This window comes from Gambusia affinis, linkage group LG11 (assembly GCF_019740435.1).
Source record: "Gambusia affinis linkage group LG11, SWU_Gaff_1.0, whole genome shotgun sequence".
NCBI lineage: Eukaryota > Metazoa > Chordata > Actinopteri > Cyprinodontiformes > Poeciliidae > Gambusia > Gambusia affinis.
The window spans coordinates 22,997,014-23,285,371 of record NC_057878.1 but is presented as its reverse complement, the minus strand read 5'-3'; the positions used below and the strand labels follow the sequence as shown (position 1 = coordinate 23,285,371).

Sequence of the window (288,358 nt, the reverse complement as noted above, 5' to 3'; positions counted from 1 at the left end):
TAGATTAATTAATCTAAAATAGGGCTTCAGGACAACTCTGTTTTTATATTTACATAGTAATGAAGAGTGAAAGTAGGAAGGACAGTACATTGACAAGCTTAACTGATTTCACTTTCTTTCTTTAGGATTTAGTTTGGGGGAACAGAAAGGCGTAGTCATTTTGTATTTGATGAAACATTCTTGTGTTGATTTGACCATAAGATTTGAATGATGAAACTGATAATCATCCATCCATCCATCCATCCATTTTCTATTCACCCTTTGTCCCTAATGGGGTCAGGAGTGTTGCTGGTGTCTATCCCCAGCTAACGTTCCGGGCGAGAGGTGGGGTTCACCCTGGACAGGTCGCCAGTCTGTTGCAGGGCAACACAGAGACATACAGGACACACAACCATTCACACACACACTCACACCTAGGGAGAATTTAGAGAGACCAATTAACCTGACAGTCATGTTGTTGGACTGTGGGAGGAAGCCGGAGAACCCGGAGAGAACCCACGCATGCACAGGGAGAACATGCAAACTCCATGCAGAAAGACCCCGGGCTGGGAATCGAACCCAGGACCTTCTCGCTGCAAGGCAACAGCTCTACCAACTGCACCACTGTGCAGCCCAACTGATAATCAATGAACAGAAATTTATTTCAAAATTCACTTTAAAAGGCATTTTGAGGAGAAACAGGTCACTGGCATCCCAGATCCTCTGTTTTACTTATCAGCAGTCGAGAAGTGTTTTTCTTATCCATTATTTGTTTTGTGTTGAATGTTTGCAGCAGAACAGCTCAATCTTCACTTCATCTCACCAATGGTGATTTTATTTTAAAACATACTGTAAAAAAATATACTTAAACTTTTTTGTGAGAGCTGCCAGTAAGTACATATTTTTGCTTTAACCTTCACAAAATCTGTACATCAATGACAAAATATTCAATCAATAACAAATATTGTTGGGGCTGCACACAAGTATCTTCAATCTGAAAAAGTGCATTATTTAGTGGGGTTATAGTTGACAATCATTGGAGGTAAATGTAAGTCAGCAGAGAAACTGCAGAGAGGCTTGATATGGACGAGTTAGGGACATACCTGCAGTGACAGAGTGTGGATATACAATATTGACCACAGCAGTGTTTGCGTGTGTGTGTGTGCGTGTGTCTGTGTGTGTTTCAGCAGTGCAGAGGTTCAGCCCACGCTTGGCCATGCACAGCTCATTTTGCCCAGATCTTGTTCACTTACCTTACCCGTTACTATAGAGACTCGGTGGACAAAAATGCAGAGAGCAGGTTGGCAGACAGATATGCGGCAGACCTGGGCTGAATCCTAATAGCAAAGGGAAGATTCACAACTCAACTCTGCTTTTCAACTCCCTATGTCGGTTACATAATGCTGATGCATGAAGTCATCCCATTTCCCTGAACTTTGGATCCCAATAGATCTAAGACCTCTGCATCTTCAATATAATCTGTGTTTTTCACACAACTTTAGTTTTTAAACATGTTACTGACATTGAATGTTATCTTAAGAGACAAGGTCTGGATATGTTAAGCTCTCTGTTGCATATAAATAACTTCACCTACAACATTCATTAAATGCTGCTTTCTTATATGCTAATCTTCTTGTCTTATTTTACCTCTTTTGGATGTTTATTACCACTCTACCTCTAACTACTCTTCTTCACTTGCTCATTCTGGGTCACACTGTCTTTCTCCCCCACTTTCTGTCTGCATTTCCCAGTTTTTGGTCTGTAAATAGACACTGTGTGTCCCTGCAAGACGAGCGAGAGAGAGAGATAGAGGGGGAGAGAGAAATATGGACAGTTCTGAGACTGCAGCAGAATCTGACCAATCACAGGAAGGGAACCCTCCAGCACACGTGGCTTATTCATAAAAAAAAGAAAAACAAGAAGAAAATCTTATCAATGCAGCTCTACTCTGTTGACTTGCAAATGTATACCTGATTTGAACTAAAGAAGGTTGCTGGTTGTTAATTATACCAAGTTTTAGGGAAAATAAAGGTTATTGGATCTTTTTTTCTCTATTGATGCAGCATGTAGATCAAAACAGGTAAAATTTGAGGCCAGATAAGGTCAAGGCATAAAGACTCTTTTTCAAGGGTTCATAATTCACCTACTTGCTGCTGCGTTCTCTCTGTCCCCATTTCATTATGGAACAGTGAGGACAAAGACAGGACACCAAAAATAACTTGTATATGTGTCAGAATACTAAGATGTCCTCAATATAAAAAAAAGTATTCAAACTGCAGCATATTTAAGGATGTGAACCTCCATTTTGCCTAGATTTGTGATGCTATCTGTTTGGATGCTCAATCTTGTCTGTGCCTAATAATTAAGCAAAACTTTCCATGCAATAATAATTCTGCTTTATAAGTTTTAGTTTCATGGCAACCTTGAAGTCTCATGAGTTTCAGTCTCATAGCAACCTATGCCAACACATACGTAGCACATCCTGGGAAGCATATTCGTCATGGACTTATTTCTATTGCATAACTGTGTCTCCTGGGTTCATTGTGAATGAAGGATTAGTGAGTGTGGGGAGTAGATAAGAAGGTGTTCGTGTTAATTACTGCTGACGAATGGCAGTGCACTGTTCCGGTAAGATGTTTGCGCACTCATTTATGGATATGAATGACGTATTAATTTTGGAGCTTTTAAGTACATGTTTGAACTACTAATTTCCCAAAGTGGATTCATCACATTTTCACTTCACATGTAAAAGAAGCATAAAGTGTGCAAGCTTGAATTTACGAACACTGTACTAAATGTTGTCTAAAGGTGTAGCAACATCATCCTATGGGACTGTTTTGCTGCCAAAGCACCTGTTCAATGTACAAAGTGGATCAAGGTTCTTCAATTTCACCTCAAAACTAGGCATCGCAAAATGACTTCAGACACATTAAAGCTAGCATTTCTAATGGAAAGACTGTCCAAATATTCAGCCAGAATTATGACAGAAGTTTATTGACGGCTTAAAAAAATCTGACTGGTCAAGCTACAGTTTGCTCAAGAAAATTCAACCAAATATTAGAAGGGAACTGTGCATATATTTGACTTGATATTTGCTGCATACTTTTCACCCTATCCACAATAAATAAAATTTGAACTACCAATTCTAATTTAAAAAAAAAGCATTCTCAGTTTTGCAGTATATCAAGAACACAGCTAAATTAAAACCTAAAAATAATATAACTTTTATTTGTATTATAAGTGCATGCAAACTACTTTCCAGAAGTGCTAGCGTAGGCAGACTAAAAGTATTCACAAATCAGGATTAGATACCGTTTAATTAATTCAAAAGAATAAAATAACTCAAGAGAGAAAGGAGATCCTACATAAATTTGGATTTATTTCTCTACGGTCACCTCAAACAAGTACTGTCATGACCTTTTATCAACACACACAAAGAGTGAATGCGTACATGAAGTAACACCATAGACAACACACACCTAAATATCAATTTCCACATGACATTTAGGGAAAAAGATGAACCGTACAAAAGATTTATTTCACAGCAGATCATTCTAAAAGCGAGAGCTGGTGCCACTGAATGCAAACTTAATGGCAAAGCATTCCAGTGCCTTGGAGGAAACACCGGTACATCGCTGTGCAAAGACATGATATTTGTCCACAGCTGTGCAAAATAGCAGCATTGTTATTTACTCTTCAAGCAAGTGATTCACAAAGTAGGACAATAGTCTTTCAGATTAACCGTAGATAGGTTTATGTTTGGTTTCGGACTCCAAGTTGGATTATGTTAGCTTATAAATACTGCAATAACACATGTGCAAATGAGAGTTATTCTTATATTTACTACATTTCTCTCACATTAAAGAATTGTACTTTAAGGAATCCTGAATAAACTAATCTTAAGCCAGCAAACTGAGGCTCAGAGCATATTTTCAGAACAGATTATAACTAACATTTGTCTATAAGCCAGTGTTTGTTTCTGTGATGCTCAAACTACCCTCAACCAAAACTAGCAACAAAAAACATGTTGGAAAGATGGGATATTTACATGTAAACCAGAAAGATTCAGGCCATTTTCCACTTGGCACAAAGAGGATAAAAAAAAAAAAAGAATTTTTAGAAAAACTACATTCCATTCAGTCTTCAGTTAAAACAATAGCAGTACGTCTGCTATTCAGCTTAAGTCAACACCTTTTTTGTAGTCCAGTTACAATATAAGAGAGTGCAGTTGGAAATGCAAAATGACATCTTGTTGCAACATATCTGGCAATTTCTCTTTCACAACAGAATCTGAGAACCTTATACCAACAGATATTAAAATAGTATACAAAAAACATATTTTTCCAGCAGATTAGGTTTTTAACATTAGGACAAAATTTCTACATGAAAAGCATTTGATAACATCAGGCATGGGCTGGTTAGTGGTACATATTGGCTTGAAAAGTTGCAGTTTCAAAACCATACTTTTAATGAGATATCAAAAAAAGCGACAATGTGACCAGTTTCCTCCAGTTGTGTTGAGGACAACACAGTGCAGTACCTCCTGCCTCCTGTTGATGCTCAGTGCTGGTTTTAAATGCAGAAACATTCTTATTAAATTAACTGCAATTTAAAAATACAGTTGTGAAGCCACAGCAGCATGTCTATTAAACAAATAATTCTGTCTCAGCAGATAGTTATACTCAGTTCCTCTCTAAAGAGAACAGCAAATTGATATATTATTTTGTGCGCTTCAAGACATTAACCCTGCTCTCTTTGTCAAAATCAACATAACAGAAATCAGTTACTATAAAAATCTTATAACTCTTATAACTATTTGTAAACTACACTTAATTTACAAGTAGTAAGCTGTGAGTAGTAATCTCACAGATTAGCAGTAGTGAGAAAAACTGCTGTTTTTTCTGTTTTAATTAAAAATAAAAAAAAACCCTGATTATTATATAGAATTTGTTTGAATTGTCTGTGTAAACGACATTTGCCAGTGGTCATTTTTCTTAGGGTTATCATAACATACAAACCACACACCAGCCCATGCCTAGTTGGAACTGCCAATGCTTAAAGAGTAATATTTACAATCACTGTTCAATGTGATTTGCCCTTTCAGATACATCTTGTATCTGTTCCATGTTCAACAGCTTATCTATCAGCTGACTGAGATGCTAAAAAAGCACAATAGTCTACCTGTACTTACTTACTTGCAAGGCTTAGGCTTATGTGCCGAATGTGTACTGGGCTGATTGTGGCACTCATAAGCCATGCTTGGCTCAGTTGGGAAAAAAAAGGAAACAAACAGAAATGGCTGAACAGGTCAGCACCTTGGACAGCTCAGCGCCCTGACTTGACTCAGATCTATTCTGGCTCAGGTTTGGACACAGACTGCACGACATCCATTCACTTCCTAGGCTAATCTTGTACAAAATGGGGATGTTAGAGTCTTTTAGAATGGAAGGTGTTGTACAACAAAGTCAATTTCTAGGGCAAGACAAAATAAGAGGACAACATACAATCAGCATGCATGTTTAAAACTTCTTACAGTAGAACCTAAAGACCATATTGATGTTGTGTAATATCATGAGCCCAGACATGAGGAGCCTTCAGCAATGCACCTAAAATTTTGCAGTTTTTTTTTTTTTTACATTCATCTTTAAAGATAAGCCGGTGTGCTGCTCATTCCCCTTTCAAGAGTCAAAAGTACCAAAATCAGACAAATAAATATTCAGACATGCGATTGGTTAAATAAAACTTCGAAAATACATCAAATGAGCAAAATATTAGAATTTGTTTTAAAAATGCACCAATAATTAAATATGTAAGTCATTACATGTGTTAACCATTAATGAAGACTTGAATTTGTATTTCCTCTACCACAGTTCATTGTAAAATAATTTAAACAGGATGTGCTGCAACACACAAATTAAATGAATAAATAAATACCTAAATAGTCATATGAATTTTTTATTTAATCTTATAAAATTTGGAAATATTTTTTCTGGATTTAGTAATTTGATTATACCCTGACTTGAAAAATTATTTGAATATTTAAGTCAATATTAATATACTTATTTAATGTCTGTTTTCCCAATCTTATTTAAGAAATCGTATATTTGCAGAAGCACAGAGCTGGCAAAAGGAACAAAGCAGGAAAAGTTTATTTTTCTAACAATATTTCTTTGCATTCTTGAAGAGAGTTAAATAATATTATTTCTTTTTAGAATTTCATTCATATTTGTAAAATATAAAACCATGATAACTGGAATCACTGTGATAATTTGTAAAAACGTGATATATTGTAAGAGTTTGGAAAGACCAATAAATTGGACTAAGGAAAGAGCTTACTTAATCCTGATGTTGGGTAGGTTAAGGATTAGTTAACCTTTGGGTTAGTTTGTTTTATAAATGTGTATTTATAAAACAACAATAATAACACATTTATAACCCATATGACAGTGAGTTTTCAATTTTTTCAAGATTTGTGTTGATAACAAAGACATAACTTTAAAAAGAAGTTCAGCGCATGCTCCACTCTCCTCTTTTTGTGTGTGAGTGTATTTTTGTTACTAAGTTACACACAGTCCTTCCATAGTTACTCCAAAATTTTGGTCAATTTTCTGTATGGGTGAAAACAATTGTAGAATTTATCTCTGAGAAAGGTTTCTGAAAATACAAATACAAAACATTTTTTGAGAAGTCTTTAAACCCTTGAAATCTGGCTTAAACAAACTTTGTGCAGTTAGGGGACCAAAATGGCTTCTAGCCCAATGGCCCAAAATTTCTTAAATCCGGCCCTAGTCAGAAATATAAACTTTTCATCTAATGGCTCTATTTTGCTTTTGCAGAAGTTGCAGCTTTGTGCTTCATTATATCTATGTATTAAATTCTGACACTTTCAGCCTTCCGTTATAACCCAGGTCAGCGATCCAAGCTGGACTCGCTGGAATCGCGCTGGTTTTTCAGGTCCTGGAAAACCTCGGTGAAAAAGTGCGGGTCCGCGTTCAGCTGGAGCATCTTGCTGCTCAGCCGGTCGATGATCCGGAGAGACGTCTCCCAGAAAACGTCCTTGTTTGACTCTATGATGAATGGCTTGAGCGGGTAGGAGATCTCGTTGCCCATGTAGGAGTATGCCAGGTATAGGCACGTCTGGAAGGTGCCCTGCAGATCGGCCGCGCTGCTTACGCTCTCCGTGATCGCCTCCTGGCACAGCAGGTACACAAACACCACGTTGGCCGGCGTGATGAAGCCAATGTCCTGCCAGCCCTGGATCAAAAGAGTCCGATCAATGTTTCGAAACCAGAGGACAATATCCCCGCCGTTTAACTCTTTCAGTTTGTAACACCGGCGGCACAAGAAGTCCCCCAAACAGCGAAGCAGCTCCCCGGTTGACGCCTGGATAACAATCCGCCGGGGTGACAGCAGAGAGAAGTTGCTGGGTTGCTTCTGAACCGTGGACAGCCTCCCATTTTGGACCACGCTGTCGCTGTTCTGCGTGGGTACCGTGGGTACCGGGACTGGGATGGGCGCTTTTGGCTTCCTTTCCTCGGTTTGGTGCGTCTTCCTGACGTTCTCGCTGTTGAGGTGAGCCACTTGGCTGGATGGCAGCGGGTTCGGGGTCACTTTCTTCGCGCTCTTCTTGGCCGAATTGGCCACCAGCTTCTTCCACGAGAGGGACACGAACATTGAGTGGCGTTTGAGGCTCTTGTCATTTTTTAATCCGTCTCCTGTAGCCTCTGTGTCTATTATAGACGCCTTCTTTGATGAAGGAGATATAGAGAGGACGGTGCCCATGTTTGCGCAGGAGAGAGCTGCCGTGTTTTGGATGCTGCGGCAGAATCTTCCGCAGAGTGAGAGGCGGCGAACAACAGTCACGACAGCGACAAAAACTCCATCTATAGGCGCTTATTTACCTGATGCTGTTGGCAGAGATGAGAGCAAATTTCCCCTGATAAGTGAAATAATAGTCTAACTGGTACTTTCTCTGCGTCTGCGTCTGGGCTGCAGCACAAATCCGGTGAGACTGTAAGCATGAACCAAGATTAGTCACTAAGCGTAAATCCTTCACTTGAACGAACCAGCCGAGCGGGCGTTGATTGACAGCCCAGCTGGCCAATAGGAAGGCTAACCAGGAGCTCGCTGATTAGGATTGTTGTTTTTAGGTCTCAACCGCCATTGATAGATTTAACAAACCAAAGCGGGTCAAAGTGCTATTGTCCTCACTTAGTCGGGTTTCTTTGGATCAGAAGTTCTGTTTATATTATGGGCTATTTTCCTCTTAGTCTGCATACTGACTACCACTGGCAAATGAAAAAATGAGTAAATATGCACTGTTAGACTTTTTATTGTAATTTTACAGTAACTTACTGGCAACACTGTTGCCAGTAAGTTACTGTAATTGCCATTCTACAATACCTTGCTGGCAACAGTGTTGCCAGTAAGTTACTGTAATTGCCATTCTACAGTACCTTACTGGCAACTTACTGGCAACAGTGTTGCCAGTAAGTTACTGTAATTGCCATTCTACAGTACCTTACTGGCAACAGTGTTGCCAGTAAGTTACTGTAATTGCCATTCTACAGTACCTTACTGGCAACAGTGTTGCCAGTAAGTTACTGTAATTGCCATTCTACAGTACCTTACTGGCAACAGTGTTGCCAGTAAGTTACTGTAATTGCCATTCTACAGTACCTTACTGGCAACAGTGTTGCCAGTAAGTTACTGTAATCACCATTCTACGGTAACTTACTGGCAACTTACTGGCAACAGTGTTGCCAGTAGGTTACTGTAATTACCATTCTACAGTACCTTTACCGTCATGATATTTCACAGTTAATTTTTACTGTGAGTGTGCTTTGCAGTTATAACTGCTTTACTGTAAATGTAGTTTATAGCATAAAACTGTAAATGTATTTTATAGTAAAGCTGGTCTACTGTAAACTTGTTTCACAACATAATGTCAGTTTTACTGTAAATTAAAGTTTACATTTTTTAATACAAGAATATTTTACCATAAACCGAAAAATTTCCTAAAAGAAATTTTAGTCCAAGTACTGTGAATAAAAACAGGTATTTATTTTCAGCAGACTTGTTGACATAAAATCCATTTATATATTCACAATGTCATAAAGAACAATGTCACAATATAATATAATGTGCTATAAAACAACAAAACCATAGAACACACTACAGGTCATATCAATATTTTTATGGCACATGTATGTAGCAACATGAACATGTGTGCATCAAGTACCAGCCGTAAACTATTAAAAGACTGACTTTTAAAAAATATATAGAATATACATAACTTCATTTAAAAAACCAGCAGAGGCTGCATTATCAGAAAACAGTTAACAGAAGCTTAAATGTGCACTGTTACACAATACATCACAATAACAGTGCAAGTGTGATAATGTACTGTATGATAGACATTCATATCAATAAATATTGTTATATCAGATGCATTTCCTACATCAGAAGAACTTTTATTCCATTGGTCAAACAAAATCAGTGAGATCCATCTTGTGGAAGCTGAACTGTAAAGAATAAGACGATGTGGGAGGTCATGAGATGTTCAGGAAGTTATCAACATTTTCAAATCGACAGGAAGGGTGACAAATTAAGCTGAAGTGACAATGTCCGAATGCATAAAATCATTGGCATAAAGCAGCATTAAGTTGATAATTTCTTTAAAAAAAATCAATTACACTGAAGTGATAATAGAAGCTGCATAAAGAATGAGCAGGACTGGCTTCACTTCAGGTTTTTGGAATGTTTATGGCAAAAGCAGTCAGTCAGTCTTCACTAATTCAAACGATTGCGTACTGTATTGAGACCCTGCAAATGTCCCCAAGGAGACGATGAAATACAACATGTCATAACAATCTTTTTAGTCATTTTGTTGGTGCGATGGATTACTGCAAAGGTGTGCTTAATAAACTGAAAACTGCAAAGTATAAAAAAACACCTCACTTAAACGACTACACACTTATACATTTCTGTGATTTAGTAAGAGATGCAGCGACATCCACTTTTTACCACGGACACAGAAAAGATGCAGGCTACTCTAAAGGGCTATTGTGTAGGAATCACATGCCATTTATAAATAATCATTAAAATCATATTAAAAAGGCTAAAGTAAAGTCAGAACATGCAAGATAGGAGGAAAAGACAATAAAATAATAAACATTTGGTAAAATGCTTACCTAGTTGGAAGTCCTCTATTCAAATTCAGCGAGTCGTTTGAGGAAGGTGTTGATCCGGGAGTTGACACTGACTACTTTCCTCTTGACTTCCCGTCTTGCAGCTTGTACTGACTTTGGCTGTGCATTTGGTACCAACATCTGGATTGATCCTCACAAAGAATCTTTTAACAGAAATAAAATATATTAATTGTATTTTTTAAAATGAAGACATACAATACAGCAATCAGCTATGGTTCTTCATCATCAGTCAAACTGTCATTAAATTTAATTCATAAATGGTTTGGTGTAGAGTACTTACCGTTGTATCATCTCCAGCGTGGTGGATGCTGACTCCTGATACTCCAGATTGAAGTCATAATATGACCCAAAAAGACAGCAAGGACACTGGCAAAGTCATGTAGTTGCTCAGGCTCGAAAAATACCTTCTCCTCCATACTGACCATCCACCAGGTTGCAGACATCAAGCTATTTCCTAAAATAGACAAACCCTTGTCAGGCTAACGCTAGTGAGTAAAAGTACAGACTACCATAACTATTACATACATTGCTACAAAAAATTATAGTGATAGAAAATATTCCTCTTACCAAGCATGATTACCCTTGGTGTAGTAGGTAAGGTCATTTCCATCTCAACAGACATCTTGGTGGAAGATACCTTTGAAACATAAAAGGAAAACTCTTAAATATGAATTACTGGTAGTAATTTATATTTAAAGGGCCAGTTCACCCAGATTACAACAGGTTTTTGAGAACCTCACCCCGGAGACTAGACTAGACTTTACCCCTACATCCTGCTACCACTCTGAAACAGCGGATGTGAATGACAGTTTGTGAGGCTAAATGAATTTTTTTAAAGCATTACATTCCACAAATACAGTATCTGAATGGCTAAGTACAATATGGGTTAACAAAATGTTTGTAATTTGGGTGAATTGATACCTTTAACAAATTAATTGAACAATTCTGATTTAAGATGTGTGTTTTAAGTTAAGAGTCGATATAAAATTACATCAACCAAGATGAAGATTGAGTCTTTTTCTTTGAAATGTTTTCTTTTTCTCTGACGGAAGTAGGACATTGCTCTATTCCACAACGAAACCGATAATTAGCTGTGTGTTGATGTTTCTTCACATGACTACAAAATTCTCTAAATTATGAAGTACAAATGCTGCAGAATTTACACCTGTACATAGTTGCACCTGTTAGTACTGACTTAACTTTAAATTTGCAAGAGCATGGTTTAAACAGGTGAACAGTCCTTATATGGAACCAGGCTTGAAATTAACTTTTGTCCACCTGCCACTGTGGCTGAACCAACTCAAAAAATAACAGAAACCACTTGAATGTTTTCCACCTTTGTCCTCATTTACAGACTCTTATACACTATGTTGGAGATGTAATGGTACTTTAGCAGGCTAACTAGCTGTAGCAAGCTCAAAGTTATAGATTAGGTTAGCTGCTCCTCTACATTTCCAGACTATTTTGTGGCTTCAAATATGTTTGAAGAGCTGTCTTTTTACCTGTTGTCTTGTCTTTTCAAGAGTTGAAACTATGTTAGCACTCAGCAGGACAGAACTGCACAGCCACTTGGAGGGAAAAAGCTTGGGAGTTAAAAAAAAAAAAGTCATCTGACAAAAAGAAAAAAAAGAACAACGTTAGAATTCATCCTTGTTGACCTAGCTAATCTGCACTCTTAACATTTGCAAGGTCATGGTTTAAACAAATGAACAGTTATTAGATGTATTTAAAAAAAAAGGGGGGGATCAATTATCAGTTAACGTTATATTGTTCGACAAAGGATGTAACAACAATGCTAACAGACACTCAGCACTGAGCTTATCTCAACCCAAAGCTAGTCGCTCGAGGAAGATTTAGCGGCAAAAGTCAAGCTAAAACCTTCGGTAAAATTAGCACCTTAGCTAACGTTAATTCCGAACCAGCTCAAAAAATAACACCATCATATTTTTCTATCTTTCACCTCATGCTAAGTTATAGCATTATAGCATGATGCTATAAGTTACGTTAGCTCCATCTAAAATATACATTTCCAGATTAGGTTTTGTCTTCAAACAGATTTCTAAGAAGTGTTGTTTTACCTGTATTGCGAAGAGCTGAAGCAGTGTGAGCCCACAGCGACAGAGCTGCACTTGCACTTGGACGGAAAAAGCTTCGAGTTTAAAACAAATGTCATCAGAAAAACGTTGGAAGCGAAGCCACCCTTGATGACGTAGCTAGATAAACTGCATATTAATGTTAGCTAGGATGTGAAAAAAGCAAAAGTACATGCTCTCTTTCTGCCTTAAAATATGTTAACCACTAAAGGAGTAAAAATACAGAAACAGGGAACCACGATGAAACATCTATGATGACCGTTGGAAATCAAATAGAATTCTTACATGGCCAGCGCAAAGACATTATAAGTGCAGTACCACTACTGCAATGTGTAAACAGTAAATTACGGCAACTTCAAAACATACAGTAAGTTACTGTAATGCTATGTACTATACCCATAATGCAATGCAAATTACAGTAACTAATTGTAAAGATGTTTTATGTTAGTTTTACTGGGCATTTTGTGGTATTTAGCTGTAAAAAATACAGCAAAGGCTAACAGTGCAAGACATTATAAATACAGTACCACTACTGCAATGTGTAAACAGTAAATTACTGCAACTTCAAAACATACAGTAAGTTACTGTAATACTATGTCCTTTACCCATAATGCAATGCAAATTACAGTAACTAATTGTAAAGATGTTTTATGTTAGTTTTACTGGGCATTTTGCGGTATTTAGCTGTAGAAAATACAGCAAAGGCTAACAGTGTGTCCACCACAATAAATAAAATGATGATATAATTATTTATTTACTTATTCTGAATTCATTTACCAGAAATAAGACATTGAGGTGACACATGCTGTGTTTCAATTATTTAGAAAGAGAAAACGTACGATGTTGTAGGATGAAACCTACAGCAATGTATTTCTACACATTTTGTACTTTTAAGCGTTATATCAGCTTGCCCACTAACATACTGTAAGCTGTAGTGCTGTTTGTATGAACTATTTAATAATAAAGGCATATCAGACTTTTAGAAAAGGATTGATGATAAACATTCGACTTTTTCATTTGGGTCGGTCTTTCCTTATACTAACTTTTTCTTTTCAGTTAAAATAGTGCCTTAAATCAATAAACTTTCTTGAAGTAATCAAACAGTAGTCATTTGAAAGATTGAATAAGTGATATGCTAATGGAGAATTGATGGGATTAATAAAGTGTGGACTTGTTCCCAGTCCTTTTTCAATGCACAAACTAAATGCAATTTGGGGCCACAGGGGGAGTGGTGGTGATGATGGTAGTATTTTTCTCCATTGCTTCTCACCATCATCCTCCAACAAAGTATTGCTTGAGGATGATGTGTGAAAAGACACAGACATGACCTTTTCATCTAATCAACATGCAAATGTGTCTGAAAAGTAGAAAGTAAAACATCAAACCTAGGGTGATCCCTATTGACGTCGTTAGGGTTGATCTGATTAGCTGGCCAAGACAGAATTTCAATTTCAGTTCAGCTAAATTTCAACAATGATTATTGGCTAAAAGAGTCACATTTCCAATGTACTTCTTAAAGCTTAGTAAGGAAAATGACTAGCTAAAACAGACAGAACATTTAAACAGGACTTTTCTTTAATTGCATCTTTTATATATTAATGTAATTCAGACCATACTTTGCAAAGATGAATCTCTGATAATACATGAAGACAAAACTGTCCCCAATCTGTGAACTGCTTCCTGTTTCAGGCACATTTGATCAGCATGCAGGTGTTTGATCAGGGATCCCATGGTGATCAAAAGCAACTCTTTGATCACAACTCAAATAGACAGCAACAGGATGCTGCAGGAAAATAAATCTCTGAATTAAAAATGATGCGCCAAGCTTTTGTGACTCCAATAAACATCTTTGTAAAGGTAGGGATGAACAGGGAGGAAAACCTGTGATTTAGAGGCTATAGACTCAGATTAATTTGAACAGAATCCAAATGACAATGTAAGAAATCTGATGGTATATTTTCCCACAAATGACACAAAATCATGTATGACTGACATTATGAACCACAACACTGTATGACTGACAACACTGGAAACTAACCAACCAACCAACAAACATCAAACTCTTGTAAATCAAAAAATATTCTTAGATATTATTTTCGTCATATGAAGAGGCAACTATGGATGTTGCTTGTAGCTTCCTTGCTTTTAAACCTTTGGTAAGTTTGCCTCTTGGTGGTGATCTTGAGCAACTACATCGACAGCATGAGAAATATTCTGTTCTACATTTTGTTTTACAAAGTGTAGCATTTATTTATTAATTTAGTCCAATAAGCTGACTAATCAAGAAGATTATTTTAAAATCGGCTTTGATAACTTTTCAAGAGTCAATCAAATACTTAAAACAAATTAAAATATAAACCCAACAAATTAAGGTATCAAGAATCATGCTTCTGTTTTATCTTACCTCATTAGTAATAAAAGTGTAAACGTTTTGCATTTAGTCAAAAATAAACGCTCATGTAAATTTGGGGAGAACAGATTAACCCTGACCACTAGAGGGCAGTCACATCTAGTTGTCCATAAATTAACCCCGTGCCTTGAAATGCTCGTGAAAAGCTATTGCGTGATTCCTTACAGCAGGGATCTTCAGCAGTTACCCACTCAATTTATTGAATTCACTGTGTAACAACACAGCTGGCAGAATGACTGAAGGTTTCTTATTATTATTCTGACTGACACTGTGCTTACTTCATGATAGAATTTTCCTCAGTAAACCAGCAGATGATCTGACTGGGGGTTGAGGACTCAGCAAGTAATGCAAGAGTACTCATAGATTTAGTTGTATTATAAAAGATTTACCCTAACAATTCAAAGATGTTTGAAGAACAAACCATGTAGAGAAATGTAAAATAAAGAACTGTGAGCATTGTCCACTAAAACAAAGCCACAGAAGCAAAATGGACATTGACATATTATGACGCTTCAGGGGTTTTCTTGTGTCAAAGCAACTCACTGTCCTCTTTAACCTCAGCTAAAATTTTAAATGCTTCTCACAATGTCCTGATTTAAATTTCACAGAATTTCTCTTAAAGCTGCTCATAAATATAATACAGAAACTGAAGCATGCATTAAATTTGAGAGAAAGAAGGAATGACGTATCTTCCCATAGCATTCTGCACCTGACAACGTTTTACAGTGTATAACGAGGAATTTCCCCTCAGTGCATGGGTCTGGTTGTATGTGTTGGGATCAGGTTTCGTTTCTTATTGAAGACATGTCTGTCAGACCTGGTGGGAGGGATTAGAGGCACTGACACGGCAGGTGGAGACGAAACACAATCTGGAGATAGCATACAGGTGGGAACTTACAAACAAGAGTCAGACAGACACATGTGAAGGCTCACACAGGCGAACAGGTGGGTCACTGTGAATGTTCCAGACTTGTAAAAAGGGTTTCATCTCCTCCTCCTACAGGAGGAGGAGATGAAGCACTATTATCAGCAACTCTGCAGCTGCAAGGCTGCAGAGTTGCTGATAATAGTGCACACACACTCATACATTTTCACACACTCCTGATATTCACATATTTTACCATCCATAACAAGGCAGAATTGTTTATATCATGTGAATGGGCAAGTTCATATGGCTGACATTGAGAAATATGGAGTAATCTGCACTTCTTTTTATAAATTCAGCAGTATCTGCATTAAAACACATTTCATGTCATCCAGGAAGGTTTATGTTCTTTCAGGTATATTTAAACAAGCAGTAACTGTAGTTGTTAGATATAACAACAAGTCAGCTAGAACATTCTATGAAGCTTTTTTTCTTTTGTAAGAATGTTTCCTTTTGAAACATTACTAGTTTGTGTCTATGCCAAAGCTGGGATGCTTGGATAAATTATTGAATATTTCATTACCCATGTTAAAGCAGTGACAAGTAGACAAAGCAACTCAGAGAAAGAGAATGTGGTTCCTGCTTCTTCCTTCTCTTATCTACCAATCTTTCTTCATGTGTTAGCATATTACTGGGAAACATTTATTGGACTGGATGTTCTGTTTGCATGTTGTCAACTGTTAAGAGGTTTTCCACATGCATTTTCTGTCATTCGTAAAACAGAATAATAAGGGAAACAGAGTTCAAAGAGAAGAACTAGTAACGACAAGGAATCTTGATTAATCCACAAGAGTTGAATCAAAATGAGGATTTAAATTTAATTGTTTTTTTAATAAACAAAATGCCTTTTAGATTGGGGCTTAGACTTTTACTGGGTCATTGCAATGCTGTGACTTTGTTTTCTTTTTCAGCAGAGCTGTTGTAAATTCTTCTGTTTTGGATTCATTGTCTATTTTTATGACTCAACAGTGGCCTAGTTTTAGCTCTCAGACAGATGGCCCCACATTCGGTTCAGGAGACGTTTGGCACAAAAAGTTCATGGTTGATACACTGAAACATAAATCTCAAGGTCCTGTGGTTGCAAACCAGACTCAATCATCACATTTTCATCACCATTCTGGACAGCCGGTATCAGTTTATGGAGATATGCAGGAGTTGAATCAAGCATGTTGCTATACTATATGGACAAACAGCTTCACTTTGGACTGGAGTCCTGTAGCTCATTAAGATGCAACTTTGTCTACCTTTTATTTATTTATTTATTGTCAAACAATTTTGGGGAGAAACATGCATTCTCTTTGTTTTTGTTTTTCTAAATTTGCTGTCATTTACTTTAACATTAAAAATGTGAGCTGAAGCTAATAGAGTCCCAGAAGAAGTTCTTGAATTCATTCAGACGAGGGATAGATCTAATACTTGGGATACTTATAATATTTGAATGATTGCTAATGTGAGTCCCAGACAAAAATTTGTTTAGGCTTGTAATCTAGATCTTCATTTATATTTAATTATCTGATGCACACTCCAATGAGGGACTCAACAGTTTTAAACTCAATCACAGCCTTTTGTCTTATGTACATCTTGGAAATCTGTATTAGACAGATTATACAATATCATTACATGGATTTATCACTAAACATTTCAGTGAGCTATAGATATTTTAAAATATAATTAAATGTCAGCTGCCTGAGATGAACTTTCTTAGTGAAATTAATCAGATTTTGATTGTAGATGTTTGCATCATTTAAGCCAATAAGCTTCAGCTGTACTAGTAAAGTATAATAATAAAAATATTTGAGGTTTTTTATTAGTTGACAACTGCAACTATTTTTGTGTCTCAAAAACAGTCAAAACACTTGCAGTCGCCTGACTGTCTTGTTTCAAAGCTACTTAAAGGATGTCAATCTGTCCAAGTTCTATTTAATAGAATCTGTTTTAATTCAGGATCCCAAGTTGGAAATATTTGATGTTAAACATTAATGTCAGTTTTTAAAATCGTATTATATTGTTTGTAATTATTTTTTTATTTCTATTTTAATATTCAAGTAAATGAGACTTCAGTTCTTGTGTTCCATCCTAACAAAAATTGCTCACGTTTTCACTAGATTTATTTTATTATTTGGGTCTAAATGTAATCCGCCAAATATAAATAATTTAGGTTGTTCATAGGTTATATTATCTATGCAGCAAACAAGTAATCTAGTAGCAATACCGTATATTTCCACTAGGCTGTACCCTTGTCCGTCTGTTGATAAAAAGTGTCATTTTTATCAGAATTTGAAACTGTGCGTAAATGTGACCTGGTGTGTGTTTGAGTGTGTGTCCTTGCAATTAGGTGTTCCTGTAAAGACACACTAACAGTAAATCCACAACGTCCCATCCTCACCCGACAAAAACCTCAATTCATAAAAGTCCCTATTTAGATAAAACCACAACAGGCAACAACCCCACCCCCTGACAGCACACACACAAACACACACTCTCTGTACTTGTCATCAACTCCAGCCTTTGATGACATACCGTCTAGTCCTACCAACCCCTCTTTGTTCTTTTGCAATGAGCCCCTTCTTTTCTCCTGCTCTTTGTTGTTTCATGCAAGAATTTTCTTGTAGCACTTCCCTCCTTCCTGTAGGAGCAGACTGAACACCCAGAAAGTGTAGTTTAAAATTGAAATCATTAACAGATGGAAGTACATTTGTTCTAATGTGATCCAGGCAAATATTCACTGCAACAACCTGAAATTCCAAAGTAATTTTATCTTTCAAAACTTTGGGCTTGTCTCCTTTTCACCCATTAAGGAAAACACTAAACAAGATACATTTTTTTCCCACGCAGGCATCTGGGCCAAATGATACACTATGAAAGTAAAGTTCACACGCAGGTTCAAATTCAATCAGGTTCTCAGCTGGAAGGGACTCAAGCAATGTTTACACAGTAGGGAGATTCCTGCTCCATAGGAGCATTGTGTCGAGGCTTTGATGCTCAATGGGAGCTACTGAAGGAGATCAAGAGAAGAACAAAAAGACACAACACTTGGACAGAGACTGAGAGGGAAATGATGATGGCGCTCTTGGAGAAAGCTTGGATTGTGCCTCTTGGAGAATCATAAAATATGGGTAACAGATGTTTTATGTTTTTGTCTGTGGGCTTTTCATGCCCAAAGGGAAGAGGCCTGACAGTTTGTAAAGGTTTTCGGTAAATGTGTGTGTAGAGTTAAGGCAAATCACAGAGTATATAAATGCAGCAGTAATAACCGTGTAATTGTATGCTTTTTAAATTGAAGAGATTTTGATGAAGCGGAATATAAGATAATATCTACTTCACTTAAAGTTTATCAGCTCCATATAGCAAGAAAATGCAAAATACAGTCAAAATCTGTTTGGACTGCAACATGCAAATCATGACAATGTCCCCTAAAGTTCAATCATACTCTTTTTTTTATTCCCTCTCTGGTTGCCTCTGGCTGTTGTACTTTCACTGAGCCAGAGATCAGGACGAGCTCCGCAGTGCTGAGGTTCCTGGCCAGCTGGCTGAAACTTCTAAATAGTGGCTATCTGACTTCCCATCCCTCCCACCTCCTTTTTCTCATTCCCACTGACACATTAGCACAAAAATCATAAATGCATATGGTAGACAGGCCGTAAACACGTGTGCTTATGAATGTGGGAGAAATCCTTTAACTCAGAAAATAAAACAAGAATATTTTTACTTAATTATACTTCTCTGGGGTCGATATTTATAAAGTAGGAAATTATAGTAGCTGTTTTGCTGATAGACATGGGTAATTACATGTCTTCTTTTAATTTTCTTTTGATTTGTAAATAAGCTTCTTCAAAATCAAAAAGTAAAATGCAGTATAACTCACAAAATAATACATCCCAAGGCAAAAAAGACTGTTTGAGTAAACAACTGAACTGGATTCAAATGTATCATAGTTAAGCAGTTTATGATGATCAATTCAATTCTGGTTATCAAACATTCAGTCATGGAGGTCATAGTTGCAGTGGAGCTCCACTTTTCTGGATGATATAATCCTTCAGCCTATATCAAAGTTGGACTCCAGATGTTCTTTGTAGTAAGTTTATTTTAGGAACTTGAATCAAATATCTAATTCTATTTTTTAATCTCATGATTAAAAGTTAGCATCAGAACACAACCTGACCAGAAAACAAAGACACCTAAATACATTAACTCATGTATTGCATAAAGGACAGTAAGAGGTCTATTTTTTTCCATATGAACAAGGAAATACAATAGGACAGCAAGAAATCAACTGCCAATGGAAATTAGTGAAACAGATTAGAGGCAGCAGGACAACAGCAGTCCCTATTTTCCACAAAATGCCAGGTTAATTGATCTTGGTTCAAACTCTTGAGTATCTTCTATTCTTTCCTAACAAGTCTGATTACTTAACAGAGAGTATCAGGTTTCTAATTTTTTTATTTCTCTGTGTCTCCACATTTTTCCCCTTTTGCTCATGAAACTCAAAAATGTGATATTAACTCTTGCATTCTCCCATGTGAATTAACGGTCTTTAGCCAGGGGTAAGGAGTCCTCCAAGGGAAACTTAACCAGAGCAACCAAATGTGTCCATTGCTGGAATGTTGGTTTGTTACACCCACAATGGTCGGCCATCTTCTCAACAGGTGCTGGAAATATGTGGAGAAAAGATTTTGGTAGTTTGATTTAGACTGAAGTTTTAAATCAAGAACTGTGGTCAAGCTTAGTTTTAGATGTACAGCTCAATGCAAAAGTATTCATTTAGTCTGAAACTACACTATATTTTTGTCACATTAAAACCACAAACTTAAATGTATCTTGTTGAAATAGAGGATAGCATAACACAAAGTAACGTATGATTTCGAAGTGGAATGAAATAAATTAGTTATTTTCAGAAATTTGTAAGACAAATATGAATATTGTTGCAGGCATTTTATCTTCAGCCCCCCAGAGACAATACTTTGTAAAGCTACTTTTCACTTCAGTTACAGTGACAAGCATTTTATTGTATGTCCCTACTATCTTTCTACATCTAGCCAGAGATCAAGTTCATCTTGATCTATGTTGTGCAGTGGTTTCTGGCCAGCTGGCAAAACCTTCAGACCAGTGGCTATCTGACTTCCCATCCCTCCCAACTCATTTTTTTATTCCCACTGTCACATTAGCACATAAATCATACATGCACACTGTAGACTAGCTGTAAGCATATGAATGTGGAAAAAAAAACCAAAAAAAAAAAACATTTAAGTCAGGGAACAACATACTTGTGCCCTCTGAAACCCATATTAATGATATGTTTACACAACTTATTAATATTCCATTCTGGCTGCATCTTTCTGTAATTACTGTAATTTCCTGGTGTCCTCTGTTTGCATTTTTTGTTGTTGTCAATACATGTCAGTTACTACTAAAAGTTACTACTATGCATATGTTTGAGCTACTTCACAGTGTTGTTAAATTTTCCCACAAGGACAAGTTATGAAGGTCACAGGTCCAAGTTATAAACCAAGACATCTTTCTCCCCAGAATCTCTCATCAGCTCACTCTGTAGAAACCCAAGCTGTTCCCTGACCAGAAGGAATATATAATCCCTCCAGTGAGTTCAGCTTCTGTCCCAGGAAGTTCTCTCAGAAAGGCTTTAAAAGGAGATACTGAGAGGATATTCCAGTGTCTCCATATCCATCTTAAGTCACTTCTTCTGGTACAGAGAAACAGCATCTATACTTCCCAAGTTGACATAGTTCCTAAACATTTCTCTAAGGTCATCTTTAACCATTTATTTTTGCAACATAGCCCAGGCTCAGTCATTTTGGATGAAGGACATCTATAATGATCCATTTTTAAGTATGTTTTGGGTATTTGTTGATTTTGGATTTTCTAGCACATCATGATCTAAGCCATTCTTGAAGTTCTGACTGTATGTTTAAGAATTATTTCTTGCTGGAAGTCATTTGCATCCACTAAAAAATATTCTCCCACAATTTCCCTTTATTCAGATTTTTTCTGCACCAGGTTTTACTGTGGGGAATGGTGTTTGAGGGACCGTAACAGTCAGCAACCAAACATAAAATTGACCACATGGACATGTATAAATAAAGTTTGATTTGAATCTTATGTGACCAGATCACCTCCTTCCACATGTTTGCAGTGTAGACTGCTTGAGTGTGACTGACTGCAAACATCACTTCTGATGGGATTTTTTTAAGCAGTGACTAAAATCTTGTACCTCTTCTGTAAAGAGAAGCTTTTGTAAAGTGCACAACTACTAGGTATCCTTACCCAACCCTGACCTCTCCACACTGATCTGTTTTTTCCCCCTGTTCTCCATGATGCTGTTTATGCCATAAAATTCAATAATAACCCTATGAGACCTTCACAGAACAATCAGGTGTAGATTAGATTAAACAGATGTAGCCCACATAAACATTTAGCAACTTTTGGGGGCAATTTATTGCTTGATTTTTTAAAAGGTATTCGAGTAAAACAGGGTGTATACAAATGCATGGTATGCTTTTCAGATTTGTATTTATTAAATGTTTTAAAATCAATTTCTGCTTTTCTTTGCACTGCAAGAGGTGCTACTTTGCATTAGTTTGAAACCTCATATCCTAATTAAAAAACAACGAGGTGTATGATCATGACACACAATAATTACAAAAAGGTTTAACGAAAAGAATCAGAAATTCATACCTGTGACAAAAGATACATAAAAGCCCCTCCTATTAAGCTTTATATTACCAAGATCAAAATATATAGAGAGGAACACTCACTGAATATTTTCCACTCCAGTTGTGTTTATCCCATGCTCTGGTGCGGCACCATCACATTTCTCACTGTGGGCAAAAACACATCCTAACATGGACACATCACACGGCTGCTGCTAATGTGGATTTTGTTTTTGCAAGGGCACCCAGAGGAGCATTTTTTAAGCCCCAAAATGGGCCTTCCTCACTGGTCTGCTATCATCCCACATCGGCCCCGCTCTTCCTTGATGTGGTTTGGGAGGACATGACCGGGCAGAGCGGTACCCAAAGTGATTAGACATGCAGTAACATCTGAAACCCATTTCCCCACAATTAAAGAGGGAGACTAACTATCAGGACCAAACTTCGCCCGGTTTCCATGGCACCAAGTCAAACATTTGTGCATGCGTGTATGTGAGCTGTTCCTCCTCGCCACAATCGCTCCCAGACACATACATGCACTCTAAACAGTCACAGAGCACTCCCAAATGTGTTTATTTGCAAAGATAACCACTTGCCACCAAAAGTGAGATGAATCTCACTTTTCTGTCAGACAGATGCATAAAGTCAAACAACTGACATTTAAACCAATAAAAACAATTATATATGAATGAATCAAGGAAATGGATACCAGCATGCTAATTCTCAAATAAAGGATGCTTTGTAGATACTTGGTCTTATCTTTTGACTGGCGACCTGTTTAAAACTTTGTTGATAAATCAGTGAGAATCTGTGCCAGAGTGTCTCCATCTGGATGCTCACTGAATGTCAAACACAATAAAACAATAAGTGGAATGGAGCTGATTGCTATCTCCCACTATAATCAAACCAATTCAACCCACTAAAAGGCAAGCATGTACTCTGTAGCTGAATCCCTTCCATCCATTTTTCCCCCTTTTTGTCAAATACACACAAACACACCCATCTGCACAGCATGTCTGAGTCCAAAACCAGAGCATTTCTCACTCTCATTTCTCACTCTTTCGTTTGGATCTTTGGTCACGATGTGCTCACCATGTCCTTGGCTTGTAATGTACATTACAGTCACATCTTTACTGTGGTGTTGGTGGTCAGCCTTTTTTTTTTTTAACAAACAACCTCCAAGAGAACCTGAGAGTGGAGTTCCTTTCCAGGCAAGCCATGAGCTACAGCTTCCCATGACCCCCTCTGGTTAAATGATCTTCAGTGAATGCAAAGGTCACCCAATTGAGTCGTGTAAGTGTTTGACTGGTTTGTCGTGTAAGATTAAGAATGTCAGGTCAACCTATGGTAAAACTGTCAAAAAAGTTAAATAATTAATCTTTAATGTAGTCTCAAAAAGAATGTTTCTGAAACATAAACCCAGTAATAGAAACAAATAATTACATTGGAAAAGATATGATAGCTGAATTAATTTCAGTTATCTTATCCCTAAAACTATTTGTTTTTAAATAAATGTAAGTGATGCCTTTTCTTGATGTAATTTTTCAAGTTTATTATGATTTCTAGGAATGTTTAATGAAAAAATAATTGATTCTCCATTTCCCTGGTATAGAAATATGATATGACATAGAAGCTCATTCTGTTTACCCACTGGCCATTCGGGAGAGGCAATCTGACTAACAACGTTTGTCACAATATTTTGTGGTATTTATTTCAATGATAATAAAAGTGACAATAAAAATGGTTCAAAATGTCCTTGTAGTATTCTTTTGGCAAGAGGTTTTTATGGCTATTACTGTATTTTACTGCAGGCACAAAAAAAAAAAAAATTGCACCCATTGTGAAATAGGTTACTTCAGGACATCAGTTACATAAAAAAAAGTGATCTCATCATCACCAAATAGTTCACGGTAACTGCATTTAATCATAACTTCAAAGAAAGCAATAATTATTGATGTTCAAATTGGAGTCAGTGGTGTGAAAAAAATCTGAAAACTGAATAAACAACCCCAACAATGCTGCCGGTTGTTTTTGAATAACAAACATCATCTATTGCAATTTAGAGTTCTCACAGTAAATCATAATTTTTATTACAATAAGTTTTAAATAAAAATAACAATGACAATATAACAATAAAAAACAATATTTGCCCACCCCTAATGCCCACTATGTTTTTTTTCAGAAGACATGTCAAAAGGAATAGTCAAAGATCCCTCTTTTTGTGATCCAAGTCTATGAAATATCATAGAAGACAAACTGTTATCCTGATGGAAGATTGTATAAATAATCAACAGCTGGGATACCATTAAACTTACCACTGTTATATTTGTAAAAGCAACTATTTGCCAACACGGAAAATAAATTTTTAAATGTAATTTTAAAAAATAATTTAAACTTCTTTCTGTTGAATAAAATTTTTCAAACTAAAGCTTAGATATTTGTTTTTTCTAATAAAGCAATAAAATATGAAGAATGTCTGACAAGAGATGAGATAAAGATATTAGGGTCCAAGAAACTAATGAGCCATTCTTGCTCAGGCAAGCATGTTGGAGTGAACAGTACTTTCACAGGCCCTTTAAGAAAACACAGTCAGAGGGAGAGGCCTTCCTTAACCTCTAACCTTTTATAACTTAGCAACAGCAAACTCTCACCTCCTGCTGTCTTCCAGAAAAGACAGGAGGGGAGCATGACATCAGATGGAGGCTGGAGAAAAATTAACCATCTAAAAACAGGAAACCAAGCTTAATGTACTGGGTTCAGACAAATGTCTGCTTGAAATGATCTCAGTATAGAACATGTAGAACTGTTATTTTACAATGTAGTGTATACAGGGCTTTTCAAAAAAAAAAAAAAAACAAGAAACAAAGGTTAATTGTCCTTTCCCATAGTTTCAGATGATACAACTATAAAATATATTCAATACTGTTGTAATTTTAAGATTACAATAAATAAATAAATAAATAAATAAAAATACCCATCAAAACAAACATAACTGGACATAAAATGACTGAAAAAGTCCACGTTTAACCTTTAATACTTTTAATGGAGATTCAAAGATTCAAAGTGTTTTGTAAGAGTCAGCTCTTGCAAACTGCTGATAGATTTTCTCTTCAAATTTAGTTCCTGTCTTCTGAACATGTAGGTCCCCATTTACAAAGTCATGTGAAGCAGATTGACCTGAGTATGCCAGCCAAAAACGATCTGAAGAGGAAAAAAATAAATGGTGTAAGACAGAGCCTTAAAAAAGCTAGAGGAAGAGTGAAAAAGAAACAGGGGGAGAGAAGATCCTCTGAGGGCAGCAGCTCTGGTTACAGTGAGCTGCTGATGCTGACTGGCAGCTATGTCAAAAGACAAGAAGTTAAATAACGCTGATTCTTAAGTTCATCTTTAGGGCATGGCAAAGTGAAGCTTATTATTCAGGGTTTTGGAGGCCCGGAATGTGAAACGAGCTTTTCATTGAACACAAACTCAAGCACAAACCTACAGGCAATGGAAAAATATGCAGGAATTCTTTCTGATTTTAGCAAATGCTTGTGATAGACAATGCACAAACAATTGTTTCTTTAGTCAAAATTTTAAAATAGGAAGACACAAAACCTTTGGAATTATTATACCCGCTTGCTATTTAAACACCATGCATTTTTATATTTGAAGACCTGTTTGTAAAGATTATCGCTGTGAGAAAAAGTGGAACCGTTCAAGCTTGTAACCTATGATAGCATGAGATCTTTTTTTATTCAGAAACTTACTATTCTATTGATGCTTAATCAGAATGCTTTGTATTGTGAGCTATTTGAACAGGTAATATGACTACAAATGAGTCTTCCAAATTTGTTAGCTGTTTTGATATTTGAAATACCTCAGAATTATTTAAGGTAAACAGGCCAAGATGACTCCTGAAAACGCCCCAAGAGGACACTCATAAAAAAGAAAATGCCAAAGATCTTTAACAAAACTGAAGAATTTTGTCAAGACTTAACTTACTGCAAATCGTTGTACTAGAATAAATCATTTAATCCAATGTTTAGTCTACTGTTGCCTGATGCCGTCTCAACAGAAAGTATTGCTGCAAAGTCAGCAACATGATGCAAACAGCTGGGGCTCTTTAAACAGATAATTTTTATAATTTGAAATGTGATAAACTAATTTTGAGTGCATCATATCATAATTACAATCCTACTGACACATTGGACTGTATGTCACTGGAGGCAAAACTAATATGAAGTTAAATAAATGATATGGATATTAACTGAATTGGTAATGAAATGGAAACATTTGTGCCATTTGTTAACATGTGTTAAAATGTAATTTTGTTGCACAATAAACTGAACTTAACTGAATTATAATAGAATAAAGTGTGATGCATTTTATTCAGCAATACTTTTGTCTGTAAGAGGTCTTGAAGCTTTCCAAAATTGCTTTCTGTCTGATGAACATCAAATGAAAACGTCATTGTTTAAAATTCAATTAACTTTCTATTTAAAGATTAACTGTTCTTGGGAGAAAGAATTTTAGGAAAAAATTTGTCTTCAAGATGTACAAAAGAGTTGCCAATAATTTATTTTAGAATCAAATAAATACCATTTGATTAAAATAGGGTGAAGCCGACGTGTGATAAGTCAGTAGTACGCAAGATATACGCAGGAGACATGTTTATATTTCATGAACAACTTACATTTCTCCAGTGACACTTTTCTCCAAAGGTTCTGGGCTGAGTGAGAACTGAAAGCACAAGTTTGAAAATCTTTTTCCTTTTCTCCAAAGGAAACAAACCACATTAAATAACACCGCTGTAATTTATTGCAAAAGGTAAATTTATTCAATTAAAGCAGATTAGTCATCTTTGATTAGTGTCTGTCCTTGTCTGAACAGGTTCTCTCTTGTCCCTTTGTATAAAAGTGTAGTTTGTCTTCATGGTCTGTAGAGGGAGTAAATCCACATGAAGCAGAAGGATCCACCGCAGCTGGCCTTAACACCTGTTTTCCAGATGTTCCCTCTGCCCAATAAGGAGAAATGAGCTTGACTTTCAGGCTCTATGATGCTTTCCTTCCACCAGCTCCAAACTCAGGCTAAAAAATGTTCTCACACAAAAGCAACCTTCTGCTGAACTCTCCTCACCTTCTGTTCTCACCTCTTGCTTTCTGTTTCTCTGTCCTTTTTCAAACTGAGCTTGTTTAAACGAGTTGTTATTATAACCAGGAGGCTGTTAGGAAAGTGAAGAAACTGAAAGTGACAGAGTGAGACCCTCTTGACACCCATTTCTTTATGTTTCCATCACCCTGAAAATTTTACAATTATTTATTCACTTTGGCACCTCTGTGCACTTTGACCTAGTTGTATATTTAATATGCTTTTATAAGGAAAAAAAAGAAATGGAGGACTGTTACACATAAATGCCTCAAATCCATATCTGTTCATTCAGGAAAATAGTTTAAATTTTTCAGTTCTGAATGCTGATTTCTGACAAGCTGGCAAAAGGTAGCAAAAAATCTTGACAGCAGTTGGTAGGATGTTATGGGATGCTCAGCTAAATTTGAGCTATTACTGTCAGTGAAAAAAGTCAGTCCTGTAAGACAGACCTAGGTGTACAGTAAATTTGATTTTGCAAGAAGCAGAGGGATGAAACACAAAAGAACCCACTTTTTAAAAAAAAAGTACTGTCAAGGCATTTATTAACACTAGGGGTGCATTCACTCCAGCACCTTTAAGCCCACTTTAGTCAAAGTTAATTTAATCTGCCTAGAAAGTCCGATTTGTTTGGGGAGGTGTGAATTCTGTCAAACGCTGATGTGAACCAAAAAGCTCAAATGACCCACCTAAAAACTTAGGTCTCGGTTCAGGATCATTTTTATACTTTGAGAATAATCCTACAATTGCTAAAATTTGATGCTACTTCATTTTTGTTTACTTTTTGTGAAGGAATAATTTTATGTTATTTCCCTCAGTATCTGTTGGTACAGCACCACCACTGGCAAGGGGGTAGAGGGATAGGTTTATTAAATGCTTTTTATTGTTTGACACATTGCAATGTGAAAGCAAACCGCACCAGCTGAAAATGTAACAGAAGTTGCAATTTTAGACCACAATATAACAGAGTTTACCAGGCTATCAGGTGCAAAAACATCCTAAGACATAAAAAGTAAAGCCAGAAGTAGAGATAAAAGACATGCAGCAAAGGTTTCAAGAACAGAATTTGAAACCTGGATGGTTGACTGACAGCATCTATATGTTAGGCTCTACTACTTAGACTAAAACTCCCTACATGAAGCACGTATGGAACCAGATTTTAACAGTACATATACTATTTAAAAAAATATATATAGCCTTCTTTATCTCTCTGTCTGGCTTTAAATTTGTCTTTCTGTCTGTCTCTGTAATTTGGCCATTGGGGCAGCTTCTCTTCTGTCAGTCTACAGTGCAGCAGTGGCTACTATATAGCTTACCACCATTAACGTGTAAATGTGTGAATGCATGGAAAAATGAAAGATTGTTATGTAAAGCGCTATGAAATTCTTGAACCTGATAAAGCGCAATACAAATGTATGATGTATCAAAAAAGGACATTTCAAAATTACTTATCTGCTTTGAAGAACAATGGAAAGTCTGATTTATGATTTATTGATCTTTGGAGTTCAAAATGTTTGGTCAGTGAAAAACAAAATAAGTTTAAATAAATCATTAATATTTTGTATTCCTTTTTATGTATTTACAGCACAGAATGGCATGCAAATAAAGGGAAGCAGAGGCTGCCAAAATGTAAGGCCAGGTCTTTAATATTTGTCATAAGAGGGAAACCACAGAGAGGGTGTTCCCCTCTCCAGCTGGGGTGACCACTGCCTGCCTGCTGGGGCCGCCTGTTAGCAGTGATGTTTTATCCCCATGAGTCCGAGATCTCTGGAAAAGCTGAACTCCATTTGCCTGGGCTGGTTGTTGACTTCTGGAAGCAGAACAGTCAAAGCCAGCGTTGGGCCAGCCATGACTGTGTGCAGCTGCTCCAGGAGCGAACACCACAGAACCGCTCAATGAACCACTCGGGGAACCACTCGGGGAACCGCCAGAGGACAGTGTGGAGAACCTCAACATGTGTCATAGCCACAATTTACAGAGCTATGTGTTGTGAATCAGATATGTGATGCTATGGCTCTTAGCAAAGTTATTTTTGTGATGGTAAATGAGTTCTACCAAGTAAGAGCTCGGTTGCAAAAATATGAAGTTGTTGTTAAAGCCCCCTTTTAGCATTCCCATGTAAATCTGATACTTTTAAACATTTTCTGAAGTGAACATGAACTGAAGACATACCCTATCTTATCAAACTGTTCATTGCAAGTCTGTTGTACAGTATTGTTATAGAATTGCATGCACAACAAATTGTAACTGACTAAGAAAAAAGACAGAAGAGAGAAGCATGTGCAAAAATTATATTGTTTAGTTTACTTTTTTAGTGGATGAATAATGCTGCTCTGTGTAAATCAACTCATCACTATAAGTTTATATTATTCCATTTTCTTTCAGACTAAATGTCGCTATTGGATTTTATGAATTTTATTACAGAAATCTGCCATTTAAGTATTCTCTGAAAAACTTTCACCCAATCATTGTAGATGAAATTAGGATGTTGCACCCAAGGAAGGATGTGGAAGCAAATTTTGGTGAGCAATTGATTTAGAAAAAAAAATATTTACATAAATTTCAAAAACAGTTCTGTTCTGTTTACAACTGCTACTGTTTTTTCTACTATTTAACAAATGATGTATCCAGAGCTCCAGTAATACTAGATGATGGTTGTTTATCTAAGCACAATTGGCAAAAGTCATTTGTAGCTGTACAAATCTGATTGAAATTTCTGATTGAAATTGCAGATAGTCACATTGATTAGCCAAGCGCCTTCTGAGAGAGTTAAGTTTATTTTTTGGTTATTTTAAAATTATTTTTTCATACAGTAAGTATTACATAAGTAATATTTGAAATTAAAATTCTCCAGGAAAGGTGTATGGTCATACAAAACAAATATTAGGCTATTTGAGAACAATGAAAAAGTGTTTTTGTAGCAATCAAGATGAGACTTCTGTATTGAATAGCACTAATTTAGCAGACCAGTGTGGAGGGCTGAGAACAAGCTGCTATAAGTAATGAAAACACTAAGTATAAAAATAGGCTTCCCAACATGATTGTTAGGTTTTGATTCTTAATTTGTCGTTGTAATAAGTTCTCTAGTGTTATTTCAGTTATTCAGTGCGATTCCACATACAACACCTGTTGCATTGGTGGCACAGAGAAGGTTGGGCACACAAAAGAAGAATAAACCTTCCTGTTAGATGATAAAGGAAGCTCGACGCGTGTGTCTCATCTTTTCTGTATCACAGGTCAGTAAAAATGCATTTTGATGCATATATACTGGTGACCTTTAACAGTTGAAGAAGTTAGTATATCAAGAGTCACCTAGTGAGTCACGTTATGCAGTTTGTGATTAGTGTTGTGTAGAAAACGGGACATATTCTGGAGACTACTTAATGCTAATGCTAGCAGACATTGTGTGTGTTGAGCTAGCTGAGAAATAGCTGAAGAACTACTGAATTCACTTCACAGTAGTCACACAGAAGAAATTATTTTGGCCTCTTTATTTTTAAAATTGAGATTTATTGTGGGTTATTGCAAAAACCAGATATACAATATTGTTATGGCATTCAGTGGCTGCTTATGTGAAGCTTAGTAGAGACAGAATTAAACCACAATTGTACCTTTTTCATTTCTGCAGTTTTTTATGTAAGAGATAAAATGCTTATTCTGTTGAAACAATGGATACAGTTGAAAGCTAAAATGCTTAAATATTAAAGTATATTTTATTTGTGCAGAATAAAGGTTGTAAATACTATTAAAATAATTACAAGCAGATTTATACGTTTTATTTTGATTGTTAGAAATATAAAAGGTCTGAGAAAAGGGACAAGGTATTTGAGTTAAAGCATTACCTAATACAATTTATATTGTTTAGATAATTGAAAGCCATCTTTGAATAGATTATGTCATTTGATAAAATTAATAATGTTAAATAGAGCATGTTACCAGAATTATTGTTCAGTCTAAAGGGATATTATAGCCATTAGTATTATACTCAATCTAAGGGCTAGCTATTACAGTTACAGTTACTTAGCTAGTGGCGTGTGGTTGTAGTCCCTAACCCCTACAAATACCAGAGTTTCACAGAACAAACTTTGTTAAAATCAGAGCATGATAATATGACTTTGTATAAGTCTTACCATCCTGCCAAAGTAAACAAAACCATTACTTGACAGAACTAGCTTGCCTTCTGGTGTAGTTCCCCTTGAAATAATTCTCACTTCCAGCACAGTCTGTATTTTCTTCTCTTGACTTGGATTTTGTTGATTGACCCAGTCAAAAGTTGACTGGGTCAATCAACGAACAGAACGGAAAGTTATGAATGATGACATCAACTTTCTGCACTGTTTTAGAATTGTAGTATGTCTGTAGTTTTGGCAACGGTAGCGGAGGAAGTGAATAAAGCCAGTAAGTGCATGTTGGCTACACTTCCAAATACTGAATTAACATTAACAACTGCCTCGTTTGGGTCTGCACTTCTCTCTTCGCAAGAGAGGATGGTTATTTACAGCGCAGGCAATTTCTGATAAGCATCGAACTTACACACGTCATGGGCAAATGTTAACAACTGGGCAAAATTTAGAACCTCAACAGAGTCCATGCGTCCAGGAAACAATCATTTTTCAATAGCCGAGAGCCCAGACCTTCTGTCCAAAATAAATAACGTAGTGTTTTTACCAAGCCATGACATAACTATTCTAAAAGTAAAATAACAGTTTGAATCAATATGCATATATTGAAAGAAAAACATTCTTATTTCCAGTAAGACTGATAGTGACTGTGGTGTACCATTGGACGTTACCAGGGCAGCTGTTCTGTCTATCTGGAACAAATATTCCCAGGGTATCGCAATGACACAGAGACACATAATGATCAGTTTGGCCACGTCAGTCCATTAAAAGTCACACTGTACTCTCACACAGACACAAGGTTCCCAGACATTTTTGGTGATGTAGCCTCATGCCCTCACTGCCATGTGTTGGAGTATTGCAGAGGCAACCACATCAGGGTCTTCTGCCCCTCCCTGCTCACCCACAGCATCAACAGAGTCAGAAAAACATGAGCAGCCCTACACCACTCTTACTCACCTTGGTGAGTCTTTCTTATAAAATGTAATTGAAACAACACAGCAGGTACAACACACACAGACATTACTTTCATGAGTGTTTCCTGTGGGTATACATATGCAAACTCCATGACCACAAAAACATACACACACTCATAGAGCACATGCCGACTCAACCTGACCATACACATATGGAACCATGCAAGGGTTTACACAAATTATGTTTCTTTAAGCTGAAAAATGTCACTGGTTGAGTTTGGTTGATGTGAAAGTGGTTTGAGTTGGTTACAAAATATTTGGGAAATCTAAAAAAAACATTCCATGGGAAAATAATTTAGAAAGAAAATAACATTCTATTGCTGAACTGTAAATTAGTATTTTTTTACTTTTAGATATATTCCTCGGTCAATTTTAGTTCTGTTTTTTGGGATGAATTAATCAAGTTATATGACTAATCTGACTTTGGTGCTGGTCACTTTTTGTGCTCACCATGTTTTACTTTGGAGCTTTGGTTGTGAGCCTTAATATTTTTGGGACAAAATTAAGTCATGGATCATTTCACACATTTAAAAATCTATACAATATAAACTTCCATTATTGTGAGATGAGTATTTTTTATTCATAGATTTGCATTTCTGTTCTAATAGTATTCTTTTTAATCTAAAACCTCTTAAAATCAATGTGTTTATTTATTTTTTTACATATGGCATTATTAATTCGTAATTCAGTTACTTATCAAGATAAATGCTCACAAAAATCTCACACTCTGAGCCTCCAAATGTTTTCTTTGGACTTATGGTGAACCTTTTTAACGCAGGGTTCTCCAGTAATTTACCCTTAAATTACTGGAGAGGTTATGCCCATTACAGGGGTCATACACTCTTTTTGTTATTCTTTCTGCCTCCAATTAAAGTAGTAAATTAGACCATTCGATGGCAGTCTACAACAATCAAGTACTCTCTTTAGAGGGACGTTGGTCTCTCAAAGAACACTAACATTTTCACTTTTTAAAACACCCCGTATGGGTAATTACACATGATATTAACTTCTTATGACTAAATAATTATAGAAACACGGCATTGAACCTGCTGTATTAAGGGTGAGTGGGTGAAGATTAGCTCTTAAATATGACTTTAATAAAATATTAAGCTGACAGATCTTGACAATGTTTTAAATATCAAGGTTTAAATGCAAAAAAGCAGTAAATATTTTTCTTTTTCAAGAGAGGTGAAATGACATTTATCAAAAAATGAAGAATTTTTCATTTGTTGTACCCTAACAAACCTGACTAATTTATACCAGTTCTTTCAGGACAAATGGGCCAGACCTTTTATTAGCCACTGTGAGAAGCTTGTGGAGGGAAACCCAAACCATTTGACACAAGTCACCCAGTTCAAAAGGCAAAAAGGTTCAAAATTCTAACTGACCTAAAACAAGAAAATTTTGGTTTGATTTAACTAAGTGAAAAATAAAGTTTATGGGTCTTTTTATTTGTTTTAAGTAAACTTCTGGGTTCAACAGGAGCTGGTAGGTCTCTGGGAATAAACCCAGGCAATGGGAGTAAAATATCAGGTTTGTAAAGTGTGGACTAACTGCTCATTCAATGGAAATATTGAGCATGTTTTCCACGCCTAGTCCTGGAGATTCGACTTATAATTTCCTCAATAAATCTTTCGGCATAAAAAAGTATGCCCACATCATATCCATCTTGCTATGTTGCCTGGGATAATATTATATTTATACTGTAATGAAATCTAACTGACATCCTTGACTCTTCTTCCTGAAACCAGTGTATATAAAAGATTGTCAGTTCTACACTTAAGTGATATGTAATATACATTTAATGCAAAATAAATATATGAGAAAAATACTTAGTCATTATTTGAGTCTGAACATGTGATTTTATTTGTGCTAAATTTAAATTGGGGTGATTTTGTTTAACCCAAACAAAATCACCCCAATGAGGTCAATCTATACAACTGGATATGAATTGTGTACTTGTTTTGGAAAACTGAAAATCAAAATATCATTCTTGTTTAATAGATTAGTGTATATTTTTTTTTTTAACAAAACAAACATTTTCATTTTTCAAATGATGCCTAATTCTGTTAATCTTGGGTAACAGTGTTTTATATTGCCAAGAATAAAAACATTTAACAAACTATATTTAACAATATTCTCGTATCAATAAAAACATATTATAACACTATAAATACTTCTCACTTCTAAGACAAATGTTTAGTCTTAGAACATTTGCGTGACACAGGTAGCAAGTAAGTAAGATTATGTGGGAAAAGACTTTAAAATGATTCCCTTCCACATGTTAATCATCTGGATACAATTGAGCTAATACAGCTGACTCCTGTCTTAGATTAATGGTATGCTAAATACTCCAATGATAAGCCTACATTTTGAAGCTTTTACTCCTCGGTCAATTCCCCTCTGGTTTCTTTGTATCAAGTCCTTAAAACCTCACAAGAAGGTTGTGATTGCAGAAATATGGTTGTTTCCGTTGCAAATGACAGGAACTGATTTAACCTCTGACCTCACTTTGTGTCTGGCTAAAGAATATTGACTCAGTACAGACAGGCAAAATGACTTCCCATAACTTGGATCTCACATTCATGTCACCAAGTTAAAACAAAAAACTTTGACAGGTGATTTACAAATTTACTGTGATGAAACACTTTGTATTGGATTTAGTTTTACGATGAGTCACACCCAGGCCTCTTTACTTTCAGACTTGTGGAATTAAGAAACCTCTCAAAAAGAACTGAAGATATCCTGAAATGCAATATCTTATGTCCCAAAATAAATTTTAGACCAGCAGAGGAGCAAAGTAATGAACATCATGAAAGTATTGATGCCATTTTTAAGGGTTTGGTACTCCAGTGATCTACAGTTAGAGAGCTATTCTCCACAAAAGAAAACAATGGTAATGGTAAACCTTTCTTAGCAAAATTGTCCAAAGAGTGCTTCTATGACTCATCCAGGAGTCTACAAAGAAACGTAGAACATATAGGACAGTATTTCTTAAACCTTTTCAGGCCGAGGACCACTTAATCCATTTAACAAACACTCATGGACCACCTACTTTGGCATTGCCCCACAATAACAGAATATGTCAATATATATTAATAATATTAGTCTCTTAACAAGCTCGTTGGTGTTTCTTTTCTTCATTCATGCTGTTTTGGAAATGTGACTGGCCACGGCAAAACTCTACATCTATCTACATATTCTGAAAGTGTGGATTCCTGAGGTCAAACAAATGGAAATTAAAAAAATAAGTGTTTCTTTACTACCAAGTGATGTGTGCATTAATGACATTTAGGGCTATTTGTAATTTTGAAGCACAATAAAAGAAAAATAGACTTCAGTTTCTTTCCAGAAACAAAAATCCTCTTATGCAACATTAAATAAAATTATCCATCAATTCCTATCAAATACAGTACTTATCAACTGAATTTGATTAATTGAATTGAATCTAATCATTTTAAATTAAATAAAACAATAACTGTTGATGTGTGAGAAGAAAGCAAAGTTGTACAAAAACAAAGAACAGCTCTCATCAACTGAGACCCGTGTGCTACAGTCAGGACATAAAACTATTCAAAAGAACTGAATCATTCGTGAAAGACAGACTCATCAGTACTCTCAGCAAGTATGACTTGGCTTCCTCTGTTATAAGTAATCCTGGCATTATTTTCATTTCATTGGTATAGTGAGTCTTTCTTTAGAGTGACTCGGTTTTAATCCATTTATCCATTATTATTTTTAAGCAGAATTATTTCAAATGCTCGGAAACGAAGCCGGTGAGGCAGCAATAAGCTGAGCCTTACTTGGGATTGCGCAACCTCTCGTTAACTGCGTAGGCTGCCATTCTATGGGAGCATGCTCCTCCTGACTGTATGTCACCAAAATAATGGCTAAAAAACATTTAATGTATGAATTGATTTTCCATAATTCAGCTTATGTATATAATGCACAGTGGGGTTTTTTGTTACCAACTGTGTGTGTAACGTGTTTCGTGTGCTGATAAGCAATCATAAACAGCAAAGAACAGATTTGTTGCCCCCAAGAGTTGCTCAACAAATCATTAGGTTGAGGGGGAAATAATTTTATTTCAATTATTGTTATGGGTAGCTTTTATCTTGTAATAAAGTAAGTCATTATTTGAAAAAGGCACAATAATCCTTTGCAGGGTTCAGAATGATTTATGAATTTGTTCAACTACTTATTTGAATTGTTTTTCAAATAATTCAAAACTGATATCTACTTATTGTTTTGAACTGAGAATCAGTTGATGTTTATAGACGGCACATGCCAAGAAAAAACAAACAATCAATTAAAAGGATTAAAACAGAAGCGTGCCTGCTACTCAGTAGCACTGGACAGCACTAAGAAATCAAATGCTGCTGATTCCTTCTGAACTCTTGGCAGCTCAGGCTGGTGCTGATTAACAGTATCCTGAATGGTATGTAGGAGTGTGGTTGAGTGTTTTATGGGTTTAGTGTAGGAAGGATGATAAGATGACTGCTTTGATCTCACCATCACTTCCCATGAGCAGATGCAGCTGGACACAGTGTGTATGTGTATTTGTTGTATGGTATGAATGAACTTATTATTAAGTACCGCTCTAGTAATAAGAGGAATAAATTCCGTCAAGCCTACTGTCATTCAACACTAAAACACGCAAAGGAAACATTCTTTGCGGAAATCATTAACAAAAACGTAAACAATACTCGGGCTCCGTTTGCCACAGTTGACAGATTAATAAACCCTTCTGTGACTGTAGCATCTCAACTCCACCCTAGCATGGCCTGCAATGAATTTGCCAACTTCTTTACAGAAAAAAAAAGAAAAACAAAAAAAACATTGTAAATCTCCACATCATTATCATACCCAGTGTCGGTGCTATGTCCAAACATAACAAATATCGATAAAATTACTGAATTTTATTAACTCGGCCATGAATTTTAAATCAAATAACCTTCTTCTCTTGATAGCCTACCCACAACTTTCCTTAAGAAAATTCTGTGCGTCATCGTATCTGATCTGATTCAAATAGTAAACACTTCCTTTCTATCAGTATTCTATTATCCCTTCTGCAATGGAGCACAGTGCTATTGCTTGCATTCTCACCAAAACTAAGGATATGCAGTACATCATCCCTGTTTAAAGGTCCTTATGCTGGCACCCTGTAGCTCTGAGAAAAGACATTAAAATAGTTTTGCTAGCTTATAAATTTTTGAATGGAAAAGCACCAAAATACATAAAGACCTGGTATAAGGCAAATAACTTGTAACGTATCAGAAGACTTAAAAAAGTGAAGAAATTAGACAATTCCAAGATTGAGAACGGCTATAGTGATTAGGCAAGCAACTGATTAATCAAAGAGGAACGAAGCGATAGGAAGACCAGGACTGGGGCTAAGCTAGAGAAAAAACCACAGCGAAACCCTCTGTAGCCAGCACATCCATCATCGTCATTTTTCTGCAATGGGAAAAAAACTGTTGACCTCACCAACAGATGTGCAGTCTGCAAGATTGGATGGGAATGCAAAGAAGAGTGGGAGCATTAAAACTGCATGGATATTTTTGTCAGTGTGTTGATCAATTTGGTGGCATAATTCTACATGTTTATCCCTAAGCAGTTTGCAATCTTGTTGACTTTCTTGGTTAAGATACAGAGAAAAGCCAGAATCACATGTGGAGTAAATGGAGTCTCTTTCAAACATATTAATTGCCTCTTTACATTAGATTTTATTTTGGTGTTTCAGGATGAAGTTGGTTGAAATTTTATTTGTAGATTGCATAAAAGCCCCAAACAGAACATAAAAGTCACAGCATGCTAGTATTTGTAACTGGGTAGACAATGATTAAATATTACTATACCTCCATTTTTTAGGTTATTTTCTTCATTTTTGTCTCAAAACGTTTTTCTCACGTTCAACCACTGTGTTTCAGCTCTGAGCTGGAAATTCCCCCACAGTGCATCAGTAGCACCAGAAGCTGCAGCCGCACTGCTTGGGTCACACTGGTGAAGGGAAGGCACGCCACTGGCAGCTGGCCTACCACATTAGAGAGTTATGCTGTGTGTATGTGTGTATTTGCATGTGTGAGTATTCCCATATGTGTGTGTTAGCCCATGTATAATAATAAGAGCCCTGCTGTCTGTCGACCACAAGGCAGCAGCTGCTCGGGCCGGCAGATTAGAGGCTTGCTCTGCACTGGATGCCCTTACTGAGCGGTTAGCAGGATGGATGGGATGAATGAAGGAGTAAATGGATGGATGAATAGTAGTAGGAGTCTTGACCTGGGCCTCTTAAATAAAATTGTTACACCTGCCAATGCTGGAAGGAAATACTATAAAAATGCTCTTATTTTATTATTTGTTTTACTTTTAACTATGTCAGTCCATGTATTGTATTTTTTTAACAGTATGTACAATTAAAAACACCCGGGGGGGCATTTTAAATGTACATGTTATTGTAGAAAGAATTTTCTTCCTTAATTGGTTTTGGAGGCTTTGAAATACAAAACTTACAATTTATACATGGTAATACTCCTCGGAACTATTCACAAATGTTCCTTTAGAATCAAAAACTTTTAAATAATGTCTTGGGAATTTTAAAATAATCAGGAAACATGCAAAGAAAGAAGGGGGAAGACATAAGAGCCTTTGCTGCCCTCGAAACCAAGAAAAGTGTGGTTAGGATGGGGCATCTTCGCTGCAGCTGCACAAAACACTGCCCGTTAATGGTTGTTTTTGTTGTAGTTAGTGAAAGTCTGTCTGACCTTAAGTTAACCCAGAACATGCAGCACTCACCCATGATTATGAAATTTCTCATGCTCATGAAGCCACCAAAAGCCTGCATCTAATGTCACCAGTGCCATGCAGACAGGAACTCGCAAAATGGTGGAACGTCAACCCAGAGCTGCTGTTGTGAAGTCCAGTGCCAAAAACTGGATGTGTCCATTTTGATTAAGGCCCAGAAACCAGTCAGCATCAAAACTGTCATGTTGATTTCCTTGTAATAGACATAGCAAGGAAGGCTTGAGGCATTCCTTTGTCACATAAGACAGGCATGTTGTCTTCCTGTATCTCCCTAGCTTTAGACCAGCTGTCCTTCTTCTGCTACTACTATGGGGGGGCTGTGTGTTCCAGATGCTCCAGAGCTTAAGAGGGCTTTTTGCGTGTTTCTCTGATTAATCTCCCTTCCAGAGAGACATGTTTGGTACATACTCTTTTTATTTCAAGAGAATAACTGAACAGTTCTCTGTGACGTGTTTCACTTTTTCAGGTGCATTAGTGTAAAAGGAAGCTAAATACACTTGCGTATCACACATTTCATACTTTTATTTATGAAAAAAGCAGTGATAGTTATATAGTATTTTTATTACCTGTCTTAATTGTACACTAGGTTTTCTTGATCTGTTACATAAAATCACATAAAAATACACTTAAATTTCTGTTTGGAATGTGACAAAATGTAGAAAATTTCAAGGGGAGTGCACAGTTTTGTAAGGACCTGTGTGTCATTTGCTAACTTTAATATAGGTGTAAAGCAGAAAATAGACTAAATGTTATCGCAGTGGGTTATTTATTTCACCTGAGCATGACATTGGTCTTAGTATGGAATTCCCCTTTGGGCGGGAGCCATCAGTCATGTTCCAGAGAGGCATCCCACTTCTCCTCTGTTGTGGTTTCTGTAGGTAAGATGAAGGCTATTGCTGTGACACTGGGAGGTAGGTGCACTCTTAAACACTCCTGCCCAGCGTCTGATCTGTGTGAGCTCTTTGTTCTCTACTCTGGAGCGCACGTCATTGAATGGAAATACATTAACACGTGTAAGTGAATGCAAGACTCTGCAAGTACACACACTTGTGCACGCCTGCACACACTCTTGTTGTTTGTTGATCCTTGTAAATGTATACTCCTAATGTCACAACCCCAATAAAAGCATAGATGTTTGGAGTGTGTGTCATGCATTTGAATGAATGAATGTTCAATTACAACAAGGATGATTCTCAGTTACATCACACAACTGAGAGTCACATACCCACAAGGGGAGATCATATCTGATGCAGAGAGGTGGTGACACATAAGCTGCATCATACAAAGAAGAATGTTATTCAGAAGACATTTTTCACAGGTCAGGATGAAGCCTACTCAGATATGTTGTGTTCTGGGCCTGCCAGTTACAGAGAAGATTGTAAAAAAATATAATATGTTGCACTTTGCATAATATGCTTGTGTAGATTATCACAATGGCAACACTGTTTAACTAGTATCTGTACTGTTTTTATGATATAAATCACTGTGAATTGACTTGTTGTTGAAATGTGATATACAAATAAACTTAATTTATTAATTAATTGAATATTATCAAAAAAGAAAACTGCACAAATGATCACTGTAGCTTTATTTACTATTATGCAGTGCATTTTACACCCTTAATCCCGATTCACTCACACTATGCAAAACACTAGCACTGCTTTGGTGACACTTGTGGTTCTCAAACAAGCAGAACTTTGTTTTGCGAAAGTTATTTATTCCTTCATGTTTAGATTTACATTAAATGAAATTATATGTATGCCTTAATTTGGAGATTAAGAAGAAAGCTGGCTAAATATGTTTAATGAAGAACTAGCCCCACATCCCCGACATAATAATCCCTCTTGCAGTAGTAAGACTGCCCTCTTGTGGCACAGGCGTCTTTAACTTGGTTACTTCTGTGAAAATTTTGCACATACCTAAAATATGTGTCAATGCATGCACATATACATCTTCCCACTCACACTCCTGCCTTCAGCATGGGGCAGGTTAGAACACTGTAGCATTAGCGACCTGGCACTCCTCTCTTTGCATGTCCAAATCTGTCCACATCACTAATTCTAAGTCTTATCTGAACTTGATCACCTCTGTCTGTCACATTAAAATTGGTACAATGCATGGGGGAAGGCAAATTGTTGCATTCTTAGCTTTTTTGTGAAAATGTGTCAATTAATTTTAAAGAACTGGGCCTGTAAATCAGTTCTGAGTTATGGTAAGTGCAGAAAACAGCACCTGAGGGTTCAAGTGATGGGGGTGTGTGAGCTTTGAGACAAAATAGGAGTTGTGGCCCCAGTCACACCTGCACAGAACAGAAGGTGAAAGTTTTAGTTAGCATATCTTACATTCTTCACTAAGTTGAACACATGGAATAAAGACACATTTATGTTTTCATTAGGTAACAATTTTATCCTTTAACATGAAAATGTAATGGTGTTTTATGTGTTTTTAAGCAAAATATACCTGGAATTCTATTTTCCATTAAAAGACTGCAGAAGGGCATGACAGAAAGTCAGTTTCTATTAATAATTAGGTCATCTACAAGTAGCATGGATATGTAAACATGCATGCATTAGCTCAGTACACAGGCCAGGAGATGAAAATTTTCTTTGCGTAGCTGCCCATGTTGTGTCACAGTCTACGGCATTGCCCTCTGGGACCATTGGGGAAAAGAAAGGAGCACTGGACAGGAGAGAACAGAGGGAGGAAAAATGTGAGGAATGAGGGGTGAGATCAACCTGGCAGGTCTGTACAAAGACAGCATATGCAGTGAACTCAAGGTAATTTAGCAGAGATGGCCCAGGGATATGTTTTTTTTCTCTTCTTTTGCACAAATAACTTGCTTCTGATTAACCTTAATCTCATCATCATCTCTCACACCCATTCTTTGACACTGTCCCAACTCTCTCTCACTTAACCTCCCACAAATAAGACATATATTACCTCCAGCACAAAGGAAAGACTTTTAAATGTTGGCATCTGAAAAAGGTAAGCTTTGAAAAGAAGAATATTTAAATGTATTATTTTTTTGTCTCATAATTTCTAACAAGTTCTGTGAAAAAGCTAATAACATACATACAGTACAGACCAAAAGTTTGGACACACTTTCTAATTGAATTCAATGAGAAGGTGTGTCCAAACTTTTGGTCTGTACTATATGGTAAATATTTTTCATAGCAACCCATGTTGTGATAATGATTTAAGAGTAATTTCCCTTAAACAACACAGGGTATTATCTCTCATCTCCATTGTTGTGTCTTCAATCAAACACTGGTGTGCATATAACTGGCAATGTGAGGGCTCCTTGTCTTACCCAAGGACACTTTCACTCAAGATCACATAAAAACACTGATTCATAGCTGTCAGGGCAACTTGCGAAAAAATGTGGCCTTTGTAGAGCTACTGTAATTTTACCAGTAAAAATCTTGCCAACAGGCATTTTTTCATTTTGTATTTTTAGGCCCTTTGCCAGTTGAACTGTTCCACCTGAATTCAGTGGTGTTGTTTTTATCCTTTCATTTTTTGAACTGTTTATAACTGATCTCATGAGTTTATTTGAGCTTAGATTCCTTTTGGCGATGATTTTATGTTTTTCTTTTAATTTTCTTCCTGATAAGTTCTTAAAAATAATGTAAGAGTGAAAACATTTCAGTCATAAACTCAAGTGATTGATAGCTAATTTCAGACATATGGTAGGCACCAATTGACCATAATTTGTAGAAGAAATAAATCAATTCAGTCAATTTGCCATATTAATTTATCCTGTCCTGATCATCTCAATGTCATTTGTCATCTCCAGTCAACTGATTTTGATTGAGTTCCATGGAGGCTTGGCAAGTTTATTTGTATAACACACACACACATGCACACGCACACATATATATATATATATATATATATATATATATATATATATATATATATATATATATATATATATATATATCTCTATATACTGTATATAGAGATATATATATATCGTATATATAAGTTACATTAATCAAAGAAAGTAGTCTTTTGGCTTTTTGGGAACGATGCAACACACATTAATGTTTTGAGCTCTGATTTAACTAAGCCGAAAGTGTATGCACGTCTAATGTTTTTGAAAAGTTTGTTCTATATAGACCATAAAACATAAATGTACTCCTTCCTCTTGTTCAGTTCTGGTCTTACATATGCAAGTTTCAGTTAATCTAGTCAAATGTTGAGCTCAAAGTACACATTAGGACAAAAAAAGAAAATGTTCCAGTATTTCATAATCTAAATTTGAGATTGCATAAGTTTTGACTCCATATTCATAAATTCCAAATGACACTAAGCAGTCCTGGTCTGCCAGAAAACATCCAAACCTTTCTGGGTTTTTTTTGTTTTGTTTTGTTTTTGTTGAATTAGGATGTTGAACCACCATCTCTCCAGTAACAAAATCATAATTTTGTGTGCTCAATCTGTCATCATATAATTACAGAAACATAAACAAAAATGTACAAAAATATTTGGGTCATCACTGGTTTTCAGATCTCTCAGACCCATACACACCCCTTGATGATTAAAGCCTGGTCTGGTTGAAGAAGACTGTGGGTTGCAGTCTGTCATGGGTCACTTAGATAAAAAAAGAAGGTAGGAAGTGGAGAGGACATAAATCAGCCCACTGAACAGTTTTAAGATTAAAGGGTAATGTTACTTGTCCCACAATATGTTATTAATGTTGGAATTACTAATTTCACTGTCTTAGAAGTTTGACAGTTTGGTGGACGAGGCAGCAGTTTTTACTTGTTTGAGGCAGATAATTGATTAAAACCCAAAAGCCAGCAAGCTTATAAAGGAGAGGGCTGATACAACATACTGGGAGTAAAGAGTTAAGATATATTTAAGATGGGAGAGATTTTAGTTGAGCTCGTAGAAGACCTGCTCATACATTTGTGAAATGTGGACAATATATTCTACCTGCTCCGCAATTATATGTAAAGTATATTATATATATTTTCTCCGAGATTACAAAAGATAAATGACTATAGTGAAGTTTTAAACGAGATAAGTAAAATGTTGCTTTCTCAAATATTAGGTGTTATTGGACTATGTCCTGACAGCGGTTTACTTCCTCCCTTGTTTCATAATGGAAGTACTGACATGCATAAAATCAACACCAACATAGAAGTTGACTGTGCAAGTTAAGCTGATTAGAATATTAATTTTTATTTAAGCGTTTTTGTACGGTAGAATAGGCTCAACATACCCTAAAACAGAGCCAAACCATTTAATTCAAAATTACTTCACATTTCATCTTGAATATGTTTTGTGTTTGTTTTATTTTTTGCTTTCTGCAGGTATTCTTTAGCCCAAAGTAATGCTTTGACTTATTCTTGAAGTTATTTCTGCAAAAAATACATAAATAGTGGAGAACCCTTCAAAAGTGTGGAACTCTGTTGTCTGAATATAGGAATTTTAATGCATATTTCTTCAAAAACAAAAAAAAAGATCTTTTTTTAATGTTCTTCAGAAAGGGTGAACTCTTTGTGTTGAGGTCAAAATAGTAGGTTTAAAAGGAGTTTTAGGAAAATTGGAGAATCTATGAGATTAGGAAAGAATGTAGAGATAAAAGATTAACCAATCGCACATTAAGTTGAGTCCTTTGTCAGAGGGCAGCAATCAAGATATCAAACATTCTTAGATGTTTTTTGACTTCGGTGCTCAATCACTCAAGTTATTGGAATAGTTTTAGAAATTGAGGTATTTGTTTGAATGAAAAGAGGCTGTCATCAATTAACTGTTTCTGCAGTGGACAGACTGACACCATTTTATGAACTACAGAATGTATCTTAGTTTCTCTATTTTATTTACTATAGTCAGCTATACTTAAACTGAATGCAGTTATTCTCCTTACGAATAAACTCAGTGATTAATATTAGTTGATATTACCAGGGTAGTTAACTCAGGTAACATGCCTGCACTTCACTGCTCAATATTTTGATGTTTTTTTAGGCCAAGAGAAAAGAATTGGGCAAATAAAAATCAGAAAGTTCATAAGTTTTTAGATGACAAATATAAAAAAAACCACAAAAAAAAAAAAAACCTTTGTTTTTGACTGTGTAGAAGATTACTTTAAAGTGAATTTTTGGAAAGTCACTTCTCAAAGTTGTCTTAATGTCACCTCGTTTGTTTATTGAAATGTCTACAACATCGTCAGTTTGTATCTAGTTTCTGATTTGGAATCAACCAAGCAAAGTGATATCTTCAAATTTTCCCAATCGAAAAGTGTTACATTTCAGCTGGTTTTAGAGCATCTCGAGGTTCTTTCTAGGGAAAACCATTGGACCAAAGAGGTTTGTCTTTTTTCCTCAAATAGCACCTCTTGTGAGGAAATGGTTGACCCCTGCTGATCAATATTTTACAATAATTCCTCCTCGTGTCACTCCCTATCTTCCAAGCTGACAATGACAAGCATGTAGAGTGTGTATGTGTGCGAGGCTTGAGTTAAAGTGAATTCGTCAGCGGGACCATAACGTTTCTCAACACCATCTCACTCCCTGTCAGGCTTCGAGAAAGTGGAACTCAAATCCAGCGGAGCAAGAGTCAGTTTAGGTCGAGCGGAATATGTTGCAAATGGTGTTAAAAGCATGTACTCCATGGCTACCCTCGTCAAAAATTGATGGAGAAAAAAGCTCACTAAAAATGATCCATGTTTCCTCTTCGATCCCTCCCTGGTGGAAAAGGTCATGAATAAATAACACAGATCAAACTGCAGTGTTAGCGCAGATCAAGTATTTGTAAAGAACCTGAAAGGACTGTATACAAGAGGGGCCCTATGAGATCATGTAGATGTACCTTGCATGTTCTCTGTTCCTGTCACATCACATTGAGATCACAACAAAATCCCACAAGGTAAAAAAAATCCAGATGAATTAGTTATTTTAAACCAAGCCCATCTTGAGACCTAATTTTTAAAACAATATAGAAAAAACTATTGGAGACAGAGTTTGCCTTTTACTTTTCAGAAAATAAAGCAGCATAGTAAAGAGATCAATCATCCAGAAAACATACTTAGCCGTCATTAGTCAACTGAGCTCACTTAATAGTTGATAACTTTGAAGATTTAACTTTAAAAGGTTGGTACTGAAGTTGTGTTTGTTCTTCTCTGATCCGACCATAGCGTGGTCAGCCATGATCCAACAAGGCCTAATTGACGTTCAGGGACTGGCATGCGGTAAACTTTACCATAAGACGCATTTTAAGCAGCAAGTAGGTGATTGACCGAGACCTAAATTCAGATGTATACCAAGAAATTCTCCAGCTGCTGTTCGAAACCCCTTTGATCGCACCCTGAAAGTTTTGTGCATGCTTAACATTTCATGATTGCTCTCAGATAATGTATAAGACAATTAGATGTAGTTGCACCCCATATGAATGCACCAAGGCAATGGCAAAATTATTCACACTTTGTGGTAGATTGTTATTGTTCACACCCAGTTTATTAGTGTAATTCTGGTTTTGTTGGTCTAAATATGGTTGAAACCAGATATTTATATACACCAAAAAAAAAAAAAAGACTAACTTTTTTTTCTCACTGACTAAAGTTAAATCAGACCAAACTTTTTTTTTGTTTTAAGTTAGTCATAGTTATCAAAATTAAACCTCTTTGCTGAAAGCCGGAAAACTTAGTGAGAAAATTTTTTTTAGAGAGTTGTTTGTAACTATTAAAATTCAGAAGTTTACATACATTTGGCCCGTAACAGGGATAATCATCTTTTAAACTGTATGACTTGGGGCAAACCTTTTTGGGTTTTCATTTGAGTTCTGGCCCATTCCTCTTGACAGAACTACCATAAGTCAGTCAGGTTTAGGCTGCCACACCTAAAAAAGCAGGCTAACAAATAAGTGCAGTTGGTTTCTCTGTCATACTTCAACAGTAAGCAAGAATGAGGTGGAAGACACCTTTTCAGATCTAACCACAACTTCTCCTTTGGATTGAGATCAGGGCTTACGATGGCAATGCCAACTTTCTTGTCTTTAAAGCCACTTTGTAGCAGCTCTGGCTGAATTCTTAGAGTCATTGTCCATTTGGAAGACCAATATGTACCCAAGCTTTAATTTCCTGCCTGATGTCTTTAAATGTTGTTTTAATATTTCTTCATGGCATTCTTACCTGGTGATGCCTTGTATTGAAGTATATCAGTCCTCCTGCAGAATTTGCTCTCACTGGGCATGTCCACTTATGAATGAAAATGAAAGCCCAAGTTTCAATAAAAAAAATAATTGAAATATTGTAGAAGAGATTAACTAGCACTTAAACATTTTTTCTTTTATCTAACAAAGTTGCAAAATTAAGAGCCCATTGGGCTCCTGCTAATGGTGTTACAAATATGATGATGTCATCACGAACATCCAATTATCATTGACTACATAATAAATGTACAGGGGAAAATATGAATGCTGATTAGTTTGATAAACAAATAGTAATTGATGTTCTGAACTCTGAAGTGAGCTTGGATTTTTGTGAAGCACATTGATGATATGTGACAAACCTTAAACTTGGATAGCTTTAGCTTGGAAATTGCTTTCAATAACCATGCATCTTTACATCTCTCATTTGTCACTATTTTCTTCTTATTTTTAACACGTAAAAACAATAATAATGCTTTAAAAGGGACTGTGACCAAAATGTTGCACATTTTAGAACATTTTGATAATGTGGGTTTCTGGGAATGGCCCAGTATCCTTCTGCACACCCGTTTACATCTGTAACAGACTGTTTACACCCAGAATTATGACTTTGTTGTCTTAATTTTGTATGGATTTCCAGCAAATTTCATATTCCCATACAGTTTTCTGCTCAGAGTATTTTGGCAACTTTATTTAGAAATATTTTTTTATTTGTATCAACTACATTTATAGTCATTCATAGTGCAAAACAGCTGACAACCTAGGCCAGACAAACAACTAGTTTTCAGTTTGAACTGATAGACAGGCATCACAGATCAGTGATCCCTGTGATCACAAAAGATTTTTAGAACAAAAATATTTTGTTCTAAGATTTTCTTTGTCAGCAAAACTGGAAGGTGGATATGGGAATCCCAGTTCTAATTCAATGAAAGGTGATCCAGATCACAGTAATGCATTCTGCTAAGGTAGTGTCTTGGTCAGCTTACATGACCTGTTTGTTAAATTATAGAAATAGGGTGCACATCTTTGTTTTACCTTCCTTCCATCTTTGCTTCCTTCTTTTCTTTCTCTCTTTTAAATCACTGAAACAGTGTGATTTACAATAAGTATTGTCTGTGATTACATGTAAGTCCACTTCGGTATCATTGAGCCACGTTCTGACCTTTACATTGAAAACATTATAGCATATTTACCAAGTGATTCAGACGTGCTTGTTCAAGTCACAACAAAATAAACGAAACTTACCAGCATGATGTTGTTACAGCCCAAATCTTCTGTCACTCGTGACTTGTTTTCTATCAAAATAGCAGTCACTGTTCAAATAAACTTAGCGCACAAGTTCAGACCTGGTGTTGCTCACATTCACAGGCAAGAACCATTCTCATGAAGATTAATGTTTCTTTTTTTTTTCTTTTAAGTAATTTAATATGTGATAATTATTTTTAGGGATTAGAAATTTAGCAAGTCTTTAAGACATATGAGGATTTTCTCTTAGTTTTTTTTTAATTTAAAATCAAAACATCAGGGTAGAAAGCATGAGGTCAGGATTTAGGTTTAGTCCAGTACCATTTGAACTTGAAGTTGGCAGCCAGTAAAGCCTACTGGTTAAATAACACATACAGCCATCTCAGCAGGTTGCTCAACCTTGGTGTCAGGCCATTGTGAAAACATAATACTACTGAGCACACGCCCACTCTGTCACTTAAACGCATGTGTCCGCCAAAAGAAACAGACATGGCTGCATAAACAAACACACGTGCAATTCACACACACAGCATAACTCCAACCACACATTCACACATAAACTATTTATGCGCAAAGAGAAGGCTGTTAAGAGCATTTTCACTTGGATCAGCGCACTTAAGGATGAAGTGTGCATGTTGAATCCAGCGTCCATATGGTGCATCAGAGAGCAGCTGGATATTTGGATAAGAATAGATTCGCATGAGTCCAGAATAGCACATTTTTACTTCACATCTGTTTACTTTAAAAGTGTATCTCTTGCATTTTTACACATCACTTGGTGACTTCATCACATCCCTTGAGGCACAGAATACACAAGTAAGTCAGAACACTCAACAGGATTTCTCTCTGCACGCAAGCAGCAACTGGTAAGGGAGGGTCTGCAGTTGACCACAAACGTGTGGTCTTATCTGGTCTGGGTATATCTGAGGACTCTTAACAAAACATTCAGGTCAAGCAAAGTCAGGAGTAATTTCTGTAATAACTATAATTATAACAGAAAGGCAAACAGAATGAAATATTGTCTTTTTTGTTGTCATTTTGGTCTCTCAGTGAGAGTAACATAACTTGGCAGAGCTTACCCATAGCCACAATGCACTGTGGAATATTCCCAGTAAAATCTGCATTCATCCAGGGAAGGTTAGAGTACTTTGTCAATAACTCTAGCAGCAGTAGTAAGAAAAACATGAATGAAGTCTTGCATTTAGAGCTCTGTACGTGTTAGAGCTTAGTATGTTGCCACTGAATGATAAACAAAATGCAAAAGTTACAACACAACAACAAAACGTTATGCTAAAATGGAAACTTATCATTACAAGTTTATTATTAGTTTTAAATATACTTTGTGACATTTGCATTTGGTTGACTCTTCTGGGCCACCGTAAAGTTAAAAATTAAATATGTGAACCTTGTAAATAAAGACCCATATTTTGAAGTTAAAGCTTAGCCTTTCTCTGCCAAATTTATAGTGTCAATCAGGAGCAGAAATAACACTTGATGGATTTTCTAGGTTTTTTACTGAGCAGAAGAAAAACATTGATGATTAATAAGAAATGCCAAGATGAGCCATGTGACACCTAGAAATATCCAAAACTCACAGCTAAATGCATGAATCATTTGTGACAAGGATTTGTAATAGTGGTTATAAATTATATAAAGTGGGAACATTTTTCAGCATTTTTATGTCTGTAATGTTCAGACTCAAGAGATTCAAGGTTGGGGTGCCTTGACCTTTAATACCTGTGTTATCTTTACGTTTTTGCAACCCAATTATACTGGTGTTTCTTCAAGAGTGATCTTAATTCAGTGAGATGCAGTACCTATAAAAAGTATTGACCTCCTCTGATGTTTTACTCTTTCATAGCCTTTATAAAATTTAATTCAAAATAAAAACTGTTTTCTTCAAAATAATGACAAATAAATAAATATATATACATTTTAAAAGATGGTATGTATTTCCAAACAATCAGTCATCTTAAATCCCAACTAAGTTACTATGTTAGGGTGAGTTTTTAATTGAAATGCTGCATATATCAATCATATCTTAAACCTGAATAAGAAAATAAAAAAATGCTTGTGTGGTCTGGAGAAACTGAAAATATTAGTAAAAAAAATAAATCCAAAATAGCTGCACCTTTTGTAATATAGTATGACAAATTCATGTCATCACTGATCACAATGAAGCCTTTTTCATGAACAATCTGTTTTTATTGTCTTACAAATATTAAGTTATCCACAAAAATAAAATAACTTAGATAATAACCATATTAAAACAGAAAAATACAAACATACATTACATTTAACACTTAGAATACATAATGCTGACATCTTTCAAAGTTCTGCTGGACACCACTTAGTATGTGCAAACTACTTATCAGTTATACTGGTTACACAATCCCAGATTTCCGTTTTTCTGTTTTAAACACAGAAAATAAATTGCTTTAAATAAATTACACCATCTGATAAGTAGCTTACTTAAACTCTTCCTTATATATACTTTGCAGCTGACATCAGAATATCCTTATAGTACACACGGATAATTTGTGAAGCAAGTGGATGTACATACAACAAGAAGCTTACAGTGTTGCACACAAGACACTGCGTCACAAGACAGGAAAGACTTTGCCTGATCTCACTTAAGGATGTTCATAGTGTGTGTGCAACTGGAGCTTGTTCATGTGCACTCAATTTCTTGACACATTTGAACATTATTGATGGCATTTGTGCAGCATTACTCATTTTTTATTTACAGTGCTGTTTAGATCATGTCAAAGTTAAAATGTGGACTTGTTGGGTTTAATGTGCATTCTGAGCATCTTCATACATCACGTATCAAATCACACAGACCATACATGACACACTGGAAACAGAGAATTTCATATCTGTGCTGTGTTATTTGGTGGTCCGAAAACAGTGGCACAAACTTGTATCTGTGGTTATCGTTAAGTGGGTCCACACACTTAGTGTTTAGAAGTGGTTCTTGGAAGTTGATTTTATTTCTTCCCTTTGAAGAAGGTGAATGAGTGCCATGAGGAATCCCATAAAGCAACAGCACCAACATGCAGCTTCAGATCTGTCTTTTGGTTGACTTTACCTTCAACCTGTCAGTTGTCACGACTGTAGACATGTAAAAATCTCTGTCCATTCTGGAAGTTAATTTTAGACCAAGATCTTCTCTTCCTTACTATAACTAGAACATGTATTCTTTGAGGGATGTCATAGTTGTTTTCAGGGTTATACTTTATTACACACAACATAACAACATGGATGGGAGGATTTACAAAGTATCAGTTAAACCTGCTCTGTCTTATGTGCAACATGACAGCTGCTATAAATAAATATTGAAACTCCTTAAATGCCCATCAAGAAGGCACAGAATCTGTAAGTGCTGAAATATTATTTGTTGTTTTGAAATAAATCTGTTAAATTTCTACACTTGTGTGTATAAATAGTGGTCAAGCAACATGAAAATGGTTGGATTCAAGCAATGTCATCAGTTGCTGATTGTACTGTTTAGTGTATGAATTGTTTAAAATATACAAAGCAAATCAGAATTTCAAATAGATCTTATACCAATAAAGTTAAGAAGAAATTTTACTTTCTTTCTGAAGCAATCCTCTTTGCTTAGTCAGGTTGAGACTATGACTATGTTCCATAGTCTCCAAAGAAGGGTGGTGTGTGGCAGCTTCAGGCAACCTCCTGCATGTGCACGCTCTACACCGACCAACACGGGTTTCTGTTTGCCACATCAAATGCGTCACACTGTCCTTCCATGACTTCTCTGCAACATAAAAACTGCAGTCCATGACAAAAAACATTGGGGCATTTGTCTGTCTTTTAATTCTTATGTCTGGTGACTTTTAGTGTGTTTTTCTTCATTTGCAAACGCTGACCCACTCTGTTATCCTGCACTCTTCACAGACCACGTAGCAGCACCAGTGAAACTTGCAGTTGCAGCGTTCGCTACGCGTTTGCTGCAGAATGTTGTGCCCCCTCCCGCAGCACAGGCTCTCACAATTGTCCATTCCTGGGCTGGTCTTGTTGCAGATCCGGCCCTGTGTGCCCGCCGAGTCTGAGCTAAGGTCCCGGTCACAAAAATCAGGTGACTTCTCAAAATACACTAGCTCCTTGATGTTAAGCCGCCGGCGATGTGACTGGTGGTTCTCTCGATGACTGTGATGGTGGTTGTGGTTGTTGTGGTTGTTATGGTTCGAATGGTCCAGCTGGCCGTTATTCCTGTTTTGAGCCTTGATAAGGGTGGCAATGTGGAAACGCTCTTTTAGGATTGAACCCACCAGCCGAAACTCTGGAGTGACCTGCCAGCAAGTCTTGAGCTGGCAGCTCCCTGACGTCCCGTGGCACTTGCATTTCCTTCTCATGTTTTCGAGCACCACCTGGAAGACAACAGAGCATGACGAGAAGAGGAAATGGGGAGGAGAGAGAAAGAGAGGAAATGGTGTTGGGGGAGGGATAGAAAGAACAAGAATAAGGTTGATTAATGATTTTCTTCAATGCTTTTGGCTTTTAAAGTTTTAGAAACTAGGAAATAAAGGCAAATGCTTTTTATTGGAGGTTTATGTGACAGAGCAACGCAAAGCTGCACATGATTATGAGGTGATATAACAATTATACAGAAAGTTCATTTTACAAATACAAATTTGAGATGTGTAGCGATTATTTTCATTATATTACTTCTAAATAAAATTAATATTGATCAAATTGTCACCTACTTAGTAAACAAGTCCAACTGTGTGTAACTTATTTTTTGTATAAATAGGCTGCACGTGATATTTGAATACCTCACACATAGCAAATAATATAGCTAGGGATGAAGTTTAGGAGAATATTAAAGCTGAGTTAGGGCAGAAACCAATACGTCCAGGCTTGACCATTTCACAGAGCCCTTTTTAATCCAAAAATGCAAAGAGCATGGCACAACTATAAATCTATTTATAGGTCAAGTGGAAGAATCTGTTGACCATTACTCATGCACTTCACAAATCTGGTTTTATGAAACACTGGCAAGAAGATGACTGTTGATAAATATAAACCACAAGACATTTAGATTGCCACAAGCCATGTACGTCACAAAGCAGAAATGTGGAAGCAGGTGTTCTGGTCAGATATGACCAATATTTAACTTTCTGGAGAACATACAAACCACTTTGCATGGAAGGAAACTAAGTATATAACTTATATATACTTGTCTTTGTATTTATAAGTAGAGAGTATATTGTCCTGGAAGTAGGGATGCTGGATTGATGAATGGAGATAAACAAATTGAAATCCTGAAAAAAAATATTGTTTTCCACAACCCATGTAAGGGACAAGATGCAGTAAAGAATGTGCTATTGGCAGATGAATCATAGCTGAACATCATCATTATCATACTGTGAATATCTTCATGAATGGACATCCTCATAGGAAAATGCTTACGCTTAATTGTTTCTAATTTTAATTCAAAGCGTGAAAAAAACGAAAAAAGACATTTATACTTTTTTCACTTTTCTACCTTATAGTTATCTAGCACATAAAATGTAACAATAAATAAATATAAATAAATAAATTGAAGGTTATAATAGTAAAATCAGAAAATGTGAAGAAGTTCATCAGATATACATACTTTTGGAAGGCAGCACATGCACTATATGAGTTGTGTGTTGTTTTTCTCCAAAGTCCTATTATATGCTTAATGCTTTAGAAACCATTGCAGACACAGATAGCTCCCCAGTAGGAAATCCAGGTGGTCTGACTCTGAGTATGTGGTTAACCCTACTGATATCAAATAACACAGTAGATGCAGGTATTACCCAAACAGACAGCACTGTCATTATTCATCGTTTGGCATGAAGTAATGACTCCAGGGATGACCCTCATGTAACAGCATTGCACACATAAGGGCTTTGTGGTATTTACATATTTTCACTTTAATGGTTTAAGAGGATGGCAGATGCAGTCACTGTTCATCATAAATGTTCAAAAGGTTCTGATAATGCTGGTTAAACTACACTTTGACACACAAACAAACTATCACAATGCTTGAAAATAATTTAATGTGACTCAACTCAGGATCTTGATGCAAAAATATAACCTCATTCATTTCATTTGGTGCACAGACATAAACAAATCCCACATGAGCCATGTCCATTTTTGTAATGTGTGCACATATGTGTGTTGGTGGGTGTTTATCAGTCAGCACCAGTCCAAAACTTTAAGATCCAATTACCAACAGGAACACCAGGCCACCCAGAGTACTGACAGATGCTACTGCTGCCGCCCCTATCAACAGACACATACACACACACACACGTCGGGCACTAAAGATATTGTAAGCAACAAAGCTCAGAGGCTTGTAGAGACGTACTGCCCCTGCCTGTCTATGAACTACTGATGCATTTTCATTTTCCTTCTCATTGTGCCAAAAACAAAATTTTGCAAAGTTCTGCATGTTCCCAACAAATGTGCTAGATGTTCTTCTTGATAAAAAATGGCTTGCAGCAGTATCACAAGCAATCAAAGCCATGAAGTACAAAAGACACCCTTTCACAATAATGATAATTTATTAATAAGCATGCAGTTCCTTATGAAGTGACTTCAGAGAAAGTGGGAAAAAGTCACATGTTTAACACCTGACCTACTTAAAATAAATAAATCACTGGTTAGTGCATCACTTGCACTAGCAACCAAAAACCACTGATTTACGCTCATGAGGAGTGATTTTCTTTTGCAGAAGATTTTGTCTAAGCAGGCAAATAATCCTAAAATTTGCACCCGGTTTAACATAATAAACTGATATGTTTAATTTGATTGTACAGAATACATATTTCATTAAAGATAGAAAAAATTTTTAATTATGTTGTATTTTTAAGTCCTAATAATCTGACATGTTAAGATTTTTTGTACACTTTCAAGATCCAGTTGATCAATTCAGTTTAAGTCAAAAATACTTCATCGTTCGTATTGAAAATTAAATATTGTCATATCACTCGAGTACAAGTTATGTAAATGAATATATTTTAAAAGTACTGACATTATCTTGAAGAGTGAATGCTGTAATGATCATTTAAGATTGCAAAATATTTTTGTACCATTGCTTGATTTGGTTACAGTTTGTTGAGATAAAAAAATAACACACTATTGCACTTTTTGTGTAAACAATGTTGTACCAATTTAGAGGTTTGAAAGGAAAGTTTAAAGGAGTTGTGATCAGTAGAGAGTGGATAATAAAGGCTGTGCGATTTTAGGGTAAACAGCAGTAAAACAGTTCAAACAGCACTTGCACTGAGTTCAGAGAGCAGCTTTGCAAGTTTTTAGAAAGAGTCAGAGGCAACCCCAGAATCACAAACGTCCGGGCCTTAAACACACAGCAAAGTCTGTAATCATGAAACGCTCCAGCCCACTTAAACCTTAGAGAGACAAACTGACCTAGGAGTCATAATTGCATCCACATTGCTACTGTTTGATGACGGGTCATTCACAGCGGGAGACGGGGTTCAAAGAAGAGTAGAACTGGAAAAAAAGAGCTTCTGTACAGTGTTATTTTAATGGTATTTAGATCTTTCATATATAAGACAAAAAAATATATTTCTTGTTTTTTAAAACAAGGTTGAGGAAGTTTTTTTTGTCATATATTTTGACTGATCAATAGATTTAAAGCTTTATTGATCTCCAAGTCATATTTTCAGAAAGATATGGTCAGAGAAAGGATGGGAAATTGCTTTATGATGGACAATTCAAATAAAAAGTGAGACACTCCCTGGACTGCGGCAACTTTACCCATACACAATCATTTTTGGTAGCACATTTCTGGCTGGAATAACTTGGCGCAAAGCTGCTTCAAATGCTTTTGACAAGTATTTGCAAAGCAGCCAGTCGAAGAGCTGCATTTATTTTTCTTGATGCTGATTGGTGGTAGTCCCCAACAAAGAAAATAAAGAAGACTGTAGATAATAACCTCTGCAGAGATGGTATCCACTGTGTGTATTAATGCATGTTGGTCTATTTTTGGTGTTTGAACTACAAAGATAGATATGTATAAGCATTTTCAGAGGAGGTCTCAAACATCTCATACTTCACTTCACATATACTGGTCTCCAGGCTGCCACAGACTTTTTGGACCTGGCAAAAACTGTGAGACATTATATATTAGACAGAGGTACCACAGCAACAAATTTCACAATGAATAGTAAAGCAATGACTTGATAATAATGTTATCCAATCTGAAACCATGTAATACAAACTCTCTGTCTGCATTGATGAAGATGCCCTAATCTCAGTATGCCAAATATTTTGTCTTGTTGACAATGCAAAAAAGTTTAGAATTTTTTCTTGTTGGGGTAAATAAAAATATGTTTGATTTGTGCATTTTAATTAATTAAAATGCACAAATAAAGTACATTGTTTGATTAGTCAACATGTGTGGCACAATAAGAAATAGTGTGGCTGCAGCCAATGCCAAAGATAAACTGAATCAGTACAATTCTTTAAGCAGTAAAAAATACTTCTGTTAGAAAATAGTTCACAGGTTAGATGTGTTATTATACAGTAGGAAGTAATTTGTTGACCCTTCAATCAACTGTCTAAGCCCATTACCAACAGTTTCACAAGTTTTTCATAACAACGCAAAGAAGAAAAAACACACTTTTAATCAAAATGGACAAGTGGCAGAATCAGACTCGGATATTATTTCTGCCAAACAGCTAAGCAGAACAGATTACTTCCAGTGGAACATGTACCACAGGCAGAGGGAATGTTGCATTTTATATCTTCGAACTCTGCACGTCATAGCCAATTAAGTTTATAGTCTCTTCCTTCACAGCTGAGGTTTGAACTTGAATGGAAATACAAAAAAGATCTTTCAAAATAACAGAAATTACATCTGATTTCAATTTTTACACTTCTGCCAATGTGTCATCAAAGGAATACCATCTGTTAGATCTTTTGTGGGATATATTTGTTCATTAAACCCATTGTTAACATATGCACACCCTACGCCCTCAGTGGGCAAAGTTTAAAACAGAGTCTGAAAACCCCATAAACCTCAACAAAAGAAAAGAACTGTGAGTGAAATGTGCTCTAGGTGTTTAGGAAACACTCTTTTGGCATGTAGATGAAAGACAAAAAGGGTAAAATTTGGGCCATTAACAGGTGACAGGAAATAAGGAAGCTGTCTACTCTCGCTCTAATTGAAGTGGTCTGCCTGTAAAACATGTGATTTGATCCATCAAACAAAGAGCATTAGCTATGAGTATCTCGTACAAGAGGAAATAAAGACATGGGCTAAAATTGGATGACTGATCAAACACTTCCTGTCTGAGCTAAAAACTTTGTGGCTTTATATTTCCCAACAGAGAGCATTCAAAGACTCGAGGAGGTTGATTGAAGATCACAGGAAGGATTGTGATTTTTAGAAACAACAGAAAAAGTCCTGTTTCACATTATCTTTACCAATGAGTATGTTACACAACTTTGGAGCAAAACCAGAAAATCAGTTGCAGAGTCCAAAAATGAACCCTAAAAAGATTGACGTTAATTTTAGGACAAATGGAGAATGAGATACAGGCCAGGTTGATTTGTGTGTGTTGGTATTATCGGCAGTTACTTCTACATCTACCTGACACCCTGTCAGCTCTCAGATATTGCTGTCTACTGTTACTTGCAGTTAATATTTAATCTAAAACAACCTGTAACATAAACAGATCCCAAGTTTCTCATTTTTTAGTTATGTGTTTTCTGCTGCAGCCTTTGGTGTCAAAGATGTTTTGAGGTACTGACTATTCTTTTGGCTAATGAATTAAGCAGTTGATTCTATCACTATAACAGAAACAGTAACTTGATATATTTTGTTAGAATTATGTTTCTCCCTTTCAATAGATTTCCAATCAATTTGTAGGATAATTTAAAGCTTTTCTGCTTGCTCTTTACTAACAGTGTTTTCACACCTGATGGTCCGGGTCACTCTGTGCGATTGGGGACCAAAATTGCAGCATTTGTACATTTTCAACTGGTCTGATTTGCTTTCACACCGAACTGTGTCAAACAGTCCAAACAACCTTTTTACTCCCTTAATCTCTCCCTTGCCTCCTGAACCACTGAAGGAAATGACACGAAAACCTCTGGACAAGACATTGAGTCCAAATTCCTTTTCACGAAATAAAAACAAAAAATTGAGTGGCGTCAAATTTTGGCGGTTGTAGGATTTCTCTAGAATGAGGACCTTTGCTTCCTCTTCACTACACATCACACAACGAGCCATTTCTCCAGCTAGCGTCAGACAAACATTTTTGTATTGTTTGTATTTCCCCATTTACCCTGCTGCTAATATAGTGGACCTGTGTTTGGGAGCTCTGTGGACTGGAGTTCAGCTGAAGACTGAAGATCCAAGTCTGAGCTTTGGGGAAAAGAAGCCTCGCATCACAGATGCAGGCATTAATTCACCAAATGGCTGCAATGGGAGATCCAAAGATTCACCAGGGGAGCCATTAAGTCCGTAAGGCACTTTAATTTATTACAAATTACCTCTCATGTGATCTGGCCTCTCAATATCAGGGGTTCAAATATCTGTACAAAATATGATCCATGAAAAACATAAGCAGATATAGGCAAAGTAAAAACACCTTTTACTCTGCCTATACACTACAAAGAAAGTCAATTGTGTACCATATTTAGAACAGACATCTGGCAACTTTTAATGGGCTTAAGAGAGTTGACAGAGGCATCTATAAAACAACCCCAGACAGAGATCAAATACAACATATTGGTGGCAGACTAGGACTGGAGGCGACATAACAGTAAACCAAAAGAAACTCCATACAGGCTACAGAGTAAAATGAAGGAATAACTGAAGAAAGAATTGCATTTCAGAGCCCTACAGTTATGTGCCTATGAAAAAGTTTGGATGCCTCTTGACAATAGTCAATAATTACAGTGATGATTTTTCAGAACATACAAACGTAATGAGGCAGTTCGGTTCCTGCATGCACTTGCCTGCTGCAGCTATTTCGTAACATATTAAGACTCAGGACTGCAGTATGCCAAAGGAAAAGTGTTGGTACGCTCTATTAGTTTTGTCACTTCAATTAAGATTTGAATGAGTCATTGGGCAACTCCACAGTTATGAATCAGGAGGTGATGACCAGCAGTGAGAAAATGAGGAAAACTCTTAAAGCATGACAAAGGCCTCAAAAAAAACATTGAATGTGGTTATAATTAGTCTTTCATGACAGCTCATTTCTTTAAGCGGTAAATGACTGTGCTTCCCACCTTAGACTAATCTGAAAACCCAACAAGGTAATGCGGTTGGTTTTCTAACTGATGTTTCAAATTGACAATTAGGACACATTTTATAAGTTGCAACATGGACTGGATGCAGTAAATGATGTATTCTGCATATGGAATCACAAACATTGAGCAATGTCTTTGCCAATAACAACCAGCTCTACTGTGCCAGTAAAGATTAACCTCTTATTCTTAGTTTAGCTTTCTGCTTTAAGTTTGATCATTGCACTAGACCCTGAGTCATTATCATGAACCTCTTTTGGGAAAATCCTAATCTAATGTCTGCGTGTCCTGTGGTCGACCCCTCTTCACAGATAAACTGCTCAGACTCCATTCGCAGCCTTGTGTTTGCCAGTTCAAAGGAGATCTGCTAAAGAACCCTAAAGCCCAACAGAAAGCCCAGGCAAAATCAAAGCACACAAACAAATCCCACAGCAACACATTAAACCCAGACATCACTTTAAACAAATCAAACGCCTTGCTTCAAAAGAGCAGCTAAGCACGCGCATATGAATACACATGCTGACACAATGACATGCAGTTACAGGGCAAACGTATACAGCTATGCAATCTTAGACTGTGTGTGCAGTTGAGTCTCTGTCTGCAGCATTTACTCACTGTTAATTACACACAGTATCCCCAGCTCTCATTTAAAGACTCTAATAAAATGTTATTACAGACATAAGCACTTCCACCTGTTGAACTTTTACTGTGCATCATTTGCCTCTGCACATACTTGTGTGTGTGTGCATGAGTAAAGCAGACACATACTCTACTAGTATATGCACAGTGTGTGTGAGTACAGATTTCCTTGTTCTGTATCTTCAGAAAGGGCCTGCACGCCACAGAGGATATAAAATGTCCTCTGAGAGCTGCAGGAAAAATACAGCACTACAGTTTCTTGATCAAACAGTCGATTCCTTTTGTGTGGTTTCTGAGTAAGTGAATTAACCTGAATTGCCTCTTATGAGCAGTTCATCATTGGTCATGGGTTAAATTAGCCATTAAACGATCTAGGAGTCCCTGTTTTGCTGGTTTGGGCAGATCTCAAAGGGGTGCCGTTCAAATTCATTATGACTTGCTAATAAATCTTACAGAGCCCCAGTTAAAGCTGTGTTAAGCCCTCACATACACAAAGTTAGTCCTTGATTGCTTTAAAACATCTGCTTTACAAAAACAAGTTTTTCTATTAAAACTCCTCTAAAGTGGCTGATTAACTTTAATCACCAGCTCTTTCCGTTGTTGAGGAGTTTGGCATTTTGGTACAAAGCAATGCTCTCATTCACAATATGATTTGTCCTGCAAAAGTGTTCACATCCCCTGGGTATTTTTATTTTTTTATTTTTCTCATATCAGAACCACAGACTTCAATCTAAATCAATCTAATGCTAAGCAAAAATACTAACTAAATACTTTATGAAGGTGTAATAGATGGATTTTTATTGTTTTATTCCCCCCCAAAACATGAAAGAGAGCGTGCATTACTATTACTATTGTTTTCAAACTTTACTCCTGACCTGTCATGATGCGCTGTATTTTATTTTGGTATATCAGAGTAAAGAGGCTGACTACAACTGCACACCACAATTTGTGTAAACATTTATTACAAGCATTAATCATTTTTCTTTCACCTCATAATTAGGTTTTGGCCATGTTCATCTGTCACTAAATTACAATGGAGTTAGTGATGTAAGATAGCAGAAGCATGAGTGCTTCTCCAAGGCACTGTTTATTTATATAGATGATTGTTTTCACTGTAAGTAGTTTGCTTAGATTGTAATCACACTTGACATTTGTTCAACCACCTTCAGTGTAGTAAAAATGAAAAGGATGAATATTCTCACTTCAACTTTAAAGGCAAATCAAATTTGACTTGAAAACATAGACGAACAAAAACCCGGGATATAAGCTATCACTCAGATGTCGAGCTACAAGCTACAGATATTTATGCAACAGTGGTAAAAAGGAGTTGAGACCGGTAGCTGACTTCCTGCAAAGCTGCAGCCTTTCTTTCTCTTTGCTCCCCTGCAGTCTGGGCCTGATGGTAAATCGTAATTACCAAGACGCTTGCCAGTAACACAGCAGACTGTTGTGTAGCCAGCACTGTCACCACCTGCCTACCTAATGAAAAGACAGGATTCAACAGAACCTTGACATGGCTCTTAAATCTGCAACATGAACACACAGAAGAGTGCCAAACATTTATTTTTGAAGTGTGCTCTTTAAATGATAAGGGTACGCTGAGGAGAAAAAAACCTATTTAGCCAAGACATTTATTGCCTGCTTATGTTTTATTGACTTCAAACTGTGAACTACTGAACATGTGTGCAGCCTACAGCTGCTTAACAATAGAGGAAGGCTGGCCTGTATGTGTTTGCAGCAAAATGGATGTGTAATGGATTTTTTTCAGCACTGAAAAGCAAAGAATATTGTTTTAAAACCTGTTCAAAACTTGTAGTTTACGTAATAGAGTTATTTATATGATGCCAAAAATTGTCTTTGTCATTTTTAGTTTCAGTCAGAGAGAGGTTGGAGGAGGTAGAGTAGGGGAGAAAGAAATGAGGGAAGGAAGGGCGAATCTCTTTCTACTTTCCGCCCCGCTGTTTGAAGTCTAAAATCTTTTGCAGGGTTTTAAACATCTGTTTCCAAACTGCCAGCAGTCACTAATTAGGGATAAAAACAAGACGGGACGTCGTGAGAACCCTCGGGTGGGCATGAGGCAACATGCACACCCCGTGAAAGGAGAAAAAAAAGAGAAGAAAAAAAACCCCACGACATTCCTCTGCTTAAAGACTACTCCTCTGTAGGGGGGAGTGGGACAAGGGAAAGACTGGGCTGGAGGGAGGTGAGGTGGTGATAGCAGTAGGTTGCTGGAAGGAAAAGACACAAGAGATGGGTAGGCGTTATTTTACAGCCCCACCTGTCAGTGTTTTCTGTTTTATACAAGGGACTTTGTGTATGCATGTACATGTTTGTGGCTTGATTTTAATAGGGCTTTATTGTACTTTATTTACAACTGAAGTCACAGATGTGAGCTGTTGCAGATCTTCACTGACTCATTTGCTTCTCTGTCTTCACCCACTGCGTTTTTCTCTTTTCCTGCTTTATTCCGCCCCTAAGTTATTTACCTTCACCTATAGTTAGCTCTGTCTACTGTTAGTGCTCACTGAATCAGTGCTCTCCTGTCTGTGGCCACCTGTAACCTGTTGGAGATCAGACTCAATAAAGCTGGTGTGGTACTTAATAATTAACTTTCTTCATTAGACAAAGAAAAGAGTCCATAAAGTGCTTTTTAAAAGATAATTAAGATTCTGTGCGCTGCATTCTAGCTAATGTTTTGGAGATCAAGGCATCAGATGTCTAACAAGAGTGACATTTGAAGAACACTTTATCTCTACAAAGGTCATCACAGGCCATCAGTTCTGTCAGTAAGCAGGGGTCTGGAGTCTAAAACCATCACAAGGACTGAGACGGACAGAGGAGGGTTTTCAACTGTCAACCTACTGGTTACAGAACAACTCTTACCTGCTGAGCCAGCGTTGCAGCCTATTTTGTTTTATAATTTATATAGCAAAACTACAAATATCCCGACTGCTGCAAAGTTAATCTTGTCTACTGACTTTTATTATAATGAGGTATTCTTTGACACAAGGGCATCACAGTAGTTATGTCTGAAGGGAACGTGTCTCCCTCACATTTGAAAAATATTTGCTTTGGAACCCTAAACCTTTAAAATAGAATATTACTTCCCCCAGTGCTCCCATAAAAGTTGCAGCATGTAAATGTCTTTAACATATTTGTTAAAATAATCTTTTGTGGTATGGCATAAGACAGAAAATCTATGAAAAAAATAGCTCCTCTGCCTTCTCCCAGTCCTCCCAGTACAGAAATACGCCACACAGTGAGAAATAACCAGAGCCAGGAGGAGGGCCTTAGCGCTGTCAGCCACTCATGTTCTAAAGCCCTCCGCCTTGCTTTCTGATATGCTACAGTTGGTTCACCACAAGATTTCTGCCACAAATGCTAGTTAACATGGACACTGATGACACTGGATAATTGGTTTTCCTATATGTTGTTTATCTGTCAATAGTACATTTAGCACCATGTATATGAGGTTGATTGACAGCACTAAGATGCTCCTCCTGTCTCTGATTATTTTGTTTTTGGCCGGGCAATTTTGCAGACCGCTAATGACATTGGGAGAAGGTGGAGGAGCTTGATCTTTTCACAGATTATCAGTCTCATCTTATCCTGTCACAACATGGTCACAGTTTTAATAAATATGGGGAAAATATATTTTTTAAAAAGTTACTTAAATGATAGCTTTCACAGAGAGAACTTGCAAAATCCATGCAGAATGATTTGAACAAAGGCTCTTCTAGTTGCAAGGCTACACTGCTACCAACTATGACACTGTCCAGCACAAGTTAAATATGTAAAAAATGTTGACCAAAATTATATTTTGAATCAGTGGGCAAGAAAACCTCGAAAATAACATGCCAAAACACTACACGCTTATTAGCTATCATCTCGCAATACAAGGGGATCACATAATAATCAAAATTAATTTGTCAAATTATATCTTTATCACTGTAACTTGAATTGTAAAGCTGCAACACAGAGCATATTGAATTCTGCAGATATGTTGTTTCACATTGTACTCCAGTGAATGGTAATGGAATATTTTAACAATATAACATCTCAGATTTACAAAATGTGTCTTGTTAATGAGCATTTCATCTGGATGTGTAGTTTTATGAAGATAAGCAAAGAAAACAAAACAAAGTTGCATGTTGTGCCGTGAGACAGCCTGAGTCAGTTTCCCTCCTTTAAAACCTGAATTATGATGAAGCACACATTCAAAATAACAATTGTGTAACCGAAACCGAGTCAGTCTGTTTAAACAAAATAAGAGGCCTCACAAAGTAAAATATAGGCTTTGTTTAGCTTAGCAATTCATTATTACCCCTTTTGTCATCTATCTGACAACCTGCCAGTCTTGGCCAGGATTGTCTTTCATAAGACATTTTTAATCTCAATGGGATTTTCTTTGTGAAATATGTGTATATGACTAACTCTAACATCCAGCTACAGCAGGGAGGCCAGCTGTTGTTTCATTCAGCTGACGAACGCATTTGTGTTTTGTCTGCAAAATCAAGGGAACCAGAAGTAAACTGATGAAAAGATACGATCCCAAATTACTCTGGAGGAAACGGGGGAACAATGAGCAATTTATGGTTGCTACTTGTCTCTCTGCCACAACAGAGCTGGTTGCTGCCCTGCTTATCAATGCCATTTACATTTTTTTATCCATTCCCCCAAGGGCAAATCCTTTGGAACTAGTCATCAAAACAATGCTTGAGTGTCTTTTCAAACGGTGGCGGTTGTAATCGTTGCCTTTGAAGGAAAAATTAAACCGGCAAAATTCTCAACTAATTACAACCTCTTGCATCTCCATTAATCTTGTCATAAAGACATTAATCAAGAGAAGAGTAAAAAATGCGTTGACAAAAGACAGCCAGTGTGACAACCTTATATCATTATCATTTCTGTTAGAAAGAAAATAATAATAATTCTTAGCTTATATGAAAACAAGGTCAGGGGAAGCAGTCTTAGAAGAAACAGAAAATGGGATGCATCTCAAGATATTCTTAAAAAATGCACTACATATTTTGACTCGACTATTGTCTTATCCACAAACACATACCAAAGTTTTTGGTAGCATGTGAAAGAAAAGGTTTGAAAAAAAAAATTGCAATAAATTTAGACAGAAAAGACACTTTAATTGTTGGACAAAAACTGAGGAATTATGAGTTTAGAAGAAGTAGGAAACCTTAAAGGTGGCAGAAACTATTACTGAGGGATGGATATTAATGTGTGTCTATTACTTCTAATAATTAAGTCTCAAATTTCAACTTCCTCAACAGAGAAGCAGTGTTCATTGCATTTTTGTTCAGACTTACTGTTTTATGAAGAAAAGCACTAGTTCTATTATATTAACTATTTAGCATCATGAATAAATATTTTTGCCACTTTCTCTCTATCCTTCTGGAAACATTATGGCCAAATTATTAGTGTCACAGAATTGACGTGGCAGATGTAGCAAATCTGAGAGGCTCATGCAAAGCTTAATTATAAATACTTGGCATCAGACCTGAAATGTATTGTTATCTAGATGTCATTGTTTTTATTTTGTTTGTTTTAATATGTTGGACAGTCACAGAATTGAGCATCAATGTAATGTAGTAAAAGAACCAATTAGATGAACAAATGAAAAGAAGGTGTGCTTTGATGTATAATGATGTGATGCAATTATGACAAAAAGTCCATCTGGCTGTACGGTTTTAAAGTGTATATTTAATTGAATATTTTAAAGAGAAGAAGAATATTATGCAAGATAGCAAACAGAAGGATCACTACACATTTTTGTGTTGAACTGCTGAAAACCTCATTTGTATGGTAAATCATTTTATTAAAACTTAAAGGAATGATGCTCTGTAAAGAATAAAATAAGAAAATTAAAAAGCCATCTCACCAATTGAGAATGAAAAGAAAACTTATTAATCAGCAGTCGGTTATGTTTGTATGTATTGTTTGAAACTAAATGTGCAGGTCTATGTATTAAATTTCAAAAAAGAATAAAGAAATGTAAATGTTAACATTATAACTATAATAGTGAAAATATTATTGCAACAGCAGTAAGAATTGTTGATTTTCTGTTTTTCAAACTATTTTCAATATAAAATGTCCAATTTTACAGTGAAATACCTGGAATATGAAGTGATGAAAACTTTTCATTACAAAGATATCGCAAAAAAGATATCACCACATCCAAAAGGACCGGGTTAGAGGGTTAAAATCTTGTCGTTTATAGTATTTTATGATTTGTGTCAAATCTTTCGGGCTTCCACAAACTTCTAACAGGGTAACTGACACATTAATTTAATTGGAGTCACACCTGTGGACATATTTTAAGGCCACGCCTGAAACACATGGCTTCCTTGTTTGACACAAATTCAAAAGAAATGAGCCAAGATATCTGGTAGAGAAATTATGCAACTGCACAAGTCTGGCTCATCGTTTGAAACAATTTAACAACACTTGAAGGTGCCGCGTTCATCTGTTCAAACAATTTTATACAAGTATTGACATGATCGGCATGTCCAACTATCAAAATGCTTATGAAGAGGATGGTTTCTGTGTCCCAGAGGTGAACGTCTTTGGTTTCGAAAAGTGCAGAAATTGTATGTAAACTTTTCAAATTAAAAAAAGTTAGAAAACAATTCTAAAAAAATATTTTTGCCAAGTCTTCTGGTATTTGGCAAATAGAAATAATTTGGGGAATTCTAACTAAGCTAAAACAAGAAAAGTTTCAAGATTCAACTTCAGACAGGGAGAAAAAATTAAATTGTCTTTTTTCCAGTGTATGTAAATATCTGGCTTCAACTGTATTTGCACAGTATTTGCACAGTATTGGGGTATGAATAGCTCTGGCCAAGAAATAAAGCTCCTTACACTAGTGTGGAAACATCAAAAGTCACATTTTATCAAATCTAATCACCCACATCCATTACCATGTTAGAAGAACCTACTAGTGAAGAAAAGGTTAGTTGTTTAGAAACAAGGCACCACAACATGCTATTTTTTGGGAGGGTACTGTATTATTTGTTGATAGACTCCTTAAAAGCCTTGTTTATATGCAATTTAAACAAAATTGTTTAAATTTATATGCAATTTATATGCATAATGTGTTATAAATTATTTTTATAACACATTATAAATCTCAGTGTGCTAGTAGATCACATTAAACGTTTTGACACAGTTTTGTTGGACATGCCTTGCGTTTTGTGCCCCTAGTCAGACATTCTTTTACATTTCTCTTTTGGCTTGTAAAACTCAAGATGGATGCAACAAAGAGCCAAACTGCAAGCCTCAATGCAGCAATCCATAAATCAATGGCTGAAATTATTTCTGATTTATGCAGTAGTTAATCTTTAAATGCTATATAAGCAGTTTTAAGAGCCCTTTGTTTTATTTTTTACTCCCCTCCAGGGGGTCCTTTGTGGGCTCTAGTGTCCCTTATATGAAAGTAGGCTGACAGGAAAGGGGGACGAGGAGGGGGGGAGACATGCGGCAAATGTCACCGGGTCCGGGAATCTAACCCGCGACAGCCGTGTCGAGAACTCAAGGCCTCCAAATGTGGGTCGCGCTATCCCCTACACCACCACAACGCTCCAAGAGCCCTTTGTATTATGTTGTGCAGACACTCACCTGCCTCCCAACTTTATTATTATGCAACCTCATTCTTGCATGGATGTCTCTATAGGTTTCGCGGGCATCCAGGAAGTCCCTTGAGAACTTTTCCCCGAATTCCACATCAGGGCTGCAGCCACCCCACTCCCAGGAATCTGTCTGCAGTCCGGAGAGCTCGGCGGGGTAGTGCTCCATCACACCATGAACCATCCCTTTCCCTCTCTGGATGGCCTCCAGCTGTAAGCGGCTGAGCTTGAGTCGAAATGCCTCCTCGTCCCCGCGACGCTTCTCGTCACAGCCGCATGCTTTCAGTTTTCCCATGGAGCAGGCGTTGGCCACCGCGTGCACCACCCCAGCAGCTGCGATCGCATATGCAAAGGCGCTTTCTCGAAAACCTGTGGGTACAGTCAGTTTATAAGTAAAAAGCTCAAGCTAAAGGACACAATAAGCTTTTAACAGGAAAGAAGGCTATGATTAGAAAAAAAGATAATTTCATTGCAAATGACTAATGCTTGGGAAAAAATAGCATCAGATCAACATAAAGTAAAGCATAGGGAACAATTAAAAAAACACAGCAAAACATATACTTTTTTAATAAGGATTTTATGTGTCAGACCAGCTAAAAGTAATGCATTATTGTGAAGGATAAGACAAAAAATACGTTGTTTTTTATTGTTTTTTTCCCGATAAAAGTCTGAAAACAGAGGTATACATTGTATTCAGCAATGTACTAAATGACTTCATATTATCTCAATCAAACCAGCTTCCTTGTCCTTGCAAAGAAAAGTATTCCCACTTAATGACTGTACCACCACTATGCTATACTGTGCATGTATATTTAGGCTTATCTGCAGTTTTAGGATGTTTTCACAATAGGGCAATATTTTGGTCCACTTTATTTTCTGGACTGAAGCAGACTTTTTTGTTTGTTTGTTTAATGGGGTTTGCTTTCACATTGTGCTTTTCTGAAACGGGACTTCAATTTTTAAACAAAGCCATGCGGGTGACAATCACTGCTCCCATTGGACAGAAATGACAGGGGACAGAGCACAGAAAAAACAAACTTTGTAAGTTCTTGCTGCATTTCAGTTGTTGACATTTGTGCTGTCATTGCAACTACAACGCCATTCTAAAAGTCAAGACCAGCTCATACAACGCATGTTCTGCAATGGGATAGTTTTAATTCCTAAACAACAACGGCAAGTGCGAGCTGCAAGCTGAATGAGACAGGATGTTGACTCACAACATTCTGCCAGCAGGTTGGCTGAGAAGAAAATGGTATGATTTCAGAACAATCAGTACATGCAGTAGTAGTAGTACCATTAGCAACCTTAAAGGCCTCATTTTTACCACAATGCCCAGCAGCAGTGAGCCATTAAGCCCAAAAAGATGTTTATATCTTGTTGTTGGTTTGGACTGAACTAGAGTCCATTTGGAAGCAGGCTGAGACCAACTCAAAAAGTGGATTTTGGTCTGGTCAGTTGGCCTGCACCTGGGTTTGCTTGAGTATAGTCACACTTGCAAAATAGGTAAGGATCAACGGGGGAAAACAAACTCTGGCCTGTTAAAAGCAGACCGAATATGTCTGGTGTAAATACACACTTAGTTTTCCTTAATGTTTCCTCAAATTCAATTAAAATGCAAACAAAACTATTTTGGTCTTTTTAATTAAAAGGTCAAACATTCAAAGAAGCAACATTTCCTTTACACTAAATGAAACAGGAAAGCATGCGTGACGCTCAATGACTGCGCAAATCACCACTTAACTGCTTTGCATACCTTATGACAGATATTATAGATATTGTTTCCTTGTATCATCTCACTAAGCAAGCAAACACTCACAATGCATCAGTTAAGTAGTTTCTCCTGGTAGACCAGAAGAACATGAACAAACTGCTACCACTCCCATTCAACAACACAAAAGGCAATCAGCGACCGTGACAAATGTGGCTTGTGTCTTTTTGTGTTTGTCCTGCTGCTATAGATATACAGTACTTTACAAAGGTAGTCAAACAAACTGACATTTATCACAATGTCAAGTTACAACCACACCAAGGGAGATCATATGTGATAGACCAACACAAAATAAAGCATAACTCCAAAGAAAAATTTAAATCTAGTTGGTTTACAGAAATTGCTAACTGAACACAAAATATCTGAAAACAGCATTGACTTTATGTCAATGCTTTCGTAGCCGATTTTCATAATATTTGCAACTGAAAGACTTTTTGGTTAGTAGCTAACCATCTGTGTAATCAGGTGGAATTACATCTAGATAAGTAAGCTTTCTATCTAGATGGCCTTAGATAGGAAGCTAAACTATTGCAATAGGTTTTATCGTAATTAGAGGGATCATCATAAAGAGGACAAATTACAAGTCAAAAAAAAACACACAAATCAACACACAATTTTTATCTTTTATTTCTTTCTCCTCCAGCTGCCAAAACTGTGGTATAATTGTGTTGGTCTATCATACAAAAACCAAATAAACTACATTGAATTTGTGGTTGTAGCATGACAAAATGTGGAAAACATCACAAGGCACATTACAGTTCCTTGTGATGTTTTTGCAAGAAACTGTACAAGGTCTGCTTGGAGATTAAATTAACCAGCACTAATAAGAAGTCAGGGATAAAAATATTTCTGACTTTGACCTAACCTACTCCTTATGTTATTTTGATCTTTTATACAGATCATAGTCATCAGTCAGCTTGATTACTCACTTGTGCTTCTGGATGATCTAGTTTGATTCTTCCTCTGACTTTCATCTTTTTAAAATGTGGTGTTGAAAACTTAATGAAAAATGTACTTGTTTATTCTAGAGAAGCTGCCTGTGCCATATTGTGGCTTTTGCCTTGTAATCGAGCAAAACTGGCTCAAAGGATCACTGCAAGAACAGGAGGTGATTCAATACCTGTGTGTGGATTCTCTTGACTGTGTAATTGATTTAACCTCATTAACCACACACACATTTTCTCCTTGATAGCAAATGCAAAATATTGTGTCATTTTTAGGTGCAGTCTTACTTTGCCCAAATATCTGTTTGGGCAAAGTAAGACAAGCATTTGCACTGTGAGAAAGAAATCAATTTTTATTTATGGAACTCTTGAATAATACAAGTTGAAGAGAGACATATTAACCTGTCCGATCTGGGGTTTCTGCTGTTAGATCTGAGCTTTCTGTCTATGAAGGTGCCATCCGTTTCTTTAAAAGCAGCCCCACTGGGATCCACTTACTGGTTTAGAAAACAGTGAGGATTAGAATGGAAACTTGTAAAGCAAACATGAAAAGAAACCACTCAGGGGTTTACAGTGCAACAGTTTGAAAGGGGGAAATGATCTAAGCAGCTTGTTGGAGTCATATAAAACTATTAACTTCCCTTTTTAGCACAGTTTGAGGTTACTTCCTTCTTTCTACACATGTCAGAAAACGTAAAACTGCTTTGTTTTTGCAAGAATATGGTGTAACGTTTGACGCAGTTGCTGTCGTACTAAAATTCTTTGCACAGCATATATTGCCTAATGATGAACACATAAAACGTCAAAGGCAGTCGTATAAGGACTAAACAAGAGAGTCTTGTGCAAAATAAGAGCAACGGTCATTTGCGATGGCACAATAACAAAAAATTTAAACTTTGTGTTCTCAGAGTATCTAAACCAAATCTAAAGCATTTTGCTCATGCGGATGGATTGGAAACAAATTTCACATGTTGCAGGGACACCCTTTATGTCAAGTGCAAGTCACCCTTTATTACAACTGCAAAATGCAAAAGGCTGAAACAGGAAAAAAATGTTTAAGAAAAAATAGGCTGTGGCGTTTTTCTGAACATAACTCCACATTTTATCATTTGAATTTCAACCAGAAATGTAATAAAATCAGAAGCCAGGTATGCCTTTCTGGAATTTACATAAAACTTCCACCCAAAGAGTTTTTTTAAACACATAAATTTTTTTTATGTTTAAATGGAATTGTCATCACAAAAATGTCATTATTAGCATGTGTTGATTTATTACTTGGAAGATCAAATTTATTTGTTTATTTCAAGCACACACCTTCAAGCTGGGTTGTGATGACTCACTGCGGATTCATCTCAAAGACTTTTTATGAAGACAATTCTCCAATTTTGGCTGCTCTTTAAGCAACTCAGCTGTCTCGTAGAGATACGAAAACTCTCAGGATTTTACACAAATTATGTATAGAGTGGTGTGTGTAGTGTGTGATGCTTTAGCACTTGCATAAATTTAGTTAGTTGTTGGAACTGTAGGTTTTGCTGTCAAATTGAATTGGAGGACAGTAATTCAAAGCACACCAGCACATTGACTTGCAGAAGGCACAGACCACATAAACAAAACAAAAGTTTTGAAATGGCCTAGTGAAAGTCTGGTCTTTCGATCAAATTCAGATTATGTTGCATAACCTTAACTGTGAAGTCTTTTAATGGAAATATTTACTTTTTCAAAGTGACGGGTATGTTGAATGAAATCATTATTTGAAAACAACTTCTTGGAACTAGTCATTTGTCAATATTAAGACATTATTGACTTAAAACGAGCTCCTATATATTTCTAAAAAGGTTCTTTTAAATTAGTTTTTTCTTATTTCAAGTCCATTAAGATGTTTACAGAGACTAGATAAAAATTTTTTATAAGATTTTCTGAGATTCGTGCAGATTTCTGCAGTAAAACATTTAAGAGTGACTAAAAATACAAAAAACAAAAACATGAAAGTAAGGAATTCTGTAAAATCCTTTTTTACAGGACTGACAATGGGAAACTAAAGACACACAAACTGAATGCCTTCTGAAGACACTGCAATTATTTCTCAAAGGTTCTAAATAAATGTCTCACTTTCTAAATTTAAAATTTTAATTTAGAATTTTTATTGCATTTTTATTTCTTCATGATGCATTACTTTATTTTGGCTTATAAAGAAACAAAACAAAAGGAAAAAAAAAAAAACATTTTCAGAGGTTTGTGGTTTCATGAAGCCAAAATTTGAAAAGGTTTGAGGGGTATGAATACTTTCATTAAGGACAGCACATATAGTTTCATAACACCATGGGAAGAAATGTGGCTGATTGTATCGGAATGATGTGCGGCTCACCCACTCTTAACATCTAATCAGCTACTCTATGTGCTCTGTGACTTGCTTAATTGGCAGCTGAGGGCAATGGGTTCACTGTAACCCCCCTACCATACTGGTTGTTACATAAAACAGAGAGAAAAAGAGAGGTTTTTTAGGCCTGGCTTGAAAGCAATCTTTTTAAGATGGCCTTCTTTAATGGCTCAGAGCCAGGAAGTTAGGAAGCCAAAGAGCCAAGTTGACGAGTAGGTATGAAGTCAGAGGCGGTGACCACATTCCTTCAATCAAATCAATAGCACTGCTATTACTCCACTGCCAATTTTATGAAGGTACAAGCACATCGTGCTGAGGCATGACCCGTTTAATTAGTTTATGTGGGATGGATCAAAGGTGGTTTAAACGGGGGCCATATCCCAGAACCTTAAGTACCTCTCACAAAACACTTGCAAGCCAGGCCTGAGACAACCTTTTCCTGTGTTGGTGTGAATTAGGTAAGGAGCAAGGTGGCATGAGGGTTTGAAGTCAACCTGCTGCTTTTAAGCCTCAGAATTGCCAAGGGAGGCACTTACAAAGACAAGCTGGTGGGTAGGTGTGAAACTGAGAGTGGTAAGAGTACTACCCCAGCAATGAATATGCTGGCAATTCCTGCTTTCAGATGTTTACTTCATGGAGGTAAGCAAGCTTTGTCCAAGGTCAGACGTTTCATAAAAAGTCAATAACTGAACATTTTAGTGTAACATTCCTCTTATATATTATGAACTAAATTAATACTTAAAGTATTTCTGCATTAGACATTTTTATGTTAATGGAGGCCAAGAAGGCTGGTCGTCATTTTCACTAAAGACAATGTAAAGCATGGCATAGATCACATTTTAATTATTGCATTTTGTCATGTTGGAAGCAAAATAAAAGGTTGATTTTCTATAACCAATATCTAAAATTAGCTATTTGGCTTATAAATTATGAACTGTCATCCTGTTTTCTGAAAGTTGCAGGTGAATTCTTATAATTAAAAAGCTATCTATTGTTATAGTTTTTTATTATGAGAAATTATACTCTAACTTAAACTCTCATGTACATAACTCGAAGGAATTCCCCATCTGCCACCTCTACCCTAACAATTTGACCTGCATAAGGTGGGAGAGGAGAGATGGCACTTAGGCACACCCCCATACATAGAAAGCTTGTTTTAGCTCCTGTCCAGCTCTGCTCTGGGCCCCTCCACGCGGGTCCCCGGAAGACTTGGGAACAAATCAATCTAACAAATAATTCACCGGCTGCGGCACGCCCGGCTGAACTGATGGCAGAGGAAGTGGCAAAATGAATTAAAGTTTCAAAGGAAACTGTCACTTTGTGTTACAGAAACCGACTAAACAGGTTTATGCTTTTGCCTCCGAGAGTTGGGAAAGTGCTGAGAGCAAATTCACAAGTACTCGCTCTGGCAAGGGAAGTAAAAGCATTAGGAGCAGGCACAGTGACAGATAAGGAGAGGCAAAATGAAAGAAAGAATGACAGAGTGAGATGGTCCGATTCTCCTGCTTCTGTTGATCCACGTCTTGCTTGGGTACCTCCTTAGCCTAGTTTTTAATGCAAGCTGAGTAAGAATGAACACGAGCCCAGAAAATTCACAAGAGACCATCAGCAGAGATCTGCCTGAGGATCCAACAGTTTCTGATGCAGCAAAATTAGACTTCAAAATTGTTTATATTGTTCTATCCAATGACATGTCTTGCTTTTTAAAACTACTAATAAAGTTAGTTAAACAATTCTGGTTTGGAATACTCAGTCTTTGCATGTAAGACAGTCGTGTCTATTTCTACAGGCAGTTGCTGAAAAGCATGCCAGATTTCATCTAATTCGGATCTGTAAACATGTCTCACTGAAAGCACTGCCACTCTGCAGTAGCTGCACGTAATAATGGCTGCAACATGTTAACTTGTATCCATTTTTCAGCTTCTGTGGAGGGGATCGTATCAACATGCAACAGATGAATCATCTGATTTAAAGAGGTTGTTTATGTCAGTGGTTTGGAGTTTCTGCACCCGAGGCAAACCAGGGATGCCAGACAACTACTGTAGCAACTGCCTGCACTAATAATGACAAACAGCCTTTGAATGAGGCAGTTCTGAGGGAAAGTAAGGCCAGAGGTGCACAAGCATACAGTACAATGAAATAAAGTTTCTTTTCATTAATAGCACAAACTTACTTAAGCCTGAAACTCTAAAGATCTGCATGAATGTTAGAGATGAAACACACACAATGTCTTGCTAAAGTATTTACAGCTCTTTGACTTTTTTGCATTTTTTTTTCAGTTTACAGACTGAATATACAGTGCTTTTCATTAACTTTTTATGTAATACTTCAACACAACACATACAATTACGAAGTGAAAGGAAAGTGATTTATGACTTTAATATAAGAAACTTAGATGAGTGATATAATTTCGGTTTTGTTTCTGGGTACAACTGTTTTTGTTTTTTTCTTGCATTTAGAAACAAGTTTTTTTTCACCTTCTTTTATTGTTGCAAAGTAGCACATTTTAGGTAGGATTGGGACATTCAAGAGTCACTACAGCATCTCACCTGTACTTCAAACAAGACTTTAACTGAGTCATTTTAAAAAATGAACATGCTTTGATTTGAGTCATTCCATTGTAGCCCGGACTGTCTATTTAAAGTGATTGAATTGCTGGAAGGGAATCCTTTGCCCCAATTGCTAGTCTGCTTCAAACTTTAATGGGTTTTTCTTCCATGACTAACTTCTATTTAGTGTCATTCATAATCCAGTCAACCATGACCAGCTTCCCTGCACACACTTAAGAAAAACATGAGGAAAACATGGTAGTGGCAGCGTAATACTGCCATTACCATGTTCCGTTGTGGGAAAGGGTGTGCTACGGTAAAATGCTGTTTTAGTTTTCCTTCACACAGGCGATTTTTGGATATGGGCCATAATGTTAAAGTTTGATCTCATTTTACCAGAGATTTACAGTCACAAACCTTAAATGAGATTTTCTTTGATGCCACATAAAAAATGGCATGATAATGTTAAGCCAACACATTAAAATCTAAATGAAATGTCTTTTCAAAATGAAGTGTGGTTTTCAAAATATGTTTTGAAAACCACTAATGAGTTTTCCACTAATGTTGTATCAATATTTGTGGGAAAATATGGCAAAATGATATGGCATGCAAAGTAAATTAACAGAAAATGTTCTTTTTGCTAAACTAAAAGGAATCTTACTTCCTTTAAGTTTTCTACCAAAACTAAGTGCTGTTTAGTAATAGAATAAATGATAACATATACATTTCTCCAAATATATAGTTGTCAAGTATATTTTCTTTTTAATTTAGTTTTACACTTTTTATATGCTGAAAATAATATTTTTGGGGATAAATTAACCAAAAGCCAACCTAACACAAAACTGAAACTATCATCCACATGTTCCAACTATCCAGGTGCTCTGGCTACTAAGAAATTGATGCCTTTTCCAGTCAATGACCTGGGATGAGACCATCTGAAGGCTTCTCCGCTCAAAATATCCCCTTTCATCCTTTGTGGCTAACTCGCAAAGCTCGGAGCACACAACAAAGCATCGGAGAAAACCGATCTGCAGCAGGTCTGGTAATCTGAAGTTGACTAGTTTCTTTTGAAGTTATCTGCTCCTTTGTGTGGGTTTTTGAGGAGCAACAGTAATGTGGTTGGGAAGGTCTGCTGGTGCTTGGAGATAACCCGACCACTGGACGGCATCTTGCAAGGCAGCATTGATGAAAATGCAAGATGATCTCTTTGTGCAGTTTTTTTTTTTTTGAAGCTTTGAAGAACAATATTATATTAACCGTTGTTTGGGATCTTTTGTATCGCTGTACTGGCTAATCTCTCTATAAGCCTGTGCTTTAAAGGGACTTCATTGAAGTGTGTTTGAGGAGAAAACCACAAGCCATTTGAAATCTAAAATTTTGCTACTCTGTGTTGACTGCTGAACTTCATCTTTTATGAATTTGAACAGTACATTACATTAATTGCTTTGCCTTTCATAATTCTAAGGGTTTTTTAATTGGGATGCAATCAGCCACATGACAGAAAAAGCAAAAGACTCAGAAGGGTGCAGTAAAACTGACCTCTTTTAAAGACTATGCTGTCGTAGGGGATTTTGTTCCTTGTCTCCAGGCTGGAGCAGTTCCAGCGGTGCCCTCTGAACTGGTGCTGGCACTCGTGGATGGCGATCTGGATCCCCTGGATTGCCGAAGCCGTCACATCCGGATTGCGCATGCACACCTCCAGCTGGCGTCTCGTCAAACCGGGTAGTGTCATACAAACTGTGTTGGCATTCAGGATGGGTTCGATGTTGTGAAGCTTCAGACCTAAGATCTCATTGGAATCCACCCTGTGAGAAGCACAAAGTTAGGGGTTATTGTTCAGGATGGCTCTTTGGTCCAGACCTTCTTGCCTCCGCTCAGCCAGGTTTTGTTAGACACTAAAGCCTAGTTAAGACCACCAAGTCTCCTTGAATGTGACCCCAATATTCAGTTCCCACAGTAACACAAAGATGGTTTAAGCTTACAGTCTCCATGTGGCTGGGTTGTGTAAAATGTAAAAAAAAAAAAATATATATATATATATATATATATATATGGTTAACTGTCACAAAACCAGCTCCAGCTGTGTCCACTTTTTGAGCACTTTCTTGCTTTGTTTGTTTTATTTGTGACTCAGATGACTGCGTTTTAGCAGTGTTGCAGTTTGCAAGTGAAATAATACATAATGAAGATTATTTTACATTAATGTATATAGTCTGAAATTAAATAAAACAAGACGGTGGTTATACAATAAGCTGGTGATTCTTAAGTGCCATTTTTCGTATCGCAGTGGAAAGTCCCTGCAATGTTTCCTCATAAATCATGTCTGGAGATATAACTTAACAAACATTTTCTAATTAACTGTAAAGTTATCTTCAGCCGAGAGAAGTTCGTGTTGCAGATCAATCATGTGAAACAGCATTCAGCCGACGGCACTTTCAGAGTTCTTTCCAACTCAACAAAGAAGCAGTAACAGCAGCGAGAATGAAAAATTTGAGAGCTGAAAGATCTGAACGGTGTCCAGCTTTTCCTTTCATCACCATTAAGTGTAAATCACAGGCTGTGTGTGCTTCTGTGTGCCTCACTCTGACATACATAAAGTCACCCGCATGTGTACCTCTTGGCAAACACACATCAGCAACTGCTCTAGCACACCTTAACATGCAAATACTTTGGAGTAAGGCAGAGTGCACAGTTGCTTTTACAACTGAGCCACTTTGCACGCCACTTCTGAGTAGTTTCTACAACTTATAACCGCTACAGTACTTCACTGGCTACATGTTATCTGAAGAAGACATACATGATTCAAAAGTTTTGACATTTGATCAAGCAGTGTGCTTTCAGATACAGATGCTACCTGTTGGGATTTCTGCAAAAGTCTAATTTCGTAAAGATTAAAATCATATTAACATTTTTTGCTTATGCTTTGAACACAAGCAGGTTTGTGCATCATTTACTTGCAAGAATAAATGATAACTTTTATGGTAAGTTGCAAACTGTTTATTGAACATGTTAAATCTATCTCTGCAGAAAGGTGTTTTTATCTTATTATTTTTAAAATTAAAATAAATGAATAAATAAGGTAATAAAAATAAAATAAAGTAAGTTAAAATCTATGTTAAAAAAAAACAACAAAACAACAAAAAGCAACTTTATAGCAACCCACCTTTTATTCAGCAGACAGATAACCACCAAAACGCATGTGAGTCTGAGGACTGAGTGTTCCATGTTTGCGCTCAATAATAACAATAAAAAGTAAATAAAAGTTGCAAAACTTATAGGAGGAGCTTTCAATTCAGACTGGTTCCAGTATAACTCTTCTAAGTTTGGGAATAAATAAACCAAAGTCACGTCCGTCTAAAAGTTTGCGCTGGACTTGACAGCTCCTACAGTCCTGCGTCCAGATGTGCCAGCCTCATTCAAACAAAAAAAAAAAAAAAAAAAAAAAGTTTTATCAAGCTCTAAAGTCACTGACAGGCAGGGAACGCTGGTTGTTACAAGTTTGAAGGAAAGTCCGTTCTTTCGCTCTCGAATACATCCGCGTTCATGCCGGTGTCTCCGCGAACGAGGAGTTTCATTGAGAGAACATCCGTGATAAGACAGACGGCTTCTTACCTATAGGCTTCCCTAAATGAAGTCTGCTTGAGTAGTGATGTTTAGTCCTCTAAACTCCTGCTCTTAGCGCTCTGCCAGCCCACTTTTTTTGCGTCACTCGGGGAGTAGAGGAGCGTCGAGGGAGGTCAAGTGCCTCGTTAAGGCAGGATAGAGATCCTGCGAGATAAGGACACCAAAAACACTTAGCCTGCGCCCTCTGTGAAGCAGAGCAGTTCTATATTCTCTGGAGGGGCGATGATGCTCAGAATGGTGAAGCAAACAGGCGCAGCGCAGATTTGAACTTAGTTTAGGTATTTAGAAATTTTTATTTTGGGCGCCAATTATAAAGTTAATTATAAATTCGCGAAAATTGGTTCTTTGCCCTTTTGAGCATTTTAAGGTATGTTTATAATAACTGATCAATTTGCAAGCTATTTAGTGGCTATTGTGGCACATGGATGTAAAAACTGGAAAAACACATCTACTCTGAGCTTGTAAGTTTATTGATTGAATTTAATAATCACATTGTTTAATTTTGTGCAATTTTGTATGCAATTTACCAAAGAGTAAGGAGAGATTAAAAGCAGCTGCGCTTCTAGCATTTATGGGGGCCGGGTGAGCTCATTATTCCTGCTTCGAGAGGGGTCCCACTTTCATGTACCATCATGTTTCGGGGAGACCTTGATATGGTTTGGACAGGAACGTGTAGACATGCACATAAGGAAGGAATGATGACATGTATCCATCCATATCTTAGCTGTTTCTTCAGTAAGCAGTTTTATAATTGTTAATAAGTTGTTTTAGTTGTTGATTTTGTCCTTCAGGCTGTGATCAGTTCCACACAGATGTGGACTGAAATGTCTGGGTTTTCAACTTGGAGGGTGCTTGCGTTTGTCAGATTTATCATTCAGACTTAATTTAGATACACATGACTTCATATCAGAAAAATTATGAGCCATAAAGTAAAATTCAATTTTTTTATGGTGGACTATTACTTTTAAGTTCAGTCCATTTACTTTTACAAGTTCAGCTTTAGTTACTGTTTGGTGTTAATGTTGCCTATGGTAACATGACTATTTGCTGAAGGCTTAAAAAGCTTTGATGTTTGGTAGAAAAAGAGTTCTTCTGACAATTTAAAACAGATGTAGACATGTCCATTTTGTCCTTTGACACCAACATGTCTCCAGCATTTTGCAGAAGTGATAATTTCCATCTTTTCGTTAAGTAGCACATTTATCATTTAAACATGACATAAAGCAGCCTGTTCAAGCATCTGCCAATCGGTTGGTACACATCAAGTTTTAGGATAGAGAAATTTTGATGCCACTATCTAAAATTGTTTCTGTGTGACAGCCCTAGAATATGTGTGAGGAAAAAAAAGCCATAAAAAAGAACATAAGCAAGAAAAGGATAAACTATAATAAGACTATATGAACATTGAAACATACTTGAATAAAACACAAGTAAATTAAACTTTAGTATTAGCAACAAGAAGAGCAATTTTAAAAATAAAACACACAGTGTGACAAATATTCTGAGCATAAATGTTATTTTGCATGCCTAAAAAAACACAATATTTCACATTTTGCAAACTAAATAGGAAGGAAACGTCTGGTAGTCGAGGAAAATACTTTTTTAAATGTCTGTGCAAAACTCCATGGGTCTGTAGCATCACTCTGACTAAATTAGGAGTTTACTTTAAAATGTAATTTTGTTCTTGAAATTTTTCTGGACCGTCAACTAAAACTTTATTTATTTAGCCAGTGTTGTTTAGGGGGGACTCCTATTTTATACAGACTTTTCAAGTTTATGCTCTGACCATCAAATTGTATGGCCTACACAATAATGCGGTTGGAAAAGTTGTCCAGCACACAGTTACAACATTAAGTTGCAAATTCAGTTATCAGGTTTTATAATTTTCTCATATTGTAAAAAAAAAAAAAAAAAAAAAAAAAATGTTTGCTGATCAAAACCCTTACCTCTGACAAATAAAGTAAAACTGGCTGAATTTGTTTCCTCACATTTACGCTAATTAGACTCTCTTAAATTCAGGAGAATATTTTTGATTTTCTGCATCCAGTCATGCCTAAAAATGATTTCACTCAGATTACTTTCTATGTTCACTTACTTTCAATTTAAATAATAATAATAATTAAAGTTCTAAGTCTGCCAATGTGAGAATCTTTCTGTTCTGTGAGTAAAAACAATCAAGAAGAGGACTCATTAAATTGTTGGTTCCATTTGCTGCTTAACCTCCTTTGTGTGTCATTGTCTTTAATCTCTCTGTTTTTAATATAAAGTACAACACAAAAGCTACCATGTTGATGAATACCACATGATATCACTCATCCTGGTGCTTTATGAGTAGCTTAGAATAAAGATTTAGAAACCACAAATAAAAAGGCTTTCCCCACCAGTGCAGGGAAGTGAGCATTCTGCCAGTGTGGAGTCACCAGAGTGGTAAAACACAACATGAGTTTAGCATTCAGACGTAATTAAGTCGCCATACACAAATTTAGAAGATCAAGAAAAACAAACCCCATGAAAAAAGAAAATCTCATACAGGAATTTATTTATGCGCCCTGACCTGAAAGATTTAGAGAGAGTTGCCAAATTTGTGCCTAATTATTTCAAGATGTTTGAGAAAAGCTGGATATTGTGTAGACTCTGTGGTTTTACTCTGGCTTCAGCTCCACAGCACAATATGTTATATGCTTACATCCACACTTCTTTGTCACAGATGATAATGGAAAATAACATCCCTTTATGAGTGACAGATGTTTGTAAACAAGGCAGACACTTTGGACCATGCTTTCAACTGTGGTAATGAAAAACAGAATAAACATTTACTACAATGAAGTCAGGCATGGTCAGAGTTGTCCAAAATGTGAAGATGTCAGAGTTTAGTGGGGTTTTTCATAGAACAGCCCAACTGCCAGGATAAGATTTTTAAAAAGTTTTCTAAAAGAAATATCACATCAAGAAGATAAGATTAAGAAACAAAAAGCATCAAGATTTGACTTTTGGAATAGAAAAATAAGAATCACAGGACAAAACTGACATCAGCCAGAAGACTTATGGAGTAAAAAGTCCACATCTTCAAAAAATATGAATGTGAGAAGGGAAAAGTATGAGTCAAGTGTTTAAAAATTTATGAATATGTGAGCTGGTTTGTTTAGCCAATAATTTATGAATAGCACTTAAAACAAGTAATGCACAGCAAAAGTGAGCTTATTACCGAGTTCTGTTTTATACTCTTTACGTGAGTTAGGTCTGGGTCAAATATGAATCTATAAAAAGTAGATTATTGATAAGAAATCAGAAAGAAACTTATTAGATAATTAGAAATCTGCTTGGATATTGTTTAGCAGACCTTGCTGAAACACCAAGCTAAATGGCAATTTAGCTAAAGATGATCTTTTCACAGAGCAAAACAAAACTTCAGTTGTTAGTGCTATTTATTGCAGACTATATATTGAACTGCATTTTTAAAACTCATCATAATAAATGCTGTTAGTACAGCTTTAAAAACAGAAGATCTTCACAGTAATGTATCTATCTATCTATTTATTTATTTATTTATTATTTACAATTTAATTACTTATCTTATTAAAACCCTGTAGAACTGACTGTGCACCATGCACTCATTTGCACTTATCATTTGGTGCAAGGGATGCATCTAAAGATAAAAAAACAAAACAAACAAAAAAAATGTCTTGATTCAACACAAAGATAAGAATGGTCCAAGGTAAAGCACAGTTGAGGTTTAATTACTGTTCCGAGGGTGTTCTTTCAGCAAATAGTATGTTTTTAGAGTATGTATACTCTACATTTTAAATTAGTTGACAATTGTTACAATCATCAAATATATAATAATTATATTTGACTCGTAGGTACATCATTAATTCCCTGGGGGAAATTGTTCTGTTACAACTTCTGTCCAGCACCTTAGAAGGACCAGCTCATGGTTGAATGTGCTTCTTTGTAAAACGTCTAAAGCTTAAAGCAGGTGGAAGCCATAATTGATGATTGAGTTAATTGTAAGGAGAATTCTCAACGCTGCCACCTGCTGAACTTTCTCTAGTGGTGCCCTGCATTTGGAGCTTGCTTTCCAGCTCTATTTATGTATCCTGTTGTAAGATGTTTGGGCTGCCTATCCCCAGAAAACCTCAACAAAAACATAGTCACCACGATTTAGTAGAAGGAGCACAGTATTGTTCCACAGATGTTTAAAGATCTAAGTCATCTTAAACAGCCTTTTACAGCCTTTCCATGAGAAAGGTCCGGTCCAGCTTACCATCCAGCTATATTCCTAGGTACCGATGACTAGAGACGATATGCATATCAGTATTTCCCCAAGGGATTTGGTCTGGGGGCAAGGGGTGTTGTGCAAAGACAAGCACTTCAGAAAGACATTTTTCATTGTTTTCTTTTGATGACAGAAATCACTCTGTAGCACAATTAATTGCCACATATTTGATAGAAAATTCCTAATGGAAACAAAAATCTTTCTTTTTCTTTTGTTTCTCTCTCCCAATCTTTCAATCTTTATCTACAGTATTGTTCTCTGTTGCTCTCGCTCTCTCTTTCTCTCTCTCTAAAGGCAGGAGTAGTTCTTATCTCCAACAGCTAAACCTGATCAAAACCATTGATTCAGTAATGACTGGAGTTTTTCTGTGTGTCAACGACAAGGCATGAAGCAGTTGGGTTATTTTGTATACTTGGATATGTGTACCGTATTTTCACGACTATAAGGCGCACATAAAAGTCTTAGATTTTCTTCAAAATGTGCTGCGCACCCTATAGTGCAGTGCGCCCTGTATGTGTTGTTGTTGTAAGGTGGACGTAGTAGAGAACACTATGAGAATGTTAAAGGGGGAAGTGTGGGCGTAGACTGTAAATAAAAGAACGGGTATGTGCCTTATGCAGAACATCGTTGTTTTAACAACCCTGAAAATGGCAAAGAAACACGCTTAATTGATGGTTCGCAAGTGGAGGAAGCTGAAAAACGCGCTCCGACAGGTCGAGAAGACGCAGCTGAGCTTCCGTGGAAAAAAGGCCCGAGTTGGTCATCTTCCGCTCCTACTGCAGCAAACACATTGCCGAGAAATACATCCAGCCCAGCCACATCACTAACATGGACGAGGTGCTGCTCACTTTCGACATACTGGTGAGTAACACTGTGGAGAAGAAGTGGACCAACATGGTAATGATACGCACAACGGGGTACAAAAGGTCTTATTTTACTGTTGTGCTTGGCTGCCATGCTAATGGACAGAAACTGCTGCCTATGGTGATATAAAACCTGCACCCTATAGTCAGGTGTGCCTTATGTGTGTGTTAAATACAGTAATGGCACACCAAAACTGAGACTGCGCCTTTTAGTACGGTGCGCCTTATGGTCATGAAAATACGGTATCAGAAGTAGGAGAGTTACTCCTCCTGTGACACACATTAGACTAAGTAGTTACTGTTTTAAATGTTTGCAAGATCGCACGCAAACTGAGCAGCGTTCTGGATATTGTCAGGCTGTCATGGTTGACTTGCCTCTGCAGTATCACAAGGAGAACCATTGTAACACAACTGGCATGGTAAACTGGCGTGGTTGAGAAAGTTAAGAAAGGTGAACAAAGAGTGCGTTTCAATTATTGAGGGATTACACAAGAGACTTGTGTAATCTCCATGGGGAGAAATGTGGCTGTTGTCCTTGCCGTGGAAGGCTGGACCAGATCTTTATCCTCTTAGACTTACTGAGGTTCCATGGGAGCACATTTCTCTTGTCTGCATGTCCTTTGTGGATCTGCTGCAGACCTACAGCCTTGTCTACTGAGATGTTTTGCAGGAGTTGCTGTGAGAGTATGTGGTATTTGGGTTGCTTTTAAGCGTTACTTAATCGTTGTATGCCCAAACCAAGAGTTGGGCATACAACACTGTGTACGCTTTCTCGTCACAGTGCATGTGCATTGAAAGGGCTGGCCCTTTTCAATGAGTTGGGGGTCAGTCTTTGCCTCAAGCATTAGAGCATAAGGCTAAGTTTACATGAGACTGCTGGTTAGAAATTGTGGGTATTTTCAGAAGTTAGTTGGGAAAATGTTTAATGTTTGAGTCAAGTGTGTATTGTCAAGCCAGGCCATTATATGGCTCTGTGAGTTTAGCATATCATGGAATGCAAAGGCACTTTGTTTTTAATGTTTACATCATTGTAAACATTAACCCATTTCTGTCTCCCATGAATATTGTGCTAATGTAACAAATATATTACTTGTAAGAAAATGAGTTGAATTCAACAAGTTAAGTAGCACAATAGAGCACAATGCAACCAGCCATTGTTTTTGTTGTTATCTGCTTGTGCATGCGTAGAATAAACTTTTGTTTTCACACCTGCAGTGAACTGCACAGCAATGTGGGGGTTAAAGAAAAGTTTCACTATGAGACCTAGTTTCAAAAAATGCTGGTGTGAGACATTCCGGTTGCTCATGACGTGTAAACGAGTGGTTGGATTGCAACAATAATGTTATGGTTCAGCTGAGGAGCATCTTTGTGTAAATGGGACGTAAGTATCTACGTGTCTTGTTCACAAGCAATGACAATAAAGCAAAGCTTTCAAAGAACTAGTCCAGCTACATTGCCAATCCTCACCTATGGTCATGAGATACAAATCATGACTGAAAGAATGAGATCCCGGATGTGTACGCTACTTTATGTATTCTAAGACAAATATGTGAAAACATTTGCCCAGCTGAAATATAATAAAAAATGAACTAATGAAATGGTGAATAGTAAATGGAGTCATGAAGTCCATTGGACCCCCAAAGCATTCAGCCATTCACAGACACATTCAAAAAATAACATAAAAAATGTTCCTTTTTATTAGTGCAATGAAGACAATGAAATACAAGCTCAGATTAAAATCTGTAGCTTCCACTACAAGCAGTAGTCTGACATGGATGTTGATAATACCTAGCTTATTTTAAAACACAGGCTTGATGACACATGATGACTTTTCAGTCTGCGCATCGCAGCAGCTGACATCAACTCTGACACACAATCTTTACTGTTTAAAAATGACTGGGAAATTGTATGCCAAAGAACTATTCTGAAACATATGATCTTCTACATTTGGACTGATGTCCATTTTATGTCTTTTAGATTTCCCATCTAACTTTTTATTTAGCTTGTTTAAGATGTTTGTCCAATTTTTCACTTTAAAACTTGCACAATGTTCCTCTGTTCAACAGACAATATGCTCAGTTCTATTTATTAAGCAAAAGTTGGGAAATACTTCAGTTCATCTTTACTTCTCTCTCAAGACATTTTTTGAGAAAATAGCTCATTTCACAGTTCTTAGTTATATTCATGAGAGCTTTGGTTTTAACATGGTTTTTCTGGGAAATAAATTATATTTGACTTCCCTGCTGCTGTCTATCTCCATTGCTCTGTTAGCTGCAATATGAAACTGAAGAGCATTTAATTTAATAATAAAACCAAAACACTGACTTTTTTCATAAGAAATAGTTTTTCAAACAGCTGGGGGGTTTACTTTATTTGAATCTTCACTGTAGTCTGTTGTAAGCGACAAAGTAAAACACTTGTGGGTTGAAATTAAATATATTGTGAATACCTTTCTTTTATTATTAATAATATGGTATAAAGATTGGGAACTCCATGTACATACAGCTAATTTGTAGCAGCCTTCTAAGTTTTTTTTTCCTTCATTCAGTTTTAAAGTGTAAAAACAAATCACATCATGTTTTGCAAGAAGTTAAGAAGTGGGATGCGTTATACTATCTTGTTGTTCTGACATAAAATAGAATAAAATAATCTCTGTCAAAGTGCTTCTGTGCAACGTACTTAACCCCAACCTCCTCTGTGAACCACTGGTTGAGGGTTGTTCAAATGCATAGTACTTTGATCAGTCAATATGGTGAGAAAACTAGAGTATACTAAAGCAAAGCTTATTGATGTTTTGATGGGCTGAGACTGTGGTATGGATAAGTTTAACCTCGATTGTAGGACTGCGAGGGAAAAAACATTGATATTCAAAAATATGAAGGCCTTATTGAAATTTTACAGAAAAAACATAGACAGCAACCAGAACCTCTGGGATATTATTTCTTCTCATCATTTGAATACCAGAACAGCTGAGGAGTTTGGCATAAACTAAGCACATTGTTCAAGGGAAGGGCTCTCTTACCAGCATAAAGCTGGAAGTGTCATGGTTTGGACATGCTGTGCTTTTGCATCAACCACCAAGCTCTCTTTTGTAGAATTTACCATAAATTATAATAATGTATCAGTGAGTGTTTCATAAAATTACTGGAATATCTGATATAATTAAAGCAAAAACAGGGGTGAATATTGCAACATTACAAAATTTCCCCTCTAAAGTTTAGCAGCAGCTGGTTCTACACTTGGCTAAAACCCATGGAAACTTGACTGATTGTGCCTTTCCCTAGTAAATCTACAGGTAATGTTTGAATACAGAAGCAATGTATTACCCCTTTTTAAAGAGTAGAAAAATCCGATTGGATTGTGATTTTGCATTTTAAACAGTACTTTCATTGTTTCTGAAATATCAGTGAACTCCTGGTTACTGTCTCCACTTATTACAGCACAGGACCATCCCAAACCCAAACCCTCCCACAAATTAGGCAGAAGGTGGTTTACTGTGATTGAATTTATGATAAAGTCAGAAATAATTACAACATACTGGCATTCAAAAATAGCTTGTGGGATTTTTGCAAGATCCCTAATCTTCTCTCTGCATGTCCTAGCCTCCAGTAACCTCAGCAAATGGACCAGTAACACTAAGCAGCAAACTTCACATACAGTGTGAGCAGAAAGGAGTTTTTATTGGTCAAGATGGCAATGCTATGAAAATGAAGGCATTTTTATTGTTCTAAAAGTGAGCGCCTTGGATGTTTTTGACATTCATAACATACGTTATGTTTGTCCCACCCTTGGTCTCGTTTTTCTGAGAAGAAGGTTCAAGCTCAGGTCATGTTTCTTGGAGAGTTTTGGACCAAGCCGAAGAAAACAAGCTAAGCAGAGGAGTGTGCCAGGGCAGAGGTTTGTCAATTACAAGCCTGCACTCTGGTAACAAACTTCTAACACACACATTTTCTGTACTAAACATTGCAAGACCATAAACAATATGAAAGGTGCATAAATAGTGTAGGAGGATGGGCCTTTCATTGCTAAAGTTTGTATGTTTTTGACACATGATTTGTGAGTAACGTTAGGGTGTGGAAGTCAGACGGAAGAACGTAAACAATGCAAACGGCTTAGAAGGTACTAAACTGAGAAAAAATATTTGCCCCCAAACAAACTTTTTTTTTCATGTACTCATATGTTTCACATATTTTTCAAATCATCAAATAAATGTTAGCATCAGACAAAGATCACTTGAGTAAATGTAAAATTTCAAATGATGATTTCAACTATGAAGGGAAACAACTATCCAAATCAACTTGGCCCAATATTGAAAAGTAAATGCTGCCTACTACTGTAAGTGCTTGTCACCCCTCATGGCACCAACTGTATCCGGTGACTGCAACAAGTAATCAGTTTTTACACTATAGAAATTCTGGTCCCAACTTCACAAAACTGTTTAGCCATCCACACTAAATTGTTTTATAGCATGAATGGCCTGCTTAAGTTCATGCCTATGGCTAAGCTCAGACTTTGGACAAAATGAGGATGTTTTTTAGCAAATGTAAGATGAGTCTTTCTTTTCTTTTTTTGTTTTAGTCGGCAGAGGCTGGATAGTAGTTTTGTTGTTTCTTTCTTATTAGTGCATCATGAGCTCTGACTTTAAATGAGATACGTTATGCCTGCAGTGCATTAGATGTTGCTCTGGCTTCTGGACAATATTGTCATTTAAGAACACTTTTTTGTATTTACTCAGGTTATTGATTATATAGTTTATACAGCAGATTTACCTATTTGCCAACTATAGACATTTTCAAAGAATATATCTGAAAAAATCTAAAGAAAATGCAGCTCGGGAAGCTGAAATACCCAGGTACAATGCTACTTGACACATTTTTGTCTGTTGTTTGCAAACAGCCAATCAAGGAGTGTCATTTAATTTTATTGACACTTACTGGCTGTACCCCCAAAGAATCTGTATAAATACAGAGGTCTAAAATATTTGTGTATTTGAGCTATTCTTGGGCAGCTGCAGATTCTAAGCTGCACAAATACTTGGGGATCAACAGTGTTAAAATTTTTCTGATTATCTGAAACATTTTAAAGTGACAAATCTTTAACTTTTTCATAGCACCTTGTGTCATGAAAAAAGAATGAAGAAAATATAATTTTACTAAAACGATGGTTTAACATTTAAAAAAAGACAGACGTAAAACTTCAACTTATCTTTTCCAACACTCTTCCCCTCATTTTATTTTTTTTATTTTTTCCTGTGAGTCAAGTTTTCCTCCCCCGTTTTTTCTCCCTAGACAACTGAACTAAAGCAACAAGTAACACTGTATGACTTTGTTTTTCCTGAGAACAGGGATAGATCAGCAGGTAAATCAGCAGGGATCTAAATTTCTTCACTGTATCTGATATTTAATATTATCTTCTGCATCCTGTGTTTCTCTCCATTTCAATTTATTATTAACAAACTCTTGAGTAAACACGAATGCATGCTTTGTTGTAGATGTAACACACCGTACTTCTTCAGCACCAGTAACACATGCATGTTATTAGAAGTAGGGACAAACATTGTTTCTCACTGTTATGTCTTGTATCTGTGTTGCAATCCCATTCGGGGGCCTCAGTGTGGCTCCAACCAATTAGCTAGTCTTTGCAGGGAATGAAAATATCCTCGGGTAGTGTGAACTGGCTTTATTTTAGACAATCCCAACGATGGACACAATGTACAGAGAAACACAAATCCAAAGGGAGACGAAAGTTTGCAGAGGTTCTCCTTAACAAAATAGGCATCAAAGTATTCTGAACTTCCGTGACTGTTCCTTTCCCCTAGTGAATGAAAATATTTTTGGGTCATATTCTTTGTGAAAAAAATACAAAAATAACTTCCCATTCAGTTTTGTTTTTGCTTTGGTTATTTAATGTGGCTTTTGGACCTCAGTTTTTATCTTTTTTTAAAGCAAGTAGCACAAATAACGTTTATTTAGATGTGTTGTTTTATGCACACACATTCTTCCATAGCATTGCACAGTTTTCCAAGTTTTGGTTATATTAGACCAACATTCTGGAGAATGATCGAGTGACACTAATTTTTAAATCTCATTTTTACTCTCTTAAAAATAATTTTCACCAGATTTTCATTTAAAATTTTGGGGTCCTTCCAACAGCAAATGAGAATACTTGTTTTAGGGCCTTTGGAAAAGAAACAGGTCCACAACAACTCATCATCCTCCAACATACCAACATGAGCATGAATTTGGGCTTCTTCATATATTCATCTTTTGCTTCACACCAGAACCAACTGGTGTCTCTGTACCTGAAAAGCCAAATCTAGTGGCAAGATGTCTTGTCTTTTCCATCTTGGGAAGTGGTGAAAGGAAATGGTCATTCTTGTGACATTACATTTATATTTCAAGGAAACCATGAGTTAAAAATAACTGATTAAATGTTCATTTGAATGGTAAATCACACACTGGAAAATTCTACAGTGATGTCTAATTTATAGGAACTATTCAAATTCTCCACCAGTATAGTACTAGTGGTTTGATGAATAATTTTTTCCCTACTAAATTGTTTAATTAAAACGTGGTTATTCTCATAATTTCAGTGTGAAAACACTGAAAAGATAAATAAAACACACAATAAATTTAAGGGTTTTATTTACACATCTTCAAAAGGATTGTTCATAATCATGAAGTGCATTGTATGGCCTGGCCTGTAGCTTAGTATGTGACCTCTGAGGATCAGCGCTCCTTATCGTCTCCTTTTCACCACTAACAACATATAATGACTTAGAAACTTTTACAGAGTTAAAAACAACCGTTTTGTGTGCTGAACACGATTATCAACAGGCGTCTGGAAACACTCTGGTAAAAGAAGAATGTGGTGCAGAAACATGCTTTCTTTAAAATTGCATTGGTAGATTTAAACATAAAGCTGTCTTGTAGTTGTTTGGAGACCAGAATCCTAAATTAAATACGTTAATTGAGTTATTCTGCAAGTAAATTGTAAAAAACCTGTACATATGGATGAATTTATGCACACACATGCAAGCCCACACGTTCTCACTCACCAAAATGAGATGTGCTTGTTTTTCGTGCTGCCTCACTTACCTTAGGGCATCCCTAATTGGGGATGATTGCAGCATGTTTGCGTGCTTTTGTTATCTGAAAATGTTTGTTACTTAGAATCTCTGTGTGTGTTTGTGTGTGTGTGTGTGTGTGTGTGTACACTCGGGTGCTTTTGCGTGTGTGCCTGTTCTCCTCTAAAGGTATGCAAGGTAACAGTTACAGCAGATTCAAGAATGTGTAGGAGTTTTATTATAATTACAGAAAACATTTACATGAGTTGCAGAAGTTGCTAAGATCAGAAAATATCAATCAATTATTTTTCCTGGAGCACACAATGTTGAACTTTAGTACGTCCAATCACGCTTGTGAAGTTTTTATAAATCAATGTATCAGATATATTTGCATTTGGGATGTGTTTTTTTATAATTTTTAAATTTGACTTCTATTTAAGTTAGCCAAGATGATATTCAACATAATTTATTTATTTATTTTGGCCATCATTATAATCTGGTCAGTACATTTTGGTTGTTCAGCTTTCTGCTCCTTGGCTGCCATCTTGTGTTCAAACACCAAAATTGTCTCCACATAATTAGTCTATTAAAGGCGTGTGATAGAAAGTGCTGAAGATTTTTTCTCCCCTGAGTTGTATTAGTTTTATAACAAACCTTAATATTAACAAGAAGATTTGTGTCTGAATGTTTGAATTTATTGTGAACTTTTTCTTAATTAATTGGGGACAAACTAGTACATACAGACTCAAAAAATATACATATTTCACTGCTATTCTGATGATCAATATGAATATGGGATCATTCTGGCTGGATGCTTGACTTCTCATTTTACAAGAAAATCCAGAGTTCAGTTAAAAATGGTTTCCTGACACAGGCACATCTAAACATGATTCCTTTTAAATTTGACTGAGGTCAAAACCATTCCAGAAGGATTGTTTTAGGCATATTCTAAAGCAAAATTATTTATGTGATTATTATTCTACTGGAATGAGCAGTGGTACCCGAGCTTCTGACATAGACTGCAGTTGTCTATTATAACTGGAGAGTGATTCTGAAGTGGTTTTGAAATAAAAGAAGTCTAACATTAGAGGTTTGAAGAGCTCTGACCACAACTAGACTGAAAATGTGTGAACTAAGATTAAAACAGGGGGTAGTAGTGCCAACAAACAAATTAATCTAAATAAATGTTCCAGATTCTACCAAAAAGAGCCAGGAAATATCCAGCCTTCATCAGTTGAAACAATTGTATGCAACTACAAGCTCTTAGAAGACATACTCATTTGGTATAGTTTGGAAGAATACCAAAACAGATTGGGACAGTTAGGTGTAATTTTAAGGACAAACACACATCAGTGCAGTAAAACAACTCGCATGGTGGTGGTAATATCATTCTGTTGTTGTACTATTTCACAAAGTTGATTGAAAAATGAAAACGGAGAACTGCCCTTCAAAATGATAGATTTTGCTTCAAATCACCAGCAGAATAGTTCAAATTTGGATACAAATGAGGATCCTAAACACTCATCAATACAGGTTCTGGACTGGATATCATTAAGCTGACTGTAAACTTCTCTAATCCCTACATAACTGGTCACAAGTCAGGACGCCAATCAATTTTTAAAGAACTCTACCAATTCTGACAAAACAAGCAGTCAAATACTCAACCACAATTATGCTGGAAGCTTAATGATGGCTTGAACAAGTTTGTGGCCCATGTGCAATTTGCTTTCTTATCTGTGGGGATTAGAAAAAAATCCACAATTTTTCAAACATGTGCACCTGATTCTTATTTTAAAAATGTATTTAATCATCGCAATAGCTCAGTTCAAATGCGTCGATAGAAGACCCACACTGTTGTGCAATTAATGCTGATGATGAGTGCATGTAAATGTCTGGATGTAATTGGTTGCAATTTCTAAATTTGATTTAGCCCTGCTAAGCTTGTGCCTTGCCATACTGGACATAAACTGTGCAGTTCAGACAGTATGGAAAGTAGCAGGGTCTGTTACAGATTCTTAGTGAATACAGAGGGAATTTTGTTCTTTGTTCTTGGAGATTGTTGCTCATTTCTCTTCAACCCTGTTGGGAAAAATAGGGAAAAGATGCTTCTTGTGCTCATCACAGTTTGCCCCAACACATGTGCGAGCGCTTTGGTGAGCTTTTTTCTGTTCACTTCATTTCAAGGCTTTTCAAGTGTGTTTTTGCACAAACAGCGATGTTTATTATCTCTGTCCAGGAGTGAAAGAAGCCTGCCCCGTCTTCACACAGGAATGGACCCAGAGCCAAACCAGCCACAGCTGACAACAGCTGCCCTCGGTCTCCCACCAACTTCTGGCAGCAGCGGACTCACATCCCTAGATAACACAGAAAGAGCAGAAAAGTTGGAGTGGAAGATAGAGTTTGATAAATGGCACAATTCAAAGGAAGGCTTTCAAAGAAATGTTAGAAAAATGGGAGAGGATGAGTAAAAAATTGCGAGGTCATCTCTTTGTTTGTCCACCCACCACAATGATGTGGGTCAGCGAGTCTTTCTCAGAGCAGCGAGTGTTGTTTCAGGATGTTGCAACAATGACAGGTTCCTTGAGGAAACTGCTCACATTTTCCCATATAGGATATTTCTAAAATGATTGCAGTTATTTGCCAAAGTACATTTTAAAGTGAAACTACTTTAGCTGGGTTTTATCTGAGAAGCAATTTATCCAGCTTAGCACGCCACTCATGTTCAGGAACAGCCCTGTGCAAGATAAGTCAAGTCCAATCCCCAAGACGTGTTTGCGTGTACAGTAAATGACATTTCAGGATCCCGAGGCAAGCACTGCTTAAAAGTTAAAGACGTACCGTAGTGCAGAAAATGGACTATTATGTCTCTAAGCACTGGAAACCTATTTGGGTGGGCTCTGGAACTTAGGCAGCAGCTGAGCCATCACCTCCAGGGCCTGCATTAACTCATAAAGATCACTGTCTCTTCCAAGTACGCAAGCCAATGTGGAGGTTTTGTGCGCACATTAGTTTGATCGTGTGTGACTCTGAGGAGGTGCACGTCTGTATTTTTTTGTGATTTAAATAACTTTTAGTGCACGTTTTATGTGCAAAATATGCAAGATTGCTTCATTTCACCGCTCGTGTTAAACATGTTTCACACTGTGTCGGTCTCTCCCACTCCTGTAATTACAGTCATTGGTATCAGATTAAGCCCCACACAGAGCTGATCTCTAGATGTGCCCTTTGGGTAAGCAGCATCTCTCTTCTAGATTGATAAGGCATTGGGGGAGAGTTCACACAAACAGAGGAGCATTACAGTGTTAAGTTACCTCAGCTCTCTCTGTCAACTTTCTCTGTTTTACTTTATTTCTGTGTATTAAGCTCATTTTCCCTTTTTGGTTAGTTTATTTCAGTGCCTTGCAAAAGCCCTCTTACACCTTGATCATTCAAACAATTTGTCTTATTAGAAAATCACTGATTTCAATGTACTGTATTGAACAGTGGGATTATATCTGAGAGATCAACAAAAAGGAACAGATAATTGTGATTGTGGAAAGAAAACAATACTGGCATGGCTTAGTATGCAGGACCTTTTACTCAGATACCTCTAAATAAAACAAGTGATTTTGTTGTGGAGAACTTAGTAGTAGAGTTAAGTATATTAAACAAGATCCTAAGCTTTCATGTCACTTGGGATTTTGCTTTGTCCTCTAGACATGTATATCATCCAATAGGTCAATGGTAACTCGGGAGGAGCTACAAACAGCCACACTTCAGATGGAGGATTCTGCTAATAGGATAACATTCTATCCTTTGTGTATCACAACTAAGACGAAAGTCATTGTTGATAGTCTCTTACAGTATCACCCAGCAAGAAAAAACCTGGAAGAAAACATATGAGAGGTTCACCTTTCAGCATCCCCATAACCCTAAACACAAACCAACAGTTAGTGAAACAGTCTTGAGCACAGTGTACTATCCAGGCAAAGTTCAGATATAAATCCAATTGAGAATTTTTTGGAAATTTATGTTCCCATATGTTCTCTATCCAATCTGACTGACTTTGACTTCTTTTTTTAGAGAAGTAATTGGAAAAATTGTCACTAAACGTTGGTAGACACATACTCTAAAATATGTTTCATGTTGGTTTGTAAGCATGAAGCATTCCAATTAAACGTTTTTGAGGAAATTTAGGTTTATTGATACTAATCTTGTCACTCATTTCACAATAAAGACAAATATTTGTTTTTTATTGTTTTGTAAAAATCTCTATGCAAACCCTTTTATAACCATCCCATTGTTTTTGGCAAGTAAATGCACATTTTATGGTGTAAGTGCATGGAAAACAAAAGCAGACCACCAAGGCTTCACTATGGCTGATAAGCAATGACAAGCCACTATTTGTTTGACAGATTTACTGTCTCCACATAATACTGTACACCCATTTACAGTGGCAACCCTTCATTAATGCTTTGTGTGAGCCAGTGTTTTTATGCAAGCACTTAACAGTCAACATAGGTGGAGACAAAAACTCATCTCTCTTAGGGATGATCGCGCATTCCTCAAAGGGCCACATGGAAAAATACTCCCAGCATGGCCTGGCCACACTCTCCGACAGACTTAAACTCACACACACACGCACATATGCACACAGATGCCGGCAGGCGACTATATTTATACCAACGTTTCAATAAATCTATCCACACGCTTGTCTATTTCCTTTGGCTTTGACTACGCAACACTCAAAGTTCGTGCAGGTTGAAGCCTGGAGGAGAGGAGTTTGAGAGGCCAGACGAAGCTAAGTACCCCTTGGCATTTTGCTCTTCTTTTGGCCTTCACTGCCATGACTTAAGCACAACCCCTGGCCAAAGTGTGATACACCATTGAGCAGAAAATTCCTTGAAAAATATGAACTTGTGTCAACTTGTACAGCTCAAACAGAGGCAGGCCTGCTGCCCTCCACCTCACCCATCCTCCATGACCTTGTATTTTTCTTAATTCTGCAGCATAAACATTTAAAAACATCTCATCTTGTTGGGTGGCCTATGAATGTGAAGATCTAGTTTTTAAAATCATAAAATTGACATTGAGTAACTGGAGAAATACATTTTTATACACAGAAGAGCTTTAGCTATGCAACATGTCTTGCTTATTTCACATCTTCTCATGCTGTTAAACTGGACTTATTATTCCAAAAAGACAGGATGTATACAGGATGTATACCCAACCTTACTGTCTGTTGTTTAGCATAGCATATAAATGTTTATCCTTGTTGCCTTGTGTCATCAACTCAATGTACACACTATATGAAAGTAGCAGGGTTTATTTTAAAGCTACTATCATAGTCAACGGTTAGTCTTGTAAATAAACATTACTGGTAATCTTGAATTAAAGTGACATTAACAGTTAATTGACAAAATAGACTTTAATAGCAGGATAATCAATCGTTTGTAACAAAGCTAATCACTTTTGGCCCTCCAAAATGGTTTTGTGTGATTCTAACAATATAGCTTCAAACCATCATTCAAATATGAGTCATAATGCACAACCAATGAGAAGAAAACACAGAGGTCACTGACTAATTAATGGCAAAATAATATGAAATATTCACACCAACTTTAAAAACCCTTTATAAAACAAGCTGAAACAATGGGTTCATTATACATTACATTGTGTACGTAATAGACCATGAAAGTCTAAATAACATGACATAATAGGTTTATGAGAATCACTCTTCTAATGAAACAATCAGAGATTAAAAGTGTCCTGTTCTGTATGGGAGGTGTGTTTTTAGTGACTATCACATTCTTTATCTACACAGAAGGTTATGCTCATAACTGGCCAACTTTTATAATCGTGGGTAGGTTTTTCAGTACAAATTCTCACACATAAGCATATAGACACACATACATTAGGCAAAGTCTCACAAAACAGCTAACAACCAAAGTGCATTATTTTAATAGCTCTGTATAAGAATCAAATGAAAAATAACCAACGGAAATGATTTCTTGATGCCACAAGATAATGAAAATAAGGGCTCTGCTTTTACTACTGAGGAAACCACCAATTTTACATGTTTTTGTAAATGTAATGAGTGAGTTGTAGGTGACAGTTTTTTCATTTGATTTCCAGCCAAAATATGCAGGAGAATTATACAAATTTCTGTTGTGATCCTGAATCATGCACTTGTTTGGTCTACTTAAGGTTGATCAGTCCTTGCAGGAGAAATGTGTCAAAAACTTTACTTTTCTAGTCCATAAAGCCTTAAAAACAAACAATGTTGAAAATCAGACTTGGTTAGCCCATTCGATTAACCCCAACCACTTTCCTGCCATATGTACATATCTGTAGATGTTTTTAAGAATGTTTTAACATGTTTAGATAGGATTCGATTGGTCTTTCCTTTGTCTTTTGAAGAAACTCTTGCTGTAGGTAAAAGAAAATTGTTCTTGTCTTATGTTTCTTGAATTTCTCCACATTTTGTTGTGTTATAGCCACAGAGTCCAAAATGCGTTTTGGGGGATTTTATGCAACAGACCAACACAAAGACACTTCAAGTTGAAGAGTTGAAAAAGGATGGAAAGCAAAACATATTGAAATCTGAAAAAATGTCATGCATTTAAGAACCCTTTATCATTATATTTACAGCTTAAATCATCTTGGTTTTGAGGTATATCTAATAGTTGTGCACATCTGGATCTGAGTTTTTTGCTTACTTTTTGTAATAGCTCAATCTCAGTCAGATTGGAAACTGTTAACAGCAAAATATTGCCAGAGATTCTGAATTGAACTTTATTTAGAGGTATCAGAGTAAAGGAGGGTAAATAGAAATGCACTTCACACAAATAGCGCTTGTATTTGTGAAAAAATAAAAAAAAAAAATGAAAATGCATAATTTTCATACCTTTTATCCAAATATGCGCTAATATGTGTTGGTCTAGCACATAAAATCTCTATCATAATACATGAAGTCAGAGTTTTTAAAATTATCAAAAGTGTAAAAGTTCAAGGGCTGTGAATACCTTTGCACTGCAAATATTTAAAGATAAAAAACATAATCCAAACATTAAAAAAATCAGATAAATGTAGTTTTCAACTGTCAAGTGTGAGTTTTTCTTGTTACTTGTGATTTATAGAAGACAAAAAAAATTACTACAATGGTAATACCAGTAATTCCATCAACACATATATTAAAATGAAACAAAGTACTTGAATGTTGACATTAATATCCATAATGCTTTATGTTTTGATTATCCTACAGCATATTGAAAATAGACCACAATGTCTTTGAAGAAATTTAAATAACAAACAGTACAAAACATACTCTCTACAACCTTGCAGGTTTATAGCATAACTGGTGTGGTTCGTTGCCATTTTGTATTGAATACATCAGAGAAATACTTTTACTGATCCGGACACCTCTTTGGTTTGACAGCTACACTGAGCTCTGTTATAAATGTTGTGGAGGGAGGAGACTTGAGCCTGGTTCACACAGGAAGATATGAATGCAAATTTTTTGCCCTGATCTTTCACCTTTTGACAATCTTAAAGACTCTGGATATTGTGGTGACTCTGGAGATAATATTATGAGATATTTCTGCAATGTGTGGTGTGTTAAGAGTGATCTAGACTGCTTGGAAGGACATCAGGACTGCATTGACCTCAAATCTGGGATATTCAACATGTTGGATTGTCTTGGCCCAATGTTCTAACTTGTGATGTAGGGTGTTCCCCGTGGATAAGCAGCCTGTTGAATGTGACATGTAACTAATCAGAAAGCAAGTTGACAGAAACATGGAGGAGGAGTCAGAATACAGAAGACAAAGCTGCCACAGTACACCAGAAAGACAGGCAGAAGTTGGAGATACTACTGTTTTTTGTTTTTTTTGCTAAACGTAATCCTTAAACTACTGCCATTGGTTCTTCCCAGTCAGCAATGTTTCATGTTTTGCGGAATTTTCCATCTGACATCTGAATGTTTGTGAGTGAAGTCTGTGTGTTGTAGTATGCCACACAATGTAGGTCCAAACCTGTTATTACCTAAGAGGAGTCTCTGAGATTTGAAAATCTCACCATGTGAACCAGTCATTAAACTTGCCTAGCTAGTCAATAATAGACCCTCCATGTATTCTACCCTTTATTTAATGGAAGAAAACATTCTTTGGTCCGTGGACAAAAAATAACTGAAAAAACAAAACAAAACAGATAGTAGGTAGTTTAGAAGGTTTTCAATTTGTTCAGAACTCATAAAACTCCAACAACAATGTTTTAAATGTCAAATGAAAGGTGTCACATATGTTATTTGGCTGTAAAAAAATATAAAATGGATAACCATGGAAGTCTACATCCTTTCCTTCTTTCACATCAACAATACAAAAGCAAAAACCTAAAAAGTAACAGAAGTGGTTATAATTAACATATATGAATACTTTTTACCTCAGTTCATCAGTGACACAGACTAAGCTCTTTTCGCACCATGCACTTTTTACACTGGACAACGCAACACCAATGGAAGCGGCACAGGCAGTTCTCCTCAAACACCACCGTCTCCTCCCTGTAGCCTCGCTCGCAGCACAGCAAGTCACAGCCGCTGATGTCCATGGCCGTGCTGTTGCACATGCGCCCCCTTGTTCCCAGCGAGCCCGTTTTCCGATTCGCAAGGCAAAAGTCTGGAGACTCATCAGAGTATATCAAATCCTGCTTGTCTGGAGGCTTTATGTTCTGGCCGACGGGTATCAGGGTCTTCCCATCGTTGCCACCCATCACCTTGGAAGCACCGTTGAAGCGATCCAGCAGGCGGTCGCCCACTTCACGGAAATGAGGCATCTTTTTCCAGCACGTGCGCAAGGTGCATGAGCCTGACAGTCCGTGGCACTTGCATTCAGTCCGCATGTGGAGTTTCACGGCCTAGTGGGAAAAGGTGTGAAAAGAGAAGTGAGGGACGGCAGCCAGGTGAAAAAAAAAAAGAAAAAAAAAACCCTCAGGAGAGAAAAACTTCATAAAAAATAGATAACTTGCACCTCAAATGGAGGTACGCTTGCTTCAGACAAATGACAAATCCACTAAGGAATTTAAAATTTATTATTGTGCTGACATAATTTATCACACACAAAGCCATCAGATCACACAAACACACACACGCAAGCACACGCAAACACTAACTGATAGATAGGTAAGATAAAAGCAGACGCTATTCCAAAGGAATTTTTCCCCACCCCCCTTCCCATCCATGTTGCCTCTGGCCTTCCTACATCTAACAAGCCTTGACAACAGATCATTCACTTATACTGCACATAATTAACCCATCACACACACGCCCCCACAAGCGCACATGCACACATGCAGACATGGAGCCACACACACACACACACACACACACACACGCTTGTCCATTTAGGCATATACTCACACACTAACTAAAGGGGTAAAGGTGTATGCTTGCATGCACACAAACAGAAATGTGAACACATTGCAGCACGCTTGTTTCTCAGCCTCTGGGAATTAGCGTGCCTTTTTTTAATGCTCAAAATGGTTTGTCACTAATGCTTTAATTGGACCACATCCCAAAAACCTTTGTCTCCTCCGTTCCTCTGTACTTTCCTTTTAAATTAACTTAATAGCTGAATGTGGCTCTTGTGCAACATTTTTTCACAAGAAGACAGAACTGCATAAAAAAAAACTACCATAGCGATAGTTAATTACTTGTGAAATGAAGTTAAATCTCCTTCAGTGACTGTGAAAATGGTAAAAGCTGTTTGCCTCGAAGGCTTAAATGCAAAATATGTGGCACACTCTTCTTTTTCTGTTTCAGAAATCTGATTCTTGTAAAAATATCAGCTTACAGTACTCCACAAATACAGCTAAAGGCTGTCTTTCTCTTTTGCATGTTTGAGGAATGAAGGATGAATTCCAAAGAATAGACAACATCTTTGAAACATGTGATCAGCGTTAAACACAGTAGCAGTTACAAAGCACGCCACACTCATAATAAAGCGAAAAAAAGAAAAACTTATCAGCGTGTTTCTTACCAGCCTCCCAGCCTCATTGTTGTGAAGGTTAATGAGAGTCCTGATATCACTTTTCCCTCTCCTCCTCTTGGCATCCATAAACTTTTTGGACATTTCATAACCAAACTCGACATCATCGCCACAACCGCCCCACTCCCATTTAACCCCGTCCCCAGATGAGGAAGATGAAGGCGGCCTTGGAGGAGCTTTGTTTCTGGTCGCTTCACATCCACATTGAAGGAGTTCTCCCATGCTGCAGGCTTGGGTCACGGCGTGTGTCACCCCTGCTGCTGTGATGGCATAGACAAATGCTGTCTCCCGGATATCTGCAGAACAAACCATGAGAGAGCAGGTTAGCTGTTTCTGGTTTATGTACTAAAAGCCAGCTTATCTGGCAATACTACACAACATTAAGAAAATGAGGAATATCCAATGACATTGGTGTCTGTCTAAAAGGTAGGTGAGAATTAAATAAGACAAAACCATTGTTTTGGAAGAATGTTCAAAAAACTCAGAAATAGAGTCAGTTTTTCTTGTATTTACACTTAAATCATCAAGACACTCAAAGTCATTTTTACAAATGACTCTTATTTCAGTTTCAGGCTGCACAGTGGCACTGTTGGTAGCACTGTTGCTTTGCAGTAAGACAGTCTGGGTCTGTCTTACTGCCTGGGGTTTTTCTGCAAGTTTGTTGGTTTCTCCAAATTCCTCTGCATGGTTGTTTGTCCTGTGTGTCGCTGCGTAGTCCTGTGATGGACTGGTGACCTCTCCAAGGTGTTCTAGATAAATGGATCTTAATCATTTAGAATCCAATTAATTTTTTTTATTTCAGTATTTCCATTCTATGTGCATATATTCATTACACCTAAAGCCATATATTAAATTTTTTTATTCTGCACATTCGCAAATGCAAAATTTATCAGGAATCAGAATATTATATAAGACCAATAAAAGCATTTTTATCACAAAATTGTTCTTTCTGGCAATGTTGTGACCAATAAATCAGAGTCAGATTTATTTGCCAGGTTTATGCACATAGAAAAGGAATTTGACTGTGGTTTCACTTTGCTCTGGCTGACAACAACTGAACAGTTTTTCATTAAACAGTCCTTTACACTTCCCACAAGAAGAAGATCAGCGCCAAAGTGTATTTAAGCACACTAGGGGAAAGTACACTGCAGGGAATAAAGTGACATAGGAAAAGCTGTAAGCAACAGGGATAACCACAGCCTAGAGAGGACTGTGAACCAAAACCTATCCAAGAGTCTAGTAGAGGTTAACAAGGCGTGGGCTGCAGCTGGAGTCAGTACTTCAACACCTGCAACACAAAGATGTATCCAAGATATGGGCAACAACTGTTGCATTCATTGATTTGCACAGTTTTTTTTTTTATAATAAAAGTACAGCTTGGACATCAAGGTCTCGTGATGGAAATTTTAACGCACTTCCTTCTGCTGGCAAGCTTGATTGAAATCACCTTCCAGCACTGCTAATGTACCAAGACTTGCTTTATTATCTGTGATAAGCCACCTCACGTTTCCCCATAAAGAAGCTAACACCTAAGCATATCCACAGGCTGATCCATGCCATGCTGCATTTATGCAGTATTTGACGCAAATGGAGACCCAACCAATTTTAAGTAAATACCTCTCTAATTTGTCTAAATTTAAGTCAGTTTTTATATACTAAACCTATCCATTATTTCTCTTTCTGTTAAAATAAACTAAGTTTCAATGGCAGTCTAATTTATTTGACTTGATTTTTTTTCTGGGGTTAAGGGGGGGTTTAACAAAAATAAAGACTTAAATGGTTTTTACAACATTTATTAATTCATTATACATTATAAGAAAAAATTATATAATTTTATTAACTTTTAATCTAACAAATCAAGAGCATTCCTTCTAATACAGTCATACATGGAACATGATAAAAGTACTTTCCCTTATATCCTTGTTCATAGCCACAGTCTCTAGCATCAATGGACTTGTGGCACTATGAGGACAGTTGTTTCCTTCTAATACACATATATTCACACACTAGTACTTTTAGGAACACCACAACTGGTGGTTTATTTTGAGTGCAGAGCTTAACACTCCCTGCTGAAAGAATGTTCAACTACAACTGCAAATTGATTGTGTGTCTGCCTCAGTGGCTTTAGCATCATCTCCCTACCTCAGCTCAACACGTCATTAGCCAGGGTTATTGAAGCTATTCTTATTCTCTTGACAACAAAATACCAGCCATATTTATCTTGCTATACAGGAAGGTTCCACAGTCTCTCTGCAGTTCATTTACAGACAGTTTTACTCATGATGGTAGGATTTTTCATGACCTGTTTCACAGTACAGTTTCACATAAAAATAGAATGCTATTAAAATTATGACAATAATAACAATAACAGCCAATCCAAATAAAGCAAGCAAGTGTTTCCCAATAATACTAAATGAAGTCCATCTGAGATGTTTGAATAATATGTTGTGAGCTGATTGTATTTTGTTATCATCATAAATATACAGGGTTTTTTCCAGAAAATTTGCTAAGCACGGTGGAGGAGGCAATATAGTCCACCAGTCACCAACTTTGCGGAAATTTGAAAAAAAAAAAAAAAAAGAAAGAAATGATTGGGTAATTATGTGCTTTGGAAGACATAAGGAGACAGTGTCTTGAGGAAGGCAAGCACAGAATAAATACAAGTAAAATAAGAAATATTAATAATTTCCACTCTGGTTAAATACTAATTCACTAATCAACGAATACTTAAACGAGCTATATAATGCTGGTCTCACTGAAAAGTAAAATAAACAATCTGAAATGTTACCTAAAATGGACAATATTTGTCGGCTTAACTAGGTATTCTAATTCCAAGTAGTTATTGTGTTGTGCCTTTTTTATGTTTTACTTAATCCTACTGTTTTGTAATAATGTCTGCTGCTTGGTGAAGTATTTTGATTTGCTCATTGTGATTGGTTGTTATGTATCTAAGCAAATGCAGTAATTGGAAGGAAAACCATGATACGTGGCTATGATTCTCAGCTTGAACACAGGAAATTAATAACGAGGTCATTTGCATAACCGTAGAACTTGACAACACGATGGGAAGGCCAATCAGTCACTTAATTCAAGATTTCAGAAACAAGGCAAAGAACCAGAAGAAGATCCAGGAATAACATTTTCAAGGCACCTTCGAGTCCTGGAGTTTGACAACCCTGGTTTAGAATAAATATTAGCTGAAAAAGAATTTCAGCTAATTAACATAAATATTGCCAAGAGACTCCACCATATAACAATAACTGCCTAGTGTGGAGACAAGTGAATGCCTTTTATGTGTTGGCGATGGAACAGACTAATCGAGCAGTCATCGCCGTCAACAATGCCAGCTTCATATGACACGATTCTGTGAATGGGATTCATTATGAATCACACACAGACACACACACAGAAAGAATTGGCGGCGAGCTATGAAACGTGCACACCCCCTGCATGGCTTGATATCAATAACAGCTGCAGACCATGATACCCTGAGATGTTTCCAGTGACGACAAATTTGTGTTTGTGAGCGCACGCATGTCATTTTGAAAATAGCTATTCTAAGTAAGGCATTTAACCTTTCCAACAGGTCAGCTGCTCCTCTGTTTATCTGGAATTTTTATCTTGCCTTTTATTCTTGTTTGGAGCTGGTTGCAAATTGTAAATCAATGTTTTGTTCCAGCGTAAATAGATAACATATGGCAGGTATATGACAAAATGTATAGGATTTTGTGTGAGTATTGTGTTTATCCCTTTGTTGCCATCAAACTAAACCCCACCTTGCTGCTGTACAGCAAAACAGGGCTGAGACTTTCAGGAGCTGCAAGATACTGAAATCAAGATATGTCATCTCACAAACATCCCAGTGGGTTTACCATCAGAACACAGCTCATTATTAGAACAATATGTTGATAGCAACCCAAGGAGTGTCCACACAGGAAAAAAGTCAGTCCAGATGTCCTTGAGGCACACTTTGGAAACATTTTAAATAGAAAACCGTCAATTGAATGTATGTTTTATTTAACACATGCAAATTGTCAGTCATTTTCACTAATAATTACTCAGGTTTCTTGTGGTTTGTTTTTATCACCTCACTAAAACAGAAAGGAGGGACAATACAAAGAACACACAGTAAGTAGACATAAAAACAAGCAATGAGTGGAAGGAGTGAAGAAATAAAGAAGCAAGTGGAAAATAGGCTATCAAAAATCTGATGATTTTAGGCACCCTGTTCCACGTTTTCCTTGCAGACATGAATTCCAAACAAATTCTCTGCCATGGTGGGTGTCTGGGCCTGTCTATGTCTGCTTCTAATTCCATGCAGTCCTTCTGCAGCATTTAGCACATATTCATCAAATCATGTTTCAACTTTTTAGGCAACAACTTTAGGATCATTAGGAGTGAAATAATGATCACTGAGAAGAAAAAAAGTGTATAAACAGCAGCAAGAATTATGATCAGCACTGACAAAGAAAGATATTCAAGATATGGAATTGACTAAAAACCTAAAGACTGCAAGATCTGGAGTTTTGTTCAAAGTCATTTCTGCTTTGCAATCTTTGCTACGTTTCTGTTTCTGAATTTCATTTTGGAATGTTTAGTGTCAGACATGGTGGTCAGTAGTAGAAGCAAACCCCCAGGGGCCTGTATTCTCACTGTTTCTCTTCACTCAATACACCCAAGACTCTCAGCACAAGGCAGAGTCTTGAATTCTGCAGAAGTGAGGAAGAACAGAGCTGTATTGTCCAACTTAACAAATTACTTTGTAGCATGGTTTGTGAACAATGATCTCAACATAAATATGAGCTGGATAAAAGAAAATAATGATCAGAATATTATCTAAGGAGAAGTGGAGCAGCTGGATAACAGATATGTAGCGATCCACATGGCCTGGAAATACAATCCTTATGTTGTCGACCAGTAAAGAAAGAGGAGATTCTAGTTGTTAAGAAGGTTTAGGTCATTGCACATTTTCAGTAAGTCCCATTTGAGAGAGAGCAGATTTCTTTGATACCTTTTTGGTGCAACAATATCAAAGCCACATTTAAAAAAAAAGTTCTGTAAAATAATGGGAATGATACACACAGAGAGAAATGGGATGAAAGAATAACCTTCTTCTATGTCCTATAATGATCACATGGTCACTGTACAAAAAACTGAGTGATGGATGGAGTTTCTTCAACAGTGGATTCTTCAGCTCCACTGCAATAGTAACAAACAAGGGTCCTTCTACACATAATACATTTTGATGAAGGAGAGTTAAAAAAAAAAGTGCTAGCCTAACAGAGCAACATGTAAGAATATCTCACATGTTGTACATTAATAGATTATATAGGAATATCAAAATAAAAAAGGCTGTGCAGTCATGTTTAGATTCAGATTTTTATTGGTTGAAGGAATGGATAAACAAACAAGGCAGCTCATTATTCCACTGCCTTAGTTTAGTTCACAGTAGTTTGAAATTTGTGGCTGTAATGTGACAAAATGGAGAAATACTTTTGGATGGCAGAGTATTTTTACTTTATGAAATAAAATTGTCATCACACTATATTGTACAAAAATTGTAAAAAATAATTCCACAGTTTACATTTACATCCTCTCTCTATGACTGGCCTAGAGCTCCAAATATATTCTTATCTTTGCCTTTTTCAGTAGAACAAACAAATGCAAATCATTATTTCCATTTTACGTGTGCAAATTCTGTATTCACTCAAAGAAAGATGTTTTTAAATGAGGACGAGGTCTTATGTTCTAGAAATCATATTTTCTAGCTTTAGATCCGCTTGCAAGTTCAATGCATCTTGTGTGCTGAACTTCCTCTCTGTTTGACTTTGTCCTTCTCAGACTATAATCAGTGCTCTATATGAGAGCTGATATCTGATTTTGCTCAGGATATCACCTCTGACACATTATGGCAATGGTTAAAACTTAAATCCTAGTGGTCACAGTTTGCATCACTGGTTATTTTTCCAGACTGCAAAACAACCAAGCACAGCAGAATTAACTCTCAAAAGTCAAGTGGTGTATACTTCTTTGATAATTATCTTAACATCTACTGATTATAGATGTGAACTCCTTGACATGATTATATCTGTGCAACCACTGTACAGTCCCGGGAAAGTTTTTTATTTATTTTGCAACAGACACTCACACAGTCTATCGTGATGTTCAAAGAAGAACCACAGCATCCCTTATGTGATTACCAGCATCATTTTATGCTGGCTCATTCACGCCACAAGTCAAGTCTACTTCAGGGTGTTTATCTTATCAGCCGAGATCAAAGAAAAGACAAAAAAAGGATTTTTTTTCTGAAAGGGTCATGTCCAGAAAAAATAAATTCTTGATTCAGATACAAAATGAGGTCTTGTGTCTACCTGTTCACTCATTCCTCTACACATTTTCTGCAATACAGGTGGGAAACTGTTGTAAGCAATGTTGTGAAATCACCTAAAACCCTTATTATGTACGCATACACAACTCCAGACCTCACACGTTTCAACCCTGTACACTTAACTCCTCCCTGCCAACTTTTACGCAAGTTAAAAAGTAAACATTTGCATCTTGGCACATGAATGTGGAATGGCTCGTCTTAATTCCACTGCAGTTGGTAATGTGATCCATCCATTATCAGCGTGATGATCACAAACATCACAAGGAATGAAATGTACACAGATAGTCATGCTGGTTGCACAATTATCACTTCATTATCACTCCGATCTCATCACTCCATGAGCAATATATGGTTGTTTCAGTCTTATAAATATGCTGTAACATAAAAGTCACATTACTTGATAACGGGTAATAAAAAAACATGTTTCTGGAGATGGTTACCTAATAAACACTCAGACACAACAACTAATGCAGTTTATGTTTATGCGAAGTTTGGTTTCCAATTGAATAGAGTTACATTTTTATCACACCATCACACAAAAAGGTTTTGTTTTCCCAAACATCTTTTGCAAGGCAGAGCAAAAATACAAACTTTAGCTTTTATAGGCAATTTTTATATGCAAGTCCATAAAGCAACAAAACACAATTCTTTTTAAAATTTAGAATATTTTAACATAGAAGTCCATTTTGGTCTTGGCCCCTCTTGGACCAGCCATTCAACTTCCAGAATCAACAAATTTGGATTTATACTAAATAAAAACACCAAAATTATTAACTTTTTCTATAAAGCTACTGATTTTCCAGGCATTTACACAAAACTGGCTTTAAAGAAGTATCGGACCGGGACTAGGTGTTAGCAAATACTGACACAGACTGATTTAAAAAAAAAAACAACAACTCCTAATCAGGACATTGTTAACCGCACCCATATGTGAAAACAACATAATGACTTCAGCTTTCTCTGTCTAAAGCTAAACTACAGGATTTCCTAATCTTTCTTAGGAGATGCATTATATAGAAGCTACACAATAAAACAGCTATTTAAAATGGAAAAGCATTTAGGGTGCAAAACTCCCGAAATTAAATTTTGACGAATTATGGATCTATCTTAGGACAAAACAACTCAGAGTGTGGTATTTTTGTCAAAAAGAATCAAGTGGTTGACATATTTCAACACCTCATGGATACAAAAAATACACAAAAATCTAAAACATGTGATGGATTCAGTCACAACATAGCCAGCAGAAGTGTCATACCAGCATATTGGAACAAAATCTCTAAAAAGATGTCAATGAGGTTAAGTAAACCACTTAGAAAGAATAAATACAGAGGCGTTTTTATTTTGACATTTATTGGTCCCAGCTTATGACAAACAGCCATCAATGGCAAATCCAGGTAATTGATGACATAAACTTCAAAACAGAAGAGTACTTTGGCTTCCTTTATAGACAGGCAGGAATTTATGATTAATTGTCTTCAACTGGTAGATTCTTGCCCTCTTTCCCTTTCTTGTCTTCATTCTCTTTCTCAGTGTATCTTTGAATCTATCACTCCTCCAGTCTTTCTTTTTCAGAAATACTAACAATAATGTTGCTGCAGTAGACATAGTAGACGGAGAAACAATAATTTAAACCAGATAAATTAACTTTATTTTTTATATTTAGTTTTTTTGTTTGTTTTTTACCAGAAAGGTACTGAACATGTTTACTTTCTATTCAGAAAAAAAGCATTTATTTTCTTGTTAAGTAACAACTTAAAGGTTTCCAAAAGAACAGATTATAAGATTTTGACAGCTGACAGTTATGGTTTTGACTGGTTTAATATAGCATGTGAAATTAATTAGAAAAAAGCCACCTTTGTAACATCAATGAAAGATAAGAACAAAATGGGTTTTGTGACATGTTTGGCACATTTTTGGCAGTCTAAATTAATATTAAATGTCATGTTTGCTAACTCAACACAACGATCACAAGGTCGTCTGTAATCTCAGTTAAACATGAGACAAGGAGCTCTCGAAGAATCCAATCACACAACAGAAAAACCAACGCAGTAATTGCAAAGGACCCAGGGGTGACCCAGCGTCAGTTATATTAGAGACTTCAAAGAGCTGGAGGACGATGTTAAGAGATCCTAAAGGAGATGATAGGAAAAAGCAATCTTAGGTAATCTTTTCAAGCGTGCCCAATCTGATGAAGAGGAGATTCAGTCAAGTGTGAATATGTCTGGTCAGAAATACAACAGCTGCCCTTGTCTGTTGGAGTACTGTCAGAAAAGGACCTGACCTCAAGTGGATGGAAACTGAAATCTCAGGGTACTGGTGAATAAAAGCCAAAGGAAAAAATAACTAAAATTGTGTTGACGTTATGCATTTTCACTGTCTGGTAGATTTCTGGCCTAAATTAAACTGCTTAATGCAATATATTTAAAGTTGTATTGGTCAAACAGGGATCTCCTGTTTGACATCACTCTCTCTTCTCATTACAGCTTATGCTCATATCAGACTGGCTTAGAACGTTACTACATTGTAAAAAAAACCCGAAACCTCCCAGAATTTTCAGGTTCTCTGCAGTGTCACTGTGGTACAAGTGCTTTTATCTTTTATAGACTAGGAGGAGGCCTTGAAGACTCTGACAACAAATATCAACTCCATGGAGGTAATCATAGATTGTTTAGGAATTGGTATTGTGATTCATATGCCCTTACAGAGAGATTGTTAGTCGTGTATTGAATTATTTTTATTGCTAGGTTTCTGTTGTAGATTGAGAATGCGGTCAGGGATGGAAAGACTGGGATGTCTTGCACAAGTAAATGATTACCAATCATTAAAAGGCCATAACTACGCTAATCAGTTTTACTTAAACCTACAATTATACTTGATTTATTCTCAGCAGACTGATAATTATTTTCAGAAGCCGGCATTTCTTCTGTGGTGGGCTGTCATAGCTAAAGCACAAGTGGAGTAAGGATTTTCTTCCTGCATGGCGCTAACTTACAGGTGAAAAAGACACACTTGCAGGCCAGTGATCCCTTGAAAATTTCATTCTTCAGTCCCGATTGTTTCGATTCCAAATATGTTGCTTGATGGGAAATAATCCACTTATCGGAGGAATAATTCAGTTTCCCTTTGGGTGCAGAAAAGCAATCTTAAGCCAAATATTAAACTTTGTCTGATTAAAAGTGCAATCCCAAATAGTTCAACAATTAGTCATGTCTGGAAATGCCTGAAAATTGAAATCACATGTGCGATTGTTGTAACAGGCACAAAAGGAGGAATGTATCAAAACTGATAACCAGTTCCTTTAGGAAAGTATATAGCTCACTAAACTTCAACAAACCACTTTACTGCAGCTGCTGCAATATAATCAATCATACAGCAAAACTGTCCAGAATAAGGTGGACTCAGAAACCTCCCATGTATACATAGGAAAATTCTGCACATTGTGACAACCTCAAGGATTCCTTCAAATGGGAACATACTACTTGTGATAGCAGCTTTATGTAAGAATTGGAAAGTGACATACTGCTGCATCATAATTGCCATCACTCTGAAATTAGGTTTCCTGCAACATACAAACTGTCACTGAGGCTGTAAAGACCGCAGGACTGTCTTCATCTGGTGTGAACGGGAGCTTTGCCAAAAGCAAATGACAAGAAATTAAGTCCTCTAGTTCAAAGCAGTTTGTAACCTGGTCACCAGTCCAAAATTTTTTAGAAACATGTTTTCCTGATTTTCTTTGTACTTCCCACCTTCTTACCCAGTTACATTTTTCAGAAGTGCGATACGTAACGTTCAACAATTTTTATCTTCCTGGGACGAAGACAAAAGATTTGCAAGGGACATCTAAATACATATTCCATATTTTGTTTACCATAAGATCAATAGAAATGTAGTGGAAGGTGCCCAAAATGTTTTCAAACAGCAGTGGTTTTGCCTCAAGTGTAAAATAAAATCACTTCTTTATAAAAATGCAAGCAAAATCAATGGACTGCTAATTGGTGTAAACATTTCACAGATACTGTTGAACACATCTAACAAAACGAAACCCAAAACTGTCTTCATCATGTAATCAAATGAGACACTCCCTTTTCACTCACCTTGCTGTAGTACTTTGCCAAAGTATTTGTTGTGGCTTGTGCAATTCCACCTGCGGTACCTGAACTGGTACTGGCATTCTCTGACACCCAGCCTCGCTCCTTTGGCCACCTCGCTGACGATTTCTGGTTGAGTCTGGCACAACTCAGCCTGCTTCCCTGCCAGGCGCTTCGCTTTCCTGCATATGCTGTTGGGGTCCATGACCAAAGGGCTTCCCACTGCCCTGCAAAAGTTGAAACCATGTTAGAAAAAAACGTGGATCTCTGAGCAAGATATACAACAACATTCTCATAGTTCTTTTAAATAGGAATCAATCAGTAGCCACCACAAACCAACACTAATTAAGTTTTCTTTTTTTGCTCCAGAGCCTGTCAGCTCCATGCGGCACATCTCGGCTGTGGCTACAATGGACCTCTTGAATGAGAACGTGGGAGACAACAGCACACAGTTTCCCAGAAGCATCTCTGCTTTGATATCAGATAATATTTTTGCTGTCTGATTGCATGTGGAAGAACTGTGTGGTCCCCAGAAAGTTGCAAGTCACATAGTTGGACACCTCTCAACAGAAGGGCCATATTAATGCTGCTTAAGTGGATTCTGGTAAACCAGAAGGCAGGCATTTTAGATTTCCAGACGATAGAGAGTTTTCAGTCGTTGTTCTGGAAGTTATGAGCTCTACCACATAAACCACACATATCCTCTAACTCACTCCCCTTTTAAAACGTTCATAGCTCAGGTCTTCTCAATCAAAAGTATACATACTTTATCACGGATATGAAAAGAAAAAAATCTTGTGAAGCAAAAATAAATAGAGTTGAGAGTAGAGTAAATATTTGAAATGTTAACACATATATAGATTCATCATTGTATAAATACCACTCCAGACCTCCTAGAAAGCTATGACAGATGAGTGTATATAATATAGATAAATAGTTTATCCTAACTCTTAATGGGGAAAAGAGGCTTAGATTAAGTATTTCAAAATACTGCCAGGATCTGGGGCATCATTTTTGGCATAACAAAAATTAGAATCCTGACTGTCTTAGTGCATGTAAAACAACTTTTCTCACAGCATCTCAATTTACTTCATTTCACACAATTTTAATCATTTCACCTGAGTAAGCGTCATCAAAACCTTCATCACTAGAAACAGGCAGGGAAAGAAAAAGTGAGGGCAAAAGAAATAGCTCTACCTCACAGTTTTCATTCAGCCTTGTCCTTGTTAATCGCACCTCCTGATATCATTCATCTGCCTTGAGAGTTTGTTTTAAGAAGCAGAGCAAACACTCTCGCCGGTCCTCTCCCCTGGCGGTCTCATGCTTGGCGAGACATGTGTACACGCAGACACACACATGCACACAGTTGCACATTTCCAACAAATAATACGACAAGCTGACATGTCAGGGGGATGACAGAATAAAAACACCTTCCGTAGAAAAGCTTGGGCTAGCCTTGTTTTCATACAGTCAAGTTGAGAAAAAAGCAGGGATGGAGATCAGCTAATCAAATACACTCCCTTGCTGGAATATTCTTACCCCTTGAGATTGTTCACATCTTGTCACATAATAATATTAGCCCTGTGAATTTTATTTGAATGTTATATAATAGAACAATACAAAGTTGCACCTTATTGGACGTTGGAAGGAAAGTTATCAATATCCTCAACGCACAATGGAAAAAATGGTGGTGGCAGCGTTGTGCTATTTTTTACAGATGGAGCTAAATATAGGGCAATCCATTAAGAAAAACCCACAAGAAGCTGCATAATACAACAGAGTGAGTAGGACGTTCACCTTCAAGCCCCAATTAAACAGCCAGAGCTACAATGGAATGGTGTAAAACAAAACATATTCATCTACTACAATGACTCAAACCTCTATCAAATCGGGATTCTATGAATAGCTTGAAAATGAACGCTCATGTGCACTCGTATCCAATTTGTTTGAACCTCAGCTCTTTCGCACAAAGGATGCACAATAATTCAGTCTATCATTGCACAAAGGTGAAACAAACAAAATCCCAATGGACCTGCAGCTTTACTAACAGCTTTACTAACAGAAAAAGTTAGTAAAGCTGCAATATAGCAGTTGCAGTGAACAGTTTGTTCACTGTACTGTAAGGTTTTTATTTATAAAACTTAGTTACCACTTTCTTTGCTCTATCAATCTATTATTCTATCTATCCATCCATCCATTATCTAAACAAGCTTTGATTTGTAAAAGAAAAAGAAAAAGAAGGGAATTCGTTTGCAGGACACTGCACAGTAAAAACACTGTGATGGATAAAGTAAAAATTACTAATAGCAGATGTTCCTGATTGATTGTTCCTGGCAATCAATTTATGTCAGTGATGATAAAAAAGTAGCTGATTCCAGAGTGCTGATTCCCTTAATCCAAACATGTCCTGTGAAACATGGATTTTAGAGTAAAAATAATCAGCTAAACACATATTGTCTACACAGACAAGCTGCACACACCAGGAACACCCACCATTTCAATCCTCCTGGGTTTATTGAGTGTGTTGACAATATTTCTATTCCAACACAACAATAGCGTTATCCTCATACAGGCAATTTAGTCACACAGACAGTCAGTGGGTGTTAATTAGTAGGTAGACCCAGAATATTTAGCAACACACACTCCCTCTATAACTACTTATTACTTAACAACTGTCCTGATTGTGTGTGCGTGTGGGTGTGCGTGCGCTTGTGTGTGTGTGTGAAAGAGAGAGAAAGAAATAATAAAAAACAAACTCAGAGAAAGGTAAAATTAATGTCAAGTGATTTTCCAGTAAAGTGTTTTATTTGCCTTGTTTCTTTTAAGCTTGTGTTTATTTACTGGAGCAATGATTAAAGGCCAACTGTAGAACATCAACATTTTACAATGGGAGGTGCATAGCTGTGAAAATAATAAAATTGCTGTATAGTTTTCTATTTTCATTCCTCAAACAGCTCTGCTCTAAAACTGGAGTGACATGTGATTTCTCACTGTAAGTTCCTTTCACACTTCACCTCACATCAAAAAGTGTTTTTCACATTTCATAACACATCATGTGATCAGGTAAAGTTAAATGCTAAACTAATCCTCATGGCTATCTTTAGTTTAAAATATGTGATGAATTTAACAAAGAGTAAGTCCAGCATGTGGGAAACTCAGGATAATCCAAACAACCAAGGTGCCACTTTCTTCTAAATAGAAACCAGACAAAACAAGCAATCCAAATGACAGTTTAGGTTTTGCCAAAACACTGTACTTACTGTTTTTGGTGGGTTGTTGCTCAAAGAGCAGTTTGTTCAGTTAGCAATACATTTAAACCCATCAGAACTCAAGAGTTCAAAATGGAAACTGCAGATGATGAGATGATGTTTTAATATATAGCAAAAAATGAAATGTCTTGTCATGATATTTTAGTAATTCTGATGAGAAACATGATCAGGCATGTGACCATTGATAAAAGTGTTCAAACTTTATATTACCTTAAATAATATTTATATAGGCTGCATGGTGGTGCAGTTGGTCATCCTGTTGCCTTGCAGCAGAAGGTCTAGGTTCAAATCTTTCTGCAAGGAACTTGCATGTTCTCCCTGTATGTTCTCTTTGGATATTCTGACCTCCACAGTCCAACAACATGACTATTAGGTCTCCATATTGCCCTTAGGTGTGTTCATGCATGGTTTTTAGTCCTGTGATGTACCGGTGACCTGTCCAGGGTGTCTGTCTGCTCGATAACCCCCCAAGAAAGGGACCAGTTCCCCCACTACCCTAGGAAGACAAGCGGGTAAAGACAATGGATGGATCAGATGTCAGTTCAAGCTGTCATCTATGAGATGCAACATCTGTTCAAAACAGTAACTTACCTTTAACTTCAGAAAATAAATATCTCAAGTAAACAAACTGAATATTGTTTTGCCATGCAAAATGTGCATTTATGACTATTGGAAATAACAACCCACAATTATTGCAAACATTCATTTGCAATAATATTAATGTGGTCACTGTGATGATAATGACATACCACAGTCTTATTCTGTAAACTAAACTTTCCGTCTCAGAATCTTTTTTTAAGCATGAAACGATATTGTCACATATACAAAGGTGATCATGTAGTTAGTCAAACAGAATAATGACAGCAGGTCCATTCAAAGCGAGGCAGCAAAAAATGAAAATGGCACATTTGGACGTGAATGTGGAATTAACAGTTTATGCATGTTTGAGTTCAGATTTTCCAATAACCACAGTGGGACAGACTGAGAGCGGATGTAGCTCTGGGGCCATAAAATTCCCCCGTCTGTATTAGGACAAAGGTTTCTGCCACATTTCCGCTGGATACTGGGTGTGCATACCACACACATTGGACTTTCTTAGAAGTTTGGGTGCATGATGAGAGTTGAAGAGCTGGATTGCTGTGATGAACTCAGGTGGAAAAGTACACCACTGGAAAAAAAGACCAAAAAGAGGGTGATTGGATAGGATGATGGGATCAACTTCCTGTAAATTCTCCAGGCTTTTGTGCCCTTGTTTGGAGAGAAAAACATTCAAGTGTTCCACCTTAAAAGGTATAGTGTGGAGGTACAGTATTTAAGGCTGCAACAAGCAGATATTGTGATTGAAAAGAAGAGCAGATTAAGAAATTCATCTAAAATCCCAGTAAGCAAAAAAAAAAAAAAAAATATATATATATATATATATATATATATATATATATATATATATATATATATATATATATATATATACATATAAGTCACTACTTTAGCTACTGAATTGTTCTGTGGCTGTTTTCAAATGTAAAAATGAGCAAACTGTTGAGTTCAGTCGACCAGAGGAATATATTCATTTTCTGCTTGACAGTAATCTGATCTTCTCGCATACTCTCTCTGTCATTTGGGATACAACTACTGAGCAGATAATCAAAGGAGGATGTTCTGTGGTTGATAATATCATTGGTTTGAGGAAACAGTGTCTCGCATGAACAGTTTTTTGTGAAGATAAAGACTCAGTAGAGGAACTCCATAGCAGTAAGAGATAAAACATGTTGGAGAATCAAACAGACTCAAATCACTGATAGCATTTTGCAGTTATCTAGAACATGTTCACAGACCGTCCATTCAAGATCTAAAGCTCGCATTGCCTACATCACACTAAGGTGCTTTGCATTGGGCTGTAATTATTTGCATGCCATGGAAGATATCTTAAATTAATTAACATATCATGTTTAATTGTAGCATTGACTGACCAGGACAACATCAATAGGTTTATCCTTTCAATAATGATTTGTAAAATTGGAAAGGTAAATGAGGTTTTAAATGCAGATACAGATTAAGAAATGGATACCCTATTAATAATTTTCAGGCTCCAGTTAGGGGTCACAAAGAGATTAAACCATGGCATTAGCATTATCTTGGGTTTCATTAAAGATATCAGGGCACTGTAGTCATTGAGCTGTACTGTATGAGGTCCTTCTTTTTTCATGCACAAATGAGTGAGTTTCAGCCCTCCTTAATCCCTCAGATATGCCGGAGATGAAGATAGTCATGACAAATGTGTGTCTTAACCACCAGAATGAACAGAGGAGATGGTCAGAGGAAAACAAAGAGCCTTAAGATGGAAAATGAACTTCATGTTTATGTACAAATATATATATATATATAAGAAAATCATGGTGCAGTGCATCAAATACTATGCAATTCTAACATAATAAGAGAATATTACTAAGTTGCTACTGACAGACAACAGCTGGTGTAAATTTTGGAAATTTACATAGCTTTCAAGCCTATCTCAAAAGGTACATTAAATCTTGTGTTGCATTGTATAATCCATAATACCATCTTCATAGCTTTGGCATGATAATAAAAAAAACCTCAGCTTGGTAGTGAAATATGGAAGAATGTGGTCTTGTATAAAAAATACAAACAATATTCATAAAAAATGTCTGGAAAAAGCTTCCCATATTGAAATAGTAATATTCATTATGGAGACGTCTTAATTCAATCCAAGTTGTTCCTAACCTGCCTCAAACCCCCCAAAAATTGAAACACATTTTTATTCTATTTCAAAATAAGGATTTGAAGATAAAATAAAGATTTGAAACATTTCTAAGACTTCGTCATGTTTTAAATAATTTCTGTTCAGTGTATAATTATTCAGCTGAGTTTGTTTTATTTTTGTGTTTAAATTTTTTTTAGCTGTTTCAAATCTGATGGCAACTTCAACCTCAGTAGCAATCTGCTGTTTCTACTTTTTCACTCTATCAACAATGACTTTACCTGTGGATCAGTCAAATGCTGCCACAAAATAAAATGAGCTCCATTAATCCTTTTTGAATAAGGTGATGAGAAAGCCTACACCTAAAAACCTAGTCTTATTTAAATATCTGAATAATATATGCAGTTATTTGATAATATGAAGCAACAGATATGGATTGCATGAAAGTCTCTTTCTGGCTAATTGTTATTTTCACTTAAAGTGAAAGTATCCCCTGGAATTTTGGAATACATTTTGTGTCTTCACAAATCATTTGCAGTTCTCCAGCCTAAAACAAAGTCCCTATCAGACATGTTTTACTGTATAGTTAAAGATAAGCAGGGATGAGAATAATGAAATTGGTTGTAGAAAACAAAGTCTCAACATTTACAGTTTTTAAAGCCCCCACAGAGAATAACAATTTAGTGTAACATGCAGGAGAGCAGCAAGACAAAGGCAATTTCTCATGAGAAAAACATTTGTTCTGCTTTAACAACAGTGGCACACCCACTGCATGAGCTGCCAAAAGACACATCAAACTTGGAGTATGGATATTTTCAGATAAACACAAGAGGTTAAAAAGTTGCACAGATGAGCTCAAAACTACTGAAAGATTACAGAAGGAAAGACTGTAAAGCGACATGAAAGGTGATGCTTTTTGTAACACGTTTGATAGAGGAGTAGCCTTCAACTACTCATAAAACCACAGCAACACCGAAATAAATGTAGCCTATAGCAACTGGATGGGGGACACAACACTATCATTTTCCAATTAACAAGCACATGTAACATCACCACTTGCCTATGGGCAAGCTGTGATATGCCTCGGCCTGAAAAGTAAGGTGCTACCTCCTTATTCAGTTGTCAGGGATGCCAGACAGTACTCAAACTGACAAGCATCTCTGAGTAATTGTTAGCTTTCTTACTACAAAATGTCTAGAAAGACAAACTTCATGCTAATGGTCAAACCTTTCTTTCCAGAAAGAAGATGACTAAAAATCTTGGTATTTATTGAGTGATCCAGGTTAAACTAAAATATTTCTTTAGGTCATCATTAACTAACAATCTGAGCTGAGCTGAGGGGTATAATTTGGCAAAAATGCATACTTAGAGGGACTAAGTTTGCATTTTTGCCAAATTATATCCCTTTTTTCTGTCTATTTATTTTCATTTCATCCCAATTCATTACATTTGAAGCTGAACTATGTAGTTAATCATTATATCTCATTTTATTCCTCTTATTGTTTTAACTAGTTCTGAAGATTATGACACTTTCTGAATTCAGAATTTTATTTTACACCTTGTTGTTGGTGGCTTGGATTCCTATTTGAGGGGTTATGAACAATGAGCCAAAATGAAATTAACTAGAAGATATTATTTACTCACATTAGCACGCCTACTTACAGTTTACTTTGAGGAGATTATATAAAAAAATGGTTTTGTTTTGTAGCTGCATAAGTACAAAGTGAATAACAAGGCAAATGTATGAAATGAAAAATGAACAAAATAATTGAATGATTTCAAAGCAAAAGCTTTGAGAACAGTTTATACTAAATACTGTACTAAAAAAGCATAGAAGATTATCTCATGTTATACCATTTAACTTCTCATTTTTTTTGTTCTGTCACAGTCAGTGGGAGTAGTTGTCTTGTAATCCAAAAGTAGAGTTTAATTCCATCTTCCATCTGTTATATGTTGATGTTCAGCTGATCAAGGCACTTAATTGCTATTGGCCTGCTGATCTGGGTATTGTTGAGGGAATGGCAATCTTTATAGTTATTTCTTGTTCTTCACCATGAAATGCCAAAAGCCTTAAAAAAGTGGTTCTCTACCTTAACTTAGCAAAAACTTAGCAGCACCAATTTATTGACGCTAAAGTTCAAATTTGAAGAAAAAAAAGGGTGCTAAGGAGGTTTTAGCACCAAAATAGGTTCAGTAGAAAATACTTTAGGACTAAGCATTTTATAAATTGTCTTTTGTCGCAGGTGTGTTGGAACAGCTGGAGCACAAGCTAACGGATAATCTTTGTAGGTGGTTAATGGGGCCTGACTATCTGCTGACATGGTTTCAACATTGTGGAACTGTGCTTCTAATTCAGATGGTCTTCTTTCCAAAACTGCAAACTTTTTATTCCATGTACCACCATCGCTAAATCAGGATAAACAAAACATATGACGCACCAAGCATGTAAAAACAAGAAGGCTTAGATACACGCTAAAGTCTGCAGGTCCAAGCTGGACAGATAAAAGAGGAAAAATTTTGAGGCACTGAAATATCTAATGAAGTTTTGAGGAAATAAAATAGTATTACAAAGTGTTAAGCATATACCAGTTTGCATTGAAGGTAGATTTTGTTAGCAAGAATAATTTAAAATTTGTTAGCCAGAGTAAATAAGCAAGTGGAACTAAGACCAGAATCTCAAATTACCTAATTTAACCAAAATTGCAAGATTAAGCCACTGAAACCAATGTTTGAGGGCTAAACTTCAACTTTTCAATTATAAGTGATGGCAAAAAAAAAAGAAAAATCTTTAAAGCATGGTCCAAAAATGCAGACCCATGCCATCTAACAAGAACACAAACAGACACACACACACACAATTTACCGTCAGTATTTGGTATACCCACTGCCAAACCCGCATCGTCATTTATTCTTTATCTCTACTCATCTCACTGGTCCTGATTACACATTTAGCTTTTCAGAGAAGCACTGAAGTGGACAAGATAAGATCTGCTACAATGAAGCCCTCTTCAAGCGAGGATGGGGGTTCTGACTGTACAGTCTGTAACTGTACCTCAATGAGTTTGTATGTGCAAGCATGCTCCCATAACTACATGACTGAATGAGTGCATACTAAACACATTAACTGAGATCTACTGCTTGGAAATGCAAACTCAAACAAACGCACAAAACAAACAAACAAAGAATTTTACAAAGGACAAAGTTTAAAAAGCCTATTTCATTTCTTCAAAACTTGTTTCTGTGTTCAGATTTGTATCGAATAAGATCTGTATTCATGACCATGACCGAATTTAAATATATGATAAAGAATGAAAGACAAAAGTGAACATAATGAAGTTAAAATACAACCAGACTGATGCTGCAGTCAAACTCTCTTGTTCATTTGGCTCATACACAAAGAAAAACACAATCACCACTGAAGCTACTTGTCAAATCAAACATTCGTAAAATCATTATTGATTTAACATCAGCTGGGTCATCTGCAGATGTTCTAACAGAGGACACATGAAAAGTAAAAAAAAAAAGCACTTTCCTGCCTGATAAACTTTATGCTCACAAACAACAGTTTCACTGTCTTGGGTGCCTGCTCTCTGCTCTCTGCTTTAGTTATCTGTAGTAACCATGGCATGAATTACATTGTGTCCATTTTCCTTGAGGTTATGGGTTTTACTTTTCCTTAAACTCCTTATAATGTTCACTCACATTTCTGCATTATGACAAATTGAGGAAATGTGCCCTCAATTTGACCTCTTATTGGGAACCTTTTTCTCTTCCCAATAAGTGGTTGTACATCCACTTGACAAGTTCCCATTGAAAGACGAAAATTATTTCTTTAAAAATATTTTTCATTTTCGATAATCATGATTTTATATATATCCTTTAAACAAGCACACACACACACACATGCATTGTGTATGAGCACCTGTGTCATTGTGGCATGTTCCTGGCAATCTGACCACCAATGCAGACCCATCACAGACATGCAAATAACACAGTTGGCCCTGCTAAGCACTGGAGTCAAAACTAGTATAGGAGAGCAAAGACATTCCTCACTCATCTGAGCTGTGCTCTCTGCTCTCAGGCCAAATGATTAGAGAGCTTTAATCAGGAGAGGCTCTGAAAGGACAGCTATCTCCAAGCATTTCATATCTCTCACTCTGCGTCTCTCGTTCCAGTTCTCTCTTTTCCCTCAGCGACAGCCTATCCGTGTGATAGGCATTTTCCCTCAGAAGACATACAGAGATAGAGACATTGAAGGGGAATGAGCATGAGACAGAGAAGAAGCGATGTATGATGGTATGTCCAGCTTCTTTCAACAGAGCCAATCATTGTCCTGGCAGACCGGCAAGCGACCCACAGGTGTGGTTTAACCCCGGGCTGCATCACAGTCAGTCACTGTGTGTGCGCATCTGTATGTGTGTGTGTGTGTGTATCTGAATGTGTCGGTGAGTGTGTGAGAGAGCCAGCGAACAAGAGGGTGAGTGAAAGAAGATGACAATTTATGTCAGTGAGGATAAAAGAAAAGTAGCTGATTCCAGAGTGCTGATTCCCTTAATCCACTTCTGCTTTATTTCAAATAAATCTCTAGAATGCATGGCCAATTGAACATTGACATGAACTCTTAAGAAGTTGAATACATTGTGACAGACAATATGCCCATTAGTCTTCCTTTTGTAAATTTCCAATAAACTGTGGGACATGACAGAATGTTGCAAGGTGTACCCTGAATGAAAGACATGATTTGAAAACTTAATAAAAGGGTGTTTAGTGGTCTGATTCACTTGTATTTTCAGAATCTGGAAATGTCTTATTACCATTCCCTTAAGGTATTTCATGGGGACCTATGTGGCAATGTGAGGTACCTAAGTTGCTTTTAGGGGTCATCTGTTCCTTTTAAATCAAACCAAATACTGTGTCTTTATTATCAGCACAAATATGAGCTTGTGCCCCATGTCTCTGATAATATTTGTGGTGTTCATGGGCAGGATCTCAAGACAAACTCCCAGTGAGGAGAGTGTCTGGTTGGGGAACCAAAGGGCCTCTAATAAGATACAAGATACCAGTAGCTGAAATGAGCTTCCACTGTAGTGTGGCTGTCCTCAACCTTAGAAATAGGGTAAAGGAATGTTGCGGGGCATAGCGGGTATAGTGGGCACCTCATACGCACAGGCTATAGACGTTGTCGCTGTTTGACTCCAGCATCTCTTCCCTCCTTCTCTCTACCTCACTTCCTGTCTACCTCCTGTCAGAAAATGGAAAAAAGGCCACTAGCACCAGCCAAAAACAGATTTTAAAACAAGACACAGTGTACAGACCCTGGGCCTTGAAGGTAGATTTAGGTGGTCCTCACATCTAAAGGAGTTTTTGTTCTAGTTCAGTCATTTGACCAGGATGTCTCTAGGACGCCCCCTACCTTTGGGAGATTGTTGAGCATGTCCCTCCTTAAGGAGACTTTGTGTCCTAGTGTCCATCCTCCAAGAAGAAATCAAAAAACGAATGGATGGTTTGCTAAGATGTTTAAAACATATAACATATTAAAAAAGGTTCTAAAATATTCTAAATTATTCACATGAACAGTGAATTAGGAAAATTTACATGGGATGGGATAAACACTGAGACAATTACATACCTCTTTTAATCAAAGATTCTACACTGTATTTTAAAAGTTATTTGTTTTCACATCCTATTTGTATATTCCGTCACTTGGCAAGGATAAGATTTTTGTTCCTAAAAATCTTTTAATACTTTGTGAAGAGGGCATTTATTTTATCAAAGGAAACATAAGAGAGGCTCCCTTTGGCAATGGACTGTACAGACTAAAATACTTCTGCTGACAAGATGTTATTTTACACGAAATGACTCACTGAATCGCTTTTGATTCCTTAAACGCCCACGTGCGATGGTTTCTGAAAAAACCACATGAACATGCTGGCTACGCCAGAATTTATCAGGCTTTAAATTGTGAAAGATAGCCTCAGGAAACATAGGACATCAAGCTCTAACTCCACTGAAAGGTTTACTGATGCTAGAAAAAACTTCAGTCATACTTTCAACAGCTTGGCAGTAAAATTATGCTATTCTATTACAATGCAGGTCTAAAAGTAAACTGAACTTAAATAAATATAAACTAGCCCGATTTCAGAATTGATGATATTGGGCATCACTTGTAATGCAACAGAAAGTGTGGGAATGGCCACAGTTTTCTCCAGCTCTATGGTGCACAGAGTATCAAACTCTCCCCCTCCACCACCTGTTGCTGCACTCTGCCTTGGAGCAGGCTGAAAGAAGGGTCCTATGTTTCTTCTTTGCTCACAATAAAATGAAAAATGATGTACATTTGTATGTTTGTAAGTTTTTAAGATTTTGAAAAAGATTAAGACAGTCATTGTGCATAAAATAAAGCAGTCTGGCATCACTGTCCACACATGAAAAGGAGCTGATTTTGAAATGTAGTTGGCAAGTCATGAGCTGCATCACTGTAAAGCAAAGGACTGCAGGCTTTACCTGAGCAGAAAGGCTGACTAATAAACCAACTAACACCAGCCTGTTAGCACAAATCCTTAAAAACCACTATTAAGTTAAGTGATTTTTATTCTATATCTGTAACATATTTATATGACATGTTACAAATATCTTAGTGTTAAATAAAGTAATGCTTTACTTTTATATTATTTTTTTATAAATACTGCAATACAATAATGCATTCTCGGGATACTTATTTTATTAAAATAATCCTAGTACATGCCAATTGAAGCTGGTTCTCATTTAAGTGTGTGACTGTTTTAGTTCTAGATGCCAACTAAGATGATGTAGTTAGTTCTCCTAAAAGCAACCTACTCAGTAGAAAATATGATTTTTAAATAAAACTTAAAGTTTTTATTTTTTCTCCCCATCCAGTATGATTTTCACAGTAATGTTCTGCATTTCTGAGGGAGAGGTTGTTTTTGTCTCCTGCACATTTTTTTAGAATTGCCGGGGGGCAGAACTTGTCAGCCATTAGGCTCGTCTGAAATCTAATGTTTTCAAAATCTCAAGCAAGATGTTTTTACTGCATTACTCAAAGCAATAACCTTTTAGTACCTAAGTCTTAGTGCAATGTTTAATGAGAACCAAACAGAACTCTTTTTGATACCAAAGGTTAAACTGAAACAAGCAAAAAGATAAAGTTGTAAGTTGTAGCTAATAAAGCGCTGATTAGCTCCCTCTAAAATATTTCCTTACCAGGTAAATAAAACAAAGCAGGTTTTGCAATATTCAAGAGGCTCATGTATAATACTGCACCCTTGTGGGCAAATATTGTTGTTAGGTGTATTCCAGGCTCCAAACATTCAAACTTTTTCATTAGGGCGCAGTTTTAATATTTTATTCAATGATACCTCTGATCTTGAGCTGCAGGCTCTGATCTTGAACTCCTCTTCATTTTCACTTACCTACATTCTCTCTATCATCTTAAGTACAAGAAATTAAATTTCTAAGTTGAGCAGTCAACAAGCAAATGCACTTACAGAGCCCCCATGACACTACATCCCACACTGACCTTGACTGAGCTATGAATGAACAGTGGGAGGATTCAATAGAACAAAACCGCAAAGCTTCACTATCAAACACTGCAAAAGTTTTGTCTGCATGTCTGCAGGAGCTATGACTTGCAGACATGCAGGGAAACATCTTTTTGTCCCCCAAAAGCACCACACATACAAAAAAACTAACATTATTAGAAAACATGTTATCGGTAGATGTGCTGGGCTTTATGCCCGTCTGTCTGATCGACTGTCACCCATCCTGCTGAGCTGAGCCTGCATGGATTGTTTTATGATGACATATCCACTGTGCCTAGAGGGCCACCTGACATTCCTTAACCTGAACTCCCGTCACAGACACACACATCATCAACGACACCTCAACCAAACTCACAGCTCTCTCTCACTGCAGGCAGCACAGAGCACACATAACTTTTTACCTCCCTGTTTTGTTCCTTTTACACTCTATCATATGGGATGCACCAATCAATTAACCAATTGGAGTTTAACCTCTAGAACCCGACGGACCCACCGGTGGGTCCAGCTGCCATGTGACCTCGGCTCGCTTAGGGTGTAAGAGGTTAACAAAAATCAGATGAAGGATGGACAAACTGGGTAATCTGCAAAACTACTACCTCTACCAAACAATCTTCTACCCAATTGTTTCTCTTGTATGTGTTGCAATCCTGACATATACAAAATAGAAATAGTACATTCAGCCAGTCAGACCAGGATGAAATTGGTCATGGTCATTTTTCTTTAGTCAAAAAATAAAATAAAATATTATTCATCAGTTTACATATAATGCATATTCTGAAGTAAATAAAATACATTGAACAACATTGTTGAAAATTGTATTGAAAATATGATATCAATGTTCAGATAATAAATAGACTAATTAATGCAATAATATCCCAGAGCTTATAAACATTTTCCTCAGAGGCTCTAATTCATATTCAAAACATTATTATCTTATCCCTCCTTCCTAATTATTTAAATACATCAAAATCAAGAAATGCATTTGGTCAGTAAATGCATCAACCAGCACAATTAAATTTAATTCCCTTTATTAATTTCTAAATAGGGCTAATCTTCCAAATTTACACCACATTTAAATGACTGGCAGTAGTTTTCTGCCTTTCTTTCGTTGGGATTAATTAATTGAGAAATAGTATTTGCAGGTAAAATCATATCCAACAGCTCAGACTTTAAAGAGACTCACATATCGGTAGGAGTTGGCCAGGAAAATAATGATCAGTTCAATATTTACCTGCCACGAAAGTCTTGTGTCAATTATTCAGTTATTATTAATAAGGCTATCAGTAATTAAATTATCATTTATCAGATGGAAAATAAACATAATTTCCAGAAAAAAAAACAAAAAAAAAACATGGATTCTAAAGAACTTCCACAAAAATCCATAACATCCTTCTACTTCACTGTGGTGAAATGTTAAATGTAAACGTGTAACTAAAATATAATCAAGATAGATGATAGATAGATAGATAGATAGATAGATAGATAGATAGATAGATAGATAGATAGATAGATAGATAGATAGATAGATAGATAGATAGATAGATAGATAGATAGATAGATAGATAGATAGATAGATAGATAGATAGATAGATAGATAGATAGATAGATAGATAGATAGAAGCAATACTGAAAGTAAATAAATACATTCTCAGACTGAAATGAAACAGGGACAGGACACCCACGTGTTAACTTACCACCACAGTCCGATGATGTTGACCGGACAGAGCAAAATAAAGAACAGGGCCAGCTGGATCCGTGAGAGACGAGCCGTCATGTTGATCGCTGCAATTCCACACGGAGATTTTTTTTTTCTCCCCCTTCAACAAACTTCAATGTAACGACCTCAGCCAACACCGAGTGGGATTGTTTCTTAAAATCATAGGAGGTCCAATTGTTTTTTTCTCTGACGGCGCGGATCAGTCAACGCTCTCTGGGAAGTGTCCGCCAAGGAGTGCGCAAAAGTCCACCTCCTCTTCAGTCGGGCGCATCTTAATGCGCAACAAAGTCGGTCAAGTGGCTAGAGAAGTGATGTCCGCTCTCAAAGGTGTGGTTAACCTCTTCATTATCGCCGTGCTGTGTCTGTCGCCGCGCACTTACATGGTTTCAAGGTGGTCTAATGAGGAATACACTCAAGAGTTACTGCGCCAGGAAAATATCCAACATTAAGCTGCAGAATCTCGCTTCTCTTTCGGGGGTTCTGTCACAGTTAAACTGTTGTGCAGGCAGGAGAAGTAAAGAAGCGCAGATGAAGGTATGAAAATGCCCCAGCGCAGTCAGATGCGGAGCGCTCTCACCGCGCTCTGAGCTGACGCGCTGATGAAGAAGTTGGTGAATAATTGGCGGCGCCCACCGGCTGCAGGTAGAGGCGACTCTCCTCCCGCTCAGCCTGTCAGCGTGTTTTCTTTGGATGAACACATGCTGGAAAAATGAGTCTCCTTCCACCTTGGTGTGACGTCGCTCCGGGCGAGGCGAAATCCTCGCTGTAACTCAGACACGGAGAGAGAGGTGGGGGGGAAAACTACAATTAGTTTCAAGAGAACCCAGGCTGAGATCAGAGAGGGTAAACTCAATAACCAGGTGCTGTCCTAAGATATATGCGAATTTTACGAGCAAGCAAAACGTAAAATTTCTCGAGAATGTTAATCTTCAAAACTTAAAATTTGTGGTAGCAGAGGAATCATTTTAAGTTGTCTGAGCTTAAAGGACACAGTAACACTAACTAAAGCAGCTGATATTTACCATTTTCTGTGGTTTTCACGTTCAGTCTCATTTGAAAAAAACAGGCAGTGGTCCTTATGTCATAAAAAAATAACATAATTAAATTTAACTTTCTTGAAAATAGTAGTCCTTTTCACCTGTACAATTGTTCTTGTACATTGTGCTACTGTTTAGGATATATCAGTTTGAACAACAGAGAACAACAATATTACCTTCTAATGTTCCTTATGTTTATAGAATTTATTATTTACTCAATGAACAAGGAGAAGATGAATGAATCTCCTCTTTGATCTTTTTGAAATTACTGTGGTACAGTGCTCTGATGTTTATGGGTTTTTTCACACTTGTGTCTGATTGTCAGATAAATTTTATTAGGTGACAAAGATAAACTAAGTAAATACAAAAAGTAATTTTCAAATGACAATTTTCCTTAGAAAAAAAAGCCATCTACTATTAATCAGGAAGGAAACCTACACCCAGGTAATTGCGTTTAACCTCATTTTTGATTCAAACTTACCATATGCAGGTGTATTTACTGCAAGATCTGCAGGCATAATGAGCTAGATTAAATAAAACCTGTCAGACAAAATGATGAACACCAAAATATACAGTAGTTAAAAATATTTTAACATCATACACAGATCTAAAGAAACTTAGAAACAGATGAGAAACAAAGTCATCATTATCTATCAATATGGAAATGGCTCCAACCAGTTTTTAGGTTTATGGAGAATTTACTTTGCCATGAAGCAACAGCTAAAAGTTGCAGTAAAGTTCTTCTGTTTTTTAATTAAATCATTTGACAACAAAAAAAAAAATCAAAATCAGAAGAAACTTGGAACAGAGTAAATACTATTTCACAGCACTTTAGAGACAGATTCCTTTTTTTTTTCTTTTTTTTTTTTGCACTTTGATGCCACTCAGACAACATGTCACCCTGAGCAGTGAGCTACGTTACCCATATCAAAAAGGGCCACTGGCCACCTTACAAAAAGCTACTGGACTCTTTCATTTATTTTTTTATTTTTTTATTTTTACAAATTACTTGCACTATGTCATGTATTAATAACTGGTTGTACATGAGGGTATGTTAGCCTATCATTTTATCTGTCCAAGGGCAAATGCACTGAAACTCAATACCACTGTACTGTGGTTGTCCATAAAAGCCCTGTCACCAGACTTCGTTCCATAGCAATGATGCAGAGCATTCACTGGCAAACTGCCTCAGATATGCACCACTGTCTTTCAATACTGATCTTTTTATTTATTGAAAAACAAGATACATATTGAACTTAAATAATTTATAGTTAGTTCACCTTTCTTGAAAGTTTAGGATTTCTTTCAGGAAAAAAAAAAAAAAAAGATTTGTAGGTTTTATTGTTTGAAGTGTAACAGTTTCTCCTTCTGAGCATTTATGGACAACTTCTTGTCACTCTCTGTTTATAGAGTTAAATTTTTGCTCACGGCAGTTCAGTTTGAACTTACTAATAGGCAGTTAAATCAAAACAGGTGAGCTACAATCAGCTGTTTGTTTCTTTACTGGAAGCTACTCAAGCAGTCACTATGCAGGCATTGTTCAAATGTGTTAAGAGAAGACTGTTTACATGTGGTATTAGTAAGGATCTTAAAATATATATCTTTGACAGATCCAAATCCTCTTGAGACCCAGCCCATACACTTATGTCCATTATAGTGGACATTGTGTTGAAGCTTATTTTTTTGATCTTACTTTGAGTTACCCTTTCTAGCCCTACAGTACTCTTTAGAGGACAAAATCCAACCTGCCAGCAACCACATTTTATGGAAACAGGGATGAGTCAAATGTTTTGTTATTTTGTCATGATAATTATAACTATTCTCCAATAACAATATGTTGACCAGTGAAAACAATTTAATAATTTCTGGATCTTACTTTGAGTTACCCTTTCTAGCCCTACAGTACTCTTTAGAGGACATCCTGGACTTTCCAGGGATGTGTCATGTGATAGGTTTGCATACTGGGAAGACCCTTTTTAAAATCAAAATGGCCAACCTGCCAGCAACCACATTTTATGGAAACAGGGTAGATGAGTCAAATATTTAACGTCTTTTGTTATTTTTGTCATGATAATTATAACTATTCTTATTAATTAAATACCAATAACAATATGTTGACCAGTGAAAACAATTTAATAATTTCTGTTTAGAAATAACAGATCTTTTATGTATGTCAATGTAGTGGACATCAGGACCATTTCAGTGTATTTAATGACTCCACATTGTTGTGGGAGAAAGAAGTGAAGCAGGATTCTGCACAAGATAGTAGAGGGAGATTCATATCTGGAGTTGTCAGATGAAGATGAGGTTAAGTATCAGCCTATGGCAGGAAACGTCATCAGATCAAGGACAATCTGATGAAGAGAGACAGACTAATGGTTCGTTCACACCAACCTCACACTGTCAAAAGTGGTTTGACTCTTCAAACCACTTTGGTGCATTCATACCAGCTAAGATGTTCCCTTCTATTCACAGTGGCCAATCTTCTGGTAATTGAGGTGGCTTTGGTATTCTTTGGTTCGTCATAATGGTTCCAGTTGCTGGAAGACCCTTTGAGAAGTTTGCAGAACTTATTCCTCATCATTTTCTTGCTAATAACTGGCACTTTAGATTTTTTAGTCCAGAAGATTTTGACTCTGAGAAAGCCAAGATATTCTATGTGTGCTGATATTCACACGATGTGTGTGATTTTATACTTCTATCATGTTCAAAATAAAAAAAATAAATAAACAATTAAATAATTCAAAATAAATAAATTTAGTTTAGGGACAACCCTGCAGTTTGCAGCCATTTTTGGTTTTCATTTCAAGTAACAAGTGATAGACTGCAACCAGAAATGGTTAACTTGTGGTTATTAAATGTATTTTTCAAATTTGACCTCTTTTTTTGGGTTAACGTCATTCATTAATCTCTAATCTGTACATTTTTCAATTTTTTTGAATTCCGTTATAATTTAGATTGAAATCTAAATTATTTTATCGTCCTGATGTCCACTACAATGAACATGCTGTGAAATTTAAATAAAAAAAAAATATATAAAAAATAAAATGGGTAGGTGTTCATTTTGGCCTAAATAGCCTGATCTTCTGGAAGGTAGCTGGAAGGTGAACCTACACATTCCAGCAGGATCCTATTTCTTCATTTGAGCAACTTCCCACAGCAAAATCCTACCACGACCATGTTCATTGTGTGCAGTATTTTTTATTTATTTTATTTAATTTAATTTATTTATTCCACTTTTAGAATTGTGCATGTTGTCTCTAAGTTCAGGGGGTTTGTGGAAAACTTTCTTTCAGCAGTTCCCTTCTGAGGCTTTTGCTTAAAACTATATTGTAATTAAATTAGTGGAGTCTCTTTTAATGACTTCTGATGCCAAGAGATTGCACCACATTTTTTTTAAGGGTTGTCAAATGCACACCACATTTCAGATTTAATCAGTAAATTTCAAACCATGCATAATTTCCCTTCCATTTTATTACTTTTGCGCTATACTTTCAGTCTATTACAGAAAACCTTAAAATACATTTAGGCTTGTGGTTTAAAAGCTAAAATATGAAAAGGTCCAAAAGGTGTGAATATTAGGTTTTGTATATTTGCATTGTCCCAAGTAAATATCACTTATGAGGACTAGAAACAAACACCATCTATGCAACATTTTCCAATGTTTTTTTACAAGATAAAGGAAAATTTTTGATACCATGTTTTTACCAAACCTTTTCATCTGCCAAAGCAGAAGTTTTGGCATTGATCACCCAACAATTCATCATGGTGGTATTTTTGCAGGTGGCCCTGCTATTTTTGCTCGAATAGGAAGTTACAGTGCCTACTAAAACCTGCTATAATTTTTTTACCCTTTTTATTGCATTCGACAAAAAAATACAAAGAAAAAAACCTAACTAATGTCAAAGTGGAAACTGAGTTCTAGAAAATAATGACAATTAAACAAAGATGTTTAATATAAAGAAGTATTTCTTAAATATTGACCCCCTTTAAAGTAGGTATCATATAAAAGGTCTAATAATTTAAACCAGTTCCAGTAAAATCTCACTGGATGGCTTTTTTGTATATTTCACAGTTTGTTCTAGCCAGTACTCAGTGTTACATTCAGCTATCACAACGTGACCAAATAAGCACAGCTGCAACTGATTTTACCGACATTTGGACCATTTGTTGAGGTGCAAACTACGATGAGATCCATGAAGTGATGTTCGTCTTTTATTTAAGAAAGCTTCAATTTCAGAAGATCCTGATCAGTGAAATTTTGCCACTGGTTTTATTCAGCTTCACCTCTGGTACGTTTCACTACAGAGCATGTGCCCAACACATAATTAATCCTGTTGTGCATCGTATCAGGTTCGTTTCATGATGTAGAGGATTTCATTCTTATGACTTCACATTAATCAATAAACCAGTAGCAGTTTTTTTTTTTTTTTTTCCCGAACATATAATCAATCCAAGCAGGGAGAGGTTAACTTGACTGATGGATTGTTAGACCTTTTTGATTCTTTAGAATAAAGCTTTGTTCTATGCTTGATCTACTGAAGCTTTAATGATGGCTTTGAAAAGAGACACTTCTCAGATATATCCTTTTAGATTGACAGATTGACAGATAGACAGACAAACAGACGCCTAGGTATTCCAAGAGACTTGCTTGGAAAACAGAGTCAATGCAGGATTTATCCTTATTGGCAAGAATGTTGGCTCTGCATCATCCAAATCTGTCTTGGTTTAAGGTTTGTCCAACAGGAGTTTGCAGTAATTGCTTATTAAAGGCAGAGGCAAGCCTTGTTTTTCACTCTTGGGTCTTTTCTGCTGATCTCACCCAACACCTCTAACGCTGAAACTGACACAGCCCCACTCCCAAACTTCTATACTGTTGAATTTTATATTTTTTAAGTTTTTGAAATATTTTTAACTTTTCTGTGTTAACCACTTAGTTTGTAGCAGAGGCATAGAAACTGAGGTTTCTTTACTGAAATCCCACTGCACAGCTACATCCAAGCAAACCACCTAAGGTTTTCCAGGTTTTGGATTAATAATCCAACTACTGTATGTTTCCAAAAGTGTAATTTCAATTATCGTAAGACAATCTCCCAATAATGTTTGCCATTTTTGTCAGCAGATTTAATTAAACAGCTAAGAGTCTCAAAACCTCTTACGTTCCATTCACCTGCCTTGGTCCACATATTGTTTTTAGGATCAGATCCTCCTGAACCAAACTGAATCTGAGACAAGTTCAACCCTCTTTCATTTCTGACCCGAATACAGTTCAGGAGAAGAAAAACTGCATACAGTATATTCTTCAAACCTTTCAACAATGAAAATCAGTTTCTGGTTTAATATTCTTGAAAAAGGAAAATTTAATGATTTTCTATCCTCACTTTCGTATATCTAACACACAGTGTCATCTGTGTGTTAGATAGAGCACTGCCTCCTAAGAAATTCACTGGAATATCTCATGCTGACAAGAAAATATTCACTGAATGCAAATCAAAGTATGAACAGCAAATAAAAATGTCAGTAAAACTTATTTTTTCCACATACCAAACAATTTCAATCACACAGAATCAGGCTCATCTTATTACCAAGAACCATCGTTTTAATTAATTAAACCATTTTAGATGATATGCAAATGATTAAAATTTAATTTGAAATCTGTTCAAACTAACGTGGGCCTATGTGAAACATAAATGGCCCCAAACCTAAAAACTTATTTTGCCTCTCTTGACTGCTACTGATGATTTGTGAAAACTACTTTTGAGTCATTTACAAAGCTATGGACTCTGAGAAGGCAGCTCGAATACCTCCAGTGGTTGCAGTATTATTTTGCATACCATAGAATACACATTAATGTATCTCCTGGAGAGATGCAAGCAGCTTCCTATTTGACAACATCATAGCTGTTACAATTTTTTTGAGAGTTTATAATAAAAATACAACACTTTGTGATGTACATGGACTAATCTAGCTCTTATACATTTTATTCAACATTCATTTTTAAGAATATAGATAAGATACATTGATTCTTGACCTACTCTCAGTGATCCTGAAATATCTTTAAGGTTGCTATACAGTTGTACCACATTTACTAAATGATCTCTGTCGACCACCTTACCCCTCTCCTTCCTCTGTGGTTTCTCTCCCATCTTGTCCCCTTTTCTGCTTTGGGTGAGTGTGTTTAGTTAGGGAGGGCTGATTCTTCATACTTGGCTGAGGCTTTATGGACAATAAAGATCTGATTTCAAAGTCCAGCAGGGTGTTAGGCCTGGGGTCTTGGCTCAGCTTTAGTTGCCTGCTGGGAGGAGACACTGTGCAGCTCCCAACCAGATGGCCATTAGCCCACATACAGTAGATTTGTATTGTTCCCTGTGTGTGTTGCTGAAATGCTTGTGCGTAAGCAGATACATTCGTCAACATCATAGTCATCAAGTTGCATTGAGTCCATAAAAATGACTCAGCATTAGTATTTCCAAACTTTGACTGTACACTCAGCAAAACATTTTTGCTGATGAAAAAAATTGAAAAATAGTAATCTCAAATGTTCTATTAGTCTGCTGTAAATTTTGTGTTGCACCTATTTCTTTTTTTTTATTAATCTGTGCTATGCATCATTTAATCTATAAACGTTTGTCACTCTGAAATAACAACAACAAAAAAGATTCACTTGTCATCTCATTCATCATATTCTTCAAAGTCCCCATCATCGTCATTGTCATCATCATCATCTGAAGAGTGGATGGCTTTGGCGGCAATTAGCCAAAAAGCTAATGTTAGCTTAAATGTTATCATTAGAAAACTATAGGCACAGCCACATCAGCTCCACTCTATGCAAAGTTGACTACAGGGACTACATCTAAGATAGTGAATTCTCTCTCACTTTCCCTTTTTCTTAGCCAGAGTCCCCTGACTTGTTTACTCCCCCACTGTTTCATTTTGATCACACAGCTTGGAGGGGAGATATGTGACATGTTCCTCCAGCATGTATAATATATCTGTGGAGACTTAGGTCAACACTGCAGAGGAAACCGCCCTGATGGATATGGAGCTTTACTAAGACCTGCCAACAGTGCATTTTTTAGTCATTACATTAAACTTATAACTTGGGTTTTTGCTAGACAAAATATGTAGCTGACAAAGAAAAAGAACAGGATGAGTGGAATAAGGATTTACCAGTGGCACACACTGAGCTGTACTTCACAACTCAGACCAAGCCACAAGGTGGAGACATATTTGGCTCAAAACTGCTCCTTAACCTTACCTTACCTTTATGCTCAATGCTAATCATTTGCAGCAATGCTTAGTTTAGTAGCATTGCAAAGAGTTGACAAACTATTCAGGAAAAGGCTAAAGGAAAACGTCTTAATATGTTGGCCAGCTGTGATTGAGAGGCCTCTTCACTGTTGCATGGAAGACTGGAACAACACTTGTAGAGTGACAGACAGGGGAATTGGACCCAGTTTTAAGGAAAGGGACCACAGTGTGTCTTCCAACTACCAAGGCATCACACTTCTTAGCCTCTCTGTAAAAGTTTACTCTGGTCCTGAGGTGAGGGCGTTCAGACGAGTTGCTGAACATTGTGACTTTCTTTGTTTTTTGTTTTAGAAATGGATCAACAAACCATGTATAATGGAGTGGTTGTAGTGCAAGGTTTCTTATTGTTCACTGTATAAAATAAAAAGATCCCAAGACCAAATATAGATTCAGTCTGAAAAAGCCTTGTGATACCCTAAAATGAACTGGAGAGTGTTGATGGATGGATGGATGGATGGATAATTTTGACAACATTTTCAGAAGATTTTACTGTTACCATCTCTCACCAAATAATTAATTTGAACATACGTCTAATATTACAACCATAATAATTTGATGTAAAACGAAATTTGCACAGATATATATGAAAGATATGAAACAGATTGCTTCTTTTGCTGTTGATGTTTGACTCACATTTTTGTAAAGTTAACTTCTTTAATGCCTTTAGTGCTTTCAGACGCCCCCTGCTAGTGTGGTTGCATTAACAGCTGTTTCCTCTTCTCATACCTTAGTCTGTCTAAAACAATTACAATAAACAAATAAATAGGAAGAAAAATGAGCCAAAGCTAGATATCAGTTATGACTCATTTTTTAAATAATTTCTTAGCATTACAGAGGTCAATGGGTATAATAAATATGCATTCAGTGTTTTTAAAGTTTAAATCAAAATGGCATCTAATTACCATTTTGATTTAAAGAGCATAGCTGTTTTAATATCTTTGTTTTGAATTTATGGTTCTACAGTGTAACTTTTGTCTATTTGCGCTGAAAACATGGAATCAATTAGCCTGTAGTGTACTGAGGATTGTATCCCTTTGTCTTGGAAAAAAATCTTGAGCAGGCTTACCTGTGGAGAAAAACAAAAAACGCAACATTCACTTGCAAGAACTTGCGGTGTTCTCTTTGGTTTGTCGTTAATTTATCTTCGGAGCAATGGTTTGGATTATGAAGCTTTCCCTCCCTCCCTTCTCCACCTAGAAAAAGCTAACAGGCCTAACCCCTGTCCTGCCACACCTATCATGTTAAAGCTACGCACACATTCCCCCTCTGACATCGGTTTCATCTGGGCGTGAAACAGATTCCTACTGCTTGCCAGAATGCACCACCTATCTCTTGATGTGATTCTCTTTCACCCCATTTTTCCTTCCCATTTTCTGTCTCTCTCTGTGCCACAGATGTGCCGTTTTGTTTCCATAGAAAATGCTTTGCCCATACTCCAAGTCCTCAAAACACATTCCCAGGCGATTATGATCAGAAATGATTAGAAATCCCACAGGGACTAATATTTTATTTGACATCTTGAATTAGATCTAAATAGGAAACACATGATGGCCCTAACCTTTTTAAAATAAACCACAGCCATCCCTGGAATCCCCAGGAGAAAGGCTTGTTCATGAAATTCCTTCACAACTGGCACACACACACACGCTGAGAGTGTGAGAGAGTTTGTAGATTTAAATTATTAATACCTCCCGCTGCCACATGATGTTACATGTCTAGAAGCAGAAGGGTTCTTTACAGAAAGGACAGAAGTGAAGCTAAATTGTGGTCTTGTTACAGCAAGTAACTAATTTAAATCCAGGCTGTCAGCAAAAGCTCTGTCATTTGGTTGTATATACATGAGTTCTGCTCTGCCTCATTGTGTGTAATCCTGTCATTGTTGGCCTATATTATCAGATCCAAAATAAGAGCACAAAGGATCAATGAGACAACCTGTCATTTAAAAAGGTAGTTTGTTTCTCTAATTTCTCACTGCTGCCAATGAAGTAGTAATCAAATCATCAACTTGTTCCTTGAGTATCATAACATTCTGGCTTAATAGAGGACTTACTTTGTGCCGTTTTTTGAGGATATCTTATATTTAGCAAGTACTGCATCTTACAAAATACGAAAGGAAAAAAAAAACATTAACCCATGTCAATGTGAATGGTTTTACTCTGTTGGATTATTGTGTATAAAACTGAAGGGTGAATGAACTACACTCCTGTCTTTGTTTTTTGATGTATTTCAGTAGTTGCAGTACCATTTCATCAACCCCTAATGGCTTTGTATGGGGACTGCAAAATTGTTTTTAGGCAGATAAAACATTCTTGGAAATGCACACCTAACTTCTGATCTATTGCAAATTTAATGGACATTGAGAAGAAAACGTACGACTAAGGCACCAAAACGGTTTATACCACATTTAGACATTTGCAGGAAACATTCGAAATAAATAAGATTCTTTGTGTATCCATGATGCTTACCTTAATGTTTTTATGTTTTCATGAAGTCATAATGGCACTTTGAACTGCCTTGTCAGTGAAATGTGTTAAATAATCTTGATTTGTTGATTTATTTGTTAATTTTTTGCGTTTACAACTAATTGAATTACCTTTTACACCAAAGAGAAACAAAAACATGATTTGGCATCACTATGACAATATCTCTTTATAAGAAACTAAATATTTAAGGAAGCATCCTATTTTCACGTAACTATTAACAGCTTGTCTTTTAATACTCCCAGTAAAAACTGTGCTTACACATTATGATTAATAAAAAATCACAAAATAAAATCTCCGTGACAGCACTGCATATTATTACATCATAGACAAGCAGCCCATTGATTATTCAATTAATTTGAGTTACTATTGTTAAATGACAATTCCAATTTCCAGGGTTTTTAGGCGCTGGTGCCAGCAAACAGAAAAACCACACACTATCAGAACACACAAATAATACCATGCAAAGACAAAGTGCCAGCTGGCAGCATCGTCTGGCCTCTGACTGGTAAGGGCCTCAGCACATTACTGCAGATACAGAAGCCTATTAAGTCAAACTCTGGAAAGATGCCAGTCAGGAAGAGAGTGAACAACAGTACAGTCATGCCCAGAAGTGTTGGCAATAAAACAAATGTTGGCTTTAAGATTTTTTAGATTTATTCATACGTTTCTATGGCATATGAAAGAACAATAACGTCAATTGATGATTTTCATTTGACATATAACATTAAATGTATGTGGAGAGTCAGTATTTCCAGAATTTATCCTCTCTTTTCTAAACTTTTGTAGATCTTTTAGATGTCATGAATCAATTTCTGAGCCAAATCATGACTGCTGGTGTTTTATTCATGTCTTATTAGTCCCCTGAGGTGATCACAGTTTGTTGGCTTCTGTTTACCAACCTGCTTTTCTAAAAATTAAACACAGGTTCTGAGTAGGGCTAAGACCTGAGAGGTTTTCTTGGCCACAGTTTCAGAATTTCACTGTTCCCTTCAACTCCACATTTTCCCTAAGACATTGTGCTCCATCATGCTGGGAGATACATGGATCTCCTCCAAACTGGGCCAAGAAGTTGCTCTTGGAGGACGCTTTGATCCAGCTCTTTATCCGTGGCAGTAGGATTGGGGAGAAACTGTGTAGACCCACACCCTTGGAAGTGAAGCAACCCCACACATGGACTTTATCAGGATGCTTCACTGTTGCCCCTCTTTAAGATGGAGGTTTCATCAGAGAAAATAACTTTTGCACTAGTTTTCTGCTGGCTTTTCTCACACTTTAGTTTAGAATTTTAGTCTGTTGTTGATTATATTTTTGGATGGAGGATGCTTTTTGCTCCGCCTTGTGTCACAAAGCTGTTGTGAAAAAGCTCACTGTGCATTGAGATGTACTCATTGTCTTCCATATTCATCATTGAACAAGCTCTGCCCTGGTGGCAATGCAATTTTATTGTCGTCAGAGGTTATCCTTTCACTCTCTGGACACATTGTTTAATGTGTTGTGAAGCTTTCCTTGCTGATACTCAACCTTTTGATTCAGAAACTTTTTATTGCAGTTGTGATATTGTCAGAAGTAACTCTCTTGTAGGATGATTTTGATGACAGGACACTTTTTTTAGATTAATTTGAACCCTACAATTTCACAGTCCCTACTATTCCTATATTATAGATATTCTGTAAGCAGAGAAATAAATTCTGTGACAGATCAAAATAAAGTAAAAATTGAGTTTTAATGTTTACCTATCAAGATAAGTAAACTGTGAACAAAAACATAAAATAAAATGTTAAGTGGTATCAAAACTTTAAAGTCTTGCAGTTTTCATAAGCATTTTTACTGTCAGTTTTAGTCATAAGTGGGTAGTAGTTTCAGATATGGCCCTGTACAACGAATACGAAGGAGAAGGTATAGACCGGAGAATTGATTAGAGAAGAGATCGACAAAGGATAACTGATGACAGGTAACAAAGAAAATTGAAATGTAAAAACAGAGGATAGGACAACAATGAAACCCGTGTTCATGTCTTGCACAGAACAGTAACTAGTACAAAGTGTGTAGGCGTCTTGGATATCCTTTAATTTCCAGGAGCAAACAAACAAGCCGACACATATACCAAGGCTTTGTGTCATCTGTGCTTTCATCATCAGGTCTTTGAAGTTACAACATCAGGAGCACATTGTTTAAATAAACTAAAGGGATTTGCAATGATGGTTTCATTTGCAGAAACGGTTGACAGCAGGAACAGACAATTGCAAAATAAATAAAAACCTATCACAGAGTGTTTGCCATTCCTGCAAAAAAAAACAAAAAACGAAAATAGCATCCAACAAAGACATTTGCACAATTCTTCCAAAATATATATAAACAAATGTCAATTTATAAAGGTTCAGCCAATATCCATGCATGGATTAAGCAGACTGAAATGACTAAATAGATAGCATTGGCTTTGATGAAATTATATTACATCTAGTCAGGATAGTTGATTTTGGAAAAAAAAAAAAAATCAAGCTGCATGGTATAGAAAGTTAAATATGTCTCAGAACTTTACCTGACAAAAAACAACAAAATCCTTATTTGTTGTATAATTAAGGTGTGACTAGGATGAAGCATGGGCCATCCTTGTCTAACACAGTTAGCAGAACAGTAAGGGAGCCTAAAAGTGTCAGGACTGGGTTTTTTCTGTGTTGATTTGAATTTTTCTGTGTGTTTATTTTTTGGTTTCTTTGTCTTGACTATTGTCCTGTCTACCCCTTGATTGTTCCCAGGTGTGTCTCGTTCTGTGATTACTATTGTGTACTTAATACCAGCTGTGTCTCTGTGTCTTTGTTGGGTCCTTGTTGTACCAGTCTGTCTGTTCTGTCATGACTGGAAACATTTGTGAACATTTGCCTCCCGCTCATCTGTGCTGCCTGGATTATTGTGTTTTTTGGATTATTAAATCATCATTCTCACTCAACAACCTGGGTTTGTCACATTTTCCTCATCACCGCACACCATAATTCAAGGCAAAAAGAAGCATACTGGTAGAGAACAGTCAAACAGAAAGTTACAAAGTCTTTATAGTATCTACTATCATTATCTACATCCTAACTAGTTGTTTTTTTTGTTCTTCCATCAAAAATGTAAACCTTTAGACTTTACTGGGGGTTACATGGAGCTTTATGCAAAGACCAGTTGAAATTAAACTTGAGTTTTTCTGTAAAAAAAACATTCCAGGGGGTCTGGAATAAAAGAAGGGATAAATGTGCAGAAATCCCATGTCCACTGGTAAGAATGATGGTCGATCTGTGATTAAGCTGACTTATCTCTCCTCCTAAGTGTCTGTGAAACCTGTTAGTGAGTATGCAAATTCTTTAAAATACCAAGAACTCTTCAATCAAAGCAATCTGAAAATGGGTAACCATTGTGTCTTTCTGTAGAATAATGATTCACCAAACACAAATAAAACTTCTTTAATAGCAATCTTGATATACAGACTGAAATTGTAATCAAAACTTGTGAAACAAGCTGAAAACAAAAGCATTACAAATAAAAACCAATAGTGAAAATTTTGACAGTTTTAACACACAAAGTTACACTGCAACTTCAGAATAGCATACGCCGACACGAGGATAAAATCTTGTCAAGCTTGTCTGTATTTTTCAACAGGACAATGAAAAAGCAGATTCTGCTCACATTACAAAGCCATGCCTGAGGAAGGAGAGGGTATGGCTGCTGAAATGGGCTGTCTGTAGTCCTGAGCTGTCCACAACAGAGAATGTGGGGGAATTCAGAAACATGCCTCCATCTAAAATTGCACATCTAAAATGACGTGTTAAACTAAAAGGACATAATTAATTCTGACACTTAAATTTATTATTAAAAGTCATAACATAATGACCCTTAATGTCAGGTTTATTGTATTATCATGCATATTTTTGTTGGTTTCAAATGGATAAAAATATATTTTTAAAAATACTGAAATAAGTTAAAATGTCACTCAACTACATTTGCAATTTAAAAATAGTTAAAAAGAAATTCTTCTGTATAACTCAGAACTTGGAGTTTTATTTAGTACAGTATTTCTTCTTCTGGTAATTAAGACAGAAAGAAGATAAACATTTTCATCAGAAACAGCTTTTGGAATTTACTGATTCTTCTGCCTATTTAGAGAAGCCACACTGAGGCAGAATGACAAGGCAGCTTGATTCATCAGCATTACTGGCAGAGCAGAGTAACTTTATTATAACAGATCTTATCTCGTCTGCCCTGCTCCCCATCCAAAGACTTCGGGTCTTGTTGCTCTTTCGTCTTCGTCCAACTTGTGTCCAGAGGGCTTGCCGTGTTGCTGCTTGTTTGGAAAGAGATGGAGCGGCCAGATGGGTGATATACACACACACTAACACATACTTACACAGATTCTCTCAGAGATGGTGGGTTAAGATGACTTTTGGATCAACCTTTAAACACTGGCAGCCACAAACAGGCAACCATTAAAACGACAGTCTGGGGACACACGAGTTCTTTTAAATAAGAAACAGGTTTACTGAATCATTAGTGTCAGAAAAGTTTGGTATAAAAAGAAAAATTTAGTCTGCATTTTGCTTCATATAAAAGTAAAACAACCAAACCATAAATGATTGTTTTTTTTTGTGACTTGCAATGTATTACTATGCTGTTGAAGATAAAGACCAACATTTTATTTACAATTAAACAGATTATAGCCTTCTGCTATTCTTAAATGTGGATGGAATTAAGGACATTATCTGTAAGGTAGCACAGTTTCTATGTCTCTACTTCCATCTTGTGGAGATTTATGATATAACACCTTCAACAATTGCAACAATAAAGTCAGAAAGACTTTTTTGTGTTCAGATTTTTGTGATCTTTAACCTCAGTTAGAAGCAGAAGTCCTGATGGAGGAGCATCCACTTAGAGTAAGTCTAAATAAATAAATAACTGGTTTTCAAGTGAGCAGCCACAACACATACAAAAATCAGGCTGCGGCAAGTTCTGGGCTGTTTAGTTCAGGAGAAAAAAACATCAGGAATTCACAGTGGTAATATGCCTTTAAAACTGAAACATAACAAAAGAAAGAAATAGCGCACTTTGGAATGTCATTAAAGTTATTTAAAAAAAAAAAAAAAAAAGAAAAAAAGAAAATGGATCTCACAAAAAATGAAAGAATAAAAATCCCTTAAAGATTCACTTACCTTTCAGGACTTATATAGGTGATAGTCAAAAGGAAAATAGTCCGTGTCTTTTTAAAATCTGATCAAACTACATCAAAACAAACGACTTGATGTATTTGAATTTAGTTAAATTACGGTAACAACATTATTATAAATCCCCAAACAGAAATGGCAATGCAAGATAAAAAGACAATACTACACTTTTATTATTTAAGAAATTGCATTTAAATTAATTCAAACCAATATTACTATCATAATAAAATAAGCACATTCTCACTTTCATCTTTGCACTTAGCACGACAACCGATTGATTGATATTTATTTTTATACAGGCACTTTTCAAGCAGCCTTGCCAAATAAATCCCACCCACTAATTGGGGCTCTGATGATTCTACAGTAACTATTCACTGACTCTTGACAGTGGTGGTTATAATGTAATGCCAAATCGGTATGTAACGTGGAGCCCGTGTGCAATAAATACTTTGGCCCCTGGGTGGCAGCACATGCAAACACGTGAACGTCCTCTTTACACAACTTCATTACAAAACGCTGCACGCGACCTCTATGTAACAGGCTCTATGTCTCAGCTTACATGATGACAGAGTCTCATAGAAGGTAAGTCGTGTGCAATTTGTAAGAAAGATGCTGTAAATTATTGTCGGGATTAGAGCAGTTTTAGCGGTTAAGCCTAAACTGTATGATCAGTGTATTTAAATAGTCTGTTATTGAGTTTAACCGCACATTTCTGAGGAAGCCTATGTTTTCAACGTAATATTTGACTTTTCCGAATGTTTTTACAATGTTTAGCAAAATAGTATATGATTGACAGTGACTCTTGTTCTGTTCACCTACAGGAAGGAGCATTTTTGTCCAACTTTCTTTATTTTTAAGAACTATGAAGTCCGTCATCTTTATGTCAGCGTCAGTCAGGACGGCATGCCAACAAGCCTCTGTGTGTTTTCCTCTGTACCGTGGCCTCAGTCTCTGCAACTCTTCAGAAAGACTCACAGACGCTGAGTTTGTCAGTAAAACTGTTATTGCGGAACAGCCAGGCATGACTGATCCGCGCTGTTTCCAACGAGAAAGGACGCGGACCGCCTCAGCTGGCGTTGCCCTGCTCTACGAGGTTCCAGCAACTGCAACCCGACGCAATGAAGCGACCCGCTGCCACACTGATGGGCACTTGGCACACAGACCTGTAGAGAGAGCAGCCCAACACCTCTCTTCATACACACCCTACGCCAAAGTACAGAGAGGCGCAGCTGCACATGTAAACATCCAGTCTCTGTTTGAGGAGGATGTCATCACCGAGTTGTGCTCCAAACTGGCAGACCTTCCAATCAATGACAGAGCAGAGGGACTGGCCACTTTACTGCAAGCATGTGTTGAGTTTGGCTTGGAGGCCCAGAGCCCTCCAGTCTTGATTCTGTTGAAAGAGTGCCTGGAGCTGCTTCCCAGCAGGGATGTCGGGGTGGCACAGCTCTGCCAACTAGGAAAGGTGGCGTGTGCTCTGGAAGGCCGTGGGTCCAGCCTGGTGGCAGAGGTCATGAACTCCATCAGCTGTGCTGTAGAGGATATGGTCTCTCCCAGTGAGGCAGCAGCAGTTTACTCCCTGCTGACAGTTTTATATGAGCCCAGCTGCCAGCAGCAAGCACTGATGCTGTCTGTTCTGCACAGACAAACTCAAAGGCAGATCAATAGGCTGAAATCCAGCCAAGTCAGTGACATTCTCCAGTGTCTGCTGAAGTTAAATCAGAAACAGGTAGGGACAAATACAGAAGGAAACTACAAACTAACCCTAACCAACAGGGTGCTCCCCCAAGGACACTAGAACTCTCACAGATGTCAGATTTATGCATAAATTTGATGCATCGTTAACTATTGTCCTAAACACAACTTGTGATCCTTGATTTAAAATGCAAATCAGTGTTGTAAGACTGCTTTTTAAAATGTCTTATTGATAGAAAGACTCAAATTCTGCTGTTTGGGCTCTAAACACAATGTTTATTTCTATTTCTGTCTGTTAGCATCAGATATTCTTCCTAGAGATATTTTACATAAAAATACAGATTACATTTGCTAGAAGTCTTATACAGATGAGGTATTAAAATAACAGATTCTATTTTCCATCACTTTTAAAAAGAGACACAAACTTTAGTTTAAGCTAAGTGAGATATTTTAGATTTCCCTTACATATAAATATATATATATGTGTATATGTCTACTTTGTCTTATATTATGTAATTCTCATACATCAATGACATGGAAATGTGAAACCATTAAGGTCACATCCATGCTTCAACCAACTCTGGACACATTTGCATTTAAAAATAAAAATCTTGAAATGCTTCCATAGATACCGCATGTGACGCTTACAATATTTGGTGTTTTGCTTACTATTCCCTCTTTGAAGTAGTGTAGAAAACCCCTCCACTTATACTGATGTAACAGTAATTTTTTTGTTTCACAGACCATTTCCTTGGTGCTGAGGCTGAGTCACAGAGCGTCACGGGTCTTTAAAGCTTTCAGTGATGATGAAATAATCAAGGTGCTCTCCGCTCTAATAACTCTGGGGCAACATGATGAAGAACTCCTGGCTGCCATGGAGAAACATCTACCTGGTATTCTTTTGTAAAACAGCTTTAGGCTACCTTATCCCAGCTGTTTAGATTTTAGTCTTAATTCTGTGACCTCGAGGATATTTGCGGAACAGTAGATTAAACAAAGATAATGTGAGCATTTTTCTTTCATTCATCAGAGAGGCTGGGAACGTGTGATCCAGAGCTGATCAGTAAGGTCATGGAATACTGTTTGCATATGAGGTGCCGCTCTGAGCCTATTTTTGAGGCTGTGGCTGAGAACTTTGTGTGCAGTGCTGAGAGGCACACCGACACACAGATCGCCAAACAGGTTGTTGCTATTGGCCGACTCAACTACCTGCCACAGGTGAGCATGTTGGTTCTGTTGTAATACAATATATTCTTGTTTGTCATCGTTTGTCTTTAAAGAAAAAATAATAAGTGCACAGTCTCTTTTTTGTTTCTAACATTGCCATTTCCTGTCATATTGCTGCTCTTCTTTGTCCATCAGTGTTCCAGTCAGATGTTCAAAAAGCTGGAGAACGTTTTGACGACCAGATTTTCCCACTTCCAGCCTCGCTCCCTACTGGATATGCTGCACGCCTGCATTCACCTGGAACGCTTTCCACTCAACTACATGAACAAGATCTTCAGCCCTTACTTCCTACAGAAGCTGCAAGGTATGTGAAAGCCTCAGACTGCTGATGGACACAGGGAGAGGGATAGTCCTATTATTTATTCATGCTTAATTATTTCATGTAATTTCTGTTCTGTTAACATTATTTCTAAAATCTGGAAACTTGATCAGATAACATTATGTAATGAATTAACTGATGAAAATGTCCATTAAATTAAAGTAATATTGTTGACAAATTTAGGACACCAGTTTGTCTTTTCCTTCCACTTCATAATTAGGCACTACTTTCACATAAAATACAAACAAAATGCACCAAATTAGAGGTAGTTATTAGTTATTGAATGCCTTACAAATGCAATCACAAATTGCTACACCCCAAAAATGAATTAGTAACACAACAGACAAAATGTGTGTGCTTAATCCTTTTCGTTCCTAAAGATAAGGGCGAACCTGTGGACAAGAACGCTTTGAGACAACTGACGCAGCTTCATCTCTCTGCCTCACTAGAGTGTACTTACTACTGGGTGAGTTTGAAGTTTTCTTTTACACTTTGAGAATTTATAGTAAAAGTTTGTGTTCAGAAAACTTGATGAAGATGATCTCCATAGTAAAGGTGTTTTTTAACTCTCAGGGTCCCAGACTTCCCTTTTCTCTCCATGTGAAGAAGTTTTCCTCTTTGGACCAGGCCTTTGAGAGCCCTATGGAGACACTGCTCTACAGACAGGTCAAAGGTCCACTTATGCAGCTACTGGGGGGTAAATATTTCTTTGCCAGAGTTTTTACCCCCATTGGATACACTGTAGGTAAGCTCCAATGACATAATATAGGTATAAATTAGGTGTGTGATCAGCATCATTATCAGACTTAGAATGTATTTTACTAACCAATGTCTGATAAAAGTACAAGCCTAATGTAATTCCTAGAGATTTCCAAGATTATTTACCAAATTTAATATCTATGTTGGAAACTTTTAAAAGCTAATATTTTTAAACACATATCAAACAGGATAAAAATATTTAATTGTTAAACTAATTAATTTAACTTTGTAGAATATGTTGTAAGAAATGCCCCTATCTATGCTTCACTGATCTGTGCTTGTCTTGTGTGTTGACATTTTTTATCTAGATGTAGAGATTTGTCTGGATGAGAATGGATTCATTCTTCCCCAGTCTCAGTGGGAAAGCACAAACAAAAGGTAAGAACTGTGTTTCATATGGGGCTGTTTGGTGTTTTTGTTTTTTTTAAGTAATACAAAGAGAATGAAAATGTTTATATTCTTACATAGAATTGCATTGTGCTTGGATGGGCAAAGCCGGTTCTGTGCCAACACGCGACACCTACTGGGGAAGGAAGCCACAAAGAGGAGACACCTTTATAGGATGGGGTATGAGGTGGTGGAGGTATGTTTTGCAAATAGTGTGAAAAGTTTTCCTTTTTTTAATTCCTTGCCAATTTTCAGCTGATTGTGAGTAAAAGCATAACCTCCAGTGTATATTTGTTCCCTTTTTCCTCTTACTGTCTTCTAGATCCCTTACTTTGAATTTGAGAATCAGAAAACTCAGGAGGAGCAGGTCCAATATCTTCATGACAAGATCTTTCCTGCTGTCTCCAAATTCAGATTAAGTCATCATACAAGTTAAAAAAATATGTATCCATACTGTGCCTGCTACACAAACCACACTAAACTGCACTTATCGGAGAGCATTACGACTGATTAGAAAAAAAGTCATTCATAGTGGTAAATAACAAACAAAAAAGAGAAAAAGAAACAGGTTGTGCACTTTTTTAGAGGCTATTTGTTGGTTTGCTTTTAACCTAAACTGTATCTACCAACTGCTTTTATATTCAGCACCAATAATGTATTTAAATATTATTAATTTCATAACTTTATTTTTTCAAGGAAGACTTACAGTTGGATTATTTCCAATCTTCTTCTATTACTGTACAAGTGACACTTGAACTTCATGGATTGTTATAAACATTGTCATTTAAAATGCTTTTTTGTTGTTTTTTGGTGTGCTTATTGATAAATTCAAGCATAACTGATAAACTGTAAATATTTTCAATTGCCATATAAATTAAAAGTTTTAAAATTAGATTGTCTCCAACAACTTATTAATTTAAAAATTATTTTAATGACAATTGTGAGGCTATATAAGGAAAGAAGAAATACAGATTTTTACGTGGGGTGGATCTTAAAGAAAGCAGTAGAGGGATTTTGGCTTGTTGAATCATGTGTAGATTATGATAGTTGAGGCCCGGCTAGGTCCCTTCAGCAATCAACGTCCTGCCCCTAACAGAACACAGAACATAAAAAGTCATTTTTTCAACTATTAACTGAGCACTAATGCAACAAGTAACACATTGTAATCACCTCGCTGACAAAGAAGTCCGTATTTTGCTCCGGGGATATGCAAAAAGGGTCAGCTCTCCAGTCACAGCTTCCATCATTAAGTTCTGGAGTGTCTTTAACAAAACAGCCTCAGCCAAGTCAGAAGGAGCATGCTTGGACTCCGCTGTGGCCTGGATTTGAGAAATTTTCCCTAAACATACTGCGGCTTCTCCATCCACTGTCCAGTTCGACTGAACAGAATGTTGAGGTGAAGATGGAAACGTGATGGGGGGAGTTGCAGAGGTCTGACACTCGTAGATTGGAGGCCTGGAGGCTAAAACCATCAAAGACTCTGCAAAAGCTGAATCATCAAGGAGATCTCTGGATTGTCAAAGAAGAATAAGAAAAAAAAATTTAAAAGAGGAAGCTAACATACGCAGAGTTGCTTTTCTTTGCATGTTACTTGTATAGAGGAGTGAGTATGTCCACAACGATGTCTCTCTCAGCGCCACATGTTGATGGACACAGCTTCGCAAGGCGGCGTGTGCTTGAAGAATTGAGTAATTGTTTGATCCTGGTCAACTGAAGGTGTCTACATAAAACAACAGCATCAATAAGTAATAACAGACTATTTAACAATTGTCAAAGCTTCACAATTAAAATAAGACTTTATGTAGTAACAGACACATCTCATCAAAATGCAGTGATTCAGCTACATTCAGTGTGTAAAATTATTATTAGCCATAATACTTATTTTACCGATCAGGAAAGTGTGTGTAGAAGTCTGGAATGTCATAGGTGTGGGCAGTGACACTCAGGTGTAGCAGAGCGGGTTGGGGGGTTTGGGGGCGTCTCCATATGTTAGCTGATTCTCGCTCTAGCCGTGTTTGAGCTCTCTTATTTTTGTCGTATAAATTGCAGACGGATTTGCTGCCACAGATTGGAGGAAGAGTCTGAAGCAGAAGCAGATAAATTACACTATACTGCCATTTTTTTCCAAAGATCTATGTTTTCACATTATATTCAAAAAGCAGCTACATTGCTAAGATAGACCCTAATCACCTTGTATTTTGGGAGGGGAGCCCCTTTTCTTGCAGGAGGTGCCAGAAGTATCTGTATCAAAAAGGAAATATTGTCAAGACAATGAAAATGGATGTCATGGTTTAACCGTCTTTGGAGACACACCTCATCTACTAAAACTCTTTGAGTGCGGGAGGAGATCTTGTCTGTGATTGTGAATTCGTTTTCCTGTCGTTTCTTTTCTTCCTCCCAGCATTGCAAGGCTTTGTGATAATGGATGAGTGCAGCTTTCTGAGTGATCTGGAGAAGAAAGTGACACAAATAGAGCTAAAATAGTCAGCTGAGCAAGTAGTACACTAAGATTTAACGTCTGACTATTTGCCACCAACAGTGCCTGGCAAAAAGCATTCATACTTCTTGAACCCTTTCACATTTTGTCCAGTTAAAATCACAAAAAAATTGTGTAATTATGTAGCGAAGGGAAAATATGTTTTCTTTCCAGGTTTTTATTTTATTTGTATTACTGTATGCCACAGAAGAGAAGGCTTTGACACTGATGAAGAGGCAGTGGGGGAAGTCGGCTTCCTGTTGGCTTACAACATAAAAATGATTACGAATAAAAACCTGGAAAGTGTAGCATGGCTTTGTATATAGCTCCTTTAATCAACACTTTGTAGAATCATTTTTGCCTTTTGTGGTTTGTCCCACCAGATTTTCACATCAGGAGACTAAGATGTTTGCCAAATTTACAAAACCACAATTCATCTTATTGAACAAAGAGTTTTGCTATAGCCTGATGATGTTACTGAATTATGGCTAACATCTTGATTTGGTAAAGTGCACTAAAAAGTGATATTGACATTTAAATTGTTATTTGTCCCTTTTAAGCTATGTCACTTCCACTCAACAACTATGCATTACTTTAATGTTGATATATTACTGGTACATAAAATCCCAAAAGTATATTGAAGTTTATGGCTGCAACATAATAAATGCGAAAAAGTTTAACAGGGCGGTGCACATCATCCTTAAATTGAGAGTTACACTTTGGTACCTGACATACGAGATCTAGCTGATAAATGGTGGGGAATTCAGAAACGAAGGTCAGGATGCACATAACACACTCTCTTGGACCAAGACAGCCTCGTTCTGGATGGATCTGTACCACCTGCAATAACACATGAATGAGAGAAATGTTGCTTAGATAGTGTAAAATTGTAACGCTTTTTTTTGTTGTTTAAAAAGATTTAACTGGTTGGACAAACTTGTTGGTTGCTCTGTGTAGGAATCTCCCAGACAAAGTACACAATTTCTGTGTAAGACAAACTGGTGATGAACATGATTCTCGAAGACTTTGTGCAAACAGGGATGTCGCCAATAGAGACACTGTCCACAGACAACCAAGCCACCTGTATTTGGAAAACTCCAGTAATTACATATTCAATGAAATTAACATATTTTAATAAACATTGATTGGATCTTTTATTTACAAAAATATTAAAAATAACTGAACACAAAGTGTGTGTATAAATGCACTTGCCTGTCCTGGGAATGGCCCCTTCTTGGCACAGTGTCTATGAGTCTTAGCATCGCTGTATTCAATGGAGATATTGGCGCTCGTTGATAATGCATTCATCCCACATCCCTCAAAGTTTACAATTACCGAATCCTTTTCCAGGATGTGGATGGGAACATCCATCTGTCCATAATAAAAATAAAACAATTTAATAAAAATTTAAAAATAAATTGCAGTAATAAGCTCTGACCACCTATTAACTACAAGACTAATGGTAAATCTACATGAAATATGAATTTAAAACAAGGTAAACAACAAATGGTTTGAGTTATACATGGTATATCTTAGCCTCCAATGGAGAGAAGATCCATTCGAGCACGGCTTTATTCCCAGGGAGAACTTTTCCTTGTGGACTGAGACAGCTCAAGATTGGGTGATCATAGTTCTCCATCTGAAGCTGTGACAACACAGCTTGGTCCACTTCATAATGTACTGTCACCGCACCACCGTTGTACAACTCATATGTCTAGACAATTATTAAAAGAAAAAGTTATATTTATATAAGATATTTCTCAGAAACTTTATGCAGAGTGAGGCTGTAATGTCAAAAAATTGGCTTTTTTTATTTCATTAATAATGCTTTTTTATTACATTAATAATGCTGAAATACATTTTGCCTTTTTGATTTAAAAAAATGACATGCCTGTCGTGGAGGAGTGGAGTCCCGAATAGCTACAGGCGTGAATACATGGTGATTGGAAACAAAGTGTAGATATGGTTCATTTCGGTTCAATGTCACTCCCTGAAAGTTGAGCTGCATACAGAAAATGAACAAAATTCAACAGTATCCTTGAAAGAAAGCTTTGATTATGACAGTAGTGACTTTTTTTCAGTTGTGATTATTTATGATCGGTTTGTTTTCACTGCATTTGATTTGCCTCAGATTTGAGAACAATGTCACAGAGATGTCTAGCCTTTCTAGTTGCAAGTTGGAGAGGCTTCCTTCTCGTGGCCAGTCATCATGCCCATAATTCTTACCAAAACAAACTAGTAACAATGTATTTATTATAGGTAAAAGATATAATTTCAGTTAAGAAAAATCAACAAGGATGCCCCAAAATGTCAAAATTCAGACTTGGTAATTCGAAGACCAATGTAACAGCTACCCAAATAAAAGTGAGTGCATGTTGCAAGACTATGGATTGAGCGATGGACTATGCAGGATATGTAACTGCGTTTTGAGGCACATTTCCTTTTTGGGCTCCTGAACATTCTTTTCTTTGGAACATAATCTTTTTAACTACAAAAGGTGGAGCTCCAAAACCAGAGCCATATACATAGATTAGGTTCTCTCACTCTGTGTGGCTAGGAGATTTTAAGAGATCTGTTTCTTAAATGACTTCAAAGTCATATGTTTACATACAGAATGATTAATTTGGTCTAGTTTAACTATGTGAAAAATAGTGTGAAAAAATGTGTAATCTTCTGGTTTCAGCTATATTCCAACAGGATTTGACAACAAAAAAATGAGAGAAATACATTATAATCCCTAAACACAAGTAGCGAAAGCTATTACTTTCTTCCCACTTATTCTAACTCTTTTGCAACAAGCACACACTGAACTCAAATGTGACTTCATGCCTACATGCAAATTTTTACGTTTGAGGTAAATTGTTCAGATCTTTGCAGTTCAATAAAATTAAGATAACCGTAGGAATCCTTACCAAAACAACTCTGCCCAGACTGAGTTTGAACAGAACAGGAAGTCGGTCAATTCCAATAAAGTCATGACTGTGAATGAAAAGATTTAAAAGGTGTAATCTGATACTTTAACATTGCTAAAACATTTGAGAAAATGGCTTTTAAAAGCTTAGAGCTAAGCTCTATTTACAAGAATAAGAACCAGTTGTATAGTGAAATGACCCCTGACCTGTAGCAGAAATGTACTGGACATTTCTGGCCTGGAAGCAAAGTTCCAGAACGAGGGGTAACTCTGAAGAGTTGATTGTCTTGTACCTGTAAATAAACAAAACAAATATAAATCAATGTAAAGATATAATGATATAATTGTCTTTTTTATGATCAGTATCTTTAAGGTATTTAATTTATTGTTGAAATGTAATGATACTCCTTTTTGACAATGCATGTGTTGACTCCTGGCAGAAATAAACCGCTTGGTTGGAAAGACATAACATTAACTCTAAGTCTAACAAGGGTAAGAATAATAACTAATATTCACAACTATCTAGTATGACCTTCATTTCCTGCAGTTCTTTGTTGCTAAACTGTCCTGTCACAGCCCAGTTCTCCAGCTGCATTTCTTGGTCCTCTGGAAATAAGAATGTCCTAATATTGAAAATGAAGCATAAAATTAACAGTAAATAAAATGATCCATACATGGAAAAATAACAGTCTAACTGGCTACTGTTTCTAGAAAATACTAGAATGTTTTACTAATTTCACTAAATTAATGAAGCAATCTTTTTTCTCGCTGCATGTTTTAACTGTATTTTATGCAGTTTGTTGATTACATACCAGTTTACAGAGATAGAACCAGGGTTCCAAAACATCAACATAAAATCTGAGGGCTCTGAATGGAGAGGAGCAGCACCAAAATTGAAATCCAATATGACTTGAGGGAAGCTGGAGACACTGTTTAGACTATCAAAAGAAGCAAAGGACAAGAAGAAGCAAACACCATAATCTGACATTACAAAGAGAAGAGCTCTTCTTAAATAAGACAGTAAACTTTGGCACTTACTCGTCAATATGAACTTCAAGTTGTATTTTTCAGAGACTAAAATAACACCAACTAACCTGTCCTTGGTGGGCGCTTTGAAAGTAATTTCTGCAGTACATGGGGTGGAAAGCAGGTGCTCATTAAAACTGTCTAATGAGAAGAGTTTCCACAAATACTGCTTGCAGAGCCTGGCCACGCTGCCACTGCTATATGCATCAACCACCTGTAAGGAGGGGAACACCCCCTTAGTTCGCACTTCACACAGTTTCTCAGGAGGACACATACCAAAGCCTGGAAAAAGAAAGAAAAAACAGGCAGATGGCAGACACACACAAGTTAAAAAATATGTAGTGCGAATTATTAAGAATATGATGCGCTACTGTCTGATGATATTAACTGTTTACCATTGGCATCTGTAATCTGGTAGCTGATGGTCCAGCGGTACCAGCCCTGTGCACCCAGTCTAAGAGTGGATCCGAGTAGCACAGTGGAATGTGAAGCAATTGTTCCCGTTTCAAGGTCCAGCTGCAGAGCTTAAAGAAGCAGGAAAATTGTGATTACTTTGAAATTAGGCAAACTACTATCAACCCAAATAGCAAAATAGAAACAACTTCAAACATGCAGAGAAAAACTCTCCTAAAGGAGGCCACAAATTACCACTGTTATCTTCAGAATCAGGGGGGGTTTCTTCTAGCTGTACAGAGAGACGAAAAGAGATGGGGCAGCTACAGTTGTTCACCATAGGAATATGAAACGACCGACAGCTTCCAACTAGGTTCTCTCCCATATCTAGGAGTTCTTTCCCTGCCTGGGAAGTAAAAAAAAAACATGCAGGAAGTGTTTGATCAAATAAATTTTTGTATGTTTATTTTTAATATAGAACTACACGATATAGTTTTTATCAGATTTGGTTTGCAATAGAATAAAAACATATCTAACAATGTATCTAATAAATCTAATATAATCTAATGTACGAAGCACAATGACAAACAAACCTCAATGGTGCCAGCTGCACCAGTTCCATTCACTCTGAAACTGAGTTGCGACTTGTTAAAGTCATCGCTCTGGAAGCTGAGAGTGGGTTTAAATGTGTATGTTTTCTCTGTCAGAGGAGAAAATGTCCATGTCTGGACCTGTGAAAAGGGCATACCTCACATTAAAGAATGCTTTAAGTCTTAAGTCCCAAACTCATCTACAGTGATATGCTAAAGTATTCATACCCCTTGAACTTGTCCACATTTTATATTTTAACAACTAATAACTTCAGCTTGGGATTTTAAGCTAGACCGATACCAAGTAGTGCATAATTATGCACTACTTTATGCAACCACCCCCTGCACAGGTGGTTACTACAGATGGAGTTTTTTATTTGTTGTTCAGTTATGGCTATCTTTTCTTGACAAACTGAAATAAACACAAAGTAGTCATCTTTTCAGAATTATGCTTTTTGCTTTCTTTTTAATTTCATAATATATAGGATCATTGGTATCCAGTAGTATTTACACAAAACAGGGCATGCCGTGGTGGCGTAGGGGATAGTACAACCCATGTTTGGAGGCCTTGAGTCCTCGACGTGGCCGTTGAGGGTTCGACTCCCGGACCCGACAATATTTGCCGCATGTCTTCCCCCCTCTCCTTGCCCCTTTCCTGTCAGCCTACTTTCATATAAGGGACACTAAAGCCCACAAAAAGACCCCCTGGAGGGGTTAAAAAAAAACACATTTAACTCGCAAAAATGTAGCTAACGTTTTTAAAGGAAACAACTCAAATCCTGTTGTTGTTGCTGAGAACAGATTAAAAAAAAAAAACTCAGTCGACCTCACCTGCTCCATAAAGACAAAAAATAGAAATATGGAAAACGTTTGCCTGAGGTAAATTTATAAAAAAAAATAAATAAAAATTATGTTTTGGACCTAAAAAGTGAGATATCTCAAAAATGATTTGTTAGTTTTATCAAATGTTTAGTTTACTGCTTAGTAGTCAAAAACAGTCACAAAATTGTGAGTTTTTTAAGCACATTTTGTCAACAGCATACACTTCCCTAATGATTTTGACCTATGTGGCAAAAATTTTGACACCAGTTTGTTGTTGAGACTTGAGGCAGAGCAACAAACAGCTAGAGCTACAATGGAATGGTTGATCAAAACCTCTTCAGGTTTTAAAAGGATGCAACAGAAGTCCTAATCTAATTCAAATTGGGGATCTGTGGCATAAGTTGGAAATCATTGCACTTTTGTAAAAGTTTATTCTCCACATACAGCTGCTTGTTGGAGCCACACCTAAAAATATTTGCAGTTGTGTTATTAAAAATAAAAAAGAATTTCATTTACCTTCCACCTACACCTGAACAGTTTAACTCTACAAAATATAAAACTGTTCAAGGAATATGATTACTTTTACAATACACTGCATTTAAATACACACTATGTGGAACTTTGATAATCTCTCACCAAGCTCTCATTGGAATGCAGTTTGCCAGCATCTGGTTCCACAAAGATAAGATTCTGATCTCTCTCTGAAATGATCCACTGAAACCTGTCATGGAGAACAATCACAGAAGGCCAGCTGTAAAAATGGTTTTGAGGTAATTTCAAAGTAAAAATACAACACAGAAAAACGTTTGAGAACCAGGGGCAGAATGACAATGGGAAGAAAACAAATCAGTCAACTAACTTGATTGGCACGCTGCTTAAATTCTTGATGGAATGGGTTTGCTGAGATTTTGAGCCGACAGCTGTAGCGCTGAAATGTAAACCATTGCTATTTTCAAAAGACACGGATGGTTTTTCTAAGGTGCTCACAACTGTCAGTTCCTAAGAAAGACAAAGATTTAACAGAACAATGTAATTAAGTTTTACCACATCATATGTTCCTGTGTCATGTAGTACCTTCGTGAATTCAGCTGCATTAAGCTGCAATGGTAAATTAAAACCCTTTGTGGGACTATCCAGAGTGGGAACAGCTCCAATGGTAAGGATTTGGTGTTGTCCTGGCTGGATGAAACCACTGCCTGGTGACATATGCACAGACCTTGGCAAGTCACTGCTTGTTCTGTTGTTCAGGCAGAAGATGAGAGGCTGATCGCCATTGTTCTGCAGTAGCACGGTCCGATAGGAAATAAGACTCAGAGGTGGGAAAACCTAACATGCACAAGGTGATAGTAAACAGTGAATTAATCTTTTACTGAGATGTATTAGAAAAAATACATCTCGGGCACAATAAAACACGTTTCAACTGATACTCCTCTTTTTAGTCAGTTTTTTTTTAACACTTCCAATTAAAATTGAGGACGTATACCATAAAGGATATAAATTCTGTGTGGGTAATATGATGAGGTCATATAAAAAAAATACCATGTTACCAAACCAATATTTTTTTTTCAGCACATTATTCTCATTTTGTTGTTGATTTATACATTTTAAAGGGGGTTATCATGTAAAATTGACTTTTTTCAGCTTTATTTCATTTTGAATGTCATTCACTCATCAAAAACATAACTTGGATGATGCCTTGATTCTTTCATGCATTTCTGAGGAATCTTTGAATCTCCCAAACCTCCCATGGCAGTCATTCAGGGGAGCATAAACACTTGCTCTCACAAAACCCATCTACTTCCACTAAACTTCCACCTTACATCGCTCCACTCCTTCCGACTTCAGCAAGACTGCTCTAGACTAGTGCCAGCAGTACTTAGCAAACACCTGGTGGAACTGAACTTATCATCCAAACTACTTCTCAGTCCAACACCACTATTACCCGTAGTAAGAGGTAAATGGACAAACATTGTGGTGATGGAATGCTAAAGCCGGGGTGTAGGAAAGAGCGAGAGCTTTTTAAATAGACGCCAATTTCAAGACATTAATTGCAAAATTAAAGTTCTTTTAGAAAAACTGAAGGTTACTTTATCATGCTACAAAATAGCTCAAGGTGTCTAGAAAATACATAATACCATTCCTTTAAGTTTTGTGCTTTTGTCATGGGATCTAGCAACAGCTGTAAAATGTGTGTATAGATAGTTATTTAATCTTACCACTTGGTGGGGCTTCAAAATACAGGAAGGGGGAAAATGATCTATCCCTGGCTGAAAAGAGTGGCTAATGACTCTGACAGTCACACAACAAGGCAGACATGGACGGTGTTGTTCTGAAGAAGGATTCTCCTGTGGCATCTAAAGAAGCATAATTAAAACAGCTGAAAATCAGGATATTGTTTGGTTTTTACAAGAAAAAACTACAAGTCACAATTTGAAACCTTTCGAATAAAAGAAAGTAAAACTGTATGGCAAAATATATTACTTTGAGTAATGCAATATTACCTTACAGTATGCAAAACACTCAAGCTCTCCTCCATGCAGGGTATTGATCTCTTTTGGTTCATATGTCACAAGCGCAGTGGTAGATTTCAGTGGGGCCAACTCAAATGATGAAGGAGTAACACAGAAAGGGGAATCTTGGATAACGGTCCACATCAGGCTTGAACAGAATCATTGCAAGTGTTTATATGTATATTTCCACAGAAAAAAAAAATCATAATAATTGACTTCCATTGTGGCAAAAAAGCTTCCCTGACATGTTTACATACCTGAGTTTCTCTTTGGTGTGATTTTTAAAGGTAACACACTGTGAGACAGCAGATGATGTAACGAAAAAGGATGTTGTTTTGTGATTAAACAGCAGTTCACTTGGTTCAATAGATACAAATGGAAATGATGGCGAGAAGAGAGAATCCACGTGTTCTTTCTTGATTTTATTCAATTTCTCCATAGGTGCTGGAGGAATGACAGTAGCACTATTTCCTTCCTGATTAATGACAAATGTTAAAGAGTTAAATCAAATACTGTGTAATTTTTTTGAATTATTACCTCTATATGTAACAAAGCTAAACTAAAAAATCTGTGGGGTTTTTTTTTTTTGTTTGTTTGTTTCTTTGTTTTTATTTTTTACCTCTTCTAAAGGCACCTCCAGCAGTTCGTCTGATGAGTTCCACATACGGTACAACTTAGACTTGTACTCAACCAAGTGCTCAAGTGTTAATGCTACCTGCTCCCGAAGATTTGGGTGGCATGTACCAATCAAGTCCAGAAACAGAGGCTCCTGAAAGTATGATCAGAAAAAAATATTCAGGAGGGTTTAATCATCTGTTTGAATTTTGTAAGTATGCCTGCATTTGCCCATTTTACCCTGAGGAGTATGAGACATGCCACTCTTCTGTGGTGTGGCATAGGGTGTGTGGGTTTGTAGGAGACATTGACTTTGATTTTGCTATATGGAAGCACAGTGCCACTTGCTGGTGAAACTCTAAAAACACTGTTTGCACAGTCTATGTCCCATTGGTAGGTGGCCTGAACAGGAGAAGAGTTCAGCAGTTCCACTGTTTGTTCTGCTGATCCTTTTTCTTCAACACACCCAAAGTTGACCACAGAGGAGGACAAACAAAGTTTGGGACCTGAAAGCAAGAATATTGTTTCAGAAATTAGAATACCTTAATTTTGGTTCCAAAAATACTATCCTCAGTTCCTTTTATTTTCAAGAAAAAGAAAAGTACATAAAGTGTTTTTATTTTAGTGAATGTCTCTTACCCATACACGTTCCTATGAGTTTGACCTGACTTTTACTGAGTGACCCTTTATAATTCAGAGACAAGTAGTCCACAGAGACTATGTCAACCACAGTTGGAGAATAAGTAACCAAAACCTGGATCGAACCACCAGCCACAATTTTCTCACTGGTGACATCCCAACTGAAGTGTGATCCAAATATGGCTACCGCTCCAGGCAGTTGTGATAGAGAAAACCACACACTAACCTAACAGAAAGGAACAACAGGAAAATGTGACACAACCAAAAGTCAGATTTTTAGGTTTAGTATGAACACATAGTTACTACTTACAGGAGAAGGATTGAAGATTTCAAATTGTTTACTCAAACTGTGACCAACAGCCACAGACCCAAAGTCCAACTCAATATCACCGGGGCTGATTTCCTCTTTGTCATTGGGAATTCTTAATTGAAGAAATGGATATTTGGCTGAAAAAAAACCCATTTATACTTAATTTTACAAATAATAGTAATTGTTGAAAAACTTGGTAAACATGTAATTGTAGTTAAAATAATGTACAGTTCTGGTCAGAAGTTTTGTATACGGCTTCATACATGTACATCTCAAAGAAATTTGAATATTATGAATTTATTTTTTTTATCATTTGTTTTATAACTTGAAACTCATAAGTAATCTAAATTTGCTATAGATATAGTGAAATATTTCAAGTCTTTATTTGCAGTAGTTTTAATTATGGCTTACAGATAATACAAACTTACAATTCAGAGTATTATAAAATATGAGTATTGAGAAAATGTTATAATATTTGGAACTCATTGGGTCGCACCCTAATCAGCTAATTAACTCAAAACACCTGCAAATGTTTCCTGAGCCGCCTAAAGGTGTGTCAGTAGGATACACACCTGACTGGACAGATGTCCAGAACACAATGAAACCACAAAAAGTCATTGATGAAGAAGAAAAAAATCCACTAAAGACACAGCAGTTTATATTTGTCCTTCTACATCCCAATGCAAGTTTAGTCTCAGCAGTACCTATCCCTTGTAGAAGCACAGCACAGCAGCTAACAGCTTTGTTGCCATCTGCTCCATATGTGCAGAGCACCTGCTGCTGGTACACCTGAGCCTCTAGCGGCTGAAAGTCCACTGTGATGACACACTGCTGACCGGGTCTTAGCTGGCCTTGTTCTGGTCTGAGTTGGAAAGGAGCTGTGCTATCCCACTTAAATGACATCTGAATCTTACTGGAGGAGGAAAATAAAGAAAACACAGGACAATTGAAGAGATAACAATGACTCAAGAGAGACAGATGAAAATAGAACATACTTGACAAGAGTTTGTTGATGATTTTGAAAGAAAATCACACAATTTATGTATGCAAGGACATGAAAATAAATACTAAGAACAATCAAAGGTACCTGATATTTTTTATTGGGAAACTGGTTAGTGTGTAGTGCTCAACAGCACATACGGGGAGCATCACAGATTCAGGCACCTTCAGGTTATGACTTGAAAGCACAGCATGCAGGCATACTTTAAAGTTTCCTTCAATAGCTTGAAACTGAATGCAGTCCTTATACCCACACTGCCCCATGCAATCAGACAGAAACAAAAACAAAATAAGTAAAATGTTTGGTATAGCTTTTGTTAACAAAATAGTTAATAAAAAGCTATACAGTTGACCATTGACTAATTTTGTGTTTCTAATAAAGTTCAGGTGATGTTTAATTTAATTGCAGAATAGCCTACCTTTTGGAGAGGTTTAAAAGTGACCGGTAAGCAGAATGAAGTCCCCGGGCTGAGAACAACTACTTCAGGATTCACAATTGAGAAACACTTGGACTCCGGAGCACTGTGTTGAGAGAAGGAGGGGCTTTGTTGTCTTCTTTATCTATGGCTTTGAGCTGTGTTTGTGAGTTTGTATTACCTAATGTGCAGCTTCTGCAGCTTATTACGGATGTTCCTTATCACAAGTGTCTTGGTGTATTCTCTTCCAATGACCCAGTCCTTCCATGTCAGATCTAATGTGGTTTCAAGGCCTAAGAGGATGCTTCTTTGGGGATGGGATTTTCCTTGACATTGTTTTACACCAGGCAGCTGGGGTTCCTGTGAAGAGGAATGAAACCTAGAATGGAAATTTCGAAAACTACAAAGATTAATGCCTAAAATAAAGGAAAAATCAGTTCCATTTAATACAGTTTACAGTGCACTTTGGAATCAAAAAATTATTTTTGAATTGAACTGAATTTTGGAAAAGAGGTACACGTTAATCACATCCGAATGTGATTAAAGAAAAAAGGTGGTTCTGTAAAATACTTGTGGAGATGATTACAAATGCACACCACAAGTGTATCTTTTTTATATTACAAACAAACTTTTTAAAACCTGTATATGCTAAGGTTTACATACATTACACCAGTGCCCTTTTGAACTTCTGTAATCGGCATTCATTTTCTCAGTTTCAGTGAAGATATAGCTCTGTGAGTCTGAGCGTGTGTTTTGAACTTTACTTTAACGTCAGTCTCTCTGTCGGGGCGCTTCCATCGACAAAAAGCAGACGCCAAACAGGCTGGACAGCGGGATTCAGCTAACATGGCTGTGGATAGAGAGCAGTGCATTCATACAGGAAGGCATGGATATATAATTTTGCGGGTATTACATAACGTACATACCACAACGTAAAACACAACCACAAAAACACTAACAAACACCACACTGCTGTTATAAAACCTAACGTACTGTGACAATAACACGCCAGTCTTACCTTATATAGCTCTAACAACTAGCTAAGAGTAGAATTTCATATAAAAAACCTGGGAAAAAACGGGGAAGTTCCTTAGTTACGACGTTTCCATGACAACAAGTAAACGTTAGCTTGACGCAAGAATTACGGAATCCTGTGAGGATCACGTTGCTGCAGTGAACTTGAATTTATTTCAACTTTGTGTGGCGCAACTTTGTAGTCTACGTCGGAAACTTAGAGGATTAATTTACTATTATTATATCAAGGGAATGCATGTTAAATATGTATACATATTAAACAAAAAATTAATTATGATATTTAAAAATTTGCGGACAAAATATTGTCAGTCTATCTATAAAACGAATAAAACGTATTAGTGGGTATTATGACAATTATGGTCAGCTTGTAACAAATTCATGTATTAAACCTCTCAGATATCTAAAAAATTTTTATATTGAACCCGAAGCTAGAAAACGTCAGACATGAATCTCCTCTAACATGCTTTTCATATAGAAATTATATGCACACAGATGTCAGATATTATTTGAATCTAGAAATTCATGACATAATTACACAAATATGAACTTTATGGAGAGTGTAGTTTTTTTGTATTGTCTCTCGTAATAATATGTTTCCAACAATTTATTTAATCTTCAGTGTTCAGTCATGAATTCACCTTTATTTCTCAGACTAGCTGAGTTATCATACAACACTCAACATATTGCACTTTTGTAAAAATGACATTAAATTGTACATTAAAATAAAAAATCAGTTTAAAACATTACCAGGGGAATTCTATGTTAACTCATTTTAAAATATTGTTCACTGGAAAGTAAGTATTTTCAGACTGTGACTTTAATTAATTTAACATGCAGTTTAACATGACAAAAACAGTCCTGTACAACAACATTTCTCACAAAAGTGTAAAGCAAAATACCAAGAGTTAACAGTTAAAAGGTGTTGACCACATGACTATTTTATTCCAAGAGATGAAATGTTAAGTACTTTAAAATACAACATACTTTGTAGTAGACAAAGAAAAGGGAATATTTAGGGACATGGTTCAGATGTTTCTGTCTACAAATCTGTTTTGACTCTTTGCCCAGAAGTGTAACCAAGAATAAAATAAGTATATTTTGTTTAAGTGCATAAACAATAACAGTTTAGTTATTGTAATCTGCTTTATTGCCTGTGTAGATGGTCACTTCTTACAAACATAAACATAAAATATTGCATGCATGTCTTTAAACTGTTAGGGAAAAGTGATGAACTCAAAATCAAAGAGCACAACAATTTACTGACACATTCTTCTGCTGGAAACATTGAACTGTTTGTCCTAAAAAAATCTTTTTTTCCAGGAACTCTGCTGTAGTTACAAAAATCATAATAAATATTAAACAAAACAAACATATTGTAAGTACAGATCCACAAATTCATCCTATGAAGAAGTTCCATTTCTTTCTCTTGGAAGACCTTCCTCAATCTCTTCCTCAGAGTAAGAAGTGTAGATCCCTGCCCCATCTCTTCTGTATCTTGTGAAGGTGACAGAGCTCAAAGATGCTTTGCTCAGCTGTTTCATTTCTTCTATTCCAAACTCATCCTCCACCTCTCTCTCCCTTTCATCTTCCAGGCGGGAGCTGAGGGAGATATGATGATGTTTGAGACTCTGTATGTCCATTGTATTGTCAGATGTTGCAGTGACTTGATCCCTCACTTTGCGACTTCTCTTCCACTTCATACGTCTGTTCTGGAACCAGATCTTCACCTAAAACACACAAGATGATTGAAGCTTGATATCACCTTCTTTTCAGTTTGAAATATATATTTTTTATTTTGTCCTGAAATACATATCACTGTTTTATTTCATTTAATAGAAACAGGACAAAAACTATAAAAATACTTTAGCGTGATATATAATGCCAAACATAATACTACATTATCACAGTATACCTTACAAATAACTTAGCAAATTACAATAATGCACAATATTTGTATCCACTATGCTTTATATTGCCGTCATGTTCAGTAAATTAGAATACACATCTAAATGAGTCTCGTTTGTCAGATCAATGGTACTTTTTAAAATAGCAAAGCAGGTTTAAGCCCACATTTCTTTTTAAAAAAATACTTTTTTGATATTGGTCTGATATAATAATCTAATTTTTAAATATGTTTTAATTTGTTGTAAGTGAAAAATCATCATCATTAGCAGAAATAAAGGTTTCAATCATCCTTCAGTGTGTAGTAATTTAATGTGTTTCACTTAGTGATAAAGTTCCTAAAATGTTCTTTTCAATAATGTTCTAATTTATTGACTGTGCTGGTACTGGACTACACATTCAGTCCAGCTGTAATACATTGTAGACGATGTGCCACAATTTGAAAACACAATAAAATATACAATATTTTTAAAAAATGCACTAAAAAATAAATAGAAAAATATAATTATATCAACCAAGACCTGCCTAATTTTATTGTATGTTGCAAGCATTTTAAAGACATTCATCTTATACTACCTCAAGACATGTACCCTCATGACATTAAATAACATTTTACAAAGCAGAAATGTTTCTTGTGTTTCTGATTGAAATGCAGTTCCCACTTTCCAACCTGAGTCTCTGTCAGCATGAGCGAGGTGGCCACCTCGAAGCGTTTGGGCCTGGACAGATACTTGTTCAGCTTGAACTGATTTTCCAATTCCAGCAGCTGCTGGCTGGTGAAAGCTGTCCTGGGCCTTCGACACTTCCCCAGTAAGGCTGCCTGACCTGGTGCTAAGACAGAAGCATAAACATTGTATTCATTATTAGTGATAAAAATAAATAAATAAATAAATAACTGCTCGCACTAAAGGTGGCAGTCTGCTTGTAGGTTATAATGTCCCCATTTTCCTAACATTTATTCCAACGAGTCATTGATTTTGGAGGCTGAAAAAAACTCTACAGAGGTCCATCACATTAATGAAAACCTTGCATGAATAAATAGTTAATTAATGGGAGATCCATTGCAGGTTTTACCTTGTTGGCAAAACAAAACCAAAAAAAACCCCCAAACAAACAACGTTATTGTACCAAACCTATTTTTCTGTCAATCACAGCTGCACATCCAGGATATCAAGAAATCAATACATAAAAAAACAACTAAGTAGTCATTTTACAAAAAAGCACATTACTTGTTTTTAAATGTAGCTATACTTTCTTCATCCCATAATTTCACTCTAATAAAAAAAGCTTTTTTTACAGTAAATTTTCTCTTTAGAGGAAATACTTTGGGAGACATTTATTAACGTATTAATTTAAAAAATATATATTATATGTTATATGTATATATGTTGTTATTTCTTAAAGCGTTTAGGTTAATTATAAAACTTTTAGAAAACAGAATGATATTTCCCAATGAACCCACCTACATACTCTCCAAATCTTGGCATCACCATTCCTCCTCTGACCCAGGGATCCACTGGAAGCATCGTGGCCATGCTGCCCCCCTTCGTGTGCTCCGGGTGAGGCTGAACCAGCTGCGCAAAGGCTGGATACATCAAGGCAGGGTGCTGGCCTCCGAGGCCCGCCAGTGGATACATGGACCCCGAATGCATTCCAATAAGACCTACTTGTTGGAGAGCGGTGAATCCAGACGGAGACAGGTTGAAGAGATGCGGCTTGGATACAGCAGACAGCTGGGCTGGAGACGTGCTTGGATACTTTGGATGAGAAGAGGGCGAATCTGAGCCGCGGGTCGACGCTGGACTAATATCAGGGCTCTTGTTGTGAAACAATCTCGGGGACACGCAGTCCTTGTCCGTCACCCTGTCTGAATCATGCGCCAGCAGCGCGTCAATGCGAAAGTTTTTGGACTTCTCCATGGCGATAGTCATTCTCCTCCAAGACGCAGGCGGTACTTAAGTTTGAGGGGTGGAAAAAGTAGAATTCTTCTTTTCTAATTGAGAAAATTAAATGTCATCTGCTGGTGCCAGTTTGTGCCTTTCCTTCCTGTGGAAGAAGTGTCCCCTCTCTGACCAATTCCACTTTGATCATATGCGTAAAAATCCCCCTTCGCCCACCCCAGCAGTGAAAGGAAAAATTACTGGCACACAATAGTGCCATAAAATCTCCTCCCCCTGTGATTGGCCAGGGCCCTGCAGCACAGGGTCAGCACACTTACACTCTCTTGGATTATTGAGCACCTCTTTCAGCACACCCTTGAACTGTTCAGTTTGGTTAAAAGAAAGGAGGACATCACACTTATCCTCAATATAGATTTTCAAAATACATTTTTTACATTTCTTTTCCAAATTAAAAGGCTGCCACTTGTTTATATGGTCCCCATCTGTTCTGCTCTCATTCTGTCACTTTCTTACATTCTCATTTAGCTTATTGCTGTGTTATCCATCACCTCATAAATGATCCCAGCTTTATGTGATGTTAATGTGTGGTTTTCTCACAAAACCTTTTACAGTCATATATTACATTGCACCTGTATCTTTGGACACCTGCAAACAGTCTTGAAAACTATATTGGTGTAATTGCTGCAATCTCTGTGACAAAATTAATAATTTTACAGCTAATTCCTCATTAAACTTTATTACCTATTAAGGTTGACAGAAACAGAGCCGCTCTTATCAACACCCATAGCAATGATTACCAGTCATCACCACACCACAGAGCATATAAAAAGGCAGTAAACTGATAGAAAGCAAACTTATTTTCTCCCCTTAGCAGAGGGGAGTCAAATATGAAGTGTGAACAGGTGACGCAAAACCGGCGTGCAGCGGATGTTTGGTGTTTATTCTATGCTACACTTGGAGAAAAACATAAATCAAGGTGCGGCTTCCCGTCAACCCGAGCTACATCTGTACCCCAATAAGGGCTTCAGACTGAGTAATTACATTTGTATTAAAATGTCCAAACTGTTTAGATGTGCACTTGTACCACAGTCATCAGTGGTGATTTCCTGCTGGATATTACAGAGCTGATAAGAGGCCTGTCATATACCTGGGAAAACAAACTCTCTCATGTCAAAGACAAACACACCAACACCTGTTAGACTCAACAGTGAACAAAGCAGCCAGTGAGTTTAAAAGTGTGTAGGGGTGTGTACCGGCATGCAGATGCTAAAAATTATTCAGTTACAGCCAACTTTATAATCAGACAACACAGTTATACAACTGACATCATGAAAATTAGTTCAGTTTAATGACAAGTGGGGATTTACCTCGTTTAGTTAATACACTGACTTTGAAAACATTCATATGTCATATCCAAAAAACTGTGTGCATCTTCATGTGTGCATGTGTGTTTTTCTTCTCTCCTCAAAGATTTGCCACTTATACATCATTCTGTTTGTCGTTGGAACTTGGAAATTCGGACTCCCGGAGAAATCAAAAATGGAAAAGACAACTAGAACACGAGAGTCTGGAAATTTTTCAAGATCTAATACAGCAGCTCTTTGCATATGTGGTGAAAACGTTATTTGCAAGCCAAGACTGTAGGAGTTCATCTAAAATAACTGTAAAATGTAGCACCTGCAACTCTAAGCTGAAAAAAATTAAAAGCATTGCTTGCATGTAGAAAGTACATCTTAAAGTTATGTTTAAAAGAGGTGCCACATGGGATTGTGCCTATTTACCTCCCATATATTACCTGCTGTGGGAGGAAGCCAGAGTACCCTGAGAGAGACCAGGACAGAACACACAAACTACATGCCAAATGACCCCAGGCTGAAGGTTGAACCCAATGCGTTGTAGCTAATATAAAAGCTCAGATATCACATAAATTTAGATTCTGTGGATTAAAACAGACGTGAACTTTTTTTCACCAACATAATGAGCTGACAGTGTGATTTATTACGATTAGACTTTTATGTTTCAACTCTTACACATAAGTTGTGTAAGAGTTTCAAACAGATTGCAATCATGAATCGTTACTCTGAACCTGCTTCTTGAAGGACTACTCAAGTTCATAAGAAATGTTTTTATACATACAGGAGTATCCTTTTGTCATTTTTTTCTCTCTCTTTTTTTAAAAAATGTTGTACCTTCTGTTGAACCAAAATGCAGTTTTTTTGTAAATTTATTAGTCTTATGAATGTATAATTATTAAAAAGAGAAACAAGAAAATGGGACAAAATTGAATGGTTTTCAAGGATACAGCTGAGGAATGAAGGTAAATAGACACAAAATAAGCATTTACTTACACTTCCTAAAAAAGAATTAGGGTATTAAAATAAATGGGTAAAATCTAATAATATGATTATGTGACAAACTCTAAAGCTGTATTACAGTTTTAATACAAAAATTCAAAAGCTGAAAATATAATTCAAAGCTAATACTGCAACACAAAGTTCAAATAAAAATTAAACTGTCCTTTTCTTGTTTGTAATAAACCCTTTGTCCTTTTTTTGTGCTTTAAGTGGTCTTCAGTGTCCACCAATTTGATCAGTTTAAAACATAGTAAGTCACAGTAAGTCACAAAACTAGGAAGTCACTCAGCCCTTCTCCATTCATGTTTCCTCTTTTCAAACACAAATGAAAGAGGGTTAACACAGTGGGCCATTTTCTTGAACCTTAAGCGGGAAAAGATCATCTTGTTGGTGGAAGGGAAAGCCATAGAAATAAATCATTGACTTTAAACCAACAGTGTATTTTGACATCCTATTAATGATATTGGTAAACACATTTTGAAGAAAAAAAAAATAAAACAAAAGGGGATTTTTAAAATATGCAAATGCAAAATAGTGCAATCTGCAAAGAAAAAATAAAATTCTGCATATTTTTTACACAACTTTGACATACAAAGCAAAAATTTTATGGACATATTCATTTGTGCTAAAAAAAAAATAGGCACTTTAAACACCCCTGTTTTACAAAGTAAAATAGAACCAAGTATCCCAGGAGATATTAGGTCAAGTGGAAAATCTTCTAAAATTCCCAACATATCCAGCACAATAAAGCCTGTTGTTCTCCTGTTGCATGTGCCCCCCTGTGGTATATTGTCCAATATCTGCTTTTTGTTTTCTATTGTTTCTATTGTAATACCCCTGTCTTGTTCTGATTGGTCTAATGGACCGCGGGGGAATAGAAAACTTCCTTTTTGTGCCGGGGTGGTCGTCTAAGGTTTCAAGGTTCTGTTTTGGTTTAAGACGAGTTGATTAATGGCAGCCATCACAACTGAGACTGGGGGATAATGAGGAGGACAAGAGGGAGGAACAGAGGAGGAGATGGGGAAAAGGAGGAGGGCTGTGGGTGGGAGGAGAGGTGAGATTGGAGGAGTATTACTCAACACTGTAAAAGGCTGGGAGGACAGCACAGTTAGATAAGGATTCAGGGCAGAAGTGACAGGAGTAGAGAAGATGGACTAATTAGTTCTGAACAGGAATTGGTGAATGAGAGGAGGAGACAGACACACGTAGAGCTGGTTAACACACAAAGACACGAGGTGCGACAGGGCAGGGGAGGAGTGGCTGCAGGGAGTAGTTAAACATCTGTTGCTCTGTGGAACTCCAAGGCTGCTCAGAAGGCTTATGCTTCCAAAACACTCATTACCCAAATGGCTTCCTTTAAACAAACACATAGAGGCTTTAACAAACAGCAGGAGATCCTTCAAGAAAGTAGAATATGTCTGGATTTTATAAATGATCTTATAAAAAACACAGAGGGAAAACTTTGATCCACCTGTATTTTCTAAATTTTGCTTATATAATTTTCATTTTTAAAATTAAATGTTTATTTGATGTCATTGACCAATGGCTTACAGTGAATAGAAACAGAAGAAAAAATATTTGAGCATAATTTAACTAAACGATCCATTCAATACAGACCAAAGACATCTAAGCATACCATGGCTCTTCCTTTTATCTTAAATTTACATACTGCCTCCATGCAGTTTGTAATCGCAGACAGATCGACTATTATTATGCTGTATTCTTTAGTTGTAGGATTGAGTCAAACACTTTTAGTGGTATTCTGATGCATTTATGAACTTGGAACCATTCTTTAAATACGTACATTGCTCACAATATAAAACAATAAAGCAGAGTTGCTTTTTATGTGCATGTTGTAGATGAAACCTTTATTTATGGCATATGTATGGTCCAATATGAAACAATTTTGAACAAATCTGTGCAGTTTTTGTTGGGCTGTAATTATGATCCAAGACTGGTTGAGGTGGTCAAAGAGCTGTACTCCAATTATCTTAAAGCCTTGCACTCTCTCTACTGAATGGTCATTGACACTTATTGTCAATAGTGATCATCTTCTGCTTTTTTTGGATTGAGTAACAGTTTGTCTTTACATTGACTGAGCCTCACTACTGCACATTAAAGGTTTAGGCTTTCCTTCTGTGTGTAGGCACAGTCGTGTATTAATTATGCAAATAATAACAGAGTAAGCATAAAATCATAAAATGGCCCAGTGGTCAGTGGGATGAAGTGCTCAAATAGCTTCATATTAGGCAATCTCTGTAGGCCAAAAAAATGGATTTATGGATGTGGTGAAAACGGACATGACGTTAGCTGGTTTGTGGGTAGAAGATGCAGAGGATTGCACTAAATGAAGACTGGTGATTTGCTGTGGTGATCCTGAGGGGAAAATCCAAAAAAAGGAGAGGTAAAAAAAAAAACAATAATTTGCAATTAATAGTAATATAAAAAGGTCAGTGTTGTACTAAATCAAGTCACATAACTGTGAGATTTGTAGATTAAACATCAATTCACCAAATAAAGGAAATGTATTTTGGTATTTTAGTCTCCCTGTAGAGTTTAAAATTATATTCAGAATCCCCATAGCATGAGTAATATGATGGTTTAGAGACATAATTCAAGTTTGACAGCTGGTTCCCTAAGAATTTTACTAAATGATTAAAAATTCAGATGATAAAGTTTCCAGTTCAGAAGCTGGTTTCATTTTTGCTACCTATTTTATTTAATTTGTCATTTAGTTAACATTTGTATTCTAGTTTGGTGTTTAGCATATCTTATACTATTTTCTCTGTTAAGATTTCAATGAAAAAAAAAGTCAGGTTGCAGTGCATAATGGGCAAACATCACACTGAATTTATGTGTCACTGTAATTTAAAAAAATCTCAGCTTGCAACAGGAGATAATTATTGCTCCTTTTTAAGAAGTCTACACTAAATACCATGACTTCAATTCAAAGTCACAATAGCAAATCACACAAACAAGAGAAAAATCAAAGCAATTTAGCTAAAGCTATGTAGGGCAACCACAAAGTATAGTCAAAAGTCATCATTAGGTTATTCAAACTGCAAACTTTCAGATGAACTGAAAATTTCTATAGAATGTGAGATTAAAATGCTATATAGTGTAAGGAAAATCTTCAACAAATATCTGAAACCAGTTTTATATGGTTTGCTTCTTTTGCTCCTCTTTCATTTTGTCTGTTTCTCCTCATTTCTTTTTATTACATGCAAGGTTTATGAATAATGTTCCATCTTTTCAGTGTGGAGACAGTTCAATTAGCCTTGTGGTGTGTTGGCCCTCCCACCAATCCATGTTTGTGTTCTTTAATCAGCTCGGCTCCACCTCTGTGTGTCCACACGCATTTGTGTCGGCGTGCTGTGCGTGTGTGAAAGCTTCAGGATTTGGTGATAAAGAGAACCACATAATTCTTCAACATCACCTCGCCTGACACAATCCCATCAGCTCACCTTTATGCTTTTTTCCAATATTGCTCAGCTGAAGCGGATTCAGTGATGAAATGTACGCTGACTGTTAAGGAAAGAAAATAAATTAAACAACCGCAGGGAAGGGCTTGTAAATTCGAAGAATGAATTGCAGTGTTTTCATATTATTGCTAAGCTGTCTTCTGTCTGTTAGGGTGTTGCTATTCTATGCATGATATATGTTGAAAAGCAATTTTGATTAAAGTAGTTTATACTGGTCACTCATCCTTTCTTTCTGTGGTGGAGACATTAATTTTATAGTTCTTCTTTCTCGTTGAGGTTGGTGTCACACACATGTAATGCAACTGCATTGTTACTTAAAGGGAGAAAAATGTTAAAGAAGGTGTCCAGAGTGAGGGGGATTACAATGCAAAACAATCTTCTGCCTAATAAGTAAACAGAATCCATATGTGGAATTGAATACTAGTATAAGTCAAACTGCCGTAGACATCCAACAGAGCACTGTTCAAGCCATCATCTGAAAGTAAAAGGAGCATAATACAAAAGCATTCCTACCAGGACCAAACTATCCACTAAATTGGACAGGCCCAACAGAGAGAGTTTTATTCAGAGACAGCCAAATCATTTATAACTCTGAAAGAGCTGCAGAGATCTAAACTTCAGAAAGGAGAATATTTCACCAGGACAACTATTGGCTGTGCACTCCACAAATATCATCTTGATGGAAGAGGGGATTAGAAAAGGACTTTCTGCCACCAAGGATACACAGGAAATATGTGAAAGAGGTAAAAACTCTAAAGGCAAAAACAAAAGTTTTTGGCCAGTGCAAAATATTGTGTGTGCTGAGAAACTAACATTTGGGCATCGCCCAAAATTTATAATTTCCACAGTGGAACATGGTGACGGCAGCATTGTGAAGCTTGTTAAGGGGAAGTTGGATGGATCTGACCAGAGGGGAATCCTGGAAGAAAACCAGTTAGAATGGAAACTCAAACTGCTTGTTGTAAGTGATGTAAATGTTCACATATTTGCATAATCCCTTTTATGTCCCTAATTTCCCTAATTTCCCCTTTCCCTGATACCTTCTTCCTTATTTTTGCATTAAAACCTCTGTAATGCAACTTTCTGTGTAGCATTAATAGACAAATATTTATGTGCTTAGGTCTCACAAACGCAATTAACTCATAGCAGGTCTGATTTCTTCAGTTTTTTAGATTTATTTTGCTTTTATATAACAGACACCAGAACAACAAACCCTCTAAACGTTGCCACTTTCACTCCAGAATGAGACAATATCAGACTAGCCGACTTGTACTAACTTGGTGAAATATAATAATGAAATTATGACGTTTAGAAGTGAGAGAAAACTATTGATGAGACGACTGGCAGGATGAAATCATTTCTGGTAAAACAAGCTCTTCATTTGCAGGAGTTACACAGAGAGGTGTAGGTGAAACGTGATACTGCATGGAGGCACGCATGCCTGGCAGTTCCCAACAGGCACCTGGCCTCTTGTTTAATGTCTGTAAATGAGCACCTAATGATGTGTGTGGAGCTATTTGCTTATCCGTATCAGTTCCACAGCTGCTTTTGTTCACACGGCCCCTTCGTTCATTGGACTACACATTGACATGCACTTGCTCATTCAATAAGGATATAGATAGCAATTATTTATCATTTTACTTGGGTTTAAAGTGTTAGTGTCCTCACCAAATAGCCTGTAGTTAAAATAGTATAGTAGTGTAGCAAAAATGAGTTAGCTTGTTTTATCTATGGTCAAGAGATTGTTATGAATCTCTCCAAATTTACTGAGTGGATATCTAAAAAGTTTGTGTTTGTGTTCATTCAGTCTACATTTAAATGTTTTCTTCTTTTTCTTCATGCTCTTTCTGTTAGATCTTGCACTTAAGATTTCCTACAGGCATTCCTCAAAAATAGTCTTGATTTTAAGGAACTCTGTTTCAGGACTTCTGCAGTTTTCTGGAAGTTTGTTTCACAATAGAGGGGAATAAAAAAATGAATGCTGCTTCTCCATGTTTGATTCTGGGGATGCAGATTAAATTTGAACCAGAGGATCTCAGGGGTCTGGAAGATTGATACAGCAACAACAACAACAACACATATTTTATGTACTTTGTTGCTAAGGGATTCAGTGATTTATTAAACAAAAAAGTATTTTAAAGTCTGTTCTTTGAGCTACAAGGAGCCAGTGTAAGGACTTTGGTTCTGAGGCAGTGTATTTTATTTTACTAGTTTTAGTGAGAATTATAGCAGCTGCGTTCTGGATCAGCTGCAGCAGACTGACTTCTTAGGAAGACCTTTGAAGACATTGTTGCTGCTGAAGTAGCCTGAGGCTTACATAGCTTACATACATGGTTTGGAACACAGTGAAATGATTTTGAATAAATACAAATGCTTTACCTTGTAGAAAAATGTAAACTAGCATTAGCTCTTGATCTTGTAGACCTTTGTATTGTTTTCATTTTAGCTACCAGTAAATATAGCAATGTTTCTTGCATTTCCATAGATTGTGAGTAAGTTAGTGGTTAGATACATCTGCACATTGGGATGCTATTTAAAGTGATTAGTTCTTTCTTTATTTATGTTCAGCAATCACAGATGGTGTAGCAGAAGCTTCCTCTATACCCTCGATCTGTATCTCTCCTCCTCCCTCCATTCTTGTCCATTGATGTGATAATGGCTACAAATTGATGAAGCCATTGAGTTTGCTGGTGACATGAGGGCAAGAGGGGGACACAAACACTCCACCACCCAGCGGAACTCATTATTCAGATTTCTTCTGATCCCTCTTGCTAGTTTTTTATTCTGACTCAGCCACAAGCAAATGATTTATTAGCTATATCTGTCTCAGTCTGGTAATATCTCATGTCCTTTGCTTTTTCTTTTGTCTAATTCAATGTGTGGCTTGGAGAGAATATTGACAGTAGAATTCTTTACTTATATGGTATTTGGTATCAAAAACATGAAACATTTTCTTTTAATGCACATACTTTAAGATTTAATTAAAAAGCAAGAATCTGAGTTCAATGCTATAGGCTTTTCTGAAAATATGTATTACTGTGCTTAGCAAAAAAAAAAAAATTTTCTTTGCATTTTTCACAATTTTTCACATTGCAACCACAAACCTTTGTCTCTTTTATTGGGGTTGTATGTAATATACTAACACAAAATATGTCATCATTGAAAAAGCTACATTTAATTATTTTTCAAAACTCTAAATTCAGGGATAAAGTTGTAGAGGTTTAATGTAGAGCTAAATTAATATGCTAAGCATTAAGCCTCTGACTGAGCAATGTTAAATAATCTTACAGAGATTAAAGGGGTGTGCCACAACAGCAAACCTACCAACACATGGCTCTGCATCTAAACTGCCAGAACTGATAAGAAGAGTCACAATCAATCAAGAAGCCAAGAGCCCCGTGGAAACTCTCGAGGAACTACAAACATTCACAGTGGAGGCGAGAGAATCTGTTCACAACAAGCTGTTATTTCCCAGGCTGATCATTTTAATTTTAGGTGTTAATTTGGGCATTAAATACGCCAAGCTGTACAGTCCTAGATGATAAATGTTTAGGGAAGTGGTCCCTCATTATCTCTTCTTCTATGTTTTTTTTCCTCCTTTGAAACAGGAGATGGTGGGATTTATTTGTTCCATGATTTGTTGGTCTGGTTGTGGAATTTATGAAGCTATGACAAAACAAGTTCCATGTTGGAAATGTCAAAAGGAATTTATCTTCAATAAGTCAGCTTTCCCTTCAGGAAAATTTCCTCTTAAAACTGTACTTCCTTATGTCTGAGCAACTAACATCAAAACATTCATGCCACATTATCTACCACCAGCTCTGTAGTTATAGGATAGGGTGATCAAAGAGGCTCAGCTTGAAAAAACATTTCAGTGGTCGGAGTTAAGCTGCAAAGATGGAACGTTTTCAGCTTGCAACACCTGTTTGTGTTTACCTTGCTTAAGTTGATGATTAAGTTAAATTATTAACTATGAGGATGTCATGTCATTTTTGTAGACGTACAAATTTAGGCACAATGTAGAGATTATGTCTAAATGGAAAAATGTCTGAAGAGGGTTGTAAAAAGTCAAAGTTAACTTGCTACAAGTTGCAGAAGGAAGGTGATGTTTTGGTCAGATGAGACCAAAATTTAATTTTTTAGTCTACAAGCAAAGTGCACAAGAAAATACTGAACACCAACCTGAATGTGGAATCTACAAGTCAATACATGGTGGTGGCAAAATCATGCTGCGGGAAAACTTTTGTTTAGTATGGAAAGTTGGTCCAGTGTTTTCAAACTACATACAGAGCATTTCTTGATGAAGACGTATCAAGAGCAGCAAAGAATTTCAGAGAATAGATGCTGCATTCCTAACCATATAACTAGAGTTAAAATAATGGAGTTTATAGACCCACTTATGCATTAGAAGTGTCTGGTTAAAGTCCAGACGTGAATCATCTGGAAATCTGTTGCAGTTAGTGTTGTTCACTAACACTCTCCATCAAATCTGACTGAATTTAAGTTGTTAAAAAAAGAAAAAGTGTAGAAAGCCATTCTTACTGTAATTGGAGTAAAAGGCAGTCTTACAAAGTAACGAAATACATAAACAATATCCAACAGGGATAATTGAAAATATAAATAGTTTAAAACATGGGGGAAGCATTATGTTTAAGGAGTTTGGAGGGTTGTCTAACTGCACTTGCTACTTTAACTACCCTGCAGAATAAACAGTGAAAAAAGTTTTAATTTATGCCACAACACTGAAGATAAACACCAGATTTCATCTCTGCTGGAAACTATTAAGCTAACTACACAAGAAGTATAAGATGAAGAAGATAAGATAGAGAGAATGAAAATTCATGACTTGAAACTAAATGTTATTGACTCCCAGTAGCAGTATATTAGGGCTAAACATGCAGAGAAATGTAGATGATTTAGTGTTATGTTAGGCTAATTAGTGACTGAGCAGAATAAACTGTTGTAATTGGTATTCCTTTCAGGATCAGTGCAAGTGAAATTTTTTGAGTTGTGAATTAAATATTCCACTAAGAAAGCCATTAATGGAGAGCAAGACTTTTGAGAAGAATTTGTGTCTTTTTAGAAACTTTGACAGCTGTATTTTAGAAGTGTTGGAAAAATTCTTATCTAAGTTCATTTAAATTATGAGTTTATCTGAAAGGTTATGTTTTTGTTTTATTATTCTTTCGTGTTTTTTACTTTGGCTCCTTTTCTTTCTATGGTACATTATTAACAGTTCTTTGGATGTTTGTTTAGAGCAGGGGTCTCAAACTCAATTTCCCTGGGGGCCGATGGAGGTAGAGTCTGGGTGAGGCTGGGCCGCATCGGGTTTTCCACAAGAAAAGCTCTTACAAAAACATTCCAATGTTATCAAATGTCTTTATTTTTATTTTTAAACACAAAATAAGATGAAAAATAAATAAATTAACAATTCATAAGAAAAAAAAATTAATCAGTAATAAATAAATAAAATATAATAATAACACAGCAGCTATAGAAGACTAGATAAATGTAATTATTATAATTCAGATTCAAATGGCTGTATTAACAGTTCTTTAACCTTTAACTTTCTGAACATGAATGGAACATTGAACATAAACTGTTATGAATATAACAGTTTATAAACTGTTTCTTCTGCCTACTTCTTACTGCTAGAGGTCTGGCAGCGCTTCCTCATAGACAAGCCACATTTGGCTTAAGGGAGGAGGCAGTTGAGACCCTAAGTAGAGCTTGAAGATGCTCGTCAGTAAGTCTGGACCTGTACTTGGACTTATTGAAGTTCAAGGTAGAGAAGAGCTTTTAAGACAAGTATGTGCTCCCAAAAAGACACATGGTCCGCTTGAACATTTGGGAAAGCTCAGGGAAGCTGGGTGGCAATTCTCTCAAAAATTGCCCAAGCTTGTCTGCTTTTCCACTCACCTCCCTGAACTTGGCTTTGAGTTCAGAGTGGCACTGCGGGTCAATGAGCTCCATTTGAAGCACTGTGATTGGTAAGTTAGTTCAGCTCCGCACACAACACTGAAAAGTGCCAATCATATCAAACTCGCAGGCAGTGTTGGCATAGTTACTTTGAAAAAGTAACTTTAATCGGACTACTGATTACTCCTTGAAAAAGTAACTTAGTTAGATTACTGACTACTTGATTTGGAAAGTAACTAAGTTACACTAAAAGTAACTTTTAGTTACTTTCAGCAGGTGCTAACAACAACACCGCCTCCTGTGAAAATCACATTGAGCTTTGCCAATACTTTTTGTAAGCTATTTTATAATGGTAACATCAACAATGTGTCTCCACTGATAAGGTTGAACTGAAGAGGAGATTGTAGAAAAATAAAAAACGTGAGTAGTTTGTGTGGTCCTCTGTTGTCTGGAAAACTCTAAGAAGGATTTTAAAGCCCCCTCCCTTCCCCCCCAGCCTCCAGGTTCTGCGTTACGGCCCTGCATTTGGTGTCACTGCGCACAGAGCTCCTCCTGCAGCTCACAGCTCAGATGGCTGCACAGATTTGCGACACTTATCTTAGTATTAATAATTAGAATTAAGTTGCCATTATAATTATTGGAAACTACGGACACGTTCATTCGTGGCTGTTTTCACGTTTATTGCGCTGTTCATATTGGTCTCGATATTTGTAGTTTTCTGGAGCGCAACGCGAAGCTCGACGTCATTCAGAGGTAATACATTAACTTGACATTAATAAAGACACAGCGGGACGGATCATCTGAGAAATGATGAACAGGAGAGATGGAGTAAGACTACCTTAATGACGAACAAATTCTGGGATTTATTATGAGTCTCTGCTTATTTCCAAGCCCAAATGAGCAACTTCACGTTCAAAAACGAGCCCAAAAAGCGTAACCCGCCGCTCATTAAATCGGCAAGCGACTTTAAAAAATGAAGCCCAAAGCCGCTTATAATAATCGGACTTGGCAGCAGAATCTCAAAATAGTTCCAGTTTTTCCACCAACAAAATGCGATCTCCTCCATTGTTTACATTTCTGTCGCATAGAGACGTCGGTCACTCGACAAGACGAGTAGAGGAAATACGATTAAATAACAAAAGAAGATAGTAACGCAAAAATGATTTTGATAAGTAACTGTAGTCTGACTACTGGATTTGAAATAGCAACGTTAGATTACTGTTACTGAAAAGTGGTCCGGACGTCAGTAACGCGTTACAAATTAACGCGTTACTGACATCACTGCCCGCGGGCCACACTAACATTAAACTTTCATATTAAGGTGGGGGCCACAAACTATCGTCCCGAGGGCCGCAGTTGGCCCGCGGGCCGCGAGTCTGAGACCCCTGGTTTAGAGATTAGAAACTCTACACGCTCTTCTTGTTTTATCAATGTTCGTTTGGAGATTAGCAACACTTACACACTCTTCTTGTTTTATCAAACTGCCTGTCGAAACTGATTTAAACAGGTTGGCCTTGTGCCGTTGTCACAGAATGTCCCAGAACAGTCTATGGTAGAAGACTCTGATGAAACTGCCTGTGTGACTGTGTGGAGAAATCCAACCCCTTTTTTTGTTATCATAATAAAAGGCAGCTGAGGACTGAGAGCCGGCAAAGTTGATCCCAGACAGTGTTTGACTGCAGTTCTCTGTGTCTGGCTGCAAACTCGATGGCTTCATCGACTCATTGCAGGTTGGGAACTAAAATAGACCCAATAAGATACTTTTCAGTTTTGGTGCTATAGATTTTTGTATAAGGACGGATTAACTTCATATATAGTCTTGCAAAAACACCCCCTGAAACTTTCTACTAGAGCAACAAGTTTTAAATATCACGTGATACAGAAGGTTTTAACTCATTTGAAGCCTCTAATATATTTTCATCCAGGATTGCACTAAATTTAGCTTAATCCATCTTCCAATCAAATCCAACCAACTCCCCTTTCCCTACTGATGGAACCCACAGGATGATGCTGCCACCACTGCACATCACCAATAACACTCTGGGGACAATGTGTTCAGGATGATGTGCAGTTAAGTTTTCGTCCACACACAGCACTTCACCCATACAAACCTTAATGTATGTTTAATATTAGGACCTTTTTATGGAAATAAATTTTCATTTTAAGTTTCATTTTGTGAAAATCTGTCTAAAACAACAACAAAAAAACCCCAACAAAAAACAAATTACATTACTTGGCTAACGCAAACAAACTAACAAAAAAAAAAAAAAACCTACTTCCCTGAAACGCTGCATCTTGTCAAACAGTTTTATTCAGATTTTCTTCAATTCTTCCCCTTCCCGTTTTCTATTGCAAGGCTGATAAGAGTCCAGAAGATGTCACCAGAGACTCAAGAAAGCAACCTCAACTGGTCTCCAGTACTCTCATGCCAGTCTGGGGAGGAAAGTGTTCATCTTTAGCTGGTTAATCTTTATATCGCAGAAATCTTTCATTTTATGTTGACATTTTGAAAGATAAAAAGCATTAAATGTTTAAAAGGTGTTACTTGCCATTTGAGGACCATTTTAAGCACAGCTCCCAACATTTGGATTGGAGTACTGATTTACAAGATATATTCATGATCTGCTCTGCAAACTGATTTCATCAAAACGGTGTGATGCAGATCTGCACTGCAGTGTGCAAACGGCAGACGCTCCACATGATCAGAGACGCATTGTCTGGTTCCTTTATAGTCCCACAGAGAGTTGAATAATATCCACAGGGGAGTGCTAGGACTCCTCCTTCCTTTCCCAGCCTGTGGAGTGGTGGGAACCGGGTACTGGGCAGCCCAAAATGGTCCGCTATTTTTACCACTCTGTTCAATCAGAGGGCTGGTCCCCGGAGACCTGTTGCCGGCAGCTCTCCCAAAGCTGCGGAATTTAACCCCAGGACAGCTCCCCTCCAGATGTGATGGAAAACATCTGGCCAATTGCCTGACTGCTAGGCTAGGCCATACAGCCCCAAAAGCCTCCAAAATATGTCCCCTATGATGCAGATAAACAGCAATCAAAGCTTGTTATTTAGTACTGGGCTGTGAGGTACATACAAATCAAAGGGGGTTATGAAATTGAAATGCAAAGAATAATGATCTGTGTGGACAACATTTATAGGTTTGTACTTCAAATAATTAAATGGAAAAAAATACAACAGCAGCAAAGAACATTTATCTTTGATCTTTATTTAATTTAAAAAGAATACTTGCAAATGTTACAATGAGTTCTACTAAAATATTTTTTCTTGTTCCATCTCTGAACACAATTCAACATCAGGCACACAAGAATGCAGACATCATTTTGCAGCTCTAACCACTGTTCAAATACAAATCAAGGAGAAGAAGAGGGCAAGAAAGATGTTACAAGTGAAGCCACATCAAAACAAGGCTCCAAGTAAATCCATTAGAACCATCAGTTTTTCCCCTCATGTATGTAATATCTGATTTCCCCACACCATAAGTGACTGTACTTACATGCCAAGAATATTTTTCAAAAGAAAGAGCCCCAAATATAAACATTTCTAAATTTCAGTTGAAATGCAGAAAAGTGAAGTCCAATTGCATCCCCCCCACACTTTGTTTACTTGCATCTGCTTTATGCAAGTAAACCAGTAATTTATATACAAGTCAAAAAAAAAGAAAAAAAAATCTAACAGTTTCTGAGCAGTTATCCAACGTGGTCTAATTTTAAATACAAATTACTTCTGCTTGACTTTGGAGAGGTCTTTCTTAACCGCTCATCTCCCAAAAAAATATGCAAACACAATTTCATAAAATTTTATGTCTGCAATGGCCAGTAAAGCTGATTATCATTTCCACAAGACATGACGATTTGAGGTATGACAGCATCAGTGACCTTCTTAAGCCAAATGGGTACCAAGAACAGAACCTCAACACTTGCTGTTGAGTAATAGAAAAGTAAAGGCAGTTTCTTACACAGAAACTGCTCTAATTTTCTGCTCGTTAACTACATAATTTATCTGCCAGGAAATGTCATGTGTTTCGTTCAGAGTTTCAAAAAGGAAGATTACTGGTGACAGAATCATTGTGCTTTGGATAAGCCATTCGATGCGAGTTTAACAGTTTTAAAGTTCATGGAAGAGGGGTTAGCACTTTTTTTTTTTCTTTTAAGATTGTAGTCCAAGATGGTACAAGTCTTTTTCTGTCTCAGCCCATTTCAGACTTTGCTTCAGCATCCAGGATAAAATTTTCTCTCTCCCAGAGGCTGAAGTCAACAGCTTGTCTCAGTGGTTAAAGCTAAAAGCGGTCATAGCGGTTTTTGTGAAGCATGCTGGAATATTCACACAGGAAACCTAGGTTGGAGGTGGCACGCCACCATTTATCCTCACATGTGAAACAGATCGAGAATGACACAAAGAGCTTCTGATCAGTATTTGTCAGTTACAAGATTAAAGTAGTGCAAAGAGCTAAATTAGTGGTATAGATGAATGCTATCCGTTTCTTTTTACACTTAGGTTCATACCAAGACCAGAAGCGTTTCATGCTGCATTCTCAGTATGCATTCACAGGAATCTCATTGCTGCTGCACCTCCTTCGTGACTCACTTTCTGAGCAAGTGGTCCTCAGTTTTTGGGTAAATAAGGCAATGAAATATTATAATGGTTCAACTAAGTTGGCATTAGCATAGACCACTATAAGGTTTTAGTTTGTAGAAGGATGCTTTGGTCTGTGTCACTCCGAGGATAACCAGTCGACTAAGCCTCCGGTTCCAACTACTCTGGGTTTTAATTAAATAAAGATGCAAAGAATTTACTATAGGTACAATATTAACTGAATATAGTCTCTTAACAGAACCTCTCAAACTAACATTTGGTCTGTTCCCTTGTAATGTAAAGTGAAGGGCAAAGTGGTTCAAACACTACAATAAAGTTGTAGAAGCTAAAACATCCACACCAGTAATACATATGAAAATAAGGAATCTAAACTGAGTGTCCATGTTATGGCTACAGCCTATAAAGCCTATGTACAGCTTATGGCACAGGAAAGTCAACTTCCAGAAACACAATATTGCACACAACATTAGCACTGGTTTCAATGGTCAGAATTTGAGGTGGAAAAAGTAGTTTTGGGGAAAAGGTTGGGTCCAAACTGATCTAATGTCTCGACTCCAAACAACCTTCAACATGAATGCAGTTTACAATTACTGAGTAAATGGAATAATGATTACTCAGTTGTACTAAAAAGAGGAAATGCAAGTGACCATGTGTAGTGCAATCAAAAAGAAATTATTAAATTTCATTTTTGGCATCAATATAAATAGGATCATCACTCGCATGGTACTGTGTTTACACCTGTTTAATGGCACGTAAGAATTAATACAAAGTGTTTTACAATTATTTAGCAAATTATATCTCACTTTTACACAACTGCCTACTGTGCTGTGATCCAAGAAAAATAAGAAAACAACATACAGTCAATGTAGTTTTCAGGTCAGACCCTCTGTTACAAAGGGGAAAGCAAGTGCAGTATTCAGCTTTGTCAAAGAACTAAATGCGACAGACTTATGCCCAAATCCTGTGTCATAGCTCATCTCAAATTTTTAAGCCATCTTTCTTGCCAGCGTCAGAGCAGCTTAAAAGCAGATGAGTTTGGACTGTTGGAGGCTGGAGATCTTCTTTAAGTTCTTTTGACATTTTCTCTGAAAACTAATTTACCATGGAGGCAGCGACATTGCCACGGGTATACAAAAAGTCGGTTGTGCTCTGGCATCAGCTCTTTACACCAAAATTTCTGTGGCATGCAACCCTTTAGTTTGAGCTCTCTTTGCCAAAAAAAATTTTGAGGCCCATTATTTCAGCTATAGCGGTGCCATGGAAAAACCTGATAAAGAACACAACAAGAAGCCAAATAACAGCACGTGTTTGGGCTCAGGGTTGGCACAGGGGTGGTGATTGTCAAGTCCAGAACGTCCGAGTTGGCCGTCAGGTCCTCTCCTCTTTAGGATGACGCGGGTACGGACACCTCCAGCAGGCGGTTGTTTTTGCGTTTGCATGATACGCTGTTGCCGTTCTTGGGACTACCATGGATGAATTTTACGCATACTTTGTCCTGTTTGAACTGCACCAGAAACCTGAAACACCAGGGAAGAAGAGCAACAACTTATATCACCAAGAAGGAAGAGGCAACCTGCTGGCCACAATTTAAGCCAAAGATTCTGCATACTCGTCTGAGATGTCAATGTTGAGCTTTTCTCTGTCTGCAGCCATGGAGCTGATGCGGTGCAGTTTGGTTATTATTTCAATCAGGTGATCGCTGCTGAGCAAGAAGTCACCTTTGATAGCAGAAGCTGAGCCCTGTTGGGAGCAACACCGAATCTTGAAACAATTTTCCTTCATCTTTTTGAAAAAGATTTTGTGGCCACAAAACAACCTGAAAAAGTTTATCATCTATCACTACATATCAAAACAATGTTCTCCTCACCTCTTTGAGTTTGAGAGCAAAGAAGCCATCGGTTTGCGTGCTCGTTGACACACTTGCAAGGTCTGTAAGAGGGACGTTGGCTTTCAGCTGCCCAGTTTTCTGATCAGCCAGAACAACGTTCTTCTTAGTCAACAGAAAGAGTCGAGGTGACCCCTGCAAGCACAGAAACAGTAGTGTCATCCTGCATTCAGTCCAACATAAAATACAAGATATCAGACTTTAAGATGCAATTTTTAAATGGATGCAGAAAAATTTTAATGAAAACACTGGGTGAAATACTTCACAAATGTATTCATGCCTGTTGAACTCTCACTACAATCACACCTCGACATGTATTTCATTAGGTTTTCATGCAAGATGTTTAAAAAGAAATATTTTGGAAATCAAGAAATGCGAATTGCTGCAGGAGAGAGGACATACACTGGGAAGCAGGTGCTGTGTTCTGCAGGGACCAAAATGTCGACTTAGACTTCACCACACTCTGAATGCCACAAAAGTGACCTGTACGTACTCTACCAGGAAACAGAAATGTCCTCATTTATCTGATGTGAAGACATTCATTCATTCAGGCAAACAAGAGCTGAACCCAGAGGAAGTCCTCATAGGTTTGTCCCACTGCACCTTCTGTCAGTATAGTAGGCCTACAAGCTTCACATTTCTGTCCAGTCGCACTAGATTTTTCTAACACCTCAAAAGAACAAAATATAATTTTGTTCTTGCAGCTCTACGACACAGAATCTGTTCTTGCAGACAGTGAATTGATCTTAAACATAGTGTCAGAGATACAATGTGATGTTTAAGATAAAAAAAAATGTTCATGTTCTTGTCAGGGTTCAGATCTAAAGCCATTTGAAAACTGAGGAGTGAGCTGAACAAGAAAAATGCTGCTCAGACTTTCCAGATGGAACCTAAACTATTTTGCTAAGAAAAATGAACAAACAAGAATTGGTAGATGTTCAAAATTGGTAGAAATGTCCCGAAGCCCTAGAGCTGTTGTTGCAGCAAAATGTGGTTCTGGTATTGGTTATCTAATGCTGAATACAAATGCACCCCACATGCCAGATTTTTATTTGTAAAATACTTTATGTTGATTGGTCACATATAACAAGTATAATGATGTCAGCTGTAGGTTGGATAATGTAAAAATACTTTTCCAAAACCACTTTTTTCCTACCTTTCCATTGGCCCTGTTTATCTTGTTGACCACGTCGGCCAGCAGAATCTTTTCGTCTACGGCGCTGCTGAGTTTTTGATATTTTGGATTCTTGCTGATCTCCAGGTAGTCTCCTTTGAAAGGCTGTCTCACGCTGAGAAAAAAAGATGGAGTCAAAGACATTTGTATAATGTGAAATATAAGATGTATGAAGGCTCAATCTGGCATAAAATTAAGATTGACACCATGGGCATTGCTTTGGAGAGTAGTGAATGCAAGATACCTGTTTGGGTAGAGAGCCTTTTTATCTTTAAAGAGCTCGCTTGCCTCCAGCTTCTCCTCATACACCGCCTTTTTCTCCTCTGTGAATTGGCTCCTGTATTTCTTGCACTGTTTTCATCACAAGTCAAAATAAAGAATAACTGCCAGGAAACACTAGTTTTTGTGTGCATCATCATTGTACTTTGATCTGCTGCCTACATCTTACAGAACATAAGTGAAAAATTCAGAAATGCTGACTTTATTCTGCTACACACTTGTCTAGCAGTTTTACAGTAGACAGCATTCACTCTGACAGTGTAAAACAAGCCTGACTGAATGTGACAGACACACCCTCCAGAGATGGAAAATCCTCCGAAGCTCAGCATGGACTCCATCCAGGAACGAGTAAGGCCTGGCAGGCCAGGTCTTGTCTATCGGGGACATGGAGGGCAGTTTGCTCTTCAATCCAAGGAAGTATTTTTGCATCTAGTAATCCAAAAAGACCCAAGAAGTGTTCAGTTTCAACAGTGAAGTTAACATGAACCCATTCACAAAAAGAAAAATCACAGGTCTTAAGCCTGACTTACAATCCTCTGGATGGTGAAGTTATAGATCTTCTTGCCTGCATTTGCCCTGAAGAATTTTCTGTATTCTCTGCGGACCTTTGAGAGCACAATCATAAAAAAAGTGTGAATCAATTCCAAGCTTACACTGTTGACTCGTTATACGGTGGGACAGGAAAGCAGCACACTGAAAGAGGAGCAGCACTACAAAAACTGCACACAAAAAAAGGACATTTTGTTAGTTACAAACAACAACAAAACAAAACCCAGTCTGTTAAAATAATCCCAAATACAATAATTTCCTCAAATGAATGAAAAGGCTATCATTGTTATGACAAACATCATGCTTTCCTTTTATGGGACAAAGTGAATTATAACAGGTGCATGTCCAGGCTCCTGGTGCTCAATTAAAAACAAAAAAACCAACATTTAAAACATGAACATGGTAAACATGGATTGTTTCACTCCAAAAAGTAAACATCACACAGACAAAAACCCAAAAGGAGACACTTGTTCAGTGAAAAAGAAGCGGAACAAACAGTGTTGGAGCCACAAACAGTGCTGCTTTAAGGGTCAGTAATGGAAGACAGGGAAAAGTTAGATGAAATTGGTAGACTTTTGCACACTGTTGCTTTTAAAAAAAACAAAAGAGGCTGAACAATTTTCTACACTTGGTATTTAGAAACTCCAATATTTGAAGTGAGGGTTAAACTTTTACATCATGTGTTGTAAATTACTTACATTCTGTGAAAGGACAACACCTAAAGTTGATAACTAAACCGTCGTTTCAAACCTAACTGTTAATTCAGTTACAGATTTTATGCATCTGCACGACATTGGAAATTAAACCATTACATAATCTCGCACTGAGAAATATGGAAAATCCAACCTTCAAGTCAACATTTAGTGGTGGCTCAAATACCGGCAACTGCTTAAAAACAATTTGGAATATGTGTTTGATCAGTTTCTACAACTTTCTAAATCACAAAGAAATGATTTGTGATTCCCATTTCCAAGATGTTTTTTTTTTGGCTAGACAGAAAGCAATAACTAATGATTTGAAGAAGGTGCTGACCCCTGTTGTGTCATACAGTTTTGACATGGCACTCAGGCCTTCTATCCACTGACCACTAGGCTGGAAAACAAGTTTATCTTGCCACCACCCACATTATTCAGAATGGGTACTGAAGCAAAAAAAAAAAAAAAAAAACAGATCTCAAAAGCTCACTGAGAACTGCAGCAAAATGAAGCCTTCTGATGTCATGTTTCCATTTTCATTAGAAACCTCCTAAATGCCAAAGAGGACTTTGGGATGCCAAGAAAAGATAGTTTGTCCTTTCATAACAAAAGTAAACATGTCACATTTGATAAGTTTTGCTTATGCTTTGGTCAGATGAGAAAAAGATTGAGTTTTCAGGAAAAAATTAAAAAGAAAACATGGGAAAGGAAGAATAAAGCACCTTATTGATAGCTATTTACAGTGGATGATCTGTGATGCTGAGGGCTCATTTTTTCCATGGGTCCTGGAAAACCTTTTGGAGTGCATTGCAAGAAATCTTTAGAATAACTGGGTATGTTAAATTGAAATACAACAGTCTGCTAGTTAGCTGAAAATGGGCACTTCAGTCTTCTGAAGTGAAGTGGCAATGACAATGGAAGGTGTCGTATACGCTTTCCGAACTTTGTAAAGGAAAACTAAAGATATTTGCAACAGAGAGCAGAGGCTGCCTTTCTGAGGACAAAAAGTGATGAAAAAGGTGATGGGGGACAGTAACGGGGAGCAAATGGCACACAGGGTGATGGTTGCTACGCCGTGGGGGCTGGTGGGTACCTTCAGTCCCTGCCAGAAGGCCCAAATCACAGCGACGGCATGCTTGCGTCTGGCTTCCTCCTTCAGCCTCCTGAGCTCCCTGCGAGCCTGTTTGGGTGTGGGCGGGGGAAGAAAGAGCAGTGGAAGATGAGAGGATGAAGGGGTCAAAACCGTTCTGCTTGGAGTCGACCACTTTGAAGACGTGCACACACACTGCACACAAGCGCTGGCTGCAACGTTATTGCTATAATGCTCCTGCATCTACACATGTATAATGAAGTGTCTGGGTGGTTATCTAGAAGAGCATCTGTGAAGTGAAAGAAGCGTTTTTAGTCACTGCGGGACGAAGATGCAGGAGAGTCAATTCAGTTGGGATGCAATCCATCCAAAAGATACTGAGAACGGTTTCGATACAGACTAAACATGCAGTAGCTACACAGTAAGAGGAAGTCATGCAGCATGAGCAAGAAGCATGCAGTTGTCAAGGATGGACCTATTAAGACGATGCAACATACCAAAACTACATCTATGTATGCAGGATGTATTGGAAGTATATTTTAAACAGACTACCATAAAGGACTTGGTCATATTTGGAAGATTCACTTACAACCTCAGCACCTACTGAGCCATAAGACGCGTAACAAAATGCTTTACATCACTGAGAAATGCTTACAATAAATTCAGGACTCTTTTTTTAAATAAGGAGGTGGGAGTGGGGTTGATGGAGGCGATAAGTCAAAAAGTCACGGCAAGTCAACATTCCCAAATACCTTGGTGCCCTGCCAGCCGGCCCAAATGACCGACACGGCATGTTTATTCCTCGCCTCCTCCTTCAGCTGACGTAGCTCTCTCCGGGCCTAATGAAAAGCGGCGGCAGTTGCAGATGAGCGTTATTGCTTTATTCAGTGACAGACAAAACCGCAACTGTCCGAGGAGAGCAGGTGTGACAGGTAACAATGAGGAAACACTGACAACATGAGTCCCTCAAGAGGGAAACCTTAATGTGTGGCGATTATGGTCAGTTGAGTTAAAGTGAAATACAAAAAAAATAAATCAATGAAAGGGCTGAGGTGGAATAATAGATTAGCTATATTGTAATTACTATATTGTAATCGAGTAATTCAGAATTCGGTGGCCAATTTACAATCTCAAGTTTTTATACTGGCATCAACTTGCCAATAAGATTTCACTCTGTTCCGGTTTGTCTCAGAGTTCGGCACATAAGCTGCCATCTGATTATATGAACTATTTCAAAACAATAAGTATTTGTCTTAATATCTTACATGTCCAGTTAGTGCAGGTAGCATACCCATATCCTTAAAGTACATCTTTCCTTTGACTCATATTCCCAAAAAAGCTTAAACGTTTTCAAATCCAGAATGTTCCAAGATAAACAGGAGGTTGAAACTCAAAAAGACTAAAACACACTCTAGATGCCAGAATAAAGTACAGATGTGTCTTGAGATGTTGCAGAAAATAAGTCTTCCTTTCAAATGGCTTCAGATATTTCTGTGCGTCCAATGGTGGAAGTGCTGTTTCCTGAGGAACAGCGTCAACACTAAAGAATGTTAACGCAATCTGGTGTTGCAAGAGCACAGTATTCTTCTAAGGAAAATTACTGAATTTTTATCCTTCTGACCAACCAATTACTAATTTGGACCAATCTCGCCAGGAATCTGGCAATTCCAGTGATCACTGAGTTTCTTTATGCATCTCTAACAACCAGCAAGTAGATCTCAAATGATGCTGTCTAATATAATAAAGTCTGATGAGATATATTCCGTTTCTACACTCCATTCTCACTAAATAAATAAATATGCACTCATTTTCAGTCTTGAACGTTTATTTATATTAGAAACTAGTGCCTCCAATAATTTGTGTTTTATTTTACCAAAATATTAGAAACTTTTACTATATTAAGAAAAGGGAACAAGCAGGTAAATTAATATCGCACAGAACCACAGTGGTTTCTCTACAGACTTGGCCTGCAATTCAGATTTTTTACCTTCTAAAGAATTTGAGCATTTTATGTAAATAAAAATATAACAAAAACCCAACACTCCCACGTGTCTTAATCAGACATGATTGGGAGTGTCTGGGAACGAAGTAGACCGACTGCTGTAGCTAAGAAAAGGAAACATTCTCAGAGATTTGTAAGGTGATGAAGCGACACTGTGCCAAAAATCTCTCAAACCCAAATGTTTAGATAGATTATCTGGAAAAAACTGCATTTTTCTTTGAGCTTTAAAAAGCAGAATAGCATTTGAGTGACGTAGAGTGAAATTGCTTATTAGAATAAAGTCATAAGCAAAACATGAAAGCAATAACTAAAGAATTAAAGTTTAGCTTTCTACTATAATTTGACTAAGACACCTGTAAAAGCACCAACATAAAAGGCAAAGCTCATTGACTTTACATTCATTTAGCAGTAGTTCTATGCCACTATGCGCTTTTATAGTCAGAATGGGATGAGACTTTGTAAACAGTAACAAGACAACTGGGAGAGCAACACTACAGCAAGGTGGAAATACCTTGGTTCCCTGCCAGTATGCCCAAATTACTGTCACAGCGTGTTTATTCCGCACTTCTTGTTTTAGACGCCTTAGCTCCATCCGAGCCTGGTGGGATGCGGTGGGCATTAGGTAGGTATGGTTGAAGATGTGCAGAAGGATAAATCGAGAAGGGAAAGTTGAAAGGAGCAGAGGGGAAAAAGTAGATGCGCAATCATCAAAAGAAATAGCATTGCAGAGGAAAAACTGAAGTAACATAATCCAAGAAAGCTCACAGAATAGAATCTTAGAAAGACTGGTGTCAATATTGAGAAATGAAAATGTACAAAAAAAAAAAACCCAAAATAAAACCACACACACAAAAAAAAAGTACTGAGCAAAAATCTTTTGGCCAAACATAAGAATGCTCTGTTCTTAAGAGCCTTTCCATACCTGTGTGCCATGCCAGAAGGCTGAAATGGTGGTCACAGCTTCTTCACATTTCTTCTGATACTTCAGCTCTCTCAGGAGCTTCCGAGCCTGGAAAAAATACATTTCATGTTTCCTTATAATTTATTCATTACTCCAGATACAATAAAATTAACAGGAAGCCTCATACCTGCCACCCTCTGGTGTAGGACTGCACCACGGTGGTAGCATGCTTGACCTGCTGGTACTTCTTTTGTTGCTGTTGAATGGAAACGGCAACAATTTGAGTAACAAAGCTTTCAGGTATCGGTAGCCATGGCAGCAGTTTCGAAAGCAGTCTCACCGCGTATCGACGGTACCATGATGCCACCACGATCTGGCTCTTTTTCAGCAGCAGGAAGTGGCTGCGACATTTCCAGCCCCTGTAGATTTTCTGAATCAGAGTTGCAAGGTCCTCCAGGCATTGCTTCCTCTTCTCCTCCAGGAAAAAGAGCTACATGGAGAGAAGGAAGCAAAACATGCTGAATTTCACACACCATGAGGTCTGTCATCAAAAGCAGAACGTTCCCCCGAAGAATTTATTTAACTTTAATTTAAAGTGTCTTTAAACTTTTTTATAAAGCTATGTGATGCTGGGTGCATTTAGCAGAAGCAAAATCTGGGTAATGCTTAAATTGCATCGTTATAAAGTTTTGGGGTTTTTTTTTTTACAATTTTTGTTTGTAGGTCTATACATTTCTAATCTTTTACTTTCCAGGAACATCTTTTCTGCTTCCTTAAATTACAAACATGACAACAAAAGGGAACGGTGACAAGAATTTAAAATATTCAAATATTTAGTTGTATTAAAGGCACTGACAAAACAGGAAATATGTACTTAAAATGTTTTTTAGCTGTCACTTTACACAATCAAAGCCAGGTGTGCTGTGGTGGTGCAAGGGTTAAGCACAACCCACATATGGAGGCCTTAGTCCTTGACGCAGCTGTCACAGGTTCGATTCCTGGCTTAGCAACCTTTGCCACATGTCTTCCCCTTCTCTTATTACCCACTTTCCTGTAATAAATAAAGGCCACTAGAGCCAAAAAAGCCTTAAAATAAAAAATAAAGTCAAAGTCAGTCAGTCAAAGCCTCAAATTAAACCCACACTTTAGCAAATGGGCTACTCCACTACACCAGTTACAACTATCAGTGAAATTGTATAATAAATATAAGACTATAAATGAATTGCAACACCTTTTTTTTTCTCCTTTAAATATTCACATTTATTGTCTTTTATGGAACCAACCATGGAGTTTGCAAATATCAATCAGGATTGTAAGGAAGGGTTTAAAGCTATTGAAAAAATGCAACAAGTGACAACATGTAAAGTGTTGCTTGGAACTATGTGCTTTAGTCCGATAAACCCAAAACAGCTTTTGGGAAACAGAACACTCCAAGCGTTGAGTGGAAGAAGAATGAATACGTGGAAAAACATCTCTATTACTGTAAGCTTGGTGGAGGGCCTGTGAATTTCTGGACATTTTTAACTAAACATGAGTCATTATGTCTTTCAGAAAGATGATTCAAAATGCAACAAGACTGTGATAGAAGCCACTAATGCAACCTTTCATGCCTATCTCAGCACCTGGCCTGAAACGTAGTGACAGCAGTGGTGCCACTATTTAAAAGACCAGAGATTTTGTAAGTTCTGAATGCAAGAATTATTTACCTCACCTGAATCTATGCTTATAATGTAAAGATGTACATCTCTCCGTTGCATTAAAATTTCAATGCAACTTTATCCTACAACGAAGATCTTTATGTATACCCTCCAATTCTGCAAGCGCCCCGTTTTGTTCCATAATGTGAATTTCTTTTAAAATTACTCAGCATGTCCGGGCGATACCAGTAATATCCAGAAACCGAGTTCAAAATCTGCTTCATTTTATATTTGACTTTAAAGCTCCAGATGTGAAGAGGAGATAAGTTTATCAGACCAAATGCAGTAAGCAATTAGAGATTATGTTATTTCAAGCTCTGGGCTTTCTGCTAGCGGTGGAGAAAACCCGTTCACATGACACAGACCTAAACAATTGAGGCCTGGAAACACAGAGCAACTTATTTCCCATGTTAGATCGTTAAGTGAAACCATGTGTTTTCAGAGTGGTGGTTACATGCTAATTGCTAAAGTGGGGTGCTCCGAGTGCAGCCCACCCTGTTTTCCAAACATATTTCTGTGAGAAAACAGGTTGAGAATACTGGATTCAACATCAAGACTACTAGAAGAATTGAAATCTACCAGTAAGGCAAAAGCATGTTCTGTACCGTTCTTGGGTTTCTGATGAAGATTTTTGAGCGGCCGTAAGAGAACTCTTCAGCTGGAACCTGCAGGTCAGTCATCAGCACCTCCACTCCTTGTCTAGAGAAAACGAGAAAAATAAATAAATAAAAAATACATCACCAGAAGCGCATAGCAGGCAGCCAAGCCAACCAGCAAGAATTCTTAGAATCTTCCCTCACCAGTAATTAGAAGGTTAGAACCTCAAAAAATCTGATCAGTGCACACATTATAGGTGGCATTATACCAACTGTATATCTTCTGCATAGAAGTGGTTTTCGTTGGAAGAAGACAGCGTTTATTAGATGCCTAAGGAAGCACTAAAGCTGAAGGAAGTCATGTCAGCAGAAACTGTACTTTTCAGACAAGTCTGCTGTTCCTTCAGGCATCTCTAACCAAGACCAGGACTTTGATGGTCATTACTCAAACATTTTACACTTAGTTGTTTTATAGAACACTTAAAAAGGTGTCACAATGTATCACTGAGGTCACTTCTCAATTTGGAGATTTAACGTGGGTTTTATCTGCAACATGTTCTGCCTTTCTGTTTACCGTCAGGACTCCTGTAAATTTGTGGACTCCATATTAGGCTTTGAGACCTTTACAATACATTAACTTAACATACCAATTTAGTAAATAACACATAACTCAACCTCGTGAGCTCTTTTTCTACTTCAAAGTGTCTTAACTTTGATATCTTTACAAAAGAGGAACCCACATTGTGGCAACCTCAAAATATCTGACAAGTCAATTTACAGCGTTAACACAAAACGTAAGCATCCCAATTTAAATGCATATAGAAAACAAAGTTTACTGGATTTCAGCCAAAAATATTTCTATTAAAAAAGTTAATACTTTAAAACAGAATACTACTGAGTGCTATGCAAAATGCCTTTGAAGTTTGTTAGAACAATTAAACTTTATAAAGGTCTATTTTATTACACATCACAAATATCTTTTGATTATAATATTGATCAGTGGGTTTTAGCCAAATGTTAATATACCTGTTTTCAGACTTAAAATGTTTAAATATACAATTTCTCAAAGCAAAGGACTTGGTAAATAACAGTGTATAAACATTTAGATTTTTTGATTTGAAATTGAGATGCTTATGAAACAGACAATTCCAGTTTCAGCAGCAGAATTGAGAGTTTTGCAGGAGCTTAAAAACACAGTATGATAGCCACTACTGCTTTTCTAAAAAAATAAAGGTAATGAATAAAACATTTACCGTTAGGATGTAAATAAATATAAACTTTAAAAAAAATCTGGCTGGACTGCATTCATCCAAACATGGCAAGACATACAACTCCCCCCCAACCCCCCTGTCCTATCAACCCCTCCTGTAGATGATGACTAAATCCGTACTAAGTGCCTAAAAGTGACTTAAAAACAAGATTCAAGTGTCTGGCACTGCAGATAGGAATCAGTGATTTAGCCAGCACAGTGAATGAGATGGGGAAGTCTGATGTAGAATGGAGGAGACAGATAAAGATGAAATGTCTCGACACGTTGCGGCTCAGAGGGGGAATACCGAACAATGAACATCTGGTATGTGACGTGACTACAGCTATTTTCTGTAATGCCAGGTTCATTTTTATGTATCCCATCATTAAAATTTCAAGTATTTTATTTCAGTAACACAAACAATCAAATGACACTAGTGTATAGGTAACATTTTTAAACAAAAATCCTTCTTTAACTTAAACTGAAAGTTTCTTCAAACTGTTAGGATCATCTTATCATTTCATCTTTTGAACCTTATCCGAGTCTTTTCCCAGCAATCTTCCCACCTGGGAGCAGCTAAACAATTCAGCGTTGGCCACAAACATTCCCACTGGGAGCCATCCCGCATTCAGACACCTGAGAATATTTCCCAGTTGCAAGAACACATCTGAAGGGTTTGCTTTGAAAACATTTCACTTTTCTGTCCTCATGATCTGCACCAAATTACCTGGCAGGCCCCTTCCAATGCGGCCAGGTGTTTTTGCAGAGCATCTTGTAGCGCTCGAGGCAAGGCTCGTAGCCCTGACGGAAGGCGTATCCCGCTCTCCTTACACGGACATTCTCCATCAGGCCGAGGTAGCGAGCCTGATGGCAGACCAGGGATTCGTTGAAGACGTGGGATGCTTTTTTGTCATTAGGCTTGATGCATCTGTAAATTAGAAGTTTATATTCAGCTTTAACCTCTCACAAGTCACTTTAATTTTTCAGAATACACCTATGTCATTGAGAAGATTGAATGCACCGAATATAGTTTGGGTTCTTTGTTTGCAGGTTGCTCATTAGTGTCCCAACAGATGCTTTGAACTGGAATCCAGCAGTTGGTGGTCGTTTAAGGTTGACTTTTACAGGATTTCCCTCAGGAAAGAGCTGTTTGATGAGGCTGTGATTGGCCTTGTACATGGCCTGAGATAAGTCCCGGTAAAGCAAGTCGTTGTTCTTGTCAACAAAACCTTCAACACGATACAACACCTTAATTTAAGAGAAAAAAGAAAACGTAAAGATTTACTTTTTATTATTGTGGCAACACTGAGTCACACATCTTTAAACTTTCATTTTGCAAAAAACATTTCTTCCTTTGTGTACTGGGCATAAAGAGGGGAAGGGTCATCAGTACCTTGCCGGCGTAGTGCTGGATGCGGAAGCAGTTGTGTGGCAGGCTGTGGTCGTTAAGGAATTTTGAATTCTTGCACAGACGGCTTTCAAAGTGCTGGTGGTCAGCGCAGATTGTGTTCAGCTTGTCCAAGAAGGTCTCATCAGTAACCGTCCCAGGCCTCAGACACTCCTCGTCCAACATGGCCAGAATGCCATTCTGGTTCTGACACAAAAAGAAGAGATGAAAGCATAGCTTAGAATTTGTTACAGAATTTCATTCAAGTCTATAATTGGAAAACACAATCTCAAGCACTGCAACAGAGCTCTGTTGGAGTTATTATGATCATAATTATTCAGTGCTGTTTTCTTTAGTACCAGATTTGCATCATCAACAAATAGGAAGTTAACTTACATTTTCAATGAGGTCACAGATAACGGCATTGTTGAAATACTCAATATTTGTCCATTCAATGCCCTGTAACAAAACACACAGGTCAAAAATAGATCTTTCATTTCTTTGTATCATCAGCTTGATAAAACAGATATTCAACTGATTATGACTTTGGTACTTAAAAGAAAAAGGCTGTCATTTATTTGGACCTTATGAGCATTGCAATCATCGATGTAAATGCCTACATTGACGCTTTTCACATCTGATTCACAGTAATATGGTGCTTGTAGCAAACGCTGAGATACAATATCACAATGCTTTTTAATTTGGTTCAAAACAATCCAAACCACAATCTATGAGACCATTGTGAATGTGCATTATAATGTGACGTGAACATATTATTTATTTATTTTTTCAACCATCATTCATCAAAATCACAAAGAACTAATGTGCAACTGCAAATTATGAGACCAAAAGGCACTAGTTTAGACTGAATGACAATTGAGTGTGTGTGGGGGATGATATAAAAAGACTAAATATTCTAGTATTTAAAACACTGTAAAAAACAACCAGACATTGTATTTATGCTTCTATATCTCCCACAACCTCATCCAGAACTTTGTAATTGCACATTAATTGCGCTTTATAGCAAGGTCACAACATGCCTGCAGCAGTATGCATTTGTAAGGCTTGATGAAATGAAATAAAAACAAAATACCTAATTAACTTCAGTGTATTTATGGAAAAAATAAAAACAGGGAAAGTTTTTAAATCTTCTGTCTCATTTATAACAGTCCTTGGTACTTGAATGTCTTCTCTAAAACTCTTATTTCCACATAAACAGAGGTCAAAGACTCAGGAAAAAAAGACAAAAGCACACTTTACAAATGTCCCCTTCCAAAAAAGGCAGCAGACCTATGAAACACATTTTTCTGCTTTCAACTTAGCACTTATTTATGGATCAGTGAACTGTACCAACGTGAATGATTGATATTTTTAAAAAGGTGGATGCAAAAAAGACATGGCTTCATTTATGATTGGTAGTTCTTGCATCTTTCCCTAGTGCTGTGGTATTTTCCCATGCAATACACTGGACGAAAGCCAGTGGTGGAATATCATTGGTGGTGGTGGTGCAAGGAGGGAAGGGGGCTGTGGGGTCACTGCCGTTGCACTCAAACTCAGAGCTCTGAAAACAAACAGAGCCTAAAGGTCCACATCGGGGAGTGTTTACTCTCAACAGAGTGAGGGATCATTTCCGTCCCTGAGTACGCAGAATGAAAATGTTGGTGGGTCAGAGATGGGGACAAAAAACAAAAGATAGAATGGCAGAAATGTGTTCACTTCAAGGAAGAGAATGCAAGTTTAAGTGGGGCAGTAGGAGGGGTTAAATAGTTGAGTGAAATGACCAGGTAGAAGCAAAGCTTCAGGGGCCCGCCATAATGGACTGTCAACACAACAAACCGAGTGGTGACATGTTAAGAGATGCAGATGTACAGCTGCAGGTGAAAGGAACGAAATTGATAAAGGCAGGTGTTGAGAGGTAAATTTTCCTGGAGTTTTTAAACCTTGCATCCAACAGCTTGACACAAAACTTCTCAATGAGTAGAATTCACAGCTTACCTCTCTAACGTACTCCTCCTGCTCCTCACGCAGAGTCAGCTCGATGAAAATCTGCTGCAGCTTTTCGTTGCAGTAATTGATGATGAACTGCTCAAAGCTGTTGTCCTGCAGACAGGAAAACATGAGGGATGAGAAACTTAACCTCAAGTTACTTTAACATTGGAACATAAAAGTAGGTTAAACAAAATTTTAAGAGCTTGAATGTTCTATAATGAAATTTGAACTGTCTGAAGCTTCTTCAAGCTCTCTGTTCAGAGCATTGCACAACAGAAACCATAAAATAGGTGATTTGCCCTGCTTTACTCATTTTATTTTCTTGCACGACATTTCATTAGAAGCATTCTTTTGCTGCGACAAATTCAGTATCTTTTCCTAGCTCCTGAAAAAATATTCAGTAAGTATAGGAAATCTGGAAACCTCACTGGTCAGATAAATTAAAGCTGACAATTCAGATTGTAATATTAAATTCTGTCATCTACTACACATCTAATTAGTTTGGATCAGTGAGGTAGCACATATCTTATTACAAACTTTAAACCTCAGCACATAATTCAAAAAATGGTTTCAACAATCCAGAGGCTTCAGGATGTGAAACTGCAATCTTATCACCATAAACCCTATGACGAAGCAACTATTTAATCTACCTGTAATATCTCAGCAATAATTATAAATCCTTATCATGAAAAATTCCAGTAAGACTTTGAAGACTTCTTTAAACATTGACTTGTCAGTATATAATGAATAGCTGTTCCCCGTTACCCACAGAACTCTGGTCAATTATGGCAACAAAAAATGAGTCATGCTTCTTTTAAGATACCTTATTGAACACTGGTTAATATTTTCTAAACATAAAAATGCTGTTAGTTTTAGAGCAGGTTTTAGACAGAAGGTGAAGGACACGTTTTATTAGTGAAGAGGAAATGGGATACATTGCAGCATGTAGTTAGTTTTGAATTTTTAAGATTCATTACATTCTCTTGAATAAACCAAAGGTCATTGTCACCCCTGAAAAAAAAGCACACAGGAAAACATTGTCTCCAGGATTGGCAGCAGATCCCAGGCTGAAATATGTAGAAGAAACCTGTTCAGAAAAGTGCAGTGACAACTTTGAGGTTTTATAAAATGCTGTGACCAGTGTCTTGAGGGAGTAACTTTGGACTAAGTAGCCTCATTTCAAGAAGGAGGCATTTTATTTAATTATTGTAAAAATATTTACTTATTTGCTTTGGGCAAAGTGAGTTTTATCCTTTCTGAACAATCAGAACATCAGTTCTGTATTGCTATAAGAAGGATTTGAGACAGTCTACAAAGCACATCTCTACCTTTTTGTTGAATTACTATAGAATAAACAAAAGCCTTTTCTTTCAGCTTAGCCTGTATGAGATACATTAAAATAAATACCATATTGCTCTGCTACAACAACTGAATTTGTGACAAAAAATTTGTAATTTCGTAGCACTTAGCATAATTTAGCATACAGCTAAGAAAGCTAACTGGCCTTTAATGTTAAATCTTGGCTCCCTTATACAAGTGCCAAACAGCTTTTCTTTAACACAAAACTAGCCATTGAAATGCTTCTAAATGCTAGTCTAAATTTTATGACACATTTTCTTTAATTTGAGCAGCTGCTAAATATTAGATATTAGCCAAATTAAGCATTTAGCTACATGTTAGCATATCTTATTCTAAACCATACATTGGAGCACACAAATGACAAATACCAGAGGAAACTTTTAATGACGTTTTTGAGAGACCAAATAAAGCTAACAAACTAGCAAAAAACAAACAAACAAAAAAAGCATTTTACAGTTTATATCTATTTACAGTTTATTCTGTGGATGAGTGCTTGTTGCACTAAAGTTCAGACATTAAAATGGTTATGTAAATGGTATTTTTCAAATGATGCAAAGGTTTCTTTAGCATCGTTTCAGCTGTGTGGTACACTATAGGCTACTGCACACCATGAGGAATTAAACAAGATGCTAAATTATGTCTAAAGGATCACAGCATGCACTCTGGCACAGCAAGCAGGCTGGTGTGGGTGTTACTTACTCCTTCCTGATGACCCAGACAAAACAACATTAAGAAGAGGGGAAGGACTTGAGAGTCAGTGAAATGAACAGGCAGTGATATTAAAACAAAATGACAAATGAAGAACAGGCGACTAAAATGCATTTAGCAAAAACACACAAACACAAAAAAACTGTCTCATGTTTTACATGCACTGACATGCAGAACAGGTGGAATCCCTTTGCCATGTGATACATTTAAAAGTGCATCTGAAACATGTATTTAAGCAATGAGAAGTTCCCCTCCAAATGCACTGAACAGTGTATTTACCACAAAAATTATTTCACCCAACAAAGCTGAACTAATCCAAGTGCATTTATATCTGGACTCAGTTGTTGCAGATAAGCTCCACACAGGTAGCAAAGCAGGCAAACAGCTTGAGGTGAAAATTCTTTTCTGTTTTTAGATGGTCTGATTCTGTCATTCTGGGCTTAAGAAATAATCAACCAGTTTGATCTGGCACACGTCTTACCTCAAATATTTCAAAGCCGTAGATATCCAGTACACCCATCACCTTGTGGCGAGTTTTAGCTTGTGCCTGAAAGGACACCACATTGTCAGCATAGCAAAGGAACTTTAACTTCTATTAAGAGATATTTTACTTACTTTTATGCTTTCGTTAATTCTGGTCACCAGCCAGCTAAACAGACGGCTGTAGAGATTTTTGGCCAGAGCATCTCTGGCATAGTAGGCCTGTGAAAAAATTGTAATAGATGTGACATTGAATATTGTTCAAATAATTTGCAGTTTTCTTGTTCTTGTTCTTTTAAACACCAACATTTATGCATGTTATATGCTTATGTTTATATTACTCTTTATCAAAAGACACATAATCAGTCCTTACCATACAGACTTAGATTTTTTTTCAATATTTATCCCCTTAAGTGCCAGATACAGCAAATAGTCATTTTGCAAGATGCAAACAAAAACATGCAGGAAGGATAAAATACAGATTGCTTACTTTATAAAGTCATATCAAAGAGAAAATAAATGAAAATTAAAATTTGCTCAATATCACCTGACCGAATTTTATGCTTTTTAATACAAACCTGCACACAAAAAAATGTGACTAATTTCTGGGGATACAATTTTAATGTTTTGAATTGAAATGTCTATGCCAGCAGTCCCCATGTAATGTGACAAAAGCCTAACCCCTGAAACATGACCTAGATTTTCATTTCCAGAAGGAACAGTGCTTATTTATTATGTAAAAGTTTTCATGTGGCATTGACATGGATTGGTGTTGGCAGCCAAAGGGAAAGCAAGTCAAGGGGAAGAAATTACCCTTTATTTTTCTGCGGATTGAGGGAATGAGAGAACACAAAAAAAAACAAAAAAAACAAAGAAATATTTGCTTTTAACTGGTTTAAAATTAAGTTAAGTGAAACTCAGACCTGAGCAACATTCAGAGTGGTGGAAACTTTTTCCATCTTGGCCTCAACTGTTCGGTAGCTGAAAGCCCTTTCCAGTACAGACTGCTCAGTTCCTAACAGCTCACACATCTCCTTCAAATCTACAAAGAAAACAAATACATTTTTTAAGTTTATTACATCAACAATGAGAAGCTTTATATTCTTTAAATCCTTTAAATCCTATAGAAAGGATTTTGGACATCATGAAATATAAAATAATACTAGAAGAGAACAAATTAGAAGGGTAATTATACTTAATATGAACAAGAGTGACAGACACAAAGGACTACAGGAAGTCAGTTTATATGATGTGCACTCTAGTTTGGAGTGCTCTCAGGACTTGACAAACTGCCAATGAGCATCAGCAACGAATCATGACGTCATATGGAAAATATGTAAATTAAATATTTGCCTTATGGAAACAACTGTTTGAACAATAACATGCAGGTCTTCTGACAGAAATCATAAAACCTATTTGGTTAGCAGGATAACAGGGGACACTAAAGAAGCCAATAAGGGGACGGTAGCTTTAAAAGAGGTCTTCCCTAAGTCAAAAACTAGGAATATTGTTTACAACATAGAAATTGAGGACATCTTTCAGCTAATCTACAAGCAAATACAGGTAATTTTTGCTCTAATTGCTATACAACATTGTAGAAACATGGTCAACTTGAATTTTGTCTTTTTTTTACAAATAAGCAAATGAAGGATGGGATCAAACCTACCATTTTTGTCTTTGATGCGACTCTCATCCATCCCATTGCAACGCGATTCTGGCTTGAATTCAATGTTGCCGAGCTTTAGAACAGCAGCTACAAGCTCCAGCACCGACTGCATTTCATCTTCCATGAATCCAACAATCTGCATGGCATTCTGTGGATGAAGAAAAAAGGAAATTAAGGTTAAGTCAGGGATATGCAATGATCTGGTCCATCTCTATATTGTGCCTCTCCTACATGTTCCAATAAAAATGGCTTAAAGGTCTGACACTTTTACTTTGCGCTTCAAAATAAATTCAGAAGTTTGGATTTTTTTTTTTCACGCTTTGTTACCAGCCACTCTGACTACAATGTCATTTTAAAAGCAGAATATTGTTTGAACAGGTGACTTTAGGTGGCGATGCTGTTAGATAGCTAGGCAAATTTAACAGCTGATACTTTTGTTATGATGAGTGAAACAAAGGCGCAACACTGTCCAGTAAACGCATGAAAACTACAAAGTTTAAATATGTATTAATGTATATCAAAATCTAACAGGCTGATATTCAATATATCACTTTACCAGAAAAAATTCAATTTTTAATAGAAAATTATATTGTGGTATTTTCCTATTTAGGAAATGACTGGTCCTGCATAGTTCATTGGAAAAGGATTTAAACCAGTAAAACAAAATAGTCAATTGTTTCTTGGTAAAATTAACCAAAAGACAAAATAAATCAATCCATCAATAATCATTTTCTTGCTCATTAAATGCATCAAAATGGAACACTCTCTCTTCCCCAGTTTTATGGTCAGTCTTTAGATATTTTTTTTATTTTTAATTCAGCAGTTAAATAGAACGCAGTGTAGTTCCTTTAAATTAGACTAAAACACACCTGCTCAGAGTTGCTTTTGAACCACAATAAATGAAACACTAACCAACATTGATGCGTAATGACAGCACTTGGCAAAATGTAATGTTTCAATTGTTGAAGACTTTGCATTTTTATGACGTAAAGAGCTTTGAACTGCCTTGTTGCTGAAATGTTCAATACAAATAAACTTGATTGATTGATGGACATTACAGCCCCTGAATTAGATAACTGGAAGTGGTCAAAATTAGAAAAGGAAGACCACACCTCAAAACTGTCTCAGCCCGTGGATGCCTGATTGGTGCAGCAGTACAGGTAAGGTACCTAATTGGAACCATGCAATAAGGCTTGTGAAGTCCACTACTGAAGGACCAAAAACAAAACTGCAGCCTGTTCTTGAGGTGTGATCATAACACTAAACATTTACGGTGCTACAACAGGTTTTAGATCTTCCAAAATTTTATTTTCATCAAGTCTAAGCTGTTTTAATCCAACAACTGACCAAAAACCTACTTCGGTTTGAAAGTTAATAAAAACAATCCTGCAAGTCAGAAATCTAAACATCATCAAATATTACACTAAATACTTCACAAATTATTGTCCAAATCTGCTCTAACTCAAAAGGCGGATATAAAGTGGCGGGGGCGATTGTTCGGAGGGAATGTCCTTTTGTGTTTCCGGCTGGCGAGGTGCAGCTGCGCCGGGAATGCTTTAAGTTAATGGGAAGCAGGATGTGAAAAGTGGGGAAACGAGGACAGCTGACCGTTACAATTCAGACTGACGAGTCTTGTGCAGTGATTTAAAAGAAGCCTGCTGGAACAGGACCTTGTACGCTACATTGCAGTAGATAGACAATAACCGCAGGTCTCCTTCCGTCGATGAGGAATGGAAGAAACATCACAGAACAAAAACAACCAGGATAGTTGTAGTTTTTTCTCCCCCCTTAATGTTAAATGCAAAATCATAACTTACTTTTTATGCTGTAGTAAATATTAAAGGCAGAAATCAAGTGGAACTGTTATGGCAATAAATGGGAGAGAGACAGAGGTGAACATTTTGCCAAAGAACAGTGAGTTTGATAGATTTTGTTTGTCCTGTCCAGGAGATAAGAGCTGACCAATCTCTGCCCTTTGTACATGAATCATATTTAACACAACATGACACAGATAAAAGGTAAGTCGATACTCAAAGTCAGCAGAGCATAGAGTTGCTTGTGATGTGCTAGCATTTGTCTTAACTCGAGCTGTCTTTTTTTAAGCAGAGGTCCTTTTCCAAGTTACAAAACATATTTAGTCATTTTAAATTGTGCTGAGCAATTAAAGAATTTCAACAATTCATTGAGTAACAGAACGTCCAACAAAAGTAAAACATATGGCTTTAACATTCAATAAGACAATACACATGTCCCAACAAACTATTATTTGTTGGAACACAAGCATTTTTACAAGATGGAAACTGCAAACTGTAGCGTGAATTTTGCATCCTTTTCTGTGTGTACTCAAACACATCTGCATTTTCAAACAGTAATGCAAATGGTTTATACATCAATTGTCAGTTTTTTTTGTTTTTTTTAAAAGATTGGACCAAAAAAAGTCTGTTATTTCTTTCACACCATGGGGAAGACTACTCTCCATAAAGAGGGGTAAGGTATTGCTAAAAAAAAAAAAAAGCTGGGTGTTCAGAGTGCTATATCCAAGCATATTAATTGAAAGCTTAATGGAAGGACAAAATGTAGTAAAAACAGGAGTAGATTACACAGAAATCTGAAGCTTGAGAAAAATTGTGAAGCAAAGATGGCTCAAAGTTAGGGGAAGATACACAAGGACTGAACTGTAGTTGGACATATCCAGAGTATGGGCTATGACTGTCAAAGTGGTAAAGCATAGAGTCCAAGTTAATAACTGTACTCTATTGGCCAATGGACTCACCTGACCAAGAGAATCTGTGGGCTGATTTAAGGAGAAAGCTGGGAAACCAAAGCCTACAATGCAGCTGAACTGAAAGTCACCATTAAAGCATCCTAGCATTCTTATCTCAGAAACGCAACAGATTAATCGTTTCCATGCCACACCACAATGATGCACTAACTAATGCAAAAGGAGCACCACAAAAATACTGAGAGAATATATACTTAAACCAATTAATATGTCCACAATTGTATCAAGTCATTTTGAGTGTTACAATCTTTTCCAAATAAATTCAATTTAAGGTTTTCATAAGCCTCAATGAACAGAAATTAACTAAAGTCTTTCAGTTTATAGAGAATTCATCTAGCATAGATTTAATAGAATATTTTTAAAAGACCTTTTCATTCTAATCTGACATGTGGAGATTTGTGTTTGTGCAACTTACTCTGACTGTCCTGAAGTTGGCTGCATCATCCAGCCCACTGACCTTGGCAGAGTCCAGGCTCAGGTAGTTGTACTTGCTGACGTCTCGCTCCAGCTTAAGCTTTTCTGTGACAAACAATCTGGTTAATCTTTAATCTGCATTTGCTCGCAGCATGTTTAATTAACAATCAAAACCTCAATTCCATTGAATTTACAATGCACACCTGGACATCCATAGCCAAGAGGCATTGCCATGGCAAACACCACAACAAAAAACACACAACAGTCATTAAAAAGAACTTTTGCACAATGCTTCCACAAATGAGTTATTGCTGTGACCACTGTTCTCTGGGCTTGAATTGCAAACTTAAAAGCCCAGCCCATGTAGGAACAAAGAAATCTATTCCTCTTGTGGGCGCACGTGTCGGGTTTCATTAGTGGCTGCATTAACTACAGCAAAACCCTGCCCCTCTGATGCAAGTACTCTAGGGGTCGATGACCATTATATTGTTCAGGACATAAAACAATGCCTTCAGAGCAGAGAAAGGCAAACAGAGGGAACAGGTTTCATTGCCTGGCTTTGTTCAGCGAAGTGTTTGTTAGACAGGAAGATCAGGTCGTTAATGTGTAAGCCATGTGTTCCTGCAGCTGCAAACCTGCTGGAGGATGTTTTTAAACGCAAGATTTTCACAGAAGGAACTGGACAATTGCTACAGCAAAATGTCCAATTATGTTCACCACCCAACATTACATCAATGTCAGGCAAAGGACAAAACAATTGTCAGTCTGGGTTTTCCAGCAGCTGCTGTTCTGATGTTTGCTTCATTAATTCTTGTGAGTCATTTATAGTTTGAATCTGTAACTTCTTTCTTAACACATTTGCTACATTATTTAATTAGTCTGTAGTATGCTACTTTGGCATATTACAGATTGTAGTTTGTTTTTTTCCCCCCAGTATTTTACAGTGCCATTTCATTTTAATTTCCAGTCATAACATTCACATTAATACTTGCATGGCTTTTATTTGGCTTCATCAACCTTTCAGAAAACTTACTCAGCGTGTCATCTGAAGCTCCAGACAGGAGCTGATAAAAGATGTGGAAGTTCCTCTCTCCTCTAGGTTGTTTCACCACTCGTGACTTCTCCAGCAGATCTATAAGAAAACAAAAGGAAACTATGACACACAGGACAAGTCGCCTTTTTTTACTGCAACTCTATTAGTGACCATGTGGCTTCCTGTTCCAATGTACTACCTCATTTTATACAAAACTCAAAAGGTGGTCGTTGTCAAATTTGTAATGCCTTAGAAAAGTATTCATACCCTTCGACTTTGTTATGTTACAACCACAAACTTCAATGCATTTCACTGGCATTTTTTTTATAATAGTCGGGTGTAGGAAATGATACACTGACTTTAAATATTGCTCTCATAAAAATCTGGATAGTTTGGAATGCATTTGTTTTCATTCCCTTGAGGCAATGCTTTGTGGAGTCATCTTCCACTGCAATTACATCTGTAAGTTATAATGTTTGATTCCAAAAGATTTTCAGAGTGAAATGGGGGGGCAAGGGGAAGAGAGACCATTCTATTAATTTGCACAATGCTCAAGTTCAAGCTCCATCAGATTGGAATAAATCCACAGATTCTCAATTTGTTTCAGGCCTGGACTTTGACTGTATCATTCGAACATGAATATGATTCAGTCTTAAATTATTCACTTGTTGCTCTGGTTGTATTCCTAGGGTTGCTGTGCTGTTTGGAGGTGAACCTCCATCTTAGTTTCAAGTCTGCAGTCCATTAACTTTTTTCTCCTTGGGATGGATCTGTATTTGACTCTATCTTCCCTTTCAACTCTTCTTCAGCAGGGATAGAGAAGCTGGCCCAAATGAAATGATGGGTGCTAAGGGATGTGGACTTATTTCTATACCCAAATCTTTTGCATGTAGTTTAAATTATAAAATTTGAGCTACATGCTACAGGACCTTTCAGATTTGTTGCAAAACGTAAGCAAGTTGGGTTTCTGATGGCTTTCCTCTGCATTCCAGGCTGCTTACAATAAGTGAGGTTTAATATTAATGCATGCTATAATATTACAATTAGTAAAAAAAATAAAAAGAAAGTAAAATAAAATGCAGCATTTGTTTTTAATTTCATGGCCAAATTAGAAAGAATTGTTACTTAAATTTTCATGACTGATCCTTAGGGTTAGGGTTAAGAAATCTGCATCGTTTTCCTTCCACGTCAGCTACACAACACTTTGACTTACTTCATCACAAAATCAATAAAATGCATTTTAGCTTGTGTTTATTCATCAAACTAGCAAAAACCTTAGGACATAAATATTTTTGAGAGGAGACACTTGTCATTTTTTGTTATTTAGGATCCACTGGGTAGGAAGAAGTCACTAAAATATTTCAGACATCAGCTCTTTCTGCTGAGTCGTTGACTAAGAGCAGCAGAACCTGATTAAACAAGCACTTTCATCTGCTTACTGCATCAGGCAAACAGGCATTCAACCAAGAACTGCCTGCAGAGCTCAAAGATACTGCAGACTACTCGACAGCCTCTTCACTTTAAGTCCAACTGTGCAGAAGACTTTATAGACAGAATTTCTTTTCAAGAAACATCTTATTTTAGGAAAGTTAGAAGTTTATTTCACACTTTTTGCTTTTATAACCAAATGGCAAAAAACTCAAATCCATCAGGGGGAAAAAAAAAAGTTCCATACTTTCAATGTTTAGAATAAACTCAACCCACCGGTGGGAGGATGGGTGCAGAAAGGATAGAAGTGCTAGTTTGAAGTTGATCCACTGATTTTCTGCAAAGAGCGAATTACCGGGTCTTTCCACAGTGAGCTAGGGATGTTAGGGTCAGATGAGGACCAGGCTAAAAAGTACTGCGACACCCACAGGTCATGAATCACATAAGTGGCACTTAGGAGTGGGCACATCAATAATAGAACACCCATGACTGAGAGGTCTGCCGCAGTAATGTGGAGCTGTGATCAAAGACGCAGGAAGAAAGTGAGATAGAAGACTAGCAAAAAGCCACTTCTTACATTTTTGCTCATTTTTCTTTATCTTAACATTCAGCTGAAGGCTTTTGACACCATTAGGGAAAAATACAGGGTATGAAAGAACAAAAACTATTAGTTATTCTCAGGATCCTAAAGTGAGTTACACTTGCAGAGTGCAAAAATCTGGTCATCTTGCAATTGCATTTTAAGGCCAGAGTTCCACAATTTCTGTTGCACACCACCATACACCAGATTTATTACATGCCCAGTTCACAGCATGCTCCCACTGGTGATTTAACATGTTTACAAGTCAACATAATGTGTGAGCAAAAATCTGTATTTCAATGAAAGGGGCACTAAAATGTAGCAAAATTAATACAGCATTAAAAAAAAAGAAAAGAAAGTAATTTGAGAGAAAAATTGGCCAAGATTTATAGAGAAATAAACTAACAAAAGCAATCCATCTAGTCCTACATTTGCTTTCACACCCCATCTGTCAATCCGTCCATCCAGCCAAGTCTAAACAAGTCACATGACTATGGCTCTTCTCTGCAGACTATTGCTAGCGTTAAACTGACTCAGGCAGGCAGAGAGACAGAAGCACACTTGTGTGTCTGCCATTATAGTTTCCGTCTTTGTTCACAATGTTTTGTCTGTGCTAGCTTCCCCCGCCAGAGGTCACAGAAACAGAAGCAAGATCAAATCAAAACAGGCAAGGATAAGCTGTCAGGGAGAATGCCAGGAATGGGATTCATGATCCCTTTTGTTTGGTCTGACTCCCACCATCCGAAAAGGTAACATTTGGAAATGATTTATATATGATGTCACTGCAAGAAACAGAGTGAAGGCTATACAATCAAAATATACATGTTTTCATGGCTATACCAGCACATCAGTTACAATTCTGAAGAAGTATTCACATCCCTTAAATATTTACACATTCGGACACATCACATCCACAACCGAATGTATAAAATAAATATATTGTCAGACTAATACAAAGTGCAGAATTGTGAAGCTGAAGGAAATAGTTGTTAAAGGTTTTACAAATAAAATTTATTCAAAAGCTTAACTTAATAAAACTGATTTTCAGAATATTGAAAAATACATCTCTGTCCTCCAATTTCACAATTCCATACTTATGTTGCTCCTTCACAAAATCAAGTAAAATAAATACAAATATAATTATTGTTGTAAGGCAACAGAAATTGAGTAAATTCTCAAAATATTTTCCATTATCCCCTACTTTGATTTAAATCCGTTTTCTCCATTTGTACTCACAGTTGCTGATGACTCCACCCAGCGGATCTCCTTTGAAGTCAAACTCTATGTCCATGTATTTTCCCTGAGGGTCAGAGTGGAACAGTTAGATGCGAGGTCTTATTTACTCAGATATTCATATTCCTCTTTTCTTTGAAAATGCTTAAAATGAGCTCTGACTCATTTTAAGCATTAAGATTTTTTGTTTTTGTTTCAGCTATTCAGCTATATTCCCTTTCAAGTGGATAGCTAACTCGAGCTATTTTGAAGTTATTCTCCCTTAATGTTGGACTAGAAAGTCTTGTATGGGATTTATTTATTTTTTTGCTCTTCTGATGTAGTAATAGCAGCTCGGTTGCCAGACCAAACCAGGAACGGCTGGAAAACAGGCTCAACCAAACTCAATAAGCCCTCTGCACTCAGCATAATGAAGTGAGGGATTCATTCATAATTTCATGATAAAACAATGGACTTCTGATGAAGCGGTAACTAGCAAGGAGGTCTAAAGACTTTGTCGAGCCGAGGTCTGCTAAACAGGATCAGATGTATAATCCACTGAGGTAACCGTAACAGCATGCCGGTTTACTTTTGTTTGGAGGAAACAACATATGGTAATTAACTCCAAACAGTATGGAAAGTAAAAGTGGAGCAGAACGTGTGAATGGCATGTTGAGAAGCAAGCTGGTGCTTGCTGGAATAACCAGTTTCTAACTTCATCTGTGTGGCAGGAAGGGAGGAGACAACATTACTGGAAGTGCTAAAAGTTAAGATAAGAGGTTGCAATTTTATTCTACATGAATAAGTTATGTTGAAAATATAAACATGAACAGAAGTCAGACTGATGGGATATTTTGTAGGAAAGTAAAACTGTTGTTCACCTCTGTAACAAATCTGAGGCAGATAGTGGGGGAATGTCTTGTGTGGAAAAATACTCAACACACCCATATCTCTCATAATGCAATTACCTGGAAATGTGTAGTCTGGATTTGGGTCTATTTATAGAAGGACCAAACAAAACATTGTTGCATTATCCCTACGATGTAATTTATGTGAAAAAATATAACCTTATTATTTACCAGTTGCTCAATATTAGCAACTGGTATATTGATTTTTGTCCAGGATTTTTATAGCACAAATACAAGAGTTCATTATAAATTTATGGCAGATTTATCTCCAGCTGCCAAGCTTTCAGAAACAAATATTTATTGTTGGAGGGATGGAGAAATGAAAGGGTTTGATGGACAGACCAAAGATCTCAACATATGATTTGATAAATGGACAGTGGGTACTTGGAGGGATGCAGAAATGGAGTGACAGAAAGTTGGAAGAAAGGAAACTGATGGCTGATGGAGGGAAATATGTATAAGTAGAATAAATGGATTGTTAGACAAATGTAGAAATAGTTGACTAGACACCATTTGGACAGACAGATTGGCAGAGCTGGATGGACAAATGAAATGGGTGAATTAATTAATGCATGAATGTAAACATTGAAGGGATGAACAACCTGATTAATAAAGGGACTAATCTACACAAGGTTGGACTGAAAGCATAGTAGAAGGGGAGATGGATGATAAACATTTTTTTAGAATTTCTTCCATTTTCAATTTAATCCTGCACATTACAAGGCTAAAAGAATCCAACACACAGTTAAATGGCATTTTTGCAACAATACTGTTCTACACATCGAAGTCCAATACCAAGACAATGTTTCAAGTAAAAAATGTAATACACTCAGTGCACAAACAGTGTTGTGTGTGGGGCAGTATTACTGTGCAAAGCAATAAATGTGTCCCAATTACACGGTAGAGAAAAAAAAAAGGGAAAAAAACAGGTACAAGGCCACAGTGATGATAGAAAAGTCTTCGTCTAAACTACCAGTTTGTGGTTTAAATCCCCACTGTTCCCCAACATGCATCTCTAAGGGGAATGTGTATACACACAGTGACAAATCAAAAGAAGGACAAAAGTAAATGGCTATAAAGGATGGATTAACTATGAAGCCAGAGAAAATTCAACTCTACAGTTTATATTTCTTCTGTTTTCTGGAGTCAGGATCTGCACAGTTCATTTAGAATCCAGTCAATCTGCACATTTCAGAGTTTGGAGTAGCATTTGTCTGTGGCTTTTAAACTATATTTACAAGAAAACAATCTTAAGATAAAGTTGTGCTTAGCCTTATCTGAGCTTTTAATTGCTATGTGAAGGAGATCTCCATTTCCAGATTGTCTGAGGACTCATGCAGGAGGAGGAGCCTCTCTGAGTCATGAACGTGATCAACTTAAATGGCACGACTTTCAGAACACACCATGGGAAGGCCCACAAACAGCCAAGCTAAATCAAATATTCCAAGAAATTAAGAACCCATAATGAAACCGTGCCATAAACCGCAAAAGGTCTTTCCTAAAGAAGGTGGCAGTGGCTTTGTCCAATGCACATCAATGGAAAGTTGAGTGGATGAGGAAAAAAAGAAAGAAAAAAACATGTGGTTAAATTAAAAAAAAGGCTGCTAAGGAAGAGGTAATCACAGCCTTGAGACTCATGAAGCAAAGCCTTTTGAAGAATTTGGAAATGAGTTTCCATCTTATTCAAGAGACATGAGTTGAATGTAATAAGTCATATTAAGCTGTTGAACTTCTCTCATCCCTTTTAACTTTACTTCCTAAAATTAACTTTAATGAGATTCCAACTTATCGAGGTGCATTTAGAGTTAGAAGTCAAAGTGAGCATATTTTCCATAAATAGCTCAAAATGTGTATATATACATAACAAATGAATTTGTTCCTTTCCCAAGACAAAATAAAAGTTGATACTTACAAATCTTGAAGAGTTGTCATTCCGTACAGTTTTTGCATTTCCAAATGCTGCAGAGAAAAATCCCAAAAAGTTAAAATTAAGAACAAAAACATTTGACTAAAATTGGTTTGAAAGCTTTAATGTAAAGAACTAAGCCAATATCTGTTCCAAATTTTTAAGCCTTTATTATTGATCCTTGCCATTGTCCTTCTCTAGTCACCTGTCAATCATAACAGACCTGAATGTCAAAGGCATTTGTACTGATGATGGCCCATAATTCTGTGAGGATTAAGCAAAGCACCAGCGCTTTCCAGGCTTAGGAGGGACTAAACCTTTATGTCACGCCACATTCGAGTCAAAGTGGTTCCATATGGGCCCTTGCTTGCAAACAAACAAAAACAAGATACTCTCCAAGGAGCACAATACCAACCTACAATGTTCACCAGTGGACATTTTCAAAAAGGACTATGTTTCTCTGCAGTTTTCATTTCCTTTATTTCATATCCACATTTAAATGCTATTAAATGTACCACATAGCACAGAGCTACTTGCATAACAGCTTAATTGCTGATAGCAGCTGAATAATGTGTGTTTAAGTATTCGAATAGTGTGAATGTGTGGGTTGTTTGTCTGGAACAGCGACAGCCAGAGGGCGAGGAACACACAGAATAAGAGATGCTGAGATAAAGAGCTGAAGAGAAATCGGAGCAAGGAGTGAAAAATGGAGGGTAACAAAGAATGAAAGCAATAACGAAAGTGAAGCAGAGCATCACAGAGAGCAAGCATGATAAATCCGCTGTGTTTGGCTCCATAAACAGTTCCCTCCTTTTTCCTCTTTTTGTGCGTCTCTGTGTTGGGGCAATTAGATCGGCAGGAGCTAAACTCTTGCAGATGTGCAAGGTTTTCCACTGCAAGTCAACCTTACAGCTTCATTTTTCATGGGCACTTCCTGTCCACTGCCCCCAATAAAAAAAGAAAAAAGGGCAATTCTCTGCCAGCACTGGGATTCACAAAAGACACTGTAAGGGCAATCAATCACTTTTTCCTAACCAACCGCGCACAAAAGTCAACATATGAAAACAGCAAAGGTTTTCATACGTTGAGCTCCCTCATATTCCATCATGTTGCTACCACAACCCTTAATGTACATAGTGTGACTACTTATGATTGATGCATCTCCTTGTAGGTTTGTCATTGTGCCACACACTTTCTTTTTTACCCAAAATGGATTGAACAGTACTCAGAGTTGAAGCAGAGTTGGCTAATAAAACAATCCCTCAAGCTTTGAACATCTGACCAGAAAGGTGTGTTCCTTGCTTTTCAAAAACTGTTCGGACTTTTAATTCAGTTCATTTCTGTACTTCAAAATGTGTAATTTCAATACATGAAAATGCTGATCCCCTCCAACATGATGCTACCACTGCCATAACTAATAGTAGAAATGGTTTTGTCATGGTAATATACAATGTTCTTACACTTTTAAGCCTAGCCTAAATATTCAACTCAGATCAAGAAGCTTAAGTTCTACAGCAATTATTAAATGTACATTTCTCCACCAAATTTTGGATGCTTTCTGTCAAACATCTCTTGAACTGGAGCACATTGTTAACAATTTCATCAATATGCAAACATAAGAGAGCCCAGCCTCCAAACTGGGACGCAGCTCGAGCCACCGTCACTCACCCTCCAGCACAGGATTGGACTGCAGCAGCTGTTCCTTGACCTTGTTCACCTCCTGGCCCTTCCCACACACTGCTGCCACGTATGACATCACCAGCTTACTGGCCTCTGAAACACACACACACACACACACACAGATATTAGAAGCATTAGGTCAAAGCCTCTCAGACATGACAGAAGAGCAAGTGCACCATGCCGGCTCATTGCAGAGTTCTCCATTAAAAAAAAATTCCCATTACATCACCCCTCGACACCCATGAGAGTTAAAGGCGGAGACCCCATTTAAGAAGCTCCCTTTGTTGAGTTAGACTCTGGCTTGATGATTTTGTGATGAAATTATGGGACATACTTCATTGGGAAGAAAAGAAAACCCCTAGAAAACCAATCTGGGTGCAATGATCATTGTTCACCCCACTGTTCCCAGTGATTGAAATTGGTTTGCAAATCCGCGTTCCAACAGAGGGACTGTCCAAAAATTAACTTTCCGTCTCCAGCAGAGGCTCAGTAGGAAACATGTCTCATGATTGGAGAGTTGGCATAAGGATCATTTCTGAGCTACTAGTGAGATTGACAGTGACCCAAAAATGATGTGTGACCTGCCAAAAAGAGTTCTATGCTCTGAGCTGTTGATGGTAAAAGCTAAAGGCTTGCTTATTTAAGACTGAGAAAGATAAAAATATAATGCCAGAGTTGAGAGACCTTGCAACAAAGAGAAGTTTCTTATAAATAGTCTGTACTTTCATGGCTACGAAATAAACTGAGCTTTTCTTGCGTAAAATAAGGCTTTAATGTGTTTCTACAGAAAAATAGAGATCTCATAACGTTGGTCACAGTTGCTTGATTATACATAAACTATGTAAAAGAAAGTTAAGGGAGTTATGAGCCATTTCCATTCACAAACATGAATGAAAATGGCGCATATCGATTCTGTAGCTTTTAATGGCCTTATTACTTTAAAGCCCCAGGGCAGCAGAGATGACAGAAATCCAAATTTATCTCCAACTTGACTGCAGCGATGACTCCTTGGAGCAGAGTTTAATAAACATGAGAAAGAGACTTTAAAGGAAGGTTTTTGGGAAAAAATAAATAAAAACATGAGCGATCAAACTGGACTTTATACTACCTTTATTTAGGCTTCTGCAATTGTTGCATCATTACACTTCAAACACATTGTAATGATTTATTTGTAGTGTAAATATTTTTGTTGCAACACAAAGGCACCCTATGCTCCCTGAGCTGCAGGGAGTTTTTTGTTGTAAAATCCAAGTACCATATTTACCTGCTAAATATGTAAACCTGTGCAAAAGCCTCTTAAATGCATCTTGTGTAGCAGCATAATCTCAGTGAAAATTTCAGGAACATTGTAGAAAAAGGTTTTTAAAATGTTTCAACCAACTTAGAAACTATTGATAAAGTGATTTTCCTTTTAATATCCCAAAAATATGATGTTCATATATACTAAAAGTAAAGGTTGGCTTTTTCAGTGAAAGTTGGTTACTGCAACAAAAGATGAATTTGCTTTTTGCGCCATCTTTACCAGCAGGGCAAAACAACTGTGAAATGCATTGAGTGGATTCCATCTGCATTCCCACCGTCTGTGCCCAGCCTACTGGATATTGCAATTACCTGCAAGGCAGCAAAACTCAGCAACTAGGAAATGCCATTCTTTTATGAAAGTGCAACAAAAAGAAGCTATGAGCACAACCCCCCCCAAAAAAAAAAAAAAAAAAAAAAATACACACAAATGATCTGGAGTTAAAAGCTTTTATCTGAATAGGCTCCATTTATGGTTTAATGCCCATTTGAAGTGTAAGTTTTCTGTCAGAGAATAGAGGTTAGTGTAATATTAATGTTGGGTCTTGGTATAAACGCAGGTAGCATGACAACATTTGTACAGAGTATGCTGGTCTTCTTTTACTCATCCACCTTTATTATTCCACATGTGCTCTCTTTAAAGTCAGAATCATCGTGTTTCATGTGCAAATATGATGACATCAAAACAAAACTATCTCATTCAAATCTGCTACGGGATATTTTATATAAAAACAACCCACATGTTTCGGTATTCCAGAAAATGATTTTGACTACACTCTGAACAAAGAAGTACAGAGATTATATTCTTTAGAAAGCAAGCACAGCACAAAAAAAACTTTTGTAAAGATACCATTTATGACTTGGCGCTCCCCTCCCACACCCCTAGCATAGATAAGAGGGAAAGAGCGGTCTATCAAACGTTCAAAACAGATGTGTCACTGTTACAATAAGGCAACAATTTTTCCCGGCAGCTTCCTAGTATGAGCATAACTACTGACTCTAAAAAGATGCTGGATGGATGCTGGAGCCTAAAGCTAAACTCAGACAGTAGTAGAAATCTGATTTCTGTTTCAGTTCAATCTTAAGTACAGACTGCATTGTCATTTCAGAGCAGTTGGATCAAATTTGTGTCCAGATGTACAGGTTGCTGTGGAAATGCTGTGGGTGTTAATGAGTAGGTGGGCACACTTGTGAAACAGCTAGCAATAACCGGTTCCTTCCAGCTTTGCCTGCAAAAGCCACAGAGAAGTAACATTTTTGTCTACAGTCTGCTCTCTGTAATGTACGTACTTTACAGAAATCCAGTTAAACTGACTCCTCACCGATGGTTTCTTGTACTGCAGATGAAAATAATTCCATTTAAAGTCTTTGGAAATAATATTTAATAGTTTTTATTTCTTAGTTTCATGAGCTTTTCCTGTAGAGGTGTATTTAAAATTAGAATATCAGACATTTATTTTGGTAAGTTAAAAACATGCATGTTTGGATGGGACTCTTTTATGGAGTGAAAATAGTCTCAAAATATCTGTGCGTGTGTAATACTGGATTTGTAAATCGTGTACGCATTTTTGTGTGCAACTTTGGATAGTTGTTTGTGAAACATGATTTGTAAACCGTAAAAAGAAAATAAACCTTCTCCTACAAAAGTTGAAGAAGCACGCAGGAGTCGCAAGATATACACACACACACACAAAACTGCTTTTACACACATATCCGGTTACGAGTGCACGAGTATTTTTGAGACTCATTTCACGCTTCCGGAGCCCTCAGCTTTGTGTGTAGATGGTGCGTTTAACATGCTAGTAGAAAGCTGGGTCATCTGATTTTTACTTTGAGTCTAGTGTTTTTATCCTCAACATTTCTCACTAAATGCCGAAGTGGCAAATACGTTAGTTCGGTGGAAAACTGTCTATCTCAGCATTTCCTTATAATATTCCAAAATTATTTATAGACATATTGCGCATTTTTGAGCGGTACATGAGACGACGTGGTCTGAAAAACGACCACTGGGCGGCGGAATGGTTCGCTGGCCGGAAAAAAAGGTAGGCAAACCAAGTAGCAAGATGGAGCGTGCCGGTGGTGCCCTTAGTAAGTAGAAGTTAGACCTGCAGGCTTTGCTCTCCAATTATGAGAAATTGAGTATTTATAAATAATTTCAGATTACGTTTTATATGTCTACTCTGCCTTCATATGTTTCCGTTAGCGGGAGCTAATGTTTATGCGAGCTATTCTACTTTAGCTGTTCGTAGCTAAGTCCGTGTATTTTAGTGTCACACTCGGCACAGTTTAAGTCTTTAATCCATAAAAATCATCTCTAGTTGGTTCCTACAGTATCCGTTTTGCCCAACAGGTTCCAGTCAAATACCCAAGTCATGTTGCTGACTGATATTTGTATTTATAGTTTGGGAGATATTCGGATTTGCCTCTTGCTTTATTCACCAAGTGAATATAATTAAGGGAAATAAATTGCCTTTCGATTCTCATTTATCAAATTTCTACGTGTATAAATAACATTTTATATTTATCTCTACACAGGACAAAACGGCTGACTGATTGAGTCTGGCGTTATTTTACGTTCTGGAGGCTCAGAACCATTCAGATCTCGTCTACCCTCTGATCAGATGGAGCTGCTGCAGAAACACACTGATCCTCTAATGGGGATCCTCAAATCCAGGCATCAATGTCTGGTGTCCTGCAACATTTAGATATGTCCTGGTTCAACACATCTGAATTAAATTGCTGCTTAGGACAATCAACTTCTCCAGAGTGTGCTAATGACCTCTGACCTCATGATTTGACTCAGTTCGTTACAGAGACAAGGTTGGAGGACACCAACCCTCCTGAACTGGAGTACAATTTTCACTCAATTGTAATCACATTTACTTGCATACAGTGGAAACTTTACCTGTGGCGAGGTAGATGAGGAGTATCGATAGTGCCTTTACTTTAAAACCTTTTTGGTTTCCATTTATTGAAAGTAAATTACAAACATTTACCCATAGTTTGACCACTGCTTTATGACAGAAAAAAGTTTGATGTCACAAATATATAATTTGAATAGAGGCATCATTAGATTTATAATGTAGAAAGAAGATGACAAAAGTGTTTTCTGTTTTAACTTTAATGTTAATTTCACCGCACACAAAGGACAGATTAAATATTTAAGATTGCAACAAATCTGTTGAATTTTCAACAAAATAGGTTCAGATTAACAGCTACCTAAAGTCAACAATTAAATGTCTTGAAACTTACATGGATGTTCAAATATTTACTATAATCAATTTACAAAAGAAAACACCATAAATCTGTGTATTCAAAGACGACCAAGGACAGTCTCTACAGATTAAGGAGACACCATAATGTCTACCAACAGAGCACATTAACTACTGCAGAGGGTTGGAAGGCAGGCGTCTTGGTCCAGTCGACGGCACAATTAAAAGCTTGAGGTTTTGGTGTTAAACCTCCCAGAATCTCAGCTGCTGCAAATTGTCTGAAGATGCAGAAAAAAGTACAAATATACAATTAGTGTATAACGAAAACTTAATGTTGATTTTCCTGAACAGCTGATGCACTGACAAACCTGACTTTGACAGAACATCGCTGAAACCTGCCTGAAAATTACTTGAATTATCACAATGTATGTAGAAATTTTTATTTTTATGTTGATCAGATATGTATGCATTAAATGTTTTGCTGTGAAAGCTATTTTTGCAGTGGTGCTTTAAATAAATGCATAAAATATATATATATTTTTAAGTATACGTTTATTAGCTGTTAATTGTGTCAAAATGTCAATTGAGAACAAAATTTACTGTTTGTACATTTTACCATTTACATTAACCAACTTGAAATGAAGACAAACAGGAACAGCAGGTTTGTTCTGGTTTTCAGATGAGGTATACATTTGTTTAAGGGCCGATGTTATGGGGTCTCTGTGGATTTCAGAGATCCCAACACAAACACAGTTTAATCTGAATATTCTGGAGAATGCGTGAATAGGTCTGTCATGATGAAAAATTTTACTGTATGAAGAAGTCATCTCAACAAATCATAATATTGTTCTTTTGAGACCATTTTCAAGTAATATAATGGTAATGACAAAATAATAATGCAAGAACTCAATCTCAAATGTCATTCAACTTTAAATTTTAATGAATATAACACTAGAACTGGAAGATATTTTTAATATCCAAAATAAAGAAAACGAACCAAATAAATTACAAAAGTTTTTGAAAACAAAACTGCCTTTCAAAATAAGGCCTAGTTGAGACCAAACTGAAGACTTATCATCCGGTTTTTGGTAGAAAGAGAGCAAAAAGAGAAACGATATATCCAGCCATTGGAAATGATTGAGTTTGTTTTAATTTATAATCTGATTGATTTATTGGTTATTGTGACAGGCCTATGTGTGAACATTAGACTAAATCCTTAAGTATGTTGAGGTCAACATAAATGAAGTACCTTTCAGTTCGTTCTGGTGAATAAAATCTAGCCAGCAGATGATGTTCCTACAGGTCCAGGTCTACCTTCAATACTGCTGGAGCAACAAAATACGGTTTCAGTGGTAGTGACCAATATCCATAACTGCCATAAACTCCTGAAGATGCTTGCCGACTTCGGCATCATAAAACTAGATCAACCTGGGTTTAAGTTAAGACTGAAGATAGACTCTCAAACTTTGCTGAGTGTGACATTAAAATACACGAACTTGGCTACAAACAGCTAAAGTAGAATAGCTCACATAAACATTAGCTCCCGCTAACGGAAACATATGAGAAGGGCAGAGTACCAGACATATAAAACATAATCTGAAATTATTTATAATTACTCAATTTCTTATTATAATCGTAGAGCAAAGCCTGCAGGTTTAACTTCTACTTACTTCTGATGACAGACCACCGGCACGCTTCGTCTTGCTTCTTGGTTTGCCTGCCTTTTTTTCTGGCCAGCGAACCATTCCGCCACCCAGTGGTCGTTTTTCAGACCACGTAGTCTCCTGCACCGCTCAAAAATGCACAATATGTCTATAAATAATTTTGGAATATCATAAGGAAGTGCTGAGATATACTGTTTTCCACCGAACTAGTGTATTTGCCACTTCTGCACAAGCAGTAAAAATGGGATGACCCAGCTTTCTACTAGCATGTAAACGCACCATCTACACACAAATCTGGTAGTGTGAAATGAGTCTCAAAAATACTCATGGAATCGTAACCGGATATGTGCATAAATGCAGTTTTGTGTGTGTGTATCTGGTGACTCGTCCCTACTTTTTCAACATTTGTAGGTGAAGGAAAGGGTTTATTTTCTCCTTAAGGTTAACAAATCATATTTCACAGACAACTATCCAAAGTTACACACAAAAATGCTTACATGAGTTACAAATCCAGTATTGCACACGCACAGATATTTTGAGACTACTTTCACTCCATACTCTTTCAGTTACTGCATCAATGCAGCAAGTCACAGAGGCAATCCATCTGTGACTAAGGTGATGTGCTAAAGAAGCCTAACTTCTTTTGTTGGAGACCTACAGCTTGTTTCTGGTGGTTCTTATCTTGAGAACACCATAGATTTTCTGTAGGTATCAAGTCAGACCAATTCAGACCTCAAGAAACCTGAATGATGTTGTTCTCCAGGTCCTACTGAAATGATTCATTTAGAGCAACAGTCTTTTTCTCCTTAGCCCAAGTAAGATTTTTCAATTTTTCTTGATGATAATCCCCAATGTTCTACTTTAGAGCATTTACCAATACATAAAAAATAGGGGTATACCAAAAAAAATGACTGTTCTCACCAGTTTTCCCAGCTCCACTCTCCCCAGTGATGAGAATACACTGATCCTTGTCCTGGTCCCTCAGTGAGCGGTAGGCCTCATCTGCCAAAGCATAGCTGGAAGATAGAGAGAAAAATCTGTAAATCTCTTTTTTTTTTTTTACTTTTCAGCTAGACAGTAAATTTGCCAATTTAGAGAGAAATTTAGAAGCAGCACTATAAAAATAAGTTCAGAGTAATGGAAGGTTTTTGCACCAAGCCACATGGCGTCTGCTCTAATCAAAAGCATGTGGCTTCATCGGAAATTAGGTTGCATCTGCAGGGCATCCGCTGCAATGGAGTGGTTTGCAGCTTTATTTAGCGACACTGCCTGGTTCATATTTGGGATTTGGAAGCAAAGTTGTCCATTTCCTGCTGCTGTTCTGAAACATGACTACCATAGTACAACAAGTCAGCTATTTGAACAAGGATCATTTAGGGATGGCAATGCAAGACGTTTGGACAAGGGCTCATTCATCATAACAGAGTAGAACAGTATGTTTTTTACTAGAGTTTATCCACACTTATGCCCCTCTTCCCTCCCCCCCTCCTTTTTTTGTTCATACCCAAGCAGATGTTTGCATAATGTAATTACTAAATGACAGTGGAAACAAACCTTGATGGATAAGTAAAATGATGCAAGGGGAGGGCTTTTCATACAACAAAGCTTATTGTTGCACATTCCAGGACACTTACACAATGGGAAAGAGGGACTCATTAAAACAGTAACACTCCCACCAAATACAACAACATTTCATTTGTTCCCTTCATGTGGACAATACCTTATGAGAAATGAAGAGGAGGGTGTGAATAATATGTTAACCACATCATAATGATCAGTTATTTTTATAAAATCATGTCTGTAAATCGGAAACTTAATAGACTCGCTAACATGCATCACTAATGATTACAAATTATACAGCAGCGCAAGATATTTTACACATTACCAGAAGAGCTGCCTTAAATGTAGTGGGTTTTATAAATTGCTAGCTTTAAAATAAAACCAGACATGACAAGGTAAAAACAAAGTTTGTACAATTTTGACAATATTTAATGGTTTACATGGCCAACTTAAACTGAACATGGTTTGTGCAGTTCCTTCATTGCATTGTTTAGGATCATTTCTTTAAACTTGTTGATTGGCAGTACTACAATCAACAAGTAACTTTACCGTTGGTTACCTTTAACTCAACTTTCTAACAAAATAATATTGTAGTACTTTTCAGATCCTGGCTCTGGAAAGGCCAATCCTAGTTATATGATCTAGAATTTCTGATTCAAATTTGAATTTTAAAATCCTCCGTACCACCATCTGAGATACATGTCCCCAACACTAAACATTGACTCAAGGGAAAAACAAATCTTTGGTACTTTCAGTTTCAAACCAGTTACATTTTCATAAAAATCTTGATAAATTGTAAGAGTCACTCCCCCCGCTCCCAAAATGCTTGCTATACTTCTCAAAATGTCAAAATGCATCAGATGTTACTATAAAAGAGAAATATTTGTCCATTCTCTAGCAACATCATTCAGTTTCCTCAGCTCCTTAGGACCATAAAATTCCTCACATCACCTCCTTCAAATTGCCTTATTCAAAATACAAAGGTCATTTAAGCACCTTGCATCCAGAATCTTGATCTTTCAGTAATATTCTACATTGAACAGGTGAGTGTTGTAATGTGATTCTTTCCATTTAGTGGTTCATGCATGTTTCAACAAAGGTCTGTGACCACAACAGACAAAGCAATGGTCAACTAATCTCATACACCATTCTACCATCACATATTAAAGACACCACTTACTGAAAGCACAGACCCATAGGAAGAATGTTATGTTCATGTTGAGAACCACAATCTCATTTAAAAGCCAACTCTAATACCAAGTCGCACTCCAGTGCAAAACTACTCAAGGGAACATCTACAGTGATGTCTAGAAGATTAAACCAATCTAGAATGTCTGCAAATAAAATAAAGCTGTCACTGACTTTGATTGTCCTAGAAACATGCTTTGTAGATCTGGAGAAGGCTAAATTCAGATCTATGTTTGGATGGAGTTTTATGGGAATATGGGGCATTAGCCGTCACCTTTTATGGGAGTCCAGTTTCTGTATTACAAAAAGGGTTGCATACACACTTTTTGGCACAAAGTCAAACCGCTTTCTGGTGTGATTTAGTCTGTGATAGGAATGCCCTCGGTTACAGATTCAGTTTGTGGCTCTAATTAACAGGAGCTCAAGGCATAATCACAGCGCAAAAAAGCTTTACCTAAAACTATTGTTTGACATCAGTATTACTTTTTCATGTCCTAAAAATGGGTAGCGCACAATTCAAAGAATAATTTTCACAGTAACTGCCAGCTAAGTAACATGTAAGGTAATTTTGAAGGAATGCTTAAAAAAATTCCAGGTGTCTAATTATTTGCTTGCCTCGAGGGTTGGAGAACTTGTAATCTCCTAGGTCTTAATATTGGCATTAATCAAATATTTATAAAGTACAAAATCTGCAAGACATGAATGCAGGAAGGAATTTATGACATGTACAAACACTAAGGTATTTTCATGTAGCACTACTTATCAATCTACAAAATAAATAACGCATGTTGTGTCTTGATCCATGCAGTTGTAAAAGGCATCAACGCATGAAAAATATAAGCTTATGATTTTGTAGCCTGGTCCTACTCAGTAGGTTCAAAAACATGGCAAATGGGTCATGAACAATCCAAATTTCAAATATACATGACACTCAAAATATAATAGTGTAGACAAATTAGCAAGGACAGAATACATTTGCAAACGTTTAGTTCAGTCTATGCTGCTGAGGCCAGAACTTCTAGCATATAATTACATGCTGAACTAACAATGAACCTTGATTTGCAAAGTGGTTGATTGCTGCTTGGAAACATTGCCAGAAAGTGTGCCAGCAATGAACAGCCTGATGAACACAATCCAGACCTCAATACCAAGTTAGAGCACAAGCTGGCTAATTAAACTAAGGGTTCTGCACTGTCACACATTATGTTGAGTCAGATAAAGCTCAGTTCTACTACTAAAAATCTTACATTTTAGGTGACTAGATATTTTGATTAAACAGTAGGCACAGAAGATGTTTGCAGGGCTGCCTATAGCTGTCAATCTGTTCTAGGAAATGTCTGTTACCTTTGCAAAAATTGTCAAAAATCCAAGAAGATGGTCCTAATAGAAATTAAAAACCATCAATGCGACAATGATGTGGCCTTGAATCCAACAAAAGTGAAAAAAAAAATTTTACATCTCCTCAACAAAGTAGTTAACTATGACAAAAGGCCTGAAATGGGACTGAAGTTGCTTTGAATTGTTTGGCTGTGTGATCTTTATTTGTAAAAATGAAGCTAAACCATTTTACAACCATTTGTTTTTTTATTTTTTTATTTGAGAATCTAAAGAGCACAAGCCTTGTTTGTAATACTTAAGGTATACAAGAGTCTCCCTGAAAAAGCATGGGACAGTACTTCGTATCAAACTTTTGCTGTCATAAGTTAGTTTCAAAAGTTCCAACTTTCTGTCTATATGGAAAAAAAATACTTTGCATAATGCATAAGAAAATATCAGAGCAACCTGCGTTTCCTCCAGCTGTATAAGATGTAGAACAAACAACCCCCACCGCCTAAAAAAACAAAAACAAAAAAAAAAACAGCAACATCTCCCAAACTTGTTACTAAATAGTGATGGTGCAAGCAGGCAGCCAGACTTAAAAAACTTAAAAATGTTTGACTATCAAAGTTCTGCAACTTCATCCAGCAAAACAGCAAAATTGATATTTTGGGCAGAAAAAAATGAAACTACAGTCTCTAAAAATACAGACATTAAATAAATTAAATATGTATTCATATGTGGCTTTTGAAAATAAGCAGCCATTACTACTTCCCAACAAACCCACAGTGGAGTTATAAAAAAAAAAAAAAAAAAAAACACTTTCAAGTTTGAGATTCCAACCTCAAATTTCTGTTGCTGCAAATTAAAAAAATAAAAGCTTGACATCATTCTGATCAAGTTTATAATAAAATGCATTTTATTTTTCTGTGAATCTGTCTCAATGCTTCCACTGCACGTGAATTTCTCCACTACAGAAATAAAATATGTGATTGAATAATACATGTTTTTTATTAATATGACAAATGCTGCAAATATTCGATCATATTTCTCCATTTATTTTTTGATTTTGTGCAAATAAAACTTTTTAACCTTCCCAACATGATGTTGTACAGCAAGAGCATCATGTTGTCAATTGCCAATTTACAACAAAGTTCAACAGGGCAATTGAGCAATTGTACAGCACAATGAGTAGGCCGATTGACAAAAAGAGAAAAAGGAAAACAACAAAAACTAAGTACCATATTGGCTGGATTATGCAAATGTGTATTAAGTAATGGACCATAAAATTAGGCATTAAAAATTAACTGGTGTAAATAGGTCATCTTTAAGCATTATTTCAACATTTGTTACCTGTTGTACAACTGAATTGCATTCTCTGTTTATTCAAGCTAAACCCTAATTTAATCCACGCCCATACAATTCCTGATCACAACCCAACCCCTGTTCCACCTCTATGTCAGAACACCAGTTTGTATGGTCGAAACTTGCAATTGGACATTACGTCACTGCCAAAAAAAGGACAGCACAGCAGATGTCTGCTTTGTGAAAACACTCCTTGTGCCTGACCTGATCCTGACAATGAGCAAGCCATCATGCAATTATTGCACCCCCAGACAGCAGGAGTTTGGAGGGGGTGGGCTGCCCCATGAGGCCCAGTGGTGTCAAAAGAGGGGGGAGGTCCTTCTCTACAACACACACTATCGAAGGATTTATGAATAGCCATCACTAATCACAATATGAATAGGGGTCAGAAGAAACAAGCCACACCTACAACTGCATTTAATTTAAATTCTTAAAGAGAAAACTTTTACGACAAAAACGTCTGTAGTCATAGACACATGAAGACAACCAGAGTAGCAAAAATTATTTATAGTCTGGAATTACGTTATCATTAGGGCCCTAAAGGCAGCCTGAGCAGCAACTGGCTTATAAATGGAAGTCAAAAATGATGAAGCACCAAGGTCCCCATCAAAGACTGAGGAAGCGGTGAGTATGGTACACAAAATCCCAGAGGTCTCCCAAATCACTGCGCGTAGCTAAGGGTGTGCATACATGGAGGTGGGGGTTAGGCAGGGATAAGGCCTTGGACTGTAAATGCTGCTTGGCACCTCCCCTTCACATCTGCCTGCAGGCTGTAATTTGGACTTGCACGTGGCAGCGGGTGAGCACAAAGCCACACTGGCATGAGGTAAGCAGCAGAAAATAGTCTAGTCAGTTCTTTTCCCCTTCAGCCTCTAGTAAGTGGGGCAACAGGAGAAGATGATGGGCCTGCCGTTTGTGACCTGAATCTTAAGAAGGGTGGAGTGACTGAAAGGCAGATGCAGCACACTTTATTAGCATCTACAAATCATGGCTTTAAAGAGGTAATCTATGGGTTGGTCTGATGCCCACCCAACTACTTGAAGATGACAAGCCCTTTAAAAAAAAAAAAAAAGAAACTAACGTCTTTCTCAGAGGCACTTTATCATACAGACACAGAGTCCACTTACTTCTAAATGTTGCACAACCATTATTTTCAAAGCATATCATTTGTTGGCAAATATGACTGTTTTTGGCCATACACATTCGGGGGCTAAACGGTGGCCTCTGATCTCAGCATGACCCGGTTTCTCCAGAGCCCTCAGGAAATCCGCCCGGCTTTGAAGGAACAGCCAAGGAAGCAACTTCCTGATGCTGATGACCAGGTGGAAGAGGGGGGTGGCTGTTATAAGAAACAGACACACAAATATGGTGCCACCAGACAGCTTAAAGACCAACCTACTGAAGTAGTGGGGTGGGGGGCCTGAAGGAGGCAAGCTAATGGATGCATGTGTGCACACACACACATACACACACAAAATGGATCTTGGTTGTGACAGATGTTGACCATCTGTGCAAAATGATTTGCTACAAAGAAGTTGTTAAGCAGAAGATCACCTTATAGGGGCCCAAATGACAAAAGAGCTGAAAGATGAGAGCTTTACATTCAAGAGGAATTAGAAAGTGACATGTGCAAGGAGCAAACAACTTCATCCTCTCTAAATTAAAAGCTGCACAGCTAGAGATCTCTGATCAATCTAATATTCACCAGAGGCTTTCTAAGACCTCCCATCAAACTGAAGGGGTTCAGAGCTTTAATTTTATGTTGGTGCACACCAATTTAGTGTTCCACACGAGAGGGAATCCACCAACACCGCCAACTGTGTGATCTTCAAAAGCAGGAAATAAGCATGCAGTGCAAGGTAGCAAAACATCCTCCAACAGCTCCCTGCCAAGGTCTCTGAACCTCATCAAGCAAGTTGTGGCATTACTTGGACAGTATTAGCCTCTTTTATAAAGATTTTATTTAAATCAGAGCCTTTTAGATCAAATTAGCTGATCTCGAGTAAAGCCCATGGAGGAAAAAAAATTAAATAAAATACTTTTCCATCATAAATTTATGCCAATTTAATTGGTTATATTTCATAGGCAAAACCAAAGTTTAAAAGAAAGGCCTGCTTGATAAAATAATAGGCATGAGATCTAGGGCTCCAGAATTTAAAAAGCTATATTGTACCTCTTTTACTCCACAAGAATATTGAAATTATAATTGCAATGGATACATAAGACCATTCTATTTTTACTAAAACAACAGATGCATCAAGTAATAGGTTGATGGCTAGAATCAGCCAGTTTACTGAGGCTAGTCAGAAAGCCAACAATGTATTTTTTCTGCCAAGTTACCACACCATTTAGAACTCCTACTAGAACACACAGACAACACTGCTCCACATGGAAGATGAAACAGCAGAAAGAAAGCTCAAATTTTATTTAATTTTTCTACTCCGATGAGTCAGTTTAAGTAGCACCAAGTATTGGTGCTACATTGCTGGGTGAGGAAAAATGTCACCATTGTTAATGCTGGTGGCTATAGCTCTTAAAAACAAATTATCTGCTTTCAAAAAAATTTAATCTGTGGAGGCAGGTCAAGGCTTCACACAAATTGACGCTTGCTGTCTGTGTAGAAAGACTGACTTAATGGATTTTTATATAATACTACATTTATTGCTCCAATCAATAATTGGCATGCATCATTTAGACAATGTGGGACATTAGCTAAAAATCTGAACAAAATCATTAGGCTGAAACATTTAAGAGATAAATTCTGTTGCATAAAAGTTAAATAAGGACAAAAGAAGTGGAAACATTTACACTGTAGATGTAGCAAATGGCTCACAGCAGAGAATAGCTGAATGTGATCCTTCTCTTCATGGATACTGCATAGCATCATGGGGAGACACACAAGTGCTGCATAGCAAAAGGCACTGAAGCCAACTATAACACATAATCGATAAGCATGAACTCAAAGCAGCCAGAGGGTGTCCATGTGACCCTCTGAAACAGAAAGGTTCAATTTGGCTGGTGGTACCATGTTCCTAAAACTGTTTAAATAAATAAATACTGATAAATGATCCCAAAACTATTCATGCATATTTTGCTATGTGTTATGTTAACCCAACTGTTGGTTGCACTTCCTCAGACTCTAGTACTGGTCCAACTTACCAAAACTTGTACACAGCTTTAAATGTAAATAAAGTACACTTACAGTACAGATGACAGCAAGCTACAAGTAAGATTCATGTTATGTGCTCTTTAATTAATGGGAGTAAACACCAAATATAGGTTAGATGAGGTTTCATAGTGGAACGACATTCTAGAGAGCGCCTCTTCTCAATGGTGCCTTTTAGTATGCCTCACATTTTATGATTGTGCAATTTATGAAGATAAAAAGCTCGGTACTCATTACCATTCTGAATAGAAAGGGTTTACAATGGGTCTTGGAGAGTTGAGGACAAAACCGTATAAAGAAAGCCCCAAACAGCGATAAATGATAAGGCCGACAATGTTTAATCAGTTTCAAGTTAAAGAAGTTAACTGTACCATCCTAAAAAAATATTTGAGGAATGCATAACAATTCTATTTTACGCTACTAATATAGTTAGGGTGTAAGCTACAACTGCCAAATAGTGAGTGATTTAATTGTGGTTAAATTAGTAAATATTAGATCTAAAAATGTGTATAATAGAGAAGCATGTGTATTGTCTTTAGATAAACAGCTCTACCTACAAGGCAGAGCTGTTTATTTATATAAAAGACTCATAATTAATCTTCTATATAAATAAAAGACTGGAGTCTTCTCACAATGAACCAAAGTAAAGCACACAGACCCAAAGCAGACCGACGACACTTTTTCCAACAGCCACCAACCCCAACACATCAATTGCATTAATGCAGTTCAGCAAGATCCTGATCCAAACTGACAATCAAGGAATCTACAAATTGGGCCACAAGTTACTTATGCTAAAACTGTTCCAACAAATCTAGCCAGAATGAGTTGCATGCAATTTTGCCAAAAGGCAGAAAACCACATCAACTACACAACTTTGCAGAGGAACATATCAATCAACTACTTTGTCAGATTTAACACCAACCACAGCTTGGTAACCAGAGGAAACCAGGGATGTGTTTGTATGCATGTGGGTAAGGCGTAGCTATAAACATGTGCAGTATAGATGAACAAATATCACTAGATTATAAATGATAGCACAAGCCAATTAGGTACATTTTGCATTTTCTTCTTGGGTTGCAAAGGTGGGTTAGAAAAATGAGCAAACACTTTTCCATCATCTCTCTCTCCCTCTAGTTTAAAGCTACCAACGCCAACACACATGCTGCAGAGGGCTGAATCTGCCCACTTCAGTCAAAATGCCACTTCGACAAGTGCCTACTCAATTCTACCTACATACAGGTTCTGTGCAACTTTTCTAAGCCCTTTTCAGACAGTCTTTTACACAGATCAACAGCAACAATTTCTATTGGTCAAACAGCCGTAATCTGCATCCAAAGCAGGATACAGTCCAATACAAAAGGAATTCATAACACTTAAAGACATCAGTCTTTATAGATTAGAGTTTTACAATTGACAGTAACAGAACTGTATCAATGTCGTTATGCTGAAAATGATTCCAAAGTCCATTCTTCCAATTGCATACAGCACCATCTTAAACATCTTGCATCAAAATACAATGTCTGAGATTAGACAAAAGATAACTAGACAGTTAGTATGGTGCTATAAAACTGTCTGTAAGGGCTTTTTCCAGTGCAAATGTTAGTGAAAAAAAATATTTTTATAATCCATCTGCATGCACAATATATTTTTCCATTGGCTCTGTACAGTATCGCTTTTGATAGCAATGAGGATATTCTTCGCGTAAAAATTACTTACCTAAAGAGGGGAAAAAAATAATATTTTAAAAAATGGTAAAAACCTACTTAAAGACAATTTTCTTAAAGATAACTTTTTCTCCAGCTAGTGGTCATTACCTCCACCCTGGTCCTACACAATCCATCCAAAATGAGGCTCCTCCACGAAATTACTCCATTTGAATTTTGATCCATGTTGCCTTACAGATGGAGGCTATAGGTTGCATTCTAAAATATGAAATTGCAGCAAAAATTGATTGACACTTGTCACTTACCTAAAAATAAACTGTTGCATTTAAAACATTTTGAGGACAGCCATTTTAACTATCAAATGGTGAAAGTGAAATTAGCTGAGATATTTGAGAAATACAATATTGACCTCCAAATACTCATAACCCCCACAGAGAAATTATTGAAATAATCTGTCATATCCACTTGCTTGACAGCTGGAAGCCTTGACATACATTGCAAAAAGAGCCTCTTTGCTCCATTATCCCCTCCTGATGCCTCTCTACGGCCAATGCTCTAGCGGCACTAAGTATTGAGCAGGGGAGAGAATCAGGGTCTCAATACCTCATTAAACATTGGGATAACACGATCCCCCCTGGGAGCAAGAACAAACTCCACACACATCCACGCAGACACACACTTCTCAGTCTGTGCCTGTTTTGGGTGGCAAGCAACGTACAACAGATGACTAAAAGCCATCTGTGATGGTCACTGATTAGTTCATCTCTAATGAACCCAATGCATTTAGAAAAGGAGGAAAACACCTGCCAGTTAATTATTGTGGTGGCACATCTGGCCAGAGGATCTGCTGCTGAACTGGTCAAAGCTGTGACTATTGTATAAAAAGGCGAAGATGGGTGTGGTTATGCAGCTCATTAGAATTGACAAAGAAATGGTTTCAAAAGGCCACAACTTTAAAAGGTTTTACATGGATTTATGGACTACATGCAAATATGTTTGTGATTGTTGGATGGACAGCATCTTCTTGATGCAATCTGAAATATTTTAGGGGGTGAAAAACTTAAAATTACAAAAAGTGGTGAACAAATTGTGAGGGATGCAGAAATATATTTGCCTGTTTTCTTTAATAGTTGAGATCTAATTTCTTTTGTCAAAAGAGGAAACAAAGGCCAACACAGACAGCTCAATTTCTTTCACTTAGTGAAATATAGCCTACTGTTGTAATTTTACATTTCTAAATGGTAGAAAACATTCAAAAAACACAGAAGTTTCAATATATTCCTTTAAATTAAAACAAATTCTACTTCAAAATTGGATTTTTCTTTGAACTACTGATAGTCAATGAATTGCATGCTAATTCATGGTCAATGAATTAGCATGCAAACGGAAACTAATGCCTGGGTGCAAAACTCTGTCAAAGAAACACAATACCAGAGCAGCTGCACACAAAATCACTTTACCTTGAAGTCATGCAACATATTGAAACATTGTAAAGCAGCATTAAATGCTCTCATCTTAAAAAATAGGCTGGTTTCTATTAATGTTTTAAGTTTGAGAACCTGCAATTGTAAAGGTCTGTAAACTGCCACAACTATTATGTGCAATTATCCACAAGATTTCAATTGGCTCCAACATTTACACATCAAAGTCTGATGCATGAAACAGCAGATGGTTGATTACTTTGAAGGTTACCTTTACTCTGGCATTAAGCTTTAGGGTCCTTTTCATTTGGTAAAATAATTAGTCCATAATTACATATGCAGAACAAACTTTCTTTTACAAGGTTATTGGATGATTATCTAGCTTGTACATTCAAACTTGTACTTTATGCATTACTCTGCTATTGATTCACATAAATACTGTCATTTTTGAACTCCAAATTTTGTCTTTTAATATAAAAATAATCTAATGCAAAAATAACTCAATGAGTGCAATTTTCAAGTGAGCAGATAGGCAACTCTCCATTTTACAGCTTTTATCAACACTGTATAAAATAGGAAAATTAGAGTGCTGTTTGTAGATAAATAACCACTGAAGTGGATGAAACTATTATTGCACTTCTATTTTCAGGGATGAAAATGCATCACTGTTTTTGAAGAGATTAATTTGCATCTCATTTTTTCTGATAATATCAAACCCAATAATGCTGTCAGATAACATTTTTAATCATTTAACATTTCTTTAAGTATGAACTTCCTCACCTTTCTGATTTATTGGCAAATATTTTCAAAAGCAAAACGTTTCAGATTGTCAATGAATGCAAATATGCAGTTTCTCTGAGTTGCTCAGTATGGCATTTCAAAGGTTATTCTCTCCCTCAGCAGGAGCCACCCGTCAATTCCAGCCTTCAAGTCTTCAGATAAAGCAACAATATTTCAGTTTTATACAACCGGATGACTTAGCGGGCACAGTCCTGGCTAGCAAACTGATAAACATGAGCCCAAGTTACAGTTTTTAAAGTAAAATGTTCCTTTTGCTTTTTTTACATTACAGTATGCAACTGTAGCTTTGGCACATATCAGACTGACAAACACTTAGGCCCCCAAACAAACAAAAACAAAAAAACAAAAGTCTGATCTGACTTTCTGTTGCAGTTCTAGCTGCTGCAAATAGTGCTGTGAATCCAGTATAATTTCATCAAGGGTAATAGCAAGGAAAGGAATCTTTCCTTGTCGCTTTGAAAAGTGCCATCCAACTGAGACAAATTTTAAACTCATCAGAAGCCTTGCTCGTCTGCATTTTATACAGTATGCTTTTTTCCCCCCAGAGGGCTTAGGCCATTGAGCACATGTAGAAACACTTGGTTTGGTAAAGATGCACCAATTAAGCTTTCCTGAACCAATGACTTAGTTTTCCTCAAGTTAGAACCTGCAGGTTTATTTTAACAAGTCATTTTTCTCATCTGTGTTGAATTTTTGATCAAAAAAGCAAAAAACACAAATGACAAGAATCCAGTCATCTCTTGAAATTACAAACTTACGTTTAGAGGAAGCTGGTGCCCACCACCTGAACACGCATCTGCTTCTATGAAAGCTAACAAATCTTTACATACAGTACATGCCCACAATCTTTGGGGTTGTCTTAGAGGTACTGACCTTGTCTGCAGAAACATGTCGGGAGCTTCTGATTTTATTCTGTAACAACTTTTTAATGAATATCAAAGGCATAAAAATAAGGATTAGACCCAGCAGCCCCTGCAGTTGTTTTAATTAAAACGCAACACTGATCCACTTCAGCATTGGCCAGTCTCTGTGGTAATATGTCCCTGAGTCAGTTGAAGCTCAGCCATGCAAAAAACAATATTTAAAAAACCCCCCCAAAAAAAAAAACATTAGCTTATTTGGTTTGGAAGAATTATGCACAATTTCAGGACTGACTGAATACTGGCCTGAATTGACAGTGGCAGAAGTCTATTAATGTTTATGCTCATGTTGATTTTTCAGCCATAGAAGCCAACTAAAAGCTCAATGCTTGGCAGAAACAACATAATATAAAATTGTAGCAGGAATTGTACGGTCAGGCCAATTCTGAACAAATCTTTTAAAGTTAGAATTAGTTCTACCCTGACTTGCAGAATTCTTGTGCGACTAAAACTTACATTTGCATTTATGAAACACTACCAAATCTCTTTTGAATACAACAAAGTAAAATATATTCAAATTAAATTCAGTCTCTGTCAAGACCATAGAAATTCACTTGTATAACAATTTGAATATTGAGTGACAAAACAAAATCAAAGCGTGGGTCAAACAACAACATTGATCATTAGCTGATCTATGGATGACTGAAAAGGCCAAACCTGAATCCTGGGATCTTTATAGAAAGTCAATTACATAATGTGCTCAAAGTTAGATTGATGCTTTTTCAATCAGCTGACTGAAGAAAAGCCAACCCTTGCACAACTACCTCCTGCCAATTTGCTTAATGGATTTAGCAAGACCAAATGGTCAGCATAAATGTTCAAAATTGGGTACAGACAGTTTATATTGCATGTTTAAACACTTCAACAATGCCACAGCACATTACAGCAGTGGTCCCCAACCTTTTTATTACCGCGGACTGGTCAAGACTTGGCAATTTTGCTGCGGCCCGAGGGGCCAGGTGGGGCAGGGGAGGAACCATCAGATAATGCTTCTGCATGTTGGTGTACCCGCTAAAACCTTTTTTTTTTTTTGTTTATTTGTTCTTTTTGCCCCGATTTTCCCTTTACGACAATTTTCCAACGTCCTGCAGTGTGTGATGCGTTACTTGGTAATGTGTTGAATATGCCCAATCTAAAATCTGAAAATGTACAACAGAATGATCAACCACCATCTAAAAATCGGGCATATTCAACATCATCCTGGCAGGATTTTAGCAACCTGTGGGGTTTTCCCTGACTGGAGTGAGAACGCAGCCTGTTGAACGCGACAGGTAGCCAATCAGAAAGCACGGTGACGTAAAAATGGAGGGGAATCCCAAACAGTTGACATGGCAACTGAGGTGGACATCGGAAGTGATATGCAGAAACGTTTATTACTATATGTAAAGGTAATTTTTATTTATTATATGTAGTTATGTTTATTAAAATGAGTCCACAAACTATCACTACTGCTTCTACATCGTCATCCGTGTTTGATTATTCTATGTATGGTATGTTGGGGGATTTTACTGGATTTTCTTCTGGAATAGGGATGTTTGTGAGTGGAATCGGTGCGTATGTGGTGTGCTGCTCCTGTTGTGTGGCTGGACAAACGAACCGATCGAACCTGTTGTACTTTTATCGGCTCGTGTCGTATGTGTGGTCAGAGAGGTTTGGAAAAATAAAAAATAAAAAAAATAAATAAATAAAAAATCGGCCAACAATCCTTAAATCCTGCCGTGTGAACCAGACCTAAAACTCACAAGCTCTACTCCTCTCGTCTCGACCACTTCCCAAATGCTCTCTGACTCTGGTCGCTATGGTAAAGTTTACATACCCCTTCAAAATAAGATACAGATGCACCACAAAAACAAACATTTTACTTTCTTGAAAATTTTAACTCAGGATAACGACTAATGGGAGCCCTGAGCTTGTGTCCCTGCAATGAGATGGTCCCATCTGGGAGAGATGAGAGACCGCATGTCATGCAGAGCGGGCTTGGAATGTGGGAATCACCTACCGGGATAAATCCAGTCTCATGCCTCTTCTCTGGGCCTTTTCTCCTTCGCAAAGAAACTTTCCAAAGACATCTGATCTGTTTCTTACTCATTTTGCTGCTTGTGGGCTCAATGTTGGCACACAAGACGTAACCGAGAGAATCCAGTTAAAAGATTTTCCAAATAAAAGATCATCCAGACTCAAATAATACATAAAACTGAAATATTTAATTACTTCTTGCGCTGCCTGGTACCAATTGGTCCATGGACCGATACCGGTCCACGGCCCGGGGTTGGGACCACTGCATTACAGTCCAATTGTACTGTACCTGGTGAAGTCAAATTTTAACACCACAATAAATATACATGCTAAACTAATCAAAAGGCTAAAAAAAAAAAAGTTTGAAATTATTTTTGATTCCATCCATATGCAGAAATTGAGGGACACTCCCGCTGCTGTCGACACCATTTCCATTTAAGCACAGATGTATGACCCTAGATTTGACACACGTAATCAATAGAAAACTTACAATTCTGACTTTGCCATTCTTGCCCTGTCAATCAATTGGAACTCTTTAAATAAAAATATTGGTCTGCTTTCAGGCTTTGAACTAAAGCAAAATGCCAAGTCAACAATAAAGTTTCTATACTCTAAAAACTTTTAACCTTGAAACATGAATACTTGAATTACTTCAGTCCTGTCCATGCAAGAGTGGTGTTCTTAAGAGGCACAAGTCTGCAAACAAATGAAAGTTTTGAAAAAGTTTTTCAGGGCCCAGCTGTTCTGCATTGGTAGAGCAGCTGTGACAGGGTCACAGTGACACTTCACAAATAAATGATCATGCAATGATCATTTTCCTACAACAACATGCACCATTCTCCTTTAGTCAGTCTAGATAACAGCAATATTCCTAAGCATTTCATTGCACTAACCTGTTTTCATTCAAGCTTGAAGAAAGTTTTCATGCCTTACTTTTTAAAAGACGACATGTTCAGCTTTTATGAATGAACATAATCTTTAACAGAATGTCAAGCTTTCTGCCATTTACCTTTGCTTGACATCCAAGTCATCTTCTGGAAATGTACAACAGAATGTACCACTGGTGAAAATAATCAACTTCACAGATAACTTTGACTACAACCCACACAGCAGTTGTAATAATCAACAGCAACTTGTACGCACAAAGGTTCAAGCATGTATAGAGAACGGTTCAAGAAAACCGGGGCTGGAATTTTTTTTTTTTTTTTTTTTTTTAAATCCACCTCTGTGAAAGGAGAAAAACTCACCAACAGTATAAATGAGCAAAAAGAAAGCTTTAAACTGAACTGATATAGTGTGAATCACTAAAGTAAAGCCAAACAGCTTGGTTATTTCTGGAGTCAGATTCTGTGTTGGTACAAAGGTATATTTGCTCTTCCAGCCAATGTCTCTGAGGACCTTTGCAGCCACCTAAGAGCTATGATGAGCTAATTGACAAGCTGGGCTTTGTTTTGTCTTGGCTGACCAGCAACAATTCTGAATTCATGTTGCCAATGGACAGATGGCATGCTATAGCTCAGAATGGCCAGCAAAAATCACCTTGTGACTCCATAAATAGGAGGCTATGTTCCTCTGATCCCAGATTCCCCAGAACTCAACCATGCTTGTTACAATGACGATCCAAGCAAAACTTCACAATACATTTCATTTCTTGAGAATATGACAGCTCCTAGTCATTGTCAGACCTCCAAATCCTTAAATATCCTTGTCAAATTCAACTCTCAGTTGTACAACCTTATCCACAGTTTGTGACTTTATAGAGAAATAAGAGAGTCAACTCACATGTGGGGACTAAGTTCATAGAAGTTTCTGTTGCGATACTCCTCCACTTTGTCTGGCGTGTAGATGGGCAGGGACCTGTAAGGGTTCAGGGAGATCACCACACTGCCAATATACGTCTAGAAGAGAGAAAAACAAAACAAAATAAAAAAAATAAAAAAAAAACAGTTACTTTTTCTGTATAAGGTACATTTTCAGCTTTGAAAAAAGAGCTTCTGGTCTATTTGGGAAAACAAAACACATTGAGAAGGCAGTGAGTCTGCTCCTTTTCTGCCGAGTGTTCATATTCTGCTGTTGAGGCATGCAGCAAATGCCTACAGTAAAACTGAAGATATGTTTCACTTTAACATAAAATTTGAGGAATCTCCACTTGGCAGAGAGAGGTGCTGGCTACAGGCTTTAGCTAGTATGTGAGGAGCAGCATCTAAATAGCATACACCACTTCGTTTCAAATTGTAGGTATAGATGTTTTAAAAGAGGGTCTCACTCAACAGAATCCAACTGAACAACAAATGATGTCGCCTCTGCATGTATTCAACATGGATGCCGAAATGTAGAGAAATGATTTACCCCTGCTATGTTGTGTGTAAAATCTGGAAAAGGATGTAGCTAAACCCGAGAGCAAATATTGGCCCGAAACCTTTTTTTTCTGATCAGTGCCTCTCAGATTGTGTCTGAATTTGCATTTTAAAAATAAAAATTGTTTCCATTTTTACTCATGCTTTTTTATATGCAATTAAAGACCAAATGTGATTTTTAGAGTTATTAAAACCTCTCTAGATATTTATTCAAAAATCTGTATCTTTTGCAAGTTCTCCTACACACTACCTAGGGCCAATAACCTTCAGGTTACTCATGTTCAAGCCCCACTTATCACCCACAAACATTAAGAAGCAGTAAAACATAATTAAATTCATGATGTCCAGCATGTGGGCAGCTTTTGATATTCCTAAGTCAATGTTTTCTCTAGTTTAAATTTATATAACACACTATCTTTATGTAACATCCAAACAGGTACAAAACAAATAACACTTGTCAGCTCCATCTGAAAGGTAATGCAACCAGCTATCATCTTCATCATCCTCCTACACACAAAATCGTGCTCTGATGACACTTTCAAACATCAACCTGAAATATTCTCTATGCTTTCCATGGTAATGGTTGTTGCATAAGCCACTCTGACATGAGTGGAGCATGGCCTTCCCTGTGGCAACACCACAACCTCCCACAGCCTCTTGTTGAACAGCACACCAGAGGCAGTGTGAGGTCTGTAAAAGTGCGGAGGATGCATACAAGAGGAAAAGGCTCTGTGCAATGTCAATAAAAGTATGACATGTTAATGAGAGGCTTTCTTGACCAGAAACAGAAGGGACAGGATAGAAAAACAGAAAGTGTGCAGTGCTTGTAGCTTTGGGAGGCCCATTATAGCAAGTTCCACTGAATGACACAGATAACTTTGACTACAACCCACACAGCAGATCAAACTTTTTTTTGTGTTCAATTCATGAAACAAGGATGGAGTTTTCTGTCTTTTAACACTTAAAAAGAAAAACTATTTGAAGCTTTGCATTTTTTTTTTCTTAAAAAAGGAGCAATGGAAGGGGATGCAAAGAGCAGAGTGTTTCTATATTTACTTTGTCACACTTTCCTACTTGCTATTAACATAATTGAATTCTTTTGTTTCTAAGCAACCTTAGAATAGCAAGAAAAAAAATGAAACAAGCACATGGAATTTTAGGCTGATACTGATACCAATTGGTGGTCCATTAATCAGATTTTCACCAAGTAGTGTTAAGATCTAGGATTTTTTTGACTGAATCTCTAATAGAGTTCACTTCATCGCCTGATAATTTAAAAAGAAACTAGAGTACCTTGCAACAAAGGTGACTTTTTGCACCCCTGTTGCACCTCTCAAAACTTGGCACTTTGAGAGATGTTACTTTTGGCCAGATACAATCTACTGGTGAAACAAGTTGACTGTCTCTGAGTTTCTGCAAAGATTGTTGCTATATTACCAATTACAGTTAGTTTAAAGTAAACCTATCCTGTATAGTCATGTTTTCAAACGATAGTTTGAGGAGGACGGGGGCCATTTGTAAGGAATGATGACGCAGGAGGGAAAAATCAATTTTCAAAAAGAATAACATTGTAAACTTCAGATTTATTGGGTAAATATAGGCTGCTGAACATTTTCTGAACAGCAGTCATCTTTCATTATAGTTTTGCCATGTCTTTTTTTTTAGAATTTCACTTAATGTATGTTGATATACAAACCAACTGAGGTATATTTGAATTTTTTAAAGAGAATATCTTGAGAAAGGGCCGTATTAAAAAGAATGTTTACGAAAGACTGATTCCCAGGGTGCTGTGGTGCCACAAGGGTAACAAAACCCATGTACGACGCCTTAGTGTCAGAATACCTGACTCACACCACTCCAAAACCTCCTCGTGAGCTGAAATAAGATTATAGCCATTCATCAGGATGTGCTTTCATAAATATTGTCACAAAAACAATGAGTTTTAGCCTTTCAAGCCAAAAGAACGTAGAGAAAGGCTGATTTCTGGACTAGTCGACCTGCAAAAAGAAATAAGGGAGTAAACACAAGTCCCAAAGGCTGAGATAACATTGCTAGACCCCTTCTAGAAATAAAATGCCAGCCACTTGTCGCTACCAAGGCCTACCTCCCATTCTACAGATTTGCTAAGCCAGCAAATGTGGTCTGTGTATCTGGAGTACTTATTTAGCCATGGCTATTTAAGGTCAGCAAAAGGGAAACGTCATACAATACATTAGAAGGATGTGTAATTTTTCTTTGAGGTTGTCTTTTTGTATCTTTGCCAGGGAAGGCTGAAGTCAGGGTGTGACCAGTTTAGTCATACTGTTAATGAACCAAGATAGAATTAACATTACCCTCCCAAAAACAAAGCAAAAAAACAAAACACCAAGACGCCTACTTACATAGATCTCATTGTGGTCAAAGCGTTTCTTCAAGTTCTCCAGAAATGAGTCTTCAGTAAGGGGCTCCAGGAGGACCATGTCCCCAACTCCAATCATGTTGTCTAGAAGTGATGTTTTCACCTCCATCTTGGCTGCTGGTGTCCCCTCCTGAAGAAAAACACAAAGCAAGCAAACAGTATGTTACACTAATATTTATAAAAATAATAAAGAAATTATATAGTGGAGAATTTTGTATTGCAAGGAGAAATAAAGCAATCCTTGCAATATTGCACCATGCTCCCAGCCTCCCAACCCCAAACTTATGACAATTTTCAACCTGGAAAGGAAAAAAATGTTTTCCAGATGATGATGCCATCCAGATGCCATGCCTACTAAAAGGACTCCAAGGTCTATGGTGAGAAAAATGTTACTAAAACAAAAAGGTTTTCATATCAACAATGTCCTTTATAAAACCTAGATGCACAGATGTTACATGTCATTTAAACCACAACCATGATTTACATGTCTGCTGTTCATTCAGGCTGACAAAAGCCAAGAGTTTCAGCAGATAGCAGGAAGGTGAAGCATATCTCAGTTGCTCCATTTTATTCCTTTATAGCTATAACCTCCATCATTGAACCTATTGGAAATTGAAATGTTGACACCCTCAGAGGTTTTTACATAACCTTGTAATTACGGAGGTCGTCATTTTAGTAACACTAGCTGTGCCGACTGGTAATAAGAGCAATTAAAATATTAACTCCATAGTCCATTTGTCACCAATCATAATCAATAAATCCCTAAAGCTGTAATGGCAAACAATTCATAGTTTTGACTCAAGAGGTTAATTAAAACCTCCTTATGAATAACCCTATTTTCATTATAATACAAAATGAGATGTTGTATTATTCAAAGTTTTGCCATGGAGTTTCAATTTTTAAACAGAAAATAGAAAGAAAAATCTACTGCATGCATTTAGCTTGCCTTTAATGCCATTTTTTGTTGCAGTTTAATATTTCCAGCTTGTGAAGAAATCTGGGCTGGGATGAACCATGACAAAGCCTGTGCAGGAGTTGGCAGTTTTGGGCCTTGTGTTGATGCCCCATCTCCATTTTTAACTGTGATCCCAGTGCTAAAGGGCTGGAGATAAAAAGAGGGGCCCAGTTATATCCAGTGCCTTAATGTAGGGCTTTGGTGCACCAAAAATCTACTCCCTGCTGTAGCAACAGAGTGCCCACAAGCTAAGTGGATAAAGCCGTATAGTGATCTTCCATCTCTGCAAAACCACAAACTAAAATACCAGGTCAAAGTATCTCTGCCCATCCATCATTCAATCACAGCTGCCAAAGAACATGAGCGATTGTTCTCCCGGCCAATCAGATTAAAATATAAGTATTTTACATTGCGCTTCCAGAACTTGGAAATCATTTTGTATGCATCAAACTAGATTGGTGGTGTGTAAAAAGCAGTAATCAAATATTTGTGGATATAATTTTGTCTAAGTTTTTATGGGGCCAAGGGAAAAATCTGATTGACCCTCAAGGTGCATCGCCTTCAACCCTGTAGAAGAAGTAGAAGTTTAGAAACGGCTTGATGCTCTGGGGGAAAAAAAAAAAAAAAAAAAAAAAGATACCCTGTGAAGACTTCTACTTCACTGCTCCCCCTGTCTTCTCTCCTCCTGCTGTGTACAGGGTTATTAGCACATAAAAAAAGTTGTCCAGCTCTTAGTAGTTCTCAGCAGTCAATTTTCAAAACTGCTTGCTCACTCAGCATGACAGGAACACTCTTTAAAAAGTCTGGCTGAGCAAGTCGAGAAAGAATGGTGCAAATTATTTGGACTCATTTGCGTGCAGGACATTTTAAATGACTTCACTGATGCCAACTGCTTGATCTCGACTTTGAAGAATCTGAGTGGGAAGGGCTGAAATTTGCTTACTTGTCAGTTTGTAGAAATTGGCTCATTTGTTCCCACAAACAATGTAGCGGAATGATGGCATGGTGCCAAACCATTCCCAGAGATGCTCATGTCCACCAGCTGCTTTGGTTGCCTGTTTTGCACTTTTTAAGGCAAGTCAACTTCTTTCAAGTCAGTCAATGAGTCTCAGGAGAGTGGAAACGGCAATCGGCTGCTCTGATGTCACCATGTCTTTCCGTGCAGCTTCATAATGATGTTGCTAATGTTCTAGGCAAATCTGTTTAGGCTTTCTATAAAGAGACTGTTGTATTTAAATCTCTCAATCATTTGGAGTGCATCTTCAGTGCAGTTAAAGCACATTTAAATTTACTTGATCCTTATTTGTTTAATGACCTCCAGATCGTCAGACCATGTCTGTTCTAACATGCATTGGCATTAACATGTAGGGCTTGATGTTTTGTTTAATAGTAGCAAGTTCTCACACTCCTTGAAACTTCATATTTTGTCACGTGGCAATATCAAACTTCAATCTTTATTAGATTTTTATGTGCTAGGTCAACATAGTCTAGCTCAAAGTGGTACAGAGTTGTGAAGTGGAAATAACAATATGCCCAGAAAGTGTGGTATACATTGGCATTTAATGCCCTTTTGCCCTGAAAACAGCAAATAAATTCCCATGCAATCCAGTAAGTAGTTCACCTTTGTGCAATTACTCTGCATTTAGCTTCATTATACACATCCCTGGTCAAGAAAAACATCACCACAGCATCATCCTAACACCACTATGTTACATGGCGGGAGGTGATGAGTCAAGGTTGCTAGTCAACAATAAAATGTTCTCTGATCAACAACTGCTTGATCTTGACTCTGAAGAATCTGACTCGACTCTGAAATGGATGAGGTCAGTACATTTAACGCTGACCACATCCATTTGGTACAATGTGACAAGAGCACCTTCTTGCTACCCTTGCACAAAATGTCAAATTTGTAGACTTTGTGAACAGATCACTCATTATCCTGTCAACAGCCGAGTTATGGCTCTCTGCATCCCCTCAAGAGTAACCATGGGCTGTTTGGTTGCTTTTTTTTCCCCCTCAACCTAACCCAACTTGATGGGTATGCAGCAGTGATGGGTTGGAAGAATAAATTGACAAATTCTTTGTATTTTCCAATTATAAAAACTCAAGGTAGCAATTTTTGAAGCTTTTAATGTTTCAAAAAGTGTACAAATACTGCAGACACTATACTGCACAGGTTCATGACAATTAATGTGTCCAGTTGCAGGTGTTAAAAGGGACACAGCCAACTCCCCACTCTTGGTGAAAACAGATGCTGAAGTCACTTACTGACCTGGGGGAAGAACAAGATGTGTGAATGTCTCCAAAGTGCCTGGTTCATTCTTACCCAAAACACACTACATCTGTCTGCAACTTGGAAACCCTTCATCCCCCTGTGCCTATAACCCACTAGCCCAGATTCAGAAGAGGCCTCTGGGCAGCCATAGACACAATCCCATTAATAAAAGTCGCTCCATGCTACTAAATCTTGGGCTGCATCCAAAGAGTGAGAATGAGAGAAAACCCTTGCAGCCATGATTTAATTCTACGGATTATCCCACTGCTGAGATACAGACAGATGAGGTAAACGACTTCTACAATCTCAACAGGTCCATACCAGTGGCATAATTTTTTTGATTGAGGTTTTTATTTTAAATGTAACATTTCCAGGGATTTTTTTTTAAGAGCACTTCTTAATTCTGGACTTAAATTATTTAAACCAAACTTTCCCAGGTGTAATAATTATACAAACAATTTCTAATCAACACCAGCTTTAAATTATACATACAGGGTCTAATTAATGTAAATACACCCATTTGCATGTGCCTGAGCAAGTTGACTCATCAATCCCATGCTTCTTGTAACCTTTGGAAGCTACTGACAAACTATTGGCAAATTGAAGCAATTTTTGGCAGAAATTTTAGATTGTATTTTATATGGTTGCTTTCCTGGGTCAGGCCTAGCTTTCAGGCATTGCTAATAAATTTACAATGAGGTTGGGATCATGGATTTTGAAAAACTTAAGAGTGGCATGCTTTATCCATTCTTGTTTTGTTTTCTGTTGAGGGACTGAGAGGAGATGAGAGAAATCAACCAGTGTTTGGCATTATTCTCCCGTTGGAACACCCAATTGTTTCCAAGTATTAGCTATCTGAGGCCGACAGCCAACCTCAGAGAAAATTAAATGGGTCTGAATGATAAGTAGCAGTCCAGGAACAGCCAAGACTCAAGCCTCTCATGAACTGGAAGCTGTCCACAGTGAAACAAGTTTTATGCTGCCATGACTTGAGAGGAGCTCAACAAAAAGTCAATACATCAGCAGTGAATTTGTGCTCAATATAGATGAGCAGAAATCAGAAAAGAACACTGGGCTACCTTCTAGTACAGTAGTGGAACAATCATGCTGCAGACCTGTTTTGCTGCCAGTGGAATTAGAGTGAAGTGGAAAACAACAAATAAAGTGCTCACAAAATTCTTCACCTTCACACCAAAGCAGCTAGAAAATAGGTTTCCAAACAAGTTAATGATCCAAAACATCTCAATTTGTTTTTGGAATAGCCAACACTGGCTAGAAAACAATAATTGACCTCAACCACACTAAATATTTGTGGACTATGCACAAGTGACAAATCTGTGCCAGTACGGTACACACAATTTTACTAAATGGCATAAACTCTGCCAAAAACTGTCAAGTATCAAGCCAGAACCATGTCAGAAACCCAACATAGTGTCTAATACATCCAAAACCTGCTTAAGACATTTAATCAAATGTCATTTTTTTTATGTAGAATTGACTCATTATGGAATAAAGACTACAATAAATTGTAAATTGTGCACACATTTGTTAAAAAAAGAAAAGCAAAGAAATTGCAGTTGCACTTACTCCATCCTGAAAAAGGAAGCCCAAGATAACATTTTTACTCATGAGCAGCATATGTAAACTTATGACCAGTCTTCCCATTTCTTCATAATTTTTCATAATAAAATCAGAAGAATCACATGCATCCACATGAGTTGCCATCAATGTCAAATTTAGGTCTTCTGATCTACTGGTGCAGCACGCCTTTGGGGTCAAATGGCCTTTTGACTCGTAGCATTCATGTCAACATTTGACTTCATTCTCCAAACCCCCGTTTGGCACAATGCCCGGTTGCAGCAGATGGTTGTAATTTACACATCATTTAATTTTGGCACATTAAACGCTGACCTCATCCATTTAAAAAGAGCCAGTCTGTTTAGTAAGGAAACGTCTCTCACATAATCGAGCTGTGGCGACTAGTTGATGAAAGAAAGGGCTGTAGTATGTAGGCTTGTCACAATAACAAATTTTGCTGAGCGATTAATTATCTCAAAAATTATTGCGATAAATGATAATATTGTTTGAAGACACTGATTTAATGGAAATGACGTAATAATGCATGCAATTTCCTGCCAAAGATAGACACACTTTATTTTCAAAAGAACACTTAACACTGGAACTGAAACAAAATGAACAAAACAACCAAAAACAAAATGGATTCTCAGTCTCCATTAACAAAAAACGCACTTGAATAAAAACTAAACATAAAGCCAAAGTGGAAATAAATACTGCATGCAACCAAAAGAGTGCAGATTATGAAGTCTGTATACTATATATTGCCCTTCAGTAATCGTTAGATTTAAATAGAGAAGATGGGCACATCGACTACCTGATGCAATAGTTCACACTACACAATTTTTTGCCCCGATTTTTCCCTTATGACAATCTTATAACTTTGGGCGTTCTCTAAAATTGTCTGCAGGTAGTTCATCCAGTAGTGTGTGATGCGTTATGGTAGATCATCGAGGTGAATCAGGGGTTTTCCCCAACTGGGAGCGTTTACGCAGCCTGTTGAATGTGAGAGGTAGCCAATCAGAAAAAGCAGATTCCCTTCCGTGCTTTCTGAGTGGAAATTACAGAGGGGAATCCCAAACAGCTGACATGGCGCAACCTGAAATCCAGCGGACATTGGAGAGAATATGTGTAAACAACATTAATGTTTATACAACATTTCATGCAAAGAATATATAAATGACAAGGGGAGGAGTTGGAGCAAAATTGTTACCGCAGTTGATGAACCTGGTAACTTTTCAGCTGTTCTTCGTTAACGTGACATAAATAGGTTATAACGATTTTCAGTCAGTCAGGACTGACATTAACCACATGCATTGCAGGTAGATTGTAGTAAAGCATTGATTAATGCCTGGTGTTAAAATTAGTTAACTGGACTTGTAGCCATTTTGTGCCCATTGTTGGACGCCACATGGCATGATCGAACCCAATTGAACAGTTATACCTAGCATTACTGTCGGCTAATGTGTGATCTCTCAAGTTTTGAAAATGGGCCGAAAACTCTAAGATTGTGTAGTGTGTGCTGGGCTTTACACTAAGGAAATGAGGAAGGCAGATGTCAGTGGAGAGCACCAGAGTTGAGTCTTTTTTCATTCAGTGTCATCAACAGAAAGAGAAAATGAGGTCGATAATTTTAATTTATAGTGCGATTAATTGATTTATTGTTTATCATGACAGGCCTAAAAGTATGCAAGGACTACACAAGTGATGGGAATATGGAATTGCCAAAAATAAATTACACATTTCCAACACATACAGTACTTCTTTGTGCTCATCATTACAACTCCTATACTCTCCTGGTGAAACATTATTATTCATCCAGCCAATACCTGCTCCTCCTCTACTTCTCCACAGTGTCATGCTACATATTGTGAGAAGGTCGCTTCTGAGCCAATGGCACAGGATCCAATTTATAAACAAATCCATACTTCCCACAGATTAGAGCTCCATTTTTAAAGAAGTTAAGTTCCTGAGCACGAGAATAAAAGCATAACTGGGATTTTATCATGTGAAGGCTGATAATAATGGCTGGACTAAACCTGGGATTTCAATACATGCCCCAGTAATATTGAGAGACAGGCTTCTGACCTAGATTTCAAAGCCAGCTCAAGCTACGAGGGGAAACATGAATAAAAACACCATTAAATGCACATGTATTATTAACAGGGTCTAGCATCTGGCCATGTGTCGATTCTGTCCTTTAGCAACAATAAAATTCAAAACAAAAAGCTCAACAACCATGCAAGTACTCACATGCAAAACACTACTAAAAAAAACAACTAAAAACAAAGTCAGTGGAGCAGCGTATGGTTTATCAGATGCATGTACTCAAAAATAAAAGCAGCTAAAAGTAAAGACTTTGTATATTCAGTGTGATCAACAAATCAACCTGTAATCTGAAATAAAGCAGTTTAATGGCGCATAGGGCAGACATAATAAAATGATTTCCATCACACTACCTCGACAGAGGTCGTTTGAGAATCTGGCACAGTCCGTGAGGAAACGAGGGATATTAAAATCTATTATTGGGAGAGTATTATTCTGGACATTTACGGCAGATCGGTGTGGCCTCGTCACATGGCAGAAAAGTCACAACATCCCAGCAGCTGCCAGTGTTGGAGATTAAAGCCCCGTCTAACAAAGCAGCGACAGCACATGTGGCTGTGCCAAAGGGCAGGGCAGAGGTTTTAGGAAACAGAGAGGCAAGGTTGGGACACCAAATGACAGGCACACCCACTTTCAGGTGCATGCAGATGCAACTGAAAGCACTTTATACCATTTGCTTTCAACAACCTTCTAAAAATGTCCTTGAATGAAAGTAAAATAAAAAAAAAAGTCATACTATTTGGCAAGCATAAAAGTGATTACTCAAGTACAAAAAAAGGGGTAAAGCTTCAGATTTGTGAAATTTAAATAGCCACAAATGCTAACTTGCAGACTATTTTCTGTAATAATAATTTCCTTTAATTGGGAAAAGACAACCCAAAATAATCTAACCACTGAGAAGATATAAATGTCCCCTTGTCGCATGAAATGGCTGTAATGACTCACTTTTTGGCAAGCAGTATTCAATTTCACCAACCATATTCTGGCCTCATTGCTGCCTGACCAGAAAAATTGAGAAATCGCTTGAAATAGAATTGTTCTCACAACATGAAGCAGGTCTAAAGATCTCAAAAAAGCATCATGCCCAACCCAAAAGAATACAAGGTCAGACATCTATGAGACCGGAGAGGGTTACAAAGCCAATTTAAGACTTTGCGACTCCAGTGAACCACAGAGAGCACAATTATTTACAATGGGGGGTACACCCTAACAAAATTGTTCCAACAGCATCTCAATGTCCTCAAGCAGGGAGTCACCAATTGCAGGCCCAACTTGCATTGGTTAAAGTCAGTGTTAATCATACAATTATAAGGAACAAGACAAATATGACAGAGTGTTAAGGCCAAAGCCATTGCAGTCTAAAAGAATACAAAGGTCCTTTTAGTACAAGGAAAAACATGTTGACTTTTGGAACTTTTTGAACAACTTGCTGTAATGGATGCAAGCGTCAACAGGCTTTGGTGTGACCTTAAGCAGGCCATTCATGCTGGAAAACCCTCCAATGTAAATAGAAAACAATACTGCAAAGATCAGTGGACCACCATTAGTCCATAGCGATGTAACGTATACTGTATTAACATATTGTCATTTATTGCTATAGCTTGATAGCAACTGTCATCACCGAGGGTTTCGTGGGCAGTTGGCTTTTTCATGTAGAACTAGGATCATTTTATGCCTCGTAAATATTTTTGGGGAAAAAATAAAATAAAATTGGCATTTACTAAAACTGTCGCATATTAAAATTAGTTTAGTAATCAAAAATCTACAATGCTAAAGAAAAATCTGTTAGTTTACAAAAATGTGAAAGCACTGTATAAATCCACACATTAAAAAGTGTTTCCTTGATGCATGTTAAAAGGTGGAGTTATATATATATATATATATACATCTGTGTGGGTAGGGTAAATGTAAGGAAGAGGACAACATAAGACTAAAAAAAAAAAATAATGGGGGAGGAGGATATTAACAAAAGCCCTAAATTCCTTCTGCTCATTTTGAAAAGATCTAAATATGTATACTTCATCGGTTGTTCATACAAAACATCAATTCAGACATCTTTGTTTCCAAATTTCACAATTTTAACCTTGGGACTGAGTCCAAATTATTGCAAACATAGGTCATCACATTTGTCAGTATGTTTTCATACCACAAAACCATCCAGGCAGGTTAAACATGACTCTGTAACCCAAACAAACAGTTCTTTATTTGCAAAGTAGCTCAACATGCACAGACCAACAGAGATGCAAAACACCAGATCACAGATGGCAATCAAGACAAGAGAAATAAACCAGCTAAGCACAGAAATCTGAAGAAGTCCTTCTTTTGCAAAAGGTAAGGAGCAGGCACATGTGAAAGCTGAATGGAAAATAACTTCAGACTGAAAGATGATGTCATAGTCTTATATGGTGCTAAAAGTTAGCCCCAAGTCTGCCTCTCAGAATGGAACAGTTCACTCTATGTGCAGTACCTAAACTCTGCTTCCTGGAGTCCAACAACATGCTCAGAAAATGTGAACACAAATCTTAAAACTCCACAAAATTATACAAAGTCATTTCCCATAACCAAATCCAAATTCATGAGAATTCATAAAGGTAAATAAGCATAAACTTTGCTTCTTACATCTAATTATGATCATTCCAGTAATTGTGGCAAAAGGAAACATGTTAGCAAAACATAAGCAAAAACAAGTTGCATAGTACTTGTTCTGCAGATCAGCTCAGGAGGACTCTATGAATGATATTTAATAACCCTTTGCAGCACACTCTTTCAAAAATTCAGATACAACTGATGTAACTGAAACATTTTTTCTGTATTTAATATATTTTTAAGTTGACCCGAGTTTCTCGGAACTTCTCCTTAGCAATCCACTACTTCCTGTTTCTCTGGGTATAAATGTAACATGACAGAGAAGCATTTATTTTAGCCACTAAATATTATACTGGACAAGGATACATATTTGCACTATTAAAGACAGTAAAAGAACAATCATTCTGTGGGCACGTTTCTCATCATGAACTCAAATACTGACAATTTGAACAACAATCTCATGTCCTCTGCCAAATAACTGAATAAAAGTTCTAACTCAACTCTTAACAGGACAATAATCTAAAGGATAGTGGGATAAACAATGTGTGCCCCCATTTAAATTTAAACAAACCAATGTCTGGATCCCTTTTTGAAAAGGAATTAAATGACCAATTTAATTTTACGATCTTTACCAAGGATGCAGGCAAATTTGTACGAGTCTATTTTATGGCAGTCAAAGCAGTTGAAAACTCTTCATTGTGACCATTAAATTCAACATGTGGTCAGATTAGAAAAAGCACAAGTCTTTAACGTTCACAACATGCGTATTATAGCAAGTCGTTTCACAAGATCCTTTGGTTCAGGTTTGTTCATAGGCAGGTGTGACATACAAGGAGGTAAAATTCACTCGAATAAAGAGATTTATTTGGCTGTTATTTTGGAGTTAAACTAAAAAACTGTTTTGACTCTGAAGCAGCAAAATAAATGTGAAAAAAATAACAAGGGTTCATTTGTGCAGTCAAGTGCCCTCTGCATAAGAGGCACATTTAGTCTGGCTAACCCTTATAGGAGTGAATTGAAAAAGCAGCTGTGCTGGACTTGACGAAGCAGAGGGAGAGAGAGGAGGAAAATGAATGTACAGTATTCATAGTGTTGTTCCCAGGGGATAAAAAGGAGGCGAAATATAAGCAGTTAAGCTTAACTGGTGGAAGATATCCATAGATGCACTGTAAAGTGAACATTTCTCCAAGACAGTTAACTTAGAAAACATGTACATTGTTTGATTTCAATCAGAAAAGAAAAATAAGTTGGATACTAATGCACCATAATATGGATGAGTTCCTGAACTAAGATCACTGAGAGGACTACTGATTCTTCCTGGCTTCTGAGTGGATCTCTCTGTGTCAACTCTGTTGACGCAGGCCTAACACAAGCCACACGCCCCACTACACAGACTGACAAGTGCAAACACTATTCATCACCATGGCATTGGTGGAGGGACTTTGATCCTCTATACACCCTGCTCCAGACCACATCACCCCACAGTGTTTCTGATGGGGTTTTTGGCACATTTAGAAATACTGTGGCAGCTCCCAGCAGGCTGCCTGAAAAACTCCCACAGTGTGGAACTACTAGCCACCAGACCCACACGCTGCCCTTCTTCCAGCTGAGCTAAACGATTGTTACCTGCCCCTCTCCTCGCCACAGCTCTGTTAGCTCACTACCTTTCACCGTCACACTACATCAGTGTTTGTTTGATCAGCAAGTGTAATAAAGTTCCCATCTGGATCCCCACAGGGAAGCTTGCCAGAAAAGGAGGGACATGGTTGTGGAAAACCACAAAGAGGAGGAAGAGAAAACCATTTCATAAAAAAAAAAAATAAAAAAAATTATAAATAAAAGGTCTCTAATCCAGTGACTTCAAATTCACCAGAACAAGAGAAACTCCAAGCTTGGAAAGCCAATGCTGAATGTACAGATGTTTTCCTAATCAGCGTGTAATGAGGATGATTGAAATGCCAAATATGCAAAGGATTTTTTTATTATTATTATTTATTTTATATTTTCCCACCAGAGCTGTAATAGTTTTTACTCTCATAGGGCCTTTACAGTGACTAACAAGTCTGGATCCCACAGGAGAATCCAGGTCCAGCCAGCATGGGTGAACTTTGGAAGTTTTCCCTCTAACAGAAGAATACTTTTATTCATTCTGAGCAGGAATTTATTCCAAAAAAGAGCCAAAGGAGCTATTAAAGCTTCCTGTCAAGCTATTATGCAACAAACTAATTTTTACATATTTAGCTAGTAAATTATGCAACTTAGTAAAACCTTCATTTTAAATGACACCTTCCAAAATCAGTCTCCACAAACCTGTGATTTTGGGGAAATCACAAAAGGGCTTAAGGAAACCACATATAATTCATGTAGCACATATTTTATACCTTCCACACATAGCTCTGGTGACATTACTTATAATGTAACCAATCAGATTTTTGTGCATATCTTTTTTCAATCCTTTAAAAATTTGATTCTGGATTTCAGAAAACAAATTAACACTTGGAAGTAGCTCTTCAAAAAGGACATGGGCAGATCAATCAGCACTATACTCCAATTTTCATTCAATAAAGGCATCACCCAAGTATTATACAGCGTTACAGTTGACGATGAGGGACATGCTCCTATGCAGAAATAGGAAAAAAACTGAGGTGATAACATATATAAAAAAAAAGCCAGCAAAAGCTTAATTCTATGCCAAAGAGTGTTAATAGTTGCTCAGCTACCATATTGTTTACCAATGCCAGGTGATCACTTGGGTTCTTGCGCCTTTCGTGACGTCATCGATTAAATGCACAAAGTTGGGGGAGGATTCCCCGTCAGTGCCTTTTTTAACTGCAGTATCCTGCCCGGCTTTTATGTATGTGTTCGGGAACAAAAAAAAGAATATCCAGTACTTTTAAATCTGCAAACGCACTACTAATCGTTTCATCATTTTCACCACGAGCTCCAGATAATGTGCCCGCCCACACTCCGCTGTACAAATAACGCAAATAACTGAATTTTTCAGATTCGTTCTGGTATTATCAAACCCCGCATATTCAAAAGACTGCTAGCGTTGCTCTGTGCAGTTACAAAGTGAACTTATGTGACAACCGCTTGTAAAGAGGACTCAACTGTGCCGCTGTCCTGCAGCGGTTGGCGTCGCCTTAAATTGCTACTGCTCACAGATGTTGCTAATTAGCGACCATGAACAAAACTGCTGCTACAAGATTCTTACTCTGAAGTCCAAACGAGCTGTTTGAACGTAACGTTCACACTGGTTCTTTTAGCCAAAGTAGTTTTCGCTCAAAGAAAAAGTAAATAAAGAGGTAAGTGAGCCCCAACCCCCCTCCTCAACTCCAAAAGAGGAGAAATGAATGAGACTGGAGGAAGGCAATCCAGTGACAGTACAAAGTTAACTTTTGAGGAGTTGCGCATACACGTCAAACTAAAATTTAAAACATAACTATTTCGCTCAGCTAAGCAGCAGAGTTTATCTAACTCACCTCTCTTTAGCTCTGACAGAGTTGCTCCTCTTCGTCCTGAATCCCGTCCGCGGACAAGACTATGATCCCGGGGTGCTTCTCCAACTCTGGAGTGGACTCCCGAAGCCTATCCCGGCTGTTTTCGGTTGAACTTGAGTTTGCTGTACAGGATGAGGATGAGGCTGAAAGCGGCTGTCTCATCTGGATCTCAGCACTTTGACTGGAGCTCCGGATGGTTTTGAGAGCTCACAAACTGCCGGGCGTAGGGAGTGGCTGGAGCGGCGTCTCTGGGTTTGTCCAGAGTCCCTTAATCACCTTCTGTGCAGGGGGGAGGAGGTGGATTTGTGATGCATTCAAGTACTGTAGGAACAATGTGTACCTGTTTTCAACTATCCATAAAACGCCGAATAACTTTGTAAAAAATATATATACTTAATTCAACTTTCTCATCAGTCTTTATTTAAATTAGCAAATTTGGTTAAATTACACATTTAAAACAACACAAGTGGAAAGTTGACAATGTTAAAACTATAGTGATGATCTGAAGCACTATATGTTTTCTGTTCTCATGTCCTCTTTACAGACTGCTTTCAAGTGTTTTATTGTTGCCATCACTTTTAAAAATCTGTGTAGTTTTCTCAGACATCTCAAATGTTTTGCTGTAGAATACAAAACACTTGAATGTGAACAATGCATTTGATCCAGAGGAATCAGGCCTTTTCTAACAGAACTGCAATACCAGAGAGGTTGGCTTTTGGGGTGCAAGAATAGGTTGCATTAAGTTGGAACTTGGATTGAAAAATAGCTTAACAAAATCTAAAAAGTGTCCAGAAAGTAACAAGGGTTGAAACAACAAACATACATAATTTTTTATTTTATGTTGCTTAGATTTTGCGTTTTCAAATGACCTTCTAATGAAACAACAGACTGGTTTCCAGATTATGTAGTTCTCTGCTAATCTATTGGAGTCCAAAGTCAGTCGTCAAGGGCCAGTATCCTGAATGTTAGTTCTCTCCCTGATTCCACACACTTGAATCAAATGAGTTGTTATCAGGCCTCTGCAGAAATATAATATACTGATGAGGTTGTTTCTTGGTCAATCTAATCAGCTATGTTGAAGCAGAGACCCATCTAAAACTAGCAGAGCACTTCACCTTGAGGACTGGTGCTGGAAACCCATTATTTAAAGTTTGCAGCTTTGAAATATGTCAAGGGCTTTACAGTCCAAAGAACAATTTCCGAACTAAATCAAACTTTTTTTTAGAGTTAGTTAAATATAAATATATTTATGTCTGTTATTGTCATATTTGAAAAATATACATACATATATCCTTCAATATTTGGGATGAATGTTAGCTTGGATATAATCGCTAATGATATTTGGGGAAAGTTCCTGAATACTTAAATTTACGAGATGAGCTTTAACGCGGCATTAAAGTTTCCCCTGAATCCCACATGGGCAGATTCATCATCCTCGTCCTCCCGGCAGCACAATATCCCCCTCCTGTGTCTTAATTTTACATCGCAACGACTTGCTGACAACTGTCTAATGACGCCGGCTCAATTTGGCGTGTTCAGGAGTGAAACCCATGTTTTATTCAGTTGTAGATCCTCTGTATGTGAAGAATTTCTTTCTTCGTGTATTCATGTTTTGCAGTTACTTCACAAATATAAAACGCTGAAATATATATATAGATATAGATATATATATCTATATCTATATATATATCTCACAGCTTTAAGAACTGGAAACTTGCTAATATTAAATTGTCTCTGGTATTTTCTCTCTGTTGGGATGGGTAGTGGATGTGCGCATGTGCGCTGACGTCTACAGTTTCCTCTTCCCTGTACCTGATTGAGCTGCAGTCCAGTTGTACCATACTTTTTCGACAGGCTGTTTTTGATCCAAAAAGGAATTTCGGTGTGTTTTTCACTGATTTTGCTCGTTGTTTATCCGAGATGTGGTTATATATTCAACTGTTACGTAAATATCCGTTACGAAAATCAATTATTGTTAAACGGTCGGTGCAATTTAGCTAGCTACGTCAGATATTTCTACTTCTGTGAGATTTAACGCCAATTTATTGGTTTCAGCTCTGTTTTTTGTCAGGCCTTAGTTGATTCGTATTTGTTGATTTTAAGCTAGATATATGTACTTAAAGGTGCACTTCTTTATTAAGCAATGTCTGTGTCATTTTATTAGTGTAACGGAAAACAAATGTGACATAGTTGCTGGTGGCTTACAATAGTGATTTACGCCCAGTTGTCAGAGTTTATAAACGCTTCTTCAAATTGTAAATCAACAAACTCGACTGCAAGTAATGCATGCCCTTAGTTAAACCATACTGTTGCTCTTTCGCAGCAATATAAATATGTATTTATGGTTATCTCTAAGTCTTGCCTAACTTCTTGTTTTGCAGAGTGTCTTTTATGAGTAATCAAAGGCAACAGAAGCCTACGCTAACAGGTCAGCGTTTCAAACCTCGAAAAAGAGGTAAGCGTTACACTTTAAACCACGTGATTTTTTTTTTTTTTTCATTTTGTTCTGGAGTGTTAAAAGAATTGAAATACCTATTTCACAATGAATGCTCTTTGACGTGTACTGTTGCTGCTAACCCTTTCTTTAAATGTTTAAATATGGCATTATATAGCAAATATATCAACAAAAATTCAAGCTTACAATGAAATAGTTATTTTCTACAGTTTCAAATCAGACGCTACCTGATTATGAAATCCATTTAGGTAAAAGTTTTATGCTTGATGCAGAATATTACAAAAATATTCATAAATGGGCAAAGGATTTTGGAATCATTTCAATATCTTGTATGTTGCATTTTTACCTGGATTTACTCCTGATGTTCATGTTAACTTGCAGTCAGAGACTATTATTCCTACTTGAATATATGCACTGAAACCTGTTAATTCTTTACCCTACTTATTTTACTTGTATGTGTACTCAAGATAATTCCACCCTGGGTTCAATTATGTATTTTAATTCTGACTATTGCAGGAGTTATTTTGAAGCTCTTTTCAATTTGTGCAAAAAAGATCAGGATGCATCTTACTGTCTGTATTTGTGCATCGACATGTGACCAGATATCTTTAATCTTGATGGGCTTGCAGCTTGTGTTACAGTTAATGTGTTTTTCCCCTACATTCATGTAAATGACAACAGAAAAGGAATATGTCACTGATCCCTTTCAGAGCCCTAGACCTTCTTTAAGTTAGACATGGCACAATTCCCATGTCCAAATACTAGGGTGACCAAACGTCCGTATTTCCCAGGACATGTCCGTATTTCACGTCCTGTCCCGGGCGTCCCGGGTTTTTTTTAGAAAGTGAGGAAATGTCCTGTTTTTTAAATTACCTTCATTGGACCATTAAATTTACAGGCACTAGCGCACGGCGCTGCGTGTGACATAATCCCTGAGCCGCGTCAGTGCAGGCAGCCCTGCTTGGCTGTCAGTACGCCAACAACATGCCAAAGCGCAAATGTATGTTTACCGACGATTTAGAAAAGAGTTTCCCCGCTTTCAGAGCATTATTTTGGAGCTAGCAACCAGACTGGCTCCTAGAAACTCTTTCCTTTGACTTATTGTTCCCAACTTCTACTACATTTAACAGAGTATTTAACTGTTGAGTGTGTTTCTTTTGAAATTGGATGTTTTGATGCATAATAAGTATGAGTAATAATAAAAATCTTACATTTTTCTGATTCATATTCTGCATGATTTTTATTTCACCTTAAGAGATGGCAGCACAGGTATGTTTTATGAATAAGGTTGTACCAACTAAATTCCTCTCCTATTTGAGGGCTTAATTAATGGCCCTAAACTGTTACTCTGATTTACAGTCCCCCATGTTAGCTTCTCTTCAGAGTACTCTGATTTGTTTTCTCCACTGGTAGAATTGCATCTCACTTTTTGCACCTCAGTTATGAAGTAATCTTTAGAGTAGATTAAAGTTTAAAGATTTTATCAGTTAAAGGTCATTATAAAGAACTCTGTGTTATGCAATTTAGCTAGCTGCCTCAGATATGTCTACTTCTGTGATATTTAACACCAACTTATTGGTTTTGGCTCTGTTTTTTGTCTTAAATGTAGACTTCTACATTTATATTCTTAAATGATCTTATGAAATTCAAGTGAAGATAGGTCTCCTTAAATGATCAGAATAATTGGTTTATGTAATTTATCAATAACACAACTCCATTGCCCTATGGTAAAGTGAGCAGATTGTAGAAACCAACCTTAAATCATTGGCTGTTGCAGGTAGTACAAAATGTCCCCAAGGCAGGTAATTGGTGCATAGTTTATACAAAACCTCTGGATGGGTTTAAGTTAGTATTGTTTGGTTAAAAGTTGAAAAGCTGAAATCTCAAAGTTTGCCATATATTTGCGTAATGGCATCAGTAACATACTGAAAGAAAAATCATAAATGTACTAAAAAGGATTGGTGAAGTTTAAAGAAGAATATTTTAAGGGTCATTTGAGGATATTTCTATTTACCTAGTGGTCATAAGTGGTTAGCTATAAAGCCATAAAATTTCTGTTTTTGTTTTCTCATTTTGTTTCATAGATGAAAAAGAGAGGTTTGACCCATCCCAGTTTCAGGAAAGCATCGTGCAAGGTCTAGATCAAAGCGGCTCTGATCTGGAAGCTGTCGCAAAGTTCCTCGATACCTCTGGTGCCAAGCTCGACTATAGACGATATGCCGAGACTCTGTTTGACATCCTGGTGGCTGGAGGAATGCTGGGTGAGAGGCCTCGCAAAAATCTTTTCAAACTTTATCCATTGTGAAGTTATCAGCGGTGCATGAGTTTTGGTGCCGAATGACAGCAGAGTCTTGGGGCAAAGAGGACCAAGACTGAAGCTCCTCCTTTCAAATCTGTGAAAACGATGGTTGTGAAATGTTTCCTCCAGCAGATCAACAAGAAGCATAGAAGGAAAATAAAGCTGCTGCTTGCTTATTTCAGCATACCTGTTCCAACATGTTTCAAGCAGGTAGAAAATTGTGAATCATAAGTAAAAAAAATATTTGATTGATTGCGTGAAAGAATTGATAAATCACCACTACAAACAAACGGAAAGTGAAATTAAGTAAGATTAGCGACCTTTAAACATCATCCGTTACTACCGGATTCAGTTTTGCTTGATAGTCAAACAACCAGTAACTCCTCCTGATCTTCAAATGTAGTCTGCCAGGTCTTTTTTAAAAACTTTTTTGCACCTTTGTCTTTGAACCTACTTTCACAATGAAACAGTTTAACTTCTGAATACCATCTCATTTTGGTGAAATGTATTACACAGCAAAATCAGCTGTAAAAGAGGGTTGTTTTTTTTTGTTCTTTTCAAAATGTCAAATGTTCTGTTTTTAATTATTTCAATTGTCTTGAAAAGGTTCAAATGTGCCCAGATTTCCACATTTTGTTTTACATTTTCCTTTGAGTAACTTCATGTATTAAATTAGGCTTCCATTCTATTCCATTCCATTTATTTAACAAGTAATTAGAATTTGTCAAATAATTAGACAAATTCTAATCAGCAGCACATAAAGCATTGATCATGTATTTGATCAATGTGCTGCAGTTTGGGAATTTGGGTGTTTTTATGGACTGGTCAAGGTAGAAGAAGCAACAAGCTCTTCTAGGATTTCATTAATAGACATTCAATTGTTGTTGTGAACCAGCAAAAAAAAATATTTACTACTAAAGCTGTTTTGTTATTTTTCTTAATCTCCTTGATGCTGCATCCACTTCTAGCTCCTTGGAAGGAGCAAAGATTTCTCCTTTTTTAAGTTTTTTTAATTTATTTTGTTGTTTTAATCACAGTCACAACTTTATCACAGTATCCTCTTATATAAGCATAACTTTAAAAAACAAAACATTACAGACCAGTTAGGGGAAAAAACATTTCTAATCCGGATTTCTATAGTTTGCAACAATTTTACCAACCTGTATGAAGCACAAATGACTAATAAACATGCTGACAGTCTTTAGAAATATGGTTCAATCTTTTTGTCTCAATTTCACATTTATTTAAAAATTTTTTTTAAAGCAATAAGCAGGTTAAGTTCACTTTGCTACATAACAGATGTGCAACGGATTGTCACTTTTATCATAATCATGTGCCACCACTGGAGACAGTCACCAGACTAAGCCACTCTGGTGACCGCAAACAGCAGCTGGAGGAGATGGCTTCTTTTGTAGTTTTCCTCTGCACTTATTGAGGACATAACATCGTCAAAAGGCCTTGCTTGGCTAGTTAGTACAAGTATATTTAACAGCTGGTGCTCTGTGGGGATTGTAATATGTATTTCTTACTTTCACTGCCTTTATTTCAACTCTGCAATATAAAAATTAGTTTTTGAAGAAGAAGGTAAACAAAATGGATTCATCTCTGCAGTTGTATCAAACTGTAATGCATCAAATTACAGACAATCTCACAATCTCTCTGCTTTGGCAGATTATAACCACAGTCTAATCCTTCACAAGCTAATATTGTCATATTTTCCAGCACTGGAGCAGTAGATTGAACTTTTCTTGGCTTGAACAGAGGGAATTTAGCAGCTGGCCGAAACGTGTCATCAATAACCATTATTAATCTTTTCTGCATGCATACAGCTGAGAAATACCAACTTAAGTAGGACATGATTGATTTAATATGTAACTTAATAAGTGGACTCACTTTTGTTATTGGTGTTTCTTAAATTTGAATAAAAGTGATCTTCAAAAATTCCTCTTGTTTTAATTTGTTTTTTAGCAATCTGCTGGCAATAGGTTTGTATTAGTTAACTAACAATCTTAGGATTGGCGATTATAAATGTGGAACAAGATGAGCAATAAGTGAAGCTTGCTTCGATTGAAAGAATAAAGGACATTTTAGACAGAAATTGATCAAAAGTTTTAACTGGGAGATTAATGAAGTAGTAAAAAAGTGTTTGTTTTTAGCCCCAGGTGGTACTCTGTCTGAAGACATGACCTGCACAGATTTTTGTGTCTTCAAAGCACAAGAAGACATGGAGACCATGCAAGCATATGCACAGGTGAGTAATCCAATTTTCTTTCCTTGAAAAGAAAAAAAGATCAATATTTTGTTAACAAAAACTTTCCATACAATCGTATTTTGTATTTGTAGGTCTTCAACAAGCTCATCAGACGTTACAAATACTTGGAAAAGGGATTTGAGGAGGAAATCAAAAAGGTGTGATATTTTACACGAATCTTCACATCCGTTGCCATTTTGTCTTAAATGTACATTTAAATGGAGGAAGTGACATTGTTTTACTGGATTCAGGCAGCACAATTAAATTCATGTGCTTACTGTTTGGCAGCTGCTGCTGTTTCTCAAGGGCTTCACAGAGGCTGAACGGAACAAACTGGCCATGCTCACGGGAATTCTGCTGGCCAACGGCAATCTCTCTGCATCCATTCTCAGCAGCCTCTTTAATGAAAACCTGGTCAAAGAAGGTAACCGGTTTAATCTTTCACTGGTGCTTAGCGCTTATTTCCTGTCTTCACAAATTGCCGCCTGCAAGCTCTTTAGCCTGGAAATTATTCTATTGTTGTAAATCAAAATCTATCACCAGCTGAAGTAAATGAGAGGATGATGTCGTGAACTCTCCAGCAACTCGAGTGGACTGAGTTTATGTTTAACACAATGTAGCTATTTTATATATTAAGAATATATAAATTTCTTGGCTGTGTTAATTCAGGTTTATTTATGCAGCACCAGTTCACAATTAAAGGAAAAAAATGTTCAAGGCAACAAATTGATTTGCCCTCTGATTTCACAATTGGGTTTTGGATTAAGTTGTCGTGAGGTTTAGTGAGCGCATGAAATGTACACCCTCAGGTTTAGTCGCACACTGTGTGAAAAAGTCCAGCACTGCTTCATTCAGTTGTCTGCTTTGTATTTGTGGACAGCTGTTTAGCAAGCAGTCACATTTTCTGTGTTATTGTAAAGTGTCACATTTGTTTTTACAAATACTGACACACTTGTAAAAACAAGTATGTCAGGTTCTGCTGCTCATCCCTTGTGTAGTTTCCCTTCCACACTCATACTCATACTTGAATTTCTCGGCTAGATTTATTTCACTGTGTGAATAACTGGACTTACAAGTTTAAAGTGTTCTAATCATGTGTTGATACTTGTTTAGCAAACTTTCTGATCGGTTTTGTGGACTGCACAAAAATCTGAATTGAGCACCTGCTGTATGAACATTGACCTTAGAAAAAAATATCCGGGGGGAAGAGGGGAGAGTGGAAATCTGTACCAACAAGAAAAAGCTTTATTGGTGCATTAAATAAAATAATTTTATAATCTTCAATACTGATAAAAATGCCAACAGCAAAGGCAGTTTTAGTCTTGTCAAGCAAACAATAATTTAGGTGGATTTTTTTTTTAAGTAAATATTTTCTTTTACTGTCATGTGATGGCAGTTTGTTTTGCTCTGATTATTTTCCTGAAATAAGTAATCTGTGAATCTTCATTGCTGTGTTTGTTTAGCTTTTCTCAAGTCTTTCAATCAAACATTTTGTGGCCATTATAAATTGCTCTTGCTTCTGGCAGTCAGAAAAGCTGGTACCAAATATGCAGATAAGCATGTGGCTGTGAAACATGAGTATCCTCAAGGAACTGAACAAATGGAATGGCATCTGATGAAACTGTTAAATTGGAGATGTATTGATATAAGAGATTAATCAAGCTATCTGCTTGGATTTCTTTGTATTTTAAAAATTTCTTTAAGAACTATAAATAAAAACAAATTATTATTTTATTAGTACTTGATCAAATGAAAAATACTTGATAAAAACTTTTATTTTTTAAGCTGCTTGAAGTCACAGAGCAGTCTCTTAATCACTGCAAATGTCAAATATGACTAAATTCTGCAGGTTATGGGACAGTGAAATGTTGAAAATCAAAAAAGTAAACTATAATAAATTACAGAATATCTCCCTTTTCAAGATGGATATTAAAAAAAGAAATTCTGTAACATTCATTCAAAGAACCAGTCTTGTTAAATCATTCATCCATTTATTTTTACAAAACAGGAGTCCTAAGAAGCCCTCCGGCTGTAATCCATCATTATTTATTAATATTAGCATGAGGCTGTCAGTGATATGCAGCTCTGCTGCTAAATAGGATTTCTTTTGTTTTTCTAAATATCAAGATGATTACAGTGAACACCTAAAGATGTTTTTTGCATCCTTTAGTAGTAATTTGCGTGTTTATTGACGTTAGCATTTTTAGCTGTGTTTGCTGTATGTATTCTTTGTAGAATTTGGGTGGTTGTACCTTAAGTGTAGAATATACAAATAGATTTAGAAATGTCCAAATCCAGGCTGTTCAATGACTGTCACAAAGAATCAAAGAAAGTAGCATATTTGGAGCAACAAATAATGTTTGTATTTGTTCTAATTTCTGTTTATTGCTCTCTTAGAAATAATAATGTATCACATATGTCTAAAGGTTCAGATTAGCAAGAAGCCCGCCAAAACAAAATCTTGCTCTTTGTGTGAATATAGGCATCTATTACATGCTTATGCTATTAACTGTTGATAAAGCAATGCAAATTGTGTTGTGAGGTTTGCCTGGCTTTGACTTGGTTGTTTGTCTTTTTCTGGCTGCAGAAACAAAAGGTGGCCACACACAGACGGTAGCTGATGAATAGCCTCAGTTAATCGAGCACCAGCAATTATCAGTCACTTTACCCTTGAAACTTGAATCTTCAAATAGATGGACTGATCAGTGGCCTACTTCACATGTTCATAAATATAAAGTTATTGAAATGGTATTTGTTGAAGTTGTTATATAGATGTTACCCTGCCATATCCATTTCCATCTGCTTGATGGTCTTATTGCAATTAAAAGTCGCAGACTTGTGTTTACCGATGTATTACAGAGGCCTAACTTAATCCTGGTAGATCTGTGTGCAGCAGCTGACTCACATTACCATTCATTTGTTCAGGTGTTTCAGCCTGCTTTGCCGTGAAACTCTTTAAATCCTGGCTTTCCGACAAGGACATAAACTCAGTTGCTGGCAGTCTTCGGAAAGTTGGCATGGACAACAGACTTCTGGTGAGAATGACACATTTAATACAACATTATTACAGCAGAATTAAGTCTTAAAAGTCTGTGCGCTTGGATTATGACTTGTTAAATAAAATGAGATTAGTTGAGATGTTGTTCTGACATTCATCAGCTCAAGTTTTAGTTAATGAATTAAGTCTGTTTCTGGTCGAAAAAGTGCTCACTAAACATTTCACTCCTTTCAGGAACTGTTTCCTGCAAACAAACGTAGTAGTGAGCATTTCACCAAGTACTTTGACGATGCAGGGCTAAAGGAGCTTTCAGACTTTGCCAAAAACCAACAGTCTATAGGTGCACGCAAGGAGCTACAGAAAGAAATTGAAGATCAGATGTCACAAGGAGACTCCCTCAAGGACGTAAGTCCACTTAGCTTTCCTGCTTTCTCTAACACTGGGTTCTTTTTATGTAGCACACCACCGAGACTAGCTCTGAGAATCACTTTCTTCTTGACCTTTGTCTGCCTTTGTCTTGAAGAGTGGCTGCAAAATGGGTGCAGTGAATCAATGAAAAGTTTCTGCAATCCCCTCAGCCTCGACAATATTATCACCTCCCGCATGCTTCTCTGAGGATTCCAATGCCTAACACATCTGGAGAGTTTGATTAGAGGCGCGATAAAGCACATGCTGGCTTTGGTTTGTCTGCATTGTCGTTAATGTGTTCAACAGATTATCGCATACACCCGAGAGGAAATGAAGAAGAGCAACATCTCAGAGCAGACAATGGTTGGACTGATTTGGTCCAGCGTGATGAGCTCCGTGGAGTGGAACAAAAAGGAGGAGCTGGTCGCAGAACAAGCCATTAAACACTTAAAGGTGACACCTTAGTTAAGTTTTGTAACGGTCTGCAATCTCTATTTAGCTTGTGAGAGTATAGAGAAGTAGAAATGTAAAGAAACTTGGCTGGGTCTTTAAAGTGAAAGATACTGCTAAATCAATCCAGTTGTAGGTTTATCACCTGGAAGAGAGCATTTACAGGGCCTTGGAAAAGTATGCAAACTCCTTTGAAATTGTTTGCATTTTGATGTAGTTTAATTTACTAGAGTTTTATGTAATAGACGTCCAGTGCCCTGGTTACTAATACCCCTATTCAATACAATACACCCAGAAGTCTCCTAATTATCAAATTAACACTTGTGGAAGGTAATTTCAGGGTAAATCCAGGTGTTCTATGAAGATATTTAAATAATATTAATGAACAAACAGCATAATGAAGACCAAGGAACACCAGATAAGTCAGGAATAAAGTGGTGAAGTTAAGTGCAGATTTTGATTAGAAAAGGAATCCTGTAGGGTTGTTTTTCTTTTACGCAGGGGGACAGGAAGCTAAATAGAATGCAATTCTGAGAGAAAATGTGTTAGAGGTTGTTTCTGACTTGAGTTAACATCCAGTAGAACAAACCTAAAAACAGCCAGAGCTGTAATGAAATGATTTAGATCAAAGGAATGTTAAATATTAGAGAAAATTCACATTTTGTAAAATCCATCAAGTTTCAAAACTGAGAATTCTCTTGTAAATCTATAAATGTCTCCCTTTCTCAGCAATACAGCCCACTGTTGAAGGCTTTTACCTCCCAGGGATATTCTGAACTCACACTTCTGCTAAAGATCCAGGAGTACTGCTATGACAACATCCACTTTATGAAGGCCTTCCAGAAAATTGTTGTTCTGCTCTACAAAGGTGAGTTAATTACGCCCAAACGGCTCCTGGTCTTGTGTTTGCCTTTTTTTTTGTGAGGAAAACAGTTTGTTTTGTGTTGGAAAGCTATGAATGCTGCCAGATGGCCAGAGATTATAGCCAGAAAGTTTGTCTTGATTGATGTCATCAACCAGCCCTGGTGAATAATTTTTTTTTCTCTCCCCCACAAGCACCTGGGACGCATCTGTGCTCCTGGCATCAAGTTAAAAAGATGTTTTTTTTCTTTTTTATATTTCAAGCGGATGTCTTAAGCGAGGAAGCAATTCTGAAGTGGTACAACGACGCCCATTCGTCCAAAGGAAAAAGTGTTTTTGTGGATCAGATGAAAACTTTTGTCGAATGGCTTAAAAACGCAGAGGAAGGTAGGGCACTCACTCATTAATTCTCTAGCTAAGCTGCTGAAGTGTTATTTAGATTATTTTGTAAACTAACCTTTATTTTAATAATTCCAGAGTCTGAATCAGAGGAAGAAGAAACAGACTGAGGATTCTAAACGACAAATTCAATGCATTATTTCAATTTAACTATATATGAGATGCTGTCAAAAGATTATTCTTCTTTTTTATTTTATTTTTTCACAGAAGTCCCTCTACGTTCTTTTAATACTCTACCTCTGCATATCAACTGTCATAGAAGGGCTTTAATATTCTTAGGACTTGCTTCCTCTATAAATCAATACCTGTACTTCTCTTTATATTTCTTAAGGACACGATCTCAGTGCCAGATGGAGCTGAATGGGTATAAACTATTCCTTTCAAACAAGTTTTTCTTTTTTCTTTTTTTGAGGAAGGCAGTTTCCTTCTAAATTATCCGGTTTAAGGAATTTCAAAGATTCTGTCTTTAGTCAGTTTGCCAGAGGTCCTTATGTGAAGCTGTGATATGCTGGTCAGGCAAAAGACAAACTGTTTTCTGACCTCATTTTAGATCTCTGCCAATGATGTGACAACATTGAATTTACTGCCAGTTTTTAGATTCAGCCTTCATTATTGGTAATGGAGCAATGCCATTTTACACAATCATGTTGATGGAGGAAAATATTGCCCCTCAAAATTATTTTTGTTTTTCCGGAACATCTTATGTCATTTTTGTAGCGTTTTACTCTTAAATCACAAATTTTAAAATAAAGAGAAGTTATCGTCCTGAATGTAGCGTTTGTTTCTGCATGTTAGAAGGCAAAAGCAGACACCTTTAACTGTTGAAATTTTATTAAGGTACAACCATGTTTTCAATTTATTTACCTTAAAATTCACAACAATAGTTCAAAATCTTTATATCGGTTTTGGGGAGAAAAAAAAATAATTAAGAATTTTGCTGCTTCTAAAACGGTTTTCTTCATATTTAACCTGTATTGAATTCAGTTCTTTTCCAATCACCTCTGACATGCCTTCCCTGTTCATGCTGAATGAAAGCATCCCCACAACATGATGCTGCCACCAGCATTTACAATGGGGATGGTGTTAAATTTCAGCCACAAAGCATTTTGGGGAAAACTACTTTAAATTTCTTTTTTGTACAGGTTTATCACATAGTTTGATATTACTACGGTATATTACAATTTTGGTTGTAACTTGGAAAAAGTTCCTATGATATGAATACATTTTCAAGGCAGTGTACAATGCAACCCAGCTCATGGAAACGATCATAAGCAGACACTGATTTGAGAGAGTTGAAGGTGCAGAAAGACAAATATTTCCTTTCTGCCCGTGTTACTGTTTTTCTAAAACTGTTTCTACTAGTGGATTTCTTCTTGAATATCATAATCATCCAATCAGGAGAAGCAGCTTGACATTCATAACCTTAAGTGCAAACGGCAATCTCAGTTTCTTAACTGTTACCCCACTTTAAATCATAATTATGGAGCAGTCAAGGGTGGAGAAATGAGAACCAAATTATTTAAAATGCTATTGACAGGCCAATAAAGATACAATCACAAAGTCTGAAAGTATATTCACCTGTCCAGTTTGATGTATATGCACATGTAAATACATAATAAAAGGATTACACTACCCAGCCAAGCATTATCAGATGATGATCAGTTTTGCTTGGCACCAACAGATGGCAGTAAACCCTTAAGAGATTTTCCCTCCCCCTACTAAGGGATGCCAGAGTTTTAAAATCAAGCTCAACCAGAAAATGCCATTTTGAAGAAACCCGACGAAAGTATTAGACAGAGGTACAAAGTATGCAACATGAGTATTTTCTCTTCCTCTCTGTCTCAGGAGGATTTGTTTTCCTTTTGGTTTTATTTAGTCACGCAGCAGAACATGAAACAATTTGGGAGAGTGACATGCCGGCTGGGGGAAACATGACTGCTTTTGAGATTTCTGTGCAAGCATATTTAAGTGCATGCAGCAATGATTGCCTCCTCCCCATTGCCATCACTACCAACAACATGAAACACACATACACACCCTCGCATGGTTCTAAACATCTTAATGGGACTATTCTCTGTGTGCTGTCTTCCTGCTCAGCCGCACGCCAAGGACTCCTCCCTGCACAATGAGGAATGCTGTGGTGCTATAATGAGGCGTCCAAGCAGTGTCCTGACATATCTGCTTGTTCTGCTTATTTGCCATTTTTAGCAATTACATCTGCTAGATATACAGCAGATATTCCAGACCGTTACCATCAGTAGACCCACCTTCATATTGAAGTGCCAAAATTGGTGTGGATGACATGAACATGACCTTTTCTCAATACCCCGACATTGCTCTCATGTTCATTTATTGTATTAACATGTTAATGCAAAAATATTTTAAAGCTAATGAATGGATATTTGCTTTTTTCCCCCATTTTAATGACAACTGGTTGATTAATAAATAGACGAACAGAGACGGCCGTGTTTCTGTCAGTTGGACTTTCTGCTTGAAGTGAGCAGATCGGCAAAATGTGCCAGGGAATGCCAGGGGAGTTGTGGGGAGCAATTATTCTGAATTTCACACTGCGGCTTTGGTCAGTAAACATGACTCTGACTGCAATGCAGACCTCATCTGAATAATGCTGTCAGAAAACAGAGAGAGAGAGGCCAACGGTTTGTTTAAATGTGAAAAGAGAGACTTGAGATAATTACTCAGTTTTGAACAAATAAATAATTTAGGAAAAGAAAAAAAAAAGCTGCCCTACCTCACTCCCACCCAATCGTGCGATGATGTGCCAAGCACAAAAGGAGCTCTGTTTTTGTTACGGGCAAGTTTCAAGTGAGAGCAGTTTGCTGTGCATTTTAAGCAGCGTCGCACACCGGGCACAATGGTTTTTCCTGTTCTGCTGTTTTTGTTTTTACAGAAGAATCAGGCAAACACTGGATTTATCAACCAGGTGAAATATGGAAATGAGCCTCAACATGTTTGCTTGCTAAATACCACCAGTTTGTCCTCAACATCAGTCGTTGCAGAACATCCTACAGCAGAGCAGCTTTCCTGCCCTGCTGCAGTCACGGACAGCTGAGCACCTCTGTGACAGCAAACAGCTGTTACACGCGTAAAATACCAACCAAAAAAAAAAGTGCTGTTATTGATGCTGTGGGCTGAATTCTAACGGCTATACCTGTTTGGTCTTCTAGAGGCAGATAGTGATGGTCACAATAATTGGAGCCCTGGTAAAACATTGTAAATTTTGTTAATTGCAGTAATATTTAGAAACATTTAGAAAAAAACAAATTGTATGAGTATGCTGATTGAGAAAACACCATACTTTTTTTCTAATTGATTAGAACTTGGATTTATTAATCCATGGTAATTTGGTTCTGTGGGTGTAAATGTGTTGCAACACAGTGGACAATTTCTTTAAGCCAACTGGTTGCTAGGTTGAACGAGAATCCATAAAAACCACCAGATACCTAGACAGCCGTAGCAAGGAGAAGCATTTTGTGGTCCTTATGTTTCCTTAACAACAGTATCTCCCTGCCTACTAGTTGTTAAAGAAATATTCCAAGAAAACGTTGCTTGTTAAGTATAAGGAACAATCTGTGATGCTGTGATGTCTGTTCAAATCCAGAGTTCCTAGTTTGAAATTAGGGTCTTATGAACTTTGATGTACCAGGACATTTCAAAGTAAAATTCTTGAGGTCTTCGCTTTCAGAAACAAAAGCAAAAATTTATTTTTATAGCATTTTTCTCATCCAAACAAAACATCATGGTGCTCTTAGTCCCCAAACTAAAATCCTTGAGAAAACCCAAGAGGTAAGCTGAAGAGAAGAGTGAAACAGAGTACCAATAACTTTGAAAAATCATGGATTATTCAAAAATATTTTCAATAGAATAATATGATTTCTTAGTAGAGTTATTTATTTTAGGTTAACACATCTAATATGGCTGACGTCAAAGCTTTTTTCAAAGCAATAGCTTGGTAATTTCCATCAATAATTAATAGTCTTGCTAGCAAGTGTTGCCAGTAATTAATTGACAAGTTTTGTCTTGCACAATTGGATAGTCCTATGTAAAAACGGCTTAATTATCCTGTCTGTTTGCTCAGTTAAAGTTTGTTATAACTGCAATATAAATTCTTCTCCAAAGGCAAAAAGGTTTTCTGAATTGTTTTAAAATGAGGTCGTCTTTCAATTCAAGTAAACATCTCTGCTCAGGCAGATATTTTGTCTTAAAAAAACTAAATATTTACATAAATAGGAAGAACACAAGGTCGCCCTAGGTATTAAGGAAGAATAACAAAGGTTTAATAGATTTCAAAAAATGTTTCAACATATGAGGTAAAAGGCTCCAAGGCATGTCCATATAATATATGCATATAGTAATTTGACAGTTATGACAATATGGTCATAACTACAGATGCTGTATGTAATAGGATACAGTTTGGACTATGATTGGATTTTTTTTATTAAACTGGATTTATTTGAACTAATGTTGGACTGAACTGGATTTTACATAGTTTTGGATGAATTTGATCTGGTTGTCTTGTAAAGTACTTCAAGATCATTTTTTTTACATCACCTTGCAACAGCATTCATATAACTTAAACTATACACAACCACAAACCAACATTTGTTTTTATTGGAATTTGATATGATCAACTAACCAATTGTGACCATAAGTATAAAATTTAAGTTTTATTTAGTTTTCTCCCACTTAAGTTACAACTGTACATCTTTTAGGATTTTATAACCTTTGCACAACCAGGGACAAGACATCTTGTTTATTTGTTCTTTGCAAAATAATTAATGCCCCTGTACACAGGAGGTCTGGCTTGAGACTTTAATATTTTGCGGTATCTAAAGTGTTTTCTTTCAGGATTGCCCAGTAGTTGCCTCCTTCTATCTTTCCATCTACTCTGACCAGCTGCCTTTGCTGCTGCTGAGACATCTCCTCACACAACACCTTCTTCCACATGTGTTTGTGCAATGTTTTGAAGCAAACTGAAGCTTTACATTGTATTGTCTTGTAACAGTTACTCCACTGACCCATAAGATTTTTTCTGGAATGCATGAGTAATAGATGTCTTTTCAACAGAATGCCCCACATGAGCTGGGAATCTCTGAAGCTCCTCCACAGTTACCATGGCGCTCTTGGCAACTTCTCTGATTTATGCTCTCCTTTCCATTTTAATTTAGATGTACAGCAATGTCTTGGTTGGTTTGGAGCAGATTGCCTGGAGTTAAATATGTTCAAGCTTGGAAGCTACTGTACTGAATTTGAATCATTATCAGTTGAATCAAAGTCAAACATGCCATGAAAAAGGTCATGAATGCCTTCAAAAGAGCATACAGCAACTTCTCTTTTCATTTTTAATATCACTCTTGAGAATCTAGCTGAGAAAGCAACTTGCTACTAAATGGCTGGCTCCTAATATTTGCAGGGTTTTACTGAATAACATGCCTGGAGTTGCACGCTGTGTTAAGGGTGCCACTTAATTTATGTGATGACTCAGTTGCCAGTTAATCTAAAACTTCAAACCAAATGCTGTCGAGTGATAAACTGTGACTTTATACAAGGAAAAGTGCTTTATGTCTTATTTGTTCTTGTAAGCATTTTTGTTATGGACCACCATTTTTAGAGTGCAGTTGGTGAGTCTTACAAGCTTAAACTTGAAGAATGTCTCATAAATTTTTATATTTTGCTTCAGACCTGTTGTGCTCTTTACTTGCCTGGTCAACTTTTAGTTTACAGGTAAAGATATCTGTCCCCTTCCACTTGAGACCCTTTTCCCCTTAACCTGAAAAACAACTCAGAGTTCTTTTCAGTTTTCTCTCTTAGAGTGAGCGCTTCTGTGCAAAACAGAACCTCAAAAGCAAAAATCCTTGCAGCTACCACACAGCTATTTAGAGCCTCTTACAAAAGCCTGAAAGAAAAAAAAGCAATTGTCAGAAAATTTAAAAGTTTTGACAACTGATTTTTTCCTCACTTTTTATGTAATTTTATTAATTTGCTACACTTTTGCGATCATGACCAGAATGCTATACAATTAAAATCAATTACTGGTGAGTCTTACAAGCTTAAACTTGAAGAATGTCTCTTACAAATTTTTGATATTTTGCTTCTGACCTGTTGTGCACAAAAAATACATGACTTGATTTTTCTTACTGATATCAGACTAACAAATAGTCGGTTCAAATATCTTCATAATGCCAGGGTTTAGATCCTCTCATTTTCAGCCAAAACAATATGACCCCCTGCTAATCTCAAATTGGCTCTCCCTGCTCCTGATACATTTATTAATTTCTCAAAATCTTTCCACCTTCCTCAAGCTTCGTGTACCTTCATCCCTCAAGGGGGGTTCAACAAGATAAAAAATGTTAAGTTATTTGAACAAAACATCACAGTGTTACAAAAATGACTTTGACAGGTTATTGGTGATGTCCATTTCTATAGCTTACAGAAATGTTGCTCTTACTGGTAAAATATAGATATTAAGTGAAATAAATCATAAATCAAATATTACAACTGAACAACCCTAGTGGGGAGCATCAGAGTTCTCATGGGGAAGGATTTATTGATGCTCAAAGTTGAACACATATCTCTGAGTGATCTGTTTGTCACAACGGTCTAAAATAAGAGCATCTTCATCCCCTACAAGCCCCTCTGACTTCCTATGTGAAAACGCATGGAGTGTGTAATGGCCTGACTGTGAGAGTCCAGGGATCTTGCAGCTAGACTTAAGTCAACACTGAGTCTCATCACAAACATCATTACTTTCTCCTGGCCTGTCCTTTTCCCTCTTCAGTGGCCCAGGTCTGATAGCTGTGTACAAAAGACTGGTCGCAAGGAGACGGATGGCCTAGTTTGATAAAGAGTAATCGACTCAAGGGTTGCTATTTACTGGGTAAGAGCTTGTCTGCAGCTCCATATCCAGAGGATAAAGCTTTTTAAGGCATTTGAAAGAGCAGAGTTTATTAACATCCCAGGCATTTGGTTCACACTGCTTATTCAAGAGTTTCTGCTGATTATTCAAATTTTATTATGGATTCCTGTCTTGGGGTGGATAAAGATCCATCCTAGTGAGTTTGGAGAAGTTTGGCCCAAAATTGTGGAATTCAGAGCCAAGCGAATGACAGCGGCGTTAGAGGTCACCGCCACGCCGCCACGCCCACCTGCTCCATCAAAGCCGGTCGGGCTGGAATCCCTTATACAGCCACATGTTTCCTGTCTGTTAACACAGTTTCATGTTGATTAGTTCAAAGGTGTAATATAGGGACCGTTCCCAGTAAAATATGACACTTCCTGTTCTCAGGGGGCGTGGCCTTAGTGATGTCATCATTTGACCACAGGGTATTTTAGGTCAACCCATGATGCTCAATCACTGAAAGTTTGGTTCCTCTGAGAGTTTTAGTGTAGGAGTTATAACTGTTTTGAATTTCATGGCAAGTAGGTGAACTTTGACCCCTGCTAACCCCCCTTCAACATACTCAAAAACTCACCGTTTTGATAACTTTTAATCGGCCATGCCTTATGATCAGACTGACCGAGTTTGAAGCCGATCAATCGAAATCCCTAGGAGGAGTTCGATCAACACAAGGGTGTAAACGGCAAAAATCGGGTCAAAATGTGACCTTCGATCCAAAATGGCCGACTTCCTGTGATACTTGGACTATGACAATAATTGTAAATTCTGAGCGTCTTGGGGAGCTCTACAACTGTACCAAATTTCAAGTCTCTACGACAAAAGTAAGTGAATAGAAAAGGGTCTTTTGAAAATTTCTAGGTGGCGCTGTTGAGCCATTTTTGTTGTGATTTTGCAACGACCTTAAAATACGTAAATTTTAAACAGTCTCTATGCGTCAGCCAAATTTGGTGAGTTTTTGAATATGATAAAGCCTCCAAAAGGCAATTCATTTGGGTGGAAGAATAATAAAGAATAATAAACAGTACAAAAAGGCCTTCGAAGCGCTTTGCTGCTCGGGCCTAATTAAAGCAAGCAGCCTCAGGCGGCCTCGCAGCAAGCGCTGTTCGCTCACTGGCCACCGCTGGAGTTCCAGCCGCGAAGCTCTCGCACTGCTTAGAGCCGGGCGCTCACCGCAGCGGGAGCCGTCTGCGAACCTTCCCGCCCCTATCGCCTGCCAGAAGACACGTGAATGCGTTCGCAGCCTCCCGACGACTCACAAAAAATCTGGTGCAGATCGGTCCATTTACGGCGGAGATATAGCTGATGGATTCACTTAGGGGGCGCAGTGGAGTCAAATTACATTTTAAAACATTTGAGCTCTTTAAAGGCTACCACATTCATGTGTGGAGTAACAGTGACACCAAGAGGCCTTAAAGGGAATTACTCATATTTTTTTCTAAACAGTGAACTTAAATCAAAATTAACAGAAAACCTGTTGAATTTAGAACATGGCTCCAAGAGACTTTTTTGTTCGTCCTGAAAGAATACACATATGTACCAAGTTTGGTAATTCTAGGTTAAAGCATGGCTTGGGGCTGATCATTTAAAATTTTCTAGGGGGCGCCATAAATACATTAGGGCACGCCCACCAAATTTTATTATGGATTTCTTTCAGGGGGTGGATAAGGATCCATCCTAGTGAGTTTGGAACAGCTCGGCCCAAAACTGTGGAAATCAGAGCCAAACGAATGACAGCGGCGTTAGAGGTCACTTCGGCACGCCGCCACGCCCACCTGCTCCATCCAAACCGGTCGGGGCTGGAATCTTCAACACAGCAACATGTCTTCTGTCTATGAAAAAAGTTTCAAGTTGATTAGTTCAAAGGTGTAAGATAGCGACCGTTCCCAGTAAAACATGACACTTCCTGTTCTGAGGGGGCGTGGCCTTAGTGATGTCATCATTTGACCACAGGGTCTGTTAGGTCAACCCATGATGATCAATCACTGAAAGTTTGCTTCCTCTGACAGTTTTAGTGTAGGAGTTATAAGAGTTTTATGTTTCACGGCAAATAGTCAAAGTTTGACACATAGCCACGCCCACATACTTTGACGTACGAGAATTCCTTTGATAACTTTTCACCTTTGATGCCTCAAGTGTGTGCTGAGCGATTTTGAAGTCTGTATCTGAAAAACTGTAGGAGGAGTTCGATCAAATACGAAGGCTGTAAACATCAAAAATGGGGTCAATTTTGGAACTTCATTCCAAAATGGCCGACTTCCTGTTGGGTTGAGACCATGGCTCCAAGAGACTTTTTTGTACATCAGGACAATATACAGATGTGTAAGAAGTTTCGTAATTATAGGTTATAGCATGGCTTGGGGCTGATCATTTAAAATTTTCTAGGGGGCGCCATAAAGAAATTAAGCCACGCCCACCAAATTTTATTATGGATTCCTGTCGGGGGGTGGATAAAGATCCATCCTAGTGAGTTTGGAGAAGCTTTGCCCAAAACTGTGGAATTCAGAGCCAAACGAATTAGAGGTCACTTCGCCACGCCGCCACGCCCACCTGCGCCATCCAAGCCGGTCGGGGCTGGAATCCAAAATACACCCATATGTCTTCTTTCTCTGGAACACAGTTTCATGTTGATTAGTTCAAAGGTGTAAGATAGCGACCGATCAGAGTAAAACATGACACTTCCTGTTCTCAGGGGCGTGGCCTTAGTAATGTCATCATTTGACCACAGGGTATTTTAGGTCAACCCATGATGCTCAATCACTGAAAGTTTGGTTCCTCTGAGAGTTTTAGTGTAGGAGTTATAACTGTTTTGAGTGGCGAGTCGGTGAACTTTGACCCCTGCTATCCCCCCTTCAGCATGCTCAAAAACTCACCATTTTGATAACTTTGAATCGCCCATGCCTTCTGATCAGACTCACCAAGTTTGAAGCCGATCAATCAAAATCCCTAGGAGGAGTTCGATCAAATACCAATGCTGTAAATGGCCAAAATGGGGTCAAAACGTGACCTTCAATCAAAAATGGCCGACTTCCTGTGATACTTGCAGTATGACATTAATTGTAAATTCTGAGCATCTTGGGGAGCTCTACAACTGTACCAAATTTCAAGTCTCTACGACAAAGTAAGTGAATAGCAAAGGGTCCTTTGAAAATTGCTAGTTGGCGCTGTTGAGCCATTTTTTTTTAGATTTTTGCGTCGACCTTAAAATACGTAAATTTTAAACAGTCTCTATGTGTCTGCCAAATTTGGTGAGTTTTTGAATATGATAAAGCCTCCAAAAAGGCAATTCATTTGGAGGGAAAATAATAATAATAATAAACAGTACAAAAACAATAGGCCTTCGCAGCGCTTTGCTGCTCGGGCCTAATAAACAGTACAAAAACAATAGGCCTTCGCAGCGCTTTGCTGCTCGGGCCTAATGATAGTTTATGGTGTAGCAATTTGTTGATGTTTTCAAACAAATTGGTGAGATGATTTTTTTTTTTTCAAAATAGGGCGACTCAAAATTGCTGTCTTCCACTACTGACAATCAAAACAACAGGAAGCTCAGAAAATATTGTAAGAAAGATAGATGATTATACCCAAATAGAACATGCATCTTACACCCATACAAAAAAACCCCCAACAAGACTATGTTATTGCTAAGATTTGAAATCCACTCTGAGGAAACTTACGAAGATAGTTTTCAAAAGTTTTGTGTTAGTACCACTGGTTCCTGTGAAAATATCAGAATGCAAACACATAAAACCTGAATAGATTTACTTTTTTTCTTTTTTTTACAATACAGTCAATCTGATTCTAACAACCCTGCCTCGAATAAATGAGGTGATTGGTGAAAAATGTCTAAGTCTTACAAAAAGATGGAGTATGTTTTGAAATTGATTGATAAAACAGCTCCCTACTATATTGTCTAGAGATGTCTTGCTTCATTTGTCTAGAAAAACACAGACATTATCACTTCCTTTCGTGTAATGCTCCAGGTTTGTTATTGCGAGCTATTGCACAGAAACTCCACAATAAGGGCATTTTGTCTTTGTCACTGATGAGAGGTGATAGCTTTCATATTTGTTGTTCCCTCTTTTCAAAAGCAGATGAAGGGGAATAAAAACAAGCAAAGAAAGATGCTCATGAGACAAGCCAAGTTGTGAGCTGTGGCTGTGTAACAGGAGCAATCCATAACATTCAGTATATCTTAACACTTTGATTTCACCACAGACTGAATGTACTGTTCCACTGTCACTTTCAGGACTTTTGTGCTATCAGCAAATGTTATAAAAAATGACTTTCAAAGAATGTTTCCTGCAGCACACATGAAATATACAAGGTGTTGCTTATTCATGCATCATTGCACTCAACTGGGCAAACAGGTCAAAACTGTTCCAATTACACCAGCCTTGTGCTTACAATTAGCATGTCTGATTGGGCATGTCTTATGAAATTAGTTACAGGGAATACAACCAAGACAACTGGAGCTGTACTACCTTTTATGTTTCTTCCAATTTAATACAAGAATAGACTTCAAGCTGAACAAGCACTGACATGCCTAATAGATTAATTATTTTTTGTTTCTGCGACATCTTAGTATATTCAAATAGGCTATGTTACAATAGTATTGGCAGGGATGCTAATACATTAATTCAATTGTAATTCATTTAATTACAGTTAAAGCCAGATATTTATATACACTGCATAAGATGTCAAACAGCTTATTGGCCGGGAACCCACTAGATGACGTTCAGCCAGATTTCGAAAAGACTGGGAAAGACCAGGGTTCACACACTTACCTGTGTGGCTGTGCCTAATGCTGGATCACAGATTACTGAATATTACAGTCAAACTAAAGCCAACTGAGCACATCAGGGTTTCATGAAAACTCTTGCGAGGATGACAGTCTAAAGGAACAAAAATATCAGTACGATGGCAGTAAAAGATATTCCCAGAGTTTGGACAAGCTATATTTCTGTTACACTTCCACATATATTGAAACAGAGATGCAGCTGAATATTATTTTGATCATTTTAACTGTATTCTGTTCTACTCCTGTTGATAGTTGGAACATGTATGTGAGGTTATGCATTTGTCTGTGGGTTTTGGAATGAATTTTGAGTGTACTGTAGAAATGCCAGTTCGTTAAATTAAGTCTCATTCCCATTATTTTAAATATGGTAACAGTTTGGTTTATTTCAGTAAACCAAATAATGAAGTAAGGTATCTCATTATTTACTGTATTTTAGTCTTGAATATTCAAGTATTTCTCAGTTGTTTTTTATTTGTTTAATATGTTACTCTGTGTTACGGTATTTAGTTGGGTGATAGTTGGTATGATGCTTTAAGCTGTTTTGCTTTTATGTACATAATCTTGCTTGGTTACAAAGAAATAAATAGTCAGTTCAGAGATGCCATGTTCCAGGCTCTTCTTTTTATTGGCTGTCTGAAACAGACATAGCAGCATAGCAGCTGGGTCAATGTTCAGTTCTCACAACCTGACTGCTTCCAGATCTGCCTCGAAAAGTCAAACATGTTTGTTTGACTGCAAAAGAGGTCGGGTCAGTTTAGCTCCCCTTCAAAGTCCGGTTTTCACCCTATCTCATAGTAGCTAGTGCAGACTGACACAGAGGTTTTCCGACTGGCAGTCAGAGATAAAATCAGGTTAAAAAAAAATTGGATAGTGTCTCTCCAGCTTGACAAGCCCTGTAGGAATTATCTTGATGTGAGACAGAAGCTTCTTTCTCTTTGGAAACAAGCTTCTTAAAACTTTTTAACAACAATTAACTGCTATTTTTATTTGATCAGTTGTAATTCATAAGAATCAATGTTGGAAAATTTAAGTCACACATACATTCCAACTGATCCCACTTCTCAAACAGTGTGTCAAGTTCAGTTTATTATCGATATTACTTTAACATGTTCTCTACCTAAGGAAGCCAGCAGATTCCATTGACACTGACCTTTGGCATTCACTTCTCCTGGACGAGCATGAAGCAACAGTTGCATAATTGCCTATGTTGTGTTGTTTACTTTGCAACAAGTGGACAGCACAAAAATCTGGGACAGCCTCAACCATTTAAACTTCAGTGAACTATACCCAGAAAACCAGTTCTTTCTGTCCAGAAACTGGACAGTGCTTTCATAGAAATGAAAGCTATTTAACTGAAATAATAATTTTCCAGTTCTGTTATTTGTCTGCTATTACTCTTTATTTAGAAGTTTTATATCTCTGTGGCTCTGCATTGTGAGTACAAACATGGTCACTCTGATGGTACTAGAAAAGCATACAAATGGGCTTTTAGAAACAAATAAAACACTTGAAGATTATTTATTAATTTTTGCCTGTAGAAGGATGATAGTTTGCACACACACAAACCTTCAGGGTTCCATAGCTGTCTCAGGAAGAGGTTCACAAAAAAGCCCTTTCAGCATATGATTTTAATTTCTCCATCACAGGAATGTATGACCCAATATGTGGTTTCAGTATGGCCAAAAATGGAATAAACAAATACAATTTTATTTTTTAGGTTTATTTCCTGATTTTATAAATGTACCAGGAAAAATACAAGAATGAAATAACAAGAATTATAAAACCATTTTTCAAGTCATACAGGGGAAAAAAAGATTAAAAATTATTCATCGTGAAGAAAAATAAATCCTAATTATCCACTTATCTGTCCATTTCCTGTTCCTGTTTTTCTCAGTGTGAAGAATGAATGAAAAATCATGTTTTCTGTGGAAAGGTCCCCGGCCCCTATCAACATAAACAACACGAGACAGAGAAACGAGCATGTAAAACTCACCCGTAGGGTAAATTCAAACTCATCAGTTCAATTAACCTTTTTGTGTGGATATTATAGAAACAGGAAACAAAAAGGCCTGTGCAGCTAAAATCCATATAAAGCAGCTTTTAACCAGTTCATCCCATGCCACCCTGCATAATCATGAACCAAGATAAAGCAAAATCACACTTAGTTCCTCTGGTTTTTCGATGGACGGATGGAGAAAATCCATTTCTCATTGGTTGATCAGCCCCTTTTAATGACTCCGGCCCCTTAGGTTTCTCACAGCTCAGACCCAATGTTAAAATCAGAAAGAAGACTTGCCTGTTGAGGTTAGAGAGGACTGGTGAACTTTATCCGATCCCAAAACTGGAACCAGTCAGCCATTGGGCCAGTGCCAGAACCAACAACCTGACTGACCTTCTAGCTCTTCCAAAAAAGTTGTTTGTGCCAAAATTTTCTCTGTCTGCCATGCCAAGAGAAAAAGGGTATTGAAATATGCCCATATACCAGAAAGATTAGACAGTCATGACTTACACCTTCTCCCCTCTCTTCTTAGTTTAGTGTTAAAGATTTGAATCAGAATAAAATTGTAATACCCATTCCTTGGGGCTTCTGACAAACATTTTACAAATTTTAGGCTTAAACATTTACATCCTGGTCATAGTTTATTGATTAATTAGTGCTTCTTTTCTTTGTTAGTCATTTTATGTTGTGTTTTAGTTTTAAAAAAATAATCATTAGTGAGTAAATATTGACTGATTTCCCATCAGTCTATCGTACTATTCTGTCAAATATCAGCTCTTTTTAATTCTTAGAATCTCTAAATTGTTGATTATGCATTGATTCTAAATAAGTCTTAATTCTGAGGAATAAACAGAAATCCACTGAATGAATCTTGATACCTATCCCACTGAAAAACGGGAAACTTTATAAGTGGAGGTTTGACACTCTTGCCAACCATCGGTTTTGGTGAATATCCCAAATGAGGACTGACAGGTTGTCTACTCATATCATTTACTGCCTGGATGGCTTGAAGACAAGAGAGGACAAATTTATCATGGCTATCTCACACAGAAGTGTTTGACAAGGTGTGCTATGCAGCAAGAGTTTCTAATTACTGCTCCCTTATGTCTTTATCCTAGAGGATAACTTTGTCCCAGCACAAACTGATCTTCCACTCTGCCCTGCACAGTGCACTCGACTGTGGCAGCCAATCAAAAGCACAGATGGGATTTGTCACCTTATGCAAACAATACTGTAAAAATATTGTTCTGAACATTGCATCATCACCAGATTAGTTACTGAGTGCTGTTGTCCTAGGACCAGCTTGTGTTAACAACAGTGACATTTTTTCTCAGTAGGGAGGAACCAATTGGTTACAAATGCCATATGGAAATTTGGCAGTTCAAAAGCAGAGGAGACTGATGAACAACTGAATGCCTTCTAGACATAGAAGAAACCGGTTACTTGTATTTTCTGCCAAAGTCTTTAGTGAAAATAAAAAAAAAAATCATGGCTGCTTACTTAAGTTCTCTGGGAAGGAACTGAATCCGGCAGTTTGACTTGAACAAGTTTATACAGTTAAATTATTATTATTTTCATTTGAAAGTTTATATGCCCCAAACCTTTAAGTGATTTCAGTCCAGTTGCTTGAACATAAGTTCTAATTAAATGTCTGGAGAGTCGAGTCAGGGCTGAGATTTTGAGAGAAATTAAAAAGACACTGGACCCTTTGAAATTTGCATTCTGGCCTAAGAGTAAGAGTAAAACCACCATGCTGCTCAGTATGCATTTAAAACACCCCAGTGGAAATATTGCCTAGGCTTGTCTTTAATTTGGTTGTATTTCTTCAGGCTGTAATAGAATTCAACCTCACATTTGAACAAAAAGTTCAGTTGAACTGTTTTTCAATATGCAGGGTGGGATTTTTAAAAAGATAAAACAGACACATATGACCTAATGTATCAACACCAATACAGCGGCAAAATGGATGTATAATATATTTCCGTGCTCATTTTATCAGTATGGACAGAGCATAGAAATGCCACACCAGGCCTGGGATTATGTGCAAGTTTATATCGGTGTTTACCTGCTGTGCTGCAATAAAATAATTTTTTAAAAATCAAGTTGTGTTGACATTTATCTAGCCTTATTATCTCAAAATGATAAGCTTCACAAAATTTCAGAGTATAAGGTTATTGTGTGTTTTATTAGCTTTTTTTTTTCAATTTACTTTGAAGAGTAGCTTTTAAAATAGGAAACATTTCCAGAAAATTGTGACTGAGCTCAAGACTTTATTTTTATTGTTTGATAAACTACTGACCATTTGTCCATGATATTTTATAGACTTACCACAAGGCCATTACTTGCTTTTAAAGAGATTTAAATAGTCCATTCCACAGAACTGCACATAATTGCTCCCAGGAGGTGAGTTCCTAAGAGGGAACAGATTTTTTAGTCATCAGTGACTATTTGGCATAACTCCATCTTTAATGGAGTTATGCCAAAATCTAGCACCACAAACCAAAAGGAAAAAATCCTGGGAAAGCAAGCGTCCATCAAACTGGGAGTTTTGAAGTTCTGAAGAGCTTTAACTTGGGCATGGACCAATGTAAAAGTGGACCTGCATTGGGTTACTAGTCAGGGGTCTGAACCAGATTTTTGTAACTCTTGCTTATATGGCAGTGTTTTTGTCTGGATCGGGTGGAGGAATATCCAAAAAGTGTGTGACGTCTGGCCTTGTGCCAGCTAGATTAAGGTTTCATTTTAAGATCCGTAGTGTGATGAACTAATGACTCTGTAAGCCGTCAGAAAGGGACAGGACAGCAAGTCTAATTTTATGGTGCCAATAATCCTTCACTGGGTCATCTTAAAATCTGAAAATAATCTCCCATATTTATTGTCTTCCATTCATTCAAAGCACAAATTATATGGCCACTAACATAAATAGTTAGCTGGTGAGCTGTTTTGCTTAAGACATTCTTTCCTATTCCTGATCAAAGGAGAAAAATCTTTCATATCTGCTCATAAATGCGATAATAAACATGAAAAGTTTTTTGAATTTTGATTACTCTTGCTGATGGATAAATCTGATGTTAAAGTGCCTCAGTGAGCACCTGAACAATCCCAGATTCCCTTCTCATTCACAGACAGGTAGTAAACCAACTCATGTGAAAGGTGTTTATTTAACGTATGCAGTCATTTTCAGTTATTCAATACTTTATCAGATGCAGAAATGTTCAGGGACTATCTAACTCAACAATCTGTGAGGGTCACACTTCGAAATGTCAAAGCAGACATTTAGCAGATTGTCCCAGTGAGTGAATTCCTGTGGATCCAAAGTGACCTTCGAAAAAGTCAGTTTTATTCACACACTTGCAGAACATGAAAGAATTTCTTTGCTTTTATGATGCAGTTTGCAGGTACATTTAAATAAATTAGAATGTCATTGTTTTATACAAGTTTCTCAGTTCAGTGAATGAGACTCATACATTACGTAGACTCATTGCAGGGAGCGATATTTTTGAAGTGTTCATTTTATGGTCAATAAGGTGATTATGGTTTACGGCCAACAAAACCCCAAAGTTCAGTTTCTCAAAAACATAAATAATTGAGAAACACAGATTAACTTATAAAGACATACATACAAATAATTAACAGTAATTAACTGAAGCTGGCCATTTACAGAGCACTACATCCAAGCTTATTAAAATGGAATAATGAGCTTGGAAAATATGTTTTAGAAATAGTTGCACAAGCAAGAGGAGTACCTTCAGCCTTGAGAGGAGTGTGAAGCAAAGACAGTTCAAAAGTTTAGGGGAGATTTTCCTGAAATTGCAACTCATGATAAGCCACTCCTAAGCCAAATACAACAAGAGAAGTAACTTATAGGATTTATCTGAGCTAAGAAGAAAAAGACTGCATTTTTGCTCAGAGATAAAGCAATAAAGTAAATTTTAATTCGGCCCCAGATTCCTGAGTTGAGAGGCGTAGTGGGAATCTTCTGCAGTTAGAGATGGTTTGTAGAGCCATGGTATCTGCTCAACCAGATCATGACAATAATAATGAACATGTCCATGCCCCCAACACTTTACTTCTTAACCTGCTCACATTGTACTTAACCTCAACCCATGTGGACCTGCCACTGACTGATGGCCTTCATGCCACATTGCACTGATGCAGAATTATATGCAAAAGATGCCCTGACAAAGTTTCAAGTGTTTACTCAATTCTTTGTTTTTGACTTATTATGAAGTAAGAAGGATCTATTGTGTATTATACAAAGTTTCCAAGTCTCTGAGCTTAGTTCAGAACTTTCATTAGCAAGTCACAATCACTTAAATAGATGCATAAAATTTATCACTTTGTGTAAAATGAATCTATAATTTAACTGAATACATAAAGACATGAATGAACTATTCAATCATTTTCTAATTTATTGAACATCTGTATGAATCTAAATGTTTTACAATGTTGCACATAGTTTTCTTCATAAAAAAGAGAAACCTTCACAACCCTTTAGACCTACTGAGGGTAAAATTCAATCAAGCTAAAATGATGTTGAAAAAGATCATACCCATAGAAATTCTGAGAAAATAAAAATGTCAGAACTTCGGAGGCATGCAGTGCACAAGGTCTTGGTAATGATCAATGAGCAGCTCTAAAGAAAATAAGCCTTCACACTGAGATCTTGGCAGATGGCTGCTATGAATAGAAGGGAAAATATCATGCCTAACAGGAGAATTAGATCAAAACGCATAGAAAGAGTACCGTACTTGCCCTCATCAGCCATTTTCCATGAATATAAAGATGGAATTTTTCCCTCAGGTAAAGCACAATAAGTTAGCACAGCAGGCTTAGCCAGAGGTTTTGGGATGCTCATGTCCTGTGTTGCCAGTTTGATTCTTTTTTCTTGTTGTCGTTTCTTTAAAAATGATATCTTCCCAAAATTATTCCCAGAAAATAGATGGCCATTTCTAAGACTTAGAAAGAGTTCAAATGAAGTGAACTGATTCAGCTTAAATAAAACATTTGTGCCCTTCACCTTACTATTGGTTATTTCAGTTGCTGAAATTCTCAAGAAAAAATCAACACAGGAAGAGACTGCAATGTAAATGTAATAAACTGATTCTCTAATATGAAAAATTAATTCTGACACATTCATAACCCTTAATTTTTTTGTGTACGCTTAAAAATAGTTTTCACTGAATATGGATAGTTAAGAAATGCAAGCAAAGGGACAAATAAAATTGTGCAAGATTTCATTTTAAATTTTTTAAGGTTTTAAAGGAAGAATGTGTCATTTCATTCCACTTTACAATTATTATTAATACTATTTTGTCTTGACCTATTACATAAAATCAATTGGAAAAAAAACCCACAAATATTTTATATGTATTATCTTTCATGGGTTAGTTTCTAATTCTGCTGCCAAAACTATTTATGACTCTATACAATATAAATACAAACCTGATGTTTGTTTTAAATGGCAGCAAGAAAAAGTAAAACCTCAAAACTAAATTGACTTTAAGGGAACTTTTTTTGTTTCTCATCATGTCTTTTAGAAGGGCAATGAAACCACAGAAGTCTCGATGTTAGAAAGTAAGTCACACTCCTGTGGTTAAGACTAATGGCATTTTACCTAGTGCTTTCATGGGCAGCTAAACTGGCAGTGCTGAAGGACTGCAATGAATGGAAGAATGTGAAGAGAATGACTGTTCAGTGACCGAGGAAAATTTCTCTGTCAAAGGCACCTTAATTTTTATGCAAGCAAAATTCTTTTCTTGGTCTTCTTCTTAGCTGTTGCCATGGTAAAGAGGTGCCTATTAGGAGTCCAATTTCTGTGCATCAAGATATAAAAGATGGCATATGAGCTTATCCATGCATGCATATTCCCAGTTGGACTGTGAGTTAAAGGAACTGAAAGCTGAATCTTTGTAAATTATCTTTAATGCTGCTTTCAGATTTGTACGCATACACATTTTAAATTTAATTTCAACATTATGTATATATATATATATAATGGCTAATATTAAATTGATCAGATAAATCACTAGATTTATTAAAAACTGCAAATTAACTGAAAACAATTATTGCTAATAACAGACTAATAACAGGACAGATTATAATATGAATAACTGCAATGTTATGAGTGGCTCAGCATTTATTGATGAAATGTAACTATGTCTGGTTGTTGCAGCATCTACCGGAGGGTTGATGTTCAGGCACTAGTTTCAGGCAAGCTTCAACAACTTCAAGGATTTTTTCCTCCACACAGAAGACTCATAACATGTTTTCAATGCAAAAATAGAATAATTTAAGTTCTCTGTCTTTGCCGGACAGACTTGTGACACACATGATGATCATCCGAGCTGATTAGTCCTGAAACAGCTCCAGATGTGTTGTATACTGAGCCTTCAGCTGAACATAAAATAGAGAGACTGATTAGAAACCAAGTTCCAATCAATCTCCCAAGGCAATCTCTCCCCTTTTAGCTGAGCAACAACCACACACCACCAACAACTGTATGTTTAATGCAGAGCTACTAGTACTGCTACATCTGCCTCCCGATGTCCTTCAGAAGCTCATCTCACTTCAACACGATGTGAGGAAACAAAGAATAACGAACAGGAACTGTATTCAAGTCTCGTTTATGGAAATGAAAGCTTAACTTAAATCCATTGTAATCCTTCAGCTTTGATTGATAACAGGCTTTTTAAAACTTATTATGCTGCAGCTCCCTGTTGATACAACAAAGCGTGTTTGTCTTATGCAAAGCCATGTCAATAAATCCCACCACAGATTGGCCCTTTCGAGATACAGTTCGGGTCAAAAGATTGCATACAGACGTTAATGTTCTGTTCACGTTGAATGGTTTATTTGAACCATTCTTTTTGTAGAGTAGAAGGATTAGACAACATTAAACTATAATGGGATTTTAAAACAATATTTGTGTGAACAAGTTTGATTTTATGGCAGATTTCTCTTATCCACACAGAATAAAAATTATACATTCAAGCTCCAATGCAGTAAATACATAGACCCTCATTAACATTTGGTCAAAGGTCCCTTAGCATATTGCCTGGCTACATGCTTTTTGTAGCAATCAACAAGCTTCTGCTATTTTGGTCTGACTATTTGACCTCTCTTCTTATAGAAAATGATACAGCTCATTAAATTCATTGGTTTTCTGGAATATGGAACATAACTTACAATTTTCAGTGAAGTTGAGGTCACAAATTTCCAAAAGCTTAATGTTAGCTAATACGAATACTGATGTGTGTTTCACATCTTTGCCCAATTGAAACGAGTGTTGAAAGGCTTTTCTCTGTTCATCTAAAAGGAAGGTGAAGGATTTGGAGGTAGTCCTCTTTCTACATGATTCCATCTAATCTTGTACTGTGCACCAGTTCTCCACAGAGGAAAACAGCCCCACATCATGATTGTGCCCTTACTTTTAAAAAGAAGGAAAGACCATCACTCCAAAAATATAGAAAAGTTTTAATAAACTGAAAAATAGGACATTCTCTGTTTTTGACCTCTTTAAAACTTTTCTATGTTTTTGGAGTGCTGACTATTCTTATTTTTTTTTTGGAGTTCTTCGGGACTGGAAACCCTTTTATTATTTTTCAGTTTTAGCTTTGAAAGCCTCACCTTTACTCCTGCAAACATTCTTTTTGTTGTGGTCACACACCCAAATCTTTGTCTTTGACCTGGGAACGTTTAGTCTGGTACAACTTGACCAGTTAATTTTTGTTGCTACAAATTATAATCAAGCTTCAAGTTGTTTGGAGCAGTGATTTATTTAATGTTTGGTGCTATCTCAGTCATGCTATGGGGTTGTAAAAACCTTTTCCATGTGGACAGTAAAAGTGGCGTTACTTGAGCCCTGATGGCTCCAGGGTTGTTCTTAAACATCCAAACAGTTTTTCTTTAACACACAGGAACACACTGGATTGAATTGTACACCCCATTGTGCTCGGACAATGATCTCAAATGTATAATCTCTGATTTTAAAAATAAACAGGTTTTCGATTGGCTTTCACTAAACTCAGTCTAATAGAAAAAAAAATCCCCACACATGCTTAGAGAAAGTATAAAAACTCCATGCAGAAAGACTCCATGTCAGGATTTCAATGCATGACCTTCTTGCACCAAAGGGGACACTACTGTACTTTTGTTTTAAAATCATTTGCAGTTTTTTGTGTTGCCGTCAACATCAAGAAGGCAAAAAAAAAGAAAAACACAAACACAAAAATGGTTTTAAAAAATGTGTTAAAACTTGGCCATTAAAATGAGATTCATGCCCAATTTTTCTCTGGAACTGTAAATTGCTGCAGACTGTAGGCAGACCAGAATGCAGCAGCCTCATGATGCCAAAATTCTTTTGCTCTACATGGGGTGAGACAGAAGCAATGTGAAACAAACGTGGTATCATGAATCACGCATCAGGCACAGCATGAGAAGCATGCCTGGCTCAAGATCAATTAAACCTCAAAGCAAACATCAGATTACATCTTTGTGACACTAGACACCTGCAAAAAATAAAACCAAAATAACGCAGTGATTCTGGCCTTGATTTACAGTTGAACGACACATCAAGTTGTTTGACCATAAAAACATCAAGTGAACATTATTAAATGGCATAGTAAAGGAAAACATAAAGATATACTGTTCCACTTTGTTGAGTCGCCACATATTCACAGCTTGAAGGCAACCTAAAATGAGGTTCTCACCTGTAAATATCCCTCAGGAG

The 288,358-nt window shown here is 37.0% G+C and overlaps 8 protein-coding genes across 20 annotated transcripts; 2 read left to right on the top strand and 6 right to left on the bottom strand.

Annotated features, from left to right (window-relative positions):
- Positions 1 to 3,338: 3,338 nt before the first annotated feature.
- Positions 3,339 to 8,241, bottom strand: cdk5r2b (cyclin-dependent kinase 5, regulatory subunit 2b (p39)). Its single transcript, XM_044132587.1, has one exon. It carries the CDS (start codon positions 7,759 to 7,761, stop codon positions 6,889 to 6,891), a length of 873 nt encoding a protein of 290 aa, XP_043988522.1. The 5' UTR covers positions 7,762 to 8,241; the 3' UTR covers positions 3,339 to 6,888.
- Positions 8,242 to 50,888: 42,647 nt separating this feature from the next.
- Positions 50,889 to 79,671, bottom strand: wnt10a (wingless-type MMTV integration site family, member 10a). 2 transcript variants are annotated; one of them, XM_044132269.1, is made up of 4 exons: positions 79,060 to 79,671; positions 77,436 to 77,701; positions 68,251 to 68,627; positions 50,889 to 53,096 (listed from the first exon to the last, which is right to left on the bottom strand). In XM_044132269.1, the coding sequence occupies exons 1-4, from the start codon at positions 79,119 to 79,121 to the stop codon at positions 52,578 to 52,580; spliced, it is 1,224 nt and encodes a 407-aa protein (XP_043988204.1). In that variant the 5' UTR covers positions 79,122 to 79,671; the 3' UTR covers positions 50,889 to 52,577. The 2 variants fall into 2 exon arrangements, with proteins under 2 accessions (XP_043988204.1, XP_043988205.1); XM_044132270.1 differs by having other exon boundaries at positions 79,509 to 79,671.
- A 17,446-nt stretch (positions 79,672 to 97,117) lies between these two features.
- Positions 97,118 to 128,136, bottom strand: wnt6b (wingless-type MMTV integration site family, member 6b). Its single transcript, XM_044132451.1, has 4 exons — positions 127,462 to 128,136; positions 112,227 to 112,447; positions 101,736 to 102,040; positions 97,118 to 100,614 (listed from the first exon to the last, which is right to left on the bottom strand). The coding sequence occupies exons 1-4, from the start codon at positions 127,539 to 127,541 to the stop codon at positions 100,153 to 100,155; spliced, it is 1,068 nt and encodes a 355-aa protein (XP_043988386.1). The 5' UTR covers positions 127,542 to 128,136; the 3' UTR covers positions 97,118 to 100,152.
- Positions 128,137 to 143,850: 15,714 nt separating this feature from the next.
- Positions 143,851 to 148,690, top strand: LOC122839618 (FAST kinase domain-containing protein 3, mitochondrial-like). Of its 2 annotated transcripts, none has more exons than XM_044131396.1 (10): positions 143,851 to 144,092; positions 144,332 to 145,239; positions 145,948 to 146,098; positions 146,236 to 146,423; positions 146,568 to 146,736; positions 147,132 to 147,217; positions 147,325 to 147,448; positions 147,819 to 147,888; positions 147,979 to 148,093; positions 148,220 to 148,690. In XM_044131396.1, the coding sequence occupies exons 2-10, from the start codon at positions 144,373 to 144,375 to the stop codon at positions 148,331 to 148,333; spliced, it is 1,884 nt and encodes a 627-aa protein (XP_043987331.1). In that variant the 5' UTR covers positions 143,851 to 144,092; positions 144,332 to 144,372; the 3' UTR covers positions 148,334 to 148,690. The 2 variants fall into 2 exon arrangements, with proteins under 2 accessions (XP_043987331.1, XP_043987330.1); XM_044131395.1 differs by having other exon boundaries at positions 143,853 to 144,092; positions 147,325 to 147,496.
- A 118-nt stretch (positions 148,691 to 148,808) lies between these two features.
- cfap65 (cilia and flagella associated protein 65) lies at positions 148,809 to 162,721 on the bottom strand. 2 transcript variants are annotated; one of them, XM_044132449.1, is made up of 35 exons: positions 162,623 to 162,721; positions 162,369 to 162,454; positions 161,786 to 161,964; positions 161,608 to 161,710; positions 161,277 to 161,443; positions 160,894 to 161,102; positions 160,190 to 160,326; positions 159,880 to 160,105; positions 159,481 to 159,746; positions 159,245 to 159,394; positions 158,883 to 159,100; positions 158,617 to 158,773; positions 158,332 to 158,469; positions 157,190 to 157,441; positions 156,975 to 157,114; positions 156,752 to 156,836; positions 155,297 to 155,434; positions 154,959 to 155,109; positions 154,706 to 154,834; positions 154,379 to 154,592; positions 154,097 to 154,222; positions 153,817 to 153,907; positions 153,492 to 153,577; positions 153,286 to 153,352; positions 152,265 to 152,375; positions 151,896 to 152,087; positions 151,586 to 151,744; positions 151,311 to 151,454; positions 151,100 to 151,213; positions 150,211 to 150,345; positions 150,088 to 150,138; positions 149,785 to 149,978; positions 149,489 to 149,617; positions 149,068 to 149,406; positions 148,809 to 148,986 (listed from the first exon to the last, which is right to left on the bottom strand). In XM_044132449.1, exons 2-35 carry the CDS (start codon positions 162,450 to 162,452, stop codon positions 148,956 to 148,958), a joined length of 5,112 nt encoding a protein of 1,703 aa, XP_043988384.1. In that variant the 5' UTR covers positions 162,453 to 162,454; positions 162,623 to 162,721; the 3' UTR covers positions 148,809 to 148,955. The 2 variants fall into 2 exon arrangements, with proteins under 2 accessions (XP_043988384.1, XP_043988385.1); XM_044132450.1 differs by having other exon boundaries at positions 162,268 to 162,454; positions 162,623 to 162,690.
- A 676-nt stretch (positions 162,722 to 163,397) lies between these two features.
- On the bottom strand, positions 163,398 to 166,551 carry LOC122839867 (motor neuron and pancreas homeobox protein 1-like). Its single transcript, XM_044131871.1, has 3 exons — positions 166,004 to 166,551; positions 165,212 to 165,372; positions 163,398 to 164,366 (listed from the first exon to the last, which is right to left on the bottom strand). Exons 1-3 carry the CDS (start codon positions 166,470 to 166,472, stop codon positions 164,040 to 164,042), a joined length of 957 nt encoding a protein of 318 aa, XP_043987806.1. The 5' UTR covers positions 166,473 to 166,551; the 3' UTR covers positions 163,398 to 164,039.
- A 15,411-nt stretch (positions 166,552 to 181,962) lies between these two features.
- On the bottom strand, positions 181,963 to 253,915 carry myo1b (myosin IB). Of its 7 annotated transcripts, none has more exons than XM_044132665.1 (33): positions 253,779 to 253,915; positions 240,783 to 240,929; positions 237,827 to 237,942; positions 221,548 to 221,642; positions 214,440 to 214,544; positions 212,778 to 212,824; positions 209,982 to 210,045; positions 206,738 to 206,836; positions 205,706 to 205,809; positions 202,509 to 202,656; positions 201,766 to 201,884; positions 200,978 to 201,064; positions 200,844 to 200,909; positions 200,354 to 200,359; positions 198,302 to 198,406; positions 196,703 to 196,765; positions 196,313 to 196,513; positions 195,941 to 196,167; positions 195,647 to 195,847; positions 193,680 to 193,773; positions 191,718 to 191,867; positions 191,565 to 191,633; positions 191,399 to 191,485; positions 190,988 to 191,074; positions 189,227 to 189,313; positions 188,478 to 188,564; positions 186,671 to 186,745; positions 186,435 to 186,569; positions 186,106 to 186,212; positions 185,844 to 185,976; positions 184,670 to 184,822; positions 184,412 to 184,542; positions 181,963 to 184,319 (listed from the first exon to the last, which is right to left on the bottom strand). In XM_044132665.1, the coding sequence occupies exons 2-33, from the start codon at positions 240,906 to 240,908 to the stop codon at positions 184,187 to 184,189; spliced, it is 3,507 nt and encodes a 1,168-aa protein (XP_043988600.1). In that variant the 5' UTR covers positions 240,909 to 240,929; positions 253,779 to 253,915; the 3' UTR covers positions 181,963 to 184,186. The 7 variants fall into 7 exon arrangements, with proteins under 7 accessions (XP_043988600.1, XP_043988601.1, XP_043988602.1 ...); XM_044132666.1 differs by lacking the exon at positions 253,779 to 253,915 and adding an exon at positions 253,029 to 253,155; XM_044132667.1 differs by lacking the exon at positions 200,354 to 200,359.
- LOC122840351 (basic leucine zipper and W2 domain-containing protein 1-A-like) lies at positions 253,299 to 266,687 on the top strand. 4 transcript variants are annotated; one of them, XM_044132675.1, is made up of 13 exons: positions 253,299 to 253,601; positions 253,789 to 254,048; positions 256,178 to 256,251; positions 258,336 to 258,512; positions 260,707 to 260,801; positions 260,894 to 260,959; positions 261,090 to 261,225; positions 263,727 to 263,836; positions 264,034 to 264,204; positions 264,514 to 264,660; positions 265,387 to 265,525; positions 265,783 to 265,905; positions 265,996 to 266,687. In XM_044132675.1, exons 2-13 carry the CDS (start codon positions 253,990 to 253,992, stop codon positions 266,025 to 266,027), a joined length of 1,329 nt encoding a protein of 442 aa, XP_043988610.1. In that variant the 5' UTR covers positions 253,299 to 253,601; positions 253,789 to 253,989; the 3' UTR covers positions 266,028 to 266,687. The 4 variants fall into 4 exon arrangements, with proteins under 4 accessions (XP_043988610.1, XP_043988609.1, XP_043988608.1 ...); XM_044132674.1 differs by lacking the exon at positions 253,299 to 253,601 and adding an exon at positions 265,610 to 265,682 and having other exon boundaries at positions 253,931 to 254,048; positions 265,996 to 266,021; XM_044132673.1 differs by lacking the exon at positions 253,299 to 253,601 and having other exon boundaries at positions 253,931 to 254,048; positions 265,714 to 265,905.
- Positions 266,688 to 288,358: the final 21,671 nt, after the last annotated feature.

What these genes read in the sequence shown, in the direction of transcription:
- myo1b (XM_044132665.1), bottom strand. Translation starts at nt 240,908, where the DNA reads ATGGAGGTGAAAACATCACTTCTAGACAACATGATTGGAGTTGGGGAC. An exon ending in CCTACACCAGAGGGTGGCAG is followed by an intron (nt 191,486 to 191,564) that starts GTATGAGGCTTC and finishes TATTTTTTCCAG; the next exon opens with GCTCGGAAGCTCCTGAGAGA. An exon ending in CATACTGGCAGGGAACCAAG is followed by an intron (nt 189,314 to 190,987) that starts GTATTTCCACCT and finishes GCTTTTCATTAG; the next exon opens with GCCCGGAGAGAGCTACGTCA.
- LOC122839867 (XM_044131871.1), bottom strand. Translation starts at nt 166,472, where the DNA reads ATGACTATCGCCATGGAGAAGTCCAAAAACTTTCGCATTGACGCGCTG. An exon ending in AAGATTTGGAGAGTATGTAG is followed by an intron (nt 165,373 to 166,003) that starts GTGGGTTCATTG and finishes CTTCTGTCTTAG; the next exon opens with CACCAGGTCAGGCAGCCTTA. An exon ending in TCATGCTGACAGAGACTCAG is followed by an intron (nt 164,367 to 165,211) that starts GTTGGAAAGTGG and finishes TGTGTGTTTTAG; the next exon opens with GTGAAGATCTGGTTCCAGAA.
- wnt6b (XM_044132451.1), bottom strand. Translation starts at nt 127,541, where the DNA reads ATGACGGCTCGTCTCTCACGGATCCAGCTGGCCCTGTTCTTTATTTTG. An exon ending in TGGCAAAGTACTACAGCAAG is followed by an intron (nt 102,041 to 112,226) that starts GTGAGTGAAAAG and finishes TTTGTTCTGCAG; the next exon opens with ATATCCGGGAGACAGCATTT. An exon ending in ACAATGAGGCTGGGAGGCTG is followed by an intron (nt 100,615 to 101,735) that starts GTAAGAAACACG and finishes TTTTCCCACTAG; the next exon opens with GCCGTGAAACTCCACATGCG.
- cfap65 (XM_044132449.1), bottom strand. Translation starts at nt 162,452, where the DNA reads ATGTTAGCTGAATCCCGCTGTCCAGCCTGTTTGGCGTCTGCTTTTTGT. An exon ending in CATGTCTCATACTCCTCAGG is followed by an intron (nt 159,395 to 159,480) that starts GTAAAATGGGCA and finishes TCATACTTTCAG; the next exon opens with GAGCCTCTGTTTCTGGACTT. An exon ending in CACACCAAAGAGAAACTCAG is followed by an intron (nt 158,774 to 158,882) that starts GTATGTAAACAT and finishes ATTCTGTTCAAG; the next exon opens with CCTGATGTGGACCGTTATCC.
- wnt10a (XM_044132269.1), bottom strand. Translation starts at nt 79,121, where the DNA reads ATGGAACACTCAGTCCTCAGACTCACATGCGTTTTGGTGGTTATCTGT. An exon ending in ATCTGTCTGCTGAATAAAAG is followed by an intron (nt 77,702 to 79,059) that starts GTGGGTTGCTAT and finishes TGCTTCTCACAG; the next exon opens with GGTGGATTCCAATGAGATCT. An exon ending in CAGCATAGTCTTTAAAAGAG is followed by an intron (nt 68,628 to 77,435) that starts GTCAGTTTTACT and finishes CTGTACCCACAG; the next exon opens with GTTTTCGAGAAAGCGCCTTT.
- LOC122839618 (XM_044131395.1), top strand. Translation starts at nt 144,373, where the DNA reads ATGAAGTCCGTCATCTTTATGTCAGCGTCAGTCAGGACGGCATGCCAA. An exon ending in CTTCCTACAGAAGCTGCAAG is followed by an intron (nt 146,737 to 147,131) that starts GTATGTGAAAGC and finishes TCGTTCCTAAAG; the next exon opens with ATAAGGGCGAACCTGTGGAC. An exon ending in TAGAGTGTACTTACTACTGG is followed by an intron (nt 147,218 to 147,324) that starts GTGAGTTTGAAG and finishes TTTAACTCTCAG; the next exon opens with GGTCCCAGACTTCCCTTTTC.
- cdk5r2b (XM_044132587.1), bottom strand. Translation starts at nt 7,761, where the DNA reads ATGGGCACCGTCCTCTCTATATCTCCTTCATCAAAGAAGGCGTCTATA.
- LOC122840351 (XM_044132673.1), top strand. Translation starts at nt 253,990, where the DNA reads ATGGTTTTGAGAGCTCACAAACTGCCGGGCGTAGGGAGTGGCTGGAGC. An exon ending in TTTCAAACCTCGAAAAAGAG is followed by an intron (nt 256,252 to 258,335) that starts GTAAGCGTTACA and finishes TTTGTTTCATAG; the next exon opens with ATGAAAAAGAGAGGTTTGAC. An exon ending in CCATGCAAGCATATGCACAG is followed by an intron (nt 260,802 to 260,893) that starts GTGAGTAATCCA and finishes TTGTATTTGTAG; the next exon opens with GTCTTCAACAAGCTCATCAG.